Genomic DNA, 288,358 nt, shown 5'->3' on the forward strand with positions numbered 1-288,358 from the left:
AGACACACCCACAATGTGTCTCACTAATTGAGTCCAATTCCAGCTGGGCTGCCTGACAAGGAACAGTCACCAACACATAAAGACAGGAGCTGCCCGTCTCTAATACAGAACCCTGAGAGGAGGCAGACATACCATCAGTCAAATAAGTTGAGTTCATTTTTTCTTTAAGAGCTAAAGGCTCCACGTGGACATATGACATTGACAACTCAGCTCATCAGGCATTTGCTAAGCTCTTAGCATGAAGAAACAGCCTTGGGTTTTTTTTTGTTGTTGTTTATTTGTTTCTTTTGTTTTTGTTGTTGGTGGGTTTTTTGTAGCAGCTCCTATTAATGTGTAGTTAGCCTTCGGTAAACTTACTCAGTTGAACTGGCCCAAATCCCTATGGGCTGGAGACTGTGAACTCTTGTGATATTATTATAACTCAGTGGCCATCACATTCCTCCCAGGCTTGATGACTTCTACCTGATACACCTGGTTGGAGCAAATTCCATAAAAATTTGCATTCTGTGTATACAAATTTTATAGGCTTTCCCTGCCAAAATTATCCTCCTAGTTCAAAAGATTTTTTTATATGTAAGGTATCTAATTATTTTTATTTCCCTACCTGAATTATCAGGACTTATACAGAATGGTCCAGTGCCCATGTCACTAAGTTTTCTCAGAAGGACAAAGAGTCAAAAAAAAATACTGTTTTTTTCTTAAAATATTTTCATAAAGTTGGGCATTGTCTTAGTTTTGGTTTCTATTGATGGGAAGAAATTCCACAACCATAACAATTCTTATAAAGAAAAACATTTTATTGGGGCCAGCTTACAGTTTCAGAGGTTTAGTCAAAGTTTAGGATGTTGAGATAGATGGATTAATAATGATAGATAGATAGATAGATAGATAGATAGATAGATAGATAGATAATAGATAATAGATAGATAGATGATAGATCGATAGAAAGATAGATAATAGATATATAGATAGATAGATAGATGATAGATAGAGACAGATAGAGACAGACAGACAGAGCTTTATATCCTAACCCATGTCTTTGAAGCCTTTATGACCTATTTCAATGTGTAAGAAAAAGAGAAGTTTAACTCGAAGGGGATGAAAGATCATTCTCTAAACCGTTCTGGTCCATTTGTATTACAGCTATCAATAGTGGGATCCCAGAAGAGCGAGTGAGACATTCCAGCTCATTCTTGTTCTCCCAGATGGTGAATCCACAGCCTGAAGTTCCTGGAGCTGCTGTAACTTTCCAATAATAGTGAAGAAAAAGTCCTTATATTAAAACTTTGAGGAAGTGGGGCCTTGAAATACTTTAACCCTAAGAGAGTTTAATTCCACTAGTACTAGCCATCCTGTGTTTCTCCTTTTCTTTTCTTCAGGTTTTGGAGGGAGGGAGTCAAATTCTGTTTCTCCTCATCTCTAGGGGCTTATGTGCCTCAGTGGAGACCATGTTAAGGACTCAAAGGGCATAAAATGTAGACATTATAATTATTGTAAATTTGTGTTATTTTGATTTTTCTTGCTGACCACCATCTCTCATGCTGACTCTCTGTTGACAGTGAGTGGCTTCCCCTCCATTCAAAAGTGTTCATTCTGTGTTCACTTGTTGCATATTAGAAGAATCATAAAGGTTCCCTTTAATTTAGATGAAGGCAGATATAAAACAATAAGGAAATAGAAGGAGTTGGGCCTTAAGCAATGGCTCGGCATTTGCGGCACAGACATGAGTATATGACCCCTGGTCCCCAGCACATACGTGGCCTATCGCTACAACCTCTCCACCCCCCAAAGTAAAAGCCACCCGTGGCCATGTTTATGTCTAATGTCGGTGCTGGAGAGTGTGGCTGGGGTGTGTAGGCTGACTATTAGCTTCATCTTAGCTGAAACACAGTGATCTCCAGATTCAATAAGAGACCCTTTCTCAGGGAACTAAGGGAGTGCAAGAGGAAGACATTCATCTGGCCTCTGCACACATGTGTAGTCACACATGTGTACACATGTGCACAGATACATATATATACACATATATACATACATACATATATACATACATATACATATATATATGTATATATGTGTATGTATATCCCACAGAGAGATATAAATACATAAGCACACAGATACACACATATGCACACAGAGGTACACATGGATACCAAAAACATAGAGATACACAGACACATACATACACACCCAGAAATATGCACACAGAAGATACACACACAGAGATACACACATTCAGACAAACAACACACACACACACATACACAAGCACAAAGTAGAGCATGTGGTACTTGAAAATCAGTCCCTGCTTCTCACTGCTTCCCTGTATCTCTTTGGGGACTGGGGAGCTAACTCGGGGTCTTGTGCTTGCTCATCAACCAGCCGTGCCCAGTATCTCAAGCAAGATGTTTAGCTCTTCCTGTCTCAGGAAAGTCAATCTTTATAAATAGGTATTCCTGGTTTAAAAGGGACTCACAAAACTTTATTCAATTTTAAGTCTGAAATTGTTTTCTCAACCATATGAAATGGTTATAATGATAATTTTTATACTAAATTTTTTTTAATTTGCTTAGGCTACTGGGAAACCCTGGTGCACACTTAAAACCAAAACAACAAAAGAAAAGAAAGACAACAAGATTTTTTTTTTTTTGAAATTCAGATTCTTTAAAGTTACATTGGGACTAGTACTAAGGTAAACGTAGACAGTGGGTGACTGGAAAACAAGGTTTCTTAATGTCATTTTTGTTCAAAAGTTCCTGATTAACTGGGCCCCAATACACCATGAAAGAGAGAGGCAACCAAACTGGCCACTGTGGAGCCTGAAAGAATCCTGCAAGGAAACAATGAAAACAGCTAAACCCCATGTGCCTCCTATGAGCTAACTAGTATATATATATATATATATATATATATATATATATATATATATATATATATATATATATATTCATATATTCATATTCATATTCTTGAATATATTCATATTCTTGAATATACATATATAAAACTTCAATTGGACCACAATAAATCTGATTGTGAACGTTTTCCAGTGGTAAGACAAAAAAATAGTAAATCCATGAAAAATTAAGCAAATCAGACATTTTTTGGATGGTGGAAACACCACACACAACTTGAAAGCTGGCAAGAAAATGCAAGTATGTTCTAAGAACAGTAGACCAGCACTGGAGACTGCCTACATGATTTCCAAAGGAAAGTTAAAGTATTAGGAAAAGGCAGACAAACGAGACAGAGATGGCCTGAGTCCCATTGGGCAGATCTTCATGTCTCTATATTGACTTTAGTTAAAACAAGAACTACTCTATTACATCGTATGCTTTATTGTAGTTGGAAAAAATTACAGGAGTTTCCCATGGGGTAACAAAAAAATCTTGTTTCTCCTCCCTCCCTCCCTCCCTTCTTCCACCTCCTCCCCCTCCTCCTCCCCCTCCTCTTCCTTCTTCTCCCCCTCTTCTTCCTCCTCCTCTTCTTCCTCCCCTCTTCCTCCTTCCACTCTTCCTCCTCCTCTTCCTCCTCTTCCCCCTCCTCCTCTTCTTGTTGTTTCTAAAACATATTGAAGGATAGGATGGATTGAAGATGCCCTCAGTTTGGGTTTATTTCGATACATTCCTGTGGTTTGCAGTCCATCTCATTCCTTGTCCAGTTATTGCTGAGGAGCTTTTTATAGATCCTGGAAGTCAAAACTAGAGCCAGACATTTGTCCGCTCCTGATACCGCACTGCTTTTCATACATACACTTAGTTTTCCATAAACAACTCATGAATTCATTGATTTAAAACCTCCCCAAAGCAATTGATATAATCTTGTGAGTTCTAACTTGTCTTTACAAATCCTTCCAATTCCCTCCCACTCTATCTCTTTCCATTCCCAGAACTCCTTAGAAGTGCACCTCTCTTTGCTAGACCACACCCTTGGCTTGTGCGTAGGCTTCGATCAACTACTTGCCAACCTGACCCAAAAATCTGACATTAGTTTAGGTATCAAATTTCTAATAGACTTCCATGTATATCAGTGACAGACTATTAATAGGTTTTGGTAAGTTAATGCTTATTTAAAGTAAATACCTACATAATAAAAGCTTAAATGTGGAAACCCTAAAGATTATACATTTTTTTAAAAAGGAAAGCAGTGGTTCCTTGAACTTGGCAAGGATTCTACAAATGTATAGGAAATGACCCAATGTCTTGATGCTGGGAGTTTCTATGCTGTCAGTAAACAAGATTATTTGCTAGTGATTTGAGGCTACCCTTCTGTGGATGGTCTGAAGTTTCTTTCCAACACTTGCTCATTATTCTGTGAAACAAAAGTGGCAAAACATTCATTAAAGCTGTTGTGGATTAACAGTGAAATCTCCCTCCTAGGTTTATGGCATAAGGACTCGGTCACCATGTGATGGGATCCGGGAAATGAATGGGTTGCAAAAGCTTTGAGGCTATGGATGGTTAGACTGATGAAACCAGAATCCGAACAGAGTAATTGGAGACAGATGGCAGAGCCTTGACAAGGACCTGGTAGGAAGAAGTGCGTGACTGGGGCTGTCCCCATAGGATGCATCTTACTTCAGTCCGTGATGCCTGTTGTCACTCTTTACCTGCCCTATAGTTTACTGCAATATCCTCTTCAACCCAAATAAACCCATTCAGTGAAAACACAACTCAGTAATTAGGAACACAAGCTGCGCATCTGTGTTGGGCAGATTTACCACCACACTCTCTATTCCCCTCCTAGGAGACCCCTTATCACTTGACGTCTTTCCAGGTCTCCTGTTCCCGCTCCTTCCTCTCCTAGGATACTGCGGTTTGGGTTGAAGAGGGTATTGCAACAGTAGTTGAGCAGTTTTCTCCACCATCCTTCTCTCCCATGATGCCTTGCCTTCGGGATGAAAGCAGTGAAGACAATCCTGTGAGGTTTGGGTTGAAGAGGGTATTGCAACAATAGTTGAGCAGTTTTCTCCGCTATCCTTCTCTCCCATGATGCCTTGCCTTCGGGATGAAAGCAGTGAAGACATTCTGCGATAGACTGGGAAGCTTAGAAACTCTGACCTGGATCACCATGCCTAAAAGCTGTCTACTAAATCAACAAGCCTCTGATAAGAGTGGTCACGAATACACATTATGTTCAGGTCTCCTTCCAGGAATGTTTGCACACTACATGGAAGCAAAAAGTTCTTGGAATTGCAATGCCAGGAAAAACCTGTCTTATCTGTCACTGCCAGAAAAATTAAGAAACGCTGCTGCTGATTGGCGTAATTTAATTCTGACATGGGAAAGCCTCGGGCCCGAAGGATTTTTACCACTGCAGAAAACATTGCCAGTCTGAAAATAAGCTGATTAAGTAAAGGAGAGATCCAATTAGAGAGCAGCAGTCAAGCTTCCAATATAAAGGAAGGAAACATAGATCCAACATGGTGTTTTGGAAGGATCTGAAGGCCAGCTTGTAATTTGACCAAAATGCAAATAAAAAACAGAAAAATTGTCATCAGCTATCCAGGGAATTTACAAACTAGAACAATCACCATGGTAAAGAAGAGGATAAATTGTCTTTTCCATCTTGAAAGGTATAGAGCTGGTGCCAACTGGAGACAATGAGTGTATCCTGAGCCTCTTGTCCATGTGGCCTGCACTACTCCGCAGTAAGGAGAGACAGCAGGGCGCACATGGAAAGCCTGTGCCCCTTTAGAGGCAGGGTCACTGAATGGCTCGTTGCCTTTGATTTCAATGAAATTCCAATTGGCCTCGGACTTAAGATGCTGAAGGAATAATTCTTTAAAAACTACTAAGGTACAAAATGGCATAAAATATCCCATTACTTGTGTCAATTTCTTCATCAAGGAAGCAGTGTCAGGCACAGCTGTGTAAATGAGGAATAATACACCTGCCTATCCCTCTCTAACCCACAGTCATTTTTCAGGAGCCACCTGGCTTCTTGATGCATCCCCAGCTCCTGATGTGGGGATTGCGGAATAGCTCTTCATTCCCAACTGATGCTACTCAGTGTGGCTGGGGCCGGTAGGGAAGATGGTTTGTGCTCTCACCTGAAACATGCTCTGTTTCAGCCAGCTCTCTGGGTTATGTGGGTTCTGCTCTAGGGTCATGACCATCATCCCCTCATCATCCTCATCCAGCTAGAGAGATGTCTCCAAGCTGAAAGAAACATCTCTCGTGCATTTTATTCCTGGAAAAATTGTGCAAAGCATTCTCTTGGGATGTAACTGCTCGCCTCTAAGACAAGCTGTCTCTAGTTCCTTAGGTTTTGTTCCTGAGGAGACAGGTGACAAAGCTGGCCACCTACGAGCACTCTCTAGCTTCTAGCACAATATTTGACTTTAGGTCAAACTTATTCCTTCCAAACTCCGGCTTGATGCAAACCTTGCCACACTTGCTTTTGAATTGCCTGGATGGGTCCTATTCTCTATTTTATTCCCATTATTACTCATCTGGTTCCCCTCTTACTGCTGTAGCTCTTTACAGAACCAGTTTATACTCTCCTCCAAAACATTCAGATCCACGACGGCATCTTCTACCCCTTAAAGACTGTGTTCCCCATGCGGCTCAGCAAACCCACTAAAGCTTCATGCCAGTCTCCAGATTCCGCTAAATCAATCTTTTCCTTTACAGTGTTATGAACACAGATCTATCGGGCCTAGTGAAGTGAGCATCAAACACCACCTCTTTCATTCCCAATTCCCTCTGTGATGTTCTCTTATCTGCCAGTTCCCGAGATTCACGGAGACTTTATCGGGGAATAAACAAGTGTCCCTAATGGCTTTTATTAACAGATCCATAAAGAACAGCTTCCTCTTGTATTGACACAGTTCACGAAGCCTTTGGATTGAGGAGAAGTTGCTCAGCTTCTTGGTTTTTCACAACAAGCACACTGAGCTTCCCATCCCACAGCCTCAAGAGGCAGGCTGCAAGGGAATCTCCATTTCTTCTTTAAAAGTCTTTTCCCGCTGGGCATGGTGGCACACACTTTTAATCTCAGCACTTGAAGGGGAGAGGCAGGCAGATCTCTGTGAGTTCAAGACCAGCCTGGCCTAAAGAGCAAGTTGCAGGACAGCCATTGCTTTACAGAGACCCTCTCTCAAAAACCCAACAAGCCACACAATAGTGACCACATCCTGATAGCCATTGCATCTCTCAAGGACTCCAGTATATTCTCAAGTCTATGATTCATTCGTGAGCCTCTATGGGGCAGAACCCATTCATCAGGGAAGTGTGCCATCCCATACCATGCAGGAAATACACATGACACCTAAGGTTTCCTTCCAAGAATGTGCCGCTTTCAGACAGATCAGCCTAGGTCATATCCATAGCAGGCAGTAGCACTATTGGACAGTATAGGTATAGTCCACACACATTATCAAACCATGTAAGGAAAGGGTCTTGTCACTATTCTGTAGCTGTGGCAACTCTCGTAAAGGAAAGCATTTATTTCAGGGCTGGCTCACAGCTTCAGAAACTTAGTCCATTAGTATCATGGCTGGGAACTCGGCAGCAGGGATAAGACAGTGTGCAGACAGGCATGATGAAGGAGAATTAGCAAAGAATCACAGAAAAGGGCAAAACACTGGGCCTGTAGTTGGCTTTTGAAAGCCTCAAGCACCTCCCACCCCCAACCCCTGTGACCCACTTCCTCCAACAAACCCTTTCACCCACCTAATCCACTCAAAGAATTTCACCCCCTGGTGCCTATGCATTCAGATATATGGATAAATACATGAATAATCCCATTGGGTCATTCCTACTCAAACCACCACAGAAAGGGAGCCATATCTGGATTGTTCCCACAGATGTCCCACAGTCAGATGAGTCCTGTGTGTATCTCTCACTGCAGGGCACATATGACTTTTGTTCTGTCTCTGTGTTGTGACTTTCCCTAGGGAGACAGAGACAAACAAGTATTCACTTCAGACAGGGTAGAAAGTGCTGGTCAAATAAATGAGCTTAAGAGGGTTCTGTGCAGGAGGAACATGAACAGCTCAAAGGTAGCATCTTTGAAAGAGTTGGTACAGCATGAGCAGCCATGCATGAAAATGGTAGCATTGGTGTTCCGTGCACAGGTTATAGGCACCTCCTCTAAAGAATCTGCAGTTCCCATTGACTGTTTCCTGCTTTTGTGACCCTGGGGCCTTGTGAATATGTTAATGGTCTAAGCTTCCTGAACCTTCTACGTTTTATTACCTTTCCCAGATCTTCAGAGTTTCCCTCCTTCAGCAGTGAATGCTTCAATTTGTAGGAAACAGCTACCCAACGTCCCCATGGTGACACGTAATACCTATACGAAAAACAGTTATCCCTAAACATCAAAATATGCTCCAATATGCCAACCTATAGGACGGGCTAGGTGGAAGTAACGGGGAAAGGAATAGAAGCTAGGCATTCCAGTGTTCTTGTGGATATAGGAAAGAAAGTTAAAAGAAAAGTCATAAAATAACTTGATGTTCTCGTAGTTTGGGGATAGAAGGAACATGCAGAAAAACAGAACGTGCCACAAGTTAGCATGAAGTGAGACAGTGCAAGTGTTAGAAGAAATATGGAAGGACGGGACAAATAGGACACGTGACATGGAACTGGGAAGCTAAGAAGGTGTGAGGGTCAACGTGGGGACGCGGAGACGGCGAAGGAGAGCAACAAAAACATATTTTGTTTGAAAATGCCTTTATGAAGCCTCATAACGGGTGTGCTAACTCTAAAGTCTGAGACTGAATAAATAGAAGAACAATGAGGCCAAGGCAGAGTCCAGGAGGCACTTGTGTGACTTGCTTCTGACTGACTGTGTAAACAAGGAAACCCGAGTCGACCACTGAAGTGTAAGAAAGCACCAGAAAAGGTCCAAACCAGCTCTTGATAACACGCAATGAATAAAAGCTTAATCACCCTACAGAAATAATGAGATGGAAAGAAAGGACCTTCAAGAACACTCAAAAATGAAAAGATGAATTAAGAATGGCTACCTTCTCACTAAAAGTCAGTAGGCTGCACCCACCCTTTAATTAAAGAGGGCACACCAAGCATTATTTTCATAAAAAACATCTAAAGAGTTAAGACAAAAGACACACAGAGATTTTGACACCCACTTACCTTTCAAAAAAAAAATCCCCAATATGTCTCACAATGCTTCAGGCACATTTCCTGATAATGGAGTGTCTCGATTTAAAGCCTTTTATTTTGGAGGATGAATGTCTACATTCTGGAAATACGAGAAAACTGTATATTACTTCAGAGTGACAACTGAAACCTTATAGTGATCTCAGTTCACACTGGAAACTCGATCGTTGGACACTGTCATATCTGAACACTGTCATATGACACAGTAATATAAGGGGATGTTTGCAGTGCGGACTGCAAAGAGTAACTGCTTAGGCCGTACATCCTGCTTTTTAAAGTAACACAGACCCTGCCAGCATTTCCAACACCATAGTGCAGGAGGAAAAAAAAATAAAGTCATAGAAAACTCCCTCTAAACGGGAAGAAAGCTTTCAGAAAAATAAGCATTTGAAAAGGTGTGTCCCCAAAGCCAGAGGTGCCCTGTACCCATGAGTGCAGAAAGAGTCAGCAATGAACAGTAACTCTGAGGCAGTTGGCCGGACGAAGGAAAGGTTGCTGTTGGTTATTTTCAGCGAAAGTGTGAGCGGACTGCTCTGGGAAGGCAATCTGGCAAAGTACACTGCGCCTTAAAATGGGGCTCTAATCTAACCCAGTTTTGTTTTGTTTTCTTTTGTTTTTCTCCAAAAGTCTGTCCCAGCAAGGTAGATGTACTGCAGAACTGAGTAGAACGTTCAGATCGCTTCTCGTAAATGTACTGTGTGGGCAGAAATCAGAGACTAGGGAACTGTTGCTGACCGCAGCCAGGGGTGATTGAAAGGATTATACGGACCTTGCACAGGATCCTACAGTAGTTCTAACTGGGGGTTCCTGAGGAACTGCGTAACATTTCTCATGACTGTTGCATTAACATCAGCAGTATGCAAAGTGCCAGTCCCTCCACATCCTTCCCAAACCTGCACACACTGGGTTGTCTCATCACGTGTATTTCTCGCGTATGAGTGCTGATGTGGATCCTTTTTTTTTTTTTTCCATGTGCATCTTCCTTTTAAAAATTGAGCCCAGGGTCTGGCACATACTAAACACCCCAGTAACTTGCATGGATTCCAGCAGGTTGTTTGTTTCCTTAAGACTGAGCCACTAGGGTTATTTATACATTTTAGATAGCAGTTACGATGAAATGTATCATCAGCAGATATTTTCTTCCATGCCGTACCTTTTCTTTTTACTCCGTCGATGATTTCCTTGGCTGTGTAGAATACTTTCAATGTGATACGATCCTCATTTCTGTTTTTATTTCTATTATCCATGCTTTGGGGATCCTACATTAAAGAGAAGAAGGGAGAGAGAAAGAAAGTCGGAAGAGGAGGAAGGGAGACAGTTCACACTGATGTCATAAAGGCTCCTTCGAGTTTTCTCCTAGTAACTTTAGAGTTTCAGGTCTTACATTTACCTCTGTGATCAGTTTGTTGATTTGTAAGATAAGGACCCAAATTACACAGGATTTTCCCAACTCCCTGTCTGCCCCCTTCCCTTCCCTTGAGTGTTTCATAATCAATGTGTCAATCTATTTCTAGGCTCTTTATTTGTTTATTTGTAGTATATTTTAAAATAGGATCCTACGATACCTTTAGCCTTTTTCCTATTTCTCAAGATGCCTTTGGTTACTTGGGAGAATTTTGTTGTTGTTTATTTGTTTTGTTTTGTTTTGTTTTGGGTTTATTTACAAATTCAGTCCTATATGGAATCCCCTGGATTACTGTTGTTAATAATAGACTATAAAGTGTAACACAGATGCAAACTGTGCCTGGAAATTTAACTTTTGGTTGAAGTAATGTACCAGCAACAGCTCCACAGAGTCATGATGAAGCAGGCAGCTTCAACAGTTCCTTCTGCTGTGCGTTATAAACTGGGAAGTAACGGAAGGCCAGAAGGAACAAAGATGCAACTCCAGCACACGTAGCAGGAGTTTCGGGTCGCAGAGCCACATAGAAAGGAAAACTAAAGATGCTTATTCCACACTGCATGGTACCTTTGCTCTTTTACGCACACACAAGGATACGCTTAAGGATATTGGTAGCACAGTTTGCGGTGTTCAAAGTGGGAGAAAACTCAGGACTAAAGCAAATGTGGAAGTAGAGTTTGTACTTTTCATTCAGTATCATTCAATGGCCATTACACCTGAATCCACATAGGTCGTGAGTAAATCCCTAAATGTAAAGCTAAGGCATAGTTCTTACTGCATTTGGCACCCTACCCCTTACTTAGCACTTTAAAAATCAAAAGTCAAAAAAGCAATAATATACATATATGTATTCCTATGTGCACGTATATAGAGACATATAAGTGCCTAACTGCCAGCCATTCAGCTAAAGGAAATAAACTCCGTACATCAAGGAGATATCTGTGTTCTCATGCATGCTACAGCATTGTTCACAATCACCAAACTACAGAATCTCTTAGATGCCAATAACAGATGAACAGTGTATGTACAGAAACAGGCGTGTGTGCGCCGTGATGTATATATGTTTCCATGTATACACGCTATACCATCATGCAATCTAATACAATGGAATACTGTTAACCTTAAAAAAGGAGAACTTTTGCCATTGGCATGATATGGAAAAACCTGGGGGACACTATGGTAAGTAAAATCAGACAGTCGTGGGAAGACAAATATGAGTGATCACCCACGTGGAACCTAAAAAGCTCAACCTCGTAGGAAAAAAAGAGAGTAAAGAAAGTGTGCCACCAGTCGAGAACTAGAAACGAATGAGATGCTCGTCAAAGGGCACAAAGGTTGGCCAGAGGTATCCAGCTCTACTGTGCAACAGTACTGATTACAATTAATAACAATATACTATATGTTGGAAGTTTGATTTGCTAAGCACACCATTTTTTTTCTCACCATACACAGGTAAATTCACGAATTGTTGGATGTGTTAGTAACTTCACTGTAGAAGTTACTTTGCAATGAATACACACATCAAAGCATCACATTATACTCTGAATGTATGTGATTCCTGTTTGTCACTTTGTGCAGCTAGAAAGCCTGTATGAAACATGCACACATTCAACTTAGAGACTGTCATGTCAGAGAATGAACAGAAAGGAGGAAATGGTAATTTAGAAATCTGAAGCGAATATAAGCAATGTGTTAATGCTGAACACGTACGCTTAGTTATTTCCTATTCTCTGATTTTGTCTTAGTTAGGGTTTTACTGCTATGAACAGACACCATGACCAAGGCAAGTCTTATAAGGACAACATTTAATTGGGGCTGGCTTACAGGTTCAGAGATTGAGTCCATTATCATCAAGGCAGGAGCATGGCAGCATCTAGGCAGGCCTGGTGCAGCAAATGCTGAGTTCTACATCGTCATCCAAAGGCTACTAGCAGAATACTGGCTTTCAGGCAGCTAGAATGAGTATTATAACCCACACCCATAGTGGCACACCTACACCAACATGGCCACACCTTCTAATCCTGCCATTCCCTGGGCTAAGCATATACAAACCATCACAGATTCCTTATAAAACACACTGAAAATGTATTTATAGTGGTTGGGAATAACATGCATGATACACGTTGAATTCCCAGCCCTGGTTTAAATTAAGGGAGAAAGTTTAGCAGCCCAGCAGAGCTCAAACTGTCCTGATAGTAGGCATTCCAGAGAATGGAGAAATAAATGTTCATGCTAGCAGCCAACTGTACTGAGAAGTAAGTTGATCACTTTTCTTTGAGCAATGCAATTAAAGTACAGACTATATACTTGCAAATAGCCATCAGATAATTACTGACTAAAAGGTCCCACCATCTTAATTCCAAATCTCCTTCAGTATTATCCCCAGGATATGTTTCTCTAGAGCAATGGTTCTCAGCCTATGGGTTGAACCCCTCCAGGAGTCACATGTCAGACATCCTGCAGACAGGATGTTCTCATCGCTATTCATAACAGTAGCAAAAATATAATTATTAAGGAGCAACAAAGATAATCTTATGGTTGGGAATCACCATATAATTCTCTGAGTCCTTGAGACCATATAGTCTGAGTTCTTGAGACCACATAGTTCTCTGAATCCTTGAGACAAAGTTACCCTTCATGAAGCTCAGTCAGTTTGCCTGGCCATGAACCCTTCACAGTGTTCATGCATTTAAAATGTGACTTTAAGGGAGTCGTGAGGTAGATGCACGGGCTGGGGAAGGCGCAAAATCCAAAGCCCCTCCCAGCAGCAAGACCTGAGAGGTCCGTTTTCACATCTGCCAACAGGGAAAGGATTTATAAATGTTCTTTTAGTGTTTCTGTCTTTGCCTTGGTAACAAATAGAAATGCTCTAGAGCTCTTTGGAAATGAGACTCTGTGTTTACCCAGACCTTTCCTTATCACACATAAGAAATGATGATATATCAACAGCATTTAGTCAGGACCTGATGCATTGTTACTTTATTGCACGTTATTAGCTCATCTGTAGTGATTTTTTATATCCATCTGAGCATTAGAATCTTATAAAGAACTTCTAGATGATTGCTTTGGCTCCTGGTCAGACAATTCAAACTCTCTACTGTGGACTTTCCAATACTAGTATTGAGTTCTGTATTAGTCAGGGTTCCTAGAGTAACAGAACTCATAGAAAGGATCTCTATTTATTAATTCAGCATTTGTTAGAATGGCTTATTGGCTGTGGCCCAGCTAATCCAACAATGGCTTCCTATGAATGGAAGGTCTAAGAATACAGAAATTGTTTACTCCAGTCTGTATGTCTCTGCTGGTCTTCAGTATACACTAGAATCCTAAAGAAGTAGAATTTAGTATCAGTGAAGGTATGAGCTTGCTAGTGAGGGTAAGGGCTAGCAGAGTAAGAGAGAAAGAGCAAGCTTCCTACTTCCATGTCATTGATATAGTCTGACAGCAGAAGGTTGCAGTCCAGATAAAAAGTGGACCTTCTGACATCAAAGATCCAGATTAAAGGTTTATCTTCCCACCTCAGAGATTTGGGTTAGAAGTGGGTCTTCCCCATGCAAAGGATTTAATTAAGAAAATATCCCTCACAGGTGTGCCAAGTCCTTTGGGTTTTAGTTAATTTCAGTTATAGTGAAGTTGACAACCAAGAATAGTCATCACAAAATTTATGTACGAGGGGTGTGGCTACTGTTCTGGTGTCCGCTGTAGTGGTTGGGTAATGGGATAGAAACCGTGTATTAGATAACTCTTTAAGACTCCCGGCTTTCATCATAGCTACAGGATGCCCTACTAAGGATGCAGTGACACTGAAGGATGTGAGGAAGGTCGTGGCCTTAATGCTTCTTCCCTCCTGTTTTGCCTGTTTTGCTGGGAAGTGAGTGGTACAGACAGGCTTGGTTCAACCGCAGCTGACTTCCACCTACTAACCTTCTTTTTGTGATAAGTTTTTGTGGAATAATAGACCAAGAGTAGCTCTTACAAAACTGAGGACATGTTGCATTGTGTGTTTACAGTGCATCAGCGTAGAAATTGATTAAAAAGTACACACTGCCTTTTAAAATCACATGATTGTATGGCTTTACCTATTCTGTCAAGTAATTTCTAAGTTCCTCCTACTCACTACTTTTGTAGCTATATTAAATACTTTACTGTTCTATTTTTTTTTATTAAACAATTTCGTTCTTTGATAATTCCATACACACTTAGGTAATGCACTCTGGTTACTCTTGTGCACACCTTTCCCTCCAACTCCTCCCAGATCCTCCCATCTCCCTACCCACCCAACTTTGTTATCTCTTTCTCTACAAAAGAAAAAAAAAACAAACCAAAACCAAATAAGGCAAAAAACAAAACAAAACAGAAAACAAAAAAAAAAAAAAAAATTAAAAGAGTGCACAATAAATCAAGCACAACGTTTTGCGTTGGCCAACTACTCCTGGACATGGGGAGTGATCTGGAATGTAACTGAATTACCTGGTAACCCCACTGTTAAAAAGCTGATATTTCTCCCCTTTCTCTGTAGGCATGAACTCCCAGTAGCTTCTTGGTAAGGTGTGGATCTTAGTTTCTTCATTTCCCGTTCTCTGGCTGGGAGTTTCCATGGTTTTAACCTGTATGGTTAACCACATCTTCTGTTATCTCCCTCCACACCCAACCACCTCCCCCTCATCCCTCTGCGGCTCTCTCCTTCATTTACTGTTTTCTTAGGTTTCTAAATGTGGGGTTTGTTTGTCTCAAGTAATTTCACCGTTCTCCTGTCTTTGCTGTGTGGTTCCAGCACTGTGTTCACCGAGTTGTGAACCCATTGCATTGGGTCACACAAAACCAAAAGAGGAAGTGTAAGAAACCTACATGTAAGTTTATCTCTTTCACAAGACGCATGTCTGTAGAGGAAACTATGTGGAGTCACCCATTCAGTGTGTATAGAAGCTGGAAGTCTCACAGACATCCAAGCCATAGACATTTATAAATGACATGGATTTTTATTTCTGGGGATATTAAGCAGTTCTAAAAAAACTAATGAAAGCCACACACAGCCTCTCAGGATTGTGGTCTGTGTGGATTATGAGCTGCAGGAGAGGAAGAAGGTGAACAGTGACCGAGGGAAAAGACTGAGCCATGTACAAAGGAACAAGGAGACACATGTGGTTTGGGAAACAGACCTGTAAGATTATAAATGATTATTTAATTTCCCACTGTGATGCAGAACTCAGCAAAACTAGTGAAAGCCCTTCCCACTCATGGTCCATGTTCTAGAACCTGTGGCTTGTGACTCCTTTGGCGAAATTCTGTCTCCAAAAATATTTATATTATGATTCATTGAAGCTATGAAGTAGTAACAAACTAATTTTTATGGTTGTGGGTCACCACAATATAAGGCACTGTATTAAAGGGTTGCAATATTAGAAAGGTTAAAAACCAATGTTCTAGAAGATTTTATGCACTTGAAAAACTTAGAGAATACCTGTCTTGTGACATAGAAAAAGTCCTTACATAATTTCTTGGGTGTAAGGAAACACATTCTATATTTTAAATTTTTATTTTTACTGAACAATATTTATATTTATTAATATAAATTAATATAAATATGCAAACAATCCATTCATATATATATATATATATATATATATATATATATATATATATATATATATATATGCGGTAGATGTACATTGTAGAAGAATTAAAAGAAGCTAAGGAGAATGTCGATCATCTTTTCTTTTCATGTGCAGAACATGTAAAGTCCACTCTCAGCAGATTTCAACTATATAATAATCATTAGTGATTGTAATCCCATGTTGTATAGTCATGTCAAAGACACATTCACTTGTGTAGCTGATCTTTGTTACCTTCAGCCTGTGTCTCTGCCACCACCTCCCTGGCTCTCTGCTTCTCTAAGATTTTTGTGGCTGGCTTATTTCACTTCACATGGCATTCGGGTCAGTCCTGCTGTCAGGTGACATGATTTAAGGCCGAATGTATTCCACTGTGTGTGTGGGACACATCTGTTCACCCACAGTGAATGCTTAGGTTGATTGCATGTTTTGTGAGTCAGGTTGCAAGCCTCGGTGTACAGACACCTTTTGATTTAGCAATGACTTTTTCTGGTACCAACCCAGGGCTCCATGTGTGCTAAGTGCAAACTTCACTGCCGAGCTACACACCTATCCTTCCAAGTAAAGACTTCCGTTCATGTGACTACGGACCCAGAAGTGGTATTACTACATCAGCGAGCAGTTTTTAGTGTTTTGAGGAACCTCCGTCATGGTCAGACCAAGTCACCTTTCTGACAATGGTGTACAAGTGTTCCCTCTTTTCCTCATCCTCTGAACTTTTGTCAGCTCCTTGCCTTAGGAGGGCAACCATCCTAAGTGTGAGCTTTGCCTCCTGTAGTTTTTAATCTGCATTTCCATGGTGATTCCTGAGAAGTATCTTGAGGTTAATGATGACATTTTATAAAGCAAAATGCGGTTCTTCATCACTGTTTTCCTCTCTCATTTTCAAGAGGCATTTTGTGAAGTCTGTGCTTTCAGGGGGCCCATTTTGAAACTGCCCCCAGTTCTTATGTGTGAAATTCTTTCTCAAATTATTAAATGACACACGAACAGGCAGGAAACCTTTTATTCTCCACTCACTATACTTGGCTCCCCTAAATGTTACTCAATCCGCTAGACAGAGACCGTCCCTTGTTCATTAGTAAACTGAGTAATGAACTAGAGGTCTTGTCATGGCAAAGAGCTGCAGAAACCAGGAAAGACAAGAGAGAGGTCTGTTCCTCGAGGTCTTTAATGCAAGGGATTGCAGGAAGAACTCGTTTCTGTTGATTCTAGATATGTGCAGAATTAGACATCACCTGGACTTCCCTTTTTGTCTGACCGTCTTCAAAGAAAACCCACATGGACCCGCTGAGTTGTTAAGTTAACCTCAGGAACTAATGAAAAAGACAAACCATGGCTTAGAAAAAAAAGGAAAAAAAAGAAAAAAAAAAACAAAAAAAACCCCAAGAACCCAAGACCCATATAAATGAACTAAGTCATATCCTGAACCTCTCTCTCCTGCTAGAGACTGAGGTCATGGTTAAGGGACTTCACATTTTTATTAAGGCTGCTGCTGTTGGTAAAATAGCATGAGACCCTAGGCACACCTTTCTTCTATATGCCCTCTATGCTACCAGGGCCCACCTCCAGGTTTAGAAACGTTGTCTCTATATTTCATTCTAAGCCACAGTGACAGTCAAACAGGCGTCACACAGCAGCAATGAATGACATTGCATCATGGGAGAAATGGGAGGCCCTACGAAGTGTGTGCCCTATCTTTTCCTCTGGATTCTGAGCACGGCCCTTTCCTTTAGTCCTGCTTTCAGCGTGAGGCTGTCGGCTGCTGAGAGCCGTGAGTAATGTCTCAAGAGAGGAGAACAGAAGACTGGAACAAGTGCTACATGATAGTTTTATTTTTCTCGTTAATCTTAGTAATATCTGGGTGCATCCTTATTCCATAATTAAGAGCTTATAGATGAGCAAGTGCAAACTCAGAAAATCGAATTATATCTTATGTGCTAACATGTGGAGAAACATAATCCACATCTAAATTGGACCCAGTGCAAGTGAATTTGTATTTCACAATATGCATCTTTTGCAGAGCCTTTTCCTATGTGTGTGATAAGTATGTGGATTTAGATATGCTTTTTGGCATTGGACAAGGTCTTTGTTTAAAAGCTCGTTCCTAAGGCTGAGAAGCTGGATCGGTGCATAAAGCACTTGCCTGGGAAGTGTGAGGGTCTGAGTTCAAATCCTAAGAAGCCACAAACAAAAGTAGGTGTGGAAACACACATATGACGTACATATGTACAAAAACAGGTATAGGAAAACATGTCTGTAATCCCTGCGCTCCTATGGTGAAATAGCAGGGGTAGGGGAGAAGCCCTAGAAGCTTCTAGATTGTCTAGCCTGGCTTAGCAAACCACAAGTAGTGCTGTCTCAAAACAGGGTGGGAGGAAAGGTTGATCAGTGCACAAATCCTACACAACATAGAAAAATATTTTAAATGGCATCTTATTACATGTCTTTACGGGAGGCTCTACAGTGTGTCACTGGGAACATATGAAGGCTAAAGAACAGCGCTGTGAGTCATCTCCTCACACCATCCACGGGGTTCTGGGGAATCTGACTCAGGTCTTCAGGCTCGGCATCAAATACCTTCACCCAGTGAATCATTTTGCTGGCCCCTATCTTTCTTTTTTTTCTTTTTTAAAACCTGGCTCTTTAACTGTCCAGGAAGTGATTATAATTAAACACTCTCAATTCTACCACGGTGATCACAAGAACACCTACTCATGGGACAGCCGTTAAAATGAATAAAGTACCATGCCTACAGTCGAGCCATGAGGATCACCACAGCAGGACTAAGTCTAGCTGAAACAGCGCATACCTGGGGCAAAGCTTTGTTATTTTACTTTCATGGTCAAGGGTACGCATTCTGATGCTTAAAATCTGAGCCCTTCTTACTCCTCTGTTTGAAAGGTCACCATTTCCCTATGGATGATTTTCTCTCCTCTTGTAAAAGGCAGTCTTTTTCATAAATAACCAAGCAGCACAGGCTCAGCACTTGTTCTAATCTTAGGCACCCCAAACAATATTACAAAAATGTAATTTGTCAATGGTGATGACAGCCCTTGAATCTTTCTATCCCGTGGTGAGTTTGCTTGATCCTTTTCTTCTATAGCCAGGGCATCCAAAACAAAAGTTCTAAGCTGAGATATTTCTGTGCTGAAAAGATGGCTTGTGTTGGGGAGTTAAGAGCACTCACTGTTCTTGGGTCCAGTTCCCAGCATCCATACTGGATGGCTCACGAACTTTCCTAACTCTAGTTCTAGAAGCTCTCTTCTGGCTTCCTGCACACGTAAAGTGCATGTACATATACTGAGTGCACAGACAAGGATACACACATAAAATTAAAAATAAGAAAATCTTTAATAATTAAATTAAAAATTAAAATTAAACTGAATCTTTAGAAATTGAATTAAAAATTAAAATTAAAGCATATTAATAAAATAGCATAGTAAAACAAATGAACAAGGAAAAACCCTGACTCCATTCTGAAGGCTAAGTCATGGAAAGAACTCAATTCTGAATCAGGATAGAATTTGGGGCAAACTTTGAAGCCAGTCACATCCTTCTTTCCTAAGCATTTTGGTGGCCTCAGGGGACTTGCATGTACTTCCAGCTCCAAGGACTTTCTATAATATTTCCAAGTTCAGCACCAGAGATGCCGTTCTCCCTAAGACTCTGAGGCTCAGTCTTTAGACTTTTCATTAGTTCTTCAGAGATTTTGGGAAGTGGGAAGATATAGACTACTGTGATTTGGAAAAGAGATCAATTCTGCAACCCTTCGACTTTCAGAAGCTAGAGGGGTGGAATCGCCTTTCGTGTCTGGCATCCTCCACTCTGACACTCATGTCCTTACCCACCTCCTATGGCAGAAGAACTGTCTGTGCCCCCCGATGAAAGAAGCTCCTTCTGCTGCCCTTGTGTTCCCAGCATCCTAGTAGGTTATCAGGAGAATGGAAAGGAAAGAAGAAGCCAACGATCCCATTGTGGGTGGGTTCTAACAAAACTATATATTGGGTTGGTGAAGTGCTTAGTGGATAGAGACAGATTTCAAAGATCTGATGACCCGATTTCGATCCTTGGAACCCCCACAGAGGTGAAAGAAGAGAACCAACTCCATTAACTTATACTTTGGCTTCCTTACCCTCACACTGCATGAATGTACACACACACACACACACACACACACACACACACACACACACAATGGGAATGAATAAAACCTTAAATAACATAACTTATTATTAATCTGTTTGCTCCCTTATATTTTTAATTGGCTTCCTAAACTAATATCTCATTGCATAGCCCATGCTGGTCTTGAACTCATGAGTACTAGACTGATAGGTTTGAAGCGTCACACTTAGCTTATGCTGTAGGGATGGGTGTGCACATATCAAGACTCGTTCTTCAAAAGCAAAGCTAATAATGCTTGCTATCAAGCCATATGTTTAAATTTTTAGATGGACAAGAGTTGCTTTTCAGTGGATACCCATGATGCATCTGTGATGACGTAATAAGACAATAAACAAAGAAACAAACAACAAAACTAATGGTCTGACAGAGAGGAGTTAGTGAAGCTGAAAATATGTCATCAATTTTGTATATATTACTTACTAAGGTACTATGGCAAGTCGGAAGACCTCCCACAAACTATTCACCTTAACAAATACACTCACCCATGTTCTAGATGACCCAAGAGTACTGATGAATTACTGAAATCATTAGGATTTTTCTGCTACAATCAACGTAAACAGATTCTGGATCACACGTGGTGAAAGTAAGTTTACTGTGAGTGGCGAGTAAGCTCTTTAGCTAAAGGGGAAGCATAGGACCCAGGGTAAGAAAGTTCAGGAAGTTGCAAACTCGGGGTTTTGTGGCAACAAAAGCCTCCCTTGACTTCATCCGAGAGCCACTAGAACTAAAGGGTGTGTATTCCGAATATCTTTTCTGACTTTAGGCTTAAGATCCAAGATCCCAGCAGACAAATCGGATCCATGTGGCTTTTAGCTTTCTGCTTATCTCTTGACAGGCTGAGAGAAGGCTGCTTGCCTTTTGCTTTCAAGACTATACCAAGGAAAGATGGAGACTGTTTTAGTTAGTGTTCTACAACGGTGATAAGATGCCACGGCCAAAGCAACGTACAAAAGCAAAGGTTTATTAGAGGAACCTACAGTTTCCAAGGGTTCCTCCGTGACCACTAAGGCAGGAAGAACAGCAGCGGAGCAGACATGGTGTTGGCGCTCCTTTGGTGGGAACCTGTTTCACAAGTTCCTGAGGAATGCAGGCTTTTATCTAGCTGCCAGAATTCCTCCTATGGTGCAGCCTGGACTGATCTAAGACAGTCATTTCTGAACATAGCAACTTCCTGAGGCCTAACACTACGACTCCTCTCAGGGACCTAATCACCATCAGGCCCACCCACCTTCCCCCACCATCACATTGGGCATCAAAATCTGCACCTGTTGTTATCACTAAATACACCCTCAGGATTTTACAGTGTGCACAGGGCAGAGGACAGACTGGCCATGGGAGTGGTAATTACTTCTCCGTGAATGAATCCCTTGCCCTCAGGGGTAACACTTCCCGTGTTCCAGGCTGCTCTGACAAGACAGCTGCTCTGGAATAGCCCTACCTTCCTCTCTGTGTCAAGAACCTCAGAGGCAGGAAATTCACAACTCAGACTCCTCTTAAAAAATCTGTCCCAGAATATTAAATGCTGAGAAGCGCTTAAAGAAATGCTCAACATCCCTAGTCATCAGGGAAATGCAAATCAACACAACCCTGAGATTACACCTCACACTAGTCAGAATGGCTAAAATCAAAGACTCAGGTGACAGCCGATGCTGGTGAGGATGTGGAGAAAGAAGAACACTTCTCCACTGTTGGTGGGGTTGTAAGCTGGTACAACCACTCTGGAAATTAGTCTGGCCATTCCTCAGAAAACTGAACATAGTACTACCTGAGGACCCAGCTATACCACTCCTGGGCCTATACCCAAAAGTAGCTCCAACATCTATCACATACACATGCTCCACCATGTTCATAGCAGCCTTATTTATAATAGTCAGAAACTGGGAAGAACCCAGATGTCCTTCTACAGAGGAATGTATACAGAAAGTATGGTATATTTACACAATGGAATACTACTAAGTTATTAAAAACAATGACTTCATGAAATTCCTAGGCAAATGGACGAAACTTGAAGCTATCATCCTGAGTGAGGTAACCCAGTCACAAAAGAACACCTATAGTATGTACTCACTGATAAGCGGATATTAGCCCCAAAAAGCTTGGAATACTCAAGGAACCATCCATAGAACTTATGAAGCTCAAAGAGAAGGAAGGGCAGAATGTGGATGTCTCGGTCCTTCTTAGAAAGGAGAATAAAACACTCATGGGAAGAAATAAAGGGACAAATAGAGGAGCAGGGATTGGAGAAAAGATCATCCAGAGACTGCCTCACCTGGGGATACACCCCATATGCACTACATTAACCCATGTACTATTGCTGATGCCAAGTTGTGCTTACTGGCAGGAACCTGATATGGATGCTTCTTCAGAGGCTCTGCCAGAGCCATACTGATACAGAGGAGGATGCTTGCAGCTAACCACTGGACTGAACACGGGGACCCCAATGAAGGAGCTAGAGAAAGGACTGAAGGAGCTGAAAGGGTCAAAATGATCAACTAATCAAACCCATCACAGGTCCCAGGGACTAAAACACCAACCAATGAGGACATATGGGGAGACCTATAGCCCCAGGTACATATGTAGCAGAGGATGGCATTGTCTGACATCAATGGATAGCATCCAAAATGAAAATACAGAGAATATTCAATAAAAAAAAATCTGTTCCAGAAACCTAAAGTGGGAATGTGGCTTATGGCTTTCCAGTTTTCCAGTAGAAGCGTATCACACCAGATCTCTGTCCTTCTTTTAAAACCATGTGCATTCTTCTACCTCCTTCAGAACTCTGTTCTTACACCTTAGCTCGGTGCTTTCAGCCTTTCTTCAATTGCTTTCTGGAGATGTGGTTCAAGCAAACCTAAATGCTGTTTTGAGGCTTTATTAAATGGCTCTCTTTTCTACAGAGGAGCTCCCTGCCTAACACGAGTCTTTTCATAATTTTATCTCCAGACCTGCACACCATGTTTTCCACAAGAATATTTTTTAAGTTGCTCTGGTTTCTATTGTAACCACTGCATTGTCCTGACCACCCACCAGTTCCTTGTTTTCTGTGCAGAATAAATGTCTCAGCCAGCATTTCTGATGAAGACTCCTACCTCCTGGAGAGGAAGTTGGGTAGTTTTGCATTTATTAATTGGCTATTACACATAAACATTTCAATGAGGGCACAGGATCAAATGCTACAATGAGCTACAGGTGTTCAGAGCCCTAAGTTTCCTGTAAACAAGGAAACAGAGCAAACAGGCATCCCAGTTAAAACAGCAACTGAAGGAAGGTTTCAGAGGGTATATCTCTGTTCATCTTAAGCACAGAGACAGCACAAACATTTTTAAAGGAATTCTGAGCATATTTTCAACACACTCTGATCCCTAAGCCAAAGGACTATCTAAAGGAGGAGTCTCATTATGTCTTTCCAGTGACCTGGGCTACAGGGTTCCCAGTTTGTAACACTCAGTGCTCCCAGTGATTCAGAAACCAGGTGGCTGTACTTTACCCCTCTAAATACACCTAGAAGATTCTTCTTTCAGGAGAGTTTCCTCAAGCACATCTGTCTCCAGTCTCTGGAAATCCACACCCTCTTAAACTCTTCTCCAGCTCACTCCAGATACTGGTCTGTTGCATAGTAATGAGGTGCTTTCTGATATTTTCAATGCAGCCACGGGTTAGGGGTCAAGTCACATCCATGGGCAAAGTTGATTTTCCAGAAGGTTTCCATGGCTATCACCTTTGTGACGATTATTAAATTCCCCAAACTCTAGCCCTAGGTACTTACTGAATTTCTTTTCTCCATGTCTCTTACTACAAATTCCAAAGGAAAAAGACAACTGTAATCCTACTACTTTTCTGGACCTTTTAGTTGGCAACATCTTCTAATGGTAGGAGGAGGGAAGAGAAACACCAGGACAAAGCCTGCCCCTGAGGAGTTGCAGATGACGCTTCAAACCAAGGAGAGAAGAGAGAGAGAGAGAGAGAGAGAGAGAGAGAGAGAGAGAGAGAGAGAGAGAGAGAGAGAGAATGTCCTAGTTGGGGTGACTGTTACAGTGATGAAACATGACCAGAAAGAAGCAAGTTGAGGGAGGAAGGGTTTATTTGGCTTACACTTCGGCATCATAGTCCAGCCTCGAAGGGAATTGGGACAAGCGCTCAAACATGGTGGGAACCTGGGGTCAGGAGCTGATGCAGAGGCCATGGATAGGAACTGTTTACTGATTTGCTTCCTATGGGTTTGCTCAGCCTGCTTTCTTATAGAACCCAGGACCACCAGCCCAGGAACAGCACCACCCACAGTGGACTGAGAATTCCCTCAGAAACCCCTAACTAAGGAAATGCCTTAGGCCTACCTATACTCAAATCAGGGAGAGGCAGTTTTTCTCAGTTGCTGTTCCCTCCTCTCAGATGACTCTAGCCTGTGTCAAGTTAACATAAATCTAACCACAAGGTAGAAGGGTTTTTAAGGAGGTTAAGGATGGTGGGTTTAATTAATTGAAAAAGAGGTCATGAGTTTGAAAGGCAGCAAAGAGGGGTATATGATAATATTTGGGGGGGGTGGGAACAGAAAGAGGGAATGATAATTATATTATAATCAAAAGAAAGGAAGGAAGAAAGAAAGAAAGAACTAAGATCTAAAAAGGAAACGAAGCCAGCTTAATGACATTTTCTCCCCGAAGTGTTCCAGTGTGGCTGTTAGTGGCAAAGGCAGTGCCTAACTTCTTCCACCCTGATGAGACTTCTTGTCACCGTTAACATTCTAATACTTCCGAACGTTATTTGCTTGTGGCAACTTTGTAAGATGAACTTTTAGGGTTTTTGTTTTGTGTGTCTTTTCATGATTTTTTTTCTGATAATTTTATTTGCTACTAATTCCTAAGGAGGATTTCTCAAGAGGAGGGAAAGCCAATTATACAGTCTTGGATTCTGGACTGAGGACAAGGTGAGGTAGGAGAACAGAGGCAGTCTGTCTTGAAAACAAATGCTGTAACCTCAGAGTGCATATGAACTGCCTTTGGCTATAGGAAAAGCAGGTAGTAAGGCAGAGAGCAGCCTCGTCTAAGCAAATGATCCACAAAGGTACGAGTGGTTTGAATAATAACGGTAAGAATCTTGTTTGCATAGGGCAGGTCTTTATCTACTGCAAACCAGGGATTCTGTGTTAGTGCCAGGATTGGTTAATCTCTACACAACACACACACCTTTCTCAAACAGAGACATGTTGCACACACACACCTTTCTCTAACAGAGACATGTTGCACACACACACACACACCTTTCTCAAATAGAGACATGTTTTACACACACACACACACACACACACACACACACACACACACACCTTTCTCACAGAGAGACATGTTATCTAAAGCTAAAATTAACAAAAGAGAAATCTTCCCCATGGAACAGCAGTTCTAGTGGATGCTAGGAATGTCATAGCCAGGAAGGGGCTCCTGGCTCACTATTCTGCAATACCAAAAACACAATAGGAGAGATTCCTTCCTGGTCCCTTTTAAGAAAAGAATGCTTGCAATGTCTTCAGCATCTCACTTGGTTTGTCTAGCTCCAAATCTGAGAAACAGTTTATCTCCTACTTCCGCCTCTGAATCCAAGTTCTCTCAATGTTACTTAGATAGAGCCCCAAACATTCATTTAGATTCAGGGACATTCCAGAATTACAAAGCAAGTCAATGCAGAAGAGAGATCTCTCAGATCTGCCTTCCAAGCAGCAGAACTGTCCTTCCTGTGAGCTTCCTGACCTTGGAGTTCCTGCTCAAAGGGGAGCATTTTATTTTCCTTATGTTCTCAGCGTTAGGTTGCACTTAATCTGCACATAGATTCTTGCAACTGTGCTCATGAGGATTATTGATCTGAAGTTCTGTTGTCATTAACCTTGTGGTTTCTTTCATGCTGATCATTGTACTGGGGTAAAATAGCTTCATAAAGTGAGTTAGAAAGTGGTCTTCTCCCCTGGACTTTCAGGTAGAATTTGTGTGGGATTAACATTTTTTAAAAAATGTTTAATACAGCATACCAATCAAGTCACATAAACCAAGAATCTTCCTTGCAGATAGCATTGTAGTTATGACATGTTTACTCAATAATGACTATTCAGATTTCCTGGACATCACTTCTGCTTTCTTTCTGCCTTTGGAAATTGTTTTGTTTTGCTTTGCTTTTGTTATTGTTTGTCTGTTTGTGTGTTTGTGCCAGAGTCTCTCTGTGAATATTAGGCTGGCCTAGAAATCACGGACAGCCTGTGCCTCTGCCTCCCTGGCCCTGGGATTAAAGGCATGTGTCACAATACAGGACTTTGATACTTGGTCTTCTGTACCTGTTGCGTTTTGTTTTGACCTTGGGTGATTGTTTTTAAAGATTGTGTGCATTTATTCTAACACTGTAGAGCCTTCTGTTCTATTTCCTTCTGATATCGTTCTTAATGTTTACTTTTGGGGCTTTTGATTGTTTGTTTTAGATTTGTTCTTGTTCTATTTAGATGGGAATTACTTTTACCCCTCTTCTGACCTAAATTAAAACTGACATGATCAATTCTAGCTTTTCTCCTTTAAAATAAATATTGAATACCATAAGTTTCTCATCAGTTACTTAATTTTATTACATACCTTTTTAATATAAAATATGTTCATTCTTGATCAACTCAATTTTTTAAATTATTTTTTATTATTTTGGGTTTTTTTGACTAATGAGTTACTTAAAATCATTTTGTTCAACTTCCAAATACTTGGGCAAGTTCTGTTTAAAACGTAAGCATAATTGTGCTATTGGGGAACACATGTTTGTATGATTTCAGTTCTTTTATACTGTTAAAAAATAAACAGAGCTGTGGACTGTGTCTCTACAGGTGAGACCTCCACAAGGTTGGAAAAGATAGTTCATGAAACTATTCTGTATCCTCAACATGGTCAGCTGAGCCACCATGTTCTAGATCTCCACATTTCTCCTGAACTGATTTTCTCTATCAAACACAAAGAGGGGTATCACCATCTTTGATGCCTTCAAGTGTTTCTGTTTCTTTTCTTCTTTCAGCTCTATCAATTTGGAGAACTTAGTTATCAGGTGCATATGTGCTGAAACTCATTCCAATTTGTTTTTATATTGGCTTATACATGGTTTTAAAATATTTTACAATTTTTCTGCAGAGTATCTGATATATTACTAGCTTTAAGTTCTTTTAATTACATCTACCTAATTTAATGTGTGTGTGTGTGTGGTGTGTATGTGTGGTGTGTGTATATGTGTGTGGTGTGTGTATGTGTGTGTGTGGTGTGTGTGTATTTGTTAGTATGTGTTTGTGTGTGTGGTGTGTGTGTATGTATGTGTGTGGTGTGTGTATGTGTGGTGTGTGTGTATATATGTGTGTGGTGTGTGTATATGAGTATATGTGGTTTGTGTATGTGTGGTGCATGTATGTATGTGGTATGGTGTGTGTGTTACATATGCAGATATGTCTTCCTTTGTCTGATGAAGTTCGACACTTCAAGCACTTGCAGCACTGTAAGGCTCTGAAAATGGTTCCATCCTCTGTCAGGTCCATGGGTTTTTTGGGGCCCAGATGTCATGTTTCTGGTGATGTCATGTTCTATGATGTCATGTTTCTATGATGTCATGTTTCTATGATGTCATGTTTCTATTCATCTTCACTCAGCACTGCTTTTTCTGGTAAGTGGAGTTCTTGTGTTCCAGGGCTGTCTGGTCAACCCCAAGCTGGTTGCTTTAAGCAGTAACATGAATCCCAAGGCTGAAGGCTTATTTCTTACGGAGAAGCACTCAAAGTCCTGCCTACAGACTCTGCATTCTCTTTTGTAGTGCTGGGGGTGCCATTAAACTCAACCACGCATTCACAGGTGGGAACTTCATTGATCCTGACACTCATTACTTGAATCAATGACCAGATTTTTTAAAAAAGGAACATATTAGGATTCCAAAACTGGAAAGAGTGTTTGACATTTACAGTCAATTTTAATAAATTTCATATCCTGTGCGGATACTCACAAAGTAGAACACAAGCTGATAGGTGGTACACATGATGGGTTCTTTGATGCTGGCCATACTGTTAGAGAGTGGTGAGAAATTGATAGTAATGTTTATTAACACAGCATAATTTCATTAGCACAGTCAGTGTGAGCCCCAGTGTAATTTCATAGGAAAAGAACCTTCTTAATGACACTCATTTCCAAAACTATCTCATTGTCTGAATCATCTTGATTTACAGACATAGTTGCCCATGTCCAGATCCAGTAGCATTTTTCATGTAAAAAAAATTGCTTCTGAGACTGTTGACGCTACCCACATGAGAATCGCAGTTGGATTGTTTTGACATTGTTCTAAGATTAATGATATTCTATAGCTTGAAACAAAGTTTCAGTTACGAATTCAATGGCGGGCATCCCCTTCTTGTCTCCTCATACCCTGTTACCTTTAAAACATAATTGTTCATTCTGTGCCATATTTAAATAGGATACAAAGCCAATACTTTCATTAAGATTAAAGTGTTGACTCTGTTGGTCTTCTGGACCACCAAAGAGCATACACAGGCTGGACCTAGGCCCTCACACATATGTAGCTGATGTGCAACTCTGTCTGCATGTGGGTCCCAAACAACTGGAGTGGAGGCTATCCCAAAAGCTGTAGCCTTGCTGTGGGATATGTTCTTCCAGCTGGGCTGCCTTGTCTGATATCTGGAGGTTTGCCTAGCCCCAAAGAGACTTGATATACCAGGCTGCAGGGGATACCCCGGAGGTCTCCACCCTCCCAGAGGTTAAGGGGGTAGGGGTGGGAGAGGGGGACTGGGAAGGGGGATAGCAATAAGGATATAAAGTGAATAAATTTTTAAAATGTATAGAATGTTGCTTGCTGCAAATTCGGTAGAATTCCACCCTCCTTTCTCATTTGCCCGGTAGTGTTACAATCACTCCAACAATGTTTTTGGTTTTGCTCAAATATTTAATGCTAGCAAATGACAATGTGCAGTAAGGGTGAGAGAGGAGAGTTTTCTGTATTCTTTCAATGTGTGGGTGTGTGGGGGGGATGGGTGGGTGAGTTAGAGTTTGGACAGACACCATGACCAAAGCAACTCTTATAAAGGACAACATTTAATTGGGGCTGGCCTACAGGTTCAGAGGTTCAATCCACTATCATCAAGGTGAGAGCATGGCAGCATCCAGGCAGGTATGATGCTAGCAGAGCTGAGATCTGAAGGCTATTAGCAGAATACTAACTTGCAGGCAGCAAGGAGTAGGGTCATAAAGCCCACGCCCACAGTGGCACACCTACTCCAACAAGGCCACACCTCCAAATCGTGCCATGCCTTGGGCCAAGCATATATAGACCATCACTATATATATATATATGTGTGTGTGTGTGTGTGTGTGTATGTATGTGTATATGATGTATACGTATGTGTATATGTATATATATATATCTGTGTGTGTGTATATACACACAGTAATATCAATGTGAATGCATGAATTACGTCTGGACGTCATGCAAAAAATGGTTAAGTGATACCTTGTGTTATGTGTATTTGACTATCATAAGAAAGAACAAATGTCAGTAGATGGTTATGTATGGTTGTAACTATAATTTGAAAAGATATTTTGAAATACTTCCATAAGAAAAGAAACTGTAATATAACTGTGTGCTACATAACTAGTTAATAGACAAAGAAAACCAGAGACATCACAAAGCAGAGCTGCATGATTTCTCCTAAATGCACAAAGGCAGGAAAGGTAGGTTCTGATGCTGGATTTAAGCTCCGATGTTCTGAATACTTCCATTGCCTAGTTCTATTCGTTCTGTGAATGTGAAAACACTCAGCCACACAAGGTCTGTCTTCCCCTCAGGGATTGTACCACACGTTCATGGTCCAAGATCTATGTCCTTACTCCAGGGTGGGTCGGCCAAACCATGAACATTTTCAGATGGCAGAATTTTTATACCACAAGTTGCTAAGTACCAACCATTTCTGTGCTGAGACTATAAAGACACAAAACAGAATGTGACTTATGAGTTAATAAGACATTTTGCCTATTTATTCGGTTAACGAACTTTGCTTTCTTCACCTCAGGGAATCCTGGTGTTTGTTTCTGTTTAAAAAAAAAAAAAAGCCTGATTTCATTTTTTAATTACCAACAATCATTTTTATTCTTTTAAACTTCTGTGTTACCAGCTACTTTACTAACGTGATGGAAACGCAACAACCAACAAGGCTGGGTAGCATTGATTCCAGTCTGAGGATACAGAACTGCGTGGGAGGCCTCTGAGCAAGAACACACTGTGTTTACATCTCAGCACCTTTCTTAGGGGACCCTGAGTGCTATGGTAGCCCCGAGGTCATGGCTCAGTCTACCTCTCCCAGGTCTCAGAACCTCTCAATCTCTTCCCTTCTGAGACCTCTAGCCCAAGGCTTACGTTTCCTAAATGGCTACTTGTGAACCAAGTCAAGCAGAATTGATTCCGAGTAGCTTTTCCTAGCCATTCTCGCCTCTCATTTAACAGTGAAGTCTCATGTTTCCAATCACATTTCTTGGCCTGGGAAAGCATTTTCTGTTTCCAATAGTTCATTCTCCCGCGGTCAACTTCAGCCATAAAATTGGCTTCTTCAAGACCAGCAGAGAGACGATCTGATCTCGGCCGTTTACTAAAGAAGTGAAAATAGTGATTAAAGTCTGGCAACAGCCTGCCAAATAGTGAACGGATGATCAAAGATCCAGTTAAAAGTTAAGCATGGATTTTGCAAGTTCCGCTCTAGGAGACAGGAGTGTTTTTGTGCCTTATGTTCTGAGGGCCAGTGCTGTGTGCTGTGTGAGGGTCTCAGGCAAGCTCAGAACTCCAAACATGGATGTAGTTCCCTATGATGATGTGCATGTGAACCTCACTCAGGAAGAGTGGGCTTTTCCAGAGCAATCCGATTCGTAGCGACTTCTGTCATGAAGCACAGCAGATTAAATGAATACTACCATGGACAATATTTGCCTGACAGCATTTTTGAATAAGGAAGGGAAAAAACACCCACAAATGAGTGATGTCCTACCAATGAAATTACTGTGATGAAAGCATCTTTTTACAACCCACTCATTTACAAATACATTACGCTAAATGCATAGGAATTCTATAGATACACAAATGGAAAAATCATTTGGATGTAGCAGTATTCTCAAATATTATAAGAAAAAGCCATACTGCTGAGAAACTGACATTTGTAGTCTGTGTGGTAACATGTTGTCCTTTATGCTTTCTTTATATAAGAGCAAAACCTTCAGTGTATAATCAGTCTTTGATTCTTTGTGTATCACCATAGTCTTTTCAGACCTAAGGAACCATCCAGAAAGAAATCTTTGACTATAATGGATTTGGGAAGATCTATAGCCAACACCCATCCTGTTACAGAGGATTGTGTTTCAGGAGAAAAAAATATGTGTGCCAGGGATTTTGGGGGAAGAGGTGATACTTAGAGAGGGAGTTTCCCCTCCCCTTGCTCAAAGAGGAAGGGCATGGAAGAGCGGGAGAGGGTCTGCATGAGAGGGTACTGAGAAGAGAAGGGAAGCTGATATTGGGATATAAAGTGAATAAATAAATAAATTAATTTAATTTAAAAAATTACTACAAATGAAAAAAGAACACAAAAATTTAAACATGTATGAACTTTTAGTGGGGAAAGAGCTCCAAGATCTTTAACATGAGCATCTTAAAAAATTTGTAAATTCACATGGCCCAAGTTGTTTTTTTTTTTTTTTTTTTTTTTTTTTTTAATAAAAAAGGCAGGGTAGATTTCATTTTGCTTTTTTTCTTTTTAAGTGTGTGTGTGTGCGTGTGTGTGTGTGTGTGTGTGTGTGTGTGAATGCTTGTCTAGCTAGAGCTAGAATGAGGAGTCAGAATCCACAGATACACTTACAGGAGGTTGAGGACCGTTTGCTGGGTGCAGAGACATAAAACAGGGTCCCCTGCAAAAGCAGACATGTTCTTTACCTCGGAGCCACCTCTCCAGCCCTGAACTGTGAAGTTTAAGTCTTTGTCTTTTTTTTTTTTTTTTTTTTTTTTTACATCCAACAATGATGATGCTGTTTTTCCTCTTCTCTAAACACTAATAGAATTTTATAAACTGTGCATACTTTTATGATTTTTTAACTAGGAGTTTTAGAAACATGAGCAATGTGTCATTTTCATTTATTTTACACATTTCTGACAGAACATGTGTTGTAACACCTGTGTACAAGCTGGTACAACCACTCTGGAAATCAGTCTGGAGGTTCCTCAAAAAAATTGGACATAGTACTACCTGAAGACCCAGCTATTCCACTTCTGAGAGTATACCCCAAATATGTTCCAACGTGTAATAAAGACACATGCTCCACCATGTTCATAGCAACCTTATTTAATAATAGCCAGAAACTACAAAGAACCCAGATGTTCATCAAGAGATGAATGGATATAGAAAGTGTGGTACATTTACACAATAGAGTACTACTCAGCTATTAGAAACAATGACTTCATGAAATTCCTAGGCAAATGTATGGAACTAGAGACTATCATCCTGAGTGAGGTAACCCAGTCACAAAAGAACTCATGGCATGCACTCACTGATAATTAGACACTAGTCCCAGAAAGCTCTGAATACAAAGAAACAACTCTCAGACCTTATGAAGCTCAAAAAGAAGGAAGGCCAAAAATGTGGAAGCCTCAGTCCTTCTTAGGAAAAATAAATAAACAAATTGTGTATTCATCATATATTACTATGTAACAAATTTGTGACCTATAATAATATTTTATAAAATAAGCAAATCAATTAAAAAATACCTGGTTACTTCTGGCTCATTTAGCAGCATCTCAGTAAGATATAATAGAGGATGCTTGTGGTGGGATTGTCCTGTAATACCAGCCCCTGGGTGGCTGAGAGAGAAGAATCTCAAGTTCAACACCAGACTGGGTGACCCTGTTCCTCTGTTGGATGATGTCTCCCCAAATCCGATCTTCTCTGCTCCAGAGCTTCCATGCTTCGCATACTCCTTGGAAGACCAAACCATATCTACCTTCCTCCTCAAGAAAATGTTTTCAGTGGTTACTTTTCTCTTTTAGAGCTAAACTTATTGGAATCGTTTGCAGCGAACCGCTCATATTCTTTCATTTACACTTGTCCAAATTGGCAAATGAAACAATTGCTTATGTTTACAAGATACATCACCTCATGGACACTTCGTGGGGGGTAGGTATAAACTATAGCTTTTTTTTTTCAATTTATGTATTGTGCATGAAGTGCTCGTGTGTAAAGGCCAGAGGTCAACCTTGGTGTCATTTCTTAGAAAGAACACATTCGTCCTCATGTTTTGAAATAGAGTCTCTTGTTGGCATCTGGAACTTGATAATCAGGCTAGGCTGGCCATAAGCCCCCCAAATCCCCATCTTTGCCTCCCAAGAGCTGGGATTACAACAACACAACCATGCCTGACTTTTTACATAAGCACTGGGCATCAAACCTGGGTCTTCATGCTTGTACCGCAAGCAAGCAAGCACACTATTGGCTAAGCCACCTCCCCAGGTAGCTTTTAAGTAATTTTTAAGTCATTTTTGAATTAGATGAACACTCTTATGGTGGTTGTCATGCTTGCGACAAACCTCAAAAACATCCCTCCTGCTTAGCTGAAACATTGTGAGTTTCCGTCAGTGTCTCATACTATCTCTGCATCGAGCCTCACTTAGTCTCAGGTTTAGCTTGACTGTTTTTAGCCTCCTCCTTAGAGTGGGATCATGCAGTGCTAGATTTGGAAGATGTGGTGTTAAAGGAGACTAACCCATCCTGTCTTCTCATGCTGGTCCTCTTGCTGCTCCAACTTGAGTTTTAGCTCCTTAATGTCACTCACATTCCTGTTGAAGTTACAAGGTAGCTCTTGATTTCTGTATTCAAGTGTCCTCTAGTCTTACTCTAGTATTGTATTCTAGTAATCTAGTCTAATATTGCTCTTCTTCTTCCTCTTCTTCTTCCTCTTCTTCTCCCCCTCCTCTTCTTCTTTCTCCTCCTCCTTCTTTCCTCCTTCTTTCCTTCTCCACCTTCTTTCTCCTTCTCCTTCTCTTTGTCCTCCATTTTCTTCTTCCATCCTGAAGTGTGTCCTACTGCTGAGTTCTTACTTTCAGACTACTTCGCTAGGCTTTCCTTTCCAGTCTTCTTTGCTACTTCATTCCTTTCAAGTGCTAATTGGTTCCATACCCAGGCCACAGCATCTTTATTTTTTCTATCTTTTCTAGAGCATGACTCAGTCTCAGTGCAAGAAGTGTCACCTGTATGCTTATTATTTCCAAGACATGCCAAAAGCTGCAGATACCTGTGCCAATGATCTGGTTGATTCCCAGAGGCATCTTCAAGCAACTTACCATCAGCAAGTCCTTGGTCTTCTAAAACTGTTTTTCCTCCTGGGTGAATTTTTTTTATATCTGTGTAGCTGTTTGTCTTGGTAAGGATTTCTATTTCTGCACAAAACATCATGATTGGGAAGGAAAGGGTTTATTCATCTTACACTTCCATATTGCTGTTCATCACCAAAGGAAGTCAGGACTGGAACTCAAGCAGGTCAGGAAGCAGGAGCTGATGCAGAGGTCATGGAGGGATGTTACTCACTGGCTTGCTTCCCCTGGCTTGCTCAGCCTGCTTTCTTATAGAACCCAGGTCTACCAGCCCAAGGATGGCACCACCCACAATGGGCTGTGCCCTCCCCCCTTGATCACTAGTTGAGAAAATGCCTTACAGCTGGATCTCAAGGAGGCAATTCCTCAACTGAAGCTCCTTTCTCTATGATAACTCCAGTTGTGTCAAGTTAACACAAAACCAGCCAGTACACTGTTCAAACCTAAAATGGGAAGGTCCTTCTCGGTCCCTCTCTTTTTTTTAGTCTGAATACAATTACCCAAATCTCTAAAATCCATTGAGAACCATCTGCTTCTTTTAATACTCTTTACCACCAATCCCTTCATCAGCATCACCGGTACCTTCCTCCAAGTTTACAGCGGCACCTACCAAAGTGATCATCCCGTTTACTACTCAGGACTTTCCTGAGAAATAAGATGAACAGGACAGGAAGAGACCATTGCAGGAGAGGGCAAGAACAAGAATGAGTGTGTAAGAGCAAGAGAGCTAGGAGTGGGGGAGGGAAGGGGAAGGGGAGAGAAAGTGTTTGAATTGGTTCTTGTGTACATGAACTCTGTCTGGGAGGCTAGAGACCAAAGAGCTTATGTTTCATTTGGCTTCTGAAGGTGTCTGTCATAAATGTAGGGAGATTTAAAGGTGCATAACTCCAAAAGTTGAAGACTCCTCTCTGTTGACATTCCTCCTCCTGACATGTACCCTATTGGCGCCTCTGCTGATTAGAGGACAGCCACTTTTATAAATGACAATCTGCATTAAGTTAAGCCTACTCATTTAAATGAGAATCTTAAAAAAAAGAAGACCTTTTCAAAAGAAGGCCCAGAAAAAAAATGTCTGGTCAAATATCTGGGTACCCTGTGGACCTACTAAACTGAAAGGTAAAATAAACTGTCACATCATGTTTTTAATGACTGTCCTTGTGAAACCTGTCCTTAACTTAGTAGACAATAGTCAAGTCCCTGCAGTACACAAGATAGCTGTAAATAAAAGTTCTAGTCTGTGCACTGACTTAAGGATCTTTCAGCAACGTAACCTGAGGCCCTTTACCCTGTATCCCTGTTCTCTTAGGCTGTTCCTGCTTTCTTACAACCCAATAAGCATATTGTTTTCCTTCCTTTTGTATTTTCAGCAAGGAACATAGACTTTTCTTCCCTAAGCTGGTGATTCTGTTTTGTTCAGAGATGGAACCAGCTTCTTTGTATTCTGTAGGCACGTCCTTAAATTACCACTTTTTATTCACAGAGTAATTTCTCTGTTATTTTAAATACAGGCTACTTAGTTCAGCCTAGCTAACTCCATGGGTTCCTAATACACTCCTTTCAAAAAGGAATAAAAATATATGCATCGATATCTCTAAACGTAAAGTTGGCTTGTTTGGGTCTATAAATACAGTTTGAGTTGCGTAGTTTTAAATTTTTTTTTTTTTTTTGCATTAAAGCATGTACCTTTTCTTTTAAAATGTGTTAATTTCTCTAGGTGGGGGGAAAGTATCTCTGATACTAAATTCTCCACCAGGGAGTTTCACACAGAAGCCAGTTGCTTTCACAGAGTATTCAGCTCTAGTTTTTGTCTGTGTCCTATGGGAAATTTTATCTCTTCTTCCCCTTTCTGGCTGTTGTTCTCCCCGACCCCACCCAACCCATACTTTCCATTTCTTGGGGCTCTACAGAACTACTCCATTCACTCTAAAAAGGAAAACTTGCATAAACTCAAATCAACAAAGCAAATGTGTAATAGGAACTAGTATTCGTGGCTGTGCCTGTGCCTCACCAGTGAGTCTCATGAGCACCATCATGTTTCAATGGTCTATCTGTTGCCAACACCTCTGAAATAATTGTCTTTCATATAAAACAAGTACCTTAAGTTACTCAAATACTTTTTGTAATCGAGTATATGTTGCTTTACTTCTTCGTTCTGTCTTTCTATTCCAGCTCATTTATTCTTCACACGATAGTTCTTGCATCATTGAAAAGGAGTTTAATTATATCCTGCTAAGAGGTAATCCCAGTTCTTAGGGGCTTACAGAATCGGACCATACCTGCGATTTGTACGGTTTCCTACCAGTTGGCTAGATTCTCTGCTACGTACCCTCTCCACCCTGGAATCCAGGCTGATGGCGTCTTCCCCATTTAGAATGTTACTATGTCACAGGACAGGACCAGGGGAAGAGGATGGACTGCGTTCGTAAGAGCTGCAATAATGAATGTTGCTCATGCTCTTTTTACTAAGGGACTCAGTGTCATGGCGGAGCTGTACGTAGAAGAAGAAAAGGAGGAGGAGGCAAAGAAGAGAAGACAAACTGCCATTTGCAGAGAAAACAATCCCCATTCCCTGCCCCTCTGAAAATGTCCTTGTGATTCCTACAGTTACAGCATAGGATAGGAAAGGTTCGTGTGTGACTCTGTAAACTGATAAGAATCTGCTCGTTCTGCTTTGTCTACGTGACGTCAGTCATAAAAAGCCTCTGATGTCTGTCCTACAGGGACAGGCTAGACAGGAACCATGGCTCTGTGAGTTCTACTTTTCTCTTCTTAGATCTCTGACCTCATAGTTGTCAGATAGTTAATCTCCACTTGTCATAGTCCTCATAGTTAATCTCCACTGTCAACTGGATTAAGAGTTACCATGGATACACGACTCAGTGTGTCGATGACACCATTTCCAGAAACTTTAACTGAGGAGGGAAGCCCCGTCCTGACGTTAGATGAAATGTGGGATAGAGAGCCCTTGAGGACTTAAAAGGAGACAGACAAGCAGAGCATCAGCATTCATTGCTCTTTGCTTCCTGATAGCTGACGAAATGTGACGGGCTGCCTTACACTCCTGTTGCCATGACTCCTCTCCCATAATGTACCTTAGCCCTTCTTACATGACATGCTAAAACAGACCCTTCCTCATTTTGGTCACTTCTTGTCAGACTGAAGCAACAAGAGCACTAATGAGTGTTTCCAACGGCATCATGTTATTTATTAGCCTTCCTACATTGCCCAGCCATCCTTCATCTTCTTGTCTTGCAGAGATCTTCTCTAACACCATCCATCCATCCATTCTTGTCACATTCCTCAACTTGGTGGCTCACTCAAGCTAACAAAGGCCTAGAAGGAAATGTTTGAACGTAAGTTTGACTGGTTCAGTGTATCTCACAGCATTAAGGCAAACTCCTGTCCTTACCCTAGAACACCTCCACCTCCTCACAACAGTCAGACTTCTATTTTCCCATCAGCCTCTAACATCAACTTCGGTCGGAGAGTATTTACTAACATTTTGGGAACTATATTTCCCCCCTCTTTTTGTTTTCTCCTCAACTGTGGCTAAATTATTTTAATGTTTGTAATTTCTACTGTTGCTCTAGACTATTCTTCAAGACTCATTAAAATCCCATGGAGGTTCATTCTGTGAACAACCATTCAGGAACCCGACATTGACTTCAGAGAAAACATCAGAGTGAAAAGCTTGCTGGTTAACAGTTGCTTCACTTAAACACTAAGTAAGTTCTAGGTAGTGTGTAGGTGCACATATTAGACTGATAGGGATCCTGGTCTTGACATGTTTAATTCGAAATTTTGACTTTTCTTTTTAAACCCATTGCGAACTAAACACTCCAGACTCACCAAGATGCCTGGATGCAAACCACAATTTATATGGCCTGCTTATTGTACTTGATACCCTATTTTTAAAAATATCTTCAAGATACCCCAAATCCAACTACTTCCATTCATACGCCCATTATTGTCTCTTACCTGGGTTGTGCAACAACTGTCTAAGAAGTCTCCCAGCTTCACACACTTTGAACTTGAGTCTTTCTCTCACAAATGCAGTCTCTTCCTTGTCCACTCAAAAACACCCAGTGACTGCCACAGGGTAGGAAGTAAGACCACCCTTCACTCATACTGTGACTCCGGTTCCCTGAATTAGATTTAAATAATAAAGGTTAACAAAAACCAACAAAGAGCACCCCAGGACTGATTTGTTCATCCAAGGAGAACACGCACAGAGGAGTCAACGCTGATGATTCAGAGGGTGACACATTTGCTGAGAGTTGACAAGCAAAGGAAAAGTTGCTTGTTTGAGTTCTTGGCGACTCAGTAAATTATGGGGATGCAAATATCTGCAGGGAAACTGATGGGAAATACAACTATCTTGGTAAAATCTGTGCAGGTATATCAAGATGTTTATTTTCCATCCCCAACATAAAGAGCTGTTTTGCTTCTCCCGATAGAGGGAATGGAAGAGGTAAAAATCTCTTTGAGACAAAATTGCGTGCTGCCACTGGACAAAGAGAAGAAGGATGAAGAACTATCTTTGTGTCTGTTGCTTTCTAATTGTGTTTTGTTTCAAAGGATTCTTCATGCAAAGGTGGCATTAGGGGCAGCATCTTCACATCCCCTTTACTAACTTCTTTGGCAGTGAACCTTATGACTGGTCTGTTGGCCATTTTGCACACTCACAGCTCATTGGCTCTTTCCCCTCTAGCCAGTTCTTGCTTGAAATGCTCTACATAACTATGACTATTTCCCACCAATTTACATCTCTTTTTTAGTGACATCATTTGGAGATTATTTTCCCCAGACATTTTAAAGAAAATCATGATCAGCATTCTTATTTTTCTCCAGACTACATTTCTCATTGATTATAAGGGCTGATTTACAACATATACTATGACCAACTTAATATATAAATTGTTCTTTTCTTTTTAATAGGAAAAGAGAATCATGTGAAAGAGAACCAGAAAAAGAAAGAAAGAAAAAGCTGTCTCTGGAGTATTTAAAGATGGAGGACTGAGAGAGAACCAGTGGTTATGAGAAAGAACAATTCCTGACTTAAAGCTCATAGTCTGGATGTGTAAGTAAGGGTTTACATGACTAGATCTATAGGATATAAAGTCTGTATGAACTTCTTGGTTCCTGTAATTGCCTATGATAAATTTCAGGGTTCCATTTGTGAAGATGCAAGACAAGACAGATTAACAAGTGGCTGAGGAGGGGTGGCCTCTAATGTTGATTAGCTTTAGATCAGTATCATTTAAAATGTAGCCTTGACTGGCACCTCAATGGCCCAACAGTTTTGTTTATCAAAAATGTAAAAAATAACACTATTAAATTTTCATGTATCAAAATAGCTGCAACATACTGTTAAAGCTGACAAAGGAATCAATCTTTGAACTTATTTCTCCAAATTCCTATAATAGTTCAAATGAAACAAAATAAAATGTTCTAGATTATTTTTATAGGGATTCAAATAATTGCACAATTACCCAAGATTTCTGACAGTTACATCAAAACATTTGGGTATACAGTGATGAACGCTCAGAAAGTTAAAGTGCTATTAAAGCAATTCAGTGTTTAACCTACTGTTCTATTCTTTACTCTATTATTTTTAATTATTAATTGTTTTTAAGTATTGCCACAATTTAGAGTCATCTGAAGAGGATAGCCCAGTTTAAGAAATTGCCTATATCAGATTTATCTATGAAAATTGTCATGATTGTTAATTAATGTGAGAGGGCCTGGCTTATTATGGGCGAAGCTATTCCTTATGTAGGTGATCCTGAACTATATAAGAAATCCAAATGAGGAAAACAGTCTCATAACCACACAGAAAACAGGATCCTCCACAGGCCTCACTCACCATTCTATACTTATTGGGCTGTAAAATAATGTTTCTCACTCAGAACTAATGCTGTTTGTAATAGCAAGCAGCCTTCAAGTCCCTGCCTTGAGGTCCTTCATTGATGGGCAATGACCTGGAATCATTAGCCGGTTTCTCTCCAAGTTACTTTTGGCCAAAGTGTTTTATAACAGCAGAAATAAAGCAGTAACAGGTATATTTTGAGTTTCAATTTCCTATTTCCAAAGTGGGAATACTAATTATTTACAGAAAATTTGATTTTGTGAATTCACAATATTTCTAAGACTCCCTCCCTCTTTCCCCATTTATTTCCCCTTCTTCTCTCCTCAGTCAGTCTTATAGCTGGTGCATACAAAACAGAGGGGGAAGGAAGGAAGGAAGGAAGGATGGTGTGGTTGGAAAGGCAGTTTGTGAGATCTGAGGGCTAAATGGCTCAAACCTGTTCTTCTGCCTCAGAAATAGATCCACGGATGAGACAAGGTTTTCAGCATACTGGGCTAATGGAGACAGTCATGGGCCATCAAGAGACAACATGACAAAACTCAATGGCTATGTTGGGGCAGTTACTGGGGACTGAACAGGTTGATGTCCATTGACACAGACAAGTCAATTATTAGCTGTCATCTCTCTTCCTTATTCGAGAAAGAAAGAAAATTGGTGAAAGCAGAGGAAATAAATTGGTTATAAAAGAATAAAAGATCCAGGAATTGCCATTTGTGTTTGAATATTTACAAGTTATGATACAGGTCTTAAACAATTTCACATATGAAGTAAAATTTATATGTTTTTTTCCACATTGACTTATTATACCTATTTCTGTTTGACGTCTACATTACTTCTGAAAAAGTCAACAATTGCTGAGATCTATGTCAGACTTATACCAGGTACAGGGAAGTAAGAATCCCATGGCTATGGTATGTAACTATTGCAGTAAATATTAAAAAGTTGAATTCTCTTATCCCACACTAGTGCATTCGGGACCACCTGGCACTGCAGGGATCTCTAACTTGGTGGCTTTACACAACCTCTAATAACTCAGGTGCAGTTCACTCCACCACCCCTGTTGCTTCTGTCCCAGGTGGATATGACCACCTGGCAGGTTCCGTTCCTCCACCACCTGGTACAAATATGACTCCATGTCCATAAACTTATCAAAAAGGTTTATATGTTAAATTCTCAATCCATAAACCCTCTACAAAATAAACTTACAATCAGCAGACAAAGATATAAACTACCTATCCAGAAAAGATTTAGACCCATAGAAACCCTTAGAAATAGTCATAACAACCTCATCAAGCTAGAGATGCACCGAGAGAAACATACACAGCAACTTCCAGGTTGCCTACCACCTCCTCTTCCGCATTCCTTGACCTTTATCCTCCTACCTGTCTACTGTTCAATCATGTATTGCCTTAACATAAACCTACATGTAGCCAACTTTGAATTATTGGCAAGGAGCACTGATGCAGGCTTACTTGGAGACAGAAAAGAGGAATCAGACATATAGCAAGAAGCCAGACATTAAATGGTTAACATAAGAACTAGGGCTATGATGGAACATGGGGATGAACACTGCCTTTGGAAATTTGAAAGACTCATTGTACACGGCGGAATGCCCTGCTCTGAATGGATGTTAAGGGCAGGAATGTTTAAGTCAATCAATAGATAAAGGAAGTTTCTCATAGCCAAGTGTTCATCAGCATTAAAGGATTTACACAGATGTCCCAAATTCCTCTTGTCTGGAATGCCATCAGATTGCTGAATAGAGAGGAATGTGCTCCTGGTACTTACAGTTTTAAGATGATATGATATACGAAGCAGGAGGGGCAAGTGATATCATCAAATTCCAGAAAATCCCTCAGTGTTCTCTGTCCTTAGCTTATTGAATCTGACTGATGCTCACTCAGTTGTTACCCTTGTTTTATAGATCAGGATAAACTGAAGGAGTTCACAGTGATGACAGGCCGGATGGCTGAGTATTAACCCTTTCATCAAAAGACTATAGTCTGCATCTTGCACTGTTTCCCTCACATGCTCTTCCAAGGATAAAGAACAAGTCCTTTTTTTATGAGAACAGATTTCAAAATATGCAGATGCTCCTAACATATTTCTGGCTGATAGCCAGCACAGGCTTACTGTTGTAGGGGGAAAATGTGGCAACCTTTTGTCCCTCGATAGTGCCAGCACCATTAGGACCACATGGCACATGTGGACCCAGCTGCTACTCTGCCATTCTGTCCGAAAGCTACCCTTTCCACACGGTCCCCTAGCCGGGTGGTTACCACACCTGGCACATCTCAATCCATGGGCCCTGTGCGTGCACGCTCCAGCTGTCTCTCAGCCATTGCTTTCACACACTGTCTCCACAGCCCGGTAAAATCCTGACTCAACAGTCTATGACTTATCAAACAGATTTACATGTTAAATTCTCAATCCACAATCCATCCACACAATAAGCTTATAACTGTTTGACAAAGATGTAAACTGCCCACCTAGATAAAAATGGAAACTCTTAGAAAATAATATTTACCTATTGCCAGTTAAGATCACCTTGTTCTAAATCCTCTTTCATGGGCTCCACGTTGATTCTCTTCCTTCTCCCCCTCTCTCTCGATTTACAAAAACTGTGTCCCCTCCTCATCCTCTACTGTCCAATCATGTAACATCTTGACATCAACCTACAGCACACTGAAATATTTTAGCTGTGATTCACGTTTCTGTGGAAACCTCAATGCATTTATTATGCAGCAGCTCACTGATAGCTACTTCTGTATTTCATTAATATGGTGATTAATTTTTTTACCTGTTAACTCGGTTTGGCCAAATGCTCAGCTATTTGGTCAGATGCCATTCTGGACATTCCTAAGAGGTTAGTTTGGGGATGAGATTAACATTTAAATCAGTCTTCATTGCATGATGTCTCCTAGATTCATCAATGTTTGAAACTGAAGAATTTCTTTACCCGTTGTGTGTGTGTGTGTGTGATTACATTTTCCTTATTGTGATAATTTGAACAAAACTGTCTCTATAGTTTCATATGGGGTGGCACTATTAGGAGGTGTGGCCTTGCAGGAGGAAGTGTGTCACTGGGGTGTGGGCTTTGGAGTTTCAGAAGCTCAAGCCAGGCCCAGGGTCTTTCTTCCTGCTTCCTGCTGATCAGCATGCAGAAGTCTCAGCTTCCTCTTCAGCCCCATGTCTGCCCTGTGTGGCACCATACTTTCTACAAGGACGGTGATGCACTAAACCCCTGAACTTGTAAGTAGGCCCCAGTGAAATGTTTAAGTCCTAATTAAATGCTTTCTTCTTTAAGACTCGGTATGGTCATGGTGTCTCTTCACAGCAATAAAAACTCCAACTCACCCATTCATCTTTTGATAGACAAAAGACAATTGCCATGTGATGTCACTTATATGGAAAACATATACAGAAGTAAAGAATAGTAGGATGGTTGCTAAAACTGAGGGGTCAATGGAAATTGACAGCTGTCAATCAAAGGGAGCAATATTTCAATCCATAGAAATGTCTTCCCCTCCCATACAGAGGATCCAGGGCTGGCTGATATTAAATTCTCCATCCTTCTGTCTCAGCCTCACAAGAGCTAGGATTACAGGTACACATCACTGCCCCTTACTAGGAACATATAGTTTAGATCATCTGCATAACAAAGCGAGTATAACCAATAATAATTGTATTATATGCCCTAAGTTTGTCTTGAAAATAAAACTCATGTGTCCTCATTACAAAGCAGATACACATATGAGGTTCCAGATAATGTTATTTAGCTGAATTTCACATTATATACATAAAATATTTCATTGTACTCCATAAGTATTTATAATTTGCTCATCTAATAGTCTTAAGAAAATTTGTTTAAAAATCAACAGTTAATTGCTGCGGAATGAGTAATTTAACAGCAAGAAAGGATTCAGCCAGCAGATTGCAAGTCCTCCTGTCTGCTGGTTTATCCCACAGACTGTGTGAGCAGTCCACAGCTGTGTGAGCCAATTCCTTGAAAGCAATCTCAGCGTGCTCTCATACAGGTCTAGATGATTCTCTTTTTCTGGGGGAAGAGGGCCGGTTGAGGTTGTTATTTCTGTTTCTCTCTCTGCTCTCTGTTTCATGGTCACTTTTAAGTTAAACCTTTATGCACCTGTAGACCCAGGAAGAGCTTGCAGGTAGATACTGTTCCTGTCAAGCCTCCAGGAGACACCATAACTTTAACTTCTGTTTTGATTAGTCTTGTAGACACAGAGCTAAGCTACACCCAGATCCCAGACCCACAAAACGGTGAAACGATGCCGTTCGGAAAAGTTCTGGGTGGAACGTGAAGTGCGTCCCTGGGACAATCTAGAGTCAGAGGCCGACTTGAACCAGGTCTGTAAACCCTAGCCTAAAGCCCTGGTCATTTCTGAATAATCTGTGCAGACTGTGCCTCCCTGGGCCTCGTTTCCCGACATGTAATACCAAAAAGATCTTAGCGTTTCTTAAATGGAGCAGTTTAAGCCTCTATTAATTCTACTGTTTTTTTTTTTTAAACGTTAAAATAAATACTGATAGAAATCACAAGAACACATGTTGGACCAGAAGTAGTCTAGATTGCTGGCGGCTTTCCAGCTTCCTTTTTCTTATTCCTGAAACTATCTGTCCTCAATCCAGTTTTACCTCTTTTCCTCCTACCCCAACCCTTCTCTACCACTAGCCAATCAGCATCAATCTACTTTTATGACTTTCGTGTGCGTCTGTCTACAAGAAAGCCGGACTGCTTCGCTCTGAAGGGAACCAAGTCTGGAAAGGCCGCTGCCCCTAGCACTCTGTGAATTTAGTTAATCTGGCAAAGCATAGTGAGAAGGGACCCTCTGCCTGTTTCCTGGCCTTTTAGCAAGTGGGTGTGCCTCCATCCCTGGTGAGCAGCTGCATTTGCATTGGTAATTAATCCCGCTCAAAGGACAAGAAAAATGTAAATAAAACAAAAAATAAAGGAAGCATATCTCCCCAAACCTCTCAAGCCCTCCTAGACGCCCCATTAATTTCCCCCTCCCTGTCTTCTTTCTCTTTCTTTTCTTTTCTCTCCCCTCCCTCCCTTCTTTCCTCCCTCCCTCCCTCCCCCTTCCCTTCTTTCCTCCCTCCTTCCTTCCTTCCTTCCTTCCTTCCTTCCTTTCTTTCTTTCTTTCTTTCTTTCTTTCTTTCTTTCTTTCTTTCTTTTCTTTCTTTCTTCTTTCTTTCCTTCTTTCTTTCTTTCTGGAGGGAAATCGAGGGGACAGGAAGAAAGAACCAAGGAAGGGAAAAGTAAGGGACAGCCCGGGTGCTTGGCAGCGGGCAGAACAAATGCCCACGGGCCCGCCTCCGTTCCAAGCTCCTTCACCCAAGCTCAGAGGGTTTCTGCTCTCGCGGCCGGAGGGTGACCTCGGGGTCAGCAGGGTCCCCTCCCTGGAGCTGCCTGGCTCTGCGCCATTCTCCCAACCCGGCGGTCCGCGCCGGTCCCGCCCCGCGTGGTGACTTCTCCCTTTGCCTCTGCCCTCGGGTGGCCGGCTCTGGGTGGGGCAGCTGCTCTCGCAGGACCGTCATCCGAAGGACGCTCGCCTAGAGCCCGGCCACCCGGGGTGGCGCGTCGAGCCGCACCTGAGCCTCAGGGGAAACCGAGGCCCGCGAGACTCCGCGCCTGGCCGCAGGCTCTGGAGGCTGGGTGATCTCAGCCTCTCCAAGCCCCGCGGGCCGGGAGCAGCCGCCACCCGCTCGCGGGAGCCCTTCGTCCCAACTCTTGGGAAAGTTGTCCGGCGGGCGGAACCTGTGGCCGTCAGCCGCGCCCCCTGCGCGCGGGGACCTCCTCTCGAACTCCGCGGCGCGCGCCCCGGGGTCCACCTTGCGCCGCCCCGAGCACAGGCGAAGAGCAGCTGCCGGGAAAGCCTATGAGCCCTCCAGAAAGGGCGTAACGAAGGGTCCTGCGGGGCGCGGTCCCGAAAGCCCCGTCCCCTTCGGTGGAGCTCGCGGGCAGCAGAGCAGAGGAGCGCTGGAGGATGAGCGTGCGGCCTCTGGGAACCTCCACACGGTAATGCCAGCATGTAAGTCGCCTCCCAGCCCGGAGCCCATCGCACCTCACCCCCCATCTGTGGTCCCTTCACCCCTTTCGCGCAGCGCTTCCCAGAAAGGTACCAACTGCAGTCACAGAAGCCCCAGCGTGCCTCCTCGAGGCACCCGGGACTGGGTAGTGCCAAAACGGAGCCCGGGGCATGTGTGTGTGGCGTTCTTTCCCCATTTCTCCCCCAGAGAGAGGTAAACCTCGCTTTCGGGCAGTGGAAAAGATAAGAACGGCAGGGTTTCAAGTAAAGGGGAAAACGTGGTTTTGATTCAGATTAAACAAGGAGGAACCCACAGTGTAGCTGCTTGTAGGGCCCTGGTCTGGTCAAGCCAGAGCTCCCCGGCCAACACCTGGGCTCCGGAAGGTATCGCTGATCCAGAGATTGGCTTTGAGCTGTCACCTTTGCCTGTAGAAGTAGTTTTTACAGCTCTTAGATATTTAAATGGGTTTTTATCCTGTTGTAACCTCCCACCTCGAGCCCTTTTCTTTGAAGAGCTCAGAGAAAAAAAATGTTCTCAATATACAATGTTGATTGAAAAGTAATTAAGGAATGTGATGAGGACTTCCTGTAGAATTACAAGTAGACATGGAGGAGTGGGAAAGATGATCCGAAAAAGCTGGAAGGTTTTGCCTGGATGGAAGCTCCATCCAAGTTGTGGGGTGGCTCCGGGGGACCTGGTGAAGGAGCGAGGCCTCACCACATACCTCATGGCCTTCCGAACTGGTCCATTCTCAGAAGGGTCACACTTATCTTTGCGGCCAACTTAAACGTTACCTTTTCTCGCACTGTGTAATTAATTATTTCCTCTGCAGTTTGCTTTATTCTTGAGCCGTCAACTTGACTTCTAAGCCACTTCCACTGACTTGCCGAGAGCAGTTATAGCAAACCGATACCATTACTCCATCCTTACTTATTTCCGCTTCGATTTCCTCTTCCAGGTTAGCCAGGGTCTCGGGTCTTTATGCCCCTTCGCTGCTCTGTCCTGTCCTCATCCCCAAACGCGTTATTATTATTTTTTTAATGTGGGAGAGAGAACAGAGCATTCCAGCCACACCCTTCATGCTATAGCTCTGATCTCTGCACTGTAATGAATACCACTTATTTTCATTAAAACTCCATTCGAAGTAATGCCACACCTGTGACTTTTACAGTTTTCCTTATGCCAGTGGAACGGACGAATGGTAACTTGTAAGCATTTGTCTTGGGATGCAGCCAGCCTTGTAACATAAGACTCGTTCTCCTATGCAGGCAACAGGTTTGGAGTGACTGCTAAGTTTGTTTCCAACTTCAGTTTTTCCTGTTAACATACCCTGATTTTTCACAGGAGATATTTAGTATTTAGGCAGCCTCCCTGGGTATGGAGAGATCATGGACACAGACACAGACACACACACACACACACACACACACACACACACACACACACACACGAAACTGATCAACCCGTAACAATACAATAACACTTTCTTTTTGATAATGCAATTATCTAATCCATTTGAATTATAGGTGTGATTAAATTTACATCTTTTCTGGTTGAATCACGAGTAAGCAGTCATCTAAGGCTTTTAACCTTGATACAAATTTCTTTACTGAATTCTTTTGTGAAAATTTTTTCCATCTTTCAAGATGATCATGCATATTTTCTGTGCAATAGTTTGAGACATTTTAATCCATGTTGGCCAAATGGGCAAGTTAGAATACATGGAGATAATGCTAATCTACACAAGGTAAATATTTCTATATTTTTGGTTAAAAAATGAAATGGGAAACAGAACATACTTTTCAATTTTTAATTCCAGTAAATAAAAACACACAGGATTCTTAAGGGTCTTGGCAGCCTCTTCCTCATATAGGACGAACTTTTATATTGTTACACCCATGGTTTAAAGTTACGGACTTTATAAATATACTTAGGAGTTATAATAAATGCATGTTTTTCCTTCTCTGGGAAATTCAGGAGATTTAGGAAGGCTGGGCTTTGTTGGTGTCACACTGCATGAAGATACGGGTCCATCTATGGCTTATATAAGTTACAGGACATTGTGTCTGCCCTGTCAATAGTGAATGAAGCCATTGTCTGTTGGCTTATGGGAAGTATTTGAGGCCCAGATTTGTTACTGCCCAAGTGAAGTGTCATGCTGATTTCTAGAAATAATGATTTGAGAGAAATGCCATTTATCTATTAAAAATAAACTGATGATGATATCTTTAGACCCAGACATGTTTCTAACTGTTCACATATTATATAGAATTTACATTTCTGAGGAAAGAAGTAGAAGTTTCTAGAGACTATCTAGTACTTAGACTAAACAGAAAGTGTGTAGTATTTGTGGCAAGATGTATATTTCCATGGTCAGGCCTAGCTGGATGACATCATTACCTTGTCAAAGCTCGATGACATTATGATGTATGTCACTTGGTGGGAACGATCACATCCAATGGCTGGACCAACTCCAACCAAGAATCCCAGTGTAAGAAATGCAGCTACCTGGATCGTCTTAGTCTTCCCTTCCTTTGGAGCGAAATTCTTTGGAATGCCTTTAAAGATGATTTAAAAGACAGCTGATACAACAAAAGCTTGCATGCTTATGAAAGTGTTGATAAAAAACAATCAGAAGGGGAAATATTTATACTATAATAGAAAAGTATGTATATGACTTGATCCTGCCAATCCAAATACAGGAAATCCAAGAGATACACTTCCGTCAGCTGACAGTGATCAAAGCAATGCCACTCAGCAGCACGGGTGACACGAGCCAGCACGGGTGACAGTGCTGTTATACCCCAGGGCATATTTTGGGCGCATTTAAGGGTTTTTTTGTTGTAATAATTGTAAACCTACAAGAAATCTGAAGAAATAAAAAGGAAACTCACAGGGGGCTGGAGAGATGGCGCCGCAGTGAGGAGCCTTGTTGCTTCTGAAGAGCTCAGAGACTCAGTTCATAGCCCTCAGCTGGGTGAGTGGCTCACAACCGCTGATAACTGCAGTTTTAGGGGGTCCAGCATCCTCTTCTGGCCTCCAAGGACACCTACAGAAAGCTACAGAAAGGTGCTCTCCCCCCTCCCTCCCTCCCTCCCTCCCTCTCTCTCTCTCTCTCTCTCTCTCTCTCTCTCTCTCTCTCACACACACACACACACACACACACACACACACACACAAGATCACATACATATGTGATCTTAAAGAATACAAGGAACAACTGAGTATTCTTCCCCCAAAAGATATGTATCATAAGCATTAGCCACACGTTGTAAAAGTTACCCAGGATCATTGGTTTTGGTCATTCACTGCGTGCAATGACCCTATAATTGTGCCTTCTTCAGAATTTTCTGAAGTCACACATATTGTTAGGAAAAAGATGAAGAGACTGTGGGGGAGGGGGTATGCTCCATGGAGGTGTGGCGAGGCAGAGTAGAGTTTATTTGGGGCATGGGGAAGGGAGTTAAGAGGGTAATAGGGGCAGAGAGAGAGAGAGAGAGAGAGAGGGAGGGAGGGGAGTAGAGAAACAGAGGCTGAGCATGAGCATGTAGAAAGGGAATGTAGAGGGGCGCAAGAGAAAAGAGCAGGAACACAAGAGGCCAAGAGAGAGAGGAGGGGGCAAGCAGCCCCTTTTATAGTGTCAGGTTACTGGGGCGGAGCATACCTAGCTGTTGCCAGGTAACTGTGGGGTGGGGTTTACAGAATCCCAACACATATCAAAGGTTTCAATTTTTCATTAAGAATTTTAAGATAATTGAAGGTTCAAGTATATTTGTAAAAAAATACGACAATGTCCCTTATATTCACTGGCTAATTTCTATTAAGAACATTTTACACAACTGTAGGACAAAATAAGGAAAAACAATAGGATGTTGATAAATTACAGCTGTCTCTCCCAGTTTACTCAGTGCCTACACTTGTGCATCCATTCACGTGTGTACGTGTCTGTGTGTTCCTGCGTGTGTGCGTGTGTTCCATGCATCTGTATAAATTCTCAAGTTGACTTCATTGTAAGAGCCAGCCGTGCACAATATTGTTCAAATAAGGCAAGCTTTGTGAAGCCCTGAACAGTTAGTGAGGCCTTAGTAGTGATGTGGGTGAAGCCGACTTAAAGAAGGATCGCGCCTCAGTAACGGGATATCACCTTTGCTCCTTTATGCATAGCTTAGTCTCAGGAACACGGGCTTTCACTGAAGGAAGAAATGCTATTGTAAGCAGGCTTGAATACGTTAAATTACTGTTCTCCTGTCCCCACAGAATCTCAAGCTGTTCTCTCTGGCTCCCAAAGAAAGCCCTTTCTGAAAAGATTAACTAGAGAAACACAGTAGGGATATGTTGGAGGAAGTAGATTCCTACTGTTGATGTTAGTCGAACTAATATCCTGTTAACACCTCTATGAAATGTATTTTTTCCCCAAAGCCTTCTGAAATGACGCTCAAACATATGGTATTTTGTAGCCTATTGGTTTGATTTAGGGTTTGATATAGGTAATCTGCTCCTCATAAAGAGACAGCTGGATTGGAAGCCAGGGAACAGAAAAGATTCGAGACTTACAACTCATCCTGAAAGCTGGGCAGTACGTTTAATCTCGTACATTTTCACCTGAGAGACAATAGGTTTGCCTGCACACGGAAAAAGAGTCTTTCCAAATTACACAAGACTATGAATTAACTCTCCTTTAAAATATGTTTCTGGGGGCTAGAGAGATGACGTAGTGGTTAAGAGCACTTGCTGTTCTTTCAGAGGACCAGAGTCGATTGGATCGTCCACATCAGGTGTAACTAGTCCCAGGGGAGCCAACACACACACCTTCTTTGGACTTGCACGAATACCCATAGGCACCAGAAATACACACACAAAATCACATACCCATAAATAAAAACAAAAGTAAATCTTTGAAAAACATTTCTGTTCTCTTTGGTCGAAGTTGGAGACCTTGATCAAAACTCTACCGAGTTGAAGTTCCTGTTTAGAACCTTAGTAACCCTGCCTGGGATTTTCCATTCTTCTGAGAAAGTTGTTTAAATTTCAGGGTTGTATTTTTTGCTAAGTGATCCCTTGAGAAGACCCACAGTGCCCTCCTTCCCCCCTGTTCTATTCTTAATTTATTTGTTTCTGTCTGTCACTAAACAGTAAAGTGGACGAAAGTTGGCTTGTCATATGGTTTATGTTTGGTTATAAGCCCTTGGGCTGTCCTGGCTACTTTTGGGTTTGCAGTGATGGAGTCTTCAGTCCTGGGATGTGTCAAGCCCTGGTCTTCACTTTCAGTGATTGCTTGATAGGACAGCAGGCAGGTTTGGTAAAATAACTCAAGGACCAGTTATGGAGCTGCTAAACATCAGAGCTTTTTTATAGCAAAGGAGATGTTGCTTGGAAAATGAATGGCGTCTGCCATCCTGTTTGAGAGCATGCTAAGGGCTTGAGAGAGTGGTGCTACTCACTTGCTAATGGAGGAGGGAGGGCCACCGTATGCCACACAGAGTAAGAAGCTACACTGTTGCCATATAAGTCTAAGGAAGGCTGGCCTCCATCCCTGTTCTTTCCCATCCCTCTGGACCTCAGTTTCTTCTGTGAAAGCCATAAGCTATCCACCATCTTTTGGATTCCCAGTTCTCTCAGTTTCTTTGAATACGTAATTGCTCTTTTTGTTTTAGACTCTCCCACAGCCAATTAATTCATCCCAGGGACGAACGGAAACAATTCATTCATACGACACCAATAGGAAACAGGCCCATTCTTTCAGATAATCAGCCTTTCCCTGTGACAGACGGCTGAGCTCGAGGTAGAAGTTCTCTCTGAGTGGTAGGTGCCTGTGTACAGGAACAAGGCTCACAGTTGCAAGTGCTTGTCCACCTAATCATCCGCTAAGAAGAGGAACGGGACAGAGTGAGCCCCGTCCACTCCAGAGTCAGACCCATTATCATTAGTATTATTATTTCTTCAAACATCTTCCTGCTAATGGGTAGCTGCTTTTAGCTTCAAATATATTGGGTAAAAACAGATGCAAACATGTGTTTCAGGCTCGCCCCACCCCCAATCCCCTTCAGGTCTTAATCTCATCTTAGTTTAGAAATTCCAAACGGACAGCTGCCTGTGGTTGGAACTTGTAGAATGTGGAGTGCATGACTGTGATATGAACCTTAGGCACTATATAGCATTGATTCATTCAGAGCAGACGTGAATTCGTTTGTCTTTCTTCCCCGGTGATCCCACAAGTGGCTCTAGATTCACTTGGAAGGATATCGGCCTGAGAGATTAAGGCTGTTGTCTTTATTGTCTAAGTTCCTTTTCTTATAGAGCAGATGGAACCAACACTCACGTTGTGCCTGGCAGTGCAGTAATTATAATGGCAGCTGTTACTTACGGAACGATGGTGAGGTATCAGGTACTGACTTTTGACGACATCATCTTATTTTGAAGATATGAGTCATTGGCTCCAGGGCTAGGTACACTGCTGTCCTGACTTCACAGGAGACACACAGACACAACAGGGCTAATAGAATTTTGGGGATCGCGCAGGTCTTAGGGAGCAAACTCAGACCCGTTTTGCTGTAATCCCTGGTTTCTTTGATACGATCCTATCACAGAAAAATAATGGTTCGATATGTATTCTTAAGGCGAGTATAGGAATCCCCTCGTGTTTTCTCAGGCAAGTGTTTTCCTGGCTTCCCACTTAGTGTTACACACACTACCAATGGAAGAAGACTTTGGAAAGAAAACTTGTTCATTTGGAAACAAAGTTACTTTCTAGTAGTAATTGCAACTTTACTGTCTTCTCTGAGTGTGTTAGGACCTGGTGACACCAGTGGCCCAGCAGAATGGGTTGTCAAGTAGTAAAGACATTTGACACCAAGTCCGATGACCCAAGAGTTTGATCCTGGAAGCCCACACAATGAAAGGAGAAAACTCACTCCCAGGACATGTCCTCTAGCTTCTACATGCACACGTGTACAGGCATGCAGAACACACAGTCCATAAGTGTAATTTAAAAATGGGAAAAGATAACACTGTTTTACACAAAGATCGAACGTTTCACCTGAATCTAACACTACTTACAAGTTTCTGAACTACTTGGTGACTACTAGCCATTTGAAAATACTGACAGGTATTGTTTCATGCAATGGATTTAACTTTTTGGAATGTTGATGCTCCCATGTTTCATTTTAGGGAAAGAAGAAAATTTTAATTTTATTTTAAATATTGACCTTTGACAATAGATGCAGTTATTAGATTCTGAAAACTCTACCCCACAGTTGCCTGGCAACAGCCAGGTATGCTCCACCCCACAGTTACCTGGCACTATAAAGGGGGCTGCTTTCCCCTCCTCTTTCCTCTTGCTTTCTTCTCTTGCCCTCTTGCTCTTACCCCTTTGTCCTTTTTCTCCACTTTCCCTTACCCCCTTTCCCTCCACACACTCATGGCCTGGCTGACCTCTACTTCTCTCTTCCTCTTCTCTCTCTGCCCCTACTACCCTCCTAACTCCCTTCTCCATACCCTGAATAAATGCCATTCCATACTATACCGCCCTGTGGCTGGTCCCTCAGGGAGGAAGGGATGCCCAACCTCCTCCTCCTCCTCCTCCTCCTCCTCCTCCTCCTCCTTCTTCTTCTTCTCTCTCTCTCTCTCTCTCTCTCTCTCTCTCTCTCTCTCTCTCTCTCTCTCTTCTTTTTCTTCTTTCTTTTTTGAGACAATATTTTTCAGTGCCCTGACGGTCCTGGAATCCTGGAACTCACTTTGTAGAGCATCCTGGCTTTGAACTCCCAGAGATCTGCCAGTATCTGGCTCATGATTGCTGAATAGAGGTGTGTGCAACCACACCCAGCCCTAGTGTCATTTCTTAATGAATGATGGTTTATTTGTAGAATCATTTGAGTATTTACTCACCTCATTAAGACATACCTACCATATATATTCTTGTAAGGAAGGTGTAAGCAAGTATGTGGTGATGGAATATTCTAGAAATACCTCTTACATTCTAAGAACATTTGCTGGACCTCACAGCCAGAGTTGGTAATACACTTTGAGGTCATGTGAGACTTAGGACTACTATCCTACCGTGGACTCAGTCTGTTTGTTTAACTGGCCTTTTGGAGAGTGATGTAACAACCTTCTTTACTTACCCTGGCTTTCCTGCGCAGTTAGCTTTCGCAGCCTGAGCCAGTGTAGAGCTGAAATTCTAAATTACATGCTCCCCTACGCCCCAGCTGAGAACAGTGCATGTCAATCATTTGCTGCCAGAAGCAGATCCAGAAGTCAAAAGCAGCTTCCTAAAATCTTTCAACTGTCAAGGCTGAGAGCAACCATGTGTGGATATTTGTTGATAAACCATAGGTTTTGGAGGCTGGGTCAGTTGGGACCAGTTGGGGACAGTGACTTAATCCCTTTTAAAACTCTGTTAAAGATTTCTGAAAAACATCCCATTCCTTCCCCATGGGATGCTTCCTTCCCATGTAATTCAATAGGGGCAGATACTACACACACACACATACACACACACACACACACACACACACACACACCCTACAACAGGCACACACATAGACAGACACAGACAGAGGCAGACACAGGAACAAAGAGATTTATAAGACAGCCTTCAGGCAGATTCTGACTCAGTCACGAGACAGTCACAGCCAGAAGACATAGGGAGCATAAAATAGAGTTAAATCTGAACCTGTTCATATAGCAAATAAATAAATTTATGTATGTGTGTGTGGATAAGCATTCATGTGTGTGTGTGCATGTGTGTGTGTGTACATGTCTGTACATGTCATGCAGGTGTCTGTGAAAGCCAGGGGTCAGCATCTTGTGTCTTTCTTAATCACTATCCACCTCACTTTCTGGCCACTCTTGCAGGTCAAGGTCTTCCTGTCTCCAGTTCCTCCTTACTGGAATTACCAAACTGCCTGTCTTTTTATGGGCACTGGAGATCTGAACTCACATCCCTAGGCTTGCCTACTTTCCATACTCTTGAGGGACTTGATTTCTTTTTCTTTACTTGTAGGGGATGGTTTGGTCTTTGCTATCTTTTAAGTCTCTGAGGATGTGGCCTAGAACACTTGCCTTGGGTGCCTGGGGCCCCGAGTTCTATCCCTTCTATATTAAGTTCTTATTTGAAAACAAGCCTAAGACGTGTTTCTGTCCAGTCCCCACTGGGACCCTTACTTTGTGTTATTCGTTTTAATGTATTAATGAAGGGAATCTGTTCTGACTGTGACTTTCTGTCATTACTTGCAGGATGTTTGACACACAGGGGAGGAGGTGCTGCCATTGGAGACAGAAGCCAAGCGCCCTGCTGCTCCTGTTTGCTTTCTGTGCTACGAGTATTCCCATCTCAGGTAGGACTCTCCTCACAGCCGGATTAGTAAGGATTTCGCTGTCCTCTTTGGAAGTGGACATTTTATTGAAATGACCTTAACTCTTCTTTTCCTTCTTCTCTCATAAATTACATCCTGACCACCTTCTCTCCTCATCCCTTCCGAACCTCATCTCTATTCTATCCACTCCCTTCCTGGTCAGGGCAGGCCTTCCGGGGATCTCGCTTTAACATATGGAACTGCGAAAAGACCAGATAGGAGTTAAGTTAAGGTTGGACAAGGCAACCCTGTAGGAGTAAAAGGGTCCCCAAAGCGAGCAAAATAGTCACAGACAGCACCCCGCTCCTACTGTGAGGAGAGCCACAAGAAGAAAAAGCTACACAATCATTGCATGTATACATAGGGCCTAAGTCACATGCTTGCAGGCTTGGTGATTGTTAGTTCAGTCTCAGTGAGCCCCGGGTAGTTGATGCTATGGGTTTTCTCGGACCGGAAATGACCTTACCTTTAATAGCTATACTTCCTTCCGTTCATTTCACATCCTCCCAGCTTTGTCTTTGGCCTCTGGTCTCCATCTTCTCCCAGGGCTATGTAAATTCTATAATGGCTGCCATTCTGTTTCCGAGTGAGATGATGATGATGATGATGATGATGATGATGATGATGATGATGATGATTAGTCTTTGCTGTCTTCCTTCTGACTTTATTTATTTAGCCTATAGTGAGTGAGAGAGAACCACATGACTGGAAGGGAAAAGCATTGGCTGTTTCTTCTGTTGAATAAACCTGCTGCACTTACCTCTCCTTTCGAGTTTTTACACAGTCATTTTTGGAAAACATAGACTTTGCCAATTTTCATCAATCCTGACTTGATTAACTTTTGCAATGTGGATTTTGAAATTTCCAATAAAGCAATTTGAAATTATACCTTTGAGCTCACAGGTATGAAAACGTTCATTTTATTTACATCTTTTTTTAAAAAAATTAAAACATTTATTTTCTTGTAATTGAGCTTTTTTCCCCAGTCTTTGAACTAGGATTCTTTGGATGTTGAAAATTACATCTTTATAAATAGTTATACAAGTAAGCCAACTAGATTGTGCCATGTGAACAGTGCTTTAAAGAAAATTGTTACCTTGGAGCTTTTTTTTTTATAATCAAGTTCACTGTTTATTTATTTTCCCTTGTTCTATTCACTTTATCACATTTCCCATTTTAATCGGGCTAAAAGGTCAGTTTAGAAAGTAACCTAATTTGTATGTGACATGGTTTAGGATTTGATCGGGATTGTTCAGGTTCATACCATTGTGTATGCTCATATAAGTGATACATTTAAGGGATCTTTTGAAGGGGATTATTCACCAAAATTGCTTACTCATGAATCAAGACTCTCAGTTTGTGCTCAGCATGCAGAGGACTTTTCTTCAAAATCAAGTGTTTTCAGCTACTCGCTTGGAAAATCCCTGGCACTTTTAAAAAAGCTTTCTAAACAAAACTGATTTCTGGGCGCGTTTTTGTGTGTGTTCTTTAGAATATCTGTGTAAAGTCGGTCTTTCTGTTTCTTAATCATTGCCAAAAGAAAGTGCTTTAAAGAGATCTGAAAGCAAAACACGGATGGAATTTCTGTGATGTATAGTGCTGAACTATTTCTTAACCTTCAAAGTGGTTTTTCAAGAACCAGTTGGATGATGTAAGATAAATTATGATGTGAAAATTAGTTGAGGTCTGTTTACTTTCGTTTCTATGAGGTCATGCATTTGTAAACTTTCAGCATTTCTGCAAACCAGTGTACCTCAAATTGGGCCCTTGTACTTTCCCATCTCATCATTCTAACTGAGGTATGTGCATTCCTGGATTTTTGCCTTTTGAAGAAGTGGAATCAAACATATACTTTAAACTAAATTAAAATAAGTCAACCAGGCTGGGACTGGGGCTGAGATGCTTAGGGGTGTTCAGCCTGTTAGAAGGCGCCCACATCTGAGACTAGGCAATCACAAGTTCATTTGAAGGGATTGTCTGACCCCAAGTGTCCCTTCTTTTAACAAACATCTCTAGTACCTTGCCCCTAGAATACATCAAATACAGTTTCTCTGCTCAGAGGGCTTCATGTGTACTTTCCTTTAGCCTCCTTTCACACACTGTGCCTCGACCTCACGCATAAGCAAATGTCTGAACTCTCCTCACCCACACACACATTCTCTATTGTTATTAGAGATATTTGTATATATGAAATTCTTGCCTTGACTACTAACTCAACAGTGGCATTTCTTAAAAGGAGCTCAGGTGTTTAAAAACAATTCTGATTACCACTTTAGAGAAACTTAACTTTCAGTCTTGCTGTTTGCAGAAGCGACCTTGGCACTGTATTTGATGGGAACATTTAGTTCTAAACTGTAGTGTTCTTTACATGCACATTCTGACCTTTCACACCTTTGTATGCGGCTAGACTGTCTTACACTCTGGGGACTTTTAATGACATTCTGATGATCATGTCACCTAAGTCCTCATCTTCAACCTAGACTCATCTGTCTGTTTGTTGCTGGGCTTCTCCCTTAGATTTATATTCCCTCAGATTTTACATGTGGAAATCAATTCTGCAGTAATGTAGTAAATATAGTCATCTTGATTCCTACCCAACGTCTCATGTCTTTTTTCTTATCAGCCTCTACAACTCTCAGACCACCTAAGGTTCCCTCAACCCTCACAGTTTCTTAGGCACACATCTACTCTTTGACTTGACCTTCTCATCAGAATCTTCCTTTATTCCACATGTTCTAAAAATAGGCTTGTCTGTGTAATTGTCCCTTTATCACAGTGGCTCTGAAACTTCCTATGGTGCAACCTTTAAATATAGTGCCTGTTGTGATTCCTCGGCATCACATTCTTTTTGTTGCTACTTCATAACTGTAATTTTGCTGCTGTTATAAATTGTAATGTAAACATCCATGTTTTCAAGTGGTCTCAGGCAGCTCCTGTGAAAGAGCCCCCTGCCCAAAGGGGTGTCAACCTTCATGTTGAGGAACACTGCTCTATCAGATGATCCCTTCTCAACTCACAGTTCAGAGGACCCCCCCATCTCATTCTTTTCTATTACCCTTGATGGTAATACTTATTGGGAAATTTTCATTGTAAATATGTTGCTACTTTGATTGTAATAGCTAGGGTAGATGGTTGACATATTCTTTAAACTATTAAAATTGACAGTTCAGGTGACTAAAGCTAAACTCCTATAGTTTATTTATAATAGCACCTATACTTTATATGTTAGAAAGGCAGTGTTAAGAGTTTTAGTCTTTGTGGGTATGTCAACAATATGCTTTCATGGAAAAAACAGTTATTGAAAGTAATTTACGAAAAGCAACTCATTGGCTCTTGACTCGTGATGGATATAACAGTAAAAGTTACCACAGAAGAACTACTAAACATACTAACTGGTCCCATATAGATGAGAGTTCAATCAATAAAATGTGGCGTTGTTTTTACACACTAACTTACCAACTTTTAAAGTAGTTGACAGCAAAACTGAAGTTTCAGCAAAGTGACCGACAAATATGTCATCAAACTTGAGATGGTGTGTGCTGTTATTGGATACCAATTCTACGTGCAGGGGTCTGCCTTATAAAAAATTTTTAAAATGCATGTGTGGAGATGTGTGTTAGTGTGTTACTGTAAGAACAAGCACTTGGCAAGTCATCTTATATCATGCCATGAAATACTACGGCGTTCTTAAAAACACTGAGGTAAAACCATGCATATTGGCTTACTACAGTGGCTTGTCTGAGGTAATAATGTCGAATGAGAAATCAGATTATAGAGGGATATGAAATTATCTCACATTCTAATCAGTCACATTATAGAAGTGGGGCATTTTACATCTGTATGTTTATGTGACTTCATAAACATAATTAAACATGAAATGGAGCACACCAAGCTTTCAAAATGAGTAGTCTCTGGGGAAAGGAGAAGGCAGAGACAGTTTATATACTTGTGGATTTAAAAAAAATAATTAAAGTTGTTTTTTTTTCTCTCTTACTTTACGTTGTGAGGCAAGGACATTTGGAGGTCAGAGGATAATTTGTGAGGATCTGTGCTCTTTTTCCACTATGCTGTTCTTGGGAATAGAACTCAGGTTACCAGACTTGACCAAGTATCTTTGCTCCCTGAGACACCTCACTCCCCCAAATGTTTTGTTTTTACACCAAACATGTATTAGTTCTGTGATTTGAAGAAAACTTGATGAATTATTTGTTGTTGTTGTTTTAAAGAGCCACACAGAACCTGGTCAGAATGACTGTTTAAGCAAATGACTAATTTTTCTGAGTCGCGGAGCTGATACTCTTTCTTCACTTAAAGAGTCTTAGAAATGTTGCAGATCATAACTTCTTTTTAATGCATGACACTCTGTGACTCCAAAGATAAATAATGATATAAAAGCAGGCAGAAGTTATGGCCGCAAGTAGAATCGGGGAACAAACAGCCAGAAGCCAACAAGTTCCTAAGCAACCAAAAGTTGGTTTCCACACAGATAGACTTAGTCATAAGCACCGAGGGCGGAGACTCCCTTCTCCCCCGAAAACCAGTGGTATCAGCAGATTAGTGTTCTGACATCCATGAGACATCAGAGTCAGAAAGGGGAAGAAATTATGGAAGTAAGTTTGGCTCCAAATGCTGGGTACTTTCTGCCCCTGAGCACAACACAGTTCTAAAAGGCAGGTAACTGGACAATGACGGAATGCATGCTTTCTGTTGTTGCTTGAGTCCTCACTCTTCATGCTCTTAGAATGAACAACCGGAATCTAGTATCTACTGTGATGAAGTCTGCATTTCCGGTAAACTGATACTGTGAATATATTAAGATTTCATATCCAGAGAAATAATCTTATATAAATCTCCGAAGACTTAAGCTATTTTAGTCTTAATATGTACATACAGTTGCTCAGTGCCTTTGCAGGCCCTGATACATATGTTGGAAATTTACTCATGTTTTGGTCAATGGCAAGATGCGCCATTGGATGAAAAGAGCCAATATGGTTGAACAAATACAGCCTAGACAGTGGAGTCTGCTGAAGTCAAGCAGGTAATGCTACAGGAAAGGTTGTGAAATCAATTATTTAAACATGGGACGAAAGTGACTTGTTTCTTATTGTAATGACAGTCCCTAGTGGTTAAACCAGTATGATGGAGTCTCCAAGGAGACTGGCATAACATATATAGCATCACAGAGATACAAATGCTGACATAGAGACCTACTGTCCTTGGTTAGGTCACACCTGCCTCATTACTGTGTGTCATTATTTAGATATAATTCATACTCAGACCTATCTAGACAACAGGAGTCTGAGCATGGATTAGCCTGAGACATTCAAAAACATATCCCAGAGCTCTCTCTATCCATAGCAAGCTGTTGCTATCTTTGGGGGGCAGCTGAAAGCATGCTTGTCAGGCATGAAACATTTGCTTTCAGATATTATTCATTGATAACTTTGATTTATTGTTAAGCAAAACCTCTCTCACTTAAAAGAGGAGGCTTGAGGGGAAGGCTCAGTTGGTAAAATGTTTGCTACAAAAGCAGGAAGACTTGAGTCTGGATGTCTGGCACTCAGGTAGGAGGTGATTATGGGGGTATATCTGTCTGGAATCTCTGGGAAGGCAGAGGCAGGAGGATTCTCTGGGTCTTTTTGGTCAGTGAGTCCAGCCAAACTTGTGAGCTCCAGATATCCTGGGTGGCAGTTTGTCAGAAAAATGACATGAACAAAAATGGAGGCAGACACCAGACACCCACCTCTGTAAGTGTGCACACACACGTGCTTGTTCTGCTAAAGGATCTTCCTCTGATGTGTCATTCCATTCAGTTTTACTGTACCACTCAGTACAGAGAACTAGACCTAGGGATGGACAAACAAGTAACTCTTGTACAAAATAAGCTTAGCGGACTCCAGACTTTCCTTTTGACGCTGTTCTCGTTGAGGTTGTAATAGCGTGGCTCTCAGGAAGTAAAGAATGTGGAAAAGAGTAAATGGAAAGGAACCAAAGAGAGAGAAAACACAGGCCAGAATTTAGAAGCAAACATAGCTTAAAGGAAGAACAGTGGTCGACTGAGAAAATATTCTTACCCCATCATGACTGCTAAAGTCACATAAATATTCTCTCCTTGGCATTGGGCTACAACTGTTTAATGCCTGGAAAGAAAACAAGGCTGTTGGTTGCCAAATGGGTTTGCCTGTCACCAGATCAGACTCACTGCAGCCTTCATACCCTGGAGAAACAGTGAAGTAGCTCAACAGGAACTGTGTCATGTAAGGGGCTTGTAGCTGAAGCTAACTTTGTTGCTTAAATTTTTTCATTCCTGATAGTATTTTCAGTCATCTGAAGAAATTTTTCCTTAAGAATATAATTCAATTTATTATGCATTTATGTTGTAATATCTTGATTTGTAGTCATATCCAAAGCCACTTCATCCAAGTTTAGAAATGATCTGCTTTAGGGATAACTACAAATTTTTCTTCAAAATCTCAACTATTGTGAATCTAAAGCAATGGACCCTTTAAGACATTTTACTTCAAGCCTGGTGCCTCTGGTTTAGCAAAAGAGCAACAGAAGCTCACAGAGAGCATGAAGCCAACACATTTAAATAACCAGGCACCTTTCATTAACTGTGTGATTACACTAGCCATTGTTCTTGGTTCTAGATGGGTCATAAGAATGGGCAAATGCTTAAAATGTACATGACTCCCCTTTTAAAGGAGCCTTTCCCTGACTAAAACTTTGAAGACTATCATTAATGTAAAAAACATATCTGGACAAAAGGAAAGTACCTCCAAAATGAATCTACATTATTCTCTGCTGTGTGTGTGTTTGTTAATTAGGGTTTTACTTCAACAAAAAGACACCATGACCAAGACAACTCTTATAAGGGCAACGCTTAATTAGAGCTGACTTACAGGCTCAGAGGTTCAATCCATTATCATCAAGGTAGGGTACATGGAAGCATCCAGTCAGGCATGGTGCAAAAGGATTTGAGAGTTTAACATCTTCTTGGGAAGGCAACCAGGAGAAGACTGGCTTCCAGGCAGCTAGGATGAGGGTCTTAAAGCCTCCTACAGTGTCACATTTCTTCCTACAAGGCCACACCTCCAAATAGTGCTACTCCCTCGGCCAAGCATATTCAAACCAGCACAGTGTACATTCCTAATTTCTTCTGTCTGACCCTATTTTATTTGCTGATCTCTTGACTATAAGCCCAGAAATTATGTACATCACACACTATTAATACCAAACTCTGCTGAGGATAAAGAGTGGTTTTGGTGAGTTGAAGACTTCCTGAACAAAATTAAATGTGGATAAACAATGAGGTTCCTCGGGTCATGGGGGATATCACTGGCTGTAGAAATAATGTTAGAGGAAGAAATTTGGCCTTTAGAGATTTTCTACCCTTGAGTTATACCTCTACCTTCCTGAATTCTCCAGGGCAGAATGCTAGTGTATGCCAGTTGCTCTCTAGCTGGTTCTACAGAAGCATGAGCTTTCTATTTAGATTCCTACTTTCATCTCTTGAGAATGATGACTTGAAGGTCTCTTGTTTGGGAGGTCATGACTACAAGATTTCTGTCTCCATATCAATGAAGCCTTAACATTTCAACAAAAAACTACGTTGCAGGATTTTTCTCTAGTCGTCTGAGTTAAGATGATACAGCACCTCTGATTTTCATCTTTCTAAGGCTGATGTCATAGTTGGTGTGTGGTTAGATGCTCACTGTTTCCCCTTTTCTGACTTGTGTTTACATGTTTGCTGCTTACGCAGCTGAGATGCCTGCATCTTCTGGATCCAGGTTAGAAGAAACTATTCTATGAATTCTAAGTCACTTTTCCTCCTTTAAGGTGGTGTCCACTTGCAAACATGACACTATTCAGATTGTTCCGTAGTAGGGAATGTGTCCAGAAAAACCTGTTTCAGAGGACCCGAGTTGCTCTCTAGGACAGTGTATTGGATTTTTTAGCAAAATGATCGTAGTTTGTTTCAGAGCTAAGTGTATTTAGCAGAGCCTCTTCCTTCCCCCACTCATTAAAGTTTCAGAGTAAATGTTGATAATTGTAAACGTTAGAAGCTAGGGACTATGTCATACTAGGAGGGCTCCTTCCTTTCCATCTTCTCCCTTCTTTCTTCAGTGGCTTTTTTCTTAGGTGTACAAAGCTATATCAATTTTATAGGGAGACTGACAGGGGCCATAAATAGTAAGATGCTGGCTGACATGGGATTTACTAGAATTTACTAAATGTGATATCAGTTGATGACAGAAAACATGCCACAAAAGTTTTCACAGAGGGAATGGTATAAAATAGCCTTCCAGTAAGGGCAAGGAACAAAATAGTTAAAAGTTGGTATGCCTTCAGTACTGGGCATGCTAGTGGATTCCCCCCCCCCCACCCCCTCCCCGCTGTAAAGCTACTGGAGGGGTGGATTAAATCTACTGAGTGTCAACGTGACCTTGACTGATAACAGGGATAAGCCCAAGAGTGGGTGTGGCATGGGAGAAGGGGAATCCAGGTCATGAATGGGCTAGAGCAAATGTAGATGCAATGAGAAGGATTTTCTAGAAACGGGAGGAAGAGACACGGAAATAAGGCTTCGTGGGTAAGTCTAATTTATGATGTTGGAGAGTACACTATCCCTTCAAGGAATGAAGGCATATTACCTTTGTTAAAAGATAAAACTGTTGGATTTTAGGACAGTGTGAACTATGTGAGTGAGTATCAAGGGAAGAGTTGTCTCCCGTATCAGTCTCAGGGCTAACGAGGCTCCTGCTTAGTTTGAGCGATTGCCAACATAGGCTAAAAGGCACACTTTGAGATGGATGTATAACAATGTTTGTTTACAAACACAAACACTTTCTTGTGTTTTGAGAAAGGTTCTGTGAATTAGTGTGATCCTCTTAAAGAAATTTTTTAAAAAGTTTTCGAATATATAATATAATTACATCATTTTCTCCTCTCCTTTTCTCCATATACAACCTTCTATGTTCTAACACTTTGCTCTTTTTCAAATGCATGACCTCTTTTTTTTGTTACTTTTACACACACACACACATATACACACACAAACCAAGCCTCCTCAATATGTATGTTAATTGTATGTTTTCAGGGCTGACCACTTGGTAACCTGTGCTTTACTCTGGGGAAAACTATTTCTCCTGCCCTCAACATCTCTCAGAGTTTGTGTAGGGTTGAGAACTTATGAACTTTCCTCCATTCAGATTAGCATGTCTGTCGGTGTTGTCCTTGTTCAGGTCATGTGTGAGTAGTCATGCTGGTGAGAGTTCACAGCTGTAGCTCCTGGAATTATATATGAATTATATAATATATGTATAAAGAGAGAGAAGTATAAATATATAATGTATCTCATATATATATATGTATACACATGTATATGAAATTTCCAGGTAAATGGGGAGAACTAGGAAAGATCATATTGAGTGAGGTAACTGAGACCCAGAGGGATGAACTTTGCACACTCCATCTCATCTGAGGCTCTGAGGGCCAAATCTTTAGGTGTGAGCACATAGCCTGGAGTAACTATGGAAACCAGGAAAGTAAAATGGTACCAGTACAGGGGGAGAGAGGGACAGAGGGGGATATCAGAGTACAAGAATCTGAAGCTAGGAGTGGGGAAGGAGGAGGGGCTCTAATTAGGGGTGGGGAGGGATATATTCTGAATAAAGGGAGGAGGGCAGACCCACAGTAAGGATGACTGGAAAAGGCATACTCTTAACTATCTACCTAAAAATACCTTAATGCTTGGAAGCAGGTATATAAATATGCATTTATGTTTTAAATGAAAATCTCCCACGAGCCATAGACAAAACCTCAACAGCAGGCAGAGAATTCTTCTTCTGAGTTGCAGGTCAGAGTTGCCTAAGAGACTGCCAAACCATTGTTGGCTACGGCTGCCACCTTTGCTTGCCCTCCAGATGATATACAAGGGCAAGCCTGGTTGCTGAAGAGCCATGCACACTGGACACGAGGCCCAGAAACCGCTCCAGCTGGATATGCCCATCTTTCTATAAATATATATTAGTGCTGTGTCACATTTCAAACACCAAGACGTGTCCTGATGTCTTTAAGGTATTTAAGAGTGCTTGGCAGCAGGCTGCTAAGAGTGACATTGCATGTGGATTTTCATCCCCAAACCACTTATAATAGCTTCCCATGAAGAGAACTTAGATATCCAGCAAGAGAAGTTTCCTATTCATGTCTCCTCCACGTTTCTAAAGATGCAGATTTCCATAACCTCATCAAGTCTAATGGGAGCAAACTGTGAAGTAAAACTATGAATGGTGTTCTCTTTAAAATAATAGTCTGGTCTAAATAACTGAATAACTATGAGGCAAGACAGCAGCTTTCATGTGTTTATGATCCAGCAATTTCTCCCTTTCTCACAGAACTGTTTTCAATAAGCAAATATTCATTTCATAAATATAAAAGCAGTACATATGTCCTGTTCTCATAATTTGAGACATGTGCAAGTATAATGCTTTTCATATATATATATATATATATATATATATATATATATATATATATATATATAACATATATTTATACTGCTTATCTAATCTACTGATTTATATTTTTGTAGAAGAAAAATGGTTTAAATAGTGACAATGTGGCCTTTGAAGCCAGAAGGACTAATTTAGTTTTACAAGCCTGGCTAAGATTTAAAATATAAAAAGTTACCAGTGTTAATGAATATAGGCGATGACCATAACTTTGATACCCTGGTGTGCAAATGTGAAACAGTTTGACCAGTAGAAAATAGTAGGATGATTTCCTGTAAGTTAAACACACACATGTGCATGCAAACACGCACATACGCAATGGTATCATTTAGTACTTAACTAAATGAAATATAACCATTTTTTTCCACGGGAAAGAACTTTACAAGGATTTCATAACACCATGTTTCATATTATAGTCCCAAGCCGAAAACTATTCAAATTCCCATCAAGTTATAAATGGATAAACAGATTTTATTATTCTCATAAAATGCAATGTTATTCAGCACAGTTGGAGGGACCTGTGGAGACTTGGGGCCATGTGAGCTGTGAATCTTTCAGACGTGCTGAATAGAGGAAAGGACATTGAGTACAGTCTCTGGGATTCTGCTTCATGGAGCACAGTGATAAAATCAGTAAATTGTCTGCAGAGAGCAACTGACTCCAAGCAGACTGAGTAAGACAAGCCGAGTGGATGGAAGGTCCACATGGCGGTTACCGTATAATGATACAGGAGATATATTTAATCATCAAACAGTATATATATATATGTATATATACACACACACACACACACACATATATGGATGGATTATATATATTGTACCTCAATTTAAGAAATAATTAGATTAGAAAAATGTATTTGAAGTTGGTTTAGTAGGAATGTATTTGAAGGAAAGTTCTGAAGCTCCAGTTCATGGCGACTATCCTGTAGGTAGGGACTACAATTCGGGGGCACCGGGCATCCAGGCCCACAACCTACTTCCCAGCAGGGTGTGGCGCTCCCCTGAAGACTGGATAGCTACCATGGAGGATTCACAGTCCGATATCAGCATGGAGCTGGCTCTCTGAGTCCGGAGACATTTGCAGGCTTAAGGAAACTACTTCCTCAAGAAGATATTCTGTTCCCCCGCTCTGGTGTCACCTAATTCCTTCTCAAAAAAAACTTACCAAGGCAACTATGGCTTCCTGCAGTCAGGGACAGCCAAGTCTGTTATGGGCACATACGTACTCCCCTCCCCTCAATTAGCTATTCTGCCAGCTGGCGAAGACATGCCCGGTGCAGTTGTGGGTCAGATCCACACCTCTCCAGCTGGTTCCCATGGAGACGATGCCCCACCATGAGCGTTGCTATGGTGGTCATGGCCAGGCTCCTCCCCAGCATCTCATCCGGGTGGAAGAAAATTTGTACGCTTGAGTATCTGGACGACGGGCAGACTTTCCGGCACCCACTACAAGTACATGTGTAATAATACCTCCTGCGTGGGGGCATGAACCACCCACCTAGCCTTACCATCATCACACTGGAAGACTCCAGCGGAAACCTTCTGGGACAGGACAGCTCTGAGGTTCGTGTTTGTGCCTGTCCTGGGAGAGACCATCCTACAGAGGAAAAAAATTTCCGCAAAAAGGAAGAACATTGCCCCGAGTTGCCCCCGGGGAGTGCCAAGAGAGCACTGCCTATCAGCACAGCTCCTCTCCCCAGCAAAATAAAAAGACCACTTGATGGAGAATATTTCACCCTTGAGATTCGTGGGCGTGAGCGCTTCGAGATGTTCCGAGGGCTGAATGAGGCCTTGGAATTAAAGGATGCCCGTGCTGCAGAGGAGTCAGGAGACAGCAGGGCTCACTCCAGCTACCTGAAGACCCAGAGGGGCCAGTCTACTTCCCGCCATAAAAAAAAACAGTGATTAAGAAAGTGGGGCCTGACTCAGACTGACAGCCTGTGGGTTCTGTCCCCATCACCAGCCTACCCCTCTCCTTTCTTGCCATTTTATAACTTTAGGGCTAGTTCTCAGAGCTGATGAAGCAATGCTGGTCCCTTCCACTGCCCTTTTTACCTTGTAGCTAGGGCTCAGCTCCCCCCACCCCCACCATGAGTACTGGTTCCTGGCCCAGGTTGGGGAATGGGGTTGGCCAGGTCTCTGCTGGCCCAGCGAAATCCTATCCAGCCAGTTGTTGGACCCTGGCACCTAAAGTGAAATTTCACCCTACCGCACACCCTGTGAGATTCTATCTTGGGCCCGCATAGGATCTATATCTTCCAAGACCCACTTTCCTTCCACTCTACAAAGCCTGTCTGCACTTATCCATTCCCCACCCCGTCTCCCTCCTTTCTTACCCCCTTTTATATACCAATTTCTTATTTTACAATAAAAATTTGTTATCAAAAAAAAAAAAAAAGAATGTATTTGAAGTTGGTTTAGTAAGAATCCATTATCCTCAGAACTGCTCTGTTTTGCCAGCTCAACCAAGAGGTAAACCCTGCTGACTTTGAATATCACTGCTTCTTAGCTGTTTGCTGGAGCAATTTTTATCTTTTGGCCAGTAGGAAATGAATATGCAGCCTTGCTGCGTTTGTGTCTCTGAGGTTCCTCTCCACATGTTCAATAGTGATGCATAGGGTAGGGACTGGTAATGTCTGCCAAGGCTAGTGTCTGGCTCAGCGGGAGGCCACGTGTTCGCATCTCTCTGCTTGGTGACCCTGCCTTCCTTTATAGCTTCTTTCTTTTATTTAGCAAAAATAATCTAATAACCAGCATGTCATTTTATATTTTCATATTCACACAGTAGATCTTTGCCTTTCAGTTGACCTTACGTGGGGTCGGCGAGTGCTTTTAGTTTGTGACGTTTAGAAAGAACCAAAGATTGAGGAGAGGGGAGCCCAGGAACACCCTCTCTGCTTGCTGTTGTTGTTGCTGTTCTGTGGATCTGTTCCCCCCACCCCTGCAATAGAATAGTTTATTTACCATAAGCCATTAATTGTTTTAAAGTCCATGATCTTTGTAAAAAGCCCACAAACCTCATTGTAAAGTAGATCGATTGCTCAACCAGAATGTAGATTCCAGTCAAGCACTTGAGATTTCCGTGTTTAAAGTAGACTCCGCACCTGCTGAGCGCCTTCTGAGGGGTTGTTTGTTCTCTCCTGGATACTAAGTGGTGGGTTGAAAGAATCAGTCAAGATGATCCAATTTTTGGTGAACACCTGCTATGAGCAACTCATTCCTAAAGGTCACTATTTTTACTATGAGTAGCGAAAACAGAGCCATTGATGGGAACCAGACAATAGGACACAATCAGCAGCTCTTCATACCCATGTCCCAGGTGAGCCACGGATTTTCAAAAACCAACAAACAAATAGATAAATAAATAAGACCATCTGAGCTTTGTGAATGTGACCCATGCCAGAGAGCCCCAAAGCAAAAATGGTGTAATTTGGAACTTTCATAGGTATTTCAAAGCGATGGCGCTCAACCTTCATATCTTATAGTCTGATCATATTTGTGAATTTCATAATGCTTGAAATTAAACATATACGGCAGATATATTGCTATCAGGACCCATGATGATAGCTTAGTGTCATTAACTGTAGGAAATGAGCAGGGAAATGATTTATTCTCATAGGACCGTACGTCTGTTATAGGGTATACAGGACACAGTGGTACCTTTGACCCAGTCCTTATGATGAGAGAACAGGGGGAGTTGATGTGTCTTTCATCTTTCATACCGAGGCTCTTTGACAGAAAACTGGAGAAGACAGGGTGCTTAGCCCATGGACTTATTTTCTCTCAAGAAAATGACAAGTTAAAAATGGGTTATTCCCTTTTATTGTAGCTTATGATACAAGGGAAAAGACAATTCTTGTTACTTAACAATAGTTGAAGCCAGGAGTCCTTGCCCTGTGTTTGGGCCCCAATTGCAAACATGCCTTCATTTTTGAGCTATTTATCGAGCTAGGTCATTTGTGTGTGTGTGTATGTGTGTGTGTGTGTGTGTGTGTGTGTGTGTGTGTGTAGATGTATTTATTAGACCTCTGGGTTTCCTTTTCTTTTTTCTTTTAGGCCTCATGGTTTTCTGTTGTGTCTAAATCACATCACTGACTCATTATTGATGCTTTTTTTTCAACTCCATTTATAAAGAGAGGGGCAGTAAAAATCATTATTTTATGAAATTTACCATGTTATTAAAGGCCATAAGGCAGCATTTCATTCAAATCATTATCAATAAATTTCATCCTTAAAATTTTCTCAGGCCTTAAAGTAAGCTTTTGCAGAATTATATATTTCCTTACGGTCCTATTTCATGGCTCAAATAGAGATAAGTTTTATTACCATGGTAGGAAGTCCAATTAGCAAAAGTAAGTTTGGAAGCAGAAAGTCTAACAATTCTATAACCCACATTCAGTCCTGTTTTTACAGGAAGTCGTGAGGAATGGATAGCAGTCAGTCAACTGAGGATGGTCAGGGGTTACTTTACAGAGGATCTCTCTGCAGCAAGCCCAGGCTCTCCAAGTTAAACTTCCTCCTGACCTCATAGGGTATTCACAGGGGAGGCATTTTTCTTTCATACAGAATCAACATTTCAAAGATTATCTCTGACACCTTCTTGGCAGGAATTGTGTGAGTTAGCCTGCTGCTGATGTGGTAGCTAACATCTTTTGTTTATTTTCTTCTTCTTCTTCTTCTTCTTCTTCTTCTTCTTCTTCTTCTTCTTCTTCTTCTTCTTCTTCTTCTTCTTCTTCTTCTTCTTCTTCTTCTTCTTCTTCTTCTTCTTCTTCTTCTTCTTCCTCCTCCTCCTCCTCCTCCTCCTCTTCCTCCTCTTCCTCCTCCTCCTCCTCCTCTTCCTCCTCCTCCTCCTCCTCCTCCTCCTCTTTCTTTTTAAGATGAACTTCATTGCAGTGCAGACCCTTGGTGCTTCTTGTCTTGCCTTACATGAAGGAAGTGATGGGCTGTGTTGATACTCTAGCAAGAACTTTTCACTCTAGCAAGAATCTCCTTTTATATACTATACAAATCATATCTAAGAGCAGTACCCCTGGAGACTTTGACACTTTTGATTTCTGAATTCAGTAGGGCCCTTACTAACTAGCCTTTGAGGTTGTTCTGTCATGCTTTATCGACTACTATTCTCACCATATTTGTATTACTTATATATAATCTAAAGCATGAGTAGATTGGGAAACATCCCCACCTCCAACATTCCATATGCATTCTTGGTTCCACACCATGTTTTTAATAAAAATGCTTCCTCATGTTAAGGTGTTTCTCAAACACTTCCTTATTCAGAGAGCATGTCAAACATGGCTAGACAGAAAAATAGGTATTTTCTTAATTTCGACCTAGCGTCCCATGGTATAGCATTGTAAAAAAAATTCAATACAGTCAAGTAGTTTTACAGATCTCTTTTTTTTTTTTTTTTTGTATCCTGTATCCCTTTAGGAATTCCATAATAATTTGCACTTACTGAATGTTTGTTGACATATTATTCCTTATGATTTTTAATACATTTATGTTTTCTTCCATATTTGTTACTGGGATTGAAGGTACAGGGTGTGTCTTTATTTTTATGGACTCCCTAAAGCCGAAGGGAGTCCATCTGCTGTGCTAAGAAGGAATGAAAGCACAGGATGTAAATTAAGGGAGGCATTTGTGAATAGGGTTAGCCTTTCTCTCCACAGACTTGATTGCACAAACACAGCAAGATGTGACCAGCATTTTGGCTCTACTGGGAGCAGATTTGCTTGAGTTACTCAGAGGGCTCTTAATTTTGGTGAACATGTGCCTCACTGTTTTTGTCTATTTGTATGTGTGCAGATGTTATTTAATATCCAGATGGAACTGGTTTTAGGGCCCCAGAAGGGATCAATCTGTAGCTGCTCAACTCTGTTGTATAAGATGGTATAATACACTGAACTCAAACCCTCCCACATCCTTCAGACCATCTCTAGGTTACATATGATACTTCATGCGATGTTAATGCTATGTAAGTAGTTACAGGACATTGTTTAGGGAGTAGTGGCCAGATAAAAATGTTTAGTATAATTTATATACTATATGTAAATATATATAATATATAAAAATATATATAATATATAAAAATATTTATATATTTTATATACTGTATATAAATATATAATATATAAAAATATTTATATATTTTATATGCTATATAAAATATATAATATATAAAATATTTATATATTTTATATGCTATATAAAAAATATATATATTTATATAAAATATTTAGTTTATGTTTAGTATAAGACAATTTTGTTTCTTGAATATTTTTACTCTGTGGTTATGTAGAGTCAGCTATTAACCTTAAGAACAATTTCTGAGTTGACCATATCAGAAAACTGGACTTGCAGACAACATGTCTAAAATTGGTCATAAAATTGCCTTCCTGTATTTTCCTGACTGAGCATCCCTGAGACACTATCTTTCTTGCTCCCAACTCTAAGCTACCTCTTTCCCCCTTTCCTGGGAGATCAGACATTCTGGGGCTTTTGCCCAGTCCAACTTTACCTTTTCCAAGAGGCAAAGAGTTTAGCAGAATCTTGAGTTGAAGTTCCATGGGAGTATGTGGACTTGGGGCCTACAATTTTTATTATTTTTTTTCCTATGTTATAAGTTGGCCTGGGTTTTTAAACTGAATTTTATATTATCTTTGTGGGGAAAATAATTTTAAAATAAAAATAACCAACTTGAACCACATTTTTTTAATTTTTGGCAACATGATGAATTAGTATACTTTTACCTTAGTTTTAAACTTATCAAAGAACAAATATAAAAAAAAAAACCTTCCTTGCTCTTTCTTTAAATTAGGATTAATATATAGTTTTTTTTACTTATGTCATTATTCAGATATACTATATGCTAATGTTTCAATAGATCTCTTTCCACGTTAGTACAATTAAATTCGAATTATAACTTATCTATCTCATAATTGATGGACATTTTAGTTTTTACAAATCGGGCATTGTGGCCTTTTTATATAAGAAAGTATTGAGCCTTTTGATTAGTTACCGGTAGGAATACATAAAAGATAATGAAGGCCAAGGCTTCACATATCAAGGTGTTCACAATACTGTGTACAGCAGAAAAGCAAAGTGAGAACTGAATTCCACTGCTACAAACCGTTTAATGAACAATGGCAAAAATAACTATAATTGTAAGGTAGAAACATACAGATTTGCAATAAGACATCAATAGCAAATATTGGGTGTATCTTGTCTGCAAAATGGACATGTATCTAGGTGAAGGGAAGGTGGCATGCAGACATTCAAACAGAGGCGAGGGAATTAACTATGCTGGCTCTACGAATTTTTCAAAATCTCTCTTAAATAATTGGACTTGATGTTCAACAAGTTCCTCCTAGAGCAGTAATGTGGATGCATGCCAGCAGAGCGTCAGGGTGTGGCAGGAGAGGAGACTAAAGGTGAACACCTGTATCCTCCTTGGCAGCCTGAAGGAAGGGTGTTGGCAGAGAAAGGCTGGACGCCCATCCCTACCTGAGCATCATGTAAGGAACAGGGCATGAGAGAGGTGAGCAGGATTTACAAACATGTAGATCCTCGGTAGAAGAGAAGAGTATGCTCTTTAACTATTCTGTTAAGAGTTTGCTCAGCTGCCTCGTGGGGCTTTTCTCCCTTACCCTCGGGAAGACTTTCATGACCCTCCACACATTGTCACCATTCTTTGTCCTTGTCTACCTCACCGTTCACCTCCACTGGTGAACCAGGCATTGTTGACTCTAACAGAGGGCATGGATTTCCATCTTCTCTATACCCCCCCCCCCCAAGGTAGCTGCCAAGATTTTTAGCTTTGCCTGCCCCATTGTCTCTCGAACTCTAATACAATAGCCATTTTGCTTCTTTCCAAGCCGTTTCAACTTTTGACACTAGGAATAATAAGAACCCACAAAAGGGAACCCCAACACCTGGCAAGAAAGACAAGTTAAAAACAGACTTCTTTCCATTTGTATCCCGCAGAGTAAAAAATGTCACTTACCATGTGGCACCTACTTGTTGTGTGTTCCTTTCTTACCCTTATTGCAAACTGGATATTTTTAAAGCCCCATATAAGAAACAGATGGGCATTAAAACATAGTTAAATTTTTAGGAAGACAATAAATGCATCTCATGGTGCCTAATTCTTTACAATAGCACAGTTTCTCAGACTTTGGACTGCCGTTTCAGTTGACTATGGTTCAAGATGGGTGTCACACTGAATGCGCCTGCGCCCTCTGCACACAGAACAAAGTTGTTTTGTTCTTCTGTGCCCCCTGACTGTTCACTGAGCTTTTAAATTAATGGTGCAAGAACAAACTCATTCTATGAGACTGAGGTCATCTGTTATCAGAACTGTTATTAGGTGGAGACAGAGGCCTCCTGGCTGATGTGAGCACACAGATGCAAGGAAGGGAGGCTGGGCTGGCTGTGGACCCTTCGGAGACTTTGGGCTTGATTTACATACACAGTTCTAATTCATACATTTTTTTACCTCAAGAATCTCCTGAAGATGGATTGACATAGATCTTTTTTTTTTTTCCAGAAACGGATAGCATCCAGAAAAATCCTGTCCGTTATTTAATGATTCAGTACCAAATCCTGGGTATTGTGAAAAAAATATTATTTCTCAGCTTGGTCTGATTATGAAAGGCAAGGATCTCATCTTCAGGACTTTCTGGGTATTGATACTTTGATGTTTGCAGATGTAATGCATTCATCAGTGGGACGTTATGACTTCTCAACGTGTTTTAGTGTTTAAAGCCTCATAAAAAGAAAAGGCAAGGCTAACATAATTTCATGATAGGAAAAAAAATGAAGAAGAGGAATTCTTCTAAAATGATGTTTTCAGCTCTAGAAGAAAGTAAAAATATGGAAGCAGAACTTACTATGTAACCCAAATGCACCCCAGATTCAAATTTAGAAAAGAGGAGCTCACTTTCCATGTTAGAAAGGACTGTTTCTAAACCCAGTATGGAAATCAGTAAAACCCCCACCCCCAGATGTCACTTATGATGACCCGTGTTAAACTTCCGCAGCTGAATTCTGTTACTCAGTGCAGACATAAATTATTAAACACGTTAGGGGAATTGCATTAAGTTTTCTATAACCGTGTCTCTCACAACCTGACTCGGTGGGCACAGGAAATCTTTATATTTTTCTCTTTTGTTTCTCTGCAGAGGATTAAATAACCATGCACTCAAAAGTCAGTTATTTCTGTATAAAGTAAAATTTAAAAACTAGTTTCTCGCTGTCCTTTCTGTTTCTTCCTTTGGCTTTTAAAGGAGTTGTTGAGCTTAAACCCTTTACTGTAATAACTACTAATTTAAACTAATTACTGAACAGTACCAAAGTAACTATAATTGTAAGGTAGAAACACACAGGCTTGCAATAGGGCATCAATACTAAATATTAGGTTTGCCTCATTTGCAATAATTTTTTTTCAAAGGAAAAAATCTTGTATTTTAAGGCTGAATCAAATGTGATCAATTTGTTTTGCACATTATTTTTCAGTGTGTAGAAATAGTTTTTATTTTAACAACTGCTCAACAGATTATTAAAAAAACTCTCCCACCACAAAAAAGGAAAGGGACAGTTACTCCCCCCCCCCCGCCCCGTTTTTTAATAAATGAGATATTGGCTTTAGGAACAATTGATTGACAGCCATGTGGAGGAAAACCATAATTCAGTTCTTCTGTCTCCAAATCCTTTCTCCTCATTCCTTCCTTCTCTTTAGACACAAATTCCCAAAGAACCTGTCAATATTAGGGCAAGGCTGGATAATACATGGGAATGGTCAATAGGCTTTTGGCACAAGTTTTTTTCTCATTTAAGCACAAAGTACTCCAGGACTTAGCATCAGACATCCCCAGATACTCCTTAAGATTTTAGGCTCTTCATAAGTAAGAAAGCCTGCATTTAGGGCAAGGGTGGAGGCCACCTCGGTAGGTAGAAGCTTTGCTTTTCTCCATATCCCAGAGCCCATAAAAACTCGTTCCTTTTAGTTTTTTCCCCAGGCTCAGGCTAAGGAAACGTGTCCTCCCAGGAGGGAGAATCTTGCCTTTCGCTGCTGCAATCATTTTAAGAGCAGAGCCACAAGGTAGGGAGGGAGGGAGGAGATGAATTAAGCGGTGAAAACATTTCTTCCCCCCATGATGGCATTCTTAGCCAAAGGGGCTTATGCAAGCCAGAAAGCAGTGGGAGTCGACATGGCAAACGTCATCCTCACTCATGAAAACCATATTCAGAAAAGGGCTTCCCTTGACTTCCCACGTAATGCAGCAGGTCACAGGAGCATTCCCTGACCTTGGTCATTTCTGTTCACTGTTCGAAACCATGAAACAGGTGGTAGGCCCAGCTTCGACGCCGGGCCTTTGCCTCCAGGGAAAAACTTAGATATGGACATGAGCGTGGCATATGGATGTCAACAGGTCAGTTTTGATGGACCAAAAACTCACAATAGGGAGTGCGTTTAGGGGCTGGACACTGACAATGTTTTATATGCCTTCTGAATGTAAATTTGGTATATTGAGAAAGATGAATTTACAATACACTCTTTTATTTTTTTTTCAATCTGCCAAGATAGAACATATTTGTCTCTGGAAAAGTCATTTTCAGTGTATTACTCATTGGAGGAACTGAACCATAGTCCAATACTTTTATTAGCGTGTGAAATCCTTGCCCGTGTCGAAGATGCTTTTAAAATGCTTCTTTCAAGTTACATTTACTTACGCTTTGTTCAATAGTTTTGCTATGTGAGCTAAAAAGTAGACCTTGTCTTTGCCTGGAAGTTGGAGTTAGGGCAGTAAGATAGTCCATTGAACATAGCAGAATATTCGGTGGGAAAGTGTAATAAAAATTAAACTATCAAGTTAGTGTTTTCAATTGTCTTGGCCTTCCTGGCTAAGGTCTAACCTTTACCATCCCTCTGCTTCTAGGTCTGAGGGACAGATACATTGACTGCAGTTTCTTCCCTTCTGCCCCTCCCCCTCCTCCCTTGAATCTTAAGATTCTTTTAAGGCAGGCAGTTCAAAGACCAGCCCCAGTGAAAAGCACTGTGTCTTTTTGGGCCTGGCGAAACGCGTCCTGCAGCCCATGGGCATTGTGTGAGGCTCTCTGTGACCTCATCTTGCAGAATCAGAAATGAAAAGGGACCCTTCTGTTCTGAATTTGCCTGAGCTATGCAGTCAGCACCCTGTGTGACAAAAAGCCAGTGGGCATCCATCAGGGGACCAGTCCTCCGAAAAGAAGCACAAAGTCTTTCAAGAGAAGCTTGTCCTTGTCTTACCTCATTTCAGGAGAGCAGACCTGGAATACGGTCTTCTGGAATATAGTCATAGACTGTTGTTTCTCCTTTAAATAGATTGAAAGTAGGGATATTGACTGCTCGTCATTGGCAGAGCTGGGGGGCGGAATCATAGATGAAAACAGTTACCCCCCCCCCACCTTCCCAACTGGGTTAACTGCTTTTTATTTTTAGTATAGTCTGACTAAGTAGAAAAATATGCGTCACTACCTCCATTTCTCCCCCTAGCAACTAACCATCTTTATTCACAGCTTGTGGAATTTGGCACATTTTCAGGGTTAACTCTCCCCCTGCCCCCCCGCCTTTGTTTTATTGTTGCATCATATTTTAATGAGCTGTGAAGAAAAAAAGTTGCCTCAAAATAGCTAACCATATTTATATATATATATAAATCAGCAGGAAGGTGAAATTTTGTGGTGACAGGGACACCATGAGAAGATGATTAAATATAAATCTTCAGAATAACATATCAAATCTAAAATGTAAATCATCAGTATCTTAGAAAATAAAGGCATAAAGAAATGTGGGTGGAAGAATACAATTTTTTTTTTCTGAAAGCTAAAGGACCAGAATTAGATATCACGATATGAATGAGTGCCCATTATTGATTATGGAAGTAATCTTAACTGTATTTAGATACAGTTCAGAACAGAACTTTTTCAGCAGAGGCTGTCCTTGCCAGCATAGTCATGAGCATGTACAATGTACCAGAATATTAATGATAGTTCTTCTGATTCAGTTCACAGATATTTAATAATATATAATTATTAAATGCCATTACATGGGCACTGGAATCCTTTCATTTTTAATACAAGGAAAATTTATAAATTATTGACTTCATGACCCCAACTGGCTTTTTGATTTCTGCTAAACCAGGACGTTTTCGACCCAGATGTTCTTTATGTCTTTTGTGAAGGAAGCTGGACTTAAGCAGAGCTGACATTCTGCTGGCTTGGATAAGGAACCACCTCATTCCAAGACATTTTCTCTAGGAAACGATTTCCTTTCCTTATAAATCTTGCTGTGTTCCTTGGATGTTGTGTAGATGTAAAACATGATTTACTGAGAGCTACGAATGATTGCTTTTGGGAAAGATGAAAAAGGTAGAAGATGGTGTTTGGAGAATACTCATTGACTTTGCTTATCTTTGGGCTTCTTAATAAGTGAGAATTTCTTTGAGCCTCTATTCTCTGAGAGCAAGAAGGAGAGAGCTGAAATCTGGCAGGAATAGTGGCCCAGAGGAGCTTATGAACCTTCCAGAAACAATTAGGATCCTGGATCTTGGGGAGGTAAGCATGTGGCAGTGTCAGGGTGCTGTGGAGGTATTTTTGAAGTCTTGCTATGCTAGGAAACCTGACATTTAGTTACTGACAGCATTTCTCTTTCACAAGCTGGACTGTTCTCCTCACCAGTGTCTACGGTACAGTAGAATGTGAACCTGCCCTGTACTTTCAAACTCACAGTGAAGGAATGCATGACACACACTCGACAAAGACCATGCAAACTATTTTCATTCTTGAATATGCTAATTCGTCAATTTTTAACTGAGTGGACTCTTCACTCGGGGAACAAATTTGGGTAGAATGGAAGATCTAGATGATGGGGAGCACTGTGCTGACTCATCCGCTTCAGTTCCTCATCAAACGTATGTGTGCCTTGTCAGAGCTCCATGCTCGCCAAATAGTTTCACTGTCTCGTAGCTGTTGGCATTTGTCATTAGAATCATGAGTTCTGGCTGACCTTGACTATCAACTTCATTGTCTTCTCATATAGCATGTCTTATGTTTGAAGAAGTGTTGTAATCAGACAGCAGGTGACAGCCTCTTTTTACCACCACTGTTCGACAACCCCGAGGACTTGAGAAATATTAATCACTGGTTTCATTTGTGATGGAGCCCATAATATATCTGTCATACTGTAGAGACTGGGAGACAATACACTTGATTTTCAGGAACATTAGAGTCTGTTATTGTTGAGAGATGAGGAAATTGCCAGGTTGCTTGGAATGGAGAAAATTGAAAAGCTCACTGAGTTGAGGAAATTGAGAAGTTCATAGGTTTTCCCATTATCCTATTAGGACTGAGAGTTAGAGAGAAACTTCACCTGAAACCTTCTGTCCTGATTCTGTGTCTGCCTGAGTTCAAATGTACCTGGTGATTTATATTGCTGTTTATTGAAAGTGAGCAGGTACACGTGATATATCATTGCTGGTAGGAGATGAATGTTTCTAATAGCCGGCTTCAGTGAGTTTATTAGATCATTCTGTAGAAGTTACAGACTATTTCTAGGGGATCTGTAAGATATAACACTTAAATATAAAATTCTAAAGCTGACATGGTCACTAAAAGGAAAACGTAACATTCTTAGAAAAAAAAGAAAATAAATAAATTGAAGGAGAGTATTAGAAAGAGTAGGAATGTTCCATGTGAAAAACAGAAAGCCAAACAGAGCCTTTAGTGATAGAGACGAAATGGTCCATAAAGGAAACAGAATAGAAAGTAAAACTCCCATTCAACGTCACCAGATATGGTGGCTGGGTCATCCAGACCACCTAGGCTATCGTGTCCTGGCTCTGAAACAGACAAGGTGGAGAAGCCCAAGGGTTTGTAGACCTAGGGTTGGGGGTAGCAGGACAAAGTCACCAGGAAGTGTATCTTGGCCCAGAGTCGTGCAAAGCCGCCAGCTGTGCAGTGCCCTGTTCTCTCTGATGTCCTTCCTTGGCTGAGGCATCAGGTAGTAGCTAGAAAACCATGTGCCTGGAGCGCCAGGGCAGGGTTCCAGCATGAGGTCACAGTTCGAATCAAAAGAATCTGAGGGCTCCTTGCCAAGCTTCAGGATTCTGTTATTGTTTTGGCCACACCTAACTTCTCCCTCATATTCGGTGTCCTGATGATTTTCATGAATATCCCTTAGTTCACGCAGCCGAGGATTTGAGCTTACAAAATATACTTAGCTATGACAGCCTTTTGAAGAGGAAATGTGATGAAACTCAAGAGTAGTCTATTTTAGAGGGAAACATAAAGAATGAGATTCTTCTGAAAGTGCTATCCTATAAGGCCATGGACACCATAAATCTCTGAAGAATGAGCTAACAGTTGGCAGTGAACACAAACACCTGTGGGGCTCTCTCTGCTGTGACCCTAGCAGGTAGCATAGTTTATACACAGTGCAATAGTAAGAAAACAAGAGACAAATAAAGGACCGTAAGAGGCCAAGGCTATGTCTTCATGAATGAAGTACTTACTTATTCTATAAATGTTATGACTACAGAGTTCAGATCATTAGCACCCCCATTAAAAAAAAAATAAAAAAGCTAGTGGACTTGGCAGCCTGCCTATAATCCCACAGGAGGCAAACCCAATAATAGGGAAGAAAGTTAGATAAGGGGAAGATTGGAAGGAACCAGAAAAAGCATCTAAATGAGAAAAATTGAAGCTTACACCACAAATGGTAAGGAAAGGTGTAAGAGAAGCTTGAGAATTAGAGAGAGGGAAATTCAACACATAAGAAGAAGAAATGGGCTTCCTAGAAATAAGAAGCAAGAGGAAAGGGTTTGGGAGACCTCAGTGGCAAGGAGGCCTGTCTTGGCTCTATTGGTGGCTTTCAATGCAGAACTGGAAATGAGCCAGATGTCAGACATCTGAGACTGAATTCAGAAATGTTGTTGCAAATGGAACTGAAGTCACGAACAGTGTGGAAATTGTATGGAGAAAAAGAAATGAGACTTTTAGTATGAACTGTTAGAATATGGAGAGGAAGAAAGAAGGGATCAACCAGTGAAGGCAGTGAGAAAAGATGGATGAAGGAGAAACCGAGAGAAGCCAACAAAGGCAAGAATGGGAAATCAAACAGGTGGGCTTAAGAAAGTCCCAAGATGAACCCAGGAGGATGCTAACCCAAGAGATCCAAACAGATTAAAATATTACTTTCTAAATATGGAGGAAGTGCAACAACAAGATAAGGAGCAAGGAAAAGTTGGTGTCTCAAAGTGACTTCATAAGCTTCTTCATTTTCCCCTCCCGGGTGATTGCAGTGTCTCTCTGTCCAGATGGACACGATTTGCACACAGCGGTTCATTCTTAGGGACAGACTTGAACTAGAAATAATTCTATCAGCTCGGACCAGGCTTCATTACAGAACGGAGAAGAAGGGGGCAAATATCGATGGAGCTTTAGTTGCATCTGAAATGCTGTCCTACGTAGCACAGCCTTTTCCTCTGTCCGACTTTGGAACTGTTTTTCATATATAAAGATAAGGGTGTGATTGAGTAGTATGTAAACATTTGATCCTTATTGTTTGGTGCCTGGGGTTATAAAAGTAACTGCAATAAATTAGATCAAATAGTTCCGTTTTTTCAAACAATAGTAACTATATATGCTTCTGTTAATCTAGTACGGTAACATTGTAGAAAATAGGGCAGTTACTACATATATAAAAGCATATACAAAGATAGTATATACTATAATAGGCATCACATATATGTATATGTGTCTGTATTATATATAGATAAAACTATGCATACACAATACATACATGCATATCTTTGGTATTTTCATGACTTCCTCCTTAAAGTAATAGTATTATTTTTCCTTCATAGGAGAGCTGCCCCAGTGTGTGCAAAATCTGTTCAATGTTCAAGTTGAATGGATTCAAGAACTGGGCTGAGAATTGGACTTGGAGCAGTGTGTTTATAAGCCTGGTGTTCTCCAGCCCAGTGTCATGATGTGAAAGTGATAGGCAGAGAGAGGGGTCTAGCCCCAGCTAGCCAGGCGGGTAGGAACAGGTCTGCATCTACCGTGGCTGTGTCTTTCCCTCCACAAGATGCCTTAATAGGTACCTTGTATTTTGAATTAGTGTTAGAGAATCTGCTATCCAGTGTTTATCATTAAAATGTGTGGTCATTAGCATCCTTTAGGATAATATACTTTGAATTTTATTGTAATCTATGTTATGATTTTTTTTTGTAGTCTTATACTCTTTGTGAGTATAGAGTGGTGTGTTACCAGGACAAATGAGCTTGTGAAAAGTAGATCCTGACTGCTCTCCTATAAGGAAGCATCTGTGCATAATGGAAGGAGGAGCATTATGCATTCCAGTACATTCTAGTTCATTCCAGTGCATTCTAGTGCATTCTGGTACATTCCAGTGCATTCTGGTGCATTCCAGTGCATTCTGGTGCATTCCAGTTCATTCTGGTGCATTCCAGTGCATTCTAGTGGATTCTGGTGCATTCTAATATATTCCAGTACATTCTGGTGCATTCTGATGCATTCCAGTAGATTCTCGTACATTTCAGCACAGTTCTACAGACCCAGTCCTAGATACCTTTGAGTGAATTATTGCTGTTAGAATCTTGAATGTCCTGATTCTTGGCCTAGGACTAAGCCTGCTCTGTTAGGGACCATAGTGCAGTTGTAACTCAGTTATAATTTTAAATTGTTCTTTTTATCTTAAGCTTAATACAGAAGAGTGATCCCTGGCAGTGACCCTTGCAAACAGACAGACATTGAATAGTTCATATCTAATACAAGTTTAAATTTATTGTACATATTTATGTTAAAAATGGACAAATATCATATCCTGGAAAGAATATTTTTATTTTTGATAATCATATAGAGATAACAAAAATACAAATTTGAGTTAAATAACATAAATTTGTTTTTTAAACTATGTTTGGAATATTTTTGTTTGTAGTTCAGTATTGTCTTTTTAAAATTAAGGCCCTAAGTAAGATGGTCCATTATAATTCATAAATTTGACCATTTAAATCAAATACTTCATGATTAAATAATAGCATTTAGTAGTCTGATGTTGTATATCATCACATTTATTGCTTAATTGTGTTTCTGTATGTAATATGTGTGCTTGTACATGATGTGAATGGTACATGCCCACATGTGTGTAGGTATGCATGCCTATGTATGAGTGTGGTCAGAAGTGAAATTGGGTACCCTTCCCTATCATTTTTACTCTAATTTCCCCAGAATTAATAATTTCCCTGCAATTGGAGCTGGACTTGCAGGCAGCAATTTACAGCCATCTTCTTATTTCTACTCCTCCACGGGGCTGGAGTTACAGGCATTCATGACTGTACATTTTTTTTAAGGTGTATTTTAGTGACTTGAACTTAGTTAGATCCCCATTCTTGTGACATTTATGTTTTTAGCCACTGAGAAACCTCCTCATCAAATTTATTTTATATGAAAAAAGCCCTCTATATATGTCAACATTTATTTTGTCTGATCTCTAAATGTAGTATAATCAGCAATATTTATTGAAGTAATTATCATTTCATAAAGTAGTTTTTATGTATTCTTTTTGTTCCTCCAAAATACCTCACAAGCAACTTTAGGGAGGAGCTGTTTATTTTGGCTGCAAATCATGAAAAGGAAGGCAGGGTAACAGGAACCCAGTGGAAGGTAGAGCAAGAGGCAATTGCTTTTGCTCTGAACAGATGAAGAAGCAGAGGCAGGATACAAAAGGCCCGTGACCTAACCTACTACCTGTAGTTAGGTCTTAGGCCTCCAACAGTTTCACAATTCCTCATAACAGCACCACCTGCTGGACACCAAGTGTTCAGACGCCCGAGCCTATGGGGTATACTTTACATTGCTTCAGTAGTTAAACACTGTTATACGTTGTCTTCCTCTAAAAGAAGTAGAGCAGGCTGTGATTGTTTTTATTCTTTCCAATATGGCTGAGTAATAAGTTTCTTTCTCTATAGAAACACATACCCACCAGTCCATCTATTGTATCCATTTTCTAATACCATTCTTCCACCCCTACATAGAAACCTGAAAACAATCAAAACACAAACCTACTTTTCTTTCAGCAAATAACAAATTGTTCTAAATTTATATTTTTTATCTTCCCACAAATATGTACCACACTTCCAAAGATGTAATTTATACTCTATTAAATATCTAAATTAATGGAAGACTTTTCTATTTTTATATCTCTAAACCATCACACCCAGGATATTTATTAATTATTATCTATAGTATACAGCCATATTGCAAGCACATATTTCAGCATATATGGTGTGTATGTATGTGTTTGTATATACACACATATTTGAATATATGATTTTTGAGATTGAGTCTTACTATGGTGTCCAGACTTTCTTTAAGCTAATAACAACCTTTATGTCTTAAACTTTCCTATTCTGGGATTAAAAGTATGCCCAGTTTCAGATACTAACTTTTCTATTTATATAACACTAATTATACTCTGTGGGGTTCTTTTTATGTGAGGGAGTTATAGTTCAGTTGCTACAATGTTCTTACAAGCATAAAGATCTTCGTTCCATTCCCAGCACTGCTAATTAATGGTATTACTCACATTTTTACAGTGGTTTTCCTTTTGAGAACTCAGTGTCATCCTTTGCACTAGATGTCCTGATCAACTTACCTAAGCATAATAAACCGCTCAAGCAGGTAAACACAAGACACAACTAGAGTCTCGCACCAAAAATACAGACTGCCCATTAGCTTTAGGGGTCCAAGCATTGAGAATGCCTCCAAAGGAAGCTGGAGACCTCAAACCATAAGAAACTGGCATGACACACAGTGAAATTAGGATTTTATTTAGGAATTGCCAGCATCCTTCAGTCAGATCTGCAATCAGAGCTTTCCAAAAACCACATTAAAAATTAAAACCCGTCTTCTTCGCACTTGCCAAAGGCAAGAGCTGATGTGAACCAAACCATTTCTTGCTCTTTGCTGTTCCTTGTGGAGCTGCCAGACTTCTCTTATGGATTGTTCTAACAGGCTGCCCTAGTCACCGTGATCCATTTGTGGTGGCAAGGGTTAGGCACACGCAGTGCTTATGCACTCAGCAGTGGTAAGCAGTCTTTCTAGATCACCCCTATTTCCAGAGTGCTCTGACATCAGAGATCATTTGGCGTTCAGAAGAGTATCTACAACAATGTAGGCCGGTTAACTTTCTATTCCAACTTTCTATATTTCATCCCATGTGATTGTGCCTGGACCGCATTACATCACAGAAACTTTAGAAACTAGGTGCTGCTGTTGCTGTTGTTGTTGATGATTTTCTTTTCTTCTAGTGTATTGTTTTTGGACACCGCAGGCAGAGTACTCTCTTCCGCACTTGCTCATTGCGCATGTGTATTGCAGGTGTGGCCGCAGGCAGAGTACTCCCTTCCGCACTTGCTCATTGCGCATGTGTATTGCAGGTGTGGCCGCAGGCAGAGTACTCCCTTCCGCACTTGCTCATTGCGCATGTGTATTGCAGGTGTGGCCGCAGGCAGAGTACTCCCTTCCGCACTTGCTCATTGCGCATGTGTATTGCAGGTGTGGCTGGCACTGGGAATTCCGATTTCTGCTCTAGAGATAAAAATGTCTTCAAATGTTAGATTTGGATAGGTGGTGCTTAACGAATTTTTTTAAAATTTTACCTTGCTAATAGAAAATACTGAATATTAACCAGAGCGTTTGTACACAACGAGGCCAAGCTGTCTCTCCTGTAAGTCACTCCACATCTGTGGACTGATGAGTATTAGAAGTGGGAGGTGGGTTACCAAGGGGTGCTGTGCTGATGTACCAACAACTGTAAACCATTTCGCAGAGAAAACAACGTGAAATACAGATGTACTCATGGGAAGAAGCCCATTCATAGCAATTTATATGTTGTTAAATGTCTGACAATTATTAAATACAAATCTTCCCAGTTGTTAATAGCACATATTCATTCAAGCACCAGTATTTGCATTAAGTTGATATAGACTATTATAGTGATAAAACCATAAAGAGCTCATGCAGATATTGTAAATTGTAATTGTATGTGTACATGTATATACTGTATAAATTAATCTTCAGTGTGGTTTTATTTCAAAATTAAGAATGAAATGAAAAAGAGAACTCCAGTCTCTTTATTCTGAAGTCCTTTCAGTAGAATTTTGTTATGTTTTATTTATAATTTTCTTTATTTTTGAGATTATAATGTAATTACATCACTCCCCTCTTTCCTTTTTGCCTTCCAATTCCTCCCTTATGCCCCGTCATTGCTTGCTTTGAAATTTATAGTTTTTTTTTTCTCGTTAATTGCTACCTTTGTCCTTCCCCCTTTAACTTCAAATATAATCAGAGAAATCTTTACCTCTTAATTAGCGACACTGTTTAACTTCAGCAAGAGGGTAACCTTTGGCATTTTAGTGTGTATGGGGAATGGCAGTCTCAGTGTGTGCAGGAACTTGCAAGGAAGCCATTACTTCAAAAGTTAAAAAGAATTTGGGCAAGGTGATGTATGCTGTCAATGCCAGCATGCAGGGGGGAGAGGCAGGCAGAATTCTGTTAAAGGAAAGCCTGTTCTGTGCAGTGAGATCTAGGACAGCCAGTGCTATGTAATAGAGAGTTCCTGTCTAAAAAAATAAAAATAAAATAAAGAGAGGGGTGATGTAAAGGTGCCTGCTGCCCAAACTGGAGGCCCTGAGTTTGATCCTAAGGACCCAGGTAAAGAAGAAGGAGAAAACTGACTCTGAAAAATTGTCTTATACATCCATATGGATGGTATATGTGTGTGCGTGAATGTGTGCAAATGCATGTACACAAGCATGGGTGCACACACACACACAAACTGTAAACTTCAAAAAGCAAAGGAAATGTAATAAAAGAACAACCGTCTTGTTATAGACCCTTGAGGATAAAACCACTCTGTCTAGAAGTATGACTGATAGGTCCTTGTGTTTCCATAGTGATGGGAAAGCAACCCTGTGTAAGAAAGAAGTTTTGACTACCATCTATTTCCAATATGTGTTTTACTTCCCCTTCTGAGTGAGATTCAAGCATCCTCCCTTGAGACCTCTTGTCATTTAGCTTCGTTGGGTCTGTGGGTTATAGCATGAGTACTCTGGTTAGTTTCTACTTACAAGCGTGTACATACCGTGAATATCTTTCTGGGTCTGCATTAGCTCACTCATGATGGTATTTTCTAGTTTCATCCATTTGCCTGCAAATTTTATGATGCCCTTGTTTTTAATATCTTACTAGTATTCCATTGTGTAAATGAACCGTATTTTCTCTATCCATTCCTTGTTGGAGGAGGTCTGGGAAGAGGGGAACAGTGATCGGATGTAAAGTGGATACATACATTAATTAATGGAAAAAGAAGAAAGAAGTTTCAAGAGCTGGACTCGTCGAGTCTGAATCCTTGTTCCACATCCTCTAAATTGTGACTTGGCAATTTTTAAAAATCTCCCTTGTTTTGTATTCATTCATTCTAATAGGGCCGTTTCAGATATTTCATTGGGCTGTTGTCCCTCCACAAGAAACCACAATGTAAGCTCGTGGCTTGTTTATAAATACTTTTCTGAATATGTCTAATGTGAGCGGGATCCTCACTGTAGTTAAGCTACCAAGTGATCATGTGACCTTGGGCAGGTTGTCAGTCTGCGTCTTTTCTAATTCTAGTCCAATGAGAACTCTGTAAATCAATGAGCATTTTATCAAATGAATAATAAATTATAGAAACCAACCAATGGAAAATGGGACTTGTCAGCCTGTTTATCCTTTCAGTAGAGAAAGGCAACTGATTTGTTTGAGTTAATTTTATATCCAACCACTTTGCTGAAGTTGTTTATCAGGTTTAGGAGTTCCCTAGTGGAATTTTTGGGATCACTTACATATACTATCAAATCATCTGAAAATAGTGATATTTTGACTTCTTTTCAAATTTGTATCCCTTTGACATCTTTTTTTTCTACATGCTCAGGCTAGGACTTAAATTACTATATTGAATAGGTAGAGGGAGAGTGAGTAGCCTCATCCAGTTCCTGATTTTAGTGGGATTGCTTCAAGTTTCTCACCATTTAGTTTAATGTTGACTATTGGTTTTCTGTATATTGCTTTTACTATGGTTATGTATGGGCCTTGAATTCCTGATCTTTCCAATTTTTTGTTGTTAGAGGTAGAATTATGTTTATGTGGGTATCTTTCGGGTTTGTTGAGAGAAGATTATTTTCTTGCTTTTACTAGGATGTAGTTTCTCTTCTTGTGTTGGAGATTTTATCCAAGCTGTATTAAAGAGCAATTGTGATAGAAAAATGTATGATATTGGTACAGAGACAGGCAGGTAGATCAGTGGAATAGAATTGAAGACACAAAAATGAATCCGCATAACTATGATCACTTGATCTTTGACAAAGGATCTAAAACCATCCAGTGGGAAAAAGACAAATTGTGCTGGTCCAGCTGGAGGACCACATGTAGAAGAAAGTAAGTTGACCCGTTCTTATCTCCTTGTGCAAAGGTCAAGTCCAAGTGGATCAAGGACCTCCACATAAAACCTGATACATTGAAAATAATAGAAGAGAAAGTGGGGAAGAGCCTCAAATACTTGAGCACAGGATAAATTTTCCTGAACACAACACCAATGGCTTATGCTTTAAGATAAACAGTCAACTAAAGGGACCTCAAAATTTGCAAAACTTCTATAAGGTAAAGGACATTGCCAATAGGACAAAACAGCAACCAACAGATTAGGAAAAGATCTTTACCAATCCTACATCCAATAGAGGGCTAATATCCAATATATACAAAGAACTCACAGCGTTAGATTTTAGAGAACCAAATGACCCTATTAAGAATGGGAAAAAGAACTAAACAAAGAATTCTCAACTGAAGAATATCAAATGGCAAAGAAGCACCTAAAGAAATGGTCAACATCCTTAGTCATCAGGGAAGTGAAAATCAAAACAACCCTGAGATTGACCTCACACCAGTCAGAATAGCTAAGATCAAAAACTCGGGTGACAGCAGATGCTGGCAAGGATGTAGAGAAAGAAGAACACTCTTCCATTGTTGGTTGGATTGCAAACTGGTACAACCACTCTGGAAATCAGTCTGTCAGTTTCTCAGAAAACTGGACATTGTACTACCTGAGGACCCAGCTATACTACTCCTGGGTATATACCCAAAAGATGCTCTAACATATAACAGGGATACATGCTCCACTATGTTCATAGCAGCCTTGTTTGTAATAACCAGAAGCTGGAAAGAACCCATATATCCTTCACCAGGAGAATGGAATCAGAAAATGTAGTACATTTACACAATGGAGTATTACTTAGCTATTAGAAACAATGACTTTATGAAATTCTTAGGCAAATGGATAGAACTAGAAACTATCATCCTGAGTGAGGTAACCCAGTCACAAAAGAACACACATTGTATGCACTCACTGATAAGTGGATATTAGTCCAAAAGCTCAGAATACCCAAGATTTAGTCCACAGATTACATGAAGCTCAAGAAGTTGGAGGACCAAAGAGTAGATGCTTCAGTCCTTCTTAAAAGAGGGAACAAACTATTCACTGGAGGAAATACAGAGACAAAGTTTGGAGCAGAGACTGAAGGAAAGGCCATCCAGAGACTGCCCCACCTGGGGATCCATCCCATATACAGTCACCAAACCCAGACAATATTGTGGAGGCCAAGAAATGCATGCTGACTGGTGCCTAACATAGCTGTGTTCTGAGAGACTCTGCCAGAACCTGAGAAATAGAGTTTGGATGCTCTCAACCAATACGTGTGTGCTCTGTGTGTATTATATACCCACATTTTAAAACATATACATATATTTACATTTTCTTAAATAATTTTAGGTTTCTACCATTAACTTTTATTTTTGAAGACTTGAATTTGCTCATCATTACTGATTTGTTGACACCTGATAAAATCATTAATGGCAGCTATGATGTTGCTTTACTCAAACCAATACTCATAAGCCCCAGAGCCGACAACCCTGCTTTTTCCGATGCTCTCTTACAGCAATCTCTTACACCTTTGCAATGCTTATAAAAAAAGTTTAAAATTATCTTACCTCTGTTAGAAAGCAAATCACAAATGAAAAGTAAATGTGCCTATCTGGCATACTTTATTATCTCCCACCATTGTTAATAAGGATGGTAAGTAATGGCGTTTTGTTTGTTTTAAAAACATTTTTGGGTAGGTAAAATTTCTGCTGATAATATAGCTGATGTTCCTGACATCGCAATACCATTATAGATATTCTAATGTGCGCTTAGGTAAATATACTGAATTATTTGTACCGAACTGTGTAAATACTAGTTTAAATTTATGGAAAATATGTTCATAGTCTCTGCAAGTTGAGGTGCCTGTGTTTAATAAGTATACCTTGTTCATTTTTATCTTATGCTATGTTTTACTCAACAACTCTGGCATCTAAATAAGTGCCTTGGCATTTCTCATGGTTGTCAAGAACTTAAGCAGAAATGACCAGGTTGCATCAGTTAAAAACAGCACATAGACGGAATAAATAAGCAGATATTTAAGGACTATTAACAGAGAATTGAGTCAGCCTCAAGCTGATGAATAGTAAGTTTTAACTCTTAAGCTTTCATAAAAACAATTCACATGAATTTGTTTTTAATGAAAATGAGATGTGGTATCAATATTGTTGAAAAATACTTTTATTTCTTTCTATTATAATATATATTTTACATTATATTATTTTATATCACACTTTAGATCATATTATGCTTTTATTCTTTAAGTTACATTATTTTTCTCATGAAAGATGGATAGATTTACGAGATTTGGAGATGCTTAGTTTGCTATATGTGAATTCAGATTTTCCTTGAGATTAAGAAGTTACAAACATTTAAAATCACAGATCTTTAAATTGGAAAAGTAGAAGAACACAGTTAATATTCCACTTAGCATTGGGAAAGTGAGGAATAGTCAAGTAATTGTAAGGCACATTTAGTTTTTAAGCATAATAACCTTAGACCTCCTACAATTTTTTTCATGGCCAAAGCTAAAGCCATGGAAATGTGTAGTTACTTGTTTTAGTGAAATACTGAAATTCAAGACTTCAGAGAAAAAAGGTCTAATGAATGGAAACAAAGTTTGAAAGAGGGACATTCTCAGTATATATGCCCCAGAACTGAAGGACGAAGATTCATGGCACCCTGGAGTGTTTAACTTGGTACAGTTCATTGCCTCCTGACATCCACAACACACCATTTCTGTTTCTAGAACTTGTCCAAATGCCTCATGAAATGTATGAGAGGGAAATCTGCTGACCGGTACCTACAACGCCTACTTGATTTTCTTCTGGCTGGAAGACTGAAGCAGTGTTCAGAGAGGCCAGAGAGCTCCAGCTCATGGGCTTTCCATGATTTGTTATCCTAGACTTATTGCTCTGTGAAATGTGAAAAAAATTACCCTCTAGGTGGTGTCACTGGTTGCTGCATTTCCAAAATACGAGCGATAAGAGATAGTACATGGGTCCAAATTGTAAAGGGAACAGGTTCTTGGGAAACCCTGTTTAATAATGTGAGCATGCATACAGGGTTTCCTTCTCACTGTCATGTTGTAAGTGAAGGAACAGTTTATAGCTGGAAGGAAAATGTTGCTGATTTCGTCTGCACCAGTTTTACTTGTTTACCTCACCTTACCAAGCCACTTGGAATCACATCTCCTGTGTTTGCAATGTGCCCAGGCAAAGTGACATTAAAGAAGTTTGATGTGGTTGGTTTTTTTAGCATTCAAAATTATTATTGACTGAATATTTCTTAAAATATGTTTTAAAGAAAACAGTGCAGAAGAGCAATTAAAGCATTCTGAACAAAGTTAGAAAGACGGCTCACCAGTTAAGAGCATTTGTGGAGGACCCAGGTTTGGTTCCCAGCACTGCCAAACTATTTTAACTTCAATTACAGAAGACCTGATGCCATTTCCTGGGTTGTGAAGACACTAAGCATGCACATGGTTCATGTGCAGGCAGTCACAAAACCCATGAGATACATAGATAGGTAGATACGTAGATTTGTAGATGCGTAGAGTAGGTAGGTAGGTAGGTAGATAGATAAGTAGATAGATAAATAGATGATAGATAGATGATAGATAGATAGATAGATAGATAGATAGATAGATAGATGATAGACAGACAGACAGGTAGGTAGGTAGGTAGCTAGCTTAGGTAGATAGATAGATTAGATAGATAGATAGATAGATAAATAGATAGATGATAGATAGATAGATAGATTAGATAGATAGATAGATAGATAGATAGATAGATAGATAGATAGATAGATAGATAGGTAAGTAGGTAGATAGTTAGACAGGTAGGTAGATAGGTATTTTCAATTAGGAAAATAAAGTGTTCTAGTTGCTAGAATTTAGGAAATTTTCCAGGCCTAGAAAATTATAAACAACTTTTAATGAGTTTGGTGATTGATGGTTTCTTTGCACATCTGATTCTGTTGCATGTAGCTTTCAACTCATCTGTTAAGGTGACTCGTTGCCTTAAAGAGTAAAGAATACTCCTTGCTTCCATTGTGTGGGAGAAAACGATTGAGAAGAAAGAGTTTATAAGAAATTGTCTTAGAGTACCCATGCATGCAGGCACCCCTTCCCAAGGAATAATGCTTTAAACAGCAATGATCAGTGTGAGTCTGAAGTTGTAGTTACAAGTTGACTTTGCAAAAACCAAAGCAATGGCCATGAGTACATTAAAAAAGCTTCTGCATCTGTTAGAATGCCAGGAAACAAGCTGATTCTCCCCCTTCTGCCAACAATTCCCCAAATTGAAAGTAAAACCCTAGGAAGGCACAGTGTGGAGTATAAAGAACAGAGGACTCCTGCCTGTCCAGAAAAGTTCAGAATTATGTGTTCTGCAACAACAGGACATTAAAATAGCATTGATTATTAAGGTCATGGAATAGAAGTACTTATTTTTGTACTTTGAAAAGTTTTACACCACAAAGGTTTCCAACACAGTTACCAGGGCTAAGATGTGTACTAAAGATTCACAGAGGAGTTGCTGTTTTTAATATAAAAATGTAATTGGCAAGACAGCTGAGCCGGTAAAGTGTGGGGACTGACTCTTGTAAGACAGTCTAACCTCTAACTTCCACATGTGCAATGTACCATGGGGTTCCCTTTTGCCCCTCCCCCATCTCATTTCCTGTCTCTACTCTGTCCCTCTCTCCCTCCCTTCCTCTCTCTGTCACACACATACATACACACACACACACACACACACACACACACAATTGTCTTCTATCTTTTATTATCTTTCTTTTCAGTTAAGAAATCACTTACAGGAAAAACACGGGAAAGTCAAAATTAATATCCTGAGAGCTCTGGCAAGCAAAGTAAAGGCTGCTCTGTCCATACTTATTGGCTGATAGCTATAAACATTGTACACATAAGGAAAACGCTGGAATAAAGCTTGGCTTGTAAATATAAAATTAAGCACTATATTAAGCAACTAGCCTTTTGGTTGAGAAGTGTTATTCACAGCATGATCAAAGATGAGTTCAAAAATAGGCCTTTTGGTTTACATGTTAGCTAAATGCATCGTATTTTTAGTGGGTGTTTTTGACATGCACAAGGGAAGGAAACAGAAGATCATAAACACTAGGCCCTCCTCCTTCCAGCGGTATGTTTTGGACTACTGTCTAAGATGGTTTATTTCATGTAATATAAATTTAAGATCAAATCATTTCATCAACTAAAAATATATTTCCCAACTGTAGTAAAGGTGAGGCCAGAGCACAACAAATGAAAAAAAAAATGTTTCCCCACTACACGGGTGATGCTGACTGTTTCAACTTCCAAAACGTGTAATGACTAGCCAGAGTTTAATTGACAGCAAAATTGGCTTATTACATTAATCAATTAAATTAGTTAGACGCTGTGGTTTACACTTAGATTAGCAACATAAAGTAAGTTGTTTTAGGGAAAGACATCAGTCAATGGCATTGATGAAAGGCTTGAAGTCCTAAGGGCTATTCTGAGTCTATTTTATTTTTGGTTGTTTATAGCCAAATGGAAGGCCTTGTGTGGTCTGGAGCAAATCGTCCATGTGTGGCAGCATAGCATAGTGTATCAAGGCCAATTAGACTCCTTTCTAAGTGACCTTGTTGCAGAGTATTCCTCCTGTTGTACATTACAAGGGGGTGAAGGTGACATCATTAAGTAAAGGTAGGGTTGAGCGAAACTGACCTGTGTGCGTGACACTATGCACGTATTTATGGATTCTCAGGATGAGGCCTTTCGCCAGTCATTTCCCTTTAATACAGTAATTAATGAAGTGGGAACCCAAAGGCTCAAGGTTTGAAAAGAGTGATGGTGAACAAGCAGAAGCTTAGTTAGCAATTAAGGGAAGTGCAGAAATATTAGCATCAGAGCTGATACTCGGCTCTGTCCGCTCCTCTCAGTCAGCATCTGCTCTAATTAATCAAGACCCAAGTCCATACATCCTTACACGGTGTTAAACCTCTTTGCCTTTACCTGTGTTTACATCACTGGAATGAGGCTTCTCTCTCTACTTGGGAAACCAAGTTTTAATGGGCCACTTGGTACTAAGTAATAGAACTGTGGAGGAACCAGGATGAGGAGTGGTCCCATCTGCTTAGGAACCTGAAAGACAGTCTAAGTGAACCAACCTTTAACATTGACAAACCAAGCGAGCTTTCTGAGTCCATCTGATGGAAGTCTTGATCTTATCAGGGGTACAGGATCTCGGATCATTGCTTGCTGATGCATTTTACCGCTTGGTCACAAATGGCTATTGAACTCTTTGAGACTTGGCTTTTACTGTGTGCAGTGTGCTTTTCCTCATTGTGCCTCATAACAGTCAAGTTTTAATCTTCCAGGAACGATTTCCTTCTAAGATCGCTGTCTGTTGGTATCTATGCAGATTAGTTACCTTTTAATAACCAAAGTACAAACCGATCCCTATGTTTCTGGGAACATCTTCATCATGGCTCTCAAGTGCTGACAAATTTCTATTTGAATAAAGTTGCTAAATATTGTCCTGGATCCTATGTTAGTTTTTTTTTTTTTTTTTATACTCCGGACCCAAACTGCCATGTTTTTTCTGGCCAATGGATTTAAAATCTAAACATAAAGGTTTATTTTTTCATAAATATATTTTGAGTTTGACCTTCACAAGGAACATTTTGAGTGTTGTAATCAGTGAAGTTTCAGGTGCTTCTCTACAGAGAGCTACTGTGGTTATGGTTTCTGTGGTTGGATTTTTCTGAACCCATTAGCTACCTGGTAATGGAGGAATTAAGGTTTTGAGAATCATCACAGTACCCGCTTACCAGAAATTCAATAAAAAATAAACATGAGCGATAGATTAATGCTCTGGGTAGCGTATATTTTTTTGAAATGGGGTTTGGTAAGCCCTTCAGAGGAGACATCAAAAGGACATGAAAATCCAACTTTGATCAACTGAGCCTTTTTGTAATTGAACTGGACAGCTCCTGTTAAAAGATCAGCTGAGTGAGCCAAGAGTTAGGCACAGGCATGGGCTAGATTACTCCATGGGTGGAAAGGGAGGCTGTTTATGTTTAGATGACTTCAAATAGGAAGGCGGGCAGATGTCATTTTCTAGTGAGCAGACGTTGACAGACCGGAACCTTTTTCATTCATCTGTAGCATCACTGGAATATGCCTGATTCCTCATTATGAGTACAAAGCATAGTTAGCAATTAACTCCCTGTACAGGTTTTTAAAATATATATATTTAAAATATATTTAAAAATATTTGTGGGTCATGACAAAAACAATATTTGAATATGAAACATTCTCTTGACAGATTTAGACTTTGTAGGGAAAAAAATTGGCATCCTAAAACTTGGTCTCGGGAGAAATGTAGAAAATTTTATTTCTTCATAAGTAGTATTTGTATTGCTGGTTTATATAACAAAAAAATACGTGAGTGAAATGATTTAAGGAATGGTTTATGTTGGCTCCTAGTTTGAGGGTATAGTCCATCATGGTGGGGGAAGTCATGGAGGCAGGAAGTACAGAACACTGGCCTTGTGTGTGTGTGTGTGTGTGTGTGTGTGTGTGTGTGTGTGTGTATTCAGTTAGGAAGCAGAAGGGAATGAATGCATGCATTCAGATCTTTTCCTCCTCTTTATTCATGCATTAACTCTGGAACCTTTGCCCATGGGATGGTGCCACTCACAATTAAGATGGGTCTTTCTATCTCGATTAAATGAATCCAGATAATCTTTCCTAGGCATGCCCAGAGGCTTGTCTCCTTTGTGGGTTCTAAATCCTATAAAGTTGACACTGAGTATTAATTATCCCAGTATTTTACAACAAGTTAATGAATTACTATTTGGTTAAATTAATATACAAGGTCTGTGTTCCAAACTGTTGGAGAAAACATCCTGATTTGTGTGTGTGTGTTGATTAGAGTTTGTTAAAAATATATATATAGTTATTGATGTGTTTTAAATAAAAGAAATATTTGTTTTACCCCGATGGAAACTTTTAGACCTAAAGGGAGTTCTAAAGTGAGGAGGGCTAAAATTTGGGCCAAAGTTATAAGGCTATCCCATACTAAAGCTGAAATGTGAAAGAAGTGAGCTAGGCTATAGGTAGTGACTAGAATCAGAGTTCATGTTTCTGGTTCTCGAGTTTCTCTATCATCTCCACTACCATAGTTGGAACAGAGTTCTTTCTTGCATTACTCTAATGCCTCTTGTGCCAGTCAAGTTTAAAACCTAAGTGACCAGAGATTGTAAGCTCAATTCCAGGAATGCCACACTCCAAGATGGAGGTTTTCCAGCTAGGGATTTTGGACCGACATCTTAGAGTAGAAGACTGAGCCTTGTACTCACTACTTTGCTTACTCAGTGGGAGGAATGTGCTCCAGTAAGGAAGTATGTCTTTGAGTGGGTGTTTCTTCTCTTGTTGGCCATCTTCCAAGGGAAACTCAACAGTGAGCTGTCAGTACTGAAGACCTGGAAGAGTAATCTGGCCTGTAGTCTAGTGTGCCTACCTCCTGCCTTAATGAAATGGGTGCTCTAGGCCCACTGCTGAGCTAATTCACTCTGTGCAGGACACTACTAGCTCACACAGTAATTACAGCCAAAGCCATGATGTTGTCCCTGCTCTAAGCAAAGAAAGATTTAGATGTGTGTAAGATTATAGTGCAAGTCCAAAGCTCATGATCTTCTTCCTCAAAATTGTGTCATAGAAATAGAGATAGGGTGATGCATGAGCTCAAATTTAAGGTTCTTTGTATCATTGGATTCCAGAGAAAGCTGGAATATTGAATTGTTGTCCTGGGTAACATTACCACCACCAGAGATAGATTTGGTACTTACTACTGACTAAACCACATTTTAGTTTAATTAGACATCTAAACACAGATGTCGTTTCTGGCTTTTAGGGTATTGACTAGACTGTGGAAGCAAAATAATTTGTTAAAAAGAAATTCAAAAACCTATTTTCTTATTAACACCTCCAAGTGTGTATGGAAGTTACAGTAATTTAATTTACCCTACTAAAAACACTTATTAGTGCATACGAATGCACACTAAGATCTATTTTTTCTGCTTTAATTCAGTACAGACAGGAATATTAGAAATTACTTAGACCTTCTTCAAAAAAAACCCAATTATTTTTATTTTTACTTTTATTTTCAGTAGTATTTTCTCCTTAAGCAAGTCAGTAGATTATCTCATTGGTAAAGCTGGGTTGACAGTGTTGGTGAGACAGGATCATAGCACAGTAACAAAAAAGGGTTAGCTATTCTGTGTTTCCTAGAGAAGCATTATCAACCCAGATGACATAACTTCATTTAAAATATTTCTATGTGTAGATAGAGATAGAGAGTTCTGTGCAATTTTAGATATATAAAGAGAATATGATTTTCTATGTCCTTTTCAAACATGCTTTTCTGGTATTAACTTCACCTACCCCTCTCTCTCCTTCTGTCTAGTTCACACTCCTGCACAGTTCAATCCCCCTCCCCTTTTAATATTTCATCTTTAATATCATTGTTATTCATCCCTTTGTATAAGGCACCAGAACGTACTTTCTTGTGGTTGGTCAGGGCAATCTAAGAGACTTTCAAAAGTACATAGATTATTCCTCTTGCCCTTTTGTTGCCCTGCAGAAATTGAAGCCAAGTCTCTATTGCTGAAGATACCATGTATTTGAACATAGGACACTGACTCAGGTCAGCTGCACCTGACCTGAAAACTTCCTCTCTAAAAATTAGCACAGAAGGTGCTATGCAGACTGCTAAAGGAGAAAAGCAATAGTTTTACCAAGCTACGATGCCTGTGGATCACAGATGATCTGCATGGCAAGATATTGAGAACATGCATGAGTAATACACATATCTTGGAGGTAACCAATGGTTGATGGGATTTAAGGCCCACTTGGGAGAAGGGAATTCATGCCTGATGTTTTAAAGTTTACAGTGTAAACCTGTGGGTTAATGTCTATATGTGCAGGTGAGGGCAGGCACAAGATAAGGCAGGGCCTGTGAATGCCAGTGAAAAAGAAAGGTCGGGGCAGAGTTTTTGAGAGGTTGGAGAGATAGGAGAGAAGGAAGAGAAGAAAAGATGGAGGAGGAAGAGGATGACCCAGCCCTGTGTGGCTTTAAATAGCCATGAGTAGCTATAAATATCTTACAAGGAATGGCTAATTACAAGACAATTTGTCTTATCTAGGTGGGCAGTCTATATCAATATCAGTTGGCTCTGAGTTTATTGTGTAGACATTTTGTGGGGTGAGAATTTACTGATATAATTCTGATTGATAAAGTACAAACCTCTAGAGCTGTAATTTCACCGTGTTACAGGGGTTTGTGAAAGTTAACCACACGATGCTCTGTCATTCCATGGGGCTGGTGTGGCAGTAACTTGGGGGCTAGCCATGGTGGCAGGATGGTCAGGAAGTAGCTAGAGCTAGCATGACATGGTGCCTAGTGTGTCCATTACATTTTTTATTATTTACTGCAACATAAACCTAACTAACCTTCTGTGGCTAGTGAAGTCATGGATCCTAAAGGACAAGCTAGTACTTTCCTAAGCTGATATAATTTCCAGCCGAATTATAAATGTTTATCTTGTTAGCCACAGAAAAGAGTAGTTCTCATCCCTCATCAAAGAAGGTTCTTATTGGCAACAGACAGAGACTACCACGCAAAGTCACTACTAGTAGAAAAGCAAAGAATCAGTGACTATGGGGTACCCAGACCCAGGATATGCACAACACAATCTCTATACCTCAGGCTCAGGGAACTTCACGAGAGAGAGAGAGAGAGAGAGAGAGAGAGAGAGAGAGAGAGAGAGAGAGAGAGAGAGAGAGAGAGAGAGAAAGGGTAGGTTTCAGAGCCAGAGGACTAAAAAGTCAGCTGCAAAATTTTGTGTTCTGGATTGGACGGGGAAGTTACACATATGAAATCTTAACAATTTGGCTTCCTAAACAAAACCCAAACAATGATAATACCATTGGCATGTTAATGCTGGTAGAGGAAATCTCAAATGTTCTGCCCCTAGATGAAGAGCTATAGATAATCAATTAGTACTGAACGAATGAAAATTACCCTTCCAGGAAATGATAACTAGTTATCCCAAACCAAGTGGCCATCCATGAAAACATACTTACAAGCAATGTTATTAAAAATGAACCTACTAGATTGTCTATACAGCAATAATAATTAAAATAAATAGGATAAATAAGTTTAAAAATGCTTGGCAGGGGTTATGGGAAAGTTTAAAAGGAAGAGAGAGAAAGGGGAAAATGATGAAATATTCTAATTAAAAATAAACAAGTTAGCTTTTGCTGATGGTAGAAGTGTTGGTGGTTCAAGATAAAGCTGTAAGTTGGGGGAGTTTTCTCTGCTGGGCAGGTTTACAGCATTGCACCCATGACTTCCTGTCTTCCCAACAGCAAATCCTTCTTTTCCCTGATAGTTATAGTGTGTGCCTCATACATAATATGTTCTGAGAATGTTTAAATCACTGTACTGGGGTAAGCATAAATTATATAAAAGCAAATATAGTGTCCACTGTAGATGGAATTCAACTTAACTATTATGACCAGCAGAAGGATGATATAATCAACTTCATCATTTCTTTTATCAAGTCAAAAATCTTGAGTTGAGTTATTTCTAAGAAGCCTTTCCATATAAACTTATAAATTGTTGATACATGTGGATGACATGCATATTTTGATAATTTCGCTCAATCTTTACACATCAGAATGGCAGGTAGAATGCCAAGCAACGGAGGGTTAGAAATCAACCAAGCAGTTGTGGCACCTGAGTACACCCAGAAGGCACATATGTCTCTGGTGTGCTTTCAAAGGTTCTTTTAAAGCCTGACTTCTTTCTATGAGTTTGTGGTCTTCAATCAAGAAAAATAAAATTTCCAAGAACAGAAAAGTAGAGTGAGTGAAATTAGGTGAGCCATGACGAGGGAACCTCTGTTAAATTTCAGAGCAACCACAACCCTGTGTTGAGACCACCTCTGTTCTCTCTTTCCCACATCCTTCACACTGAGCAACCTCCAGGCTTTCTCTGTGAGATAAAGGGACTTGGTAACTGGGCTCTGGCATCACGCAGTGTCACAGTGTGAACTCATGATAAAGCCATCCTTATCTCTTAGATAGCGCTTTGCTCTTTAGTTTTTCTCCTCTACTTCCGTTTGCATTGGCTGGAACCCAAAGAATCAAAGAGGAATGAGACAGCCAAGGGTTCCCACCTAATCTATGTTCAAGTTGTTGTTGTTTTTTTTTTTTTTTTAACTTCTATATCCTTGCTGTCAGTGGCTAGATAAAATCACAAGTAAACTACAGTGTGTGTGTGTGTGTGTGTGGTTCAAATGTAATTACACGTAACAAAATCCACTTGTCTTAGATGATTTAATAATGATTTATATCATACATTCTTAATGTGTAAAGTTTCCCAGTTTTCTCCTAAAATCTAACATCAGATCTTTCGAGTCTTGTTACTAATTTTTATTTATTATTTTAAATGTCTTTTCTTTTAAAGAATGGACAGAGGATCAACATAATAGTGTTTCTTGGGCGTAGAACCTATCAGAGTAGGATTTATATTGTTTTCCGTTAATATATTAGTAATATTAAAATCTGCCTTTATTAATAGTCTTATTTCAAGAGAATGATCAAGCTGAAGATACCCATTCAAGCAAATCCTTTAAAAAAATATAGGTTCTGCACTTTTTACTTAGCTTCTAACACCACTCAAACTTGTGTAGAAATACATGCTTTGAACTGAAAGACAGTACCTAAAAATGACATCACGGAGGGAGCACATGGGTAGAGGGAGACAGGGCATACTGCTTCCTTTGTCTCCGGCTCCAGCAGCCCGAATCTAATGGTTGAATAATGTGCTTTGGAGGACAGTGGTGTCTTTCACTAAAACACTGAGCTGGAAGTTCCAGCCAGCCAGTGTGCTCTTTCCACTCAGGCAGCGGAGACATGCCATGCTGGGAGCAGCTGGGGAGATGCTGGAGTTGGGTCAACACAGAAGCAGCTCAGAGACAAGCTTCAACTAGTGCATGCGAACCCCAGGTGTCTAATATGTAGCTCTCCTCTGAGCAGATGCTTGACTCTAGAGGCTTGGAATGATGGGCGAGGATTTTTGTATGCCTGGGATGGGGTTGGTCAGATCTAAGCATCTCCCCTCAGTGAGACAGCCACCCCCACCTGTAGCCACTTTAACAGCCTTTGTTATGTCTCAACCAAGGGCTTGAGGTGCATTCTAACTTTGACACATTTGATATGTTTGTGGTAAGGTAAGTAGTGATGCTATTTCTCCTTTGATTCCAAGCCATGGCTTAATATTTTTATAGTAAAGAAGTTTGCAAGACATTATAATATTTACTAGAGACATTAACTTTGACAGTGGAAAAATCTGTTCCTTTGAGGCAAAAATCCTGTACAGGTCAGGATTTCTTTGTATACGCTCAAAGAACGTCTTCTGTTGGAATTTCAGCTCACTTTGTTCTTGCTTCTGTGCAATGGGGTTGGGGGTTCTTCCACTTAGAATTTGCACCATTATCTGGATGGTCCTTTAGAAAATGCTCTTCCAAAAACCAAAATGGAAAAGAAAATCACGTTGAACCTAGTGGTGCAGGCCTCTAATCCTAGCGACTCGGGAGTCAGAAGCAAGAGCATAGCAAATCCAATGCCTACGCGAACTATAGACTGGATCTAGGATCTAAGACACTGAGTAAGACTCTGTCTCATAATACAAAAGGCAAGTGAAAGCTACAGGCATGATTTGGTGGTACAACACTTGCTTAGCATGTGCAAGGCTTTAGGTTCAATGTCTAGGAACACACACACACACACACACACACACACACACACGGTGGAGGGGACGTGGAAGGAAATGAGAAAATCACACTGATTTCCTTGGATAGAAATTAAGCATATTATTTTATTAAATAGTATTCCGAAGACCTGCCATCTAAACACTGATTTATTTTCATTTCTTAGTGGAAAATCTGTATGCCTCAGGTTCCTTATCTTTTCTTCTGGAGACTTGAGGGCGGAGTATTTTTTTTTTTTTTCCCATCATGGGCACCATAAAGCTCCCATAAGGAAACTGTCTATTACTCAACTTTTTTATTGTATGGTAAACCAAATTGCTTTTGCTTGAAATTTTTGTTTCATTCCTGCTAAAAACATAATACATAACAACATCTAATACACAATAACATCTAATATATGAATATGACACATCATTTCAGTAGTTCTCATCAGCATTACTGGAGCAGAGAATGGGGACAATTGTGTTACAGTCTCTCCTGACCCAGAGGCTCATACCAGCCAGAGCTTACCTACTTGATGTTCCGAGGGGACCATGAAAAGAATCTATTAATAAATTTCTTTCTGCAAACTCCCCCACACACTTAAATGGTAATCCAGAGCATAGAGGAGATTTGGCTGAAATCGTAAATTCATCTCCTCTAGGAAAAGGGAAACATGCCTGCAGCTGAGCCCCCTACGCTCCTACCCCCAACAACAGTGAGGTTTGCCTCCACCCAGACGGCCAAGGCTCTGCTGTTCCTCCGTTTTTAGGCCTGTGCCTCAATTGGAAACACACTGGGCTGTTTGCTCGGCAGCCCACCCAGCCCACCCACTTTTGGTGGTTTGGCTTCTCTCTAGTTTGCCTGCAGGTGTGACCTTACTCACCTAGAGCTTGTCTCTGCTACCATTTTCCTGAAGTTTAAAAATACCAACTGGCTCTGAGAGGACAGCATGCAAGTTGATTTTTATACCCTCCTGGAAACGTATAATTATAAACTTTTGTGACCTCTGTGAACCTGTGTGTGTGTGTGTGTGTGTGTGTGTGTGTGTGTGTGTGTGTTTTCCTGAAGACTACTGAGGATCCCTGGGGCACAGGAAAAGCAGTCAAACTGCAGGCAAATTTAGTGGGTTGCCTCCACAGCTATAACCTGCCAGGGGCTAGGTTAGCACCTCCATCACCTTGGCCCCCAACCTGCAATTAGGTGTCCATTTCAGCAATGGTATGGCAAACCCAAGTCCAGCCTGATGTTTAATGGGCATTTTAACCCCATGGAAGTAATAAACTATTTTCTTTGTAAAGTGAACTGCTGGGTGTGACTAGCACACGACCCTAGCTATATTAAGGAGAAAGGAGCTGGGTTTTTTTTTTTCCCCCACATGGAACCACACTTTAAATCTTCGTAATCTGTCATAGCTTGTTCTGTAATTCCAAGCCAGCAATATTGAAAATAGCACAATAAGTCCTATTAGCAGGACATGGAAATTTTCTTGAGCAGCCGAGATGTTCCCCAGAAGCCAGGATGTTTGCTGGACGTGAGTGTCACTTGTGTTCAACCTGTATTGGCTGTCCCTTTGGGACTTGAATTGAGGGCTTCAAAGTAGGCAGATGAACATAAATAGGCTGGGTGTGATGAACCCTCAGAGAGACCCTCTTGCCTCCTGACCTTCTAAATTACACATCGTGAGTCTTTTCCTCCGGGAACCCTCAGTTATAACTCTTCTGGAAACTTTTCTTCCCTACAAAGAAACAGCTCAAGTTAGACTGTTGCAGGAAGACTGAACTTAATACCAGGGTTTTAGAGCACAGTGAACTTCTTTTTTTTCTTTTTTGACAACTGGAAAGCAAGGCTTCGGTGGCTCCTTACTGTCAGAAGATGGGTTCATGAGAAACCTAAGACCAGAGTCGCTGTGATACGCTGTAATGTGGCCCAGCTTCCATGGTCAGCACAGACGGTTTCAGGGAAGCGACGGTTTGCCTTTTCTCAGCTGGGAGAACGGAACCACTCAGGAGATGGTGTTGATTCTTATTTCTATTTCTCTGCCACTCTGTGTGTTGTGTTTCCTGACAGTGTGTAGGGGCTTCCATGGCTGAGTTCCAGTTTTAAAGGCTGTACCTTGAAAGGGGACAGTTTAGTTTAGTGAATCTGGAGGGTTCCTGGAGGGTTTCCAGTTCAGCTTCCTGACTGAGTTCTTCCTCCACACTGTGATATTCCACAGGGATGGAAAATATTTTGTATCAGCTAGGCCCCGTGCTTTACTTAAAGTCAGAAGAAACTTTCAGAACTTCAACTTGAGACTTGTCAAGGAATTTTAAAATCATCTTTTTCTTTCATCTTTCACGATGAGCTTTGCTTAGTTACTTGAGATCTACCTATATGGCGCGTTAAGACATCATATAAATATCTTTAAAGTAACTGATTTTGGCAGAGAGCATCTTTAAATAAGAATTCCTCACGTATTGAATGTTCATATTGAAACATTTTACCTAGGAAATGGGAATCAGGGAGCTGTATAGCAGGCAGCCCTTACTGCTAAGAAGTTTGCATGAAGAAGCGACCCACCACCAGACAGACAAACATGTCGCTCGTATATCTGCAGTTTGCCTTTTCTCTAAACCTGCACTATTTAAACTGATGCCATTTATGTGCACAAGCTGGAGTGGCTTTTTTTAATGGCCCCAAATTAAAGGCTCATGTGGAAAACTTGAGCTAGCACCCAGACCTAACATCCTTCCAGTGGCGGTCTTTACCCTGCCCCCCTCCCTCCTTATTGGGAAGGTCAATTTGCAAACCCCAAATTTGCTTCTAGCTGTTAATTTCAGGTTCGTCACCTACACCGCATTACATGAAACAAACAGGAAGTAATAACAGTTACCAGCTCAGCTCTTAGAGTTTATTTTCCTACCTCTCCACTGACCACACTCTGTGGACTGTATGTGAAGACATCTGAAGGAAGCCTAGGGATCATGAGATTAGGCGCCCCAAAAAACCGAATGAGCAGATGGTAGAAAAATGAACGTAATCAATGAATTGTGCTGTTAAATAACAACCACCATGAAAGGACAGTAAAACTTCATATTTGCGCATCCCATTGAGGGCCAAGTGTGCTGTCAATGTAGACAAGTTACGTGCTCACAAGTTAGTGATATGCTAACCAGTGATGACATCATCGCCTTCCTGGGTGTAAGAATGACATCATCAACTTTCTGGGTGTAAGAATGACATCATCAACTTCCTGGGTATAAGAATGACATCATCGCCTTCCTGGGTGTAAGAATGACATCATCGCCTTCCTGGGTGTAAGAATGACATCATCACCTTTCTGGGTGTAAGGATGACATCATTGCCTTCCTGGGTGTAAGAGGTGCAATGAACTTTTATGAGGTTGGGCCATTTGACAGTGTCTGTTCAGGTAAGCCAGTTTGCCACACAATGCTGCGTAGATAACCCACACGGAAAGCTGTGCTCTCTGTGAGATGACTGAGTGAAGTTAAGAGTCACTAACTGTTTCTCCAGACTCTCTTTGTGGGTAACAAAACACAGTGAAGATAAGAAAGACCAGCTTTTGGTGAACACTTGAATGTTAACTTTGCTGTCCCCTAGTGCAGGCTTGTTTGGAGATCAGAGACCTTGTGATACTAGGCCCGGTGGCAGAGACCATTATCACCTAAGTCGACTGCCAGAGTGGCTGGTTGTCACTTGTAAGTTTATCATCTGTCAAGTCTTTAGGATAAGGTGGCCATGACCGTTAAAGGCATTTTGTCCCTGGTAACTTTTATGTTCATGTAAACGGGTGAACATTTAAAACACTTAACAATCATTGCTAAACAAAATTCTGGGGATTTTTCCTTTCCCATAATGAAACCCATTTTTTGTTGCTTGGCTGATCTTGTTGGGGGAGCAAGGCTTGTAAAACCCCATAAACTCTAACCTCATTCATTTTGGTTGTCTAGCTTCTGTTTCTCCCAACTTTGCTCACAGTATTTCAGCAGAAGGAACCTCTTCTGATCCCTGAATGACCCAGGGTGCGGGAGAGGGCTTCTTCCCAGCAGACAGGCAGGCATCCTTGCTAACCACCCTGACCAGAGCTTTTCTGTTTCTCTACTGCCTTTCTCCCTGCATGCTTCACATCCAAACTACATATTTTCCTTGGGTTTTGCTTCTATGCCAGACATATTTTCTTCCTCTCATCCTTAATCCCCTTCTCTCCTCTTGTCCTTTTTTTCTCTGTTTCTCCTTTCTTTCTTTTTTTTCTCTTTTTGCTTTTTTGCTGCAGATTGACTCTAGGGACTTACAAGTACTCAGGAAATGGTTCCGTGTCCCTGGTCCACACTGCAAACTGGGTTTTTGCCCGGGTGCTTCTCTGTGTACCGTGTGTGTGTGTGTGTGTGTGTGTGTGTGTGTGTGTGTGTGTGTGTATGTGTGTGTGTGTGTGTGTGCAGGGCCCACAGTAGCCAGATACCCTGGAACTGGAGTTAGAGATCCTTGTGAGCCACCGTGTGGACATGGACTTGAACCAAGGCCCTCTGGAAGAGCAGCGGGTGCTCATAATTGCTGAGCCATTTGTCCAGTGCCATCACTACAAAATGTATGCGTAGGCTATTGTACTCAGCTGCCTGTTCTGTTATAGTAGCATCACTTTCAGTTTGTCTGCCTGCCTGCCTGACTATCTATCTATCTACCTACCTACCTACCTACCTACCTATCTATCTATCTATCTATCTATCTATCTATCTATCTATCTATCCATCCATCCATCTATCTATCCATCTATCTACCTATCTACCTATCTGAATTTCTAATAATTTGTATATCCCATAAATCAGGGATGCTATCTTTTTTTTAAAAAAAAAAACATGATTATTTTGAAGATTCATTTATTTATTTTATGTATGCAAGCACATTGTGACTGTCCTCAGACACACCAGAAAAAGGCATCGGATCCCCATCACAGAAGGTTGTGAGCCACCATGTGGTTGCTGGGAATTGAACTCAAGACCTCTGGAAGAGCAGCCAGTGCTCTTAACCACTGAGCCATCTCTCCATTCCTTGCTGTCTTACATGCTATTAAGGTTTTAGAACCTGGGACTGTGCAGACACACAGAAGTTTCAGAAGTCTTTGTTGAAACAGTGGATGTAGGAGATAGAGGTAGGAACAGGGCAAGAAAGAAGTGCTGTGTGTGACATTCGAGGGTCACTTAGAGACAGTGATACTTTCAGACTTACACTTGAATTTTGATGGCTCTTTCTGGTACTGGCATGGAGGGTGGCTTGGAGTTATTATTGAATAACTGAGACTAGACGCTGATACTCATCCTGGCGAGAACAGAGAAGAAGCTTAAACTACATGGCAATGGAAGAAAATCAGAGGAAGGGGTGGAGTTTGCAATTCACAAACAGAATAAATGATGAGACGTTGGAAACTTTGGAGGAGGAAGAAAGAAGAGATGTACAGAGTCTTAGCATGGATCTGATACCTTTCATGCTACAAGCCATATTGGAGAAGGGATGCGGTCCATGTGGCATGGTGTTTGGATTGTTGGGCCTAAGGGATAGCCAAGGAAAGATATTTAGCAGACATTTGCAAGCAAGGGTGAGCCTAAGCATGTATGCTGTTAGCATCTGAACATCATGGAGGCCTTTGCTCAGATACGGTCATCTAGGGAGACTGAGTACAGAGCTATCTAGAGAGAAAAAGTGCTCACTGGGATGTTGGGTGCAGACACATTTAACTGTGGTGGCCTTGAATGTCTGTACTTAAAACGTGTCCACCTCTCATGCCCACACTGCTGTCCTCTGTGTCTTCCGTATCCATGCCCACATCCCCCCCATGTCCATCCCACCCCCTTTCTATACCAGCCCATCAGCTTGGTTCTCTGACAAAGGAGATGTTCTGTGTCTCTATCTTACATTTCTCAGAAAGACCATCTCATGGAGGAAGTCCGTGAGTTGGTTCCCATCAGGTCCTAGAGGCAAGCTGTACGAATACCGGTGTTAGTGCTACAGAGGAAGCAGCTGTTGTCAAGAGAAGCTGTGTGCCTGGAGACTGTCATTAGCTTTGCTGCAAGGGGTGGAGCCCTGCACTGGAGGGAAGGAAACAAGCCACAGACTTAGCTGATCAATCAGTTAACATCTCTCTTCCCAGGATCTGAGGCGTTGGGTGCCAGTTAGTTATTCAAGAGTCTAATGAGATAGCAGCTTGCTTGTCTGTGTGAACAAGGCGGGAGGTACTTAACTGCAGATATTCCCCACATTAATGAGAAGACCTGTTCTTTCGTCTGCGCTGAAACCTTACATCTGCTTTCACTGTGAAGCTTTAGTGGTTTTCAATTGTTTTCTGTTTCAGTTACAGTTTTGAGATTATAATATAACCATGGCATTTTCCCCTTCCCATTCCTCCCTGTAAACCTTCCTATATACCTGTTTTCACTTTCCTTCAAATTTAGACATTCCTTTTTAACTTTATTATTTGGACTTTATTATTGCAAACATATATGTACATACATTCGGGGACTGAAAACATTCCCCAAGTGAATAAATGCTGCCTATCAGCATCTTTCAGTTCCCTGTCTTGTTAGGTTCCTCCTTCTGTCAGACCGAACTGGACCGATCCAAGTAAATAATTTCCTTTCGAACTCATGCCAAAATCATTGTGATAACTTCTTCTGAATGCTGCATCCAAAGAGATTTGGAGGTTGACTAATCACAAGAGGAAATGAAACAGTCATCTGGTTAACTTTGGAGGGACTGGTGTGTGTGTTGGGGGGGTGTCATAAGGCTGTGGGAGAGAAGTGGTCTCCTCACATGGCTGCTGGAAGCTCTGGTGGGAAGTGAGAGTGATCAGTGCCAGCCTGCGATGCCAGCGGCCTTCCCTGATATGGAGAGGCTCTCTCTGAAAGCAGAGCTTAAGAAGAATGGGGCACATAGGCTAGATCCCTTGCCAAGTCTGTCACATTAAACAATTACAGATGTCACAGCCAGATTGCCTTCGGATTCCTTCCTGTCCTGAAAATGTGCATGGTTGTCAGAAATGAACTAAACACATGCTCTGATGAAGTTGTCCGTTCTGAATGTCACCAGCCACGCAGATCTTGTCAGCGTCTGAGATGTTATTTACATTTACTGATGTTACTTCCATCTGGCAGCTGTTGCTCTATCTGCAGAAACACGTGACTCTCCTGACCCTTTGCTAATGATACTGGCCCCAGAATGAATGTAGCTGTTGACTTAAAGGCTGATCTTTAGAAACTTTTGGAGCTACTAGATATTTTAAACTTTCAAAACATCAAATGAGATCTGAATTCCTTACAGCTTAACAGATCACCACATACAATATCACCACATATAATGAGGACAACTAAACGTTATGAATGAAACAGGCAGCTTAAGTTACATCTTTCTGGGGGTGGTTTTTACTAGCCACCTTCTCAAGTTGCTAGCCACAGCTATCCAGGGACTGAAAAATATTTAAGTGTATTCCTTTTGTTTGCTTTGTTGTTGTTGTTGCTGCTGCTCCTGCTGCTGCTGTCTCATGGAACATTGGTTGGTCTGGAACTTTCTACATAGCCAAGGCTGGCCTAAACCTTCTGCCTCTTCCTCTCAAATGCCAGGGTTACAGTTGTATCTGACACTTGGGTTTTGTTGACCATTTAGCACAGTACAGAAACAGTAGATCTTATCAATCAACTACAAATGATTTCTTATCCGATTTATTTAGCAACTGGGTGTCAGATGTTCCCAACTGGGAAAGATTTTAAGGGACATGCACTTTGGATGTCAGAGTATAAGAAGCAAAACCTCTCAAAGTAAAAAGAGAATCAAACCATTAGCATGATGTTCAATGAAACTGGGGAGATGGTTAAGAGCAACTGATGCTCTTGCAGAGGTCAGGGTTTTATTCCTAGCATCTGTATAGTTGTTTACCAACATCTGCCACTGGAGTTCCTGGGGACTGACACACCCCTCTGCCTTCCACAGGCACCAGACACATACATGGTGCACATAAACATATGCAGCAAAACTTTTGCACACAAGGTGATATGAATAAATGGACCTTAAAAGTTAAGGGCAATGGCTATCAGATGTATATGCAAATGCAATCTGAGTAGGGCTTTGACATATGTTTCTTGGAGTTTATTTAAGATTCATCGGAAAATGGGCCTTCGTAAGGTACAGACAAGTTAGTGCAAGGCATTTATTTAGCTACACACACAAGAGCTAAGTTGGGGCTTTGGTTTGTTATTCACATGACCTGAAAATGTTTTCTGATATTAACTAGAGCTGAGAACACTTCACTGTGTATGTCTTTGGGAATGCAGTGAGTCAGAGACCTGTTACTTGGGTAGATTTTTAAGGAGACATGGTGACCATGGTTTTACTAAAGCCCAATTCTGTACTTACTTCAGTGGCCAACTTTTTAAGAAGCCTTTTGTATAAGGGAATAAATTAATTTCTGGAATATGTGTGTGTAGATGGTGCATGTGTGTGTGTGTGCTCATGTGTACATGCGTGTGCATATATGCTTATGTATGTGTGTATCAGGTTTCCACTTTGTAACATTTTTCAGGGAACCCGCATCTCACCATTGTAGTTAGACTCACTGGCCAATGTGGCCCCATGTTCTACTGTTGTGCCCCAGGGGGGCTAAATGTCCGAGATGTCCACACCCACAGAGACACGGAGGAGAGCAATGCAATAGCAAGAGGTGGTGTAATTCCAGTATTAATTAATTAAAGGACAGTGACTACAATGAGTTCCCAAAATGCACACCTTTTATACATTTTTTGAGGGAGGATTAACACAGCATGAGTTCTGTTACTGAGGGAGGATTAACACAGCATGAGTTGGCTACTTTCCCTTTGTGGTCTGTGTTGACCTTTCACACAGTTGGATACCCCCCCCCCCCAGGAGTGATGTAGTTATCTGGCTACAGCTGTCACACCCATTTGGGGGGTATGGCAGGAAGTTTCTAGCATCATGGAGTCCACAACTGGAGACCCTGTGAGGAATAATATAGTTATCTGGCCATCTGGGGGTATGGCAGGAAGTTTCTAGCATCATGGAGTCCACAACTGGAGACCCTCTGAGGAATAATATAGTGATCTGGCCATCTGGGGGTATGGCAGGAAATGGGGTCCTCAGGCATTTCCACATCTGGCTCTGCTCTTTTCTTTCTCACAGTAATTACAAGCTTGACTCACCAGATCTTCCTTGTCCCTTAGGGCCCCACACTACCTGTCTCTAGGCCCTTAACACTCAAGTTACAGATATTTGCCACTTCACCCAGATTTTCCGCAGATGCTGAGGACCTGAACTTAGGTCTCCATGTTCATCCAGCAACCACTTTATCCACTGAGCTACCTCCCCAGCCCCAAATCATTTTCTTTTTACTTATATTTTATTTTCATGTCCCAACCACACTTTCCCTGTCCCTTTCTTTCCAGCCCCACCCCCATCACCTCTTCCCCCTCATCCAACTTCTTTTCCATTTCTCTTCAGAAAAGGGCCAACCTCCTTTGACAAATTGATTTCTTATTGGAATAGCTCATAGTATGGGAGTCAACTAATATTTGATTGGCCCATAGTCAAATACAAACCAATAAAGTCAGATCCAACCTTCTAACACTTCAAATGAATTTCTGAAAACATACCCAGTGTAGGCAATGGTACTTCTTGTTGGAACTTTCCCGTTAACAATGTCTCTCCTCATGTTCCACTCTGCCCCGAGTCTTTCTATTGTACCATCTTCTTTATCCCGAAAGACTCTCGGCTCCCACTCAGAATAATTTTGAGTTTTGATTGTGCTGCATGTTAGAACTGTAACTTTAAGCATGTTACAGAATCCCTGTTAGTGAGGCTTTTTAGCCAGAGAGAGGGGGGAATAACCACCGCCATCTTTTCGATGCTGAGTGAGAACATATATAGTAAAAGCCATTTGCAGTGAAGTAGTTTTCGACTTTAATGAATATTTGGCTATTCCCGATGTGGCATTCCCTTTGTTAAGATAATGGCTATGCAATAGCACTCCCTGGAGATTGTCTGGCCACTGTAGCTGGTTCATGTGAAAGAAAGCTTTAACATAATTTTAATTCCTTTTCTTGATTTATTACTTGTCTCATTTTTTCAATGACTATCTGAGGGGTAAAGAGTCTACCAAGGCCAGTGCTACTTTAACTTGGGTAATTATTGATGCACAGAGTGTATGTTGGAGTATGGAGCAATGATAGTCAACACTTAAATTAGCCCTGCATGCCTCCTCCCAGTATTAAAAGGCTCCAATATTAATCCATGTCATCCTCCCAACAGCCTCGGGAGGAGGACAAGTTCTTTATCAACCCTCGTACAAAGGAGGTAAAACTGAGGCACAAACCTGGGTCAAGGGCAACTAGGATAGACAGTTCAGTGCATAGAAGTGCCTGTCATGCAAGACTGAGGACCTGAGTTCAAGCCCCACATCACACAGTGGAGTGGGAATAAGTTCATAAATGGTGACAAGAAGTGTGGGGTGTCACTTGCGTCTTACATACAGGAAAATGTACTTTGTCTTAGGTAAATGATATTTCTATCTGTGTGCTCCCAGACCGCGACACCTGGTGGGCTGTTTGTTTGTTTGTTTAAAAATCTTCCTCTTTCTCTTGTTTTAACTCTGATGTCTATTACTGTGCATAAATCACAGGCTAGGATGATCTCTTGCTCTTCTGAGCCCACGTTTCAGGAGAAGAAACAAAACTTGTCTGAGAGTCTCAGTCATCTCAGTCTCAGAGCACACATGAAGTAATTACAAGAAAGAAGCCCCAAACCCTATCCTGAGACGTGCCACAACCTACGTATTCTTCACCCCCTTTTTTCCAGGCTTACGGCTCATTTGTCTTGTTTTTGCACCCTGTGTATCTTCGTTCTTTAACTTAGATACATTTCTGTTCATTTAAGCCATTCTTTTTTGACTTTACAAGTATGACCACTGACGTCTTGTGTGTCAGGAACACCCTGGAGCGTTTCCAGCAGCCTGGCTAACGGAGCCAGTAAGTAGCCTTTGTTTGTGGAGTTTACAGACCAATGGGGAAAGACAGACAGCAAGTGATCCCACAGGCAGAAGTAACACAACCTCCCTGGGTAGTGCTATGAAGAGAGACGTGGAACATGATGCTCCGGGGTAGATAAGAAAAGGCTTTGGCAGACATTCGACAATCATAGTCTTTCTGTCTTCGATCCTGTCCAAGTTGTCAGTGACTCTGGAGGAACAGAGAAAGGGTGACCAGATGGGGAACAGAGTTGACCAAATGGCATGACACAAGCTAGGCCTGGGGAATGACAACAGGGAAAAGCTAACTTCAGTGGGCTATTACCTCTCACCGTAGAGTGCACCGCTGTATCTAAGAAGAATAAATGATGTGTGTAATGTCTGCCACTCTCAAGAAAAGCTACTGTATAGTCAGCCATTCAACTTCACCCAGTAAATGTTAAAGTAGTTTAATTAACACAGTTGAAGTATTATTATTTTAAGCTTTGTGTGTTGGTTTTCTAGTAATTTAGTTAGAGTGTTGCGCACACAATATCCTTATCATGATTTGTCCAAATATTTTTAAAGCATGACTATTAAACCAAAGACACACTGGTAAACAGGCACATGGGAGACCTGGTTCCTCATCCGAGCTGGTGCCCAGGCTGTGGTTCAGAATGACCAGAAAGATTCTTAATGTTCTCTTCCTAAAAATGCCATAGGGACATTTCCCTGTTTATCCAACAAGACTGTCTCACACTCACCCATTCAGTTAACGTTGACTGTGAGCTCTGCTAGTGCATTGCAGTTGTAGAGTGTGCAAAGGAGACATAGCCTTTGGCTTATGGAACTGACATTTCAATGGCAGAGAGTAAAAATTCATTACAGTGGGCCTTATTGTTGCCCTGTCCATTGACCAAATTGTTTATGTCCTAGAGTGCTGAATGCATGTGCCATAACTTCTGAAGCATTTCTGTCTAAATATCACCTTTAGAGTGCTATACTGTGTCTCATTACCAAACTTTAGATATTTTCCTTGCTTTACTTTTTTTTCCACCTTTGTCACCATTTGTGTGACATGGTTACTGTGTGTGTTTACAGTTGCTGTGATCAAATACCCTGACCAAAGAGACTTGGGGGAGAGTTGGCCTCTTTTACCTCACAGTTCCAGGTCATTGTCCATCACAACAGGGAAGTCACAGTATCAAGGGCTTGAGACAACTGGTTCCATCACGTCCAGAGCTAAGAAGCAGAGAGTTGTGCAAGGATACATGCTTGTCCCCAGCTCGCTTTCTCCATTCTTACATATAGTTCAGTATCTCCTGCCTAGGGAATGGAGCTACCCACAATGGACTGGTCTTTCCACCTCAACTAACATAACAAGATAACGTCCCAAGCAAACCCACAAACCATCCTGATCTAGAAAGTCCCGAGCTGGAATTCTGTTCCCGGGTGACCCTGCATTGTGTCAAGATGACAATTAAAACTGTCACACCACTTCTCAACATATTATTGTTTTCATCAGGTGTAAGCCTGAAGTGTTAGTACTTCATATGAAGGCTGTCTGGCTTCTCGTCATATTCTGTATAAAACATTTTTTATTATATGATAGGTAATAAATATTTGTTGAAAGTAGGAGTAAATGAGATGATCATATAAATGTATAAGCATTAACCATGATAAACAAAGGGGACAGTGATAACAGTTATTTGAATTTGAAAGAATTCTAAAAGGTAAGTTGTCTAATTTTCTTTTAACTCTTTCCCCTGCTTTATATTTCAACATTCATTTCCCAAGAGTGAGTGTGTGTGTGTGTGTGTGTGTGTGTGTGTGTGTCTGTGTGTGTGTGTGTGGTTTATAACGCTGAGCTCTCTCCACATGGTTTTGTGGACTCTCTGAAATAGAGACCCCTAGCATACCCAGTACGCTTTTGTGAGATCTCTTGTTTGGTCTTAATCCCTTTATACTCTTTGAAATCATCTGTCACGTCTGGGTACTGCAGGGCCCTGTGCATCTTGCATGAGAGAGTTTCACTGTCCTTCCCTGTCTTCTCAAGTTTTGCTTTCTAAGATTTTGTATGTATCATTACTTTTTAAAACATCCTTGGCATTTCTTTGTCTCCTTGAGGTTCTTTCATTTCCTCTTCGTTTTTATGTATTTTTTTTAACATTTACTGTTTGATTGCCCCCAGTAAGTAGGATTCTTGCTTTATTATACATAATCTGATCCTAGCCCTTCTCTCTCTTTTTCTTTAATGACAAACAGTGTGGGGATGTGGCAACTGCAGGACTGTCCTGTCCAATCCCTCTGGGACCTTTACTTCTCCGTGTTACCCTAATGACTATCCCAACACCCAGTCTTGCTCATGGACCCTACGAGCCCCTACCGGCTACATCATTCAGATAACGTTCAATGACTTCGACATTGAAGAAGCTCCCAACTGCATCTATGACTCACTGTCCCTTGATAACGGAGAGAGCCAGACAAAATTCTGTGGAGCAACTGCCAAAGGCCTGTCATTTAACTCAAGCGTGAACGAGATGCATGTGTCCTTTTCAAGTGACTTTAGTATCCAGAAGAAAGGCTTCAACGCCAGCTACATCCGAGGTATGTAAACCACCGGCAGAGCCAACCCTCTGCTTCCATTTAAGATGTGCTGCAATAAACAGCAGGGTTGAAGGACAGAACTGTGCTCTTGTATGTGGATGGTTAGGATCAGGATTCAAGGGTGAGAATCTATTAATAGTTTCTGAGAATCCTCATTATCAAACTAGAACTATGAGATCTAAATCCTGGTTTCTTCTGAACTGAATTCTAGACTGTCTGCATAACATTCTTTTCTATTTTTTTCTTTTCCCCTTTTTGGCTGAGGTCTCTTAATTTGTAGTTGTGACTGGTCTAGAACTTGCTTAGAAGTTCAGGTCAGCCTTGAACTCATTGCCTTTGATCTTATTGCCTTTGCCTTCCAAGTATGTCACATGACCACCTCTGCTTTAAAAATGTCCACTGGTAATAATGAAAATCTGTAATTCTAATATCAACTAAGTATAAGTTGTAAACATATCTATTTAGAAATTATTTTTATGAAGTTTCCTTTAAAATAAATTTACTAGAGGGCAAGGAGAAAATGAGTGTGGAAGGAAAAGGGGAGTATAGAAATTCTGCATGAATGAGATTTGCCATAACATATTTGAGAGAGTGAAAGGTAAATATTAGTGAAAACTAAAGCTAGTTTGTGTTCAGAAAGTATTTAAGAAATGGCATGTGTTTAAAAAAATCTGTAATATGTACATTTAATCACTCTGAAACTAGTCCCTTCCTATTTTGGTAATTTTTTTTTTTAATTTTCAATGTTTGTGTAGAGAAATTTAAAAAGTACCAACATGGTTGTCCCTGGGTAGGGTTGCCTTTTGTTATTTTTGGTGTAAGGCCATTGGTAAAAGGTAGGTGTCAGAGGCTAGATAGAAAAGGGGCTAACAGTGGCTCGCTGATTAAGTAGAAAGTTAGTTGGGACAAAGTGGCGGGTTCTGAGAGACACTTGACATTTTGTATCTTACCTCACGGTCTGGAGCCATGTTGTGTGTTTCTGCTTTCTCCTAGTGGCTGTGTCCTTGCGGAACCAAAAGGTCATTCTGCCCCCGACATTAGATGCTTACCTGGTCGCAGTTTCAGAAAGAATCTCCATCCCAGAGCTCAGGGCTTTCACTCTCTGCTTTGAAGCCTCCAAAGTTGGTAATGACGACCGTGACTGGATCGCTTTCTCCTACTCAACCGAGGCCCCTGTGCTCAGTCTTGAGAAGGCCAACAATGGCTACTTCCTGACCATTTCTGGCTCAAGATGCTTGTTGAACAAAGGATTACCTGTGAAGGAAAAGGAAGACATCTTCACAGAAAACTTTGAGCAGCTCTGTCTTGTGTGGAATCATTCTTGGGGTTCCATTGGTATACATTTCAAAAAGAACTATGAAACTGTGCCATGTGACTCCACCATCAGTGCTGTCCTGCCTGGGGATGGGGTATTGTTTTTGGGCTCCGACAGAGATGAGATCGCCTCTCTGAAGGGTAGCATCTATAACTTTCGACTTTGGAATTTTACCATGGATCCAAAAACCCTCTCTAACCTCAGCTGTAGTGTGCCTGGGAATATCATAGACTGGCACAATGACTTTTGGACCATCTCAACCCAGGCCCTGAAGGCTGAGAACAACTTGAGCTGTGGTAAGACTTAACGTTCTTCATGGTCTTAGCATTGTTTGGTGAAAATGCCTGTCATTAAGCAATTGTATGGGCTGGGCTAGAGAGATGGTTCAGCCATTAATGGGCTCACAACCAAAATATAAGAAATTATGTATGCAAAAAATGAAAAATTATATATGCATGTTCCTATGTAGATCATCACAACAAGCTTCTTTAGCTTCAGAAAACCTTACCAGTTTAGTGCGCCCTTGATGATGAACCCCGCTTACTTAGTGAAAGTGGGTTTGCCAATTTTTAGAGTTCCCCAGGTCAGCTTATCTCTGACAAAACAGTCAAAATAATTAAATGACAGATGAAACTCCTGGCACTAGACTTGAACCACAAGAAACTAATAAATAAGTTGTAAATTTTACTCACCAAAATGCTGCCCTAAATATATTGACCCTAAGGATTCTGGAACAGAATCTCAGTTTCATTACCCAAGTAGACAGTCACTGTGTAGGACAGCGTTTATGCCGTGAGAGTCAGTTATCCAGCTCTCTCTTTTACGGAAATGTCATATTAATCTAGAATTAGGATTTTTTTCCGTTGGCCTTTTATTACTATTTATTTGACAGCAAGCATTAGTGGTCCATTGCAAATCCTCTTCTTTCCCAGTTTCTTTTTAGGAGACTTCAACTGTGGCAACATTGGAGATTGCTGAATGGAAAGTATTTAGGAAAATGATTATGTGTCACAAAAGGCATATTGAAGTAGGCTTCTGTTCGGTATTCTTCATACCATACAAGATACAAGTTACTTCTAGAAATCATGTTTTCTCACAGAACTTATTCAAGCACCCACAAAAAAAAAAAAAGGTTCTGTTATCAATTTAAGATGTCATAACATGAGTTCTCAGGTGTTGGTGACATATTTCAGAGAGGCCTGCAACTCAAAGGAATTTGTATGTGATTTGGAGAAAATCCTCTAGAACAGGATTTGGCAAAGTGGGGGGCTTGTGACAGACAACTTGCTTTATAAATAAAGTTTTATAGGAATATAACTAGGCCATAGATTTATGTACTGTATGTAGCTGTGGTTATACCAACAGTATCAAATTGTCTGAGAGCGACAGACGTAGCATGGTCCACCATCTTAAAATAAAACCAATCCGGGTAAGCCCCATCATCCTAAAATGTTTATTGTCAATCTTCATGAGTAACCACGCCCCTCCCCCCAAAAAACTAGCAAAGAATCCGAAGAGTGACTGAAACTCACTTTTGGGACAGCAGTGGGGAAGACACTCCAGCGACAGTGAAGTTCGTAGAGCTGAGAGGTGGGGGTAGACTTCCAAATGTCCTCCACCTGCGTTTACATATGTCCTCCACCTGCATTTTCTTACACAGTATGCTTCTCAATGGTGACTTTGTTTTTAACACTCAAAAATTAGGTTCCACATGAAATGAATTATTTGGTTGTCTTGGCAAACACAAACGCCTGGCTAGCATCTCTGCGCAGGTAACCCAGCCAGAGCAGAGTGGTGGCTGTTCCCTTTGAAGAGGTTTGAGAGTTCACCCCAGCCTTCATCACACTTGTAACCCCAACCCCACAGCCCTGCTGGGTTTTTTTTCCCCATTAGGCTTTCCTTCTGACCCTGGTTGGCGTTGAAGCTAGAAGATCTCAATTGAGACCACTGGTTTTGCTTTTAATAGCGAGGGGAGTAAAGCATGTAACGTATCAGTTGTTGAAGGGGCTAGTTTGCTAGCACACGCATCATCAATGTATCCTTGGCCATCTCAACTTTGAAAGCATTCTTTTAAATTAGTTAATACTATTTTAATTGACAAACATGCATGTTTTTATGCTGTGTAGCACAATTCTTCCCTATACAGACTTTGAAATGACTGTTTCGAGCTGGTACATCCCACTTATGTGTTCATAGTGAGGAAACTTTGAATCTTTAGCCCTTCCCCTCTTAGAGTTTTGCATTCAGGGAAAGGAACACAGAGACTGGTTCTGTTGTTAGCCCTTTCTGAGCAGTCCAAGCACGTCCTACATCATTTTCAACGGCCACTGTCATGCAGTATAACAGGTCCTCTACACTCATTACTCCCAGAATTGTAGTCTTTGGTTGATAAGCTCAGCTCCTTTGACCCACCTTCTGCCCTAGAGGCCCCGTGAGTCACAATTCTACCTGATTTCTATGATTTCAACTGCTTGGGATTCCACACATTAGTGAGATCATGCATTCCTTCCATCTTCTTTAACACCACCTCTGAGGTTCCCATCCTGAAGCTTGGAGATTCCCAGAACAAACCAAATGAGTGCTCCCATATCTTAGCGAGTCCACAAAATGATTTATTTCATCATAAGACAGCACACTCTTACAGACTCAATGCACTTGATTCTCATTAACTTCATGGCAGTCACCGAGGTGTTCCATGGTAACACTACCCCATCCCCCAACTATGTGCACCCAGATGTCTAGCTGTGCCTGTCAGGAGGACTGGTGGGAGAAGGAAATTCCTGCTGCTTAATCACCAGCCTGGGGCTGAAGAATCTAAGTCACTTATTAACTGACAGGAAATACCTGTACCAGATTGTATCTTGACCTTGTTGGTTAAGCAAAACTTCAATAGTCAAGAAAAATAAAGGGTGTTCTGTTAACATTTTAACCCCACCCCCTTTTTTTTTCCTCCCAGAAAATATTGTGATTACTCTTTAAGGTCATCATAATTCAGTGAGTACAGTAGCCAATGGGAATGTGCAATCTCATTCCTTACATTCCAGAAGACTGGCAAAGTCTGCCAAGTATTGACTATTCTAATATCCACTTGTTTTAGAAATGAATATGTTTCCCGTCTCTGTGTGACTGGAGAAGTTACAAAGAGAGAAAGTGAGGGTAAGACAGAACAGATTACACTGAGAATACAACTGTGCTGTCACATGTCACACATTAAATATAAAACTAAATGTCACCAATAACTGTTTCAACAGTTTTATAATTGCGCTGTTTTGTTTCCCACATTTTTCTAAGTGTTTTCCTATATATTTTCTGAGTATTTCAGAAACTTTATCTGAATTAATTTTTTAAGCTGGTTTGTTTTTTTAAAAATCACAGCCGATCTTATCTGTTCTTTCCTGATACAAATGTATTGTCCATAGTTCTTTTTAAACCTTAGAGCATCTTTATTTTTCCTAGAACAGTTTTCAAACATCCCCAGTTTGATGACTTTCAGGGACAGGTCACTTCCTTCTCTGACCCTTTAATTATAGGTACATGTATCTGCCGTGTTATGATTCCAGTTTAGACATTGGCGACTGCCCTTCACTTTTCACAAAGAACAGACAGTCCTTTCTCTGCTGGTTTTATTTACTCAACTGATTACTGCTCTTTCCTGAGGAGTGGTATAGTATAACTCAGTGAGCTGTCGACGTTCAAGCAAATTACGTGTATTTATTCAGCGTTCCTTAAGCATTTCCCTGACTTAGTCACTGTGGATGTAGAGATAAGACACTGTTGTAAGTGCTCAACTTTGTCATTACTCTTTTCTAGAAACTCATGGATTTTTTTCAATGGACTTCAAATTCCAACTCTAAATTTCTGCTCCTAATCACTACTAACAATTCCCATGCTCTCATAATTACCTAAGTAATAATTTGTAGTCCTGACTTTCACAATTCTAAAATTCGATTGCTGGTCCTTAGTTTCATACACAACCAATTACTGAGTCCACCGTTAGTAAATTCTTAGATAACTTTTAACTTACATTATAATTGCTTTGAGGGTGGTCAAACTCGTAAAGAACATTGGTGATCTCCAGAAATAATATACAAAATAATAATAAAACTGTTATAAAACAGGACTGGAGGAAATGTCAAAGGACCTGGGTTCGGGTCTTGGAACCCACCTGTAATCCCAGCAGCGGAAAGGCAAGGGAAGGGTCTCTGGGGCACATAACCAGGCTGTGTAATGGAATCATTGTGTTCCAGGTTGAATCAGAGATGCTGCACCAAAAGATAAGATGGAAAGCAATTGAAGAAGATGCCTGCCATCAAGTTCTGGGCCTCCACACACATGCACACATTCCTACACATGGAGGCACAGTCACACAAACCTACATATACATACACATACATCATAATACAAGAAGAGAAAAGGGCAAAATAAAAAACATAAAATAAGTTTATAATATATTTACTAATCAAAAATTATAAAAATTCATCTTAGTAACATCAACAAAGAGACACTTGGAAAAAAATTTTTTTCTGACTTTTTGCAACTTACTTTACTACTAGGATTACAACCATTAAGGAGGATGTGTGGTGAGCAGTTGGCTGCACATTAGTTCATGTCAGCACACCCTGTATAAAACAGTGACTCCTTTCACTAGTGTGGCTGGGAGAAGAAGCGTAGACAAGAGTAGAAGCCCAAAGATTTAGACGGTTTGTACCAACTGTCTGGTTTCCTTTTTTGAGGTGAGATCCCTAACTGATGCTGCTCTCAAATTCCCTGAGCACCAGTGATAAGCTTGATGTGGTCCTTTGTTTCTGCCTCCCAAGTGCTAGGATGTATGCAGTCATGCCAGTCCCACGTGGTGGGAATGGAACTCAAGGTTTCATGGGTTCTAGGCAGGCACTCTATCCACTGAGCTGCATCCCCAGCCCCAACTCCCATTTTCAAGGTTTCTTTAACACATAAAATGTGACTCTAAACTTTCTGTTAGCTAATAAGCTTTAAGTACCACTCAAAAGCCAGAGCACGAACACACAGAGATCCCTTAAGCTCCAGTAAATGACTGATGGGCCATTATCCCAAAGAAGAGTTTGTCTTTTCCTTCTTCACATTCTCCCAATCGTAAATATGTAAACCTAGAAAGCTGGGCAGTGAAAATCCAGGCTGCTGAGTACCAAACGAAAAGTTTGTGTATGCTGTCGGCGTATTTTCTTCCTTATCTGAGGTGGTGTCTTTCTATGCTCACTCACCAGACTAGACTTGAACTCATGACCTCAAGTGCTCCTCCTGACTCAACCTCTTGGGTAGCTGACAATGGCATTTCAACATACCCCAGGAGTATTTTATGTATCTGTTTATGTAGTCCCATGTATTTATAATGCAAGAGTGTAATTTCCTTCTAATTAAATTAGGTCATTTGTTTGTGGGCCATTTTCACTTAAAATAATTCAGATGTAATTTCTATTGCTCCTGGAGACCAAAATACAATGGTATCTATTCAGTATTTATACAATTTGATAAACTTGGCCTTCCTCTAGAGAGAACGACTAATTAAAATATTCAGAGGTGAATGTTTACAGTCTTAGCCGAGAGGAAGCCCCAGATTGAAATGTATACAATGAGACTGATAAAATGGTCATGATCTTGTTTTAAATCATAGCTCCTCTGACATTTTCCCTTAATGCCACCTCTGAGTTCTTAGATAGACATACTGCAGTGGACATGTAGTTAGCCTAAGAACGCCTTTCCCACAACCTTGTCTCTTATCTCTCTTTGTCTCGGAGAGATACTATATCAGTTCCCAGGAGGCTCTAAGGAGCCCTGGACTCCAGCATTGTGTGTAATCGGAGAATGGCAGGAACGGCATCCAAGGGTCTCAGCCTGGTTGTGTTACACAGCTGAGATTTCTCTAGTCATGTGAGTCTGATAGGCCTGTTATTTTTCTAGAAGTCCCTTCTAAAACATGAATGAAAGCCTGAAGCACTGAGATCCTGGAAAGAGCTGACGTGTACAAGGGGCAGCAAGCTCTCAGGATAAGGCTCTCCCTCTCTCTCCAGCCTCCCCCCCCCCCCAACGCTTCACCACAACACACGCCTTTCCCAACTCCCCTTCCCTATCTCTGCGCCCTTGCACAACCAGCTTCCTCCTGTAGCATTAACTCTCCAAAGCTCCACAGTCTGGGGTTCATTGTTCCCACGAGACCGACACCGATTCCTGTGCAGTGGAATTAAAGGTCTTTCCAGCCTTTATCATGTCAGTCTTTCGGTTCCGGTCATTGGTGCCACACCCTACATTCAACATTCTTTACTTAAATTCTGCGAGGTCACCTTGGCCAGGAGCTGTTTTTTCCTCCCCAGATCTCTGCCCTGGAAACTTAAATACAGCAGCAATAGCTGAAGTCTGATTCTATTCTCTTCTCAAACCCATATCCTGGTGAATACTAACCCTTCAGTATCTTTTGCTGACTGGTTCCTTATAGAAACAGCTTCGAATGTGTGCATTATAGATGTCCAAGAGGCAAAGGACTTCCCTTGCCAGACACAACAAAAGATAATTCTCCTCTTGCTGTTTCCTTTCTCCACTTATGAGGTCATCACGCCCAGTTTCTCAAGTTTGGAAACTAGCAGATTACTCTTTCCTTCCTCTTCCTCTTTCCAATTAGTCACTGAACCTTAGAGTCTCTCTTCACGTTCCTTGTGGCCATCTTGATACTCACGATGTCAAACCTGAATGATTAATATTCTTTTGCCTTTTTGTGCCCCACCCTCATGTCAAAAAAATGTTGTTTTCCAAACAGTAGTCTATGGTTTTACAACCCGTGCTTTTATTTATTCTAATTGTGTTAAAAACAAAACAAAACAAAACAAAAGAGTTCGGACATTTGGCTGTCACTCATCATGCATTGAGTAACTACAGTGCTGCCGAGAGTGCATTCCCAGACCTGTTCAGTGCCTCATGGGAAAGGGTTTCAGAAATCCTGTCTGGTGCCTCTCTGCTCTGGCATCCTTAGTTCCTGTGTGCTGATTGCCTGCTTCTGTCATCCTTCCAGTGGGCCATCACCCACACTGCAGCTCTTCCCTAGGCACTTGGGCACAGGTTACAGTAAGGTCAGCTTCCTCTCTGACAGGAGACATGGCGGCAGGAATTTTTCTGCCTGCCACAACTCTGTGTTTGTTGCCCGACCTATGAAGTAGTTTCTTGCCAGCAAATGTCACATGATAGACCTGTCTGCAGGGCAAGCCTTTTCTGATGTGCCATAGTCCTTGCTAGGAGCCTGAACTATCTGAGAAAGAGGAAAGCAAACCTTCCTGGATGCCATTAAACTGTTGAGATGTTTTCTGCTTGTTTATCTACCACTTACCTAATTAGAGATATTCTGTGAGCTCATGTGACTGCTTCGTCTTCATATAGTATTCCCATGGGAAAGTCAGGCACATGTTTAAACATTAGAATGAATTCACCACTACTCTAGTGTCTTTCATATATATATATATATATATATATATATATATATATATATATATATGATGTGTTTTATATGTATGTATGCATAATGTAAATATTTGAGTTCATTCTTACGTCTTTATTCAAGTGCCATATTATTTGCAGTAAGGTTAGCCCATGATCAAACAGCACAGGGAGATTTAATGCAACAAAGAGCACCCAGTATTTCTATTAGAAAAATCAGCTCAGTGTTTGTTTCCTGTTGAGAAGGAACCAGAGAAAGCTTGAAGTCAAATGAAACAAGACTGACTTGAAATCTCCAAAGGATACTTCTGCAATTGTAGAGTATAGGTAATTGTGTTTGCATATGGAAAACCGGCATTTTATGGGTCATTCGCGTTATCCAAGCTGTTCTGAAATGTACCCCGAGCACGAGTCTTATTCTGTTTACTGATTACATGTACTGCTACCTGAGTCTCATAGGTCATTATTAAAACGTTTCCCCAAATGTTTTACATAAACATTAAGGAGCAATCACGTTCCTCTATTTCATGTGCATATGGCTGAAATATTGAGCTCAAGAGTTTGAGGGCAACTTGAATACATTAGTTTTGCATTTGAGGAAAGTAAGGCCCAGTCACCTTAGAAGACATTTTCCTGTGGGAGCAGCTGAAGCATTTGACTCTCTGAAGACTGTCTCTGCTTAACCAGCATGACTGATAATGGTTACTTTTGGGATTATGTCAGCAAATCACAAGTTAAGTTTGCACATGCTTCTGTTTTGATCAAGGTTCCTACCTGGTCCCGCTTCCTGCAGCCGAGCTGGCGAACTGCTCAGATCTGGGGACTCTCTGTCAAGGTAGGGAGCCGACGCTATCTTCCGAAACCTTTTCATGTTCTTAATTCTTGCTGTTCAGGAAGTTGTAGTTGTCACTGCTTTGGGTGTTATCTGAATTTTTAACCTGAAAAGCCAGAAACAGCAAAACAGAATTTCTGGGTGTATTTGGGCTGTGTGGGTACACAGTCCCTGTATGCACACAGAATGTGCTCTTAGGACACATTGACCATATTGGCCACATTGTGATAAAGGTTGTGTTTTCTAAATGTTAGTGGTTACATGGTGACCATTGATTTCATCTCTCCTTATGTTTCTTCTCGAGATTATTATATGCATCTTGATTATTGCATTGTATTATTATTGATTATATGATTATTGATTGTTGTATGCATCTTGATTATTGCATTGTATTATTATTGATTATATGATTATTGGTTATTGTATGCATCTTGATTATTGTACGTATCTTGGGTACGCAGTCATACAGTGTTTTGAAACAGTACTCATATTCATAAACTGAGGAAAGAGCATATTGAATATTTAGGTAAGATTTATAAAATTTAGATAAATTTAGATATGAGGCCACGAGGTGCTTTATGTTATATTATACATCTTAAATCTTAAGATAAATATGGTTACAGTCACTTAATGTTAATGTTAACTGTGTTAATTATTTTGGTCCTTAATGACTATATTTTCAATACAATTGTTTTATGTACTAATTAGTTGCATGCTAATAACAGTTACACCTGTACGTAATATATAACATAAAATAATAATATATGCATGTTTGCCTTAAACGTATTATTTTGCCATCTAATTTCTTGGGACCCATTTTTATCCACTGTCATGTTACATGCTATATGCCTATATAAAATGCAGCATCTTCTGTTGTCCACATGAGACTTGTTGGAATGTCTTTTCATAAATGGTGGCTTGGTCAAGAGGATCAGAGCACCAAGGTGACAGATTAGAAATGAGATCAATCAAGACAGTGTAGGGAGGAAACTCACTATTTTTAGATTTTCCTTCTAAGATACATGAATCATATTATCAATCAATTCTCAATGATAAATGACTGTTTTTTTTCTTTCCATGAACTTTGTGCAATTATGAAGTAGTTTTATAAACTCTACTGTAGAGCAGAGGACCTTTGATATGAAGGCTTCAAAAGCTTATTAATTTATTTCTTATTATTTAAATATAAGTATCTAAATACTTGTTCCATGGACCAAAGGACCAGAAACTCAGCTTTTTCTTGTTTTAAACTTTGTGTTTCCCTTAATGAATAAAGGAAGCATTTCACAGGGCATTTGCATTAAGATAAACAAAATTTTTCACACTTAACAAAACCATCAAAGTGATTTCCATTCTCAAGGTTTTTATTTCCTGAATGGAAATTATTTTGCCAGATGAGATGCTTCATGCCTTTATTCCCAGGACACGGGAGGCAGAGGCAGTTTTCTGTGAGTTCAAGGTCAGCCTGGGCTACAATGTGAGTTTCAGGACAGCTAGAACTGTTACACTGAAAACCCTGTCTCAAAAGACCCAAACAAAACAAAAGAACAAACAAACAAAATTAAAAGAAAGAAAATTATTGTAACTACATACAGTTTATTTTCCCTGGTGCCTTTAGAATGTAATTTTCTGGGTCATTTCTCCATTATTTTATACTTAAGTAATATTTAATTAAAAAGATAGAAAGTTGTTATGTGCATAACTCTGCCCCAGTAGAAATGCACCTATAAGATTAACTGAAGGACAGTTATGGGCTTGGTTAATTTTATTTTTACAGAGTCAAATGGCTTTCTTGTTTGTGCCCTTTAGAGTATCATCAGATGTACAGCTCTAACACAAGACTTAGAAAATACCTTCCCTTTAGGGACAGTCCTTGTGAACTATGTCCTATCTATCAGTGTGTGCGGAGTTTCTGGGGCATCCAGATGATTGGTTTAGCCCCCATACACACACACACACACACACACACACACACACACACACACACACACCATCCCCCGGACACATGCTGGACACATTTTTTATAGCAGCCCTATTTCTAATAGCCAGAAGCTGGAAACAATCCTTTTTCCTTTAGATTGGTTTTATTTTGATATTTTATGTCTCTAGTCTGTGTATCAGTACAGGCTGACTCAAGAAATGTCTAAGGTTCATCTATGCAGATTGCCTGCTTTTAACTTTCTGTAAACAGTCTCTGGGTACTAGTTCTTGGAATGAGTTCATTTCCCACATGAGACAGCCTGTCGAGAACAGAAGAGGGTATAGGAATGCTCTGTGTTTTCTCCATTTCCTCTGTGCCAGCTTTAGACCTGTGCACAGCATAACAGTTAAGGCATGTAAACTGATTCTTCATGTACCAGAAAAAGCCTTGCTCCCCCCTTTTGCATTGTAAGCTTTTAATCTATTGTATTAGTGGCATGAGATAGTTTCAACTCTCCTAAGCATTTTCCTAAACTAGCTGTAGATTCCTTATCCATATTAACTGTTTTATGCTCCTTGTAAAATTGCATCTCTCTTGTCTTCATTACCAGCTACTGTAAACCCTCCTGTTCCTCCAACACCCACTGTCACCACTAATATCCCTGTTACTAACAGAATCCATAACCAAAAGAATGGTAAGATTCATTTGGTAAGATACTATGTGTAGTATGTCTGCAGTATGCAAAATTGTATCCTGTGAGTGGGAATGTAGAATGTTCCAGCAAACCTCTAGGACTGCCAACACTTGGTTCATCTGTGCAATTGAAGATTAGGAAAACAATCATCATCTCTGGTCCCAAGTGAACCAATAGCTCTGAGAAACTCTTCACTTTGAGATTAAAAATTGGGTAGTGGTGGTGGTGCATGCCTTTAATCCCAACACTCGGGAGCAAAGGCAGGCAGATCTCTGTGGGTTTGCAACCAGCCTGGTCTACAGAGTGAGTTCCAAGACAACCAAGGTACATAGTGAAACTCTGTCTCAAAACGATCCTCCTAACTCCCCCCTCCCCCACAAAAGGGTAAAAAAGTCATTTAATTGAGAAGAATTAATTTTCATTTTAATATATCTGAGAAAAGAAGTGTCCTTCTTTATATAGTGTTTTTGTCAAATGGCTACAATTGAGAAACGCTCTGTTTGCTTGAGAAATGGGATTTCTCTGTGTACCCCAAAGGACAGCAGGCTGGGTAGTGCCAAGGGTACCACTGGAGGAAACAGGTTTTAAAAGGATGCTGTGATGTGTTAGAGACCTGATTCTTGGCATTTAATTTTTCGTGGAAGTCAGCTTTGTGCTTAAACACAAAGTGATCACACAACAAATTGTACCTTTTAATCACTTCTTGATGAATGAACACTGATTAGCATTGATTAGCATGTGTTTTCTGTAAGTCACCAAGTAGGGTATTAACTCCAGGGGGTCACACATTAGACATGTGCCTGTCTCTGAGCTCCAATTAAGGCCCCAATTTTTGAAAGGTAAAATTTCACGTAATTTCCAACATTTACTGTCTCCCCCCATTTGTATGTTTTTCTATTGCTACTGATCATATTATTCAAATGTGAAGGTTACATCTTTTGAGAAACCACTTAATGAAAAGCCTTTATAATTCTGCACATATGCATCACGTACGTAGCCATGAGCAATTTGAAGTTAGTGGTTTCAGTTTCTTATGATAAAGACAAGTTCCAATCAAGGGACTGCCCCACTGCATTCAACACAGTAATATTCTCAAATATGAGATACCAGAGGCAATGGAATTTTAGAAACCCCGGTCCTTTAGCGTGTGAGGTCAAAACATCTGTAATCTATCACCAGGGTTCCAAAACCAAGGTAAAATAAAAGAAACCTACACAGTTCATTTCCATTCTCCCCTTACTGCTTTGGGGTCACATCAACTTCCTCTGTAAGGACATTTATATTGGAAGCATGGAATAGTTTGCATATAACATAGATATACATTCCATTGGGGTTATAAAGCCATCGAATCAAGGAAGTGTTTATGGTTACTCTGCTAGCTACACCACTGAGATTTATGGTTTTAACATCAACTCCCCAAGCAAGCAGTAACAGCAGCTACAGTTTCCAGTGCACATTTCACGTGGACTCCTGCCAGCAGATCATTCTAACTAAGTATTTCCTTCTTTGTGTGAACACACAAAGGGCCTCTGTGGCATTCTCCCTCCAGAACTGATACATCCTTTGCTGCCCAAGAACACTGACATGACTCCTCGGAGCTCTTGACTTGGTGGCTTGGAGCTGTATTCATTTGATCGTACAGCTTCTGACACTCTTGAAGAGAGCCTTGTTCAGGCCATCCCTCTCTGCGTCATAACCTTCACTGGAGTTTCAACAAAGCAGGCAAATATTAGAGCCACTTAACATGGCTTATAGTGACCACATCCGTAAAGAAGGATTTAATTCAGATGACTGTTGGGGTTAACATATAACTTTTAACAGTTAAAGTATTCAAATATTAAATGTGGTGGAAACGGTCTCAGTATTTTGGGCTCCAAATATTTTTTACCATGTTAGCAATTTTAATTACATACTTGAACCATGTGTTTGTCTTGCATTGACCACCCTCGCTCTTATCTGTATTTATATGGAACTTCACTACTCTATAATGATGCTCTCAATTCAGAAGTGAAAACTTAAAGTAAGTGCAAGGCCATAGTGTTCCACAGCTATCTTTAATACTCTACTGCATTTCTGGGGTGCACAGCCTGCCCCCTTCATTATCTTAGAGAGAGAGAGAGAGAGAGAGAGAGAGAGAGAGAGAGAGAGAGAGAGAATTAACCAAGTATTCCAGATGAAAGATATTCACACAAAATTTCCCTCTGTTCTAATGTAAAATAATTGAGAGATTTTTTTCTCTGTAAATAAATCACATTTATGTCATGTCTCAGACCCTTTGATGTCATTCACATATTATCCATTTTTTTTTTATTCTTTGAGAAACTGTTACAGTAAACATTCTCAGGCTACCATCTGACATATTCGAAAACCATAAATCGTCTTTTTCCATGGCTGGAAAGATTGAGACAACTGTTGAATCTGTTCTCTACCTTACCCAGACCTTTTAACTCTGAGCTGTCAGAATTTTACTGAGTTCATCAATAATCATCTACCACTATGGGGAGAGAGAGAAAGTGTGTGTGTGTGTATGTGTGTGTGTGTGAGAGAGAGAGAGAGAGAGAGAGAGAGAGAGAGAGAGAGAGAGAGAGAGAGAGAGAGAGAGAGGGAGTGAGGGAGAGGGAGAGGGAGAGGGAGGGAGGGAGGGAGGGAGGGAGAGGGAGAGAGAGAGAGAGAGAGAGAGAGAGAGAGAGAGAGAGAGAGAGAGAGAGAGAGAGACCACTTGATAATCAAGTAGTCTACCTCATTATACCAAGCAAATTGCTTCTAATTGTCACGTTCCTATTTCTCTTTGGAAGATTTTTCACCATTTTAAATCAAATTTATACCCAATACTTCTTATTATATACCAAGAGGGTTTAGGCAAATTTTTAGAGACAGTATTAGCATTTGCAGAAATAGATCTTTGCCCAATCTCTTTGACTTTCCCCCAAATGCTGCTGTTATGCTGATTACTTCCAAAAGATGCTGGCGTTTTTGCTGGAATCAACACCAATCCTGCTGAACAGGGAACACCTGTGATGTAGGCACCAGCCACCCAACTAAGGAATTAATTTTGTCTGTCTTCATTATTCCGAAAATCCAGTTCACAAGTGCCAATTGCAGCATCCCTTCCGATTTCTCACACGTGTTCAGCTAGCCAAATAACAAACCTGCTTATAGGACACTAGTGTGGGTCGGTCCCCCAGCCATTGCTGATCCACATGCCACATGTCTTAGAGAAGCTGGGAATATAAGGCTCTGCAGATTGCCATCCGTGGTGTAAATACCACTGCAGAACTGCCCCCTGGTCAGTTTGGAGGAGTAGCGTGACACCTAAAATAACATGTGACCTGGATGTTCACCTTGTCTTTTCAAGTAAATATGTTTAATTTCGCCATTTCGATCCTATATTTTGTCATTCTAATGATATGTTTCATATTCCTTAAGAAACCTTGATGGTCACGTGGAGAGATACCTAAAGTAGCGAGCACTACTTTAATTCTGTATCTGCAGTTGCTTTTTGAAGTTTTATATGACTACAAGAGTTACTGACTGGAAAGTGTATACACACACACACACACACACACACACACATTCACATATATACATACATATACAGTCTGCTTCTTCCTTTAAAAAAATTCTGCCAGAGGCTCTTCTGGTCTATATTTTATCATTAGAACAATGCAAGCATCACTTGAAGCCGTGGGTGCACGAAGATTTGCATTTGCCTTTGATGTTAGAATATCATGCCAGTTTTCTATCTGGAGGCAGCGACTTGGCTGCTCTGATATCCAAAGTTTCAAATAAGTAACAAATGAGCCCCACTAAGTTTTTAGCTAAATTTCTAATACTGAGGTTTCCAATCAGAGACTACTTGATAACTACTCACAATACAAGAGAATCTGGAATAGAGATAGAGGTTTGTTTGCGGTATTAATCTACTTGTATCTTCCCTAAGCAACACTAAAAGGCACTAAGTTCCCTGATGCTTCGTTTTATGAAACCAGTGAATTGAAAAACAGCGGAGCAGGAGACATTGAAGATAGAAAGATACTGGGCTAAATATTTGGATCCTTCCATAAATTTTCAGAAATGTCAGTGCTTAAAATATTGAGTTTACTGCTTTGTAATCTTTTTAATGGAAGAAGAAAATAATTCCTTATATTTGCTACTCCATCTAGTGGTAGCTTTTGGATAATCGTCAGGGATCTGCCACTGCTTATCCCTTGGCCTAGCCCTTGGATAGTGTCACAGCTGGATTTCTGCAGCTAGAATCCTCTCCAAGCCACCCAGCAGGTCCCCGATGTGATGAGCTGAGCCCTGCTGTGTAGGGTTTATAAGACTGGAGTTAATGCCATCTCTTTTTACAGGTGTTCTAAATAGTCACCTTTTGGAGCAATCTCTGGAGGAACATAAAATTCAAGATTTCTAAGACAGAAGTATTAGACATCAGCATAACTCATCGCTATACATTAAGTTCATCTGTCTCTGAACTTAATTTCTATACTTTTATAACTGCACGAGAAGATAGATATATCTATTCTTTCCTGTGAGATTTAGAGGACTGGGACTTTAAATGGAAGCCCCACCCCCACCCCCAGTGACTACTTTGAGTCAGGTTTCTTGTGGCAGGTTTTTTCTCCTGTAGTCTACCAAGTCTGCTGAGCTTCTTTGTCAGGAGGCCAGAAAGACTCAACACTTTAGAGAACCACTAAGAAAACTGCCGCCTTCGTTTTAGGATATGGTTTTCTCTGTAAAGTTCATTAAATCAGTTAGGGTTCTCCCTGTATTAGATTTCTCCGCTCCACTTTGGTAAAGAGGCTGTCATTAGAAATTAAATAAAATCCAACCCAATACTTTAACTAGAAGCGTGTGCTTTGCTGGGGAGAAGAATATGAGACAGGGAAGGGGAGGATCACGGGGTCATTTCCAGTCTAAATCTTGCCAAGAATCCTACTTAATGCTTTCCAGTCTCAAACTCCCATTTTTAATATACAAAAAAGCATAATTTCATATTATCAGAAATCAAACCTCACACAGAAAAAGTATCACTTCATCAGTCCTAGGTATCAGGAATCTATAGAGCAAAAAAAAAAAAAAAAAAAAAAAAAAAAAAGGAAAAATTCCTTGCGATTATTACAAGAGTGAGAACTGAGTGATAATTCCAAAGCAATGAAATCTCCACAAGAGCACACAGAACACTAGATACTTCTAAGCAGTTGCATCAGTGATTTTAACATTAGAATTAGCCCAAAACTTCCTGTGCCTGCGTGTCCTTTAATTATATGCAGTGATGTGATGATGAATCTGTACTGTTTGTCCCACACATAAAATTTAATTAATTATTAACGCTATCTCCAACGTGCAGACGGAATAATGTATTGGATATCCGTTGAGATTCACAATGGCTTTAACCACCCTGAAGTGAAAGTCCAGAGCAAAGTAGCAGAATGGGTAAGTGAAGGTTGTTCTATTGACTTTTTGCTTTAAAACTTTATCTTCTTCATAGATTGTAAAGATGCTGAAGAAACCAAAGCTCTTCTTACTGTACAAACAATGTTCACTGATGATGATGATGATGATGATGATGATGATGATGATGATAGAGGGCTGGAGGGGGAACTCAGGGGCCAAGAGTGGATACTGCTCTTTCACACCATCTCATTTTAGCTCCCAGTGCCCACTTCTGGTTGTTCACAAATACCTGCCACTTGAGCTCCTGGAGATCAAACGCTCTTTTCCGGTTTCTGTGGGCACTGCACTGAGATGTACACGCCCACCCACCCCTGCCAGACACACATACATAATGAAACAATAAGATAGAAAACTTTACAACAGTATGTGACAAGACAGTTACACGGTCCTGTGTTTCTGTGTAGGAAGAGAGATGTATTTGGGTACAGGATACAAAAGTGAGCCTAAGTAGTCTTCATGGATCAAAACAATAATTGTGTGCTCAGTTTCCAGATGGGAAGCAGGCTGTGGGAAAGGGGGCCTCCTTGCGTACCCCCTTTATTTCCACGGTGTTCTTTTTTATTTGTTTTTGCAGGCAGAATGATTTCTAAAAATAAAATTGTTATTTTTCATTCATGAGTCATGGGTAATATCACTAATCATGAAAATGCACCCTAACTAGGAACCTAGCCACTAGACAGGGTACGATTTAACATCACATTCAGTCCTGTGTGGTTTTCATCCCTGCACTGCTGTCCTCTGAGAGTGAGCGTCCTTAGCTACTGTCCCTGTGTGATTCAAGCTTCCCAAGTAGTTGTTTGAAAGCAGTAAGGATGAGTGTTATCCTAATCCGTCATAGGGCAGGAACATCGAACCTGAAAACTCAAAACCTGACAGGCCTCTTTAGCATTTTGGATTAGAGATGAAAAGCCACTGAAGTTATGCAAATATTCGAAATTTGGGAGGGGAATCATAAATCTGAAATACTTTTGGCCCCAAGTACTAAATTTAGGCTAAGCACAAATGACCTAATTTTACACAAAAACAATTATTATTATTTTGCCAATGTTTTCTAGAATTTTTATTGCATTGTAATAATTTTTACAATAAAAACTAAAGATGTATATGAACTATGGCCTAAAGAAGCCTTGGAAGATGACCCAAAGATAGCAGGATGTCGTGTTAACACACAAAGTTGGCATAGTCCTCACGCCTCTGGGCTTCATCAAAGACGTATTTTTTCTGTTTACATATTTTCTTGCTACTGATGTTTTTATGAAATGACAGTTACTGCAAAACACATTTGACCTCATCCCAATACTTATTAAATGCAAACTAAAGAAGGAGTTAGTTGAGGGGTAGTTACTAGGATGTTAGACAGGAAATGACAGTGCTTCCCACTGGCTTGAATTCTGGATGAGATCTCTGTTGATTAGCAGATGATCTGGAAAGCCTTTTCTCTTCTTCAGATTTTCTTTTCTTTATAAATAATTGAGTAGCGTTGGGATAGGTGTGTAGTATCTGCTTCATTGATTAATGTGAAGATTAGCATTCATCCAATAACTATCGGTCCAGCAGCCTTTCCTCTATCTTTTGTCCCTGTGGTTCCTCAGCATTCTCCCATGGTCTTTGTACTGAGGACAGCTCATCTTTTGGAGGGAAGACAGCCTTGACTCACCAAAGAATGTTCCTAAGCAGTACTGAAACTCCTCCTTTTCCATTGTGTCTTCCAGCTCAATTCAACCTTCCAGAATTGGAACTACACTGTTTATGTGGTTAATATAAGGTATGTGCAATTAACGATGTGAGGAATATGAAGGTTTAATTTTCCACTCCTCTCTGGCTGTATCTGAATACCTGTGCACATGGTTCCGATATGTATAACTAAATCAACATGTTATGTGTTCTAATTTATCAAAATTTAGAAAAGATAGCCAGAGACAGACATTCCATTTGGCTTTCCTTAGGAGATCCCACTGAGTTTGCTCTGGGTGTGTCTATCTGTCCGCTTTAGAGACCACTTTCTCCTCAAAATAAGACGCTGACAGTCTGCTTACACCCTCCTTTTTTAAAGATTAGCTTTCATTATTTTTCAACTTAATTGTTTCTTAACCAAACATTACCCATAACCTCACACTTAAACCTCAGTTGAGATGTACTGACACGGGAGAGGGGTCAGGCTGTTCAATAAGTTTCATAAGTTCATGAGGTAGAAGAGGCAGATTCTTTCTTGGCATGTCTTAAGGTCAATGATCTACTAAAATGCACTGTGGATCTTCCGGAGATCACAGATACACGGTAATCCATCTGTGTGGACCAAGGCAGGTCAGAACACACACTTGGGAAAGTTGTATTAGAATCTCCATCCTCCCCCATCATGTTCTCAGCCCCCCCCCCCCCCCCGGTTTTGCTGCTGACTCATCACAATGGATGGTGTGATAAGAGATGTATGTATTGGTCTTTACAGTTTCCACCAAGACATAGGAGAGGACAGGATGAAAGTCAAGAGAGACATCATGGATGATAACAAAAGGTAACGACAGGGAGACCTGGGAAGTGGGCTGGTTTTTTATCTTTGCTCATGACTGGCTATCTGGAGGAAAAATGAAATAGTGGTCAGAGAAAATGTGTTAACCACTTACTCCATCCACCTATTTCCTCAGCGTGGCCGCACATTCCACCTCTCTCTCACGTGAAGCTGAAAGAGAAAGCAGGTTGGGTGGAAACGCAAGTCTGTGAAAAGGCCTTGAGAGGCAGAGCGCTTAAGAGGGATGGTCAGCAGCATTTGTAGCTCCTCAGAATCCAACTCTCCCTATTCCAAATTCCAAAGACACCTTCATAGAATGCAGTTCTTGGGTAGGAGGCAAAAGTCCAGAATGTGTTAACAGCACCTGCCTAACATGTATTAGGTTTCAGGTTCTGGCCTCAGAACTACCCCCCTAGTAGTTCTGTCGTAAGATTATGGTAACATGTGATGGCACATAAAATCTAAATAATGGGAACCAAATATTTTCAATATCTACGACCATCCCTATTGTTAGTCTCCATCTTACAGTTGATTTCAAGATAACGACCACATAGGTGACTAACAGCTACACTCAGCGTGCTCAACCGGTTGGCACATCAGGGTCACCCATTCAGACTGATGCAAAATGAACAAGGAAACCCTTGAATTAAAGAAAAAAATAGTTGTCTTACGGTTGTGTATCGGGTATCCACAGAGTTGTAAAAAAATCCTTTGAAATGCACATGTTCTTGGAAAGCTTGCTAGGTTGTAATCTCTGATCTGGTGTTATGAAAATGTAGCCATTAGGTGGTGAAGGCTCACCAGGTAAACATGCTTGGTGCCAAGCCTAATGACCCAAGTTCGATCCCCAGAACCTACATGGTAGTAGGAAAAAACTGACTTCCCACTTATCCTCTGTCCTCCACATGTGCTCTAAGGAACACCCACAACACACCACACACACACACACACACACACACACACACACACACACACACACACATACACCACACCCATACACCACACACACACAACACACACACAATACACAACACACACACACACACACAACACACACATACAACACACACACACAACACACACACACACACACACACACACACACACACACACGCACCATGTGCATTCCAAAATATAATCAAGGATTTTCCTTAAAAAAAAAAAAAACAAGAACACAGCCGTGAAGACAGTGATGTCTACTGTGGCTACTGTGAGAGATACACATACATTTTTATGTGAGAGTTGACCAGAAAACTTTTATAATTTTCCCTTTCTATTTGCTATTTGAAAAACAAATGTTTGGAACCTTCTATATGTGGCCAATAAATTGAACCACAATGTCTGATCAGGCTTTTGTTGTGACATTCATTTTTCTTTATGATTAGAAAACAGTAACGTACTTCAGGACTTTTCTTCTCCTTCTAGGAGAGTGGGCCATTCACACACTTATTACTACACCATGTTGAGCCTCCATCAGTGGATCCAGCAGAAGCTAGGATCTGGGACAACTGTAGCTTGGAGTGTGCCGAGTGGTCCTTAGGAACTAAACATCCTACCAGCTTTCTCACAAAGGTTTCTATGTAACTGATAACACTAGACATCAGCTACAAGGGCTCTGTGCCAGCATCTCAGAAGCTCTTGCACAAAAGACATTTAAATAAATAAAATCTCCATTTCCTGGTCTTTCAAACCAGTGAATAATTTTACAGAAAATTGTAGGGCCAACTAACCAATCTTACTTGTGGGAAAATCTACTTACTTGGTTTTCCTTCGTTAAAAATTCTCAGCATTGTCCTTTTTATAGTTTCCCCCTCTGTTCAGAAACCTATTCTCTGCTGCTCTTGTGCTCACTGACAGGGCTTTATGGTCTCTCTCTTGGTTTTCCTTTCACACAGTCTACTCCATTTCTTTCCCCGAACTCTTCCTTTCAGTCCAATCTTGCAGCTCAAGCATCAGATAATGCTGTTGCACTCCATTGCTTAGACAGCCAGGAAACCTGAAACCACAGTGTCTGGCTTATACCAGTAACGACTGGCTTAAAACAACAGAGATAGGCCTTGGCCTTTGTAGAACCATAGAAGTCCTGTCTGTTTTCAGATGGGAAAGAAAAATAACACAGATAAGGATTGTGACAATTCAGGCTACTTCTTGAATGGTTGGGTTCATGTATTGAATACACCCACAGTAAATTGGAATGTTTCCACAATGCATTGTGGTGTGGTCCTGGACATGGCTATGAGTTCTCAGGAACCCAAATGGCAACCATTTTCCTCCAACAGACATTTAATCGCAAGACACCTCATCATACGCCATTAGAAAGTGATCAGGGGTTCCCTGTACACCATATGTCCACATCTGTGTTAGTCTCATGCTCAAGTCTGGCTTACGTATGTTAAGTGGTGAACAACCTTTAGAAGTAAAAGCCTTTGAGAGAAGATCTAACCACTTTGTCCCTGAGAATGAGCTCTGTAGCTACTTCACCTAAGCTTAAAATTTCTCCTTTCCCTGACAAAATGATATCAAGTACCTCTGCCTCGGTGCTGGATTTTACCTTTGTGTTTTGGCTATTGGAAAAAGCTATGGTCATTATTTGGTTGCACATTTTGGCAAGGGTTTTAAAATCTGCCTCTTTGGTTCCTACTTTTTTCAAGGTCACACATTCTAAAACCATTTGCCACAGCATAGCAATCAAGTCATGTATTTTTAGTGTTCATTTTACAAATTTTCACCATACAAAGCACTTGTAAAAAGCTCCATCTATGGACAAGCATTTTATTTGTATAAATAATACAACAATTTTAAGAGTCCAGCGTACAATTCAATTTTTTAAATGAAATTTTAGTTTTGTATATACAGAAACAAAACAACTAAGTATACTATATCTTCTTTTGGGTTGAGTAAATTCTATAAGTATTATTGTATAATATATGAATTGTTGATGTTAAATGTATCAGTAATTCTTTAAGATTGGGATGCCATAATAAAATTCTAAGGAACTATCTTGTAAAATCTATTTCAGGTAGTGTGAACACTGTAGTTTGTACCACAGAGAAAGGCCAAGGCTGCTTAATTGATCACTTCAGTCTCTATGCGTCATGTTACCTGGCTTACAGTCTCAGAGGTTCAGTCCATTATCATCATGGCAGGAGTCATAGCAGCATCCAGGCAGACATGGTACAAGGAGAGCCGAGAATTCTATTCCCTTGATCAGAAGGCAGCCAGGAGAAAACCCTTCTGTAGGCAACCAGGAAGAGGCTTTCTTCTGCGGTGGGTGAAACTTTGTGCTTAGGATTCTCAAAGCCTTCCACTGCAGTGACGCACTTCCTCCAACAAGGCCACACCTACTCTAACAAAGCCACACCTCCTGGGCCAAGTGTAATCAAACCACCACACATGGCATTCACGTTCTATTTCTTCCACCAAGGAAACCCGAGTCAGGGAGCAACCCGTGGAGCACTAGTTCTCTCTGACGTTTTATTTCTAGATTGGTGCTCTGGGCCCTTCTTGTCTACAACGCTACCAATAACGCCAGCCTTCGTGGAGACACGATTGAAAGACAGGTTTTGACAAACAATGCATCGCTAGAGGATGGCCTGAGGCTCTGCAAGGTGGATGTGAAGCAGCTGGGTACGTGAGCTCATCTTATGTGATTTACATATTCAGAGTTAACTAAGTCTCTCCCCACTCCCCCCCCCTCACACACACACACACACACATACACAGAGATATACACAAGAGAGAGAGAGAGACATACACACAGATACACACACACAGACATACACACAGACATACACATACAGATACACACACAACACACACAGATACATACACACAACACACACAGATACACACACACTCTTCATTTGCTACCTGTCTGTGTAAAGTATATTTTTAATGATAAAATTTGTTATATAGAGACTTTTAAAAATGTGTAACATTACCTTAAAAATGATCTCAATACCTTGAAATCTAAGGGAATGAAGGAAGCAGGCTGTTTTATATTTATCTTTTCTCCTCCTAAAAGAAGCCAAGTACCAGAATAACCTTGACTGTCATTGGCTTCCACTATGGGATTTGAAAACTGTCTTTATGCATTTACAAGAACTCTCATAAAATAGTTAATATAGATAAGTTCCTTATTATAGAACGTCTCTTACTGTTGTGTTTTTTGTCTGTGAATGATGCTATTACCTTCACAGGAGCAAACCAGAAATCTTGAACTGAGAATCAGCTCTCAGCCACACACCTTCTACATCCTCAGCTCCCATGATACATGTGACACAGTCTGTACTCTCCCAAGCACCCGTGCTCTTTTGTAGTAGCTACATCGTGTGCACATCCTTTCCTGAATGCCACACTCGCTTTCCCCTATATCACTCTAGTGATAGCCACAAAGCCTCCTCTTCTTACAAACCTTTTCTTTTTTTTTTTTTTTCATCAAAATATTTTATCAAAATAAAGAATGAAGATATAGAAACAGAGGCTGGACACTGAGCTTTACAGTGATAGTTTTTCACTAACATATCATTTTGGTTTTTTTTTAACTTTATTTTAAAAAACAAAGATAAATGTACAGATTTTTAAGCATTTTTGCATAAAAGTATACAAACACATTTTATAAGGTTGTAATTAAGTATTTGTGGGTACCTATACATACACATATGTATATATGTAACCATAATATAGGAAAAGAGGTTATTAATTTGAGGAGATAGGAGAGAAACTGGGAGGGGCTTTAGAAAAAAAAGGGGGGATGTGATACAGTTCTATTTTAATTAAAATATATTCTTTTTTTTCTTTTTTTTTTTTTCTTGATCTTCACACAGTCTGTGGGTTGTTTCTGGGGTGTTCAGGGCTTTCTGGGGTTAGTATCCCATTATCAGTGACTGCATGTTATGTCTGTTCGTTTGTGACTGGGTTATCTCACTCAGGATGATATTCTCTAGATGCATCCATTTTCTTGAGAATTTCGTTAGGCCATTGTTTCTGATAGCTGAGTAGTACTCCTTCTGAAGTCACCATATGGAATGCACATCACCTTAGTTTAGCCTTTGCTTCATATTGTTAAATGCTTCACACACCTTAGAAGTCTCTCATTGGACTTATCTGCATTCTTATGAATGTTTTAAGTATTTTGATGTTTAGCATGGGATGGCATCTTAATTTTAAAGGAAAAACTGCTTAGCACCAAGCACTTAAATACATGTTGGATGAATAAATGAATGGATGAATCTTAATGGTGTACTTATATAAACAAACATTTAAAACCATACACAGCAAAAGTAATAGCTCTCGTGTTGTTTTAGGAACAGTTATATTCTAACTAGGGACTTTCCTAGAAATTGGGATAAAAGAAGATGTTGCTGCTCTGTCTCCAGGGCACTAGGAGGCTGAAGTAGGGATATGGGTACTTTTCACCCCGAGAGTTTGCTAAGAAAACCAAGGCTAGATCCAGTGTGATAAATGCCCTCTTCTGTGAGCACCTACCTCTCTGTATTCTGTGCCAACATTCAGAGTCACATAGACCATCAGGGAGGTAGACACATATAAATAGCCATAGTCGAGAAATACTAAACACTATCTGCGGCTTTCTCATGATAGGGCTTACAGGGAGGAGCAAGAAGTCCCATCTCATAACCACCCACCTGTGAGAGACCAGCCCCATCTGTCCTCAAAGTCTGGACAATCTTTTCTTTTCCAGTAAGCCTGTAGGAAGTGCACCCCACATGAACAGCTAGAAAGCAATCCATAAAATATGCTTACCGCTCAGCCAGCCACAAGGCCTGGCGTGCATAGTTTGACCCTCCCTCCCCTCTTTTAAACTGACTGCTCTACCTTGTGAGATATCCAGGTTTGTTCTCAATCCCTGCTGAATTATTCTCTGAATGAAACTCCTCTACTAATATGTAGTTAATGGTTTACAGGAATGAGCATGTACATTTCATCTTTACACTATGTCCTTTTATCATAAGATGGCCTTTGTAAGGTTTTATAATTTTTATCTCAAATGTATGCTTATCCTTGATAACTTTAAAAAATTCTAAATAAAAAACACTGGTTATTCTGGTAGTATAGAAATAGTTACTAAATTTCCAGGACTGTCACTGATTTTCATTCTATTAATTCTTTAACTTCAAAGAATTAATGGCTGGTCTAACTCATGATGGTTCTCATTTTCTCTTAGGTATGTGTGGGGCCTTGGAGGATCCAGAGGGCTTTGGGTGGTCAGGCATTCTACCCTCTGTCAACAAACAACCATGTCCAAACAAGCCTGTCTCTTCTATGACTCAGTCATGGTAACTATTTTTTTTAAACTTTTAACTAGCCACGTGTCTAAGCTTACAACCTATATCACAATGGTACTCACTCACTGTGTTGATTTGAGGGGCAAGACGAGAATCACACACGTACGGGTGGATAGTTATGAGAAAAAAAAATGTTACCTATAGGGCTGCTTTCCTCTGAACAATGAGTTAATCAGATTCTTTCCAAGAAAAGAGAGAACTGGAAAGCCAAAGTGTGGCTCCAGAGCAAAAGAACCCTGTAGCCAACTCAGTCTCTGGACCTGCATCAAAACCCCCTGACTTCTTACCCATTTGGGGGAACAGAGAATTGGCAGAAGGGGAATAAAGATCAGATCCACGTTGGGCGCCTCTTGACACCGACGGGCCAAGACACAAGAATTCTCTGCGTGTCTAATAAGCCTTAGATGAGACAGTTGCACGGGTTGGCCAAACCACTCTGCACATCTAGTCCTCCACCCTCTGCCTGGGGCCCAGTGAGCTCTTTGGGAAAGGATTTGTGAACAGCAAGTGCCTAAGTGTGAGCCTCTAGCATCAAGAACCCCATTTGACACTTGCTGTGGAGGAGAGAGAAGCGCTGTAAGATTTATGTTTGAAATGTGGCCCTACCTCTTCCTGGCTGGAGGTCTTGGGAAAATTCCTTGGCTTCTCTAAAATGCACTTCCTCTTTTATAAACGTGGATTGAAATCTACTCTCTAGAGTCATGTGAAATGGGGCTTTCCAGCAAAGGCCCTTAGAGCAGCACTTGACAGTGTGTGTGAGGCCAGGATGCAGGACGTGGCTGGTCACTTCCCTTTGGGAGTGCAAGGTGACTGGCTTCCCTGTCAGGACTCTTAGCATCATTTGTAGGGTTCCTTTCAGAGGGAATGTAGGAAGACATCGAGGCAAATCCTGAAACGAACAATTGCCTTTGTTAACTGCAGTTTCATTAATGTCTCATATCTAAATACCATTTTGTTGTTTTGGTAATTGTTGCAGCCTTTCTAATGGTACATCCATCTTCCGGGGCCCTGTCGATGTCTCCAACTGCTCAAGTGAGTGCAATTTGTCCTCCCTTCCCAGAGTGAGATGCCTCATCAGAGTGAAGGCTTTATCCTCTTCAGATGTGATGTTCTGCCATGTGATGTCACTGTAATATATTAAAACAAGGGCAAAGGAATCTTTCATGTATTTTAGTAAGAAAGTAATGCTTTTCTGCATATTAACTTTGCGTCATATTTATAACCTGGGGAAATAAAAATGTTAAAAAAAATTGCGCGGAGGATTTAAAAGTAATGTGCGAATTGCTATTTCTATCAATTTTTCATATTTCTGAATTATTTTTAAATAGAAAGCATGTCCTGAGCAACTTCAGAGTAAACATTGATTCCTCTCAATCATTTGCATCATACTTTGGTACTTAAGAAATCCGTCCCCGTGTGTAATGAAGTATTACCTTATAAAGATTTGCATGGAATGCCTACTTCCTGCAGCTATATAATGAACTCTTCATACCACCTATTCCTAGAAATGTTCCAAGTCCCCAGGCAAATGTTATGTTGCTTCTTTCCTTCCTTCTAGGACAACCAAATGAAGATGCCAATGATATTTTAAACTTAACCGTTGATGGGCAGAATCTAACCTCGGCTAATATTAACAGCATTGTAGAGAGGGTCAAGCAGATCGTGAACAAAGAAGAGAACATCGACAGAACCCTTGGCTACACTCTAATGAATATATTTTCTAACATCTTAAGCAGCTCAGATAGCAATTTGCTTGAGTCTTCCACTGAGTAAGTAGCCCTTCCCTGCCCAGTTCAAGGGCACGAGTATGTTTTGAGGACTTTCCCCCTCTGCGCAGGCTTTGGGCTCATACTTCATAATCCATCACTCTGTAAGATGCATGGGTGTTCCCCAAGGCCATTTATAAACTCTAGAGCTCTCTATTTTAGAAGTACAATTTACAAAGCAATTAGACTTGTTATCTGGTAGCAGATATAACCCCCCCCCCAAAGCATACCCAGAATATTGCGATATATTTTCATTCTTAAACTGTGGCTATCCAGGATTATTATAACCCGGCTACTGTAAGTCTACTGTTCAACACAGCTCTCTCACAACTCTGTGAACTTCTAAAATGAAAATGCCTAGGACAGGTGTAGTTATATTTCTTTGTATTTGGTTTTCCACTTGTTATTGATATTAGAGTCCTTAACTTCTCCCATTTCCTTCCTTTAAGCACTATTTACTTGATTAAAATTTGTTAGCATGCTCTTTAGGTTATTTGGTCTCTGCTGAAATTAGCTGCAAACACTTTTGCTGAATATTTTGGTTTCTCAAATAATATCTGTGGAAAACAATATTCATTCCTGTTGACTTAGCTGCTGATTGCCCTTAAGACGGTACAGTTGGGCTGGAGAGATGGCTCCGTAGGTAAGAGCACTGACTGCTCTTCCAGAGGTCCTGAGTTCAATTCTCAGCAACCACATGGCAGTTAACAAGGGTCTGTAACTCCTGTTCCAGAGGATCTAATACCCTTACACAGACACACATGCAGTCAAAACACCAATGTACACATAATGATGATGATGATGATGATGATGATGATGATGATGATGATGATGATGATGATGATGATGATAGTACAGTGTCCTTGAGGATGAATCAATTATTGCAATTCTGTGTTTTAGCTGATAGCATTGGAGTTTGCAATTTGTTTATGTCTATATGCACTAAGATCAAAGAACTTAAAAGTCATTTCCTTATTGGGATTTTCTTGTGCGGCAAGTGCCCAAACACAGTTTAACATTGATGCTGTTTTCATTTCTTTAGAGCTTTAAAAACAATTGATGAGCTTGCCTTCAAAATAGACCTGAATAGCACGCCACACGTGAATATTGAGACGCAGAATTTGGCCCTTGGAATCTCATCCCTGGTGCCAGGAATGAATGCACCTTCAAATTTTAGCATTGGCCTTCCAAGCAATAATGAATCATATTTCCAGGTAACAAACCCATGTATGTTTTCATTTTAACCAACGAATGAGACAGAGAACAAATTTACAAGCTTCTTAATATTAGACACCTCAAGGAAAGTCTTGGTTTCTGAGATGGTAGATAGATCTGAATGTTGGCTGAAATAGCATCAGCATCTATAAATAGAAATACAGGAGGTTCAAATGTCAGCACAGGAGTACAGACCGTCATGTTGGAAGTATAGGGTGGGAGCCAGTTTAAAGAGATAAAAGTCTTATTAACAACCTTCAGGTGGGAAGAGGCACTGGAGAAGTCTTGTCTTTGCCACCGATTCTAACACTGGACTTTGGAGGTCCAGGGAAGACATATTAAAAACAATTCTGGGCCTTGGCCTTCCAGCTTCTCAGATGATAGGCTCTGTGTGGGGCTAAATTGGTTAAGTGCTCAGTGGATACTGTTCTTGGGATCACGTGGTACGAAGTCACAAGGTAAGGCTCTGCAGACGAGGCTGGACAAGTAATCTGGGGCTTGAGTGACCCTCTTGGGTATGTTAACTTCCTAGTTTATCCAGTGAAGTTCAAGTGCCTACCATGTCCCAGTGTTAGCAAGCAGAACAAACCCAATAAATGCAACGCCATTCCTGATCCATGAGAGGATCTGAGTGGAACATAATTGGGTTGTTTTGTGTTTAGCTCTTAAGATAGATTGCAATGAAAATAGAAGAAGGTCTAGGCATGAGATACAAGCAAGACTTTTTTGTTTTCTTCAGATTAGGGGTCTAGGAGGTTGTCAGGGCTTTTCATTTCTAAACAGTGCAAGCTCCACTGGTCTCATCTCATACTATTAAGACAGATAATCTCTAAGGCATGAGTTATAGTTTGAAGAAAAATGGTATCTGAGGCTGTTCTTGGTCTAGCTGTTTTTTGGTCAGTAGTCCATGAAGCAACCAGGGGAGTATCCATCAAGACTGAGTTGTTCTGTGTGACTTCTCCAATCAGAGTGTGTCACTCTCCCCTTGTCTCGTTTCATAATGTCAAAACAAGACAAAAGCAGCTGTTGTTCCCTTACAGAGATAACTGATCTCTCCAGTTAAACAAGTTGAGCCCACAGTACATGGAGAAAACATCAAAAGCTGACACTTTAATAATCTCGTACTTGAAAACTATTAATTGCTCTCTAGCACTGTGGGTGTGTTTTAGAATCTAGGTATTCCTGTTTGAACTCCAAATTCTGTCTCTGCCTCTGACTACCAGTGACTTAACCAGGAATTGTTGACTTATGCAGCGGGCAAGGCCAACACTAGCTAGCACAGTCCTGCCATGTTCTCTCATCTGATTCAGCCTGGGGTCTGGGCTACTGTCACCCTCACGACGACTGTTCTACCAATGTGTTTGCATGTGCCAGATGGACTTCGAAGATGGACAGGCAGATCCACTAGCGTCTGTGATTTTGCCTCCAAATTTGCTTGAGAATTTAAGTCCCGAGGATTCCGTATTGGTCAGAAGAGCACAGTTTACTTTCTTCAACAAAACTGGACTTTTCCAGGTGAGAACTTACTGAATTTCTTTCGTTTCCCATTTTTACATGAACTATCTTTGCTCAGAGGTTGGAACATTCAGATTTCTTTAAAATACACCAACAGTTATAGAAAAAAAAATGAATCTGTCATATTTTCTAAATTAAAAAAAATAATAAAAATGTTTAAATATTTTATTCAAATAATCTCCCATGTAGCAGTATGTACTTACTTGAGCTTTAAAAATAAATATCAGGCTAAGATGTATTATATCTTGAGAAATTGAATTGGTTGTGATGCTTACTGTTTATTGTTTGCTAATCATTTTGTTCTCCAGACCCTGAGACCGCTAGAGTTAAAGCATTTGTGCACCAAAGGAAAGGATTTTTTTTTTAACTCAGCAGGAAGCACCTTTTACATAATGAGCGGCATTCTTGGCTTTAATCATTTTTCCCATTAGTACTTCAAATGACCTTTGGCCTTCTCATATCCGCAGAGTTGGGTGGCATTGTGCTAAGCACATATTATCATTTTTATTGGCATCAGCTCAGATACTAGATGGCCCACTGCCAGAAAACACTAGTGACCCTTGCTTGCCTTCATGAGGCCAACCCCATGGAGGACATTTTGCTGGACCCTGTGCAGACGAGCATTGTGAGTCTCAGGTCCATAGGAACGTTTCTCATGTGGCCACTCCATACCCACCCACTTAAAGGAGGAGAAAATGACTGGGCCTATTGGGACACTTCTGCAATCCCAGTACTTGGAAAGCAGAGGAAAGAGAAGAAGAGGGGGAGAGATAGACAGAGGGGGGGAGAGAGAGAGAGAAAGAAAGAGAGAGAGAGAGAGAGAGAGAGAGAGAGAGAGAGAGAGAGAGAGAATAAGAGAGAGGGGGTGGGACAAAGAGAATGAATATGGTGAAATATTAATTCTACGTTTAAAAAAATTATCTGCAAATATTTTAGAAATAGGTTCTAAAAATATTCATGTGTACTATAAATGGAACCCAGACTTTTATACAGACTTTGAGTTAGAAACCAGTTCAACTTCCTCTGGCTTGATGAAATGTGTGTTGTCTTCAGCAGTAGGGCCTCACCTTCATTTTTGGAGAGCAAGCTGTAGCTTTGACAATAGCCTGTGATAACTGGGGTTTCCATAGGAACCCCTTAGCCAATAACTCAAGAATATAGCCCTTCCTGGAGCTTTAAGTTTTTGCTTTGCGGTGTAACATGTCTAATTAGTGTTTTGTTTTTCCTATTATTTGTTGACTCCATTAAGATTTCTTTCACATATGTATATATTTTAGGAGGCTTCTACGGTAGTACCGTTTCTTAGTTTTTTGAAAGTAAACTGATAGAAATGTAAACACACATATATCTCCCCATGCTATAGGAATAATTGGAATATTTTCAATAAGTGATGGTCATTCCCAACCCAGGTCAACTGTGTTGATGGCAACAGATACAGACTGGTCCTCAAAACCTCCATTGTAAAATTACATTTGGAACTTAAGAGATTGTGCAATTAATTTAAATACAATTGACTTATAAACTGTGGCATAGAGGCCTTCAAGTTTGACAAGAAAACAAGATGGAAGAGAAAAACCAGAGAACTTGCTAGAAAGACAGACTGGTGCTCCAAGTCGTTGGGCAGCACAGATCCGGGGACTGTTCTGACCACCTAATTTCTCTGTGAAATCTTCAGCCGCTGTCAATACCAAAAGACCGAAAGGCAGATGTTCTGAGTGGGACTTCGGTCCCACCGAACTGCATTTAGGTACAAACTGGTAAACACATCAGGCCATTGGCATGGCTATAAATGATAAATTGCCTTTTAATTTTTACACTGTAAATAATGTCATCTGGTTTCTAGAGTTGGGAAATGATCTCATTGTTTCAAAGCTCCTTCTGCGTCTGTGTGACTGACGACCTTGTATTGTTACAGTTGTCGATTGGCTTGCACCATCCCGGTGATGGAGAATAGAGTTACCTCGAACAGTCCCCTGTAATTCTGGTCCCTGCTGTCCCCTCAATGTATTTGTTGTAATAAGGGAAATAGCAGCGACCCTTCCGGAAAGCCAGCAATTGGAAGTCATAAACAGGATGTTCTAGAATTGAAGATCTTAAGTGTAAAAGTTGCTGACCGTTTGCTTACTTTGGAGCAGGAAAGTGTGTGCTTACGACTCGAGCACGCAATCTGTTCTTTTCTTTAAAAGGATGTTGGATCTCAAAGAAAAATCCTAGTGAGTTATGTGATGGCGTGCAGCATTGGAAACATGACTATGCAGAATCTGAAAGATCCAGTTCAAATCAAAATCAAGCATACCAGAACACAGGTAAAAATTTTTTAAAAAATGCCACAGGTAGTGGTTGGGGACTGCACACTATCTCAGAGAACTGTAATGATAGAGAAACATGATCAGACATTTTAACCAGGATGACATCTCTCCTTTAGGAGGGATATGGGCTGGTCAGGTAGGTAGGTCTTGCCTGGTACCCAAGAATCAGAAGAGAATAGAAATGTTCAAGAGGGTTATTGTTGCTAATAAAGGTCTTGAACATCTCTAAATACAAGTGCATGGACACAGGTTTTGGTTATGGGTTGTGATTTTCTCTATGATTTTTAGCATCAAAAATACTGAGAAAGCTCAAGGGACAACTGGAGAGAGTAGATGTGTCCTTTGGGGAATGGGTAGTGGCTGAAGCTGTTGACAAGTTTAGCATTCTTACCCCCAGAACCCTCTCTGTTGTCCACTTATGTGCTACAGGGATGGGTACCATCCTCTCCAGCTCACCATCAAGTATATTCCCTTTTGTATTGCTTCCGGGTCATGGTCTCACAATTGCCAGGAAGGATGTGAGCAGACCTATAACAGCTGAGGATTTGGAGCTGAAACTCTGACATCACTATATTTATCAGGACGCCTCAGAGATCTCCTTATTTGTCTTTGGTTTTATTTGCCTCAGCATCCACAATGGAAAACTTGTTTATTCCCCATAGTAAAACACACCTAGTAGAACTTACGACTTTTTAGGTATATAGTTCATTCGCATTAATTTGTCAACAGTGTAGACTAACTGTCTCCACTAATTCAATTCAATTTACCTCAGCTGAAACTCTGCCCCCACTGAACATCAGTTCCCTGTTCTTGCCTCCCAGAAATCTCTAGCAAGCTCTATTCATTCCACTTCCCTGCACTACTGATTTGATTCTAACAGTCACCTTAGAGAACCCGATAGTCGCTGACTTTCAGAAGTGACCTCCAGAACCCATCTGTGTTTCTCACGAGCCTGAAGTGCATTCCTTCAGAAGTGGCTGCGATTCCACTGTGAGACCATAACAGATTTTATCCATTCATCCACTGATGCTCACTTGGATTGCTTCTATTTTTTTTTCCCCACTATGTTTTGTGAATAACACAGTCTGGCTGTGGACGTACAACTGTCCCTGAAGACCTGCTTTTAGTTTGCTTTTGCAGATACCCAGACATATGGAAGAATTTTGAAAATGACACGAACATTAAGTTATAAAAATCTTTGCTAGACATGAAGAATAAAAGTAGAGTCAGTGTTTAATAAGACAGAGTGAATGTCCTTAAGAAAAGTGAGTGCCATTCTTCCCAAGGATCTCAGTTGATGTTCATTTGAAGTCTCTTGGACCCGGTCAACTGGTACTGGAATGGTGGTACTGATCAGTTTCCTTTCAGCTGTGACTTCGAAACAATTTAAAATAAAAATTTTCATCTTTACTTTTTTATGTTAATCTAGGAAGTGCATCATCCTATCTGTGCCTTCTGGGATCTTAACAAAAACAGTAAGTTGTAAAATCCTGGGGGGTGGGGGGCTTAATATATATTAATAGAATTTCAAGTGTTTCCAAGCAACCACAGCTCCCTCCATTTCACCCTGAACTACAACTTAGCGGGCGCGTGAGCTTCAAACTCTACTTTAGGTAGCTTGGGAATCAATTCACATTTTAAAAACAACATTTTGACGCTGCAAGAAGGGAGCACTTCCAACTCGCAGCTTGAGTGAACCAGCCACTGTCTTTTCAGTTCCGTGTGCACTGTGACACACACTTTCCTTGGAACACTTTGAGCTCAACATAGTCTGATGAGATGATATGACATTTGTAAGTGACAAAAAAATTATGAGGTGGGTGGAAGAGGCTACAGAAGGGAGTGATCATAAAGAACACAGATTGTTTGGGGTGGGGGAATGACCTCCAAAATGATACTGAACAATCAAGTCAGGAAGGACTGTGTGAGCAACCAACAAATCAGGGTAAAGAGGGTAAGAATCATTAGGCGAGGTGACAGCAAAAAGAAACCTCCTCTGCTCATCTTCTTCCCTATGGACCCCCAGTACCATGTCGTTAATAAGTCTATCCTGGGACCATGCTGGCTATGTTGCTTATTAAAAGTACAGTTCAATATTTGTATTACAGATGGATAGTTTAGTTGTGGCTTGTTTGTGTTTTAGCTGCCCTTTTTTTTTTTTTTTTTTTTTTTTTTTTTTTTTTTTTTTTTTGAGATGCTGATTGACTTGCATTCTTGGTTAAAGAATATCATCTTCTGCCATAATATATTTAAAAAATGGGCAAGTATGTAAAAAAAGCCAGATAAGCGTGTTCATACCATTTGCCCTTGTTTTCATAATGATACCTACTGTGTGCATCACAAAACAGGCCAAGCCCACTGCCCGTTTTGTTTCCATGTCTTCCCAAAAAATTAGTCTGATCCCAAAGGAAAAATGTGTTGGCCTTCCGAGAGCACATCAGCACATAATGTTTGAAAAGAAGTTTGGGTTTTTATAGAAGTTTATTTAAAAAAAAAAAAACTGTTTAAAAATTGACATGAGCATCTGAAGAAGCCCTGAGGTGTTTGGACAGAGCACAGTTTGAAATGACCGTCTGGACGACGATTTTGCGATGACTTTCAAGGACTCTAAATCCCTAAAGAACGATGCCTGTGGTACAGACAACCTCTGGGCCCATCCCTTACAGAGGACACTGGGCTGCTTCTGTTCTCATCTCTTTGTTTCCTTCTCCAGAAAGTTCCGGGGGATGGAACACGTCTGGGTGTGTTACCCACTCGAATCTGGACACTGGTGAGACCATCTGTCTGTGCGACCACCTCACTCACTTTGGAATCCTGATGGTAAGGGGAGTTTCTTAGCTTATTTCGACCCATTACAATTTCAGAAGGCACACTTCTTTTGTGTAAGTTCAGCTTTTATTATGTTATACATCCTAGATACTGTAACCCAATTATGCCCATCTGTACCCAGGGACGTGAGTCATAAAGAAGCATCTGCTTAGCAGAGGCCATCCACTTACTTACACCAGGTGACAGCATCACACACACAAAAAGCTGTCCTTCCTTTTCCTTATAGCATTAGCAGGAAATAACTCCAGAACAAAACCAAACTATCTTCACAGTTAAGGAAGAAGATGGTCAGACAGAGACAAAAGGAGAAAACAACAGAAGAAAGGTGTTGGGTTGTTGCTAGCATGGAAGAGAACTAACTATAAATACTCCGATAATGATTTTCTCCTCATTTTTTAAATTTAATATGCTTGCCTGCCAGCTGATACTGTATCTTGTGTCAGGCGATTTCTTTCTTAAATAGCATAATCTGTTAGGACAGCTAGGAGTTGGAGACTGTGACTCCAATCCTACAAGAGAGATAATAGTTGGAGGGTTCTTTCACTTGGATTTCTTATCAGCCTCCAATTCTTCCTTTCTCTCCTCCTTAAAAATATCTATTTAGCCAGGATTCCTAAGAGTTTGCATAAAAATTTAGACCCCATCAGTGTTTTCTTTTACTCCATTCTCTTTTCAAGACCCATCTTACTTACTCGGAAGTTATCCGTGAGTACCATTATCTGGTGCACTTGTGCTGGATAAACGCCTATCTAGCAGGCAGAACATGTAGAAAATTGTGGCCATTGTTTTGACAAAGTTTCTGTGACGGGATTAAGCACAGTTGCTTGTTCACAAAAGATGGGAGTAATGGGAATTGAGCTGATACAGTGTTTCCGGTTGGAAGTACAGACATGAGGTGGTAGTAACCCCCTCCCTGGAATCCTCTAGCTTTCTGCCTGTGGGGTCTAAGAGAAAGAGTAAGCAACTCTGGCTTGTGGTATTTGGCTGATGAACAGCTTGGCCTGTTTCAATGGCCATTGTTGTAGGACAAATCTCCAGGCTGTAAATTTACTGACAAGCAGAGATACAAACTGTCTGGGCAAGAAGTCATTGACACAAGTGACAAGTCACACAAAGTGGCTTCTCCATGCTCTCAAAATATGTTGTTTCTTCAGGACATCAAGCCATAATTAGTTAGTTCACAGCACTGAACAACTATAGTATAGTGTGCTTTCCCTAAGCATCTGAAACAGAAATTCACATTTCCTCCCATCTTCTATTTTCCTTAAAAGTGACTAAAGATAATTCTTCAGAAAAGGCTTATTTTAGAGAACTAATCATTCAGATCTGTGAACTTTAGCTCAGTTAATTTAAATATTTCAACAATGTACAGGTATATGCTTGAAAGTGATTGCAAATTTTATGGGTTAATAGATGCTAGTAACAAAGTTGACTTCTCAGAGTTGATTCATATGCAACCCAATCTTACCTTCTCATTACCCATTTGGCTAGTTTTACTATATGTTATTTAAATTGTATTATGGGTTTATAAATGTACATTGCTTTTTCTCTTGTAGTCTGAGTTAAAACTTAAGTTTACACGTGTAGAGATTTGCATGTCAGTGAATTCCTTCACTTTTGTTTTTGGCCTCTCTTGTAAGATTATAAACCACTGGAAGAAACACTTTCCAAAAAAAAAAAAATCCGTTTTGACAATGGGCCAGCATCCTTTTGGCTCTTCCATACCAACAACACTTGAGTCATGTTTTTTTTCTTTTTTTTTTAAATTCTCGACTTACAAACTCTTGTTTCTGTGTGTAAGAGAGTCTCAGAATCTAAATAACCTCCATGGTTCTATCATTATGTCCTTTCATCTGTAAATGTGAAAAATGTCTACCAGTCTTCCCTACATTTCTGTTTTAGAAATGTCTTTCCTTTGTTTGACCTTCTTATATCTTCATGTTGGTTGGTTTGGAAGGATAAACTAGTCATGTGATGATTCTCAGAAAGCACGACGTGAGAATTGGCTGTGGACTGCTGTCCTTATGCAGAAGTACTGAATTTTTTCCTAAATTATTGATTTTGCCTCCTCTTCCTCACCTGGGTGGAAACAGTTGATCACCCTTCAAAACTTTCAACTTCTCTAGTCGGTCCTGCGGGAACTGTACCAGATAGACACCCCTCTGGAGACTAGTAGCATTGACACAAACTCCATCCCATGCGTCATGGGCCCATGTCTTCCCTGTGTTTTGAGGGACTCCCAGGCTGTTGAGAAAGGGGAAGGCTTTCTGGCTCCAGGCTCCCACCTCTGCTGATCTCTGCCGCTGTGTGTTTGACAATGTCTCAAAACCACTGCACACGTCTTGTGGCAATTAGTTGTATGTGGAACTGACTTCTGCTTCTTTGTGTCAATACATGCACATACACAGAAATATTGCTTCTGTGGGGCATGGCTGTGGGGGAGTACCAGTTTCCTTGACATTTGATGAAAATGAAAGGAAACTGACATATAGAAAGAAAAATTGACTTTTACCACGAGATTGAAATGTTTAAACGCCCTATTTAATAAATCTCTTCTTTCATGTTTAAACATGTATATGTCGGAAGTGGATCTCATCTTCCCCGGGGACAGATCAGTGGCTTCACCTTAGGTTTTTATCCTTGTCTCATGCTTCAGTCTCATGCTTCATTGATGGAGGAGAAGGAAGTTTTTTTTTTTTTTTTTTCTTTTTTTTTTCAAGTTTTCAAGTTCACTTCAACACGGGAGATTAATGCCTCCTGTCCATCCATGTTGGTTTCTTTCCACTCTGCAAAACTCCTGACACTTTAAATTATGCCATTTAAATTCTATAAGGACTAAAAATGCTAGATACCAACCTACTTTCTGATTTCACTTTTATGATGAAAAAAACCCAACCTTATGCACACCAGGCTTTAAAATGACTATAAAAAGTCAACGCCATTCATAGCAACCGCTAACTGTTCCAGGCTGAGTATCTCTCACCTACTTCACGGTCCAGGGGCCTAGCACTGGCCGTGTTTGCACAGTGACCTCCATGTGTGCCGATGCCCTCATCCCTGCAGAAACAGGTGTCATTGTTATCATGCAAGGCACCCTGTTTCTGCTGTGGGTTCAGTATTTTCACTCTTTGGCTTACACTAGGGTTCCAAAGCTTAGATTAAGGAGATAGTGATTTGAGACAATGTGTCCCTACTTCTGCAATGATGCTTCAGTTTTCTTTCTTGTATTGGTCCACTGGAGTGTCATAAGTAGCTAGGGCAGTGGTGATGGACATGCTGCTTTTAGCCCCTGAGACTGAACTGTTCTAATGTCAACGGTGAACTTTCTAGAAACATAAAGCATCACTATCATGGAAAAGGAATAATACTTCATCATGGCTGCTTCTCGTGTTTTGTTAGGACCTTCCAAGGAGTGCCTCACAAATAGATGGAAGAAACACCAAAGTCCTCACTTTCATCACCTATATTGGCTGTGGAATATCTGCCATTTTCTCAGCGGCAACTCTCCTAACATATGTTGCTTTTGAGTAAGTATATCTCCTTCTGCCGAGCCCAGTGCTAGCAACTGAAAATGTGAGCCTGAAAATTGCCTCAGCTTCAAAAACACAATTCTATAGTTTATGAATTATGTTAGTGTCTCCCTTTTGATCTTCATGTTTTTCATAAGATCACACGGCATGAATTTTCCAGGTATAGAATTTTAAAGTACCATGCTTCTGTTGATAAAATGATTCAAGTCAGCTAGAGATTATTAGCACTTACGTAAACTCTAATGACATGAAATACTTGCTGCATTGTAAAGGTACTTGCTGCATTGTAAAGGTAAAGGCAATTTTCTTCTTGAATTGTGTGCAAGCATTCTTGAAACAGGAAACTTCTTTTAAAAAGGCATCTCTGACTCACTAAAAATCAAGAATCATCAAACAATTCTAGGGAAATTGCTTTTAAAATAAAAATGTTGGGGTAAAGGAATGGTTCAGCATCGGTGATCATTGGCTACTCTTGCAGAAAGACCTGAGGCTGGACTTTTTCACTCAAACCAAGCAGCTCACAGAAACCTGTAACTCTAGTCCCAGGGCTTTAATGCCACCTTCTGGCTTCTCTATGGCCATCCAAATGCAGGTGTACATTCATTCACAAACAGACACAAGTGTCCAAGCACAACAATTAAAATGTAAATCTTATAAATCTGGAGAAATTCCTAAGTTTAATTTTTTTTGAGTGTGGAGACTCATGTCTTTAATCCCAACACTCAAAAGGCTCAAGGCAGGAGCATCTCAATGAGTTGGAGGGCAGCCTGGGCTACATAGTGAATTACCAGGCACCCTGAGTTGCAGTAGAAGACCCTGTCTCAAGAATACCCAAGAAAATAAGTAATATAAATTCTGAGTGTAAACATTGGGGAATTTTGGAAACAACTAGAAGCCACTGTGAAATGTAAATCACATTGAAAAGTGGTTTTTAGGCAAAAACACACGAATCCCTTTACTCCTCCACTTCCCTCTCATGGGGAGTCACCCACTACTGAACGATAGAAAACATGAACTGACTCCTGAACTTAAAACATTGGTGTACCATGTTGCTCTGTGCGTGACTCTCCCTTCCCCACCCTTAGGAAGCTACGCAGGGATTATCCCTCCAAAATCCTGATGAACCTGAGTTCCGCCCTGCTCTTCCTGAACCTTGTCTTCCTCCTGGATGGCTGGATCACTTCCTTTGGTGTGGCCGGACTCTGCACGGCTGTGGCAGTCCTACTGCACTTCTTCCTCCTGGCTACCTTCACCTGGATGGGGCTGGAAGCCATCCACATGTACATTGCTCTTGTGAAAGTGTTCAACACTTACATCCACCGGTATATTCTAAAATTCTGCATCATTGGCTGGGGTAAGCCTCCCCCAAACTTCCTTCCTCATGCCCCATCCCAAAAGGCACATAGAATGCCATGCATCAGATAAGAAAATCCTGAGAAGGGACATCCTCTGCTCCCCAGCATTGTATAGTTTTAAAACTCGCACCAGTACTCACTAAATTCAGGAGTAAAGGAAAAAGCCTTAGGCCAGAGTCACCACAAACTCATTTCCCCAGCCCAGGGCCAGCCCACTCAGGGCTAAAGAAGAAGCTGACAGCCCATTATGATTCCAAATATCGTACTCATTCCTGTTGTGGAAGCTAGAAAAAGTGTTATTTTTATGTGTGTAAGCAAGATATTTACATAATTATTGCCTTGAGGGTTTCTTGTTTTGTTTTTCTGGGTTGTTGTTGTTGTTGTTGTTTTTATACCATGATCCAATCCTTAGTTGGGTATCCAAAGGCCTGGTTAGCCTGTTTAGAATCTTCTCATTGGACAACTTTCTTTATCCGGGTTTTGTGTCAAGCTGGGCACCTTAAAACTCAACCACAGTCTTCTTTAGATGGCAGTGTTCAGGGATGAGCCATTCCTTAGCTTTCTACACCCCCCTACGGGAAAGTGTGGGGTCTCTCAGGGACCTGAGGAGGTATGAACTGGCTCAGTGAAGTAGACAGAAGGATTTCTGACCCTCAGGAGAGAAAAGGAAAGACATCATACACTTGATGTTTGTCACGCCCTTCCCCTTTTCTAAAGTTTTGTTTCATATTTTTTTTAAAAAGGTAAAAGAAGCTAAATTCAGCCAGATGATGATGGAACATACCATACAGGCAGATCTCTGAGTTCAAGGCTAGCCTAGTTTACAGAGTGAGTTCCGGGACAGCCAGCGATACACAGAAAAACCCTGTCTAGAAAAACAAACAAGCAAAGAAGATGAGAAAGAGGGAGGAGGAGAAGAAAGAACAGGAGGAGGAGCAGGAACGGAAGTAGTAAACATAGTCCCCTAACCTTTTCAAACTCTGGTGACCCAATGTAGCATTGTTAACACAGTCACACTGCTGTCTGGTGCTGAATTCAGCAGAATTCTTTCTACCACAGCAAATCTCCAGTAAGCATCACTAAACCAGCAGAAGATTTGAGCATCTTATCACTAGAGAGTAGGCTTTAACTACTGCCATTTACTGTCATATGCCCCGCACTGAGGAGGCAGTTTTATTGTTGCTTTTAACCAGCCAGCTTGTTTGAACAGCATCTGTCCCGTGAGACAGTCCCAGCGTCTTCGGGGGTCTCTCAATGTCATGGTCTTTTTTATAACAGGTTTGCCAGCCTTGGTGGTGTCAGTTATTCTAGTGAGCAGAAAACAAAATGAAGTGTATGGAAAAGAAAGTTATGGGAAAGATCAGGATGATGAATTGTGAGTAATACATGTCTGGGGGGAGATTGTGATGGGATTTGCACTTTGTTTCCTAAAGCTAATATGTTACCATGGTAATAATAATGCTCTGATGTTGAAGGTTTTAGTTTCATCCGTAGACTCAGGTTCTTCTACCACAGATAAATCATTCCAATGGTCAGAGCTGCCCTTTCTTATTTTAATAACAGTGTACTAGATGTTCTAGAGAGTTCAGATGCTGAGATACTGTCTTCTAGACACGGAGGACTCATCCACTTTTGGAGATTCTATACTACTCTTGCTTCTGGCTGAAGTGACTCAGTGCCAATATGAGTGTTTTACAGAAAATGGCTCCCATTTCTCCATCTAAATCCTTTTCTAAATCCTTTCTTCCCAAGTTGAGGTCATTGAGATTAATGGCATTGTTTTGTTTAAGCAATTCATGCTCATATACCTCCCCAACCACATTATGGATCGTTATTGATATCTATCGATTTGAAGAATTACTGATTGCTTAATAAACATGCTTTATTATGTGAGACCTGTGGCACCTTGCATCTTTGTAAGCTTCCGGGAAGATAACATTTCTGTAACTAACGAGTTCTAAGCCTTTGTGGTCTCCCCTTCTTCGTGTTTCTGAAGCATCACTATGAACCCCCAACAAGCTGGACCTCTAAGAAGAATTCTAGAATCTTTTGGAGACTTTCAAGTTTAACAAAAATCTAGTGTCATAAACATGTGGTGTTATTTAGGGCCCTTTACAAGAAATAATACACTTTAAGCTAAGTCGCCTTTAAATTAGGGAGTATAGAATCTGTCTTTCTTAGTTGTTACAGGATTTTAAAGCTCTGTATAAAGTTCCACCATCACAAAATGTCATTTAGTGAACACTTGTTGTATGCTAGAAATCATCTTGAGTTCTAGGATCCAAAGATGTTCAAGAAAGCGTTTACCTCAGTCACCAGGATGAGGCCAATTCACTTTAAGATAAATTTAATTTCCTGAAATAATTGAATTTTTGGTACTTAAGAATTTCCTTGGCTTTAAAAAGCTCTAGCGCTTCTGCAAAGTGCATTGTTTTCCAACTTTACTCATGTTAGACTTTGCAATACAGAATTGTTTGAATTTTTCTTCCATGTGTTGGCTGATATATTTATGAAAAATCACATCTATTCCTCCTAATAAAGGCATTATAATTTACATATGCCTTATAATTGTGTGCAAGAAATGTGTATTCATGAATATTTTCATCTATAATATCTTGCTTCAGAGAGAACAGTTATATAAATAATAATTGTTTTGGATCCTGACTCCTCCATTCAACGTGACAATGACATTTAAATGAGCTAATCATAGATGACAAGGAACTAGGGAAACAGCTCACCACTACCATTGATGTTGTCACTACAAACCACCAAAGCCAAAGAGGCTCTCCTGGCCTCTTGCACACGGACATAAACTGACAGCCATGGCACCATAACCTTCACAAAAAACTCTTAACAGACTTCTGCTTCCATGTTAGTTTTTGGAATGGAAACAACACATCCAACCCTTGACAGAAAGGACAGCAAAATGCAGTGCTGAAAATCCCCGTTTTTAGAGTAAAAACACACAGGAGGAAAAGAGTCAGATGTGGTTTAGAGTCAGCCAAACAAGCCCTCATACCAACCCGAATTGAACAAACCACCTCATTTGGTTTTTAATGTTGATTTAAATAATGAGATTAAGACAGCAGCCATCCAAAACTAACCAAATGGGGGGGGGGGAGAAATAAACCAATGAAAGTATCAAAGAAGAAACTGAGGCCCACAGAAGTGAGCAGACATTTTGTGGTGCTTCAGAGAGAACTCCGCAGGTTTGTGCAAACCAGGCCAAGGAAAGCTCCCGAGTCAACAGGCTCGGTAGCCATTCTTTTATCTGACTCCTGTTTCTTTCCCTTTAAGCTGCTGGATTCAGGATCCCGTGGTGTTTTATGTGAGCTGTGCCGGGTACTTCGGAGTCATGTTCTTCCTGAACGTCGCCATGTTCATTGTGGTCATGGTACAGATCTGTGGGAGGAATGGAAAGAGAAGCAACCGGACGCTGAGAGAAGAGGTCTTAAGAAACCTTCGAAGTGTGGTCAGCCTGACCTTCCTCCTGGGCATGACATGGGGTTTTGCTTTCTTTGCCTGGGGGCCCTTAAATATTCCTTTCATGTACCTCTTCTCCATCTTCAATTCATTACAAGGTAAGATGAATGGTCCCTGAGCAGAGGCTGCTTTCTAATTTTATCAAATTTGCAGACAGCTTTCCTTTGGGCAGCACAGATTACGTTTCTGTTACTACTCCTGGTACTGAACATAGTGCAAGTGGCCATTCGTTCACAGGCTCTTCATAGGTAAAGAGGGAGAACATTAGTTGGCTTTTTTTTTTCTTTAGCAGTAATTCCCAGACATGTTAGAAGAGTGTTTGGTACATGGTTGGCAATCATTAAGTTTACCGTCATGTGAGGGAATACAGAGAAGGTCAAGGGTTAGCTGAGAGCCTGAGGAGAAGTTTAAGGGACAAGTCATGCCTTTGTCCTCTTTCCAGTTTAGGGACCTACCGCTGCTCTTCATGTGAACTGTGCAGGTGTTCTATTCGTGGGCAGCACAATTCAGCCAGCCACCATAGCTCCCCGGGCTTACAAATCTGAGGCTAATTCAGAAACTTGTCCTTCTGAGGCATAGAAATTAATTCAGCCTATCCATCATACCAACGCTATGTTTTGGAGAAAATTCCAAACTATCTTCTTCAAGAATCTTGTCACCCTATATATATATATACATCCATGTATATGGGCTGGGGGAGGTCTTGTTATGTAGTAATAGCTAGTCTGGGCTTGATACTTAGACCAGAGGCTGGCCTCTAACTTGCTGAGATCTACCTTCCTCTGCCTCCCCAGTGGCGAAGTGCATTAAATGTCTGCACCAACACATCTGGGCGTGCAGTCAGTCAATGTTTGATTCCATTACATACCCTCTAGCGTGTGTCTACTCGTCTTCTCTAAAGGGATTCATACCAGTTATACCTTGAAAATTAAATGCTATTTTTTCCTTTGTGCTGAAGACTAAACCTCAGGCCTCATATATGTTTAGGGGTCTGAGTTCCTCTCAAGTCTTTTGAGAGCATTCTTTAAGACACCAAATATGCTCTATCCTTATGACCAAACTCTCTCATGTGCTCAAGCACCTTGAGGTCCACACATCATCAGAAATTAGATGTCACAGTCTAAAATCTCTCTCTCCCTTTTCCTCCTTTTCTCCCTCTTGCCCCTCCCACCCCCTGTGTTTGTGTGTGTGTGTGTGTGTGTGTGTGCATGTGTGTGTGTTTGTTTCACTGTTCAGTGTCAGCTGGCCTTAAACTCAAAATTCTACTTCAGCCGTCTAAGAGCTGGGATTACGGGCCTCCACCACCCTGGCCCTCATATTTCTTATTGGCAATGAGAACCCTAGCAATAGCTCACAGCTCACCTGCAGCTCCTCTGGTGTTTCCACCGTGAGGGAGGAGTGGAACGAGTGTAAGCCGGGGTAGAAAGCAGGGCCACACTACCCAATACTCAGTCACTATGAGGTGTTGCCCGGTGCCGTATTCTAAGACACGTGTGCTTGTCTGAAGGAAAGTAGCAGTTACTGCTTGTCACCCGGCAACTTCTGCTAGCTTTTGAACAGAAACAATTGTCACAAAGTAGATACTCGGGGACTGCTAAAAAAAAAATAGATTATATGATGAGGGAGAGAAGAGGGCTCAGGCATGGCCTGGATCCAATCTAAGATGCCTCTGGCATAAGTACTCACTAATTAATTCAGCAAGTATATTCTCGATCATGACACACAAAACATGTAGGCTTGTTATCACAAATATGTCCTTAAGTTGGAAGCTGAAGTTGTACCGTATGCACAGTCTGCAAAGAGACCCATCCAGCCAGGGAAAGGGAATATTCACTCCTTTTTAGGATTCACTACATAAGAGTGCCCAAGTAAATATTGACCAGAGTGTCCACTCGCATTCGGAATTCCACAGTTTCATATTTCAGGATTGGACATGAACGGCATAGTTGTCTGCCAGCCCAACCTTGGTTTCACCGTTAAAATTTCCTGGCAGCCTTGGTGCGTTTCAGCGGGCACCACCGTTGTCTGTGCGGCTCCGTTTCCATTAATGGGAGTTGAGATGCCTTAGCTCGCCCAGCGTGGGTCTCCTGGTGAGAGGGAAAAATGTTGTCAGCAGTCATCAACTTCGTGTTCCTCATAAATCACCGACTTTTAAGACCGATTTTCAAGTCATACAAATTCGGGACAATTTTATTCACATCTGCTGATGTTTAAAAAAAAGAAACCACCCCATCAACAAAACTTAAACCCACAGGGCAGTGAGAATATGTCTCTATAGATGATTATTACACCCAGTCGGGCCATACTAACCCTTCCTGGAGCAGTATTTAAATCGACTTCATGGCTTTTATTGGTGAGCTAGTGTCTGCATTCAACGTGAAGCTTATTTTTGGAAAAAGTTTATGCTTTCTTAGAAGCATATAAAGTCTTGTGAGGTCGTGTGTGTCAGTAACCCCAGAGGTCAGGACACAGGAACAGATACTAAGTTTGAGGTGTGTCTTTCTGAGTTACATGAAGATGATTTCTTTTTAAAGGGGGAGGGGAGTAACCTGGTGAGACATAAAACTTAGAACAGTCTCTTTTATTTTTTTCTGGAATGAAGAGGATCAGAAGTCATATATATATATATATATATGATATATATATACATATATGATATATATGATATATATGATATTATATATATATATGATTTGATTAACTACTGTCTAAATTCTATATGATTGCCATTGCCTTTTCTACTTCTCCAACATATGGATAATTTTGACTTTCCTAATTAGTTCAACAGGTTGCAAATTTTAATCCCTACCTGGAACTTGATCCTCAGTTCTCTGTTTCCAGAAATAAAAGGCAGCATTAGTCAGATATGCCCAGGCCATTACACATATGGGAATGTGGGAACATAGTAAGTATATTGTCCAGATGTGCAAACAGCTGCTGCAGAGAACACAGGAAAGGATTGTGGTCCAACATCTAGCTTCCTGGAGCACCAGGAATCATGTATGTTTGCGGGCCACATGGGAGTGAATGGGACACTCTGATCTAACATCTGGTCAGACTGAAAGGCAGGAACTTAAGATACAGGACAGAGTCTCCCTGCTAACAAGTAAACTGATGGTGAGAAAAGATAATGACCTTCCCAAGATCTGACAGTGAGGCTTTTATAACGTATACATATATAATATTCACACATGTATGTATATATAACTATGAATGAAAACCTAACAGCACATTAATAGGGTCTTGACAGGCATCACAGTATTAAAAGTATCATTGTCAATAGAAACTGAGAATCAAATCAAATCCCAAAGCTAATCCCAAAGCATATCTCTTCTGTTCCTGCCAGTGCTCTTACCGGGGATGTGAATATCTATGTCCATTGGTTAAAACTAGTAAACGTACTGTCAGTAGGTTGATGGGAATTTAATTTGCTGTCCAACAGGTGCTGTCAATATACACAATCCCATTGGTTGGCTAAGACAGTAGGTTACATTTGAGCGACATTAAGTTGAATGCCACCGACTCTCCCTTGGCCCATTAGGAGTCTCATGGAACTGAGTGTGTGTCACAATAACACACAGAAGGTACAGGGCAAAGATGGAGTACTACTATATATAATTTCAACTCCACACACTTGCAGTGACATCAGGCAGAATGAAACACCGCACCTCACAAGGAAATTCATTACTCATCCTTTGAGTGGACTTTTTTTTTTTTTTTTTTTTTTTTTTTGCCACAGAGAAATAATTTTGTAAAGGGTATCTTTGAAGTATAAAAGGAAGACTCAAAACACAGTTTCCAGAAACAGCCATAAACCCAGCTTAACAACAGCGGGCTTTGAGTAACAAGAGAATCCGGGAGGTGTTCAGTCTTTGGAGCCGACTCACTCGGCTTAAAAGCCATCGGGACTATTTCTATGTAGCACGCATAGCCTCTTCTTCCCAAATAGCTAGTTTGGTGAGTTATTGACTGACTTTCCCACCAAAACCCCACAACACAGTCACGATCTAAGAGGCGAATTGCCCACTGCAGCTGCTTGACCTGCTCCTATACCCTTCAAGTTGTTTACGTTTATGTTAATGTTCACGTCTTCCCTCTGTTTCTATAGGTTTATCAGTCACACTCAGACAAGACAAATGGCTTTTTTGTTTTTGGGAGTTTTTATTTTGTCCAAATTTATTGCTGACTTTTTGGGAAATACCAATGGCCTTTATTTATTTTTTAAAAGATTTATTTATTATGTATAAAGACATTGTAGCTGTCTTCAGACACACCAGAAGATGGCATCAGATTTCATTACAGATGGTTGTGAGCCACCATGTGGTTGCTGGGATTTGAACTTGGAACCTCTGGAAGAGCAGTTAAGTGGTTAAGTTCTCTTAACCACTGAGCCACCTCTTCAGCCACCGATGGCCTTGAGATAGAAGAACACTCAAAGATAAACGCTCACAGGTATCATTTTTCTCACCATCTGGACTTGCATGAGACCCTTTGGAAGGGTGACAGGCGGCCACTTACACCAACATGGATTTTACACCACGATATGTAGAGAAACTCGTTCTAACATTTAAAAACAAAAACAAAACAAAAAAAAAAAAAAACCCTTTTTTGATAATTAAGCTCAACATCTAAGAAATTGCTACTCATTTACATATACTCCTGGATGCTGTCTCTGCCTGAGCCACACAAAGAGAGTGGATTCTATATGGCAGTTAAATATTCTAGTCAAAATATCTTTCCCCTCCCACAAATAGTTAAATAGCTCCATAAGCGTCAAGGTTAAACACAAGTCATATAATACACAGCCAATATTATGTCAGGGTTCCTCAACCCTGCTCCTCTATTTGTCCTGGTATTTCCTCCTGTGAGTGTTTTGTTATCCCTTCTAAGAAGGACTGAGGCATCCTTCAACAGAGGAATGGATACAGAAAGTGTGGTACATTTACACAATGGAGTACTACTCAGCTATTAGGAACAGTGACTTCATAGCTTAATTTTTAATACTGCTTACTAAAAAGGCTTAGAATACAATGTGGATTCAACCGCATTTCTCACAGCTGGCCATTAAATACAGGAGTTACATTTTCCTGAAAATAGGTGCTTTATCATTCACTATTTGATTGGCTTGAATTTACATGAGAAATATTTGTTGCTGCAAAGAACACAGCAACCTACAAGGAGACGCTTATTTTGATTTAGTATGAAAAATGTGTCTCACGGCAAAAAAAAAAAAAAAAAAAATCAATGATTTTTATAAATATAATACCTCCAATTTTCAAATAAAATCTTCAATAAGTTTTCATTTCTCAAGATTATTACCTATTTTTTGATCACAGCTTATTGTAGAAAATGGAACTTTAATGTGACTTTTGCCTATCATGTAATGTTAGAGGAGATGGGTCAGATTTTAATTTGAACTTACTTGATGCCCATGAATTGACAGTAAATTTACAGAGATGATTAAAAATGCAATGCCATTTCTTGTTATATAATTGTGATGTAGACTAATGATACCTAAGCTATTTTTAAAGAGTTTTCTTGTGTGGGTGTTTTACCTAGAAGTATGTCTGTGTACCAAGTGTGTGTCTGATGTCCTCAGAGACCACACGCCAGCATCAGATGCCCTGGACAGTTGTTAGTCCCCATGTGGGTGGTAGGATTAAACTGAGATCCTCTGTAGCAGCCAATGCTCTTAACCACTGAGCCATCACTGATCCTTGGTTTTATAATCGTCAAAAATGGTTCACTATGACAGTTTATCTTTGAACTCATTCTTTCTAACTACAGTTGGCATGTGAGTCTCAAAATAACCTATAGTTCAGCTCCCCCAAAACGTCCAAAATTCAAATTTAAAGCCTAGTTCTTTTCCAATGAAATGTCTGCTGAATATTTACTGAGAACATCACAAAGTTTTTTTCTTCCATTTATACGATATGTAATACCAAGTATTGCCAAGAGAATATTTATAGAATATGAAGAAAAGCAATGTCCACAAAATTTCACCTTCTGCTCTCAAATGGTAGATAATCATTTGTTGTGGTAAATATTACAACGACAGCTTAACCTTTTATTGCCCCCCACCCCCGCGGTCTCTGTGGACGCTGTTCTTGTGTGGAGCCAAGCTCAGGGACTCTGTCACACAGTCCGCAAACTGCACTCTCCACCTCCACGAGGCTCCCTTCCCGGGCGGTTCACTCCGCCAACCTTACTGCTTCTGTTTTGGGTGAACATGGGTACCACCTGAGAAGCCAAATTACTATAGAAAAGGATGTTTGATCCTAGCAGACATCAGTTGCCAACAGTTCCTCAGCTGGGGGTGGGCCATGGTGAGCACCTCCATGTTGAGATTTTTGTCTGACTTTATCTGATGCAGTTCTTGTGTATACATCAGAGCCACTGTGTGTTCATGTGTGTAACTGCCATGTTGTGTCCACACTACACTGTCTTGCTATAGTCATCTATTTTCTCTTGCTTAAAATCTTTCCATTCCTTTTTTGCTGAGGATCTCTGAGCCTTGGGTGGAGAAGCAACAATACACATGTCCCATAGGCTTGAGTACTTTGCAGTCTCTTACTGTTTGAACATTATGGGTCTCAGATGAACATTGAGAGATGCACTAATCTCTGCATATTACGATGAGTCATTAGGAGCTAGTTTAATACTATCTCAAGTGAGGAGAATGTCCAGATAGTAGGGGGTTCTCCTCTAGGACTTATGACCTGTCTAACCATGGATTCTTGGCTGATGATGGTGCCAGGTGTAGGTTTTATCTTTTGGATAAAGCCTTAAGTCGAATTAAAAAGTGATTGGTTATTCTCATGACAAGTGTGCCCACTTGCACCCAGTGGAAATACCATGCCACACCAGTCATTATTGTAATTCCCAGTGTTCACAGCTGGGTAAACTAACATTATTTTCTGCCTTGGTAACATGCTTAGAACCTTCCAGCTATGTGAAAGCTAGACAGTGGAGGCGAAGCTTCTGATCAGAACAAGTTTGATGTAGAACTTCCTTAAGCTACCTGATAGAACACTTCAGACAAAAAAGTGGGCTACTAACCATAATCACATGAGCAAAAGAGTAATAAATGATATTGTAATGAGACAACATAGTTACATAACCAAACCTAAAGTTACATGATTGTTGTAGAATTTATTTAATTCCAACCTGAGATTTCTACCCTATCTTTGACCATTTAATTCCATGATAAAAGACACACAACTTTTGTTATTTATAATAAGCCTTAATCAGCACTAGAGCTAGGCAGGTATCTACACACTGACAATCTATTTCCCACCAATAACTCTGAGTTATTACTATGTTTCATCGGGGCTGCTCTTAACTCCAATTGGCCAGCCACCAGAACAATTCTTTCTTGATTCCTAACCCATGCCCCAGTTTTGCCTCCCTGACCCATGATCCCAGACTCAGACCCAAATTACACTTTCAAATACCTTGGCCATCTAGCTAGGCTCTACTCTGACTATATCATAACTAAAGATGCCCATTTATTTTAACCTGTCACATGGCTGGTTACCTGTGATCAGGAACCATGTGTTCATGTGTTAATTTCCTCCCCTCTTTTCGAGCTCCCTTGCCCAGTCTCCTTCCCTCCCAGAATTCTTTCTCCTTCTAATATTCCACCCCAACTTCCTGCCTAAGCCATAGGCCATAGGCTTTTTAATAAATGTGAGGCGTCCATATAATACACAGATGATCTGTAGGAATGATAGCCAGGATATTACATTTCTGGTGTCTGTGGATATTTAATGTCTTTGGAGCTAGTGAGATAGGTCATTAGGTAAAGACTTTGGGCAAAGCCTCATGAATTGATTTCATTCCTGAGACCTGTGTGATGTATTTTTTAGTTTACCACAAATTTTTAATAGGCTAGTCCTCCTATTAAAAATCAGTGACAAAAAGATAATCGGTACATTAGATATTAGCACTACTCCACAGTCAGAAGAGACAACAGTCCTCACTTCTGGACTGTGCTCAGTGCTCTCTGATGGATACAGGGAAGCTAAGCACATAAGAAAACATCCAGAGTCATCTAACTAACATCAAGACTAGAAGAGAAATCTGACAATCTTCACGTCTCCTGTCACGAAATCACGTCATTTATTCTAAAATATGATTGTGAATCACATGGCATTCAGATAGTAACTACTGCATATAAACTTGGTCATATTTTGCAAACAACTATACATATTACACTGTTGTAAGTTTCTTATGCCAGCTTCTCATACCTTACTTTATTGATTATTGATTATTAGTGTATGTATATATGCTTGAAGAGAATACCCATGTCCTATGGCATGGCATGGCAGAAATAGCGTTACAGAGATGGTCCTTTGCTTTCTGCCTTTACATGGGTTCTGAGGATCAAACTCAGGTCTTCAGCCTTGTGTGTCAAACGCATTACCCACCGACTAATCTCTTTACCTTGCCCACACATTTTTAATCACATAAGCTACAGTAGAATTTAGTTTTCATAATAAACACTCTGTGTTCAAAAGCTACAGTCCCTTAACAATACTGTAATAACTGCTTTTATATGGCTCCCCACAGATCCTTAGATCCATGAGTTCAAGGGTCAGCCTTCTTCTTGAAAATTCCCAATGTCACGATCAGTGCTCTACAAATGGTCACTGAGCAAGTTAACCTTCTAGAAACTTCCCTTCACATCCCCTGCACTCCAAGATTCTTAGAGGTTCCATTCAAGCCCACATCTTCTGCCAGGTCCTTCCTTGTGCAGACTCCACCATTGCAACCAGTGTAACATGAAACAGGGCATTGCTTCAAAATTCACTTGCGTGTCTTTCAGAAACGTTTGCTTTCAAAGTATTTTCACTGTAGTCCTATCTTTTAATTTGCATAGAACTCAGTCTGCTCTGTTTTTATTTGGTTTTGTTTTGTGACAAGGTCTTTCATTGTAGCCCAGGCTGGCACTGAACTTATCTACTTAGCTAAGTCTTCCCAGTTTGGGGTCCAACCCTACTGAATCACTGTCAACTAGTATAAATTCATACACACGTGTGTGTGTGTGTGTGTGTGTGTGTGTGTGTGTGTGTGTGTGTCTGTGAGTGTGTGTATATACACGCATACACGCATGCACACATGGGCCTGCAGCTCTATAGACATAAGGATGATATTGGATGTCTTACTTGCTTTCTACTTTATTCATTGAGGTAGGATCTCTCACTTGAACCTAAAACTAATCAGTAAAACTGTCTGGCAAGCCAGCTTGCTCTGGGGTTGCTATGTCTGTACCATCACCCTGACTACCTGGCACCTATAGAGGATATAGGGATTTGACTCCTGTCTTCCTGCTCTTACAGCAGGTGTTTTACTCACTGAGAAATCTCCTTAGCCCCTACATAGGTCTCATTTCTAACTCCATACTTCTAATCCTATCTCGTCCCTTAGAATGAGTATATGTTCACTTAATGAACACAGGCTAGACTCATCTTATTAGCCTCGTTGCTATGATCCACTCATTAAGGAAACATTCATGTGCTGTATGATTCCTGGCATCATTCCAAAAACACCTACAGCACAAGGACAGACAGACAAACCACTGTATGTTGGAGCTGTATTGTCCACTAGGAAAAAATAACCAAACAAACCAATGACTCTACAAGGAACACAGGAGCACCATGTACTGATGAGTGCACACAAAAGAGGACACGTGGAGAGTAAATGAAGGATGAATTATAACTTCAGACAGTAACCACTAGGTAGTGCTTGCTCATCTGAGACAGGTGACTATTATTAAATGACCTGAAAGTGTTCAGCATGTTGTGGGACAAGAACAAGCCTAATACACACTGGCAAACAGAAGAATATTCAAGCGCTTTGGTCATAGCCAGAGCTTCTGTTAAGTTTGAGATGGATGCAGCTAACAGAGATCCAGCCAAGGCAAGACGTCCTAGAAGCTGCGTGGGTCGGAATGCTGTGTTGGGGCAGAGATGGGAATAAAGCCAATGATGGAAATCATCACCGAGTCTTGGGAGTGTGGTTAAGTCACAAGGAATTCTGGACAGTCAAAAGCAATCAGATCTGTGTCCCTGCCCTGAATTCTGAGCCTCTCTTTTCTTGACTGCCTACACCGAGCCCATTCCTTAAGATCTTTGTACCCCAGCGATGGTCACTTAGTTATGAAGTCTTAAGAGAATTTCTTATAATTAATAATGATGTGCTCTTTGCGTTAAGTATCCTCATGGTCTCTTGCCACAGGTTTATTTATATTCATCTTCCACTGTGCGATGAAGGAGAATGTTCAGAAACAGTGGAGGCGTTATCTTTGCTGCGGCAGATTCCGGCTAGCAGACAACTCAGGTACAGGCCCGGGGTTAACTGGATTTATTTGGCAAAGCAGTTGAAACCAATGACCTTCCTCTTTGCTCTGTCATAGCGGCCCAACCCCACCAAGAGTGCCTTTCAAACAAGAGCCGTGAGGATACTGAGTTGCCATCTTGGATTGTTGGGGCTAGAAAATGTCTGAGCACATCGAACCCTTTCCTTGAATACTGTGTATAAGAAACATGACATCTAATTTGACAGTTTTGACATCTAATTTGACAGTTCCTATGCAGGGGTGCTCCATACTAGATCCACGTTGCCATTTTTCAATTCTCAAAAAAAATTTGCATTTTTGGCGAAGAGACTGTTCTTAGGATATATAACATTTGGAGGAAGCTGTCGCTAACTTTTTAAATGCTTCCCACCTGTAGGGCCCAGAAGTGAGATATCACATAACATGCACAGCTTCAGAGCAAGACTCCCCTCCCTCATTGCTTTCCCATGTCAGTCTCTTAAGTCACCGTGAATACCAGGAAACCGGCTGTTCTGGGTAGATTAAATGACCTGGTGATGGATTTGGGGACAGCTTGCATGTTCTGTTCTCTGTTCTTTGCAGACTGGAGTAAAACAGCTACCAATATCATCAAGAAGAGCTCCGATAACCTGGGGAAATCTTTATCTTCAAGCTCCATTGGCTCCAATTCAACGTATCTCACGTCCAAATCCAAATCCAGCTCCACTACCTATTTCAAAAGAAACAGCCACTCGGGTGAGTCACGGTTAGCCTGCCCAGCTTCCCTTGGCTTCATTTCCCTTTGGCCATTTTCATCTCAAAACTGACTTATAATCATGGGAGGATCCCCAGTGCCTGCGAGAGGGCTGGCTTAAGATTTACCTAAACCATCCTGTCCAGCTAAAGACTTTATGCACCGGCTTTGTGAATTTTAAGTTGAAAGTACTTTTGAACCCAACTACATCTTCATGGTTACCACATCACCCGCTCTTATTATTATTACTGTAACTTCAAAAGTTGGACTTGAACCGTTTTACCCCCCTTTTTAAATTGTGGCCATTTTGCTTTAAAGCCATTTTTATTTAAAAATATAGACACCAAATTGCAAAGCATTTCAACCCAGTATGAAAGTTGCCGGTACATAAAGAGAAACGTGGGTTGGGGCAGGGAAAGCATGACATGGAATGAATGTTTCATTTAAGACTTCATTCCCTGACCACTGGAACCGATGAGGAACAGTAAGTGGCTGCTACCCCTTAAGTTGCCAATCCAACAGGAAAGAATAGAGAGCTTTCATAAAGTGACCAGGACTGTCAGAGGCATTGCCATTGTTTATGTCCTGTTTGTCCACGATCTGACACTAAGCGTATACACAGATAATCCTGAAGACAGCCGGGAAATAAAAGACTGAGGTTGCATTGCTTGACTGTGAGATGTCAGAAAGGTCTCAACATTTTCCTTCAAAGAGAAGTGATAAGATTTCTAGGTTCGGATGCCGGTTAAACCCCCAACAGACAGGTGTAGTGTCTTAGCACACGCTATGGTAGATCTGGGATAGCGTAATGGAAACAGTTTTAAAAGGTTGACTCTAGTAAGTCATTACACGTGTGACCAGAGGTGAGCAACAGAGGAAAAGCTAGTGTTTGATACTTTCCTAGATAGGCGTGAGATGTACCGTGTCTACAGCAGCAACTCAGGTTGCAAACAGTTCATTTGCAAGTCTGAGTGCCCACCAGTTGGTGGGACGGCCCTCTACTGAGGATGTTTGGGGTGTGCAGAAAGCCAGCCCATAACCTCAGAAATATGTAGTTGGGTTATTTCTCGGAATTGATCTAGACATTCATATGTTTATGGTGTAGATAATTTCTCCTAAGAGAATCCCTTCAACAAAAGTGGAAATTCAGGTAACTTCTGCTTTTATTTATTTATTTATTTATTTATTTATTTATTTATTTGGATGCATGAATTTGTACAAGGTAATGAGAACATCTGCATGGATTATGCTAAGGTTCTTGCCGCACCAGCAAAAGTGGCTTGCTCTTTACGGTGCTTCCCAGCTAGCACACCAGTACTCCTGCCCTGAGCTGGATTCTGAGACTTCTCACAGTGGGTTCTGCCAGCTCTTCGCTGCATGGGGTGTGCAAGTGGCGCTTTCTAGGAAATGTACCATGCTCTGGATGAGGGGTTACTTATCATGTAACATAATGGTCAAAGTGGGGGGGGGGAGGCAAAAAAAGAAATGCTTAATTAACATTTTTTATTTAATGTGACTTTTTAAACTTTTCATTGTTTCTTGGATTATTGGGTGTGTCATGGTACATTCTTAGAAGTCTTGAATGAAAGAAATGTTAATTGCAAGCTGCTTTGTGGTGATTTTTTTTTTTTTTTTTTATCTGCTTGAAACTTCAATCCAAAAAAAAAAAATGGTTCCTATCTCTAGCCCCTGGGTTTCACGAATACAGCCTAAATCTTCGTCACACATAATGTGATGTTTAAGGAGTAGCCATGGATAACATGTATGTACAGGATGCATTGAATTTACACACGGTTTTACTCTATCAGAGTATGACGAGCCACCAAGGAGAACCATATATTTGGAATGAGGCCAATTACAATCTGTAAAAGTACATGCCTTTGGAAAACTGTTCAGGAACCAGAAGGGATGCATCTTCAACATTTCTCTGAGGGCCTGTGATTTGCTACAAATGTCAAGCACAAATTCTTTGCTTTTATATTTCATTTTTATATTTCATTTAATGAGGAAATCTTCAACAGGAAACCAGTGGCTAGTGAATCTGTGAACCCAAAACGGAGCCCCAATCAACCAACTTTCAGAGAGCCACAGAGGCAGGACTTTGTATGGGACTCCTCCAGGCTCTTTCTAATCAGTGCTAGGACGTGCTTTATTCCTTCTGTCAGCCCATCTGCCATCTTCCAACAAGTCATCTCCCCTTCCCCCCGGTTTCCTTTAGTATGGGATGAGTCCGTGTCCGGCATGTTTGCCCTAATACAGAGCAGTAGACCCCATGACGATGATGTGGACTCTGAATCTCACTGACATATTATACAGGTCATTTCATAGATTGGGCCCATTTTATTCAAAACATAAAAGCAAACACTCCGAGCTGGCCATTGAAATCAGAGTTTGGGGATAACTTTTTTCTTGCTTCTCTCACTAAACATAGAAGAGATATGACTACAGTAAAGCAATGTATTTTCTTTATCGTCACTCTGAAATCTATAATTTGGTTAATCTGGGGCAAACCATCTCCCCAAGCGCAGTCACTGATCATATCCATGGACGCACAAGGATTTACGTTGGTAGCAAGGATGGCATGGGTTTCAAATTTTAGACCCTTGTCTGAGTTATTTTTAGAGTTTCTGAGTCTGTGGGAACATAACATGTGCTCACCCAGTACCGAAAACTCTAGAAATGTATTTAGTGGTCCTTCATTGCTATACATTTCTCTGGTGTTGTTGCTTTCGAAGTGTTTCTGGAGAAGAGTATTTTGATTTTATAAGGTGCTAGTGCCTCTGTTGGTTCCCATTCATGTTTCAACAAACAGTCTAAGGAACTGGGCTCCACACAGCCTTCCATGTTTATTTTGATTGACATTGACTCCCCAAAGGCATTTAAATTCAGTCTTGTCAAGTGTTTTTATGACGGTGTCGACCTTCCATCAGTAGAGTACAGTAAGTGTCCTTGTCATAAACTCAGACGCAGCTCTCCGCTCGTTTTCCCAACTCTATGCTATTTATGAAATATATCTTACATATCACATCTTTTTTAAAATGAATGTTCCAACATACTTCATTCAGTTTTTAATCTCACTTCTGATTTTGGAGCTGTTTAGTGTATACATTTTTTTAAATTCAACCGTTTAATTTATGAGTTCTGAAAAATGACATTTTGAGGAATATTTTTAAAATCCCATGTCACAACAGAAACCACCTGAAGGCAAGTTGAGGTTCAGTGGGTGTTAGAAGTGCGCTTGAAGGTGGGAACTGCCTACTCTGTAACCCGCCAAAGAACCAAGAGCTTCCTTCTCCTTGTGTTCTTCTTGGGTGCGGTGGCCTTGGGCCTGTTGCTGCAGACTAATTTTCTTGTGTCCTTTCTTGCAGACAGCACTTTCCCAGACAAGCCCCTGTCAAAACTGACCCATGCTGGTGGAGAACAGACATCAATCATTCCTGTCCATCAGGTTATAGATAAGGTCAAGGGTTACTGTAACGCTCATTCCGATAACTTCTATAAAAACATCATCCTATCAGATGCCTTCAGCCACAGCACAAAATTTTAATGTCACCGAGAGGAGAAACAAAGGGGGAAAGCAAACGTGTCCGGAGAAGTGTGACTCTGGACAGGCAGCGAAAGCTATGCCCGGGGGATGTCCCTTGGGAAACTACAGAGCTTAGAGGACCCCGTGCTTCTTGTTAGGGGAGCGTCTGTGAGACACAGAGTCCATCTTTCTTCTGGAATACGTCTGTGACAAGCTCTGCCATCATACTTCAGAACTGAGATCACGCCGAGCCCTGCAAGGATACAGGACTTTTCAGAATGTGACCGAATCAAACTCATCAGGATGAGGGGAAAGGCACCGAAATGACAGGCCGTGAGAGGAAGAACCCCCAAGAAGAAACCTGAGTTTAGATCCCACAGTTAGGCTGGGACGTGGCCTGACTCTCATAAAGACGGTGTAGCCAACACATCAGTTACTGTTGGTGGTGACTTTGGATGCTCACGGGTTCTGTTCCAATGCTATTTTCTATGAATGTGGCAGCGTCTTTCCCTTTTTTAGCGAAATTTCAACCATAAGTAGAAAAGAATGTTTACTACTTGACCCACATATTAAACATGCTTTTTTACCCCCTCTATGATGGCAAATATTGGATGTTCATGAACATAACTTGCTAAACAAGTATTTCAAAAATGTGATCTAGTCAATATCTTGTGTGAGTTTCTCATATCTCGAGACATACAGCTTAAACATCACCATTACCCCATGCAATTAAATAAATCCAGTTGAATGTGGCCATTGCATTAAAGTGGGCCTCCTGGAACTTAAGAAGGAGCACCTCTCCTGCCCCCATTCACTGTGCAAATACCCACAGGGATGAGACTCTGTGCAATGTCCTGTCAGTGTTTAAAGAATGCACGTTTGAGACTGTGGTCCTATCCTTGTTTAAATGAGTTTAAAACATCTCAAACCACATGAACTTCAGAGACCTCTGGCTCCCCCTAGTGATAATTTTGTTCCAAGGAACACACAGCTGTCTCTGTTGATGAAAACAATTTATAAATACGTAGGTCTACAACTGCTAGTCTAAAAGCGATTTGCACTGAGCTCTCCGATCAGAGTGCGTGAGACCCTAAGGAGAGATGGAGAGATATTCTACTCTAGTGTAATGTGTAGGGATCAGACTGTGGCATACAAGTCCTGTTAAACTGTCCTAAGCAACGTGTGCTTGCTTGTCGGTGAGGGCGTGGGTTGAGCCCAAGTGATGGAATCCTATTTACAGGCCTCAGTGCATGCTGGCTTTAGCCTTGCTTGGGGTTCTCTGGGACGTTTCCAGGTTTCCAAGACAGCAGAGTGACAGCAAAGGAAGATTTGTAGCAGAGCCAGCCGGCTAGAAGGCAGAGGCCAGCTGTGCAGGAGGCAGGCCATGGTTGGCTATGGCATAGAACGTGCAGGCTTTGAAACAGCTGACAGGTCCCCCTGTCTCTCTGAGTGTCAGGCGTGAAGCTGTTTGCCCGGTTGTAAGACATGTCAATACAGCATGGCTGTGGGTTCTTCTGGGTGTTCGTTCTTGTACCAACCTTGACTGCCATCTTGACAGACCTGAACTTTGCTGTCCCTGGTTCTCACAAAGGAGGAGGCCATGTAGGAGAAAGTAGTGACTTAGTCTTAAGGTGACTAAGATTCACCTCAGTAGAGCCAATCCTTTTCTCTGAGCTTATATTAGCAGGCTGCTCATTGTACTAGAGGATACATATAGATAAAATTTAATCTCAATAGACACTGCATATTGATATAGCCACCCCCCCAAACTTAGGTGTTCATGGTAGATTGTCATCACCTTTCTACTGTGACATTTCTGCACAAAGTGAATGTTTAGCTAATAGACATTATGATCTAACTTCAGGAGTGGCTTTGCTTTTTGATTTCTTCTTACCTACCTTCAGATCTGAGAAAATCTTTTTTATTTTCTCAGACTTGACAATAATGCCAGCTCCATTATAAACATCTCCAATAACCAGGTAAGAAAAGAAAAAACACTGACGAAGCAACAGACTAAATATATTTGAAAGTGGATTTAAAAGTGGTCCAGATTTTGCCTTCAGTTCCAAGTCTATGACTCTCATTTGCCCCCTCAGAAGGATGGGGCAGGGCTCCATGGAAAAGCCAAAATTCAGGCTCCACACAGCTGTAAAACAGCACCAATCCAGACTCCGGCCAGATGCTTCCCACCCTCTCTATTCACTGTGTGTTCGAGTTTTAGCCTCGGGTCCCAAGTTACCCTCCATTCTTGTCACTGTTTATTCCCGTGTAGAGTGTCATTGGCAGTGTCCTTCCTGTACATATTTATTTATTTGTGTTGATGTCACTTTGTTTCATACCTTAGCTTTCTTCTGCCCAGCTTTATTGTTTTAATTAACCACCCATTAGACAGACTGGGTTTTTTTTTTTTTTTTTCCTTGAAAAGAGTTGTGAAACGGTTTTCTGTAGCAATGTCATTGAAAATGACAGATGAAACAACTGTGAGGGCAAACTCGAATTAGCAGCAAGAAACTGCTGAAGCTGATTTGCCATTTTACTGAAATGGAAAATGATGTTTTTTTTTTTTTCCAAATAAATACTTATATTGTTCATGTTCCAAATTATTCGGTTCCTTTATGAGGGAGCGTTTCTATTTCTGCCTCTTAAATAGGGAAAAAAAACATTATTTGACAACTGGAAAGTAACCCTGCCACCAATAAATCCAATGACATGGGGCGACTTTGCCAACACACTAGGAATGAATATATGAGGAAGGTCCAGGGCCCGGGATTAAGTCACTCTGACATTAGAGCTTCTTAGGGTAACTGATGCAGAGCCAGACTGTGCGGCAGCTTAAACATAACTTAGGCTTTCTTTTTTTTCCTTTGAAGAAAAACCTAAAGCATCCAAACTAAATAAATAAATAAGTAATGGAAAGGAAGAAAGAAAGCAAAGGAAAAAAGAAAAGAAGAGGAACAACGGACTAGTGTTAGGTAAAATTCAGAGCTGTACTTTTCTCACATTTAAAGTTGCTGTTTCCATGGTGGGAGACTCGGAAAATGATCAGTTTTAGTTAACCTCACTTGCATGATAGGAACAGAGGTACCCCACTTCCTTTTTCCTCTGGTAACTTAGAATCATTCCTTTCTGTGGAGCCAAGGCCAACTTGGCTCATGATCTTCCTCAGCAGAGTGTGCACCCAGCACAGAGTTGTCAGCCTCCTTGGCAGGTCACTGCAAGACCAGACCTTCTGAGCCAAGGTTCACAACTGTGGGCCAAGTCATGTTAAAAAAACAGGAGTTGCCCAAGGGCCATCTGCAGACCTGGGTGATCAGGTCGTGTCTGAAAGCCTGTGTGAGCAGCAGAGAAGAGCTCACAGGAAACTCGTGTTTGATTGCCACACCGCCCCATGTCTATAGCAGTTTTGAAGTCTGTATGAGTTGGGCTTTGTAAGTGCAGAAGCTTGGCAGGCTTTGGAGCTCCCAGTGAAAACACATGCCACTCTTTCTGATCTGAAGCTAAGCTCTCTGCTCCCACCTCCCTCTTCCCCATTCCATCTCTCTCCTTCACTTTGAGGGAAGAGGATTTATCGTTAAATGTTTCTTGTTCTGCCTCCCTCAAGAGAGAGAGAGAGAGAGAGAGAGAGAGAGAGAGAGAGAGAGAATAAAAGTGAAAGTGGTCTACTTTCTACCAAGACAAAAAGGAAAAGGGAAGACTTCGTACTTTGTCAACACCAATAAAAATTGGATGATTTGTACCTGATAGAAAAGAAACTCATAAAAATTTGTGTCTAGCTTTGGATGCCAGTGGGTGTGGGTCATAGTGTCATTTTTATCACAACCCTATGAGCATCCATCTTGCATCCATGGGAAGCTAGTAATTAAAAATAAGTGCTCCCAGAGAGGGGGAGGCCCCCCTTGGGTACCACTCCACCCTTGGGTATCTAGTCCTAGCTAGATTAACGCTCCCTTTCTCACTGGGGCCCGACCAGGCAGTCCACATAGGAGAAGAGGATTCACTGGAAGGCAACTGAGTCAGAGATAACCCCTGACCCAATCGTTAGGGAACCCACATAAAAATAATGTTTAATTCTTTTAGATGTTTGATCCATGGTGGTTCCCAGTGAGACACAAAATATAGAGACTGAAAGCTGAATGTTTAGTAAGACATTTAATAAAATTAAATGTGGATTTTATTAAGAAATTAACTCATTCCTCAAAGATTGACTTATTTGTTTAAACCTATCTGTTTAAAAAAAAGAAATTCTATGCTCTATATTTTTACTTTATATTCTATATTTCGTATTCTTTAATCTACACTATATATATACATGTATATTCTACATCCTATATGCTATATATTCTATGTTCTTATATAGTCTAAATTTTCTTCCATATACTATAATCCACAATCTAGAATGTATATTCTATATTCTATAGCAATTTGCAAATTTATTTGAAATAATAAAAACCCAGGATAGCAAAATTTGTTCTCAACAATAAGAAAGCTTCCAGGGGAATCACCATCCCTGGCCTCAAGCTGTTTTACAGATCAATTGTGATAAAAACCACATGATATTGGTACAGAGATAGGTAGGTAGATCAATGAAATAGAATTGAAGACCCAGAAATGAACCCACACACCTATGGTCACTTGATCTTTGACAAAGGAGCTAAAACCATTCAAAGGAAAAAAGACAGGATTTTCAACAAATGGTGCTGGTTCAACTGGCAGTCAGCATGCAGAAGAATGCAAATCGATCCATTCTTATCTCCTTGTACAAAGTTCAAGTCCAAGTGGAACAGAGACCCCCACATAAAACCAGGTACACTGAAACTGATAGAACAGAAAGTGGGGAAGAGCTTAGAACACATAGGCACAGGGGAATATTTTCTGAACAGAACACCAATGGCTTATGCACTAAGATCAAGAATCGACAAATGGGACCTCATGAAATTTCAAAGCTTGTGTAAGGCAAAGGACACGTCAAAAACACAAAATGGCAACCAACAGATTGGAAAAAGATCTTTGCCAATCCTACATCTGATAGAGGGCTAATATCTGATATATACAAAGAACTCAAGAAGTTGGACTCCAGAAAACCACACAATCTTATTAAAAATGGGGTACAGAGCTAAAGAAAGAATTCTCAACTGAGGAATATTGAATGGCTAAGAAGCACCTAAAGAAATGCTCAATATTCCTAGTCATCAGGGAAATGCAAATTAAAACAACCCTGAGAGTCCACCTCACACCAGTCAGAATTGTGTGATCAAAAGATAAAAAACTAAGGTGACAGCAGATGCTGGTGAGGATGTGGAGAAAGAGGAACACTCCTCCACTGTTGGTGGGGTTGTAAGATGGTACAACCACTCTGGAAATCAGTCTGGCAGTTCCTCAGAAAATTGGACATAGTACTACCTGAGGACCCAGCTATTCCACTCCTGAACATATACCCAAAAGACACTAACATATAACAAGGACACATGTTTCACCATGTTCATAGCAGCCTTATTTATAATAGCCAGAAGCTGGAAAGAACCCAGATGTTCTTTAACAGAGGGATGGATATAGAAATTGAGGTACATTTACACAATTGAGTACTACTCAGCTATCAAAGACAATGACTTCATGAAATTCCTAGGCAAATGGATGGAACTAGAGAATATCATCCTGAGTGAGGTAACCCAGTCACAAAAGAACACTCATGGTAATGTACTTTCTGATAAGCAGATACTAGCCCCAAAAGCTTGGAATACCCAAGAAACAATTCATAGAACTTATGAAGCTCAAATAGTAGGAAGGCCAGAAGGTAGATGCCTCAGTTCTTAGAAGAGAGAACAAAACACTCATGAGAAGAAATAATGGACAAATAGAGGAGCAGGGTTTTGAGAAAAGATCATCCAGAGACTGTCTCACCTGTATACAGCTACTAATCCCAGGCACTATTGCTGATGCCCAGTAGTGCTTACTGGCAGGAACCTGATATGGATGCCTCCTCAGAGGCTCTGCCAGAACCATACTGATACAGATGAGGATGCTTGCAGCTAACCACCGGACTGAACGCAGGAACCCCAATAAAGGTGCTAAAAAAAGGACTGAAGGAGCTGAAAGGGTCTGCAACCCCATGGGAAGACCAAAATGATCAACTAACCAAACCTACCACAGTTCCCAGAACTTGTTTCTAACATATAAGTTAAAGTTTACTAGACTTTCGCCATAGTAACAGCAAAGCCATTAGCAGTTCTAAAGCGGGGTTCCTCTCTAAGTCACAGAGCCTATTAGGGGATTGCTAAGAATGCTGCGACTTATATTGTTCTGAATAATTCACAATTCACTGGAAAAGAGACTTTTCCCTCAACAGATCTTTTCTCTGTCCTTTGCTCTATGGGTTGAATGTCCGTGTTAATTAAACAGAAGCTCTTGTAGTTTCCAAATTCCTGCCTTGCTCGCCTGCTTGTTTGTTTATTTGTTTGCTTGCTTGTTTGTTTGTTTGGTTGGTTGGTTGGTTCCCCTCCTCAGTTACATTTTTCTTCATTTCCCAGTGCACAGTGTATGCAGATGGGGGCACAAGTGTCTGGACTTAAAAGTAGAAGACAGATCCTTCCTTCCTTCTTTCCTTCCTTCCTTCCTTCCTTCCTTCCTTCCTTCCTTCCAGGTCCTTCACAGACAACTTTAGTCACAAGAAGGGCAGAGTCCAAGAACCGCCGATTCTTCTGTACAAGTTCTGCATACTGTCCCAAATAATCCTCTATAGGCCTGGGCATTCGGAAGAAGACAATAAAGCCATGCCAGGACCCAAAGAAAGCTGTTGCCTTCACTCTCCCACTCTGAACGTCAAACCTAAGGATACTCGGTGCAGGTGGCATCTTCTGGAAAGGATCACTTGGCCCCTTAATCAGTCAGCTAATGCCAACATATATGAAGACCACAGACTCGTTGTCAAACCACATTTCAGTTGTCAAACTGAGCGTATGAGTGTGTCTAAGGGTGAATATGAGTGTGTATGTATGTGTGTGTGTGAGTGAGTGATTGAGTGTGTGTATGTGTGTGTCTAGGTGAGTAAGAGTGTGTAATTGAGAGGATGTATATCAGAATATGAGTGTGTGGCCAGTGAGTGAGGTATATGATTATTCTGGGTTGTACCTTGGGAACTTCTCTGTGAACCTTCAAGAGTTTACTCTCATGATGCACATGCTAATGTATAGACAAAAACAAGCCAGATCTGGTTCTCCTGGTTCCAAATAGGACAGAAATCTTTGCGACATTTAATGACCAACACTTAAAGTTACAAAATGGATTTTCTTAGATTAGAGCATGATCTCATGGGGGGGGAATCAATAAACTAAAATCTCTTATAAAAAATGGATCCATGGAAATCTTGCATAAAAACCCACACAGGTTTTGATCACACGCTCTTGATCTTTCCTTTTCTTGCCAGGCTGCATGGTTCCTTGCGTCTTTTTATAACAAATGAAAGGAAGCCTACAAATCCAAGAGTCAAAAGTATGCTCAGATCTCATAGACCTTTGACCCCCATCCAAAACAAAGCACCAATTACGGTTAGATAGATATCTTAGTTAAGATTTCTATTGCTCTGAAGAGAAACCTTGGCCCAGGCAATCCTTATAAAGGAAAATATTTAATTGGAGCTGTCTTATAGTTTCAGAGGTTTAGTCCATTCTTAACGCGGCAGGAAGCATGGAGGTGTGTAGACAGACATGGTGCTGGAGAAAGAGCTGGGAGTTCTACATCTTGATCTGAAAGCAGCAGGAAAAGACAGGGAGCCACTAGGCCTGGCTTGATCTTCTGAGACCTCACAACCCACCCCAGTAATCTACTTCCTCCATCAAGTCCACACCCACTCCAACGTGACAACACCCCTAAATAGTGCCACTCCCTATAAGCCTGTGGGGACCGTTTTTTTTTTTTTTTTTTTTTTTTTTTTTTTTTTTTTTTTCAGCCTCCCTTGCCCTGCTGTCAGTCTTGGGAACACACAACTGCCTAGTAGATGCTCTGCCTGACCTGATGGTACAGGCTTCTGCTGGAGGCAGATGGCAGTGATGGTGTGTCTGTTACCATGTGCTAAAGGATGCCCCTTCCGCCACTGCCACCGTGGTTTTCACAGACAGAATAATGTTTTGGGTCTATGGCTGTACTTGAACTACGCTCAGCTCTTCAGGACTTAGTCCCATAACTCTTTACTGAATAAAAGTGTTTATGGAGATCATTATCCATAAACAAAAGAGTAAAAACAACAGACTTCAATGTAAGGCCTCAGAGTCCCTAAACAAAGGCAAGGAAGCTTCGGGTCTAAGCCAACCATGGTTGGTTAACTCCTTGACCCACTGGAGGCAGGAACAGGAAGTGCTTCGAGGTCAGAGGCAGCCTGAGGCTCACCGTGAGAGCCACAGCAAACCAAACCAAACAACGTGAGAACCCTTCAGGGAGGGGTTTCAGTGACGGGTGACCCGCTTGAGGTGACTTTTTAAACAGATGACAGGCATTTGTAGATGTTCCAGATGCAAGTGGGCCTTTATTGTTTTGGTTCAGCTTTGCACATAGGACTGCTCCTGAGATTTTCACTCTGTCCCCTTCGTGGTCTAGGGCTTCTGACGCTGGAACGGCCTTTCTCCCCCACACCTTGCTCAAGTCTCTCCATCTGCCGCTGTGCTGCCCTCCCTGCCTTATGGCGTGGCATCCTCCCACCCCGTGTGACCTTGGCTTTCATCACACCGTCATGTCCTTAGTGCCTAAAATTATGGAAAACCTTCACCTACCCGTGTACACTCTCTACCTTACCATAACATCCGATTTGATATTCTTGTCTTAGGCTAATTTTGGGTCCATAGGACAAGAACCAGTAATAATATGTCCAGCACAAAACAACTTCTGGAACTTGGAATGCAGCTCCGTGGTAGAGCCCTTCGTGCCAAGTGTCCGTCTTAGTATCGTAGTTAAGTGGTTCTCAACTCGAAGGTTGTAAAGATTTTGGGGGGTCAAATGACGGTCGCCTAAGATCATTGGAAATCAGATATTTGCAGTATGATTCCTAAGAGCCATAAAATTACCATTATGAAGTAGCAGTAAAAATAGTTTTACGGTCAAGGTAAGCCTTCATGTCTTGCTAAGTCAGGTCCCTCCTGCACTGCTACTTTACCTCAGAAAGGACAGTGGATGAAATCCGGAGAAACCTCGCTTGTTAGCAACCTGCCTTGGAACCCTCAAGCTGAACTTAGTGGGTGGGGTGGGGAGGATTACTGGGAACCATCGGGTAGAGACGACATTGCTTTAAACGTAGAGCAGTCCAGATCCTTAGAGACACCTGAGTTTAATTCTTCAAAGGTTTGCATTTCACCCTTCCATTCTTGCCAAGGCTGGATACGTCCACTGGGTGGCGCCCTCCTCCCTCCTTCAGCTCCTGCAGCCTGAAAGTTAATCCGCTAAAGACCAGGCATTTTCTAGCTGCTCAGCTTCTTTCTGGTCAGGGCATAGACCTTGTCATTTTTCACGGAAAATTAAGAGGATTTCTTTTACATCCTTCACCTTGATTCTCTAAATACTGTTAAAGCAATATTAATAACAAAGACGATTTGACACCTCAAGTATTTCAGACAAGCAACTGTAAATATTTACGTCACCAGCAGAGGGCACTAAAGTATTAGCAATAGGCTAACAGACCAGCGCACTCTACAATCCCAGGAGGTTGGTAGTGCGAGCTCTTGCTGGAGTCAGCCTTGCAGTCTTTGACCAAACAGCCGAAAGGTATGCGCCTTGCTTCTGGTGAATGCGCATGGTCAATGAAGAAAAGAGAAATGCCCAAGCTTGTCTTGAAATTTCATTTTGCCCTTCCTTACTTGCTTAAAGTCACATTTCTGAGAGAAAATGTTGTTCTGAAAGGAAGAAAAACAAAAAATACAGCTAAAACTCATTTTTTTCCCTTTTTTTAAAACCGAAAATAGATTCTTATCTCATGCAATAGTTCCCAACAACAGTTCCTGCTCCCTTCACCCCCCTAACCCCCCTGGATTCACCCCCTCTCTGTCTCCCTTCAGAAAAGATGAGGCCTCTAAGAGACAGCAACCAAACATGACAAGACAAAATACGTGGTTGGGTTGGGGCCCCATATTTCTCTTTTTGTAATGTAGAGCGCATGTTACTAAAGATGCAACAAAGAGACTAGAAAGTCAGGGCGACGGTTCCAGGCAGGAACCAGCCCCATCTCTCTACGTTCCCTGAGCTGTGACAGTGTCCAATGGTGCTGCTGTCCTCAGCAATGGGGACCTGCTGTGAGTTTGCAGAGAGCAACTTTGAGCCTGGGTTGTTTGGGAGTCTCTACAGGATCTCCTCAGCCATGTTTTGATGGTCAAAAGTGTCAGACCATTGGCCTATACAGCAAAATAGGTCTTCCTTTTATGGCCTCTGTCGTATGCACAGCAAATAAACAAACAAACAAATAAGTAAATAAGTAAATAAATAAATAAAATTTAAAAATTCTGGGATAGAACAATAAAATAAATGTGATCAGATGTTGATACTTGGGAATCAGAGTGAAAGTCCTACAGAAAACGTTGATGCTATTCTTATAACTTGTATATAAAGTTTAAATGATCATGTTTGTATGCTGAGAATATGCATTTGGCATAGACTCTGCAAAATACAATAACTTAGTGCTCAAACTTCAACGTTACTTCATGGCAAACAGTGGATAAATAACATTTGTTTTGCATGATTAAGAACCCTAAAATCTTAGAATGGATCAATGCATGCTAAAATATTAGAAAGGATCAATTTGTCTTTGATGCACACACAAAGAGAAATAAATCAGAAATATATTGATGATATTCACCTTTGAGCTTTCTACTTCCTGATATCAGTAAGTCTTTTATTTCAACATTTCTTTCTGCAATTCTATAATTGGTGATGACTAGGTTTAATATTTAGTCCTTGGGTTTTTTTCTTGTCCCCAATCACAGAGAAAGGAAGGAAAGGAAGATGAGGAGCGGCCAGAACGATAGAAAACAAGAAGAGAAAGGACAACGAGGAGATAGGGAAAGTCCCAGAGAGTAAGAATTAAAGGGGCTGGATTTTGTAGGAAAGCTGTTGTCTGAGGCTGTCAGGGAAGTCTGTGGGCTTGTACAGCACCACCTGATATAACCCATGGCCCCCAAACCTGTCACTACCCAGCTGTCTAAAAGGCAATGTTGCCATTACACTCTTCAGACTTTACAGATAAAGGGCCACTGAGATCTAAGGTGGCAACGAATCAGACACCTACACACAACCAGAATGATGTCACTGTCACATGGTGTAAAGGTGAAGAATGAACATAGACATGATATTAGCCGGGTAAGAGGTGAGTTGTATAGATCTCCAAACAGTTCAGCTAAGTAAATGTTAAACCAATAACAGAAGCACCAGGAACCTCGTGGTTTCCCTGCCTGGGAAGATGTTCTCTGCCGAACAGTACAGAGGACCTGGAATGAAGCCTTTTCTCCATTATCCTCTCTTCCTGGCATTGACTCAAAGACACAGCGAAGTTTCTTCCTCCACGCCTTGGTTTCTAACTCCTGTAGATAGATTTACACCCCACACCTGGTGCTGCTAAACACATTAAAGTCTTTGTGTTGCCATTAACAAAACCATGTGTCCATGTGGGAGTCGGGGTGGGAGAGCGAACTTCATATGATTTAATGACTTCGCAGAGCGTGGTAGATCCAAGTACCTGGTCTTAAGGGATCTCTGTAATGTACGGTTGAGAAATGTCTGCATGCACTCAGTGCCGAGCTTTCTGTCCAAGTAGCCCAGGACACCTGTTTGGAAGATGTTTTATAGGCTGCAGGCGTGGGGGTGGAGGAACACTGCATCTCAGCTTTCATTTCTCTCATTCATTTGTTGGCTCTTTGGAGTCGTGGTTTCAATAGTTCATGCCTCATAAGAATTAGTTTTGCTGTCACGGCTCACAGGTTAAGTGAGGACCTAACACCTCCTTAGTGTCAGCTAAGCCAAGTACCTAGGGGACATAACAATATGTCCTCGAGTTAAAGAGTCGGATCTGGAAACATTCCATTTTAAAAAACCAACTTTCTGCCAAGCCTGGGTATCTTCAGAGTTTCTGAGACAGCTCTTGGGATGTTGTGAAGACAGCAGGGCATTTGGTTTCCTTTGTCCCTCCATCCACTCGAAGGTCAAATCATAATCACTCTGTGGGTCTGAGCAAATTTCTCACTTTCAAGAGTCTCTTTCCAACATCTGTGAGAGAGGGTTAGTGCCAACTACACTCTAGGGTGCTCTTATTAGGAATAGTAACAGGACACATAACAGTACCAAGCAGGAAGGAGGGATGTTAGAGGGGAGAGAGAAGGCAGAGTTGGGAATGAGGGAGCTGGGAACAGAGAGAGAGAAAGAGAGAGAATGAGAGTGAGAGAGAGAGAGAGAGAGAGAGACAGAGACAGAGACAGAGACAGAGAGACAGAGAGAATCTAGAGTTTAAAATAGTGGTATAGCCTCAGGCCAATCTCAAGGGAAAATGCCTTATACTGAGATGGGGAAGCCAAGTTTGAGAATGATGGTGTTCAAGATAAGAGGATGGATATATCTGCTCTAGTGCAGATAACGCATTTGCCACTGCATCCCCATTTTGTCCTATTCAGACACCCAGCAGGTTGGTTATTATTATTGCTGCAGGCAATCTTTTTCACCAAGCCTTCACGTGAAAATGACAATTTCTTCCAGAAGCACGTATGGATATTTCCACAAAAGACACTTTCTCGGTTATCTGTGAATCCCCTAGCCAGGTGACTCACACAGAGACACGAGAAATTCCACCCCACATTCTCTTCACAAGTCCTTGCTTTCAACCTCTGAGCACTCCAAAGAGGAATCTTTGAATCCTGAGTATTTCTTCCTTTGATTTTATATATTGTATACCATTAAAAGGATTGTGTGGCAGTTGAATGCCACTGACATTTTATCTTGGCTTTCAGCACTTTATTTCAAATTCTTCAACTGGAAAACATTTAGACTCTTTTTCTATTTTTCTAGTTTTAAATGATCTCAGGGCACAACCAACCACAGGGAATTGACATACATTAGCCTCCGTACGGTTTGTTCTAAAGTCCTTGATAGAGTATAAAAGTGAAAAGCAAGATAGTCCCCACTCTGTGGAGGCATGAAGAAAAGTCGTTTTCTAGAGAACAACCGATACTAACGCCTCATTTTCATATATGGTGATGGTCTAAAACTCCGTGAAAAGAAGCCACTCAGTTCATGATCCCAGGTTATCATCCATCCTTGAGAGAGAGTCCCAGAAGTAAGATGGTGAATCGGCTAGTTCTATTGCAACCAGTCAATATCAAAGAGAAATGAGCGCGCGTGCATTCGTGCGCGTGTTCAATCCTTTGCTTGTGTTCACCCTGATGTTCTAACCGTATGCAGTCCAGAATCCAGCCCATCAAATGCGGCTGCCCTCATTCAGACCCTTTACACTGAACTAACCCCACTAAACCTAATCCCACACAGAAATTCCCCTAGGTCAGTTAAACCCAGACAGTTCCTCACTGAGACTCTGTCCTCAGGTGAGTCTAGGTTGTGTCAAGAAAACAAAGGGAATACTGAAAGCTACTTCTTGAAGGGAGTGTCAACTACAGCAAGCAATAGACTGAAACAAGAAAATTATTTTTTTTCCCAGCGTGCAAAAACACAGCAAATGCCAGCACAGAATGCAAGTTAAAAGTATTTATTTGGGGAACAGTAGTTGAGTCCCAGTCCTAGTATTCATAAGATGAATATATCTGAAATAATATTGCCTGTAGAAAAAAAAATAACCCACTTGCATGCTTTTAAAATATTTTAACATCAAAATAGAAGTCAGAGAATGTGTTACAATGAGGAAGAGGTTTTTATCTATATTTCCATGGGTAATGAAAAGTGGGTTCCATCAGAATTGATAAAGATCCCATCTGAGTGCTGTTAAGATTGTGGAATTGATAATTGTTTGTTCTAATAATTCAATAATTAGAAAGTATACTAGATATTTATTTGTTAGCACTCTGAATAAACACCTATCAAGAAACAACTTAAAAAAGAAAAGACTTACTTTGGCTCATGGTTTGAGGGAATACAGTGTGTTATGGCAAGAAACAGATGATTTTGTGTAAATTTATTTTTGTCATGGAATATCTTTGTTTCTCCATCTGTACTGGCTAGTTTTGTGTCAAGTTGACACAAGCTGGAGTTATCACAGAGAGATGAGCCTCGGTTGAGGAAATGCCTCCATGAGATCCAGCTGTAAGGCATTTTCTCAACTAGTGATCAAGTGGGGAGAGTCTAGCCCATTGTGGGTGGTGCCATCCTTGGGCTGGTAGACCTGGGTTCTATAAGAAAGAAATATGAGCAAGCCAGGGGAAGCAAGCCAGTAAGTAACATCCCTCCATGGCTTCTGTATCAGCTCCTGCTTCCTGACCTACTTGAGTTCCAGTCCTGACTTCCTCTGGTGATGAACAGCAATGTGGAAGTGTAAGCTGAATAAACCCTTTCCTCCCCAACTTGCTTCTTGGTCATGACGTTTTGTGCAGGAATAGAAACCCTGACTAAGACAAATCAGTACCAACATAGTGTGGTATTCCTGTGCCCAATCTGATCATATTTTGGGGAGGACTGTGGAATGACTTTGGAATATTGAACTAAAAGAGCCATTGGGATAGTAAGAGCTCTGTGGGATGTTCTGTAGGAGCTTGGAAGATAATATTAAGAATAATGCAGAAGATGGAAGCCAGGTTTGTGAAAATTCAGAGGGAAGATTAAAGACTCTTGTCAGGAATGTTGCTGTTTGTAAAGATTCTGTGGTTTTGGTTAGTTGGGGCTAATGAATTAGCTGTGATTAACAAGATACCAGAACTACTAAGGCAATCTTTGCATTCCTGGGACTATTGATGCTGGTCAGCTGGAGCTAAAATAATTAGAGGTGATTAAGAAGAGACCAGCATCACTGAGGTGAAATCTTTTGGAAAGTGTTTCCTGAGAGCACAAAAAAGTTGTGTTCCAGAGATAGCCAAGGTTGTACCTCTAGCTGTGACTGGATGTGGTAATGTGTAAGAGTCACCCAGGTGGTACGGTTTTGAAGGAATGAAGAAGTCATGGAGAGCAGCTGAGGCTTGGCACTGTGAGAGGCCATGGAAGGCCATTGGTGAAGGTGCAGCCTCACTTGCAATTAGTGCCCCAGGACTGACAGTAGTGTTTTGGAGATGTCAGTACCATGAGATGACCACCAAGAACAGCAGCAGCAGTGGAGAACAGGCAGCTGGAGCCTAGAAGACAAGGTGTGTGCTACAAAGGGCAGAGCTGGAGAAGTGACTCATGCCCTTGGAGGACCCTGGAGGTTCGTGAGTGGAATCCCACACATTGAATGGTTAGAGTTTGATTTTGCTTTTGATTGTGACTGTGCTCTGATATTTTTCCCTCTTGAAGAAGTGGAGCCCATAGTTAAGAGACTTTAAATTGTAAAAAGACTTTAATTTTTAAAAGAGACTGGATATTTTAAAGGGATTGCAATTTTAATATGTAAGAATTTGTAAAAACTGTGGGACTCTTAAAGTTATTTAGATCTTGGGGATGAATAAGAAAGTAAGTTGAGGCTTAATAGTGTTTGTGTGTCAAGTTGACAAGGGGTCAATTGTACTGGCTGGTTTTTGTGTCAACTTGACACAAGCTGGAGTTATCATAGAGAAAAGAGTCTCAGTTGAGGAAATGCCTTCATGAGATCCAGCTGTAAGGCATTTTCTTAACTAGTGATCAAGGGGGGAGGGCCCAGCCCATTGTGGATGGTGGCATCCCTGGGCTGGTAGACCTGGGTTCTATAAGAAAGCAGGCTGAGCGAGCCAGGGGGAGCAAGCCAGTAAGCAACATCCCTCCATGGTTTCTGCATCAGCTCCTGCTTCCTGACCTGCTTGAGTTCCAGTCCTGACTTCCTTTGGTGATGAACAGCCATATGGAAGTGTAAACTGAATGAACCCTTTTCTCTCCAACTGGCTTCTTGATCATGATGTTTTGTGCAGGAATAGAAACCCTGACTAAGACACCATCTACGGTAATTGAGAGTTTTGCTGGTATAGTAGCCTGGGCTGGCATATGTGTTATTCGAATGACCTCTGTCTGGGATCTTATACTTTTCATGGTCTCTGATGAGAAGTCTGGTGTAGTTCTGATCAGTCTGCCTTTAAATATTATTTGACCTCTTTTCCTTACTGCTTTTAATACTCTTTGTTTTGTGCTTTTGGTGTTTTGACTATTATGTGACAGGATTTTTTTTTTTCTTGTCCAGTCTATTTGGAGTTTTGTAGGCTTCTTTTATGTTCATGGTCATCTCTTTCTTTAGGTTTGAAAATTTTCTTCCATAATTTTATTGAAGATATTTACTGGTCCTTTAAGTTTGGAATTGTCACTCTCTTTTATACCTATTATTTTTAGGTTTGGTCTTCTCATTGTGTCTGGATTTCCTGAATGTTTTGAGTTAGGAGCTCTTTTTTGCATTTTCTTTGACTGTTGTATCAATGTTTTCTAAGGTATCTTCTGCCCCTGAGATTCTCTCTTCAATCTCTTGTATTCTGTTGATGATGCTTGCATCTATGATTCCTGATCTCTTTCCTAATTTTTCTGTCACCAGGGCTGTCTCCCTTTGTGATTTTATTTTTTCTATTTCCATTTTAGATCCTGGATAGTTTTGTTCAGTTACTTCTCCTGTTTGGTAGAGTTTTCCTGTATTTCTTTAAATGAGTTATTCATGTCTTTCCTCAAGTCCACTATCATCATCATGAGATATGATTTTAAATCTGAATCTTGCTTTTCATGTGCGATGGGATATCCAGGATTAGCTGTAGTGGGAGAACTGAGTTCTAATGATGTCAAGTAGCCTTGGTTTCTGTTACTTATGTTCTTGTGCTTGCCTCTCGACATCGGGTTGTCTCTAGTGCTACCTGTTCTTGCTGTCTCTGCCTGGAGCCTGTCCTTCTTGAGATCCTGATTGTGTTAGAACTCCTCAGAGTTCAGGTGTCTCTGTGATCCTGGGATTCTGCATGTGTCAGAGCTCCTAGGAGTCAAGCTGCCTCTGAGATACTGAAATCCTCATGTGGCCAAGCTCCTGATGCCTTTGAGTGTGTCAGAACTCCAGTATTCCTTGGTAGGTATGATCTCCTGGGAGTTAAGCTTCGTCTCTGATCCTGTGATCCTGGGCCTGTTAGAGCACCTGAGTGACAGGCTTCCTCTGGATGTTGTGAACATATCATATTTTAAACCATTCTATCACTGGTTTTCAAACGTTCATGGACATCTGATAATGCAAAAATGAACTTAATTCATCTTTAACAGTCTTAACAATTCCAACAGCACTCAAAAGCCTAATAAAGTATTTTTCTGAGACTTAAGATGTTATCTTAACTGTGAGATCTTGTTTTGTTTTGGGGTTTTTTTTTTTGTTGTTGTTGTTTTGAGTTCTATACATTTAACATTAAGTGGCACAGATTAAACAACCACATTTGAAAAGGAAAGATTGGGACATAGAAGAAGTACAGTGTCTAAAAAAGAATGAAACCCATCAGGGCAAATGTCAAACCTTGGAGCTCTGCATCTGGTATTCTGGTTTCTTCATAACATCATCTGTACTCCAGTGATCTTTGGAAACCCCACCCACCCACCCAGCTTTGTTGTCTATAAGGCATATGTCCTCTCTCTTAGACCAGCTCCACTCCATGGATGAAGCTCTGGTTGGCAAATATTCTGGAGTTTTTCATCTCAAATATCCTTTACAATATAATTTTTACTTTCAAAATGTATAGCAATGGCTACTTGAAACTCTCCTGCAAGGAACCTGACCCTACCACACATTGCCTTGCCTCAGAGGCCTTCTGGAACCATGGCACAAGTCTCTGTGAACCAATCATGTGCATTGTTCATGCTTGCAAAACCAGCAACATGTGGATACTATAGTGTTGGGTTGCCAGATCAAGATGTATCCTCACCCTCTTGGGCCATAACTACAATAGCCTCTGTGTGACTTTTTTGGAGAATCTGGTAAAAGACTTCTACAATTATTGGTATTCCATCAGTATGCTCTAAAAACTCTTTTCTGTAACCTTTACGTAACTTGGCATAGTAATATGCTAGAGTTCTTAATGGGTAGGGTCTTGCCTCCAAAGTAATTTTCCTATTGTCCCAGACTGTCCATGGATTATTTTTTAATGGTGCTATCTTTTTAAATAATTGCAGGTCCTTTGTTTGCACCTTGCAAGTGGATGTAAACTCCCATTCTCCTTTCTTTATCATAATGTGTATTTTCCAAATCTTTTCTGTTCTACTTGCCTGTCTTTTCCTGTCCCACCAACCCCACACATTGTAAACATGGCTAAAAGCACCAAGCAGTAACCATACCGTATCCTGAATTCTATGTTATCTTAAATTTTTCTTTCCCAAACAAATCAGTCCACTAATTTTAAATTTAACCTCATGTGAGTATTCAAGGAAGAAGCTGATTCTTTACCAAAATGCAGCCTAAATAGCCTATAATACAGATTCTGGCAGAGCTCTTTCTCTTTAAAACTTTATGAGTATAATCTTCTGCTATACAATTCTATCAGGGATCTGGCTTCTGAACACCCACCAGAATGTCCCCTTGAACCTACCATTTACTATTCTAGAGCTATGCTTCAAACCTTTCCAGATTCCTCTTCCAACCAACTTCTAAAGGCACAATCAAGTCTATTTCAGCTAGTGATCTTACTTCTTAGAACACAATTTCTGTTTCTGTACCAAATACTTAACAATAAATAACTAAAGAAAGTAGGATTTCTTTTTAGTGCCCCCCCCCCAGGTTGAGGAGATGAAGACTATAGTGACAAGAAACTCATGGGAGCAAGTGATACTGGGGAAAGATGTTCTTTCTAGTCTAGTTAATAAAATAACTTTGAAATGGAGTAAAACAAAGGTTTGGGGACAATCTTTATTGCAGTTTAAAATAAAACCCCAGGGCAAGTAGGCTGTAAATCTTTATAACTACATTGAGAAGGGAATGAAGAGAAGAGTAAAGACATTTTAATGAAGCTAGCATGAGGTCAGCTATGTAGCAATGAAGCAACCGCATGCCATGGAGCAAAGCTTTAGAGAGTGAGTAAAGAAGCCAACAGTGCCAGCAAAAGCACACTTATGTTCCAGACAGCATCTTAAAGAGACAGAAAAGAGGAATTAAACCTGAGTCAGGACACAGGAAGGTAGGCAGGCCAGTGAAACAGACCCTTGTGACAGATTGTAAGAAATGTCCTGAGGACAAGAATACTGGGAACTCCTGAGTGAGTGTGTATCATTAACATGATTGTGGCCATGTTAAGGACTCAATACCTCAGACTTCCCTGCATGGGTCAGGGTTGAAATGACAAATCCCTCTGTGGTTGAATTTAAAAGAGTGTAGACACAAGGCCTATCATTGGACAAGAAGGAAGAGTAGGTGGGTAACAAAGTTTTACAAAGAGAAAAAGAGGAGAAGCCAAGGAAGAAGGCAAGATGGAGGAAGGGGAGGATGACTTGCTTATGTCTCTACACAATACAGTTGTGGATATTTCATAAGAGATGGACTTGTATAGGGAGATACGTCTTGTCTAGATGAGAAAATTATATCATTTGGCTCTGAATTTATGGTGTGGACATTTAGTCGAGTGTAAAATTTTGCTGAGAGAATCTGAGATAAATCCATTGTTAAATTACGGGTTTCTGGAGTTTTGAATTTGTCAGGCTGGTTGGAGTGTGGGCAGAGTTCACAGCTAGCAGGGAGGCAGCCAGTAGAGATACTAACCAGAGGGCAGCCACAGCTGAGACAAATGTTAGTTCTACACAGCTCACCATTGCCAGAACTAATGTGGGAGGGGCTGCCACGGAGATGAATTAATGTTAGTCCTATATGGCCCTCTGGTGCTGGAACTAACGTTGGTGAGATCACCTGGGTCAGAGAGTATGTGGGGGCAGTGTGGCAAGGTGGCATGCTGGAACTGGTTGCCACATTTTTAATATTTACCGCAACAGCTCTCTGGTGTGAATATGAATCAACAACAGTTGACCTGTATATGACAAACCCAGCCACTGTAACCTTTTCCCCTTGGATGTTTGCAGCCTGAGATTGCTCACCTACAGACACCTTCTATGTAGACTTACCAACTCCTCTTCTCTGAGATGTACAAAATAGACCTACTAAACAGGATGCAGCACCTTAAAGGGTCTTCAATGCTAATCTAACCCAAGGAGACAGGAGGCACAGAGAAGTGAATCTTGTTAGTCATCAGGCTTCCTATATCCTCTATTTTTCTTTAAACTTAGGCTATGCTTCCAACCTATGGAATGATGTCATACATATTTAGGATGTCTCTTCTTCTGGCTTGATTTTTCTTTGGACAAGCCCTCAAAGAAACATTGAGCAGTATGTCTCTTGGAGGTTTCTATATCTACAGTCAATTTGAGACTTAAAATTAATTATTAAAGTTAGGTAAAAGCCATTATCCTTAAAATTTTAATCATTGCAGAATATGGCTGTACCTAGTAAGTGTCTGAAATCACAAATGAAAATAATTGGAGATCTGTATTAGTGTTTTAACCACCCCTCTGTCTCTCTCTCTCTCTCTCTCTCTCTCTCTCTCTCTCTCTCTGTGTGTGTGTGTGTGTGTGTGTGTGTGTTGTATTCACTACTTATAATGTCCTTACAGCTCTATAGTTGTACACACATTACCCATTCTTGGTTGGTACTCTTATTAATTGATACAAGAGGCTCACAGACATTAGGTGATGTCTCACAGAGCAATTCTTGGAACACATATAAATTTTACTAACACCTCTAGCCTGACTCTTCTCATTCCCCTAAGGTTTACTCAACACCTAAAGCAGATGCTCAAATTCTGTATAAGGAAGATTCTAGAGGAATTTCCAGATGGCTTTGAGAAAAACAAAGGACCCATCACAGGCAATACCCCCAAAGGTCCAAAGTGCTATTCTATTTTTATGTTTATGAGGCTTTTTCCTTTTCTCTGTTTTTCAATTTTTTTTCTTTTATAAAGTTACTACTTCCTCATAAAATTATACATTCATCTTTTATAGAAGTAATAGTTGATAAAAATTGTTTTGTGTCCTATATTTAGACTACATCTAAGCAAACTGTTTCACATCTGAGAAAAAGGTTTGTAGACGTTCTCCAAGCATAAAAACCCAAGAATCTGGGTGGTGGCTAAACGTAGAAAATCAAGAATTTTCACACGTATCCTTACATGTGCAATTTTTTTTTCTAGTCTGAAAACCCTACATCATTTTCCTCAGTTAGTTAGCATTGTAGAGACTTCAAAGATTATAAGAATTATCTTAGTTCTGAAAAGGTCAAATGTTATCTTTTGAGAAATACTCAACGAGCACAGAGAATGAACCCTATGACCAATCCACATGTCTTCAGACACAGTGACTTGAACACTATATGCTGTGGTAAAAATAAATAAGGATTCTGTTTCTATCGGTCCCATGGGGTCTCACTCCCAGAGAGTCTCACTCCCAGGAGCTGCTCCAGTTCAGAGCTGAGCACAATTCCCTAGGCAGTTAGTTACCAAGCCTGGCACCCACACATCTTATTATATGGATATCTTGCACCCTCACTTCATATGGGCAACAGAGCTGGAACTGCTAATTCCAGCTGCCTCTCAGCCATTGCTTTTACACACTGTCCTCCACAGCCTGGTAAAAACATGACTCAACAATCTGTAACTTAACAAGCAGATGTGTATGTTAAAATCTCAATCCACAGTAAGATTACAACTAATTGGTAAAGATCTACACTGCCCACCTAGATAAGATAAATCAACCTATAGGAATCCATCCCTAGGAAGTATACATATCTACCCATGGCTACTCAGAGCCACGTGGAGGAGATGGGTCATCCTCATCTTCCAGCTAGAATCTCCTGCTTTCTCTTTCTCTTTTGCTTTACCAAAACTCTGCCCCCACCCACTCTCTTCTGTCCAATCATGTATCACCTTGGCACAAACCTACAACTATATACATGGATAATGTAATGGAAAGACTGACATATCCACCTTCAGGGTCACATACGTCCACTTTGGTTCTGCTTGCATGGTGATGGACTGTAGGCACAATGTTGTGTGCGCTGTGGAAAAATTATACTTGTGTTACTGAAATGCCGATTTCTCTGCTCCCATATCCAGTTACAATCTAGACTAATGCTTATTCTCAGTATCTCCCACTTCAGTTTGTAAAAAACCTTTCTCTCCAGTTACTCTCTGACTTTTCAATAAAGGCTGGTCAGCCAATGGCTGGTCAGACGAGAGAAGAGGTATGGGCTTCTGCCAGACAGGACAAGGGGAGAGAGAGGAGAAGGAAAAGAAGACTTTCCCTTGGGAAGGTCTGGGCAAGACCTTCATGGAAAACACCTGAAGTTCAGAGAGCTAGACCAACATTAAAATGGAAGTATCTTGGGGCTTTTGGCTGGGAAGTAGCTAGATTAGCTCAGAGGATCAGAATAGATTATTAACTGCCCAGTTATTGGGCCATAAAGTTTATCAAAGAAATTTTATAGTTTCTGTCTTATTTGTTGGGAACTATCCAAGGATAGAGACATTTCAAAACAGCCACTTTTGAAAAAATATTTACAATGGACAGACATTAACCAAAATGTAAGGCTTGTTAGCTTCCCTAGCTTTCCCATACTGTGGGCTCTGCTACTCTGAGTCATGGTACTACTTGTGGCCGATTCTCACTTGCAAGTGAAGAGATATATGTTTCCTGGAATATGTCCCCAGGTATCTGAATTTGGAAACTGTAACACATAAGAACAGACCTACAAATGTATTCAGGGAAGGAGCAGCAGAAACTCCAGGCACCAGGAAGCATCACCAAGACCAGGGCTGCCTGGGCTATAACCAGTTGTCACTCAGTGTCCAGTAGCACTGCCAGGTAGATCCTGGGGTGTGATCAATGAAAACTTACTTTTATGAAAAACACACAGCACAGCCCTGAACTTGTGTATGGACAGAAACTGTCAAAGTTATGATGTAAACATTTCCAAGTGTTTTCTGTGTTTGGGTGGGTTGGTGAAACGGAATACAACTGAAAAAATGAGGGCTGACTTCTGCTCTTGAAGGGCAAATGTAAGAACAGGCAGATGTTTCACAGAATAAGGTATTTAGGCCAAAATATATCAACATCTGTTCTCTGCCCCCAACAGAACTTGTATTGTTTGGCTCATGAAGAAATAAATATTATAGGTCCCAACCGACTAACTAAGAGCATACACAATACAAGCATTGAACAAATACTGATCAAAGACAAAAGCATCTGGCCTTTTGGCAGTGGGAGGGTAGGCAGTCAAAGGCAGTGGGAAATTCAGGAAACTGCAGAGAAATCAAGCAGTATTGCTCTTTTCCAAGGAAGAAGTCAACAAGGTTGTGCTATCATGCAATAAATAAAATGAAATGCAATAAATAAAACAAATGTACATGAAACGGTCTCTGTAATTTCAATCATTTTTTAAAATCTTTTATTGTGTACCAGATTATATATTAAGTGTAAGCATGGTCTCAGAAAAGAACTTATGTTTTTTTCACTCTAGCCTCGCCCCGACTAGAAGGAATGCAATTCAATTTTCTCTGAGGATGGGTACTCACTTACACAGGTGTAAAGATGCATATATACCCTTTCCTGTGTAACTCCTACTGTTCACCATAACTTCTCTGAGGCCAGCCGTGCACTGGCTACTGTAGCAGTTTACAGTACCCCAGGTGTACTCTTTTCCATCCTCCTGTTGATGTCACTGCATTGTTTTCAGTTTGGTATTTTATGAATTTGTTTCTGTTTTTGCTATTGTATTTTTTTTTCTATTTTGCTGTTTTATGAATGGGAGACTTTTTTTGTCAGTGTTCATTTATTTGTCTTGAGTATGAAATCCGGACTGAGATGGCCCTTAATGTGATAAGACATCTTTAAATTTCCTAGAAATATCCATATGATTCTCTGAATGTCTGTGTATTTTACGTTCATCTCAGTGACCTTTCTATTGCTATGATAAAACACCCTGACAAAAGCAACTTGAAAGAGAAAGAGTATATTTTGGCTCACAGTTCCCGAGGAGTACAGTTCATCCCAGCAGGATCAGCATGGCTGACATGCTGACTGGTCACATTACATCTGTAATCAGAAAATGGAAAGTAAACAAAAATCAGGGCTGGGATGTAAAGCTCCAAAGCCTTCCCCAGGGACACACAGTTTCCAGTGAGGCTCCACCTTCCTTGAGGATTCAGACACTTTCCAAGTAGTGTCACCAGCTGGGGACCAAGCATATGAGCTGGGGTGTGGGAACATCCCACTGAAATCTCCACAAGCCTCAGCCAGTGAAGAAGAGTAATGATCTCCTATATCCTTGCCAATCTCTTATACACTTGTCAATGCTCTAATGGGCCAAGGATTAGGGAGTCACAGTTCAATTTCTGTACATATTATAATGAAATGAATCTTATTTGGATGAAGTAGCTGTAATGGTTTCCTGTTGATTAATAGATTAGGTTTGTTCTCTAAGCCTCTGCTCCTCACCTGTAAAACGGTGACTGGTAGTATAGTGTTTTGTAATTGCTATGGGGATATGAAAAGATAATGCATTCAAAATTGTGGTCCCAATACCTAGCAAATACAATGATTAAGAAATTACGGCATTTATTTACTAACATTACTATTTTTTATATATGGATGAAAAACAACTGTAAATACATATGGTCCTGGGCTTTTGTAGTTTGCCAACTGGCAGGAATTGAAAACACATGTCATCTAGAAGCAGACATCCAGATAGATAGGAGGGAATACTTTCATGAAGAGGTAGTAATGAAAGCCATTAGCCGTCTGATGTTTATAATTTGCTAAGTGCATCTTATGTGCCTTTTCCATGTTGATGTAAAATGAAGGATAAAGAAATTTGGACCTCCCTTCTTGTGTCTACTTCATGAGTGACTAAGGGTGGACAAACTGTAAAGAGGCTGGAGCTAATGTTAAAAGACCTCTGGACCATCAAGGAAGAAGCGGGGACTCCATCATAGTGGCTGACACAACTTGCTGAACTCGGTTGTAGAAAACAACACATTTTCAACAACAGACAAAGGTGAAGAAACAACAAAGCTTTTAGCAGTTTGTAGAAGAACATGAGAATTTAGTCTAAATATGATTTCCTGTGGATAATACTACATGGAGGAAGTATCCATCCATTTTGGAAGCCAAAAAGAAAAGCAAAAGCAAAAACAACAACAACACAACAACAACAACAACAAAAAACCACCCTCTTAGAAACGAGTGCACAAACCTCAGAATAGGTCTGAGGTAGAAATAGCATGCAATTAGAATATATATTAGAAATATGTATATCCAAGTTATGGTGGAACATGTGTAATCTTAAAGGTTAAAGATGGCCATGCCACTCTGAACTCATTGTCACAAACATGATAGATAGGGAATATGGCCCTCCTCAATAAAGGTCCTTTTGTTGTCCAAGTCTTTATCTTCCCAAAGTTGTGTTATAGTTTTCATTCCAAGCAAACACTGGTTTGCTCTCAGTTACTCTGAATTAGACTCACTCCCTCTGCTTTTCTATGAACAGTGTCCTCCCTACACACTTTGCGTGTAGTTTCTGACTCTCGGCTTGATAATAAGGTGACTCCTCAAGGTTATTGAGTGGTGTCAACAGTTCATTCCTGTTTAATGTTCTATTTATAAGGAGATAACCATGGGATGTTTATTGAATTATTATGTAAACATTTGGGTTATTTCTACTTTCTAGGTATTATAAACAGGACTGCCATCAGCATTTATGTACATACCTTTGTATGAGTGAATATGTTCTTGTCTTGCCTAAAAATGGCTACAAGGGAATGAATTGATCATGTTGTAGAAGTTAAAAAAAAACAGGTAAACTTTTTCAAAATAGTCACAGTCAGTCACATTCTTCATGGGGACTGAGAATCCTGAGTCTCTTGCATCATTGAAAATTCTGGATATGGACATTTTCACTATCCAATTATAGTTATGTTTGCATTTCCCTGGTGTCTAGTGAGGGTCTTTCCTGGTTGTTTACTTATAATCTCTGAGCCTTTGTTGATGAGATATTTCTTTAATTATTTTGTTCATTCTTCAAAACTTTTCTTAAATAAAACATTGAGCTATAAGAGATAAAAAAAAACCCATGATAAAGTCTTTTACCTTATTTACTTTCTGAATTTTTTCTCTCGTTTATTATTTCAGTCTCTTAAGAGTGTTATTCTGTGTGTTCACATATGTGAACAGGCACACAAGTGTGCTCACGCACGTGTGTGTGTGTGTGTGTGTGTGTGTGTGTGTAGGTAGGTAGTAGGTAGGTAAGTTAACAGAGGTCAACCTGGGATGTCTTTCCTCCTTAAGTGCCATCCACATTCTTCCTTGCTTTCTTCCTTTCCTCCCTCCCTTTCTTTCTTGAGACAAAGTCTTTCTCTAGAACCTGGAGCTCATGCAATAAGCTAGGTTGACGACCCAGAAAGACCCATGAATACACCTGCCTCTGCCTTGCCTATTCTGTGATTATGAGCAGTGACTACCACTCTTGCCTTTACAGGGAGTTGCTGAAGGGTGAATTCAGATCCTTTTGTTTGTGTGTCAAGCACTTTACTGATAAAGCTACATTCCTAGGATGTCTAAAAATTGCATCTTTCAAACACATAGTATTTTCAGTGTTCACGAAACTCAATTGTAGTATTTTTGTTCGTGGTTAGTGCTTTGGTATATAATCTAATACATCTTTGCCAAATATGTCCTAGTGGTTTTCGCTTAAATATCGTTTCCTCAGAAAATTTCACAATTTTCAGTCTTCTAACTTGACCTTCTTTTGCTGATAGATATACATCTGCTCAAAATCCATACAGGAACATAAAGGAGTGTGGGAGTGTCCAATTGCTCTGCCATCATTTCTGCTAAGTGCATTTTCCCCCACTGAAATACCTGTATACTTGCTTCAGAGAGTTGTTGTTTAGTCATGGTCAACATTATATAACTGCTTTAGTTATATGTTTGGCCTTTTTCTTTTGTTTTTCTTTTTGGTTTGTTTGTTTTTGTTTTTGTTCCCAGACATGATTTTTCTATATAGCCCAGACTGACTTCAGATGCATGAAAAACCATCATGGTTTCATTCCCATGTTTTATAGCCATCACATGTGCCATTGTACTTAATTTTATCTGGTTACATTTGTGCCTGGCCTGTGCTGGTTTGGTTCTTGACACCCTATAGTAGGCTTAAGACATACACTACACAGTCACCAATGTCTTATTCTTCCTCAGATTAGCTCTAGGTCTTCTTTCCTGTTGAATGTGTCTTAAAAATCTGATAGCTAAGATGTGGCCAGTAACCTGGTAGCATTCTGATTGGCACTGACTGAAATTGACAGGTTGTTTGTTTGTTTGTTTATAGAGAAAATTGGTATTGTCTCAATATTGAAAACTCAAACTCACAATGGGGTTTATTTTTATATGTAATTTAATTCAGGGATATTTTTTAATTTACAAATCTTGACCTGCTCTTTCTGGATTCATCACTGAATTGTTGCAATTTTATGGTATTTCTCTTAAGTTTTCACCTTCTGATGGCTCCAGTTGAACTAATTTTATAGTTGGAAATCTTGAGTGACTCAAAAAGAAGACTTCCAGTACTCCTTCAGTTTTTTATCTGTTAATTCTGTGTTCTAGTAACTCTAGCAAATCTTGTAACAATTAAAATGATCTTCAAACTTAATAACTCTAAAGAAAATAGAATATCAAATGTAAAGAACAATAACTATGCCTGGTACAACAATATAACATCCAAGGAAGAGGCCTGTGCTAAGACAGTACCTAGCCAATTTTGGTAGTAGACATCTGTACTCCCAGTACTCAAGGTAGAGGCAGGAGGATCAAGAGACAAAGGTCATTGTCAACTCCACAGTAATCTTGAGCCCAGCCTGACATATGCCTGCGAACCTGACTTAAAGAAATTAGAAATAAAATGAACTAAGCCACCCATGTCTGATGGAGAGGGCATGGCTGTGACTCAGCATAGGTAGGAAATTCACGGTGGAGCCACTCAAATGGAACTTTCTGGAAATTTCACCTCTTGGCTGCCGGGAAAGGCTTCTGGAAAGGATATTCTTAGCTTAGAGAAGTTCCACTAGGAAATGACCAGTGACTTTTACAGGAGCTGTTAGTGAGCTGGCCAGTGCTGAGCCAGGATTACTGCAGAAGCCATCCTGGACTGGCATAAGCCTGTCTGGGCTGAAGAAGCCACCAGGTTCTCATTTTCACATCCACCATCCCTCTCACATTCTGAATACCCGGAGCACAGCTATGGTGATTACCATACCCTCACCAGCTGACTCTACCAGTTCTGAGGCATTTTTCCTTCATTACGAGCATTGCTTCATTGATAACTTCGGGTGAATGACACACACTGTGATTTTCACCTCGTGGTGTGGATTAATTAATATTCTGATGGATGTTTTTGAGCTTTATTCCAGAATGTGGCTAAGCTACTTGGAAATGGTTTGATCCTTGGTTTCATTTTATAGGTAAAATGGGGCGACAGGAGCTTCTGGTCTGAGGTTAATTATTTTCTTTAAACTAAGGAAGGTCTTCTGGGTATTTGGCAAAGAGCTTCATGAATGGTATGGTTTTTCAGTCTTAGTGGTGGCATGAGGTACTGTCTGTCCCTGGCCCTGTGGGAGCAGAGAAAACTAGTTCTTCAGAAGCTCTCACTAGGGCCCTTCTTTCATGGCTTCTAGTAGTTTCCGTCCATGAGTTTGATCAACATGTTCCTCATCTGGACTCTTAATGCACTCTCCCACCTTTTTCCCCGAGAACTAGCTGCCCTTGGCGTCTAATATTTATCCCCCAGTCTCAGATGTTCTTGTGCTTTTTCTGGGTTCCCGGCTGGAAAACCCCTTTTCTACTCTATCTGGGATTCTATATCCCAACAGCATGGACTGGGTAACCCAAAGGCAATGCAGACTGCACTAAGAGAGATGGCTCGGTGGTTAAGAACACGTGATGCTCTGCCTGGGGACTGAGGTTGGTTTTGACTGAGGTAGATTACAGCTGCCTGTAAGTGCAGCTCCAGGGAATCCAATGCCCTCTTCTGGCTTCTGTGTGCAACACACACACACATGCTGGGAGAGGAAAAAAGAGGAAAGCATACACATGTACACATAATAAATATTTACACGTTTATATACATATGTATAAATATGAAATATTTGCAATTTGTGTGTCATAATAAGGTGTAATAATGCGAACTATGCATTAGAGTCCTGAAGTTATTCAGCAGCATATCGGGTGTCAGAAGGTCTGTGTCGTGGAAGGGACTTTTCTCTGCTCCAGGTCTCACCCTGCCCCTCCTTGCCTTATTCCCTCAGGTGTTCCTCATGAGGACACAGAGTCCATCCCTGAAGGCAGAGCTTTCAGCTCTGGTCATCTCCAGGCCTCCCCCTCTTGAGACAATCACATTAGAGATTGAGTTTCAACATAGAAATTATGTGGAGACATCAACAGAAGACCATAACATTCCTCAAGACCACAGGCTGAGGTAGTCTTAAGAGTGACCTTACTTATTCCTGTGTCTTAAGAACTACTCTCCTAATCTTCAGTTTGTCAAAGGACTCTCAGCAACCCTTCCTCTTTCTATCGTTCTTAATCTTGTTCCTATTTGTCAAAGGGGTGGATAAACTAAATCCCTGTTACAATAATCTGGGGATCTGGAAACTTCCATATGAACATTTTCTCCTAAAACTAAGGCATAAACAGAGGGTTTTATAAAAGGCCGTATTCTCAGACATTTTGCTCAGACTAGTGGAAAAACTAATTTCCTAACCTTTAGAAAAAGGTTTACACCAACAAATAACAAATCTCTAAAAGGAAAGAACGTACTTTTAAAATGTTTCAATGGACTTTTCTCATGTTCATTTAACCTGCTGGGATTTGGAGATAATTTAGTGTCTGTGAACAAGCACTCGTCTGAACACTTGAAGTTCTGTGTTCTAATGCCAGGTGTGACACTAATTATCAGTGCCAACAAATAAAGAGATTGAACATCTCCGTCTTCTGGGATTTTCCATTATAGCAATGCTAGCAACTCACAGTAGCATCCGAAATTCCAGTGGGACACTCGAGGACTCAGAGGATCAGGCTGCATGTGGTACTGACACTCCTCAGAGCAGGTATCTAAGAGAAATCTGACTTCATGGATTTTTACGTTCCTCGTGAAAAGTGAGGAAAATCTTAATTACGTTGATATTTATGCCACAGGGATTGCTGTCTGAAACAAGAAGGATTCCAGATTCTTAATCTTTCATTCAAAGAATTGAGGAAGTCCATGCAAACAACAAAGCAGTATGGGATTTTATTCAAAAGCGAAGGGGAAGTTCAGAGGACATTGTAGACCATGGTGGGCCTGAGCAAGATTTGCTTAAGAGCCCTAGTTATTGCTCAAGGTTTCCTTTTCTAGGTCTAGTAAAAGGAGAAACTGGTTATCGAGGGGTAGGGTGGTTTCCTGTTTTGATTGATAGGCATGGGTTATGTAAGCTGTTCACAGTTCATGTCCTATCCCATGATGCATTAGAGTTCAATTATATATACTCACTGTACATGCGCCCAAAGCCAGTACAGGATGGAAAGGCCACCACCTATTTCTCTGATATGTTCTAGATGGTCACAAATGGCAGTTGTCAGGGAGCTATAAGTAGTTAATAAGACACAAAGACTGCTTGACCTGCAGGAGAGGCGTGTTCGGTTCAGTGCAGGTGGGAATCCTTCTTCACAAGACTGTCCTTACACGGGTCTGCCGCCAAGAGGCCAGGTGATGTTACATTAACTAATACGCCTTCTCGGCAGGGAAACGTAATGTGTTAATGCTCACTGATAAATTACAAGAAATTTAACACTACATCCAGTACTGAAGGGATAACATAATTGGATGCAATGATTATAGAAACAAGAAGGCCTATAAGACACAGAGTATGCACAGAATGGCAGTGTGGTGTGATCTTAATGACTCCTGTTCAAGCCCCCTTTAGCTGACTTAATGTGTTTATAAGGATTATTGGGTCAAGCTATACACACCAGCAAAGAAAAGCATAATGAGTCCAGCTGGAAAGGATGCTTGTCTGCTTCACAGTAATAGGCCATTACAAAATTGCTGTAGCAAGGCAATTTTGTACGATGTAAAAATTTCGGTGAGCACAAAACTGTCCTGACCTCTTCACCCCCAATCTGTATGTTTGGACATTGTTTGTCATCAGTTTCTGTTTGTGTACCCTTCTGTTCTCCGTGAGAAGAGTTTCTCACCACCGAAGCACTGTGCTAAGTGCTAGACCTGGAGAGGGAGAAGACCAGAGAATTCTGAGTATGGGAAAATAAGTTCTGAGAAGGAAAGAGGGCAGTTAATAAAATATTGACGAGAACAGCCTTGGCATGCTCAGATGTCTAAGGCTGTGCCGGGGAAGTGGTCCACAAAGTCTAGACGCATGTGCATGACCAGAAAGGTTTTCAGTATTTGTGCATACCATTAAAAAGAAATGAAATGTTTTGTTGGGAGATTGAAACAGATGTTCAGAGTATTCTTCTAAAAGATATGGGATTTCTACAACCATAACTGTGGTACCCTGATCCTGTCTAATTTGGGCTGGAGTATTGGGTACACATCATTAAGTACCATCTTTTTTACATTTTATATATACATACATTGTATTTATATTATACATATTTTACATATAGTATATCTATATCATATTATATAATCATGTTTTATATTATATACTAATTGTATTACCTGTACATATTTTAAATATATTTATATTATACATACATATTACAGCATATTTTACCCAGAAAACACTCTCTGTAAAGGAGAGAGTGGTAAAACTTTTGGACACACTAATTTGTGCCTCCCTCATTGACAGTTATAAGATAGGTTTTCTAGATCTTTTATAAGATACTCAAGTCAGCCATGGTGGTGCACGCTTTTAATCCAAGCACTTGGAATCAGGAGCAGGGGGATCTCTGTGAGTTTTGAGACTAACCTGATCAACACAGTGAGTATCAAACACACCAGGGTTGCATAGTGAAACCCTGTCTCAAAAAGAAGGAAAGGGTTCCCCCACCACCACGACTCCAATGGTTCATTCTTACTTTGTGCAAAATGAAAATGGTATATACTCACAGTAATAAATGTAGCTTATGGAAAATATCTTTTCACTGACTTTTTTTGAGAATCAGCAGGTACTGTTTACACTATTAAACATCCTGTCTCCTCCAACTTTCAAAAGCCTCTCTCATCCTAATTTTCAAGATGACCTGACCGTGTGTTTCACGAAGAGTAGACACAATCATGTGGGAACTCTTCTAAATTCCCATAGTTTATTCTGTTCACTGGCCTGTGTCTGCCCCGTTGTTCTCATTCTGTTATAGCAGGTACCGCCTGCAAGAGTGATCACAACAAAACACCACATACTGTTGTCTTAGACAACAGCAATTTGTTTTCACGTTCCTGAAGCTAGAAGCCCTAGTCCATAAGGTTTTGGACAGGAAGATAACTTTATTGACATTTGGACTTTGTGCCATTCATTTTATATTGTGAATTGTATGTGTTCATAAATACCCTGTGTGCTTTTGTCCCTGGCTTGAGACTTTGTGGAAGTCTGAGTTTAAAAGCAGTAGACTGCTTAACCTGGTGAAGAAAATGCGAAGAAATGCCATCATTCCATTCAGATGAAGACAAAAGTCTAGCATCCTGTATTAATGGTCACTGTTATGGTTTGACTATGGAATGGTCTTCATTGGCTTATTTGCTGAATGTTTGGTCTTGTGTGGTGGTGTCATTTGGGGATGCTGTGGGGATATTAGAACATGACTAATGACTATTAGAACAGAAAGACTTTAAATCTTCAGTTTGCTTAGAAAAGCTGGGGAAAGTTAGGGCTAAGGAAGCCCAGGCTTCTAAAGAAATCACTGCTGTTAAAAAAGAATCCAAGCTCTTTGTGTTTGCACAGTAGGAAAAGAATGCTCTGAAGGCATCTTGGGAAGTGGCCACACCCTGTCAATTGCAGGTTGAGGGCAAGAAAGAGGAGTTTCCTTGGAAGGGATATCTGAGAAGAGAGTACTTTCATGTCGCCTTGTGCACCAGGGATGCCAAGTCAATTATGTCCCTTTGATCCTTTATCCTTTGGTCAGCTGCTAAGGTATTCAGGGGCAGCTTCAGTCACAGAACAAGGCAAGAAACTGCTTACTGGTCAAGCTGGCAGCAGATGTTGGCATGGTCCACAGGAAGCTTGTGTAGACCTGCAGAGTTACAAGGCCATGGTGGCTTCTACCCACCTTTCAACAGAAAGCCTATGTGTAATGGGGATTGGAGTCTTTGGAAGTGGCTCTGGTAGAAGCTGTGTGTGAAGCTGTGAAGACGAAGCTTTAGCTGCCGTGGAGATGCCAGGAACGTGGAAAGCCTGCCAAGAAAAGCTGTAGACAATGTGTGGAGATACTCCAAGACAGAGGCCATAGGGAGATCAAATAACAAGCCCATAGGGGTGGGGCTGGCCAAGCCCATTGTAGCTCATAGCATGAAACCACTGCATCTACCTAGCTGCAGGACTTGTAGGCACAGGATTTCAAGTTTGTCTCCCTGCATTTCAGGCTTGGGGTGACACAATCCTTTGCTATTGTGGTGTTCCTTCCTCTTGGAACCGGAAGATTTGCTGTGTGCCTTTGATGTGTTTTAAGGCACCACATGGCAGAGAGCCTTGAGGGAGACTGAAGTTAGACTTTTAAGCAATGTCAGAACTATTAAAGACTTTGGGGACTTCCAGAGGTGCACTAAAAACAGTTCAGATTATAAAGTGGCCATGACCCTTTGGGGTGCAATACTGTGTTTGGAAAATAAAATGTCTGTCCCATGCTCAAGAATTGGATAATCAGAATGTAGTTGGAGATATCCGGGGGAATGCTATAAAAACTTCAGGAAGTGGAGCCTAATTAGAGAAAACAGATGACTAGGGACCGGACTCTAGGTGATACCTACTTGTCAGTCCCTTCTTCAGGCTGGTTCTTGCCCACCATGAATTCAATAGCTTCATGTGTTTCTGCAATTAGCATGTCCTCCCTCATCACTGCCAAGACTCAGGCGAGCAGAGGGTGGGTGAAAATCCTTTCCTGAGCCCTGGGCAAAAGAGAAACCCAAAGATAGCTGCATTTAAGACTATAGTATGTCTATACATAAGTATGATTTGGTGGCCATTCGCCATACGTCTCCATTGGAATATACACTTGCAGAGACTACATTCAACAGAGATGAGTGCCACCATGCCCATCTTCAACAAGAAAACAAACAAAAAACAAACAAACAAGACCCAAAGACTCAGGCTGGAGCAGACAGGTAGGGGAAACATGGGCCTCTTGCATGTGGTAGAGGAAGACTCTCGGGTGTTCTTCTAAAGCCTTCCTCAACCTAAAAGCTGCATTTCTTCCTACAGATGTTATGTGCTGTCTTCAGTATAAAATACTCCCTATAAAGGTAGGAAAGAGAGGCTGTATCTGAACATTTGTTCTACTCAAGATCCTGTAGTTCTTTTGTACTCTGTCATGGAAAAGCTCTGTAAAGCTTTTCACCGTACCCACTCCCCTTTTGGAATGAATCTGGTGCTATTGTTCCCACATTGCCCTGTATTTATAATGTTTATAATAAATGTTTATATATTGCTAACACCCTTAGGTGCAGAATTTCTCCCATCTCTTACTCCACTTTCAAATTTGGTTTTTCTACTCATGCCTTCCTTATTGCTTAGCTTTGCGTTGCAAAATTGGTTTCGTCATCAGATCTATGCCAATGAAAACAGGCAGAGGCAATAAACCAACAGCCTCCTCCCCATCAGCTGCCTTCTGGAGAAGTCCACACACTTGCCCACCTTCCGTTTTAGAGTTGAAGGAACCGTGGCCTTATGAAATATTAATAGGTAAAAATCCTGCCAGCTACACATCTGTAACAATTTGTTATTTTCCCAGTGAGATTTGAATTATGCCCAGCATGCCCTTCACCGGGAAGAATTTTACCGTATTCTCCCTTTGCTGATTATGACCAAGAAAATTGGGAAAGGGAAAAAAAAAAGTTTCTATTTCGGTGGCGGTGGAGGCTATATTTGGAGAGGAAGCTTGTGTTCTAGTTGAGGCTAATTTCGGAGATGATTGCTGTGGAAATGCAGGATAACTGAGTTATCCTTGGAGGCCATGAAGTATAGGGAGCCGAAAATATTCCTTTTACCTGTCAGTAGCCAAACTAATTCCAATCATGGAATATTCTTCTTGAAAGATACTGTCCATTCGGCATTAAACAAGACACATTAGCAACTTTAGCTTGATGCTCCTGCAGTTGAAAGGCTGGAGCTGGAAGTCCTCTTAACACTATTCTTGCTTTGAAGAAAATGAAATGTTAGGAGCCGATCAATGTCCCAGTGGCTTGGTGCCTGAAGAAACAGCCACTCAACTTCTGAGGACGCTCGGAACAGGCAGGGCATCTGTTGATTATAACACATAAATCTCCTGGTCCACACTGAAAACTGAGAAAGCTTGTCAGATTCTTCCATGCCTCCCAGGTGAGGACTCAGGCTATAGGCACGGAGCTGTGCTTCAGAGAAGATTGACACAAATGTTCATGTTTAGTGTGTGAGAGATGGAAGATGAGTCCCTGTCAGGGTGCCTGACGGGAGGACCGTGGGACATGCTGGCAACATGTTGATTGTGGGATTTTTCACAGTAGACAGCAAAACTTTTCCGCTGAGTGAACAACATTAAAAAATTAAAGACAATACATTGTCATCGCAGACGGGTACTGAAGTTACATAATAAAGTTTAGAAAGTAGAACTTATTGCTTAAATGCACTCACGATTCCACTGTGTGTGGTAAATGGGTATATTTTACTACAAAAGTCTCCAGGAACTTTGAAATACACCGATGCATAGTTTTCATTTAGTAAATGAACATGAGATTGGTAAACTATTTTGTTCTAGTGCTAGGAACTGAACCCAAGGGACTTACATGCCAGGCAAGCATTCTACTACTGAACCATATTTCCCTCCATAGTAAGCACTTTCTATTTTTCCATCTATCTATCTGTCTGTCTGTCTGTCTGTCTGTCTGTCTATCTAGTTATTCATTTACATCCCAATCACTGCCCATCCCATTCCCATTTCCCCCCTCACACTGTGCCTTTCTCTCTCCTCTTCCCCTTCTCCTCTGAGAGGGTGGAGGACCTTCCTGGGTATCCCCCACCCTGGTACATCAAGTCTCTACAAGGCTAGGCACATCCTCTCCCACTAAGACCAGACACGGCATCCTGGTTAGGGAAATGGATTCCACAGATAGGCAACAGCTTTAGGGACAATCCCTGCTCCAGTTGTTGGGGCACATGATTGAAGACCAAGCTTCACATCTGCTACACTTATGCAGGGAGGCCAAAGTCCAGCCCCTGTATACTCTTTGGTTGGTACTTCAGTCCCTGATATCCCCTAGTGGTCCAGGTTAATGAACTCTGTTGGTCTTCCTGTGGATCCTATCCTCTTCGGGGCCTCATTGGTTCAGTCAGGAACCTAGCATAACTGTTCTTTGAGAGGCTCCATCCAGCAGCTGACTGAAACATGCAGAGACCAACATTGAACAGTGCTCAGGGAGACTTATGGAAGAGCTCTGGGAAGGATGAAGGGCCCAGAAGGGGATATGTACTCTACAGTGTACGTATTTTAAATATTTATTTACTTTAATTTTATGTATATGGGTGAATTTCTTAGATATGTGTTTGTATATCATATGTATGTCCACCAGGGTGAGTGATGGAGAACCAACAGAGGCCAGAAGAGGGCATCAGCTCCACTGAGACTAGAGTTATAAATGGTTGTGAGCCACAGAGCATGCTGGGAGTTATATCTGGCTCCTCTGGGGCACTGGACTCTTGCTGGAGGAAACACATCACTAGCTGTAGGCTTAGAGGGTTTATAGCCACAACCAGTTTCCTAGACTCCCTTTCTTGCTTCCTATGCACTGGTGAAATCGTGACCAGGAGCTTCTTGTTCCTGTCTTCATGCCTTTGCTGCCTATGGTCTTGCCTTCCATTCCTTAACAAACTCCGCCTTGCTGGAACCATAAATTGAAATAAAATCTTTATTCCTTCAGTTGCCTTTGTTGGGTATTTTTCAGAGCAGCAGGATATATATATATATATATATATATATATATATATATATATATATATATATATATATATGCACACATATACAATGTAGTTACATTATGTATAATATGTCAGATATTTACATATATGTTTATATTTCATACATATGTACACAGTGTCTTTATGTACTAATGCTTCATTGTTTGCATATTATTTTATCATTATTCATCAATTGATAGGTTCCTATGTGATTCTGTATTTTGGAAATCATGATTAGCACTGCCATGAACATCAGATTGCTCCTGCTTCCTGACCTGCTTGAGTTCCAGTCCTGACTTCCTTTGGTGATGAACAGCAATGTGGAAGTGTAAGCTGAATAAACCCTTTCCTCCCCAACTTGCTTCTTGGTCATGATGCTTTGTGCAGGAATACAAACCCTAAGACATAAGCCAGAGCTGGGCAGATATCTACCCTGTATGTATGTCTACTTCACTGTAAATAACCCCAAGATATGACTTGCCATGTTCTACCGGCTGCTCTTACTCCTGCTTGCCAGCCCTCATGGCCAGTTCGCAGGATCCCTTACCCCATGACAACTTCTCTCTCCAACTTCTCTGTCTCCCCCTCATGTTTTCTGCAACAAACCCCAAGCCTGGAAACTGAAGCACCACCTAACCTCCCTTCTGCCCAGCTATAGGCTATAACCATCTTTATTCAACCAATAGTTTGAAACTATGGAGCAAGGTTGCAGAGCATCATTTGACGTACTCAAGGATCCCCTCATCTCTGGGGCAACCAGACACTGGGGGCCAGTGTTTAGCATTACAACACGTGCAAAAGACAAAACCGCAACCATCACGACTCTTTACGGCCTCACTGCCTCCTCTTTTCAGCCCTCTACACCCTCATCATCCTAATTTCCGTTTCGACTCCCTTGGTGCCTGCATCCCTCACCAGTAGATTTTCCTGTTAGCCTTGCCTGACCTGCCACTGAGCTCACTTGTCCTTTGTCATCTTTAAAGCCTCTCATAGCCAAACTATCCCTTTTCTCTTTCCCAAGGCCACATTATCCCCTGTCATTTCTGACCTTAGTCCCCGTGTCTTCCTTTAATTCCACTGACATCTTATAGAACTATTGTCAAAATATTTTTTTCTCTCTTACAACTTTATTTTAAAAAAGAGGAATACATATACAAATTTTAAAGGCATTTTGGCATAACATTATATGAATATTTTTGTCAGTACTTAATTCTTTTAGAGGTTTGATAGCATGCATTGAAATCCCTCTAGTTACCATAAGCATGAAGTACATGTAGGACAGAACGTAACACAGAAACAGATTTCTTGGTGTGTATAGATTAAACATAATTATCTTTGAATATCAAAAATTGCCACAAAGCTATATTCTTAGCTCTTGGATTATTAGTGATTTAAGGTCCAGGTGTACCACACTCTGAGAGGGTGCTATACATTTTTTCCCTAAGAAGGACTGAGGCTTTCTTTCTTTCTTTCTTTCTTTTTCTTTCTTTATTTCTCTTTCTTTCTTTCTTTCTTTTCTGGCCTTTGTTTTTCTTGAGCTTCATATGGCCTGTGAGTTGTTTCTGGGGTGTTCAGAGCTTTCTGGGGTTAGTATCCCATTATCAGTGACTGCATATTATGTCTGTTCTTTTGTGACTGGGTTATCTCACTCAGGATGATATTCTCTAGATGCATCCATTTTCTTAAGAATTTCATAAAGTCGTTGTTTCTGATAGCTGAGTAGTACTCTATTGTATAAATGTACCACAATTTTTGTATCCATTCATCTACTGAAGGACATATGGTTTCTTTCCAGCCTCTGGCTATTATAAATAGAGCTGCAATGAACATTGTGGTGCATGTGTCTTTGTTGTATGTTGGAGCTTCTCTGGGGTATATGCCCAGAAATGGTATTGTCAAAATCTTAACTCCTTGAGGGTTTGGTTTTTTATCCCTTTGAATTCTTATTCCTTGTCTGGTGATATCTCATTTCCCTGTGTGCTCTGTGGGTTTTTTTCCCCTATGAGCTCATCTTTGGACTAAGTGTATATGTTTGTATCTTTATTTTTTTTTTTTTCAGAATCCTACATACCTCTAGGAAGATTTTTCTACTGAGAGATCTTACATTTGCTTTCTGGTGTCACAGATTCCACCATTTACTGTGATCTTTCATATCGGTGACATTGTCATGATCTGAACCAAGTGTTACCTCCAGGAACTTGCGACCCCTGGCACCTATAAATACAACCTTATATGGAAATAGCTCCTTTGCCAACGTGAGCATGTTAATATAAATCTTAAGGCTTGAGACAGTAATTTTATATGAATGATTTTAACTCGTATGCTTGTGCACATACATGTACCTGCACATGGAAGGCTGGGACACATGAAGTACACATAATGAGATAAAGAATCAAGCTGAGGTTTCTGCCCCTTCCTCCTTGTTTGGGATGGTCTTTCTGTTGCTTGTCTCTGGATCAGCTAGGCTTGTTCTCAGGGATTGGCCTTTGTGTCCCCAAATGGCAATAATCCCACTGGGATGACAGGTGTAGACGACTACACCCAGCCTGTCATGGGCTCTTCGAATGCAAAATCAGATGCTCCTGTATGGTGACAAGTGCTTTCCCCACAGAGCCATCCCCCTGCCTAAGTAGTGGGAAAAGAGAAATGAAGGGAGGGGAGTGGAGTAATCCTGGGAAAGGAGCATTGTCAGCCACAGACAGAAACTGACTGAGAAGAACAGACAGAATTAGGCTATTAGAGTTAGCTATTAGAATCCCAGCTTGTCCTTATAAAAGACACACAGTCCGGGTGCGTTCTTTACAAGCCATAAGTCTAGATTGGGTTTCAAGCCATTCCAACTCATTGCCCAGCCATAGTTTCCTGGCCACATGCTTGGGTCCACCTCCTCTCATGGCGGCCTCCTGCCCCTCCCTGTCCTTTCTTCTCCTCTCTTCTCTCTGCCTGCAGCCCAGTCACTCAATCCTCCAGTCCCACGGTTCTCCCTCCACTGCCCAGTCAGAGGCTCTAGTCCTTTACTGAGCTGTTAAACTGAGAGCAAGGTTTAGGTAGCATCACTTGGTGTACATGAGGATCTTCTCATCATGGGCAACCAGATCTCGAGAGCCAGTATTTAGCATTAGAACACAGGCAACTTCAGACCAACCCACTACCCAGAAGCACTTGAAGCCTCCCCTTGGGACCCGGGAAGGAACCAACCAACACTCCTAAGATCTGGATTTCAGACACCTCTTCTCTGGAACTGTCACATAATAAGTCTCGGTGATCTCAAACTAAGCACCCTACAAAAGTAATATAGTCTTGGGGACCTTGAGGTTCCTGGGAGGAGACCTGCCCTCCTTCTTCTGTTTATGGAGTTATTTTCCAGCCTTAAAGCCCCTTCCAATCTGGATTGTTCTTGCTGGTTTCACTTTACACGCCCATTCACCCCTGAAACTTAAGGATATTTCTGTTCTGAGATACACATTTTTGCATTATTACAATTTTAAGTATTTTAAGTCCATACTCAGGTGTACCTAAAGGAAACATGTATGAAGCCTATGTGCTCCATTCCCAGAACATTGGCGCAGTCAGAAATCCCCTACTAGTAAAGAAAAGCAATATATCACTTGGGCTGTGAATGAAAGTGCTAACACACACACACACACACACACACACACACACACACACACACACACACACACCTATTCTGAAGGTTCTGCAGGCGCAGTGGGTTAGAATTTCATGACTGTGGGGAGCTGGAGATCCAGATCCTCTTGGGTTATCTTTAGTCTGTTCCTTAGCCATCCACTGCCCACCTCTGTGCTTTGCCTACCGTCTTATAGCAGGCAAAACCTTTTGCACTGTACTGTTTGAGGTGAAGGCTATGTTGTAATCTGGCACCCAATGTGGTATCTCATTGAACAAGCCAGTTTCACCATAAGACTCTCCTGGAGCAGCAGTAGGTACTGGTATGGGCCATTGTGTCCCATTCCTCAGGTAGACATCTGGGTTCTCTGGAGCTCAGTTCTTTCTTTGGCTTGGTCGATGGTCCACTGGTTTATTCTGGGCTGATAATTTGGGTAGCCCACTGCTAGGTTTGCAGAAAATCGAGATATGACTTCAGTTCATTTGGTCTGCCTTTGGTCCTTCATCTACTTACCAGACATCTGTCTTTTACTCCTACACTTCCAATATATATTTCTAGAGTGTGTGTGTCTGTCTGTGTGTGTGTATCTTTGTCTGTATCTCTGTGTGTGTGTCTGTCTGTGTCTCTCTGTGTGTGTCTGTCTCTGTGTATCTCTGTGTGTGTGTCTCTGTGTGTGTCTGTGTGTGTGTCTGTGTGTCTGTGTGTGTGTCTGTCTCTGTGTACCTGTGTGTGGGGGTATGTATGTGTGTGTAAAGCCTACTGCTTATTGAAACCTGGCTCTTTTAGTTTATAATTTCTATGAATGAATAATAATAAATATGCTGAAGGTAAGAGGCACTTGTTCTTGAGAGGGCTCTAGCCAGCCTGGCCATGGCAAATATGGCTCTGGAAAGCCTTACTCTTCTCCCTCATTCTTTCTGCCTTGCTAAAGACCATTAGATTACATTCCTAAAGCTAGCCCCCAAGGTCTATTCTCTTAATTGGCCATATCGTCCTCCTGAGGCTGACTACCAAGATCCAACTATCAAAGTCCAGCAATCAAATGCTCCTGTTTGGCTCATCTAACCAACATGCCCAATCAAAATTAACCAACTCATCCTAACGTGGGGTTTCCTCTCTTACCTTTTATAAACTGTCACTTTTCTATGGGTCACAACTGTCTCCACTCTATCCCGGGACAGTCTTTTGTCCTGCTCTGGAATAAATGTCCTTCCACCCTCTTCCTCATTCCGGTCCCTTCCTCCCCCACCCCCTATCTCCTGTCTCTGCCTCGTATTTCCTTTGAGCTGAGAACTTGGTTTAGGACTCTCGAGCTGATACCAAATCCTCTCAGTCCCCAGAAGCACAAGAGGGCAAAGGTATTGGGTGATTTTTCCATTTGATGATAAAAATGGTTGAAAATGTACTGTACACACTGTGCAACCCTCAGACAACAGATACATTTAACAATGAAATTGAAGGAAAAAATGGAAAAATGTGTTTGGCCTTATTTTGAGTACACATGGTTTGCTTATCAATCATGAAGCATGAAATTGGCTTAGATTTTGTTGTTTGTTGAAGGAAGGCTTCGATGTTGTGTTGTTTCAAGGATGACTGGTTGAATTCCCTTGTTCCATAATTCTATTTTAATCTTATTTTTCTATGCATTCATATCTTCATTTAAAAAGTCCTTGCTCATTCTATGTGTCATGGAGGGCTTAGTACATTTTTCTTTAAACACTCATTAAATGTTAACATCGACGAAAATATCGAGAAAATTGCTTATACAAGACCGAGGGGAGTGCATTAGAGAAGTCCGGCGTTAAGGAGGCAGGTGTGTATCTTCCCAAACTCATGATCATCGTTTGCTCCACGTCTTTAATTCTTTCCAGATCAATATAGAAGGCTGAAAGATTTGGGGGGAATAGGATGGTGGCTCAGTGGTTAGGAGCCTGTGCTACCATTCCAAAGGACAGAAGTTCGGTTCCCAGTGTCCACATTATGTGACTCCCAAGTGCCTGAAATTCTACCTCCAGAGGATCCAATATGTCTCTGGCCTTTGTGGATACATGAACTCATTTGTATCCACACATGCCCCCCCCATATACACACAGACACACAGGCACACAGACATGCATGCACCCTTAAAATTAAGTGGGGATTAGTTTTTTATTTCATTGCAGTAGCTATTCCAAAACCATAAAGTCGGTTCATTTCTGAAACCTCAAGGTCAGCATGACACACTGGCAGGAACTAGGTGGGCGACTCTAGTTTTCCCCCATTCCCAAACAGTGAAAGGACTTCAGTGTGAAGGAGGATCCTTGGTGCCAAACAGCTGCACCTCCTCCTTCCTATCTACAGCAAATTCTGTCCAAAAATTAAAAAAAAAAAAAAAATCAAAAGCAAGGCCCAGCTACCAAGCACCTTGTCTCCACCAATACTTCTGGCTGAATCAGCTGCTTTCTGATTCTAATTAACTCTTTGCAAAATAAAATTATATGTCCACAGAAGTGAGAGAAATGAAGAAAGCATGTTTATTTGGCCACCATAAAACTTTCCATCAGCCCAAGAAAATATGTGAATGAAACAAGCTCTTAGGAGCTTACAGTTTCTTTGTTAATAGGAGCCCAATAAATTGAAGCTGGAGACATTCCCTGCTATCTCCACAGGGGCTCACCAGTCACCTCATTGCTTCTTCTTCTTCTTCTTCTTCTTCTTCTTCTTCTTCTTCTTCTTCTTCTTCTTCTTCTTCTTCTTCTTCTCTCTCTCTCTCTCTCTCTCTCTCTCTCTCTCTCTCTCTCTCTCTATTTCATCTCAAATAAGGAGGGGCAGCTGGCAAGCTCTGGGGGCTCTGTTTGAGCAAGCCATATTATCTGAGAAGAAATGGAGATTTGAAGGGCTCGATTAGGTTTATAAATGGCCAAAAGGAAAGGGGATGTTTTGAAAACAGAACCTTGCAGTGGGCAAAGAAAACCTTTGGCATCTTCAGAGTTGGTGTTTGTTGGCATCTTACCCAAGGCTGAGAGCACAAAAGCCCTAAAGATGTGGGGATGAGAGGGTTGAATTAAATATTATCTTTCTGCAACACTGCTCTGTTTAAGTGGCATGTGGGGCCACTTAGGTACAGAAAGGGGGCTCTCTGAGGACAAACTTCAAAAATCTCTGACTAGGTAAAACTTGCAGCAAATCAAAGCTGTTTGTTCCCAGATAGATTCTTAGTCTACATTACTAATAACATATTTGAATGTGGTCTAAATATGATAAAGTCTGAAACCCTGGCTGTCTCCTTTCTTGCTTAAGAAAGAAAAAAAACTATAAAACACTTTTGCATTTGATCATTAAGCATTAGCCCTACCATGGCTTGGAGATCCTATAAGCACTTGTTGAAGGAAAAGACCTAGACAGGATCTTCCACATGCCACAACTGCAGGTCTGGGTAAGCATGCCCAAAGGTCAGCACAAAATACAGAGGAAGTGTAAGCGTCGCAGCACAGTAGAGAGTTACGTTTTTGTCTCGGAGTTGTGTTTGAAAGTTGTGCAATACGTAAAATTACTTTCATAAAACATATTAAGACAAGCAAAGTTCAAATGTATGGCTCGCACCTCCCAAATGCAACCTGTCACCTGTCCAAAAGGGTTGCAAAAATCCTGGAGCAACTCAAAAATGTATCTTGGTTCTCTTACAAAATTGCATGCAAAGTGCTGGTGTCAATCAGGCCTCTGCAGCCACGCCTCTTCCTCCTCATAGTTAGCACATAAGCCAATCAAAATAAGAGTTGTGGATTACATCACTGGCTATAAGAAAATCTCTTGCTACAAATAGTCCACCTTTACCTTGAGCAACCTAGACTAGTTTTCTATTCTAAAGAGTAAAGCACGTTTCACAACACCGCACTGGCTCTGTAGCGAACTAGAATCCAGAACCAGAATCCCCAGACTGGCTCTGCAGGAAACAGTTTGGGACACAGACATTAACGGACTGAAGTGCATGGCCCCATAATTATGAATGGAAACAGGACCGCGGTGGATAAGACGGTGATGGTTCAAATTCCCAATCACCCTGTATCTGAAGAGCGTGTTGCTTGAGCTATCCTTTATTTGCTTGGGCTATCCTTTTTGCTTCTTGCAGAAGGCAGAGGAAGCAGCTATACCCATTTCACTGTCCACCTCTGGGTGCCTTAAACAATAGAAATTATCTCACTGCTCTGAATATTAGAATTCAAAGTCCAAGAGACGGCAGGATTGGTTCCTCCAAGAACTGGGGAAAACGATGTCTTCAGTGCCAATAATCTTAGCTTCTCTGTGAAACCACCCTAATTAGGGCCTTTATTTCCATTGGCGGTGTCTCTGTGGGCACACATGTTCATAGTTCACCAGCGATATGGAATTAAAAACCCATTCTATTTCAATACAACCTCACCCTTACCAGTTACATATGCAATAACCTTGTCTTTAGATAATCCAATATTTGAAGATACTGAAGGATTTCAGGGTGTGGATTTTTGAAAGGACACATATGAGGCTGGAGAGATGGCTCAGTGGTTACACTGACTGGTCTTCCAGAGGTCCTGAGTTCAAATCCAAGCAACCATAGGGTGGTTCACAGCCATGTGTAATGGGATCTGATTCCTTCTTCTGGTGTGTCTGAGGACAGTATACTCATATAAGTAAAATAAATAAATCTTTTTTTTAAAATAAAGGACACATTCAAACCATACTTGAACAACCGACCCCCAAGGGGTATTATGAGAATGAAATGAAGTCTGCTGTTGATAATCTGAAACAAGCCGGATAAATGGCAAACAGAACCTTTTCAAAATCCTACAGTTGCAAATGGCTCTCCAGGTGGACCCTTGATTTTGACATCTAGTTAGAGCCTTGCACTCTGATGTCTCCGGCCCACCTTCCGACTTCCCATGTAAGGACACAGTCCTGCCATTCTCATGCTGACACTTCCTAGGTGGCTACTCAGCCACGCTGTAGAGTCTAGTCTTTGAAGCATAGTGTACGAGACCGTGTCTCCACAGTTTTCCCGTCACCCCCGCTCTCTAGCCTGCCTCCCCGGGTCTTCTCTTCCCTCTGGGTCATCACCACTCTGGCCAGGCTGAGCCTCACAGTGTACCCTCCTTTCTCTCCCACACCTAAGAGTTGTCCCTCCCTTTTCTTTTTCAGTCCAGAACTCAGCTCACTCACAGTCAACCTGTAGTACTCCCTCAGTGTTTATGGTTAAGCTCAGAACATTGTTCAGCGAAGTCACCCATAGCATTGGCCTGAACAGCTGACTGTTTGCCTGTGCACTCCACGGGTCTTACTCATTGAGTGTGCCATGCCCTGATTCTTGGGGGGACAGCTTTGCTATGTACTCTTGTAGTTGGCTCAAGTGAGCTTTCCCTTCCACACAGCAGATGGCAAATTAGTTCACCATTTTATCTCTTCAGAGGGTTTTTCTTTTTTCCTTCAGCATAACCCTTGACTTCCCTCCTTGTCATTTAGCATATTTTTAGAAAGTAAATTCTTGTAAAAGCCAAGAACATTGTCATTTTACCTCTTTCTTCTCCTTTTCCACTCCGAGCACATTCTAGTTAAGGTAAGCCAAGTTTTAGTCATGGCTGCTAAGGATTTATTAAATTAAAACATCTTTTTTACTTGTCGATTCAATTAACCATCTAGTTAAATACAAAACACAGCATTACAGCCACATATTACTGAATTCCTTTTAGGTGTTACTTTTCGTTCTATGATAGCTTGCCACAGAAGCTAGACTATCGAGAAAATAAAAGAATTTTTAGAAATGGAACACAGGGTGGATATGAGGGGCTCCACCATCTCAGAGGAAAAGAAGGGGGATGGGAGGAAGAACTGTGTGAGAGGGAGACTGGGAGAAGGGGGGCAGTGATCAGGATGCAAAGTGAATAAATTAACTAATTAATGGAGCAAAAGTGGTACAGATACATCCACCGTTCTCCGCAGATGAGTCTATACCCCACACCCTGCTTGTGTTGGGCTGAAGAACTTTTATTTTTCCATTTATCATCAAGGTAGGGTGGAAGTCATATCAAGTGAGGTATCAAACATATCCCTTTTGTTTTCACTGCACAGAAGTAGTTCTAGGTCCTTCTGATGAGCCTTGGCTTGTTGAATGCTTTTAGAAAACAACAGTTACTCTCTTTGGTCTCCTAGTCTCTCAACATGAAGAGTCTGATCCTTACAGTTGGTAGCTTTGACCTAGTGTTCAAACAGATGCCTGTTGTATTCTTTGATGAAAGCCTATATTCCTAGGGCATCAGGACCTCAAACCCTATAGAGTCCAAGCTAGGCTCAAATTCCACAAATCCATCATCAGTTGATGGTTAGAGGTTATTGGTGATTCCCCATTATGGTTCTCATATATTTCACCTTTTGGGCATATGTTATACTGTACCATGGCTATTTATTGTGTATTTTACACACTTCTGGAAGGCTGGTGTTCCATTCTTGGAAGGTGATGATTGTGTAGAATATATAAAACTGTCACTTACCCACGCTTTCCTATATACTTGATCATGTTGTTATCAGTAATGGCATATTAATTAGTCAGTCAAAACTCTCTAGTTTTCAGACAGTGGCACTCTGAAGGCAAGTAAAGCAAACCTATGTTAGAATTGTGGATTCATTCCTCCCAAGATCTTCCCAGAGTAGAAGATGTTAATGTCCATGTTTCACCCAGTGAGCTGCTGCTCTCCAATTTTAATGCTATTCTTGAGTGGAGGTGGAAGATTAAGTCACCAGAGGTGTGTCTCTGTTGCTGGTCAACTGGATTCTTGTGAGCACAGTTAGAACAATTCTGTGGAACAAAATAATGTATTGATGAATCCATGAATGATCAATATGCCTGATTCCAAGCATTCAAGCACTACTGTTAACTTTGGCCTCTAATAAGCATAGGTAATGGCAGCTGCCATCTCTGTCCTATCTTCCAGGGTTGTTTATATAGAGAGAATTGTCTTTGGAGAGCACATGGAATAAATTCAAGGATCTTTCCTTCCTTGGTTTTTCATTCCCAAATTTGTAACCTTAATCCTGGTTTTCTAATCACTTTTGACCAAAGATAACCCCTTTCTTTATCTATGATTTTTTTTTTATAATCCCACCATCTAGAGAGGATAAAGGGACTGTAAAAAGAATGGAATAACTTATGAAGGAATGTGAGAAAGGGGGAGGGAGGGAGGGACGGAGGGAGGAAAGAGGGGGATAAAGAGAGAGAAACACTGATTATTTTAAGAGACCGCTTGAGTAATCAAAATGCTGGGAGATTAAGAACTGTACATTGCCACGTAATTCCTACAAAAGCTTTGAATGACTTAAAAGACAATTTCATCTTCTTTTAAACACTTTAATTCCTATTTGAAATATTTAGCAAACAGATAATGCCGATATTTGTCCCTTCCAATATGAATTATTTAACAACCCATAAATCATCTTTTTCAAAAATGTCAACAAATTAAAGACATGCAGATAAGAAATAGATTTCAGAGTGAGGTTAACAGTTTCAAACAAATGTGAAGGAATTCTATAAAGAGAAGGATGCTTTATTCTCTGTGAGGTACTAAGTCAGGGAGGAGATGGAAAAGAAGGGGGTCCATGGAATAAGCTAGACTTCATTAACATGGGGCATCTCTTTTAGCTCTACATTCAGGTCACATTTAAACAGAAGCAGGCAATGAGAGATTGCCACATACTTTCCCAGACAAAACGTGACCAATACATTATTTTCTCTATGATCTTTCTCTGGGCATTTTCTTTCCACTTCTTTCCTAGTACCCAACAGGGCTACACTTCATAAATCAGTGAGAACAAAATTTTAATGTCCTCTTGGTTGTTTATTCCTGAACATTCTTAATACCTTTCGGTTGACTGCTTCACAGACTACAGCGTACGTGTGACTACAAAAGTAATAACACACTCGTAATAATAAAAGAAGTACAAGCGAAATTAAAATAGCAAATATCAGGCACATTTGTCCCAGCCTGGTAGGAGGGTTAGGATGTGACACAGATCTGACACTTAAGCTGACACTGAGAGACACTGGATTGGTTACCATTCTGTTACTGTGGTAAGATACCATGACCAAAAGCATCTCCAGAAGAACTTACTTTAGTTTGCAGTCATGGAAAAGATTCCATAATGGAAGCAGGAAGCTGACTATCTCATTTTCTTTCACATATGGGAAGCAGGAAAAAAAAAAGGAAGAAAGAAAAAACAAGGAAACAGAAAACAATTAAGAAAACCCCAAAGAAACAAAGAAAAAAAAAAACAGGAACTAAATCCTTAAAGGCCACCCCAATGACATACTTCCTTCAGCAAGGTTCTACACAAACCTATAAATCAGTGCCACCAACTCAGAGCACAGTGTTCAAACTGAGTCCATGGGATACATGTCTCATTCAAACCACAGGTATTAAAGAAGAAAACTGTTTTTCCGAAGCATCACTCCAGTCAGAGAATTCTGACCTTTCTTTCTTGGGTTCCTAAGGTAGCTCCACAGTGTGTCTTCTTGCTCTCCAATAGTTCAAAAACAACCCAAGAACAACAAAAACCCAGCTTGGCTGCATCTGTCACAGAAATATCATCCTCCTGGTACCAATTTCTGTCTTTACTAGTTTTCTATTACTGTGATAAAACACCATGAGGAAGGCAACTTGTAGAAGAGTTTATTTGGGTTTACTGTTCCGGAAAGTTAGCATTCATGATGGTGTAACAAAGGTATGGTGGCGGGAATGGGAGCACTAACATTCATATCTTAACCCACAAGCACAAAACTGACAGACAGACAGACAGACAGACAGAACTGGCAATGGGATTGGGTTTTCAGTGACATACTAAGTCCTCCACTAGCAGATCCCAATGGATCCATTGCCTGTATAGGAGGCCTACTCTACCTACATTTTAGACCCCACACCATCCACCATTCTCCAGCAAGACCTTTCCTGCCTCCTCTTCCCCTTTCTGACCGGGAAGTCCCACTTCTCGCCCAGGGATTGGTCCCCTGAAATCTTTATTTATTAGGAGAAGGTTCATAGGAAGTCCCCTGAGTGTGGGATGCAGACCCTCCTGAGTAAGCGCAGACAGCATCAAACTACAAACAGCACCAGGACTATCCACACCATTTGTTAGTGAAATTTATGATATGCTTTACAGAACTTTATACATTTTCTCAGGGCATACTTAAAGTGAGTTTAGAGTTTATCTCCTCCATATCTTTAACAGGCAGGATATGTTGAGAGCTATTAAGTAACTGACACTCTGACCTTATCAGAGGGTTACCTGTGATGCCAGAAGCTGAGATAGCAGTTAGCAGTCCAAGGCGTGTGTGTGTGTGTGCATGTGCGTGCGAGCATGCACAAATGTTCATGAAAGCACGGGGTGATTTAAGGATACTTTGTATTTAGTCTGTAATCATACTTCTAAATCCAAAGCATGTGTTTAAGTTCTAATTTTTAAATATCCATTCTACGTGCTTGCTGAGCATGAAGTTTGATTCTGTTCAACTTTCCCCAACTGAAAACCTTCATCTGTCTTCATCAATGAAGAACAGATGAAGGAAGACACAGATTACAGATGAATGCTTGGCACTCTTTTCTGAAACATAAATAGAACACTGAACCCCAGACTGGTTTGTGTAGGACTCCCCATCACTACACGTTCCTTCTCCCTTTTCGCTCACTTAATAGCATTAAAATATGCTAGGCTGTGCAACTCGGCCAAGCCCACACCATGGTCATAGCAGGACCACACCCTTTACTGGAATACAGTTACCTCCCCCCCCCCTTTTTTTTGCACAGAAATTGTCTACACATCTATAGATTAAATGCATCTTCCAGAAGAAAGTCCACATCACTAAGGAATTGCAATTTCATACTCCCAAGCCTGAAATTTCCACTCTGCCAGAATCACTCAGGTTACCCACAGTTTCAAAAGACCAAAATCACTTTACTGTAACTACATTTTTTCCAACACTAGGCCAAGGATAAATGTGGTTACATTGATTTCTCACAAACGAACTCAAAACCCTCGATTTGGAATGAGAAAACCATTGTGGGCAATTATTTTCAGTCTTAGGGATATTTAATTGGCTCTCTCTCTGTCTCTCTGTCTCTCTGTCTCTCTGTCTCTCTCTCTCTCTCTCTCTCTCTCTCTCTCTCTCTCTCTCTCTCTCTCTCTCTCTGTGTGTGTGTGTGTGTGTGTGTGTGCATGTAATTTGTGAACAAAATAAATGATAAGGCCATGGCAGACTTGAAATCTGTCACTGCGTTACTCCCTGCCTTTAGTTTTTGGAAACATGGTTTCTTATTTAGCCCTGAGCTGGCTGTTTTCTCTGGCCAGCAAGCCCCATGGATAGCCTAGTCTCCCTCACCCCTGGTTCTGTGATTACGGAATGCTGTTATTATGATATTGCTCACAGTTTTGGTTTGGTTTGGTTTGGTTTTCGTTTGTTTTGTTGTTTTTTTGTGTTTTGTTTTGGCTTGTCTGTTTGTTTGTTTACATGGAGGCTAGGGACCTAAGCTCTGGACCTCAGGGTACTGAGGACTCTCTATTGAGACATCTCTATAGCCCAGCTTAATTGACTTAAGAAAATACTGCCGGCTCCTTTGTGAGACATGAAAACAAAAGTTAGTCTTTTGTTTCCAATATTATAAAGAAATAGATTTTTGAATTAAAAGAATTCCTCCCTCTCTCTTAGTTACATTCATTTTATTCTAGGTATCCCTAAAACATTCAGATGCTGCCAACTCTGTTAGTCTCTCTCCTGAGCCCGAGGGCAGTGGACCCTGGGTAATCAGGGGCTGAGTCAGGTCAGACTACCAGTAGCCCAACCTTGACACTCAAGACAGTGATGTTTACTCGGCAGATGGGAAGTGCATGGTTAGTCATAGGCTTTGGCTCTAAAGGGCTTTGGTTTAGAGGATAATTATCACATATCTTTCAACCAATAGACAACACAATGTGGGGACTCCTTCTTTGCCACTTACAACGTTCAGAATCTGAGTAATGCCTGTTGGCCTTCCTTTCCAGCTTTCCCTCCTCTCTCCGGGACACCCCTCCCCCCCAAAGCCTGATCTTCAGGTTTATATCACAAACTCCCATTGCCACCTGACTTCCGTTTAGTTTCAGCCACACCAAGACTCTGACCAGAGTCCATGGGGATCAAGAGAGCTTCGGCTTTCCTGGCCCCGACCTGGTGCCGCTCTGGTGTCACAAGGTTGCTAGAGTTCCTCTTCCACCGGGTAGCTGTTCTGTCTGTTTCTTAAAGGCAACCGCTCCTGCCAGACAGACCTCATTTATAACTCCTCGGCCCTCTGAACTTCCCCCCTCTCTGTGCGGAACGTGAGATTAAGCCTTAAGAGATTAAGATTTAGAACTGCTTCTTCAGCCTCACAGGTTCCTATAGGAGAGTGACCTCTGTCCAACTGGGGCCAGCCCTGCGACACTGCCTTTAGCCAATTCCCACTCCTTTTCCTGTACCTCCGCAGGATATGGAATGAAGCACTGTACCACAGCTTGGAACCTAACAGAGTTCAGGCACTGGTAGGTCCAGAACACAGGAAGAACCCACTCACACAATGGGCCGGTCACATGATGATTCATTCGCCTGTCTGAAGATACCCAAAGTAATGCAATACTGGTCTTTAATGCCAACGCCTAGTTGTAACCAGACAGTAGAAATAAAGCTCACCCGTCTGCCTCCGTGAGTGTGGTATTATTATTTTTAATTATTAGTTTAAGAAAGGTAGGCACCGCTGAATTTAAAGTTGTGAATTTGACTAATGTAGCTGCTCTGACTTAAGTGCATATTTCATGGGAAATATTGAAAATCCTGAGTGTCTGTATTAGAGGATACCCAGAGAGAGAAGGGCAGGGAAGATTTGTAGTGATATCATAGATGGGACCAAAGTGGGGGGGGGAGGACATAAATTTGAAATTGATGTTTGAGACCCAGAAAATCTGAGTTCGGGTTGAACACATAACAGCTGTGCAATTTTTCTGCAGTTTAAGCAGATCCGCAAATGGCTTCTATTAGACAATGTTGTGTCTTATGTCTGGATGTGAGTTTGCTCCTCTTCATCTAATCACTAGTTAAAATGGCTGGGATCCCCAACCCTGCATCCTAATTACTACAACACACGTTCTAATGCCTTCATCTTAAAATAGATAAATAGATAATAGACTTTTACTCTTCTAGAATAAAATAAATTCCAAATTCTTTAATTGTTTATCAAGTAGACTGGAATTACCTCAAATTATAGGCCCTGAACTCACCTAATTTTAATAAATATAAATTTATAAATTCAATATCTACATTCATAATCTGACATATAGGCTTTCTATGTTGATATATTTGTATCTAAAGTTTTCTCTACACCAAGTCAAAAATATTTTTTACTCTTTGTACTTCTGGTATCTGTCTTTCCTTACAAGTAACTGAAGCAGAATGGGGTTTGATGTATTTTAACCTCAACTTAAAGAAAACAGTTGATAGATGAAGATGCACTTGGAGAAAAGCAAGGCACCATTGAGCATGAACTGACACTTCTCCAGAAAGACTCCCAGATACTAAGACACAGGCTCGATTGTAGATAAGGACTCTCCAAGGCAGAGCTGTCTGTTGATACTTTATAAAATCTAGCAGTTCCTGGAACTGAAGAGATCTAGGTCAATGAGCAAAAGCACTTGCTGATCAGTCCCAGGACCCAAATTCAGGTTCCCAGCACCCACATCAGGCAGTTCAGAGCTGCCTATAATTCTAACTCCGGGGCATCTGACATTCTCTTGGGTCTTCTGCAGAAACTCACCTTCTTGTGTACATGCTTACAGATGTATCCATAATCATATATATAAACAACATGAAGGCCAGTCTTTAGAAAATGAAATGAAACAATCTTCATTACTAATTTCTCTCACTGGGAAATGCCGAATCCCAAATTTCTCTATGTCTAAACAGTACTGTGGTGATTTTCTGAAATGCTCTAAGATTGCTGCCTGTGACCTGGCCTACGTCTCTGCTGTGTTGCATTAACGACAGTTGAATCCATGGAAGACTCATAGCAAGAATCTTGATGCTGGTTTCTATTGGCGATGCTTTGCCTTGATGGAACAGACTTGGCCCATGAGCATACTCAGGAATGATGGGGTTTCGTGTTCTTATTGTTTTACTGAGTCAACATAAAATACATTCTGTCATCATCTTAACAGAGAAAACTAAATGCTTCCCATTTTATACCAGGTCAGTCCCTACTGAATTAAGATTTGTAGATTACTACTTAGAAAATTATTGCTGGGTCACTCAGATAGTAGAAGAAAAATTTTTATCAACAATGATAATTATAAAGTAGAGTGAGGGGGCTTCCCTGTACTTCCAATATGGTGTACACCTTAACAATCAAGAAAATGAATATATGTAGAATACATGCAGTATTTCCCTATTAACATGGAAGAAGAAATGTTATCATACGCAAGACAGTGGCTCATTCATTAAGAGCTGTCACTCTGTGTCAAGATGAGGCTTCTAGGCACTGCTGCACAGACTAAACTTGCTGCTAACTCCATGGGCGAGAGATGAGATCCAGTCTTCACAGGAAAAAAAAAAAAGATTTGAGGTGTAATTTCCTTCATTCTTATAGAAAGCTCCACTTCTATCGTCATGCAATTGGTGAAAGGTTTTTAAAAATGTGTACCATCCTTTTTCTGCAGACAAAAAAATATGCTCTGAGAAGACTTTACCATTGTTAGGAGGCAATGATTTAGAGTAGCATCCTGAGAACTGTCAACAATTACATTCTAGAATGTCCGAAAGTATGCACCAGCTGCTACCATGATTATACTGCATGTAATATATTGATAAAACAAAGTGATTTAAAGATAATATTTATTAAGGTTTTGTATATTCTTATATCTCCTGACATTTTTGACACATGGATCTTCTTAAGCAATTCTTCAATTCTATCTCATTTCTTCTGGCTCTCTCTTTCCTCCCTCCCTTCCCTCACCTTTCTTTCTTTCTTTCTTTTTGAAGTTATCTCTATGTATTTTCCCATCTATTATGGAGAACATTAGTCAGAAAACATAATAAGAGAAGGAAAAAAGGGCAAATAGTGTTTTATATTCCTTAATTTGTGGCTTTAAGTGCTTAAATGGTAATTACACCTTACCATTGTCCTGTCTGTCTGCCTGTCTCGTAGAGGGTCTAATTAAACATATTGATTTGTATCTACATAAAAGGACCCTTCATTACCCATGGGAAGTACTAATTCCAATCATTTATATACTCTACATTTACCATCAACCAAGAGGAATTATTAAAGGAAAAATTATTGTCCAATTCTTACTAAAGAGCTAGCAAACCATTAAGGAAGAAGGAACCAATAGTCTCCTTAATGTCTCTTTATGTTCACCTTCAAACTATCCCCTCATTTCTCTTATTCTAATGACTTAATCCTGGTTCTCAAAAGTCCAGGGAAGAACTAAGAATTCCTAGATAGAATTATATACAGGTGCCAGTGCCAATTCCAGCTCTGATGCCTTCTGCCTCCCACTATGCTTCCAGCTCCATCCCATGCATCCCTGTTTCCATAAATACTTTCCTGCTTCTCTTGGTTTCTCACTGATACTGCCATGTGACTTCACACCTCACTTAACACCCTCACACAAAACTAATATATGTGTAAAGGCTCATCTCTTCAAATAGATTAATCAGAGACCACAAGAAAAGTTATTTGTTTTTATATATCTTTGTGTGAAAGCAAACTTGCTTTAATATATGTTGCTATAAAACTATTCTCAACAATAAAAGAACTTCTGGGGGAATCACCATCCCTGACCTCAAGCTGTATTAAGAGCAATTGTGATAAAAAATATTTCATGGTATTGGTACAGGTAGATCAATGGAATAGAGTTAAAGACCCAGAAATGAATCCACATACCTATGGTCACTTGATCTTTGACAAAGGAGCTAAAACCAACAAATGGTGCTGGTTCAACTGGCAGTCAGCATGTAGAAGAATGCAAATTGATCCATTCTTATCTCCTTGTACAAAACTCAAGTCAAAGTGGATCAAGGATCTCCACATAAAACAAGATACACTGAAACTAATAGAAGAGAAAGTGGGGAAGAGCCATGAATACTTGAACACGGGGTAAATTTTCCAGAACAGAACACCAATGTCTTATAATCAAGAATTGACAAAAAGGACCTCATAAAATTGCAAAGCTTCTGTAAGACAAAGGACACTGTTAATAGGACAAAAATGACAACCAACAGATTGGGGAAAGATCTTTACCAATCCTGCATCCCACAGAGTGATAATATTCAATATATACAAAAAAATCAAGAAGCTAGACTCCCAAAAACCAAGTAACCTTACTAAAATGGGGTACAGATCTTAAAAAAAAGAATTTTCAACTAACTGAGAAATATCGAATGGCCAAGAAGCACCTAAAGAAATGTTTAACATCCTTAGTCATCAAGGAAATGCAAATCAAAACAACCTGAGATTCTACCTCTCACCAGAATGGCTAAGATCAAAAGTTCAGGTGATACCAGATGCTGACAAGGATGTGGAGAAAGAGAAGCACTCCACCACTGTTGGCGGAATTGTAGGTGGACACAACCACTCTGAAAATAAGTCTGGCATTTTCTCAGAAAATTTGACATAGTACTACCTGAAGACCCAGCTATACCACTACTGGGCATATACCCAAAAGATGCTCCAATATATAACAAAGAAACATGCCCCCAATATGTTCATAGTAGTCCTATTTATAATAGCCACAAGCTGAAAAGAACCCAGATGTTCCTCAACAGAAGAATAGATACAGAAAATGTGGTCCATTTACACAATGGAGTCCTACTCAGCTATTAAAATCAATGACTTCATGAAATGCTTAGGCAAATGTATGGAACTAGAGACTATCATCCTGAGTGAGGTAACCCAGTCACAAAAGAACACACATGGTATCCACTCACTGATAAATGGATATTAGCCCAAAAACTCAGGATACCCAAATACAATTCACAGACAAAAAAGATGGAAGACCAAAATGTGGATGCTTCACTCCTTCTTAGATGAGGATACAAAGTACTCAAGGGGGGAAATGCACGGACAAATTGTAGAGCAGAGACTGAAGGAAAGGCCATCCAGAGACTGCCCCACCTGGGGATCCATCCCATATGCAGACACCAAACCCAGACACTATTGCTGATGCCAAGAAGTGCTTGCTGACAGGAACCTGTTATAGCTGTCTCCTGAGAGGCTCTGACTGAGCTTTACCAGTACAGATGTGGATGCTCACAGTCAACCATTGGAAGGAGCACAGGGACCCCAGTGGAGGAGTTAGAGGAAGGATTGAAGGAGCTGACAGGGTTTTCAACCTCATAGGAAAAACAACAATATCAACCAACCAGATCCCCTAGAGCTCCCAGGGACTAAACCACCAACCAAAGAGTTCACATGGAGGGACCCATGGCTCCAGTCGCATATGTAGCAGAGGATGGCATTGTCTGGCATCAATGAGAGGAGAAGCCCTTGGTCCTCTGAAGGCTCGATTCTCCATTGTAGGAGAATGCCTGGGTGGTGAGGTGGGAGTGGGTGGGTGGGAGGGGGAACATCTTCATAGAAGCAGGAGGAGGGGGATGGGAGAGGGGGAAACCCGCTAAAGGGGATAACATTTGAAATGTAAATACTCAGAACCTGAAGTGAAAACTTGATTTTTTTAAAAAGAAAGAAAAAGAAACTCTGGACGTTTTGAAAGATGTTCTGTGTTGTTTGTCACTGCTGGCAGCTGTTCCTCAGAGATTCACGTCAGCGTCTCCAGAGGAGTGAGCACACACTGGACCCAGAGTCTCAGAGCTGGGGCCTACTGTGGGAATAGAAACAGACACTGCAGAGGGGCTGCTGTAATGTCGGCAGTGTTTCTCATCCTGTGGACTGTGACTCCTGCAAGGGTTGTATGACCCTTTCTCAGGGGTCACCTAAGACCATTTGAAAACACAGATATTAACATACGATTCATAAGAAGCGAAAATTACAGCATGAGGTAGCAGTGAAAATAATTTTATAGTTGGGGTCATCACAACATGAGGAACTGTATTGACTGGTCATCAGGTTGGAAAGGTTGAGAGTCCCTGCTCTACCCTGAAGGCTTGTAGATTCTAGGAAGAAACCTCTGAGAACCTTATGGGGAAGCAACACAAGGTGACAGAAAGTTTTGGACTCTAAGTAAAAAATGCTTCATAGTTTTTACAGAGGCTTTGATTATCTAGGGTGGAAAATTTTTGAGAAATGTATAGCAACTTGAAGCACCGAAAGAGCTGAATCAAATTTAAGTCATTCCATATCTTAAAAAGAGACATATAGCACACACAGATCGTATTGTGTGTACTGGAAGGGGAGCCCTACATGGTATAAAATAAGAGAAGATATGCATGGGAAATGGGGGGCACTGAAACAGCATGATGACAAACGCAGGGTGGCAGGCATGTAGGCAAAGGGCCAAGAGGAGGGACTCCAACAGCAAGTACTGTTACTTACTGGGATGGAGTTGAGCGTGAATACAGAGCATCATAAAGGTTTGGGAGGGGTAAGCCAGGTGCCAGCTTAGAGAAAATCTGAGCTATGATTTAAAGCACGTCTTTGTGCATTGTGTAATAGTCCTGAAGTAGGGCTGAAGATGATCATTGGAAGAGAAATCCCTGGCAGTGGTCCAATGGTCCCATGCTGTTCAGTCTAGAAGGAAGGGTGAACCTGAGGCAATGAGGAAAGGGACTGGTTTGGGAACATAAAGGATTCCCAGATGACCCACATGACCACTTCGTTTGAGTTGTCCTTAACAAGCTGACATGTGACGTGTGTGAAGTGCAGTGAGTTAGCTTGTGATTGTTCAAGACATTTTTTTCTTTCTCTTGCTATATGCATCCTGGGGTTACTTCCTTACTGGACACCTTTCTGTCTTCTTCTCCTTTCCTGGTAAAATGTTGTACCAACTGGCAGGAGCCACTAGAGGCCCATTTTGTGGACCAAAGTGTCATTCTAGGTATGTCTATGACAGATCTCCAGGAGAGATGAGCATTTAAATTGGCATATTGGGAAGAGCGGTGGGGAGGGGCATTTCACTGTGCTTTGTCCTACCAGCTGCTGGACCAGCCGAGCACAAAGAAAGCAACACTATGAATCTGCACTCTGCCTGGTGACTTGGGACATAGGACTTCTGGATCTCAGGTCCTTAGGCTCAGACAGCAACTCTATCATAAGTTCTCAGACCTCCCAACCTCACTACCAGTTGTACTGAGTCTCTCCCTCGTGGTTGAGAGATCATGGGACCCCTCATCCTCCACCATCATGTGGGCTAATATCTTCTGACAAATATGCATATGTGTACATATATGATGTATTCTGTTATTAATGCCGACAACGTACATATACCATGTATCTATGACACTGGTATCATGTTTGTTCTTTTTCTCTGAAAGCATATCTTCTGCACTGCGTTTTCCCTGTAAAAGCTCAATAATACTTGCCCTGGGAGTCGTGAACAGAAACAGGGCAGGGAATCAACAGAAAGCCTGTGATCCCTTAATGCGCTTGGACCGGGCCCTTGATGTACTAGCTGAGCCCCTAAGACCCTTCACACCTTTATCTCAATCTTCCTCTTCCACATTTTTAGACTAAGTGCATGTCTGGTGCTCAGTAAACAGTGGGGGTCAAATGTTCCCCACGAATGATAGAGTTGTTTGTCTTTGCAAAGTCTTCATGTGGGAGCCCATTCACTGAATAAAAGATGTGTGTCTGGGTTGCAAGAATTTAAACGTTCCCATCTTCTTCAGAAGGTGCAGGTTTTCCTTTAAGTCCGCATGCATTATTCATCAGCTTTACTTCTGTCGTGTTGACCTAGAATTCCATGGCCCTGCCCTGCTGCCACATACCAAGCATCTTCTAGGAATAAAAGGTCTGTCTGAAGCTTCAAATAACACAGAGGCTCTTGTATCTCTATTTCCTGGTGCATCATGTGGCAGCACATCATAAGCCCTCCGTAAAGCCTTCTCCTCTCTCATGGAGGAAATTCATCTGCCGGTGCTGCTCTGAGCATGGAATACAGCCCTTCCATGGAAATGCATGCTTAAATATTTAATGCAAGCATGAATGTGAATGAAGAGCTTCAGGCAGCTGCAGGAAAAGGAGCTGATGGGAAGGGCAAAACAAACTTCATTTGAGACGATTAAATGAGCTGCAAAAATGGCCTCAGTGGTATTCTATAACTCTAGAGTAAACAAACCCCAGAGACCCAAAAACAAAAACACAAACAAAACAAACAAATGAAAACCCATGGAATGCTTATCCCATGAGAGAAAGTGAGCACGGGACAGAATATTTAGGAGGTTCCAGTCTGGAGTGAAATCCAAGCTAGGACAGTGCCAACCACTGTCTAAAGCCTCCCTTATAAATCAGCCCTGCCTCTAGGGAAGACAGATGGCTTAGTATCTAACACAGACATAACCAAAACCCAAGCTGAGTGGGACCTGCCAGAAGCCAAAGAACAAGAGCGCCTTAGAGAAAAGATAAATTGGGCTCTCTTTAAACCCCACCGAAGCTGTTCCTCTGGCAACTCCAGGTACAGCAGGGGGCACCGGCATCTTCCAACACACAGGCTAGCAGCTGTACAACCTTGGCAAGACAGCCTGGAACCACAGCCATGTGATGGTATGTCATTAACTCAAGCCCTCGAGCCCCAGGGTCTTCCAGACTGCGCAGGCATGGCTGGAGCCGTCTTTTGAAGGCTGAAAGCATCTGCATTCCAGTGCTGTGCTGGAGCAGAGAATGTTAGTCAGCTTTCCTCAGCACAGAAAGTACCAGACTTATTCCCTGCCAACTTATAAATAAATGATGTAGGCAGGACACACAGGGTCACAGCCACCCAAGGCTAAAGGCCCATGCCCTCCTGTTTCCAGGAAAGTCGGGATGAAATAACAGAGCCCTGAAAACACCAGTAGCTTCTAGAAGCCAGGAAAAACCCATGGTGTCAGGGCAGCCCAGGGGACTGATCTCAGTGACCACTTAAAGCAAACCTCTCATGCGTAAGTCATTCCTTCTTTGTGTGGTTCATTTTGATTAACTTGCCTTGTGCATATAGGGCATCTTGTACACCAAGAAAGTCCATGTTAGAATTGGCTTTGTGGGGGTTGTACTTTTAAAGTTCAACACTTTCAGAGATAGAATAAATCTCAGATGAGACATCATAATGCCCTAGAATAAATGGTAGAGTATCAAATAGTCCCTCTTCAAAAGGCATCACATGTAGACACATTCTGATAACTCCACTCCTGGATCCATACTTTAAACTTGGTAAGTGTGAGTCTTCATCCTGTGATAGTCTCAGTTACTTTAAGTTTCATAGCACAGGTAGGAAGCTATTCACCATGAGGAGAATGTTTCTGTACGAAACCTCAGGTTCTCCACCAGTGACTTAATGAAGTACACATTCGGAGAACAAAGCTTTTGAATAGTGAACATCCCATAACTTATGAACTACCACCTCATACTAATTGCCAGTGCACAATACATCCCAATTGACATGCCGTTCGGAATCTCAAGTCACCTATGATCTTGGTTTCTTAGATCCTGGCATGGTGCTGTGGATTCAAGAGTACATGTGTTATGGTCTCAGCTCTTAAGCCGTTGGCACTCTGAAGACACAGTTGTCACATGGCATGTGAAGGATATGTTTTATCCAAGATGCTCCTTGAGAAGAAGCACATAGGGAAATCTTTTGGGAAGAAGAAGAAGTACCATAATTCTCATGAAGGATATTCATGTTAGATGCCGTGGTCTGAGTGTGCATGTACTCCCTGAAGTCATATGATCACATTCTACCCGTTAAGATGATGTCACTCAGGTGGGAGTCTCTGGGAAATAATCAGGCCAAGGGTGAGGAGCCTCACTAATAAGGCCATCATCTGTATAATGAGGCCTTGGCAGCACATTTATTACTGTGTGAAAATATTAAGAAAATGGTGGTCAATCACCCCCAAAGATGGCCCTCACTGGTACCACAAAGTTTGGCACTTTGACCATTGACTTCTCAACCCCAGACCTATAATAACAAGTTGCTGTTGCTCATAATCGGAACTTCTCCAAGATACATTCCTGTGTAATGTTTTGCTGGAAGGGGTAGTTTGTGTCTAACCTTCATAAACATTATGAACTGTTACATACACTGTCATGGGAATGATTCATGACAATGATCCGTGGCCACCCCTCCCCAAGACTCTCACTGAGGCCAATTTGTTTACTCTCTTGACTCACCTGGATTCTATCTTTGGAGATAATTGAACAGAAAACATCCAGCCAAATTATATTAGTTTGAAAACAAGGACTTAAAAATGCCTAGAGTATTTTTGTCTCCTATCCCCTGCTTCCATAGTGTCTCCTTGGGCCTTGGGCAATCAGGAAAGCTGCTGGAATTTGGGAAAGTGGATGATGCTTAGGATTTTGTGAAATATTTATGTCCACTCATGAATTTGAGGGACATTTAGAATATGGCATAGGCGTGAGTTCTCCATAGCCTAATGGTAATGTTCCTCTTGTGGCCAGGTGGGAGGAGTGAGAGCTGCAGCTTGTGTTTGCCCAGCATCTCCAGAGAACACACTGAAAAATTAAAAATGCAAACTACATAGCATTGTGAAGATAAAAACTTAGAAGTTCAACCACTTTAAATTAGGACCTCAGGAGGCACAACAGTGAGTGGGCCACAGCCATACTTCCTACAGCAGGCAGGTAGGTGAAAGCCAGGAGCTGGCTAATTTCCTGGCGTCCTTATTCATTTTTCAAATGCCACCAAACAGTATCATTTTCCCAGTTTGCGGGATTTGCAAAAGAACCTCAAAGCTCCAATTAAGCTTGTAATGGATTTGACTATTCTGTCCCTGCCTTCACAATGTGTTGGAGTTGGGGCAAGGCGCCAGTCACCTCTTAGAATCCTTTATCTCCTAGCAACATGGAATCAAGCTTTGAGCTTGCTGATTCTGACCACATGCAAACCCTGTGTCTTAGGGTTTTTTGGTTGCTATGATAAAATACTGATAAAGAGCATCTAAAGATAGAGTTAATGTGGGTGACAACTCCAGCTTATAGTCCATAAAGGCAAGGTAGACGAGGTGGCAGGAGCTTCAGAGACCGTCAATAATAGAAGGAACAAATCAGTGGCCTGCATGCTAACAGTCAGACTGCCCTCTCTGTACAGTGTAGACTCTCCAACCAGTGAATGGCCCTGCTCGTAATTAAGCCAGCTCTTTCCACATCAACTAAGATAGTCAAGATACTCCCTAATAGGTATGCCCAGAAGCGTGACTTGTAGGTATGGAATTATGGTTAGTGCCAACCAGCCTAACTGCCATGCAAACATATCACTTTTCACCCATACCCTCCTCCCATTGTTCCCATAAGCTCATGACCACCATACATACATACATGCATACATACATATATATTTATATATATTACACTCTGTCTAACTTGGCTATTCACATGGTCGCTTTATCAACAGAACACTGAAAAGTCTGTCCTCTTATAAATGCGAGCTCTTGCAAAATGGAAGCCGAGTTACATGTCTCTAGCATCTAATAGCAGAGAGCAAGAAGCCTTGTTACAAAATCGCATGCTCAAAGCAGAACAAGAAACTACAGAATGAGACAGAACCACAATCCAGCAAACACCGAATCCTACAGCTTCACTCCCTAGAATCTGAGGCCAATGACATAATCAGCAGTCTCCAAAAGGCTTGTGGGGCCCTAATCCAGCTCTGACACCAGTAGCACCAGTTGCCCAGGCTTAGGCCAGATCCACTCTACAGTGAATGGTCTATGGTCCTGGCATCTCCAGTATCCTGGGGTCTTCCACTGAAGTTTGGGCTTCACGTTCAGCTTCACTGAAGAGAGTCAAATCCTGTTACACACAGTACTTGCTCACATCTGCCACCCGTGAAGTCCTCAATATTGTATCTCTGCCTTCAAAACCAGTATTATGTCGATGTCATTGCCAACTCAAGATGTAGCCTGCCGGTGTGCCTTAGACCAGACCCACAACAGCCTATGTGTGCTAGGCTTTCTTTCCCGTTGTCTTAGTGCAGAATAGGAGGTTTCGCTTTAATGGTACCAATCTCTTTAACACACACAGATGTCATGTTGTGTGCACTCCCTTTTTCTGAAACTTCAACTTTCCCCAACATCTTTTTCTTATTAGAACAAGTTAGCTCATGAACCTTACATTCAACTTCATTTAAACTCTCAGTGCACTGGGATAATGGATCCAGATTCGTGCCCAAACAGCACATGGAATGGTCCTTACCCCAGTTCCTAATAGAGTCCTTGTAGCCTCTCAAATCTGCTGTGCATGAGCTCCATCATTCCTGTTTCTCTCAGCATCACTGTCAGGAAAGCTCCGCATAGAATGGCCCATTAATCTCTGCTTCTACCATTCAAACACGGTTAGAATGTTCAGAACTTCTAGCCTTGAGTTCCAAACTTCTCCCACAAACATTCCTCCCACAAAGCAGTTCCAAAAAACTCTGTTGTCCTTTGGACCTATGGTTCAGTTTAGTATAGCAATTGCCCTGCTTCTTGGTACTGATTTCCATCTTAGTTTCTTTTCCCGTTGCTATGGCAACTTGTCCCAACAAAAGCAATGTAAGGGAGAGAAATGGTTTAATTGGCTCACAACCCTGGGTGATAGTTCATCATGTGCAAGTCCCCACAGTAGAATAAGGAGATGGCTGTTACACCGTGCACACCAATACGTTTGATTCTGGTGAAGTGATGGTGAAGGCTCACTTGTGTCTGACGGTGGTAGTGACATCTGAAATTCTCTCATTCACATCCTCATGGGGCAGGGGAATAGCATTCACGGCACTAATTTTTTTCATTTCCTTCACATGTGGTTCAAGACCCACCCACCAACAGTTGTTCATTTCTAGGGGAAGCAACTGAGAGGAAAATCCTTGTGACAAGCAGATGCGTGATTTGTCCTAACACATAAAGAACTAACATTGTAAGATATGTGACACATAAAGCAGTCACTGCAGTATCTGCTCAAATTTAATGATCTGGAATAAACAAGTTTTTAAAATCTTAGAGAGAATAACTCTAGTAAAATGATTACTAATATTCTGTATATATTAATTAATTAATGCTGGAAATTATTACAGTGGCAGTTGTTCCTTAACCTGTTATTGTCAAGATAAAAGACACAGAGACCTTTTGGATTTATAACAAGCCTTATAGCACTACAGGTGGGCAGATACCGATTCTCTAAGGCTTCTTGTTTGCTTCTCTGCCCAAATCCCCATAAATGCTTGCGTCCCTTCCATTTGTGCTGTTTCTGTTCCATCAGGCTAGCTCTTGGAGAAAACTGTTCTTGGAAGAGCACCCATGCTCCACACTACCCCATGATGACTTCCTTCCCCCTCTTCCCCTTAAAACACCAAGCTACAAGCTGTCAGCAACATCGTTAACCAACCGGGGATAACTTGGGCACAGGGAAGATGCTCACACACAAAAGCGAGTTTATGGGGGAATTTACTGGTCTTGGGACAACCAAATCTTGGGCTACAGTGTTTAGCATTTGGATACATAGCAGCTCCAGATCAATCCCAACAGGTAATAAATGAAAGATTGTGATGAGAGGCCGGGGCATCGGTCAGTGTAGATGTATGAGTGGCAGTGGCCTGTGTCATCCTCTAGATATCTTGCCTTGACAGGATAGAAAGTTGACTAAAATGTCAGATGCAGATGATAGATAACACTGCCACAGTGTCTCTGCTGGTACTTGAGTACTGGGTATGCATCTGCTGGGATCTGGGGGCATCCCGGGCAAGTGGAGAAGCTCCGGAGATGCTTCATCTTGGCTGTTCCTGACCAATCCTCATCTCTAAGTGATGGTCATTTAAAGTTGAGGAGCCACACGGGCTCAAGCATCACCTCCAGCAGTGGCCCATGCCTAGTCTGCCTCTGAAATGAGAGAACACAGATCTTGGACTTGAGTCTCCAGTCCATCCCCTAACCAAACCTAAAAGGCAGGGTCATCAGTCCATCAGCATATTGCCTAGAGACAGATGTGGTACGAACAGGTAGATGAACACATGTGTTCAAGTGGAATGAATTTGTGCATTATGAAGCCATGCACTTATAAATATTTTTCTTAGGGCTTTAAAAGTCATAGCCTGCAGGAATATATATGTAGGGGTCCATATATTCTTGATGTGCCTGTATATTTTGTGCCAGTTAATTTTGCATCAGTAAAAATAAGACTATAGAATTTATAGGTATCTGTTAAAACATTATATCTGAGTATGTTTGTGTAGGTATATCCAAAATAGAATATTTTCTTTTTGTCTTCCTTCTTCTCCATATGTGTGTGTGTGTCCTACATGCCTGTCTATCACTATATTGGAAAAGTAATAGAATTATAGGAATAAACTGTTTAACTTCAGTAACATATATATATATATATATATATATATATATATATATATATATACACACACACACACACACACACACATATAAGCATCTATAGGTAATTCTTTTATTCCTAAAACATGAGGAAAGTCTCTTTTGGAAAAAGAAAGACATGCAAACATACAAATTATGCGAACATCATAAATAAAAACTATCATTTAGTTGCTTCAGTACCTCTTCAAAGAATGCTAGAATGGGAATTTGGTAAAATCATAAAGGTGGCATATAAACATTTGCAGTTCCCTGACCTCCTGAGGACAGGAATTGATTGGAAGACTAGTTTGACTGGTTACAAGATATTAGGTGTAATGCTTCCCCACGCCTTTGGCTCACACGAGGTTCTTGAAAACAGGTCGAAAATTGCGTTCCACCAACTGAATGCTAAAAGTAGAAAAATCCAACAGTTCTAGACACTTCTCACCCAATTTTCACTTGCCACGGGGGAAATTATCATGCTGCATATGACCGGCTCGACTTGAGCTTAGGTTGTAGATTCGTCGTTTACTGTCTCCTGAGTATTTTGAGATTCAAACACATTTCCTAAGTCACAGCCGCCCTCCTCACTGGGCTATCACAAGCAGCAGATAGCCCATGATATCCTTATGTATACGGTATATACTCAACTAGTGTTCATGCTTTCCCCCATAGCGTTTGTCTTTATTTGATGAAGATGAAAACATGTTTGATGACTGACGATGATGACAATGAACATATATGAATATACACATCTAAAATAATCTACAGAAAAATCCACAGGACACTAACTTCCATAGGCTCAAAGCTTTTACAACCAGGGCTATCTTACTGATACTTGCTTTGGTCCTGCAGGACTTACCACCCCATTTTACAGGTGAATAAACTGAAGGTCTGAAGGTCACCGCTAAGCTCTTCCAGTGTCAGCCACCTTCCCTTCTTGTTGGAGAGGTGAGTACAGCAGTATTTTTTTCCTATTAGCTGCAGAGATAGCTGCTATCCCCTGAGAGAAAAATCACAGCCTCGAGTCTGCAAATCCCTGCTAGGCTCCACCCAAGCGACGTACTCTCGAAGCCTTCCGTGAAACAAATCTCATGCTACGCACTGCCCTACACTGCACAGATTATGCATGATGACTTAGAGATGTTTCTGGTAACTTGACACTTAAATCTAGTTTTCTCATCTCTGTGACCAGTAGCAGGGGGACTTTCATGCTCAAACGCGGCTCTATTCCATGTGACCCTGACATTTCTGAGTCGCTGTGAAAGCCACATGATAATAAGACATCCAGAGCTCACCCTCTTGTACAGTTCTTCAAGGTCTGAGTAAAAATTGTTTGGACCAGTGGAGTTTGTAAAACAGGTGGCGTAGCATGTCCATTGCTGACATTATAGTGTCTCATGCATGGCGATCCTAAGGCATGACTGGGCATCTAACAGCAATCAGATGCACTGTAAGGGCAGAGTTTTGGTTCAGCAGTGTTAGAAGGCTTCAGTCAGCACTTCCCAGAGGGGCTTTATGCAATAGAAAAGGACAGTAAGAAGAGCGGCTCTTTTAGTATGCAAGCCATCAGACAAGAAATGCCTATGACAGTCTGCTGGCACACAGACTGTTTCGGGAATCATGGAAGAGGGACGCTGTTCCAGTTGGTGACTCCAGAAATTCCAGTCGCTTCGGACAGAGGCTCATCTATAAAAGTTTTTGACTGAACAGCACGTTGTAAACTTTCTTTTCCTCCATCCCAAAGTCTCATTATGCTAGTTTCTGGAATTTTATTCTTTTACAGTTCATTGAAACCACACCCGAATTACCTGAAAGAAGCTTTCCCCAGTCTTGCTGATGGATAGTCAATCTTGATCAACCCTCCGGGCATTGTGGAATAAACATGTGTCCATTAGTCCAACATGTCCACTGACCCAGAAGTGCATCTTGAGGAGAGTGAAAACCCACGGTGATAAGGAACACACCCCCCCCACACACACACCACTCACTTACACATTCAGTGATCAGGACTCTTTCATCTCGGGCTGAGAAGCCTCCTCCTCCCATTATCTCATCCTTTTTGATTTTATGGATGTGTCAAGTATTGGCTCCTTTGCTCCAAATTCTGTTCCTGAAAGCACTCTAACATGATGCATAATCTCTTCCATTTGTTGGATTAGTTTGCATCCCATAAACCCACATATGCAACTGTGGGAAATGAACAGGGAAATGATGTCACAAAGCAGAGGATGCAGAGCCGCTGTAGGCCACAGATCAATACAGCAGCACCAGCTAGTCATCTGCGGTCAGTCGCTCGTTTTGGATCTCCAGGTGGAAGAGATAAGCCATGGGAAAAGTCAGTTCTCTCTCTGTCTGTGGATCAGCATGCCTTGGTCAGGATTTCTTCAAAAGGCAAAACAAAAAACATTTTCAAAATTAAAAGAGAGAGAGAGAGAGAGAGAAATCCCAATGATGTCTTTTTCTGTTTAATTTTCTTCCTATGATTTCTCTGCGCCTCTTCAGAAAAATCAGACATAGGGACCCAAGTGACAGGTCAATGAGTAAAATATTAGTTTAGCAAGGACAGTCTGAGTTGTGAATTCCAACACCCATATAGTAAAAAGCCAGGTGTGGTGGTGCATGCTTGTAATCCTAGTTCTGGGAAACAGAGAGAGAGGATCTCTGGGACTTACTGACCAGCCAACCTAGCTGAATCTGTGAGCTCCAGGTTCTATGAGAGCTACTTTATTAAAACACTGACTTGGACAGCAACTAACAAAAGCACCTGATATCCACCTCTGGCTTTCACATACATATACACCCATGTATGTATGTACACTCGTGTGCACACATATATGAACTTGTACATACACTTGGATCAGAAATAGTACTTTGGCAACATGAACACTCTCAAATGCCTGAGATTTGTGTAGAAAGGTTTCGAATGCCCGTAGTATGTACTCACTTTGGACCATCATCATCACAAAATTCCAAAATTCAAAGATTGGGTCAGTTTTTAAATAACAGAAACTTACCCCTTATAGTTCTGGAGGCTGGGGGGTTAAGGATCATGTCTGCGGCAGAGTCTGTGCCTGGTGAAGACCTTCTTCCTCATCTTCTCACTCCAACATCACATGACAGAGAGACGGGGGATCTCTCTGGGATCTCCCATGAAGATGCTAAGCCCACTTCCCAAAGGCCCTTGCCTTCAAATGTCATGTTCTTACAGACTGAGGATGGTGTCAGATGAGCAACATTCAAATTATCCATAGGTTTTTGGATTTGGTGACTCTGGAGCTGACAAAGGAAAGTGAGCACAGAGTGATGGGAATGTGGGTATTGCCTTCTCTACACACACACACACACACACACACACACAAAAGTACACAACTACACAAATAACACTCTCATCGATCCACAGAGGTAAGGCCAAGAAACTTCTGAGAACTTAGGTACAGTTTTAGTTTAGATGTGCTTCGAAGGAATCTTGGGGACGAAGGAGAAATCACTAGGGGTAACACTTTCTCACATAGACACAGAGGCCTTTCTCACAATGTGACTGTCACTGCCCTGAAATTCATTTTAAATGCTACCATTGCAAACATTTAAATAATTTAGAAAGCTGTGGTGTTTGGCAGCGACAAACGTACCATGTTGACAAAGAGCAGACCGTGGGGTCTCTAATCAACTATTTGGATCATAGAGTAATTATGCAGAGACAATCCCTGAGAAACGGAGGAGCCTGAAGGGCAAATTCTGCCACCAAGGATGGAGGGAGTAGCCTGAGGAAGCCTCAAGTGCACTGAGCTCCCTGGGGCTTAGAGATGGCAGCTAAACCGAGGGATTCCAAAAGTCCTCACTCCCCGAAAAGGGAGAAAGAACTAAAACCTGGGAGCTTCTGCTTGTCTGGCAGGTTTCTCTTGCTACTTAGCCAATTTAGATATCCCTTTAGAATCCGTGGGGTTCTCGGTAAGATTGTGCATTCATTTTCCTGTTCCTTCCCTTTGGCAAGGCACTGGGCTCTGAGATTAGGATGAAAATTCAGTAAAAGTTTGCTCTCCAAGTTCCCAGCTTTATCAGCCAGCCAGTCTTCTCCCAGCTGGCTTCCTGCACTTTGGGCTCCTACACTCGAGAAAAATGAGCATAACCTGTGCCTAAAACTCTTTCTTCTTTGAGCAGCTCAGGGCATGGTTCTTATTAGGCTCTGAGAAAAAGACATTGATCCCGAATGTGTGAAAAAGCGCAGTCTGACTGGCTGCTGTTGTGGGGTGTGGCTTCACTGGTCGAATATGAAGTCGATGTGAAGCTAATGACCGGGTTGGAATCCTATCTAGGTTGGACTCTTTGGGGATTTTGTTTACTTGATTTGGGGTTTTGTGGCTACTTGGTTTTGTTTTCTAGCTATACACACTTACATTGGGGTATCGTAGGATATATAATAATATATGGAATATTATCATATGCCATCTCCAGGCTCTGCTCTTCTTGCTAAGAAAATAAGGCTAAAAAAAATCCTCATAAATACATGGGTTTTTTTCCCCCCTAGCATTTCTTCTTTTCTCACAAAGCACAGATTGCTTCAATGCTTTGTGTGAAGTTGGCCTTCTCACTCCAGTAAAACCCATACACCTCACTTCTCCCTCTGTCTCCAGCTGACAGCTAACGCATCCACCGAGCCCTCTGTGTCAGCGGTCATTTCTCAGTCTTCACAGCACGGTCATCTCAGACGATGTGTGTCAAAGGGAAGGCCCAGCCCCGGCCTTCCGCTGGATGACATGAACTGTGAGCATCCAGACTCAAGGTCCCCCACAGCCATCTTGGCACATGTGAAGTCACCCTAAAGACAAAGCAGAGAGAATGAAGGAGGGAGACCCAAGAACCCAGAAATGAAGCTGAAATTCTGACAATCATGGGGACTTCCACATCCTCAGTCACCTCTGTTTTGACTTTATATTATCTGTTTCTTCCATGAATTTAAGTGCAAATGGTAGCTGAATTTTTCTTTTACAGGGAGAACCCCCATTTCTTGCAGAACCCAGTGAAACTATCACCCAAGATCACACGTAGGGGCTGAACCAGAACCACCCCGTGTCCTTTTCCTTAGATCGGGAAGACTAGTGGGGAAGGACAGAGAATTAGCTGAAGGCAAAATGATGTTCATTGCTTAAGTTCTTACTTCAGAACACACTTTTTCACTGTCCGGATGTGCAATCAAAAGATTCCCCTCTCCTTTAACTAGCTTAAGTTTGGTTTTTTGCTGATTTCAACCCAAAGAGCTCTGATCAAGGCAGACTACTGTCAGAACAGCTCTTTTGAAACAAAACCGTGTCCGTGAAGATGCCCACCATGGGTCGATTAGCACTGTCAGTCCAACCCGAGTGCTTGCTCAGCTCGACCTCCTAGATCTGCTCCGGATGGAGGCCAGGTGCGGACATATTATCTTCCCCTCCCCCTCTCCTGTTTTATGAATGTGCTTCTGGGTGAGACGCTATTTGAGCAAAGAGGCCATTGCTAAGAGTATTTTAAAACAACCGCCTTGTTCTGAACATAAGACCCAAGGCAGAGACCTGGGGGAAATAAATCAGTGTAGTGCAGGCAGTAACCACCAGAGGGAAATCTGGAGACAGCGGAGACCAAGGCAGGATACCAAAGGTAAATTGAGATTTACCAAAAGTATATTGAGATTTTCCTTTGCAAATGGGTATTACAAAGGGCTGACGGGGACTGCTTGCCCCTCTTAATTTGTTTCTTAATTCTGCTAATACGAATCAGAACTTAACACCAAGTGTGAATGTCTGCGTCCAAATACAGCGAGAACAGACGACAGATAGTCTTCCTCGGCCTCTGCTCCCAGTCTTTATATTTCTTAACATATTTGATTCAACTGTCAATTTATATACATCTGATTATTTGTTTGTTTTAGTAAAGTCATCGCTGTGGAAAGGGACAAACGTTTCTCATGACCTGTATGATTGCTCCTTCAAGTTTTTGGTCACATCCCATGTGCTGGCCCAAGCCTTTTTTTCCTGATGGAGCCCATACTGGATCATTAACCACCCCGTGTTTCTCTAATAATGAGCAACACGCATCTGTCGCTCAGCTTTTCTGACCTAAGATCCAAAGATGCCAATACCAAGGTTTTCAGATTTCCTGTCAATCCGGTGACTTTCTTTCCTGGATGCGCTGCCCTAGCTTGGACAACAGAATCCAGCTGGCTTGGTTTCTACTTAAGTGATCAGAGGCCTGTGGTTAGAAGCGTGGTCCAGGCACCTGACTCCCCGTGTCACAAGGCTGGTGAGCAAAATAAGCCCTTTTTTTATTTAACTCCCGACTGGGATACAATGCTGTCTCCTTTCCGCTTGGCTCCGCAAGCCTCCATTAATCGCTTCCTCACAGAGACCAACCACCGCCGCCCCAGCCATATCTATTCTCGCTACTTAATAGCCCATCGTACGATCTGGTTTTCTTTTCAAAAGCTTTCCACGTCCCATCCTCTCAAAATCATTTCCACTTTGCCAAATGAAACTATTTTGAATAACCATAAGCACATACTAGAAGTAAATTATTATTCTCAAACTGGCTTCATCAAAATAGGAGCAGATGAGAAAAATGTAAATGGGCCTAGTCTGAAGGGCCGGAGCCAGGGAGGAGAAGCAAGAATCAACTCAGCTTCTAGACCGGATCCACTCAAGACAACCACCTGCTTTGGGATTATCAGGAGTGCTGGTGAGACACACCAAGTTTTGGGCTTAGAGTCTCTATTTCTGAAATGGAATCTATAAGGGTAGACTAGACATCCGAAGTTGAGTATGCTTCTTAGAGCAGCACTATGTAATGGAAATATGACTCTGTTGTATAGATAAGCCATTCCTTATAAACCTCCTGTTATAGCCTTCCCCTCAACTGGAAACATTCCCTTAACTACAGAGGCCAAAACTTATGTCTCTGAGCCCTTACTAAGTTACATTAGTTACCCTTCTCATAGCTTGGGCCAGATACCGGGCAAGCTGTAACTTAAGGGAGAAAGGGCTATTCGGTTTCATGGTTTGAGGGGAGGCAGTCTATCATAAAATGCACAGTGGTGATCTGGGAAATTCAGAGCATGGCTTCTTGTCGGGGGACCTTGGAGCATCTGCTTTCTTGTATCTCAGCAGCCTAGGAAGTAGAAATCTGGAAGCTTTTCTCCTTTCCATCTGGATTCAGTTCAGGGCCCCAGACCACAGACTGAAGCCACTCCCATTTAAGGTGGGTTTGTGTTCCTCCAGCTCTTATTGGAAACATCCTCACAGACCTACAAGGATGTGCAATGCTAAGGTCTGGGCATTTCTCAGTCCTAGGATGCTGTTCTTGTAAGTGAGTCCCATGTAAGTGGGTGGGTCTTTCAGCAAAGCTCTGTGTTACTGGGAAGCCTGGGCAGTGTTTGTCTTGTTTCTTCCAAATGCCTACCGAGGTACTCTCTTCAAAAGATCTACCTATATCAGCCAGCACAGTCCCCAAATCTACCTCACAGTGCTACTGTAGCCAAAGACATCTGATCTGAATGCACACCGCTATATGCATATATATATATATATATATATATATATATATATATATATACAAACACACACATGCACACATATACATGCACATACATATACATATTCAGTATGTACATAAGCCTGTAAAGTTTTATGAGAAAATAAGTGTTTGTTTTTTTTTATTTTTAATTTTGAAGGATTATCAGTCTTTGGGGGAAAGTATTATTTACTGGCTGGTTGGTTGATTTCTCAGCTTGTTTTTCTACATCAAACTATTCTCCACTGACTCAAAATATCCCTGGATGCTGAGCAAAGACATATTTCATTAGTCATACATTCTAACAGCTCACGTTGACAGGCAAGGCATCCATGTTTACTCAGATACAGAGCTCTGTAACTATTTGAGCTTCTATTACAGATTTTTATTCTGACACACTGGGTGTCTGTGGGGGAAATGTACAGGCTTAAGTCCTTAATTTAATTATCTTTTGAGCCTTAGTTATTTTATGAACACTAGAGGAGGTCCTTTAAAAATATCAGAGTGGATGGCAAGGGTGATGGCTCAGTGAGGAAACTTCTTGCCAGATGCCAGGCAACTGTAGTGCCTATAAGCATAACATTGACTAAAGGCAAATACCAAGATGGTGAGCTACAGTAGCCCAGCTGATAGGTCTACACTCAAGAGACTGAAAAACATACCCAACATCAACCTCGGGTGCTTTTCCACACAGACACACACATAGAGACTCATATCTATGCACACATACACATGCAAAATGTGAGTTTTAGACTATGGAGGGAAATGTTTATCTTTTGCTTTATTTTTCCTTCTTTTTTTAAAATACTAATCTAAAAGAACATCTATAATTTAAGGATCTGGGCTTCATATTTGCCTACGGTAAATTTTTTTTCAAACAAAATTACTCTTTTCTTTCTTCCTGAGTCTACTCTTTATCCTAAAATTGATACAGGCTTTTCTCTTCCCAAGGAATTCTGGCATCTAAATGACCATATAATTTCAGCCTATGACCCATAATGTTCTTCTGCCTTTGAGCATATAAGTCTGAGCAAGCAGGGAAGTTGAGATTTATGGGAAGGCAGAGAAAGGAAGAAAAGTTTCACACAGTGGCTTCCAAACAAGCCTGTTGGTCTCTGGTGCAGCCTCTGGTTTACAATACAGTCTTCATAAATTCTTAGATTATGGTTGAACTTACCATAGTGCACAAAATAATGAAGTGATGTTTCATCCCTGGGCTGGCCTCCTGGAGATGCATAAACAGTGCAGTCTTCAAGTGGATCACTCTCCAAGGGAGAGACAGAACAAGGTAATACTGCATGTTCAGTGCTGGAAACGGAGTGACTTGCAAGCACAGAAAGAACTCTTTTTCGCCAAAAGCATCCACCTTTTCTTCAAATAGTGAGTCACACAAAGAAAGGGGATATAGAAAACTTTGCGACTATTATGTAATTCCTGACTTGAGAGTGAGATACAGTAAGAAATTAGGTCAAAATGTCAGGGAGACAAGATAGCAGGTAGCAGGTGACATTTGGTGGGGATGGTATCAAGCTGGGGCGGGGGAGAAGCAGAAGTTGAAATCTATGAAAACAAAAAAGAAGATAAACACTGGATATAGAGAATAGATTTTTAGCTACTTGATTTAGTGACTCATGGAAAGATCTGCCTGGTGTGTATTTTTTTTTCCCATCTCACTGAACATTGAGTCAAACATCCCATTCTCTGCCATACTTCATTGTTGAGAATCCAGAAGCTTGAAACAATGAGCAATGGTTCTACAGACGATAGATTGCCCCTACAGGCAGGCAGCAGCAGACATGGTGCGACACCTTAAAACATCCAATAGATTTTAAGTGAGTGACTGCAGGCTTCTTACAAAATGGTCATACAGACAGACAGACTCTCTTGAGCTGTTTGGAAATGACCTGGTGAGGTCTGGGGAAAGGGTGATAGCATGACAGGAGGAGTGAAAGCAGAAAGCAGAAGCTAAGTCAACACAGAAAAAGGAATGCATATGAGAGACCCATCCCCATAAAGACTGAAATGATATGTAGCATGTGCAGAAAGAGTATGCAGTATTCAGATAGCCTATGCAGGTTCCAACATGCAGGGTATGCAGAGTGTTGAGCTTCTAGCTTCTCTCCAAGCTGTCTGGAAACTTCCCTCATCTTGACATACTGCCTCTGTTCCCACTACTATCTGCATCTCTCCACCCAATTTCTTATTCAAGGGACACAAGAAGCTGAAATCCCAGCAGGTTCCTGCCTTACCCTGATACCTGCTCGGCCTACTATGTGAGGCCAAGGATGCTGCTAAGCATTCTACAATGCACAGAACGGTCCCACAGAAGCTGAGGAGGAGTAGCTCTAGAGCCTAGTCAGCGAGCTTCTAGGATTGCTGTATCAAATCTGTAGAACCTGACACTTTAGAAAGACAATAAAATGTACTGCCCGTAGACTGTCTGCATCAGTGTGGGAAGAAAAGCTATATACAGACTTTGTGAACACAAAGTCTGGACAAGTGGATAAAGGGACCCTTCGCTGTTGTGACTCTCAGGCATCATCTTATAAACGAGCCTGCTCATCTCTTGTCGAAAACACTTTACGGGGTCTTGCTGACACCCCCCCCCCCCCTTTTAAACTGAGCTCTGCATTTGCCAAAGGTCCTTCTGATCTTGCCTCTTATGTAACTTAGCAACCATCAGGAAATGTTGAGTGTCTGCCCTCACTTTCTGGAGAAGTATTTTATCTGCAATTCCCACCAACCACCATGCAGTCCTTCTGGTTTCTTGAATAAGAGTCCCAACTAACACTAAATAAAGTTCTGAGCCATCGTTTGACTTCGCAGCGCTGAAGATGCTTCTGCTTCGTCGTTGGGTGGGAATCAGAGCTGGGGAAATAAAGTCTGTGGACAAGGTTAGAGCTGTGCATTCTTTTCAAGCTCCACAAGCATCGCATAATGAACGCTCTTTGAATCCCGCTGCACCTCAAGTACCAAAACGCAAAGCGTCCCGAAAGAACGCACTGGATGTGCACCCTCAGAAGCCAAGTAAACAAGATAACATTTGAACTGCGACTGCAACTCCCCCGAGAACGCTGTATTCATTTAAACCAAGATTATTTTCAGAGTTCAGGCAACCACTTAAAGTTCGGAACCTATGATTAATATCTAAATTGCTGATGAGCTGAGGTTTTTGTTTTTTTTTTTTTTATCCCAACTATTGCCAAGCAATGGCACATCATTAAATGCTGGAGCAGCAAAATTTGCTTCTAAAGAGCTGAGATTCTAGAACAGGAGAAGGAGGCAGGAAGGAGGAGGGGGTGGGGGAGTCTGAGCAGCTGAATGGGAAAGAGCACTTTATTCTTCTCACTCTGCAGAATGAAAGGCATGACTTCCCACACCTGAGATGTTTGTCACTAAAACCCACTTCCTTCTCTGCCGCGGGTGGAGACAGTCATTTCTTCTGCTCCTCCGAAATTCACATCCTATTCTTCCAGACCTCCTCCAGGCTGCTCTTGGTTCATCCTCCCCAGGAACACCTACTCTGTTGCAGGAACTGCAGTTTGCAAGCTGAGAGTCTCACACCACAGAGGATGTCGAGTCAAGCAGGGAAGGCAGGTGGGATCTCTTTCTAAGACTCTTTGAAATGCAAAGTCGATATTTTGAGGAGGTGTCTGGCTTTACCCAGGATGAAAACCAAACAAAGCAGCAGGCATCTTGATAAATGCTACTGATCTCAGCAATTTGCCTTTAAACCAAAATATGTGGATGAAATGGCCACCTAACTTCATTTCTGTGCCTGTGCTGGAAGCTTACCTGAAATGCACCTCACAGCCCTTCCCATGACAGAAGCACATGGTATAGGTTTCTCCAGGGTTCTGAAGACAGGAAGGCTGGCATTGAACTCTGTGGTCTGTTGGGCTTTGCTAATGACAGATGTTTTGGTGAAGCTAGCCCCAAAGTAAAAGATGATGCTGAAAATCCTTGATCATTTTGAAAAAAAAAAAAAAAAAACGTTGGAACAAGAATTTGAAGAAAATGACTCCTTGAATGCTCCAGGAAATGACATCATCCAGCTCAAACAAACAGCACTTTTCAGAGAGCTGCTAGTCCGAGGCACAAGCTGTTCCATGTGCCTGGCACTCACCAGGCCGGAGTTCTGGGAAGAGATCAGTCTACTGTAAGTAATGGCAAAGAGGGCTGGTAAGGAATTTGAGGGATGAAGGGCTTCTTGAGTGGTTGGGTACCTAATTCATTTCCTCAGCCTCATGCATTGTTATTGACAACTTACCCTGTCTGACACCTTTCCACAATATTTTCAAATACTTCTACAGAGTAAAATCTGTTTTTCAGAGCTGATAAAAGAAACAGCCAAATTTTTCAGGTTTGTGCTACATGGGACTGCAGATATCTACCAAGGTGGGGATGTAAACCCTAGGTATAGACAAAGCATATTTATCTAGGTTACATGCAAAACTGTGACAAAAGCTCCAGAGAAAATACAACCAATTAGAACCGATTTCAAGCCAACCACCTTCGAATCTTCCTGGTTTCTTAAACAGGATTTCTACCTAACATTACATAATGTTCCTGGGCCACCATTTCATTTTGAATGGCTGAAGGTTGGTTTCTGATTCATCAACCGATGTAAATACAAATGTACTTATAACAATTCACAGAAAAATTAGTCTTTGAAGCATAGTGTTAGAAACAAATAGAGAGGTCATTTTTTCAGTGACATTAAAGGATGTGTGCCTTTAAGGCCACCATGAAAGAAAAGCGCAAAGGAATGACTTAGGAAGAGAAAGACAGACAGACAGACACACACACACACACACACACACACACACACACACACACACACACACACACACACAGTGCAAGGAAAAGCTCTGTCTTTGGTACATGTCTTCAATCCCAGAACTGGAGAAGTAGAAGCAGGAGGATCTTTGGATTCAAGACCTGCCTGGTTGAATATAATAATTTCCAGACCAGCCAGAAATCAAAAGACCATGTCTCAAAAGAGACAAAATCGAATTTCTAATTCTCATTAACGTGCAAAGGGAAGAGCTAAGGGGTAGCATGGATGAGAGTCTCAGTGAACCTGCAGCATCAAGTTTCACATCTCTACAATGCCAGGTGGTGCTCAGAGCGAAGACTGTGAATGACCCAGGCCCACTGAACTAACATGGAGGACGGGGACATGTCATGAAGCTGTAGCTCTTCCAGGAAGAACAATATATAACCACCAGGAATAAAACAAAACTTAAAGTTTTAATAAAGCAAGTGATAAATATCAAGAAAGGTCAAATCAACATAAGACAATATGACAAAAGAAAAACAAGTACAATAGTTAATAAAATAAAATAAAAATGCTTTCCTTAAAGAACACAGATCCGGGGCATATATAAAAACCACCTACACTATGATGGTTCTCCTCACATCTAAGCCAAAGGCAAATTAAATATAAATACGCGAGAATAAGTGCAACAGTTAGCAGATATTAAACACAGAAAAGATGAGGCTGATAGGGTTTTATTCCAAGTCACCAGTACAGCGAGATGAATCTTTACCTAAGTTTATAACTCTTATAGTCAATATGAAAACTAAGGCAATTGGAACATTTCAGGCACAAAAATTAGCATCAGAATACGGAAAGCAAACATTTTAGGCATTTGGGGTCTTATTAACAAAACTCAAAACACGAGTTTTCTGCCATGGCATGTAAACAGATACTATCCATCCATGGATGTATACACTTTAGCATAGTGTCCGAATCAGTATGCATTTATTTGGGCATCCTTGCATTCCCTAAGTATGGAGTTCAAGGTTTCCAGAATGACCCCTGCCAGGCACTTCTGACTTTAAACATTTTCAGAGTCTCAGAATGAAGGAATCCCCCAGCATGGTCCACAGTCCCTGACCAGAAGGAATCCAATAGCAACATCAGATACGGTTTTCCTCAGCTCAGTCCACTGAGAAGGGTCAGAGAAATGCTTGTTCCCCTTGACCTTTGATTCAACGGAAACATGAAGGAGAGGTCTGCTGCCTAGCATAAATGGAAGTCCTTACAGCTGCCACATAGTCTACACCAGTGGCCCTAGACTTGTGGCTGAACAATACACGGTAGGCAGAGAGGTAAGAATGGGTCCATCAGCAATCCTGTTATGCAGCTTGGAAAACTTTCAAGTCATTAGTAATGACTATTCTAAGGGGGCCTGGAACTATAAAATAGGGCTTACAAATGTTTTTAAATTGATATTAAAAAAAACTTTGCACATACTTATTTCCTTCATTACGTGTTAGGAAGGGAAAAGGTAATTTTGTTCAGTTTAATTTAAACTGTTGAAAAAGTCAGAGAGGCTATTTTCTTTTTTCTTTTCTTTTCTTTCTTTCTTTCTTTCTTTCCTTTTTTTTTTTTTTTTTTACTGGATATGTTATGTATTTACATTTCAAGTGTTATCTCCTTTTCTGGTTTCCCCTCCAAAGCCCCCCCCCATGACATTCCCCCTTCCTCCTGCTTCTCTAAGTGTTCTTCCTTCTCCCCACCCACCCCTACTTCACTGCCTTGGCATTTTCCTACACTGGGCATCAAGCCTTCAAAGGACCAAGGGCCTCTCTTCCTATTAATGCCAGACAATATCATCTTCTGCTACATTTGCAGCTGGAACCATGGGTCCCTCCATGTGTACTTTTTGGCTGGGAGCTCTGGGGGGGGGGGGTCTTCTTGGTTAATATTATTGTTCTTCCTTTGGGGTTGCAAATCTCTTCAGCTACTTCAGTTCTTTCTCTAACTCTTTCATTGGGGACCCTGTGCTCGCTCCAAGGGTTGGCTGTGAGCCTCCAACTCTGTATTTGTCAGGCTCTGGCAGAGCCTCTCAGGAGACAACTGTAACAAGCTCTTGTCAGCAAGTACTTTTTGACATCTGCCATAGTGTCTGGGTTTGGCATCTGTATATGGGATGGATCCCCAGGTGGGGCAGTCTCTGTGTGGCCTTTCCTTCAGTCTCTGCTCCACACTTTGTCTCCATATTTCCTTTAGACAGGAGCAATTTTAGGTTAAAATTTTGGAGATGAGTGGGTTGTCCCATCCTTCAACCAGGGCCCTTGCCTAACCTCCAGATATGGTCTCTACAGGTTCTCCTTCCCCTTTGATGGGCATTTCAGCTAATGTCATTCCTGCTGGGTCCTGGGAGCTTCTTGTTTTCCTGGCCTTTGGGACTTGCTGGTGCTACCTCCAGTTCCTCATTTGCCATTGCTACACACCTCACCTATTTTCTATTTTAAAATTTCTTGTCATCTCTGTGTTAATTAAGTATATTCTCAATGCATTTAAATAAGTTATCCATAGTAAAAAAAAAAAAAAAAAAAAAGTCTTGGTTGCAATTAAGTGTTGGTAGAAACAATATGTAGCTTCAATTTACCCTTAAAATCTTTAGTGATCTAAAACATGTTTTAGATTAGTAAATATTACTTTAAATAAACATTTGTTTAATTTTACACTCTTGGTGTTCTATTCAGTTATCATTACCAAATTGTGTGTGTATAGATAGATAGATAGATAGATAGATAGATAGATAGATAGATAGATAGATGGTATAGAGATAGATATATCTTTATAGTTTCAGAAAATTACTGTATTTATATAAACATATACATAAATATAGATACGTGTCAAAATTGGAAAAAACTGATCTAAAGAAGAATGCTATTATTAAATATGTTTCTTTAGGACAATAATCAGTATTAAAATCATTAAGTTATTTACTTTCTTAATGATAATTGTTTCTGCCAAACATTGGCAACACCTTCCCTATCCAATGTGTTGCTATAAGCAGAGAACCTATAGCAATGTCTCATGTCTACTGAGTGGAAACCTCTTCATTTCTGTGCCTGGAGTTCTATGCAATCATCTTTCTTTTCCTGAAAAACTTTATTGCTTCTACTATTAAGCAGTCATTTTACCTTCCTTTAGAAAATGCAGAGTTCTATTCATGATTGCCTACTATTCTGTTTCTTCTGTGATGATAACCCCTTACTCTTCTCTTTACTGTTGGCCATCTAGGATTGCTTCAAAATGATCTCCAACATTTTATTGCTTATTTGGTTTCTTAAATTTTGTTCCATATTTGTTCTTAATTGCTCACAATGTATATACTTTGGTTTTGCCAGTCCATTTAGGGTTTTCTTGCTTATTTTGTTTGAGCCTCTTTTGTCAATATTTTTCCTTTGATATATCCTTTATTTGAACTCACCTGATGTTATTGATACTTTTTTTGTAAAAGACACCATGCATTCTGACTTCTTTCTAAACACACTAAGCATACACTCGGTGTTTAATTGTTAACATAGCCTGTGGATATATGGCATGAGATTTTGAGGTTTATTTTTATGTGTATATACGTGTGTTTGTGTGTCCAGTTGTGCACAGTATGCGTGCATGTGCCCACAGAGTTCAGAAAGGCCATTAGATTTCCTATGATCAGAGCTACAAGCGATTGTGAGCTGCTATGTAGCTACTGAGAACCAAACCTGGGTTCTCTGCATGAGCAGCAATTACTCCTAGTTTCTAAATGATCTCTCTAGCCTCATAAGATTCTAAATCAATATTTTTATTTTGTGTCATATTATCTTACTAATGATCTACATTAGAAATTCAAAAGATCTTTGAAAATTTACAGATTACTATTTAGTTACTTAACATAATTTATATTAGATGAATTCAAAGATGATCAGAAAAAACATTTCAATAAAACTACTGAAGTCATTATAGAATAAACAAAATGAGATACTAGAGACAACCAGACTATGGGAAATGCCAGTGAGTTGGACTCAGATTCACATGGCTCATCACTTGAAAGAAATCTCCAGCATATAAGGTGCAGAAACATGAAGAAATGGAGCACATATTCTCAGACTTTGTAAGCACTGAGTTAAGGTATGCTAGAATATCTGACAGGAAAAGAGAAAATTCTTGGAAAGAAACCTAGAAGTGAAATAAACACAGAAATCAAAACGAACCTTTATTCATTTGCTAAGAACTTACTGATGTACATTAAAGACTATTTCAGATGTAGGAAAAAGGTAGAGAAGGTAGACTGAAAACTCAAAAGAAACAAAATAGAATTTGGAAAACTTCAGTTGATACTCATTTCAAGGAATACTAGTTGTATTGGAAATAAGCCCAAGATTATTGCCAATAACACAAAGGTTAACCTTTTACAGAAGAAGATAACAACATTGAAAAACTTTAAAATACCTCTTTCACTATACCCATTGTTTTCAACTAAACTGAACTCCCTAAAATTTTCTGCCTCATTCACCCTAATCCTAAACCATAGAAGTTAGGTCTGGTTCTATCTCCCAGGCTCATGCTCCTAGAAATAAGACTCAGGTGCAAAATATATTTACAAATAGCTGGGCCATATAGCTAAGCTTTTTCCTATTACATCATAACTTAAAATATCCTATTTATTGTAATCTACATTCTACTGACCGCAGGCTGATCACCTGTGCTCCGGTACCATGCCTCCAGCTGTTCTTACCTTCCCAGGAGAGTTTCCTACCCCTGACTCTATCCCAGAATTCTTTCTGCCTCCTCAATGTTTACCCTTTCCTATAGGCCATAGGTTTTTGGCTGATAGGTAGCAAATCCATACAATACACAAGCTATTCTCTCTCTATACCCGACCCCTCAGAATGTGACAATATTGGGCGAAAGGGCATTGAAAGGGGTAATTAAGTTAAAACATCAGGATGGATGGCTCTTTAATAAAATCCACTCATATCCTTTTAAGGAGAGACAATTAAGGCAGGGAAGATAGACAGCTGATGATATAAGGAAATGCTGAGGTGTCAGCTATCCACTTGTCAAAGTGAAAGGTTCAGAAGAAATCAAGCCAGATAACACGTTACTGTTGGACATGTTCCCCCCATGATGGTGCTCTGCAACTCTGAGCAGTTCTGGAATCAGAGACAATGAGAAAGAAGAAATTAAGGATCCATCATCATCTGCTTCCTGACTGTTGGATTCAGACTAGTCCCTACTCATGCCTTCGTTTCCCCAGGAGATTTCACTTTCTGAGAAGCTTTTGATTCCATTTTTAAGGTGAAGACTAAGAGTAGCTGCTGGGTGAACTCAGAAATGTCACAGTCTGTGAGTAGAGATAGAGGCTCCCCAGAAGTTCCTTGCAGGTAAGTTGAGACTGAGGGACACATGGGTATATTAAAATCTTATCAGGGAAACCGGATCCAAGAGCATATCAGACATGCCAAACTGTCCTTGGCCAGGCTAGCGAAGTAGGCAGATGATATGACATCTTGCTGTCACTGAAACTATTAATCCTTGTGAATGTATTGTTATTCGATAGTTCATGACACTTTAGGAAGACGCAAATGGGTTTGTCTGTATACATGGCATGGTACTCTCTTTGCAGATTACAGACACAAAGTGAGCAGTCACCTGCTGTTTCTGTTATCTTAACTTCCCTATTATGATGAACTATAGTCCCTGGAACCATGAGTCAAAATAAACACTCGGTTCCTTAAAATTTCTTAAAGGTTCCATGTTATCTCTCCTAGATATATTTCCCCATGCTTTCTAACTTCTAAAGACTGCCCTGTATCTTGAGACATGGTTTGATCATCTAGTTCTCGTTAGTCTAGTGCTTTTCAAACTACATCACTATACCCTGCACTTCTGTGTGTCTATAAACCTATGATCCCATGGAGAGATCAAGTCCATTTTAATAATCCAACTTCATGTCTCTCATCTCAAGACAACTCATTAGAAACCTTAAATGTTTCCTCCAATCTCCATGTCCCATTGCCATGTCTGCTGAGCTCTTCTCAGGATATGACTCAACTTCCACCTATCAGAGTTACAAATCCTGAATTGTCACCTCCAAGATGGATACATTCTTTATTCCACAATGCTGCTTCCTACCCTGTCTTTTACGAAAGAGTAGGAACAAAGAGTATCATATCCAAAACCTATTTGGAAGTTTCAAATCGTTAGTTGAATAGCTTCATGTGAAAAACAGTACTTAAGTAAGAATAAAGGCTGGGCATGGCTAAAATAGGATGATTGAGGTCTTCACTTCCCTGTCTTTACAGGGAATAAAAAAAGAGTAAAAATTAGAAAGAAAGGAGAGGGATAAATCCAGAAAAGATGGTGAAGATTCACACAACTTTACAAACAAAATTAACTGTCTATCCAGCTCCAAAATTGGAGTTTGTACCTTTTGGCAAAATGTGCTGTGCCTATGAAGGCCTCTGACAGATAGCATTTTTGTAGAAAATGGGCACAGAGACTATGTGCACTTCTGGATGGCATCACCCAAAAGATAAACAAAGCCATAGGCTGCAAAGCTGGGATAATGCCTCAACTTGAGTGAAAGTCCAAGGTAGAGGTCTGTGTGAAATGGCATGAGCTTCCTCTCAGAAACGCACAAAACTCTTGAGAGAACATTCAAATCATACTTACTTAGTTTTGAAGGTCTGGGGAAAAAAATCCCCAGCTAGGAGACTATGACAACATCATGAGTCTGCCCCCACAAAGAGCATTCTTGTATAAGCATGCCTATTTTCCCTACCATGCCCAAGGATCTCTTTCCTTTTGAAGCTTCTTTATCTTAGAAATACCATCTGATGTCACTTTTATCCAGGAGTGGATTCTTCATTAAGTAAGTCATGTGGGAGAAAAGGGAAATTAAAAAAGAAAGAAGGAAAGAAGAAAGGAAAGGAAAGAAGGAAGAAAGGAAGGAAGAAAGGGAGGAAACCAAGAGAGAAAGAAAGAAAGAAAGAAAAAAAGAAAGGAAGGAAGGAAAGAGGAAGAAAGGAAGGAAGGGAGGGAGGCAAGAGAGAAAGAAAGAAAGAAAGAAAGAAAAAAAGAAAGAAAGAAAGAAAGAAAGAAAGAAAGAAAGAAAGAAAGAAAAAGAGAAAGGAAGGAAGGAAGGAAAGAAGGAGGAAGGAAGGAAGGAAGGAAGGAAGGAAGGAAGGAAGGGAGGGAGGGAGGGAGGGAGGGAGGGAGGGAGGCAAGAGAAAAAGAAAGAAAAAAATAGAAAAGAAAAGAAAGAAAGAAAGAAAGTAAGAAAGAAAGAAAGAAAGAAGAAAGGAAGGAAGAAAGGAAGGAAGGAAGGAAGAAGGAAAGAAAGAACAAGTTTAAAGGTACAAATCAGAGCTAAATTAAAAGTAAGAGCGATTTCAATGTGTCCAGAGTGACATGAAAGAGAACAGACATGGATTTTGACTAGTTTATGTACTTCCAAAATATTTTTAGAGCTATTGGTTAGATGTTCGACTCTGCAATGAATTCCTGTGGTGTTCAATTGCTCTGTTCAGGATAGGGATGTTCAAAGCAATCAGTTTCCTGAACTGTTTGCCAAACTAAAATCACGTTGGTGTCTGACACCTCATTTTTCATGAGGTTTGGAAATGATATGTACTGAGAGAAGACTAGTTTCCAAGTTAGAGGGAGTTCACAGCTCTGGAGGGAGCAAACAGGAGCCAACCGCCCCCACCAAAGAAGGAAATGCTTCCCAACACCTACATATTAAAAAAAAAAAAAGTTGTGTTTTATGTGCTTAAAACCAAAAGCGGCTTGGAAAACTGTCAGCCAGTACACTGCAGTCCCTTTTCTCAGAAGACTTTCTCTGATTTCCCTGGATTTAATCCCTCCCTTCAATATCCAGCTCTACCTGGAGTCAGAACAGTTATTCTCCTTAGTAAAGGCACAGGATGGATGGTTCTCCAGCACCAAGGGCCTCCACCAAAATGAGTAAGAAGTGTAGGGGAGGTGTCGTACTTTGGTTCTAATTCAACAGGGACCTCCATAAGAAACTCTTGATGGTCTGTCTATGGGCTACAAATGGAGATACTACCTAGAATGTTATTGAACACCTTCTTTCAAAGTTCTATGGAGATCCAGTGTCAAGTGGCCAAAAATAGGAAGAGTATAGATTATAAATATGGTGTTAAGATAAAGTTCTGATACATCCATAAGTGACACAGGTGTTTTAGATTTATCTTTGTCATCTGTTAATCCTGTGTTTGCTTACAGGTATGTGCACACAAGTGTAGTGTCCACGTAGCTGTAGCTACAGATGGTTATGAACCAGCAGGTATGGGTGCTAGAAACTGGACTCGGGTCTTGTGGAAAAGCAACCCATTCACTTAACTTCTGAGCCACCTCTCCAGCTCCTCCGCCCTTTTCTCTCATTACCATGAGAGTGAACGGGCTTCTTCCTGATATATAAAGCTATGCTCACCTTCTGAAGACAGAGTGTCATATACAGCATGTTGACCTTGAATTTATGACCCTCCTGTTTTAGCTTCCCTGAGGCCAAGTTTACAGGCATGCACCAGCATAAACAATATGTAAAATCATTTTTAAATGATTTTTTTTTACTGTGTATCCCCTCGCTCTCTTTATACAGTGAGTTCAAGGGGAAACTCCCACTGAAAACCAGAGCCCATGCCTCAGACCATATCACAAATAGCTCCCCCTTGGGTATTTGCTTATACTAAGAAGACATTGGCACCTCCCTTTCACAAATCAACATATTTTGCAGCCTCCCACCCCCCAAAAATGTATTGCCGCTTCACAATTGTTAGCTTAACAATCCATATTGCAAAAATTTCACTGTTTCTCCTAGCTCTCACTAAAGAATCAACTTGTTTTCTATGATATAAAATTGGATTGGGCAATCTCCAATGGTTGAAGATGGTCCACATCTCCTTTTATGATAAAGCAGGATGAAGTTTCTGATTTTTATCTAACCTAGGCTGTCTTCTGGTAAGAATCTTGGTAAAAGGTCAGGGGCAAGCTCTCCCATCTCCATTCCTTTCTTCTTTCCTGCCCCTCAAAGTTTGACTTAAAGTTTAGTAGCACATGAACTACAGTGGTTGAAGCCAATATTGTGAGAAAACAGGTGACTTTAAGATAAGGATAAGTAAAGAAGCCTCACTTAGAACCCGAGAGATGCTTCTGTAAACCACACGTGTTATTGTGTACCACTACTGAATACACGCACTAGCCTCACGGAGACTCAACACCAAGCGTGTCCAAATATATAAATGTCACTCTACAGATATTCATCAAAATTTCCACCTACTCAACTGCAGAATTGGTCTTACTTCCTAAGTATTGCTCACCTCCATCTCCCCCTCCCAGTCTTGTTTCTGCTGTGCACAGCATCCAGCCCTTACTCTGCCTCCAACCGTGTACACCCCACCCCCTTTCACATTTCAGTTCAAACTAGCAATTCTTTTAAAACCATTCCAACACCTTCATGGTGCACTTTAAGCAGATGCTAAGGTTTAACATCGTTTACTTAACGCCCCTGTGATTTAACTTGTTCCCTTGGTCCGATCTCATCCCTTGATAAATTTTGCACTCATTTCATATCACTAAGAGAACTTCCTGGGGTGTGCTTACCTTCTACTGCCTCGCCCTTCCTTTTCTTCCGGGTGCTTGCGTTTCATCTCCTAATAGTTCTTTAAGAAGGGCTCTTTGGCCATCAGGTTAGGTCAAGCTTTTTCAATATTTCTTAATAACATTCAGCATATATTAAAAGGATTAGCATTGCATTGTCTGCCCAATCAGACTATGAGTTCAACGAAAATAGGGATTTAAAATGGTGAGTCTGACGTAAGCAATTCTCAGCAAATACTTTCTATGAATGACCACAAGCTCCCAAGACTTGTTGTTGAAGAAGAGAGTCACAGAAGGCTAAGGTAACTTACCATGAAGTGGTATTCTTCAGTTCCTCAACATTGATCATACTGTTGGTTCTTTGTTCTGTTGAGAACAAAGATTCACGGTATGCAATGTGATTAGAAGCTCATGGAAGATGTGGATTAGTAATAAAATTGTTAAGTCTTTCAAATAACACAGTTGTGAAATATAGAGAGGAAGCCACTTGCTATCTCCTGGCCTTACCAAGAAGTAAGCACAAATGGTTACTTATCTAACTCATAGTGAATTTTATTGGATTCAGAATAGATTTAATACAGATAATTTATAATAAAATATACAAGATCTAGGCAAGCTTATATGTTTTATCAGAAAGTATTTTTTAGAAAAATTTAACATTCTAGGACAGCCAGTTGGCTGAGTGAGTTAGGGAGACCCCCAGCCTGATGACCTGACTTTCATTCCTAGGAACCACATGGAAAGAAAAGAGAACTGAGTTCCTAAAGATAGCCTTTGACCTCTACATATATATGCATATATATGCATGTGAGTACTTACAAACAAATACACATACACCTAAATGTAAAAAGCAAATATAAACTAAAAATTCATCTTAATGTTTACAATGCCAATTTTTTTACCTGAAAAATTCAGATATGGCAAAAATAACAGTAAATTAGAACATTCCCAGTGGAAGAAATATGCTTGATGAAATTTAATGTAGATTTTTTAAAGTGTTAAAATGCACAGTAAAGGTGAGCTCATTGCAAACAAGCTTATAAGATGATGCTGTGTGTATTGCTTTCTATCACGTTGCTACCACTCTGTGCCTTGTTCTAGTTAATGATTTTCATCTCCCAGTGTGAGCTTCCTGTGGTTTTTCATGCTTATTTGTGGGGAATGACTCACTATCTTTCTAAAAAGTGTTTGTTTGTTTGTTTGTTTGTTACAATAAAATGAGATGGTAATGTGCAGCCTTTCCTGGAAGCATGCACCTCCCAGCTGAGGCTCAAAAGGACAGATTTCAGTCACTGCACCCAACTATAGATGGGTAAACCAAATCAGCTTGTTAAGTTGCTTTCAGGGATCCTGGGTGGTTCAAGGACAGTTGCATCGTCAAACAGCCCATCCCAACATGGATGACAACTCAACCAAAGTTGCTTCCCTAGACACTGTACAGGCTGCTGCTCTGAAGTAATTATTACCCTGTGTTGCATGTGGGGGAGGGAACCTGTGGCTCTTGGAACTTTCTGAGTTTAATGAGCCTAGTGTGCAATGTGAGCCTCTTGCCTTCCTCATAAGAGGGAATATTTGACATCTAACAAAATAATGACAAAGCAGACAAAAATGGGTGAAAAAGATGCAAATCCAAAATGGTTTGTTCTTAGGAAAAAAAATAGAGTACTTAACTAATTTAGCTCAATTGACTTTATCTGAATGATATTTTGACAAGGTCTATTAAGTATACACACACACACACATATATACACACATATATACATATATATGTATATATATATAAGCATGTATATATGATTTAATGTATCAATATGTTAGAATAAAGTCAGAGAGGCCACTGGAATAAGAAGGAAGGCTTCAGGTGATGTAAGTCGTATCCTTTGTGATCACAAGCTTGCAAGGATGTCGAATGGGAATAAAATAATTGTCTGGTCATCTTTACCATTTTTCTGTTATCACCCCTACTTATAAAAGCTCTGAGCCCCTGTGTCATTGTCAAATGGCATTTGTAGTCTTAGAATCACGGGTGTTCTGAGAAGAAAACCTCCTTTTAGACAGAAGCGTTCTGTCCTCAGGTCAAACCAATTACAACCCAGACCTCATTAATGACATTTCTGGAAAACCAGATGAAAGGTCTCATGCCAAACAATCAAGCTACCGTTTCTGTGATGAAACTGTGGCCTGGTACAAGAACACGGGCAAGGTGTCAGCAGTAAGACGGGGCCGACTGCAGAATTTACAGCAAAAAGTTCACTGTGGTTACAGCAGAGAGGGGCTTCTCCTTCCTCATGAGCTATGCAGAGAGCTAGACCAGATGGAGATAGAAAGCCAGCCTAGCCCTGAGGACAACTGGCTTTCTTCACACTTTTGAAATCTCTAATATAGAACCCAATGATGGACCTCCATTGTCCTGCAGTGTTAGAGAAACACAGGGGCATAATTCATATCAATGATACCGACATTTCTGTGGTCTATTAAAAGTCAGTTGATACATCATGAGAATGCATCAGAACTAGGGAACCAGAAAGTCAGAACTGTGTTTAGTTGGGAGGAAATGGAAACAGTCATGTTTATGTGTTTTTATAGAGAAGGGAGAGAGGCTATTTAGAGCCTTTTGGTAAGCAACAGATCCAGGAAGCACGTGACTGTTTCTCTCTGAGGATACTGTAAAATTTCAAGAGAAGAACGTGTCACTCGGAGGAACACAGTTTGTCCAGCAAGTCCCTGATCAGACACTTAGGCCAAAGGATGTGAGAGGTTTTTCATTCTCCTATTTACAAATCAGGACTCTGCAATCCAGTTAGGTTGTGTCATGGGCTGATGAGATGCAGGCTGGACTGACTTATCTGTCTTCTCTTCTTGATGCATAAAATCTCATTATCTAAAGTCATTGTGCCTGATATCTTAGAGACTATCAAAAAGAAAGGGCAGGGACCCTAGAGCTGTCTACATAAAAGAGATATTGGCAACTTGAATGGCTTTCAGTTATTACATGTTATGATAGACCAGGGGCTATGTCACATGGTGTGTTTCTATCATCCCATGTGGTGTTTTAACTTGTCTGAATTAAGTCTGCCTGTCCATACACTAAATATGTAATGGGAACTTAAAAAAAAATCCAGTAGTACATTTCTCATTGAATAAATAAACATACACACATTAAATAACTGTATTTATGATTTCCTGAAAAAGTATGAAGTGGATAGAAATAAACAAAATGGGGAAAATAAAAGTAAGATCTTTAAAAAGAAAGGAATGAGGGTAAGATTTACCCAAGTGACAGCTAAGGCTCAGAAGGAAACTGGAAATGCTGGAAGGAAAGAGCAAGGAGGATGCTGGGTGGAGGGGGGAATATCTGTGGCACAAGGGAAAGTGTAAGAAATCCCAGGCCAATGGGCTAAGTAGGGATTGTTTCTTTATCTTCCTTATTTCTTAGGCAAATACTGGGATCATTCAGACCGGAACCCTCCAGTCCATAAAGCGCCTACGTTGATTACAAGTGGTAGACGAAAAATTGCGAACGAGGTAGGCATTTTGTTTTAATTTGGCAAGTCTGGATTAGTGTGGATCAGAGGACACAGACAGTATTACACATGGTGTTTCAGCATACCTTTAGGAGAAGGTGGTACGGTGCAGTGGGACCTTCAGAATGAGGCACAGTAGCTAGAGAAAAGTAGAAAGAGATTTTGGGGGAAGAGACTGAAGTATTAGTTCAGTTGAAGCAGACGGAAAGCGAAAAGACAGAAACCCTGAGTAAGGGCAGTGCTGCTCAAACTGAGGCTTGCAGAGACAGGCACTGGGGAGAGCTAAGCTGATAAGCTTCAGAACCCAAAAGGTAAGAGCAAGAATCACCCTGGTGACAAGGAGAAAGGCTACTAGGAGGAGAGGAACAAGTGTGTGGTGGGTTGAACACCAGCTACTAGAGCATGTGCCTTGAGCCTCAGCGTGAATCACAGTTATACAAGGGAGGCTGGGCTTCACCTGGACAGTTTTTGACACTCTTCTAGTTTCGATTTCCCACACATTACAAATCCCCAGGAAATTCTGATGTCTCTGCTGCCGGGACCACACTTTGGGAGCCACTCTCCTGTGGGGATATTTAAATTGCTATGACACAGAAGAAGCAAGCCCAGGAAAAGATTACCTGGTGAAAGTGGCCAAATATTTCATTGGAGCCATGGGCTATTGGCAAGGTTATTGTAAAAGTTACTGGATGTCTTCCTAGAGAGATGGACTGAGAACTCTCGGCATCTTTTCATTGTCAAACATTATTCAGACGACTCCATTACTCAGATGACCATTCTAGGATGGAGAACAGATGTTTCCAAGTTATTTTCAAGCTGTTCTGGAAAACACCACTCGATAGAAATATAATGCAAACCACAAGTCTTTTTTTAAAAAAAATTTTTAGTAATTCATTTAGCATTAAAGGATGGAAGAAAATATAACATCATATGTAAAATATATTCATTAAAAAGTTAATAGGTATAAGGAGTTAATTGTAAAGGTATTGAATTTTTTACCAAGTCTTTCAAATGTAGTAAATGTTTTTGTACTTAAGGCCCATCTCAGTTTGGACTTGGGACACTCAAAAGCCACATACAAAAACTGGCCACTGCTCAGATAAGGAAAATCTAGAGTTAGACAGTTGAAATGCAAAGACGCTTTGCAGACTGAGCTATCTCCCCAGGGCCCAGAGTCATATAATTGAAATGACTATTTTAATTGCAGAATTAAGTACATCTAGGTTTTAAGAGCAACACTTTAGAAAACAGTACTGGGGCCAACAAGATGGCTCAGTGGATAAATATACCTGTCACCAAGGCTAATGATCTAAGTTCCAATCCAGGGACCCACAGAGAAGGATAAAACCAACTCCAAAAATTGTCCTGTAACATCCAAACACATGCACCATGTACCATGATTCACACACACACACACACACACACACACACACACACACACACGAGCAAAAAAAGTAACCAACCTTAAGGAGTATTGACTATAAAGGCTAATTACGGGAGGGGAGGTGTTGCACTTTGACTTCATTAGCAATGTATCATTTCTGAATGTGTCTATGAAAATGTATATGGAAGTGATTTACATTTATAGTATCAGGCTAAGTAATGAAGATAGGCCATTGTCCCATATGATGTGTGGGTCCCATCCAATGCATTATAGGCTTCAGTAGAATACAAAGGCAGAACAGAGATTCTCATATACTCTCTCCCTATGGATCTGTCTGTCTGTCTGTCTGTCTGTCTGTCTGTCTGTCTGTCTGTCTACCTATCTACCTATCAGTATCAGCTCTAACACTACTGTCCTTATTTTCCACACTGCAGACAAAGTATCCAGGAACTTAGCTAATTCCCATAAAGAGGCCCCTCTCCTGTGTATATCTTTATCCCTATTCTCTCCCCTAAATGTCACTCTTTCTGAAGAGCTTTAATTAATGAATTAAACTTGCTTATGGAAAAGCAGGAGTGAGAATGGGCTGTGCAGAAAATTTGAAATGTCTTTGAATGTAAGTTGAAGGATAAGAAAATAAAATTAACTTTACTTTTAGCCAAAATAGACCAATAGAACCAGACTAATCTTCAACTGAAAGTCAAACAAACAAACAAAAGCCAGATGAAAATGCATGAAACAATGGCTTCTATCTGCCAAAAACAGATAAAGATAAAATAAGCCTTATGAATTAATCAACATGTGATTGGGAAAGAGTTTTCAGGTCATAGTTCAGGAAAGAAGACTCTAATTGAACACAGCTATCTGTGTGCACCATGACAACTGAGCTGAAAATGTGGACAGGCCAAGGCACATAGAGTTTGCAAGGCAGGTGGTGGAGAAAGGCTGTCTGCATAAAAGCAGACAGAGTTCCCTAGAGTATTCTGATGAGTCTATAACTGAGAACCATAAGGAAACAGGCTGACGGGGGAGGATTGAAAAAAAAGCAAACAGAAGTTTTAGAACAAGTAGAACTCACACAGAGTGAGAATAGTTGGGTTTTATCCAGGAAAGGGGAAGGGGACTACAAAATTCACAGACACTGAATAGGGAACACAAATGGGACAAACCTAAACCAAAGAACATTAAACAAGCTACAGCTACCCCAATACCTAAAGTCCCAAATAACTCTAAAAAGGATAAACTATTTTCAGATAATTTTATTCTGTCTTAGAGTAAAATTCCCTAGAATGCAACAGTAAAAAACAAACAAACAACAAAACTTGCAGTGCCTGGCGCCCAGTTAAAATTGCTAGACATATAAGGAGATGTAACATATGATGAAGAAAGATTAACTGAAAGATACATAAAAATTAATAGACAACTTTAATGCAACAGTTACACTGAATTCAGTATTAGGAAGCCCAAGGTGCTGTAACTGTAGACCTAGTGGTTTAAATGACAGATATATATATATATATGTATGTATGTATATATATATATATATATTACAATTTCAGAAACAAGGAATTTGGACCATGGCAGGTGACAGGCAGGGGCAGTGTGCCTGGATTCTGGTGAGGACTCTCACGCTAGCTTATACATGATGGTTCTCTGATACAGTTGTGATACGTGGGCTTTGGACAGCTCCGCCCCTTTATCCACTTCTTAAGGTTCTCAGCCCCATCACACATGCTCCAGCCTCATCACTGTCTCCAAATCTAGTTGCCTTGTGAAGTCCCCATCTTGCAATTTCATCCAACAAGAAATTAAGGCTTCAGTATATGAGGGAAAGGCACAAGCATTCAGTCTGTGACGTGTTTTATGGTGTCATACATTCGTACACTTTATTTAGAACCACTTAACCACACTTCTCCCTGCTCCAACTCTTTCTGTGTCCCTCTAACCACATCCCCTTGAATTGATAATCTCTTCTATATTCTTGTTGTAGAGGTATGTGTGTGTGGCTATATGTGTGCGTGTATAGATTACTATTGCCCTTCTTGGTGTGAGTTTAAGGTGAATCCCTTAAGATTATGGTCTCATCTCTTTCTGGTTTTCCCCCAACCTAGCAGATGCGGGGTGGGGCCTTGTGAACTTTCCCTCCATTCATGCTGGCATATAGATCGGCTTTGTCTTTTCGGGTCTTATGCAGGCAGCCATGTTGTTAAGAGTTCATAGGAGCAATAGCCCTGTCCTGTTCAGAAGATACTATCTTACAACAACCATCCTCGTCCTTTGGCTCTTACAATCCTTCTGCCCTCCTTCTGTTATGTTTCCTGAGCCCTTGTTGAAAGTGTGGTGTTACATTACATATGTTTCATTTGGTGCTAGGGACCCCAATGTTGTTTATTTCCTGTAATTTTGGCAGTTGAGGGTCTCTCTTCTACTGCAAAAAGCTTATATTGATGAGATCTGAAAACTACAGTTTTCCAGGGGTACAAAAATGAGTGTTTAGAAGTCAATCAGAAACAACGTTGCCTTGGTAATATGAAAGTAGTAGGCTTTCCTCTAGGGCCTATAGCTTTTCATCTACAGGTTTCATCTAGATTTAAAGTCCCAGACATGATCCTTCCAACTGAGCAGGTCTAACTAGATAGATATTGGCTGCTCCCAAGATACAAGTGTCACTATTGCATCCAGGAGCCTATCATTCTCATCCTTCCATTGTTGTTTTTGGTTCTATACAACTAGGTAATACTGTTGATAAAGGTTCTCTCTTGCAAGCCTACATGGAACTTTCAATACTATAAGAACTAGCCTTAAGGATGAGGCTTTCAGGACAGTACCAGCTTGAGGTCTCCAATGTCTGTGACTGAAACGTATGCTGTCTTCATCCATGGAGACTTATCTTGATGTTCTGGCAAGCAACCAAAACCAATAGTAATCGTATAGTGTTTGGATATCTCTTGGAACCCCAGCTTCATCAACCACTCATAGGGAAGTACTCCCTTCCTGGCTCTGGGGGTTTTGTTAGCTAATCTGTAGCCCTTAAGAAGCATCACCCTGCCATGTAGAATAACTACATTAGACATGCGTGTATAATGTGCATTTTAAGTATTCTTATGAACTTACAGATTTCCCTGTGGCTAGAGACATTACTATATGAAGAATGTCTATTTAACACATGGAATTCTAAGGTTGTGATATAAAACATATAATACACGGAGTTCTAAATCTGTGATATAGCACATGCATAATATATGGGGAAAACTATTGAAAGGCCGAACCATCCCATATTTCAAGAAAAGAATAAATTTACATTTCGCAGAGTTTCTGTGAGCACCAACTGCAGAGTCAGAAAAATGTTCTATCATTTAATAGCATAACCAGATTGCTGGTGTCACGCTCTGCTCAGGCTGCCAAAAGAAGACATCAAAGCCTTGAGAGATTTAAGTCACTTCGATTTATTTTCTTTTGGAAACCCAAGATTAAGGTACTAATGGGGTCACTGTCTAGTGGAGACACTTTCCCTAGTAACGTGAGTGATGTGGCCTCTGTCGGCAAACACTGAGCTCTGGCCTTGCTTTATTTATTTATTTTTGTTTGTTTTTTTTTTTGTTTTTGTTTTTTTTAGAATGTATATTAGTGGTGTGTGTGTGTATGTGTGTGTGTGTGTATTCCCATGTGTGTATGTGTGTTTGTGTGTGTTTGTGTATTCCCATGTGTGTGTGTGTTCCCATGTGTGCGGAGGCTGAAGGCTGACATCGGAGTTTTCCTCACTACCTCCACTCTTTATTCTTTGAGGAAGAGTCTCTCAGTTGAACCCCGGGCTTGGTGATACACCTAAGTTAATGAGCAAGCTTGTTCCATTGACTGCCTGGATCTACTTCCCCAGTGTTGGTACCTACAGGGATTCTGGGGACAAGAACGTCGTTTCTCAAGCATGTGCAGCAAACACTTCCGCCACTGAGCCATCTCCGCTGCTCTGCTCATCATGGTCTTAGAATTAGGGGGCTGGGCATCAAAGTACGGTTTGTTGATACATATATCAGTGTATAAAACCCAACAGGCAGGAATAGGAAAAAAGAACTTTAAAAGCTATCAGAGAACAGACAGGCTTCATGTAGGAAAAGTGAGATCGAGGATGATTGCAAACGTCTAATCAGACATGATGCCGAAAAGACCTTGAAGCAACGCTGTTAACACATTGGAAGAAAAGAACTCACAAACATTTATAATGGCTTTTGGTCATATTTTTTTAAATGCTCAGAATGCAAGAAAACCTTGACTGTGGAGTGTGGGGATTGTTTTTCGAGCAATCAAACATTTATCTCTACTACTTGACTGTATTAGTCAAAGAATACATTTTTAATGGAGTGTGATACTTAATAATCCTTGTGAACTGGAACAGACTGGGGACTAACGAAGCGCATCCTTCCTGAGAGAACTGGATCTCGAGACTCTGACCTGTTGGGTGACTTAATCCACCAGTAGATTCAAAATATGAGTAGATTCCTGGGATGCAGTGGGGCTTTGGGAAGTGGGATCTGGTTAGAGGAAGCAGGTCATTGGGGATATTTTCATGGAAGCTACACTTTGCTCAGACTCCTTCTCTTTGCATCCTGTGTAAAATTAAATGTTTCCCTTTGGAAACAGATGGGGAATATATCCTGTTTGCATGTATGTTCATGAGTGTGTGTGTGTGTGTGTGTGTGTTATATCCAACTCACACAGAAAGGAAATATTTGGACAATCCCAATTGTCTTTCCCAAGTTCTGCTACAATTAAAACAGACATCTCCAGTGCAAACTATGTAATATAATTTGGCTGCAAAAATTTTAATAATTGTCAAAACCACGATGAAATCTGTCTCCCACCACCTGCATTGAAAGAAATAAATATTACAAAATTTTTATTGAAAAATTTAGCTACTTTATTTTTACTTCTCATACAGAGACAAGGCTTTCCTGACACCACATTCCTACTCCTGGGGGCAATCATAAATGTATCAGCCATTGAGAGACCTGAACATGACGTGTTAATCTTTCCCTTACATTCGGTTGCTATTTCTTATTTTATTTTCATGTTTTGACTTTAATGTAATCAAGATGGCAACGCTGGGAACACCTAATAGGAAAGCAACTTACAGTGTTCTTTCTGCCAGGTCACATAATAGAGTTATAACTTCTTGCGTCTGGAAAGGACCTTTGTTTAAACCATTAGGCTGAGGAAAGTGAACTCAAGCCTCTCTGGTGTGAATGAGTTTCAGATGTCTTGTGTTGCATGGTAACAATAGAAAAGACACAAAGTGAAGTCAGAGCACAGCTTTGATTCAGCCTGTTTATTCAGACACACATGGACAGTCTCCTTGGTGTGCGGACCTTACAGTGATTAACCATAAGGTGAGAATCTCAGCTACTTACCATTGCCGTACAATTGAGCGATGGTACACATGTATCAGGATTGAAATCCACACGTCAATACTTAGGTAGTCTGAATAAAACCTACGAATCGCCAGTCCCCAAGTGGTAGAAATTTACTATTAATCATGATTCTATTTGGTTTCAGGAAATCTAGAGCAATAGATTTTTAAACCAGGTTGTCATTTTAGTCGTTCAGGAGAACAAATTCAGTCTTTGGAGGGCTTCCTCCCCTTATTCTTCTCTGCTATTAACCTCAAGGTTGACTTAGTTCCTATGGGTGCACATACAATACTCACTCCCAAATCTGAGCATTGCTAAGCAATAGTTTCTCATCCCTTTAACTTGACCTTCTGAGCATGGGCCTCTCTTGTCACTGAGAATCTTCAGCTGATACCCTTTGACATGATGCCAACACCTGTCACGACACACAGTCTCTTAGTCATTGCCTGCAGGTAAGATCAGTTTGTCTTCTGTGTCCTCTTGGTCCCCACCAGAACTCTGTCATTCAGATTTTTCTACACTTGTCTATGTGTTCTTTAAGTGCTGAATCATCTGATATTCTCTCTCTCTCTCTCTCTCTCTCTCTCTCTCTCTCTCTCACACACACACACACACACACACACACACACACACATTACATTCCTACCACAGATTCTGTTCCCTCCACTCCTCCCTGTCAGTCTACCTCTACTTCTCATCCCCCAGATCCACTGATTCCCTGTTTTAGAAAAAAACTGTAGAAGCCAGAAAGGTTGAGGATACCATGAGAACACAGCCCAGAGAATCAATGCAACAGAGCTCCTAGGGGCTCAGAGAGACCGCAGTGACAATCATGAGCCTACCTTTTCCTCCCTGGAACTTTTTGAGGGTCCTCTTTCCTAGAAGTTTCTCTGACTCTTGGAGCTTTGACCTTATTCACATAATGTTGGCATCTGAAACTCATGTTGTAAATAGAAGAGAGTCCAGCCTTCCTGCTTTCAGATTACCAACATGGACTGCCTGAGGTTCATACTGCTCTGTGCCCATCCTACTTGCCACGGAGGATGAGACATGGTGATCACTAAAGAGACAAGACAGACTAAACTCTGTTCTCCTTTGCTACCCATTCTTTGGAGAGACAAGGGTAAGATCTTTTGAGCTAGCCTTTGGTTTGGTTTTTACTTGTTCTTTAGTTTATAGCATAACCAAGTGTTTAACTTACTTTAATTTCTATAAAACAATTCTGGAGGCCAGATTCCAATGTGGATTATGCTGAAATCAAGTATTAAATGACTCTGCCTAGAACTCAAAAGGAACCCTTTACACATCCTGGAACTAGCCAATCCCTTCATGGCCCCCTTTATATTGAATCAAACATTTTCAAACATCCCCCTATGTTCTCATTTGCAGCCTTCTGTCCACCTTCATAATTTTTTTCTTCCTCTTAGAATGCTAAGTTATCTACATAAGTCAGGGTAACCTCCTTACTACCAGATCCTCAATCACATCGATGAAAATGTTATTGCTATCCCATAGATGCCTTAAGGGACCATTTAGTCCATTAAAGGGTCAGTGTAATTAAGTAGGAAAGACAATCTTTTCAGTAAATTCTTCTGGAGCATCTGATATGTATGTGAGGAAAGTCGCGGCATCATGCACATTATATGCAAAAAATTAATCTGAACCAGAGTAGAGAGTTAAGTGTAAAATATAGAAACTATATGCTCAGTAATGTCAGTATTTTTTAGATTTTAATGACCTTTGAAGCACCCATCTGTGTTAGCACTTGGAAACTAGCTGAAACTGAACATTCACCTTATCCCATCCATTTATGTGAACAGTGAACATGAATACAAACTGATTGTTTTTCTTGCTGCTGGGATGAAAATACTTAGCACAATCAGGTTTGGAAAGATTTATTTTAATCCACAGTTTGAGAGAATCCAATCCTCCAAGTTAGGGAAGGCACAGGGGTCCAGGAAGCAGAAGCAGAGAGAGGACTGAGACGGGGTCTTTGTCTTCAGTCCCAAGGACAACCCTCTCCAATAACTGCTGCTAGATCCAACCTCATAAAGATTTCAAAACAAGGCAGGAAACAACTGTTCAAGCCTGTGAAGCTGCAGATGACAATTCATCTCAGCCATAGTAAAACACCCTTCCTGTTCCAATACATTCCAATTTACAAAATGAAAGCCATAAGTAAGAAAAGAACAATGAGCCCCAGAGAAGGAGGATGCTAGAGGGGTGAGGTGGGAGTGGGTGGGTGGGTAGGTGGGTGGAGGATGCTAGAGGGGTGAGGTGGGAGTGGGTGGGTGGGTAGGTGGGTGGAGGATGCTAGAGGGGTGAGGTGGGAGTGGGTGGGTGGGTAGGTGGGTAGCACCTTCTTAGAGGCAAAGAGGAGGGAGACAGGAGGGCTAATGGAGGGGAGACTGGAAAGAGGGATAACATTTAAAATGTGAACAAATAAAATGATAAATAAATTTTAAAAAGGAAATAGTAACTAAGTAAATAAGAGTGTTTTTTTTTTTTTAAATGGGATGAATTGAACCAGGAAAGAGCTTGGTAAGTATGACATGTGCTGAGAATCTCATTTCCGAACTTGATCTTCCCATCTTTGTGTCCAAATAGGATGAAAATAAAACAAAAGCAATCTTGGGTTTTTATTATCAGTTTCCCTGGTTTTGAGATATAAAACTCAAGTGTTCATAAAGAGAAAAAAATAGACTGTAATGAACATTCCCTGAACAATATCCTTTCCATTACGTTAACAAAAGAGTTCTGAGGTTGGAAGAATGGGTCAGTGGCTAAGAACACTTTCTACTCTTGCAGAGGACTGGGGTTTGGAGTCTAACACACACATGTTACCTCATCCATAATTCAAGTTCCACAGAGTTCTCGCTAGCACACATGTAGTACATATACATATCCCTAGACAAATATTCATACACATAAAAATAAATTATAATTAAAGGAATGACTTTCAGAACAACATCCCAGCATGCCTCTTGTGTAGGCAGATGGACTAAAGCAAGTTTGGCATAGCACAGACGTTCAAAACCTTCACCGAGGGCTCCTGGAATCACTAATAATGAAGTCTGGTATCAGATAAGCAGGTCTTAGACAAAACAAATAAACAAAACACAGCACCTTATATTAATTAAGGCTGGAAGCTAGACTTAAAGTATCTGAGAGATTTCATTGTGGTAGAAATTTCTCTAGCCTTTAGCTCACTAAAGTACAATTTGAATTTCAAATTACATCAGTATTCTCCATATTTTCAGGCTAAACTCGCCGAAAAACTCCCTAGGTGCTTTTCTTACATTAACTTTCCCCTCTTATGTAAGAGCTAATCCAAAGGGACAATGCATGTGTGTCACGCATAGCTCACGTCGGGTTAAGGACTATGTCTTCTGAAGGAGATGTTGGAAATGAAGAATAGGGAAAGGCTGGAAAGAGCTGTAGCCCCAGCACCCAGACCGAAGGGAAGGCTGCCCTTGCATAGCAGAAAACATGGCGTCTTTCTGTTGGTGAGACAAAAGTGCAGATCACCCTTCAAAAAAGTAGAAACAAAAAGAACTATACAAAGAATCAACAAAACCAGGAGCTGGTTCTTTGAAAAAAAATCAACAATATCAATAAACCCCTAGCCAGACTAACCAGAGGGCACTGGGGCAGTATCCGAATTAACAAAATAAGAAATGAAAAGGGACATGTAACAACAGGAACTGAGGAAATTCAGCAAATTATCAGATCCTAATATAAAAGCCTCTACTCAGCAAAACTGGAAAATATGGAGGAAATGAACAAGTTTCTAGTTAGATACCAGGTACCAAAATTAAATCAGGATCAGATAATCCATCTAAACAGTCCCATAGCCCCTAAATAGAGCAGTTATTAATAAAACAAAACCAAAAAAAAAAAAAAAAAAAAAAAGCCCGGAACCATATGGGTTTAGTGCAGAATTCTATGAGATCTATGAAGAATACCAATATTCTTTAAATTTTTCCACAAAATAGAAACAGAAGGAACACTATTCGATTCATACTAGGAAGGCACAGTTATGTTCATACCTAAACCACACAAAGACCCAACAAAGAAAGAGAACTTCAGAAGAATTTCATTTATGAATATCAATGCAAAAATACTCACTAAAATTTTTGCAAATCAAATCTAAGGACACATCAAAACAATCATCCATCATGATCAAGTAGGCTTCATCCCAGGAATGCAAGTTCAATGTACAGAATCTATCAATGTAATCCACTATATAAACAAACTAAAGGGAAATAAAACCACACGATAATATCACTAGATTGTGAAAAAGCATTTGACAAAACTCAACACACCTTTATGTTAAAAGTCTTGGAAAGATCAGGAATTCATGTTCCATACCTAAACATAGTAAAAGCAATATACAGCAAACCAGTAGCCAATATCAAACTAAATGGAGATAAACTTGAACCAATCCCACTAAAATCAGGGACTAGACAAGGATGCCCACTCTCCCCCGTCTATTTAATATAATACTAGAATTCCTAGCCAATGAAATTAGACAACTAAGGAGGTCAAAGGGATACAAATTGGAAAGGAAGAAGTCACAATACCACTATTTGCAGATGATATTATAGTATACTTAAGTGACCCCAAAAATTCCTCCAGAAAACTCCTAATCCTGATAAACAACCTCAAAAAAGTGGCTGGTTATAAAATTAACTCAAACAAATGAGTTGCCTTCCTCTACTCAAAGGATAAACAGGCTGAGAACAAAATTATGGAAATGACACCCTTCACAATAGTCACAAATAATACAATACCTTCATGTGACTCTAACCAAACAAGTGAAAGATCTGTGACAAGAACTTCAACTCTCCGAAGAAAGAAATGAAAGTAGACCTCAGAAGATGGAAAGATCTCTCGTGCTCATAGACTGGCAGGATTAATTTAGTAAAAATAGCCATCTTGCTTAAAATGATCTACAGATTCAATGCAACCTCTAACAAAATTCCAACTCAATTCTTTAGAGAGTTAGAAGGAGCGATTTGCAAATTCATTTGGAATAACAAAAAACCCAGAATAACAAAAACTATTTTCAACAATAGAAAAACTTCTGAGGGAATCAACATCACTGACCTCAAGCTGTATTACAGAGCAATATATCCAGTAGAGAGCTAATATTTAACATATACAAAAAACTCAAGAAGTTAGACTCCAGAGAATGAAATATTATTTAAAAATGGGATACAGAGCTAAAAAAAAAGAAAGAATTCTTAAATGAGAAATATAGAATGACTGACAAGCATCTAAGGAAATGTGCAACATGCTTAGCCATCAGGGAAATGCAAATCAAAAGAACCCTGAGATTCCACCTCATACCAGTCAAAATTGCTAAGATCAAAAACTCGGGTGACAGCAGATGATGGTGAGAATGTGGTGAAAGAGGAACAAAAGAGAAACACTTCTCCACTGTTGGTGGATTGCAAGCTGGTACAACCACTCTGGAAATCAGTCTGGAGATTCCTCAGAAAATTGGACATAGTACTACCTGAGGACCCAGCTATTCTACTCCTGAACTTATACCCAAAAGATGCTCCAACATATAATGACACTTGCTCCACTATATTCATAGCAGCCTTATTTATGATAGCCAGAAGCTTGGAAAAACCCAGATGTCCTTCAACAGAGGAATGGATACAGATATTGTGGTACACTTACACAATAGAGTTCTACTCAGCTATTAAAAAAATGACTTCATGAAATTCTTAGGCAAATATATGGAATTGGAAAATATTATCCTGAGTGAGGTAACCCAATAACAAAAGAATACACATGGTATGTACTCACTGATAAGTGGCTGTTAGCCCAAAAGCTCAGAACACCCACACTATGATTTACAGATCATATGAAGCTCAAGAAGAAGGAAGACCAAAGTGTTGATGCTTCAGTCCTTCTTAGAAGGGGGAACAAAATACCCACCGGAGGAAATACAGGGACAAAGAGTGGAGCAGAGACTGGAGGAAAGGGCATCCAGAGACTACTCTACCTGGGGATCCACCCATCTGTAGACAGCAAATTCAGACACTAATGCTGATATCAAGAAGCACTCGATCCCAGGATCCTGGTATAACTGTCTCCTGATAGGCTCTTCCAGAGCCTGAGAAATATCGAGGCAGATGCTCACAGACAACCATTGGACTGAGCACAGGCCCCCAATGAAGAAGTTAAAAAAACTTAGGGAGCTGACAGTTTTTGCAACCCCATAGGAAGAACAACAATATCAACCAGACATATCCACCAGAGCTCCCAGGGACTAAACCACCAACCAAACAGTACACATGAAGGGGCCCATGGCTCCAGCAGCATATGTAGCAGAGGATGGCCTTGTTGGATGTCAGTGAGAGGAGAGGCCCTTGGGCCTGGGAAGGCTTGATGCCCCAGTGTAGAGGAGTGTAAGGGTGGGGAGGCAGGAGTGGGTGGGTAGTTAGGGGAGCATCCTCATAGAAGCAGGGGGCAGGGAGGATGGGATAGGGGTTTTTTTCTGGAGGGAAAACCCCAAAAGGGGATAACATTTGATAGGTAAATAAATAAAATATCCAATAAAAACAGAAAACAAAAACAACAACAAAAATGAGTCACCAGCAGTTGTGTCTCCATGAAGAAAAAAAAGTATAGTCCATGGCTATAGAACTCAGACAAGTGCCCACCGGGCTGAATCATTTCCCCTGATGCTCTAGGAAAGGCTGAAGAATCAAAGCTCTCACCTGGTTCAGAAACAGTGTCAGAGCCACACTTACAGAACAGCAGGCAGACCAGAGCAGACACTAAATCCTTGGGATACAAAAGGCAAATCTCTGTTTGTGCGAAGTGAACTCACAGAGTCCAAGACTCCCAGGACCTTGAGCTTTCACTCTAAGAAAGATAAGCCTGCTCCTGAGTGGCTGACTGCTGAATGTCAGGCCATTTCCTGTCAACCCAGCAGTGTAGCTCTTCTGGTCCCCACTCCTAGTCACACAATCATCTCTTGGGAGAGAGACACATACAGAAGACTTCACACTTCAGACATTTGCAAAAGGTCCACGAAGTATCTGTACGATTAATGTGAAAATGTTCGAGGAAGAAGACATCTCTGCACTTCCTCACTAGATGCTCTGAGTTGCTTTTCTTAGGTAATATTATCTGCTAGGCTAATTCTTGGTCCAGGCTAGCTTTGTCCTGCTTTGAAATAGACAAACCAAGGCTAACATGGCTTCTTTCCTAACTCTTGTAATTCCATGTTCTTCTTATTTCAGGACACTTAAATCATCTATATTGTGTTTGACTAAGAGCAAGAAGGGTCTAATGTCTGATTAAAAGAAAAGAGTTAGACAAGGGCAGAGGGTTAAAGCTGTGAAGTTGTATAGCCCAGGGAAGAGATCAGAAATAGATGAAGCTCCGAGAAACAAGTCAAACCAAAAGATATGGAAACGGATCAGGGATGGGTCACTTGTGAACACAGGAGACTCATCCAGTAAAAGTTAGTATAGGAACTAAGGATACTCCACGCTCCAAAAGCACAAACAAGCTTGTGCTTTCCAAGGTCCATTTAGTCCAAAGAAAATGGATTGGAATGGGAAAAGGAGGGTTATCTGAGAGCAATCTGTTCAGAGACAGAATAAATGGCATGGACGACGGTTAGTATTCATTATCAACCTGAAGTGATCAGAATTACCTAGAAAACCAGCCTCTGGGCAAACCTTAAGGAATTATCTAGATTAGGTGAATTGAGCGGGAAAGGTCCATTTTAACTGAGGATGGAGACCCCACGGGCTGGGTGCTAGACTGAATAGAGAAAGTGAAATGAGCACAAGAATTCACCACTATGTCTCCTTACCATGGAAACAACAGCATCGGTGCCCTTAAATGCCCACCACCACTAAGTCCTTGCTTCTCACGACCAATTGTATTCTTGAGCAAGAAGGCAAAATAAACCCTTCAATCCTAAAATGCTTTTGCCTGGTTTGTTTGCTTAATTTACTTTAGTTTTGTTTTATCACATCAACAGAAGAGACTAAAGTGTTTCATGTTTCTCTCTAAGGCACCCTGAGAGTATGAGTATGGGTCTAGAACGGTCTTTCTATTTTTGTACTGTTCTTAGGCTTCAAGTGGACTAGAGTACCAAGCAGCCATGTCCCTCTGTGCCACTTGAGTCCATCAATATGATGGAGACAAGAACTTCCAGGTGAGTTCCAAAATGATCCTCTGCATTTTGTTAATTATTCTCCATCAAATATCGCATAGCAACGTTTCCCCTTGCATCAGCGTTTGGTCCTCTGCTTTAAAACGTTTAAAATGCTGAGGCTAGCATTTCCTAGACCGTCTCCTTTCTTCCTAGGTCTTGTGTTCAGCACTGTCACCGTTTACTTCACTAACATGACACACAAGTCCCTCTCCTTTGTTCAACACTTGGTCCAACCGAATCAAATCACATTAGCTACGAAACCGACTCCTCAACTAGTTTTCAATAGCTTGGAATAATGGTTCCAGGTCTTGGCTCGTCTCTTAGCAACACACCTTTAAAAAAAAAAAAGCTTAATAAACTATCATTTCTCACTACTTCTACTAGAATATGCAGATAAATAATTCAAGTATTAAGACACACGTGAAAGCACCAAATATTTACGCAGGCTTGGAAATTAGAGAGCTCTCGTGAAATGTTTGAAATGATTAAAATGCACTTGAATGGAATCATCTAGCTTTTCCTTTTAGCTTAAAGATGATGGCCCCATAGAGCCTCTAAGAATGCCTTCCCTAAAGTTAACAAGAAGCAGGGATAGTTGTGGAGCCCCAAACCTACTAGTGGGGAAACAGAGAGAGAGACTGATTTTCTGGCCTTTCCCTTCCCCTGCTTCATCTTCCTGGAGCCCCAGAATTCTCTAGACTCCTTAAGCTGGGTCTTCTGTATGTAATGCCTAATGGAAAGCTTCAGCTTTGTTTAACTGGTTTCAGAGAGCGTTCTGGCAATGGTCTGTTGTAGGCTGGACCCCGAGTTGAGGATATAAGCAGGAATGGAGACCGGCAAAAGAATTACTGACTAGGACCCCTCTTGATATTCCATCGAACTGATGCTTTCATTCCTTTTGGCATCTTAATTTTAAAATTCCATCACATGCCATTGTATACTAAGGGAACGTTTTAGAAATGGATGGGTGTGTTTCTTCTTCAGAGAGAAAAAAGTCAGAAAATCAGGACAGGTAACATGTGTACGTCTTAATGTAGAGTCAGGGTAAGCAAAAAGTATTTAGGCAGCCTGCAGAGCACAGGACAGATGCTGTGATGTTCAGTGATGTGGTTGTGCAGTAAGGGAAAGAGAAACAGAAGGGGAGTTGGAGAGTTTAGGGGGCCTGGCAAGGCTGCTATTGGCATTGGCAAGAAAAACGAGAGAGGTTCGTTTTATCAACCTAACCTACTTACTTAAGAGCCACCTGCCCTTTCTCGGAATCTGAGTGTCATTTATATCCCTGATCCCAGATGGTATAGAGGAATGGAGAGCAGGTTTCTCTATGCAGAGTGACATAATATGTTTCCAATTATGTCACATTAGCGCACTGGTCTGGCAGTACTAGGTTTGACTAGGCATGAATGATGATTCGGGATAATGAAATCCAAAGCTAATTTAACCAGCCTAAGTTATGAAAAGTCAACTCCTGGCTTATTAGCCCTGTCTTTAGACACTACATTTTTCTCCTGGATCATCTTAAATCAGCATGTGCACTGGGTAGTAGCTACTAAATAACCTGCTTATTCTTTAAAAAAGTTTTAGAGTTGGTAGAGCCTGAGATGGGTAGTTAAGAAAGGGAGTGTAACCATGGGCCTTCTAGAAGAGCCCAGGTTGGGAAAGGACCTTGGGGTGGTGCCCAAGCCTCATGTTTTCCTATCAGTGAGAACCTCCACTCTGCCAATTGACTGTCATTCAATGTTGGAAAGATTAGTTAATATCAGCATCCTGGGCTTGGGTATTTTATTTTTCTTATATAAAGTGGAAATAATCATAGTATCTAGGGGGCTGAAGAGATGGCTCAACTGTTAAGGGTGCTTGCTGCAATTTCAGAGGACCCTAGTTCAATTCCTAGCCCTCACAGATGGCAGCTTATACCACTTGTAACTCTAGTTACAGGGAATCTAATGACCTCTTCTGACCTCTACAGACACCCACACACCGCCACACAGACACAGAAGCATACACACAAGCGCGCACACACACACACACACACACACACACACACACACACAAAGATAAAATCTTAAAACAATGATAATATTACCTATTGTACACCATTATTTTGTGTGTTAAATAACAACACATGTTAATTTTGTGGCTTATAAGTGCTAGTACAGAAAAATAACATTTTGGTATTATTTTTTTTCCAGTCTTCCCAATCAGAAAATAACCACTTAGGGGGTATAAGAATGCCACTTACAGCCAGCAGTAGGACATATTGATGGATTTACAAAGTCACAGAAAATTTAATCAAGGTTTTTATTTTAGTGTTTAGTTAAATTCCTTTGCATTCTAGAAGAATAGATCAAGGTGACAAGCCAAGGGATACACAGAGGAAGAATTTCACATTTGTTGGCCATAGAGAGTATTTTAGCTTGTTTCCTTGTCTCAGGCTTCCTCTGTCCACATTCCGTAGAAATTTCATTTGATATCACAGTGCCATCTATCACTAAGAGAACTGATTCTCATGTAACACCCTGAACTCCAGCCATGCCATTCCAACTCCCTGGATTTTTTACCTACTCCATCTTTCAGTCTATGATCTTAACCTGTATGAAAGATAAATATGTTTGCATTCAAATATAGCTATTAAGGCAAACATGAGACACAGATGTGTGAATGAGTAAAAATGTGCTCAGTTGTTCAATGTAGGTTAAAATTAGCATATAGAAAACCTCAAATTATTTTTCTTGTAAAGGTCAAACCAAGTTGAAAGCAAGATGAGACTGCCTTGTTCCAATGGGATTTAACCGAGAACATTTCCTACAGGCAAAGTCAACCAAGACCTTGGGCAGGAGATAAAGCGGGTTGTCAGTGAGTGTTATAGACAGACTGCATGGAGTGTATTCCTGTGTTATCATTCACTCTGAGTCAAAGTGGTGTCTAAAAGTAGGAAGCCATGGGATCAATTCAATCTACTAATACAACATGTATTAATCAGGGTTCTTTAGAGGAGAAGAAATGTCTGTGTGTCTGTGTGCACACTCACAAAGCCAGAAAGAAAGATAATGAGTTTTTAGAGTGTATTAACCAGAACAGGCTATGGTCTGGTTAGTTCACTGGTGGCTGCCTCCTAAAAGAAAGCCTAAGGTCCAGTAGTAGTTCAGTTTCATTCACAAGTCTGGATGTGTCCGCTTGCCTTCAGTCTACACTGGTGTCCTGAAGAAGTAGATTCTAATACCGTCTCAGATCCAGGAGAGAGGAACTCACCAGCAAAAGTAGAAGTGAGGGCAAGTCGAGAAAAAAAAAAAAGCCAAAGCTTCCTTCTTCCATGTCCGTTCACAAAGACAGCAACCAGAATGTGTGGTCCAGATTTAAGGTGAATATTTTGACCTCAAATGATCCAGATTTAGGGTTAAATTTACCACCTCAAGCTATATGATTGTGGTGTTTGAATGAGCACAGTTTAATATATTTGAATACTTGGTCCTGAGTTGCTGAACTATTTGGGCAGGAGGAGTGGCCTCATTAGAAGAGAGTCACTGGGGGTGAGCTCTGAGATTTCAAAGAATTTGGACCATTCCCAGTGTATCTCTTTCTCTGTGTCTTGTGGTTGTGTCATAAGATGTAAGCTTTCAGCTACTGTTCCAGGACTATCCCTGCCTGCCTGCTGCCATGATTGCTACCATGATGGTCATGGACTTGAACCCTCTGAAATCATAATCCCAGATCAAACACTTTTTTTTTTATAAGTTGCCTTGGTCATGGTGTTTGGTCACAGTGAGAGAGAAGTGACTGAGAATCCTATCAGAAAAAGTCTTCAAAGATGTGCTGAACTGCTTGAGTTTTAGTTGAGGCCAGATGTAATCAAGGTGACAGACAGGATTAGCTATCACACCACAGGAATCGATCTTCTTCATAAGCAACATGTGAGCAATAGGTAGAGTGGTAAAGACTGTCAGTGGCCCCTGAACACAGCACTACATCCCTCTTCCACACTTGTGATCTAGACAGCAGTGAAACAACTGCCTACTCATTTGTGTATTCACTCATTCAGCAGAAATTCTAGAATATTCCTTTCTACAGTTCAGACTCTACGAAATGTTGTTTTTTAACTGTCTCCATGATAAACCTCAAAGAGCAGTGAATATCTACATGAGCCTCCCTGTACCCAACTCATTGTTTCCTGAGCAGAACACTTAAAAAATAAGGAGTCGGGAAATAACCAAAGATGGGCAAAGTTGAACGTTTTTATGCTGGTCATGAAATGATGGGTATGGCAACCTATGTGAGGTGGAAACTATTTAAACAAGCCTTCCTTGTTTTCTTGTTCTAAGCACATAATCACCATTAAAACATGGAACACTGCACCGGAGCACAGAGAGGCATTGTGACTTAGAAGTGAAGAGAAAGGACACAAAGATGGCTAGGGAAAGTCAACTCTGTAATTTACAGGTCTGATGCAATGCAAAAACTCAGCAAGGGTAATTTGGTAAACGACAGGAGTGACAGAGGCGGTGGAAGCTTCTTGCTGATGTATAAAGATGTACCCTTTGGCACTGTGGCATTTTAAATCCTACTTGTTGCAGTGTTTAGAAAATAAAAATAAAACCTACAATCCAAGGGAGTTTCAACACTCCAGTTTATAGTGCGCAGTGTGATTTCTAGAGGTGATTATAGCAGGATTTAATTCATATGCAGAAGGCCTGAAAGCATGAAACTCCTGTTTTGTAATTTTTACATGCATGTCTATGTTTGCCTTTGCCTGAGTAATGGAAATGCTGCAGAGAGTGAACCTAGCTGACTTATTTGAGTTCCTGAAACATATTCAGTCTATCTTAGACTTGCTGGTGCTTAAGGGAGGCCTCAAAAGTAAAGGGTCTTTTGGGCTGCCCTATCCTTTCTTTTCCTCCTATGTAATTATGTTCAGGACAAATGGCTGGTTGTGCAGACACATACACAACCAGCATATGATGGTGCTCCTTGGCTACACATGCTTCTCTCCACGTGTGTGCCATATGCAACGTGTCACGCCACTGTTGCTCTCCCATTGTTCCTTTGATCTATTATACATCAGAAAGGAAAAGGTAAAATTAGTGGGCATTCCTAGACGGTGGCATCAGAGCATTAAATTAAGTGTAAGGTTGCAGGAAACAACGTGGTTTACAGAGCCATGAGGCAACCCTGGGTTCTCCTCTGGTTTCTTGTTTGACCTTTGGGCTTCTCACTAAGCTCTATGGGAGTCATTTTCACATATACAACTAGATTCTCTTTCTACTCAAACATCCCTGAGTCTGTTCCTTCTGTGGTCTGTCTTTCCAAGTCACCACACTCAGTGTTCTTAACGGCATCCCCTTCCCCAAACGCCCGTAAGAAACACTGAATACAACATCCCAAATCCAATTCTAGCCCAACCATGTAATTGATGCATTTAGCAATTAATGAAGAGCCAAGATTTAAAGTCTAGGAGATCTCAATTTAGAATGCAGAACTCCAACTGATTTTCAAATATCTGAGGGAATGGCATCGTTTCTCTGCAACAGAGACTGTCGTAATCTCAAGTTCGTCACTGCTTTACTAAATCCTGTTCCCTGTAACTGTCACCTGCCGCCTCACCTCCAAGCCTGTAAGTTAGGGATGTGTGCTTTATACCACCTGGATGGAAACAAGAGACACAGTCTGAGATATCAGGTTCTCCATGTTGCTTACAGTGCATTTGTGACTTGTTTTTCTAGCCAGAATTCTAGCAAGGAAATGGGTAGGTGCGTTGCTCTCCGACCACATTCTTTCTGTGCATCCTCCACGCATGTCTGTGCAGCCCCCAAACATCTAGCATGCTCGAAAGCTGCTGGTAAATAATTCATCACCACGTCCCAAGGAATCAATAAACCAATCATTCTCCAAGGCAAT

The 288,358-nt window shown here is 40.9% G+C and overlaps 1 protein-coding gene and 1 pseudogene across 4 annotated transcripts; both read left to right on the forward strand.

Moving 5' to 3' along the window:
- Window positions 1–46,267: 46,267 nt before the first annotated feature.
- ADGRG6 (adhesion G protein-coupled receptor G6) lies at window positions 46,268–178,168 on the forward strand. 3 transcript variants are annotated; one of them, XM_080941940.1, is made up of 25 exons: window positions 46,268–46,639; window positions 55,885–55,985; window positions 116,178–116,519; window positions 117,513–118,130; window positions 126,059–126,127; window positions 134,090–134,175; window positions 135,909–135,961; window positions 136,643–136,708; window positions 140,187–140,329; window positions 142,887–142,998; window positions 143,984–144,039; window positions 144,566–144,776; window positions 145,816–145,987; window positions 147,363–147,503; window positions 149,690–149,809; window positions 151,242–151,287; window positions 152,526–152,632; window positions 156,041–156,168; window positions 157,257–157,525; window positions 158,805–158,901; window positions 160,824–161,107; window positions 171,249–171,350; window positions 171,931–172,083; window positions 173,187–173,231; window positions 175,450–175,586. In XM_080941940.1, the coding sequence occupies exons 1-24, from the start codon at window positions 46,608–46,610 to the stop codon at window positions 173,198–173,200; spliced, it is 3,522 nt and encodes a 1,173-aa protein (XP_080798066.1). In that variant the 5' UTR covers window positions 46,268–46,607; the 3' UTR covers window positions 173,201–173,231; window positions 175,450–175,586. The 3 variants fall into 3 exon arrangements, with proteins under 3 accessions (XP_080798066.1, XP_080798065.1, XP_080798064.1); XM_080941939.1 differs by lacking the exon at window positions 173,187–173,231 and having other exon boundaries at window positions 46,268–46,652; window positions 175,450–178,168; XM_080941938.1 differs by lacking the exon at window positions 173,187–173,231 and having other exon boundaries at window positions 175,450–178,168.
- LOC308439765 (cellular tumor antigen p53-like) lies at window positions 67,397–68,453 on the forward strand (annotated as a pseudogene). The gene has a single exon. The product of its transcript is annotated as a cellular tumor antigen p53-like (transcript).
- Window positions 178,169–288,358: the final 110,190 nt, after the last annotated feature.

The sequence above is a fragment of the Micromys minutus genome, assembly GCF_963924665.1.
Source record: "Micromys minutus genome assembly, chromosome: 30".
Classification (NCBI taxonomy): Eukaryota; Metazoa; Chordata; class Mammalia; order Rodentia; family Muridae; genus Micromys; species Micromys minutus.

What these genes read in the sequence shown, in the direction of transcription:
- ADGRG6 (XM_080941938.1), top strand. Translation starts at nt 46,608, where the DNA reads ATGAGCGTGCGGCCTCTGGGAACCTCCACACG. An exon ending in TCTGGGGACTCTCTGTCAAG is followed by an intron (nt 126,128 to 134,089) that starts GTAGGGAGCCGA and finishes TCCAACGTGCAG; the next exon opens with ACGGAATAATGTATTGGATA. An exon ending in AAAGATCAGGATGATGAATT is followed by an intron (nt 158,902 to 160,823) that starts GTGAGTAATACA and finishes TTTCCCTTTAAG; the next exon opens with CTGCTGGATTCAGGATCCCG.